Here is a 212,600-nt window from a genome sequence, read left to right as displayed (position 1 = left end):
TGTCATGGAGCAGGTCCTGGCCCCAGCTCAGCTTTGAAGAGGAAAAATTCAGCTGGTAGGACTGCAGTCACTAACCAGCAACCCATTCCCTCTTGCTCTGAGTAAAGGTCAGAGAGCCTTATGGTGTTGGTTGGACCACCACTGTGAGTATAAATATTTTGTCTACCAAGTTTTGCAGAATTTTTCAATTCTTTAGTATTTGTACGAGCTGGGAGTGGGCAGATTTCTCACTGATACAGAGAAAACACTCATTCCTCTTGGTTTTGGTGAGCTGGCCTTGAGAGCAAAGAACCAAGAAGGGAATGGCAAAAACTTTAAGGGAAGGAGATTTTTATATATTTTCACAGAAAGATACAAATGCTGCAAAAGATACAAAAAGATGAAAACGCAAAAACAACTGTTTTCAAGGCAAATTCCAGCAGGTTATGGATGAAGCAAGTGCATGGGCCTGCTTTTGCTAGAACTGACTCAGGATAGGATGTGGGTGTTGCTTGTGAGGTTTAATGTTTCTGCATTCTTTTGAGGGTCACCTGATAGGGGCTGGTTGGGCTGACTGTGGTTGCTGCATGTGGCTCAGGATCAACAAGAGGGCATAAAGACCAAGGGTGGCCTTCGACATCCAAGTCAACAGTTTTAATCCCACCATTTAGAGGATTAGGAGTCATTACTCAGCTTTTGGTTAGTATGTGGGAAGTGGTTTGATAGCTCCACCCAGGTCCCTGGAGACAAACAAGGCTGTAGCAAGGGTACAGCTATGCTGGGTTGCAACATGGAGGTGGAGGAACAGCTGACCTTTCTCACTGGAGTATACACTCTTTCAGGTCAAATGGAAACATGATGTGTTGATTGTTGAAATTTGGGCAAACAAACAGTGCTCTATGACAAGAAGTGTCTTCAAGTTGTTCCTTAACAAGCAGAAAGTCCACTTTCTCCTTGAAAGAGTTGGTTAGTGGTTTGTTGGCTTCCATTGAAATCTCCCACACTGACTTCAGAGGTCACCAGAAATGTAAGGAAGTGGGTTCTCTGCTGCCTGAGCTAGTATGCAATGGAACACCCCTGGTCAAACCAGCTTTCTTGAGGTGTTACATCCTTAACAAGATTCCCTTTGACCTTAGGAATAAGAGTCCACGTGCTCTGCCTTTCACACCTTGTACCAGGCCTGTGCCAAAGGGGCAAAACAGGTAATGCTGAAGCAGAGTAGGAAACGCTGCCTGAGGAGCAAAGCAAGAAGAGGATGGAAAGCTCTGGTGGTTTTCAGCCTCCCTCCCCATTGCAGGTTTCCTTGTAGTGTTACCTGCGTGCAGCTGATGGTCAACTTGCTTTGCTACACACACTAAAGCACTTAACCCTTAAAGGGTTAAATATCAGTATCTGCAGTGACAACTTCAAGGACATCCCTGTCTCCAATGTCATTGTTTAAGGAATTCTGATGCCTAACACTACCCCTGATGAGGGAGTAGGAGCTCGGTGAAGCAGCTGAGTGCGATGCAGACACCGCAGTAGCTCTCCACATGCTCGCTCAGCACCCCATTGCCAGCAGGTTCGGGCATTGCTGCCGCGCCTGCACCTCACCCGCGTGTTTCTCCAGCTCCTGGATGTGAATGCAAGCTCCGGGTCAAGCCAGCTCCCCTCCAGGCTTGTATTTAAGTGCCATAGCAGCCAGGTGAGCGGGCTGTAGGTGAGATCGGAGGGAGCGAGAGCTTTCTGTTTGCTCAGGGAGGGGGCCGGGAAGCAGGAAGCACGGTCATCCGCACTCGGGCACACCCTGAGAGCTGAGTGGGCATTTTGGAAACGAACATCCTGCTCGCGTGGGGGGGATCACGAGGCACGACGGGGCTCATACGGAGAGCACGGCACGTTTCAGCGGCGGGCGCTGCTCCATGGAAACGTCTTCAAGGGAACAGCAGCCCTGGGTGCTGCTGGACGGAGGGGCGGCGTGGTGCCGGGTGGGATGGAGGTGCTCCTCCAGGCCTCCCAGGGGCTGCCGTTATGTTGCTTCCCAAACCGTGCTTTTGACGGACCTTTTTGCTTCTCCCGAATAAGCGGGCAGCAGGCAGGCGGTGACGGGGCCCGGGTGCAGCGCCCCGTGCAGGGACACCGCGGCCGTGCCCCCGGACGGTCCCGACCCCCGCCCTCTCCCCGGTGCCGGCTCCGTTGCCCGCGGGCTGAGCAGGGGGCGGGTTACGGACCGCTGTCAGCTCGAGCGTTTCACAAAAGATTTGGCTGCCGCGCGTCGAATTCACGTGAACCCGCGGAACTCCCGGGCGAAAAGCCCCCACGAGGCCCTCCCGCAGGGCCCCCGCCGCCTCCCCCCCAGCCGAGGCCGCCGCGGGTGCCCCCCGCGGGCCGGGGAGCGCGGACCGAGCAGCGCCCGGCCCGGCCCGGCCCGGCCCGCGCCGGTCTCTGGCGCCCCCTGGCGGCGGCGGCGGGGAAGCCGCGGGGCCCGGCCCGGGAACGGCGCCGCCTCCCGCCGCTGCCGCGCCCCGTGTGCGCGCGGAGGGGACGGAGGCGGCGGGAGCCGGCCCAGCCCCGGCCCGGCACTGAGCGGGCACAGACGCACCGTGTCTGCGCTGCGGGGCTGGCTCCTGGTGAACAATAAATAATTAAAGCCGAGAGGGAACAGCGACGACACGCGGCGGCCCCCCGCGGGCAGGGCGGAGCCGTGGGCGCGCTGTCAAGGCTCCGGCTCCCGGTGCCGCGGGGGGATCGCGGCGGCAGCGGGGCCGGCAGGGACCGGCCGCCTCCAGCTGCTCCTTCCAGAAAAACGCCGCGCACCTCGCCCCAGGCTCTGGTCGCCGCCGCCGCCAAGCGCTCGCAGTGCCGATAATTCGGGCACAGGGCGAACCAGGCCCGCCCCGCGGCCGCGGGCTGTACGAGCTGTTACGAGCTGCCCCGGGCAGGGCGCTGGCAGCACGCGGCCGTCACCGGGCTGCCGAAAGGTCTCCCCTCTCCCTGTCGGCAAAAGCAGATCTGGAGATCTGGGGCTCCGCTCTCCCAGAAACCCTTCTGACGTGTTCTGGCACTCAGGAGGTCCCAGGAGCTGCCACCGAGCCCCTCGCAGCATTCCACTAACTCGGGAACTGAGCGCACGGGGGTGTCCCGGCTGCTCTCGGAGTGTCCCAGCTCCCCAGGTGGGGCCCTGCAGGGACAGCCCAGCCCCGCGGCCGCCACCCAGCACGCCTGCGAGCAGAGGCCTTAGGCCGAGACTCGGTGCCTCTGGGCCTGTGGCTCGGGACCGGAGGGGTACAGGCACGGCCAGGAGCCCCACTGCTCCTGGGGGTGCTCACAGGGCTGCCCGGAACCAGCTGGTGTGGTGACCTGCTGCCCAGGGACAGCCTGCTTTTCCTTTCCACCACGCCGACTGATAAGCACAAAATGTGTGAAAAAGAGAGGGAAAGGTGAACTTGCCCAGTCTCCACAATTGGTATGGAAACATAGGCAAGGCACAATTTGTAGGTAGCGATAACAGCTCTTGTAGGGCTCACCTAAACACATTTTGCACATGGACATAGCACCAATCGGGAATGCTGATGGCAGTGAAGTACAGCTGGATACTATCTGAATGAGAAGAGGGTTTTTATTTAGTTATGTTCAGCTCGCTTCCTCTGCCCCTGGATGCCTGCACTGCTGACACGGCCACTGCGGGCCACTGCCTGCTGCGGGTGCTGGCCACCCAGGGACCTGCCCTGGTGCTGCCCTCCAGCCCCAAGCGTGGTGCCTGTGGCTGGGTGCCGGAGCAGCAGTGTTGCCCAAAATGGTGCAGCGGTGCTGTAGGACCGACCCCTCGCGTGCAGGCAGCCCCTGGGATGGCACCCGGCTGAGCCTGTGCCCCTCGTGGCTGGCTTGGATCAAGCCCCATGCTGCATTTACTGAGGCTGCGGCATCTGGCACGTGCTCCACCACTTCTATTTTTAAGATGTTCCTATGAGGGTGTGCATGGTATAGCTGCCATCCCCAGCTTTTTAGGTGGGGTGATGGCGGAGCATGGCAGGTGGGAAAAGGGCTGCCCCTGCCCCAAGAGATGGGGTAGCCAGAGGTGGCACAGCCCCAGAGACAGCTGGAACCATGCAGGTGCCCTGGCCAGTCCAGTGTGTTTCACACTTTGGTCCCACTGCTGAGACATCTCCCCCCACAGGACCAGGGCCAGGCAGGATGAGGTCCCTCCAGGCTGCCTGTGCAAAACTGGTGAGCAAGCAACCCTGCTGAGGTCCCCAGGGCTGCACTGGATGGACAGACAGACATATTGCAGCTCATGGACCCAGCTGGCACTCTCCTTGCCACTGACACCAGACATCCCTCCATGTGCACAGTGCAGAGTGAGACCACAAGAGCCCTGATCTCCCTCCTGGCCCACAGCAGTACTGTAGGTCCCACTGAGCAGACATGGTTTTGCTCCGGGAGGCTGAGGTCAGGCGCGGGACCCCAGCCAGAGTCCTTACCCTGTGGGCGTGGGCCTTGAGCAGGGAGCAGGGGCAGAGCAGAGCCAAGTGGCTTTCTCTTGCCACACTTCCCATTTCCGCCATTTGTGGCCATCTCTGTAGTCCAAAGCCAGATCACAGCTTTTAAAGGTGCTGTTTTTGCTTCTCCATCAGCACACTCCAGCTCTGACTCACTTCCTTTCCCACTGCTGATCTATCTTTGGCCAGTGCTGAAGGAGGTTCCACTGCGAGCAGCCACAGGCATGCTTTGGTTTGTCTCCTTCAGCAGGAACATGCTGAGTAACTCTAGGTCACACACACCTGTTCAGGATATACCTGTGCTCCTGCAAGCCCTGTTCCCTGCCCCCCTGGCTGCTTAGGAACAAGCCCACGTGAATCAGTGCTGTGTTTGTTTGTTTCCTTTTTATTGTTGGCTTTCAGCTCATGCGCGCTTCCCTGGAATGTTTGATTTTTGTCTGGAGCATCTGGAAACGTTCAGAATTTGGACAATGCAGGTCATTGTCACAACACGTAGGTCATCCGTCCCTGCCCTTTCAAAGTAGGAAGGTCTGGGCAGGGTTGATTTTTTTTTTTTTAACCAGTGAAGCCTCTAACGTGCTCAGAGCTCTGGTTCAGGATGCATTAATTAATCCTCAGGGCATCCTGCCAAGCAGCCTGGAAAGAGCAGCCCTCCTCCAGCCAGGTAGAGGGAGCCGGAGCCGCGTACACCGGGCCGGCTGCAGCTCTGCGGACCGGGCTCCGGGGGCCCTCGGGCCGGCGGCCGGGAGCTGGACGGGGTCGGGGTCCTGTGGTGCCGGGCTCCCGACGTGGCTGCTCGGAGCCTCCCGCGGCTCGGAGCCGTCCGTGGCGCGGCCGCAGGTGCCCGCTGCTTGGTGCCCGCTGCTTGGTGCCCGCTGCTTGGTGCCCGCTGCCCGCTGCCCGCTGCTTGGTGCCCGCTGCCCGCTGCTTGGTGCCCGCTGCTTGGTGCCCGCTGCCCCCTGCTTGGTGCCCGCTGCCCGAGGCGCTGCAGGGCCGGCCCCGGGCGCGTCCCCTCTGCCCTGCGAGCTGGGGCAGGGGCGGTTCTTGTCACGCTCGGGAAAAATCAGATGAAGCCTGGTGCTTTTCCACCTTGATTTACTATCAGCTTTGACAAGCTCTGTCTCTTGGCTCCTCCGATACTGCCAGCCTTGTCTAATGCTGTTGATTTGATAATATATCTAATCTGGCTTTCTTGAAAACGGCCAGTATCTTGGAGCTGCTGTTCTCCTACTTGAACCGTCTTCCTTCCTTGTGCTCTTTCTGTCTTTCCCAGCTGGGGCCAATCTGTCCGGGAAATAGTCCAATTTGCTTCCATCTGATGGGAGCGGATCCCAGCTCAGTTCCCTTCATCTACTCCGGAGTCAAAATCAGCCTGGGTCATTATTTTGAAATCATTCATTTTCCTCCTCTGCATTTTTGCTGCTGCTTTTCTCCCTCTGTGCTGTGTCCTGCAGAGAACAGAGGCAGTGGTGAAAATCTCTCTTCCTCCAGGGTCTGCACCAAGCCACCACTACCCACCCATTCAGTGCAATACAGGTGTGGCAGCCCAGACAGGATAGTCCCGTTTTTAGCCCCTCTCATGGCCTGAGGAGGAGCACCAGTGTCCCAGCACATCATCCCAGCAGCGAGCATGTCGCAGGGCCTTGGCTCCCACCTGCAGAGCTGCTCCCAGAGGAGGGGTGCCACAGCCATCGACCAGGAGCGAAGCTGGCCCTGACCAGGGCATAAACACCAGGGGCTGGGTTCTGCTGAGCTGGACTTGCCTCAGTCTGGGGGAGAGGGAGAGAAAAGACTGATGCTTTCTGACACAGGGGGGACAATCACAGCCAGGCTGTCCTTTGCACTGGAGCATCCTTGTCTCACAAGCACCCAGCTCCAAATGTGCACTGGGGATGAGCCCAGACCTTAGGCATAAGCACGGCACTGCAGAGCTGGGGGGTGTTGGTGGGAGCTCGGACGTTGATCAGGGCACCTTCACAAGCTGGTCAGGTTGGAGGCTGCAGAGACATCTGTTCATCTGCATCACTGCTCAGGTGATAACCTCACTCCATCAGCACCATTGGATGGGACAAGGGAGCTGCTGGAAGTTGGCTCTCATCCTGGGCATGGGTCTGGTGCCCGGCACCAGCAGCTCCTAACGGCCCTGAGCAGCCCCACCTGGAGCCCCCAGGGCCAGGAGCTCGTTTGAGCTCAGGGCTTAAAGGCAGTGGAGGGGGCTCTACTACACAGTTTGCCCTTGCTTAGTATGGAGGGACTGTGGCTGTGGCATCCAGGTCTGTTTTCCAGGTGCTGAGTGGGTTGCTGGTGGCTGTGTGCACAGATCCAGAATCAAACAGCTGGGGCTGTCAGCCCTGAGGAGCATCATCAGGCAAAACCAAGAGAAGTTACTTGCACCCAGCTCTGAAGCATGGCCACGCTGAGAGGTGCATGTGGTTCATTGCAGTGTGTGGAGCCCAGGGCTGTGCTGGGGGCATCCCGTGGAGCTTCAGGTGGGTGAGGTGAGGCATATGAGAAGCTACCACGACACTGCCTCTTTCTGGGGGGGGAGCCTTTGAGCACTGTAACTGCAGTAGTGCTTGCTGTGTGTGCCTCCTATGTCCTGGGGAGCTGAGGTTGGTGAATCTGGGGCAGTGCTCCCAGAGTGCCACCAGTCACTGTGAGGTGGCACAGGAGCTTGACTGGCATGGCCCTTGGCTGGCCAATGTGTTTAGGTGGGTGCCTGTGACCGCAGTGGCTGGGCATTGCAGGGAACGGTGTGTCTGTTTGGTTTTAAACTTGTAAGCAGATGAATGTAACCTGTGGTGGAGTCCAGCCCTCCTGAAGGAGGGAAAATACATGGCATAGAGTGGGAAAAGCAGAACATGGTGCACTTGTGTGCTGGCTGAAATAGGCTGAGCACAGCATTTCTCTGTGATGCCTGTAGAGGATGCGTGCTAAAAACAGTCACTAAGCTTTTTGTAACTGGGTGGCGAAAAGGGAATTGCTGCTGAATTGTCTAGTTTATGGATCCACTAAGTTAATTAACAGTGATTGATAAGCCTCTGCCAGAATGAACCATGCTGTGGTCTTATCTGTATAATCCCTGTTTGTGTGTCTGAAGACTGATAGAGCCAAAAATCTAGACAAAAAGATAAGGCTGAAGATGTATGGTAATGTTTTGGAAATTTAATTTAGTGTAGAAAATACCCCTTTTAAAGATATGTTATTAACTGCTGTCAAGTGACAGCCATTTGGCCTTCACGTGCCCTAGATGAATTCAGCGAAGTTGTATCAGACCCCTTCGGGACATACCATCCATGCTGCTAACCAGGCTTCTTCCCTGGCATGCTCTGGATGCATGAAATCTGCATGATTGCTTTGTGATGGGGCTTGTCAACAAAGGCTACAGCTGGGTTATGAATCACTTTAATTTGTCATGTGAGCTGGTTTCACACCAATGTCTCTAGAGGGAAAATGCTGGAAGGCTGGGGGAGGGAGGAGAGCGGATGTCAGACACGATCCCCCGGCCCTGATTCTTGATGGAAATGTTTCTCCATCTCCACCAGCTAATGACTAGTCCTAATTTAATAGAATGAAGTGAAGTGGTCAATGTAAAATGTACGTGTTTTGTTTTCACATCTGAGTCTAACGTAGCCACAAGTCACAGTCTGAAGTGATTGGGGGTGTTATCAGTCACACAATCTGACATTTTGCCAAGAGGTCTCTTTTGTCTCTTCTCTGAAGTGTGAAAATGAGGGATGTTATTTCTTGTGTTCTGTAAGGAAAAATGTGGGTTGCTGAGTCTTAAGAAGCCATTAGATGAAGGAAACAGAAAAAGGAAGAAGACAGGAAAGAAAAAATCCTACCAAACAACAACAAAAGAACAACCAGACGCCTTCCTTCTGATAATCACGCAAATACTGGACCTCTAGGGATGCTTAATGGAAGACATTTTAGGAAGCACCTGAAAAATTGCCATGGAAGTTTCCCAGCCATCGTATTGTCTACTGTATCCTTTACTGGGACGGCTGGGGAGTGGGGGTGGGGAGAGAGGGAGGACAACAAAGGAAGTAAAATTTGATTGTTTTATTTTGTATTTATTTATTCAGTTGTCATTAATAACAAAAATGAAACTACCCACCCCTGCCTGAGTTCCCTTGGCACTTAGTTAAAGTATACAATTATGCAAAATAGCCAGACTCCCACTGCACATTATCCCAAGCAGCAAAAACATGAAGCAAACGTAAGCCCTTCCACAGAGACAAATTACTCACCCATCAAAAGAATTACTCACTATGGACAAGTAGACTTTTACAAGGTTGATTTAAGTGTGAAGATGAATGTTACAGCTGGTGAGAATTCATTAGTCAATGAATGTGCAGCAAAGGGAAAAAAGAGATGAGGAGACTGGATTTGTTTTTTTCTGAGGGGAAGAGGTCTTACAGTGGGCTGCTCAAAATGAAGCATCTTCCTTTCCCAAATCAGGGAGATAAGTGATCATGTGTCAAACTTCTAAGCTCTTAATTATCCCTAATAAAACAAAAATACTTTCCTGAAGTATATTTGCATCAGTAGATACCTTGCAAACAAGACTTTGTTCCCTAAGAAAGAGGCAATGAGTGCACAAACCCCTTTTTCGAATGCTCTCAGCATGTTTCCTTTTCTTTCCTGATACATATAGAGCCAGGGATCTGTATGGCCACCTTGTGATCTGGCTGTTTTGTGGCTCTCTTGGCAATTGCCTGTGTCAGGGCTGATTAACATGCAATTGCAAACCATCCTCTCCTGGTCCTGAGCAGCCAGTACAACCCCACAGCTCTTCTCAACAAATTAGGAATCTGGCCTTGCAACAAGCAGCTCCCCACAGCAGCCGTACTGCAATCCTGGTAAACAACATATGTGGGGATGAGCTGGTGAAGCTGCCGTAAAGGCGTTTGATGCTTTTGCATTCCTGTTCCTGCACTGCACACAGACCTGCTGTCACAGCAAGCAGAGCCCACCTGTTGGCAGCGTGAAAGCAGAGGCTAAAATTCAGCATCTGTGCATGTGTGATGACTGTGGAGTATCCCAGTCCCTCTGAATGAGGGTGATCAGACCCCACAACAGCAGAGCACACCTGGGCAGCCAGCGTACCTTGAGCTGAAGCCAGCCGTGTGCCCAGTGGGCAACGTGCCCAGTGTCTGTCTGCACCTCTGCTGGGCATTGTGCAGGTCTGTGTCTGCTCCAGGACAGCTTCCCTGGCTACCTGGCGTTTCCTAGGTCTGCTCATGCTGCAGTAGCTTCCTGGGATGCTTCCCTCTGCTGTCTGAGTCCACAGAGGTTGAGCACATGAGCAGAGAGAAGAGCTGGCCCCCTTGGAGCAAGCAGACCTTGGCTCTTTTTGTCTGATTTGGCAGCAAGGAGCTCTAGCCAGTTGTGATTAGGTCCCCATGCAAAGCGGATGCAAAGTTTTGTGCAACAAGTGAAGTGGCATAAGTGAACTGATACAGCTTCTCTTGCTCTCTTTCCCCATCTATTGTGTAGGATCAGAGCTATTAGATCTGAAGCTAATTAAGTGTGAGACCCCAGCATGGGAACAAAAGTATTGGCCACTGGTTTCTTTAATGATTGTCTGGGAGCTGGAGTGTGATGTTCCTTTGGCACAGGGGCCACAGACAGTCTCTTGTCTTTTTTACTTCCCATTCCCCCAGCTTTCTGTGTAGAAAGAAGGAAAGAAAAACAGGTTTGCTAACAGTGCCAATCTGGAGGCAAGAGGTACATTTACATTCAAAACCTGGCATGAATGTCCAGCTGGAGGAGTTTCTAAGCAAGGCAAAAGCTAGCAAATGAAAGAAGTTGGGCAATTACGCTCATTTGTCTGCCTTGTTTTCATTGAAATAATTCAGGCAAGGCCAACTGTGTTACTCAGATTCTCTAAGGTATAATTTAGGCATGAGTTGTTTACAATCAACTCTCATTTGCATCAACTGGGAGGAAAACATGGGTTCTGTTGGATATTTCAACTGGTGAGTTAATTACTAGTTTAACCACTAATATTTATTCAACCTTCTGCATCAGAGCACCCACCAGGCCAGATCCTGCCACTCTTGCTGCAGTGCTTACTCTGCAGGTTTCATGCGAGAGGGAGAGGAGCGCAGTACAATTTTGCTGAGTGGGGACTGGTGCCACAGATGGGTTAACTGAAAGCCCTAGAAACACTGGATCTGCTGGGAACAACGTGCACTTCCTTTCTGCAGTCCCAGGAATGACCTTAAACAAAGATATTGTTTGCTGTGGGCCGCGCTCTGTCGTCCCTGCTAGCCGTGATTATCGAACAGCTTAGCAAACGGCTCGATGAAAACAGGACTGCTTGTGGGATAGGAAACCTCAGCGTGCGCAGCAGCTCAGGGACCGGTCCCCAGGCTCCTACTTTTGTGAGTGCTGCTCAGAGGAGGCTAAACACTGCTCAACAAGGCTGAAATGAACAGGACAATTGATTGATGGCTTTGATTGAAACCAGAAGTAAGTTTTGCTGTTTTCTTTTTAAACACGGGTTTAAATAGACATCACTTAGAAGAGTAATATCGATCAGAAGATAAACCCTGTTCATGAGAGGACCCTGAAGGTGAAAAGTACCATTAAGGAGGTTAAAAGAATCTGCCCTGTATGACAAGCTGTTCTCTGTGTGACAGGACAGAAAGCACCGGGAGGGAGATAAGAAGATTACGAGGTCAGATTCCAGGTTACGGAAACCTCGGTGGCTTGCTCTGTCCTGGGCACCTCTGTATGGGCTGCAGGCAAGAGCCTAATGTGTGCCAGCTGTAGTGGGTTTGGTGCTGCTCATGTCTCTCCTCTGGGAACTGGCCCAAACCCATCAGCTAATTCTTGCACACCAGCAGCTCTTGGGGTAGGAGAAAATTTGGGGTTTGTAACTGCCTGGCCTGAAGGAGCCTGACAGACAGGGAGGGGAAAAGCCCAGTATTTCATGATAGGTCCCCTGAGTCATCTAGCGAAACACGTTTTCCTGCCATAACCCCAGCAGACCCAGGGTCGACTCTCCTGCTGGCTGAGGCTCAGGGCTGGGGGCTTGCCCTGGGTCGGTGCTGTGAGGCAGGCAGCAGGAGCTGCGGGTCTGCAGCTCCAGCTCCAGGAGGACCCAGAAGCTGCCAGAGCCCAAACCTGGCCCGACAACATCAGTAAAACGGGTTTATGGCAGTCCTGGAGAAGAAACCCTGCTGCCACCCACCCCTGGGCTGCCACCTTCTGCACAGAGCCAGTACCTGCAGCTTGTTAGCCCTCGTTATTATTAAAGCTTGGTTTTCCTGTCTCCAGGTGAACACCATGAGGCATAGGGTTGATGCCCTTTTCCTAGCCTTTCCAGGGAGAAGGAGGCCCCAGTTCAATGAAGTGGTTGCTCTGCTCTGTTATAACATGTCCCTTGTGTTAAGCTCGAGTAGGGTGACGTTGTTGGTTTGACTCATTCTGTCCTGCTGGGGGTAGAAGACCCCCTAGAAGGGGGAGTTCTCCTGTGGGGGGAGTTCTCCTGTGACATCCACAACCCCTGAAATACACTGTATGCCCATGTACAATGAGATGTGGATGTGAAAATAGCAAAAAGACCACTGCTTAGCAAGATGGAACAGCTGATATTCAGGGGTCAGACGTACAGTCTTTATGGTGTTTACATTTTAAATCAGTGAGTTTTGAAAGGTCATTTTAATTATTTAGGCTGTTTGTTTGTCTCTTCTTTCTCACTTTCCCCAGCTGTACCAGCAGGTTGCCCCTTCTTTTTGCTTTAGCACTCTTGCTGCTCAGTTTCAGGGTCACAACTGCTTGTGAGCGTAGAGCAAAGAGTGTCTTTCTACCAGGCTACCCTCATAATACAAAGAAAAAGGTGTTTTCTCTAGTTTAAAGAGTCACGTGAATGTTTCCATTAGTATGCAGTTTTTAAACTTTGTTTGTTTTACAATATTGATTTTGTGGTGAGTTCAGGCGCAAATACATTCACATGCATGCAAGCATGCTTATTCTACATAGCATATTGGCAGCCTAACCTGCCTGCTAGCTCTCTTTACTAGTGCTCTTCTGCGACAAAATCCAGAATGCTACAAGCAATCCAACATAGGACTTGCTGGCATTTTAAATGTGTATGTGCTTATGTGTGTGTTTGTTTTTTTTGTTTTGTTTTGTTTTTTTCCTTGGGGGGTGGGGGGTGTGTATATATAAATGTGTGTGAAAGACTTAAATTTTGGCTTATCTTTAAGATTAATGGATGTGTTGACTGCACATAAGAAATGTGTAAACCTCTAAGACTGTTGAGGTCACTACAGAAATGTCAAGAACGAAATCACACTGTTTACAATATGTCCAAAAATATACAATACCAGACGACACCCCACAAGCGACATTATACTGAAAGACAGCTATTAGAGGCAATGTAAAACATATGCTGCTGGACTCCACACATCAAAGATTTATCTACAAATTGCAGATAGCAGGCCACTGTAAGATATAGGTATGAAAGTACTTTAGGTTCCCTAGTAAAAAGTAGTGGATGGGCACATTTGTAACTGACACCTACTAATTACTAGTAAGATACTGCAAGAAGCTGACCCCACGTCTCCATTCAAATGCCAGGGCACAGTGCAAGAACTGCAGGACCCGATCGTCCCGTGCGGAGAACAACGAGGTTGAGGAGGACTTTATCGTAACAGCCAGGTGTTACCTTGCCCTTATTAGAAGCGGCACAGGCATGTTCTGGGCAGAACTTGTGTCCAGGTGGGGGTGCAGGGTAGGGCATGGGTCTTGCAGCAGGCGGGTTGGCTGGAGGGGGGCTCTTGGCTGGAATTCAGTGTGGGATGGCGTTGGGGTGGAGGTCAGGGTGCTGGAGGATGGGACAGTAATGCCGTGAGGCCCCCCGGCAGGGTCAGGGTTAGAGATGCTGATATGCTCAGTTTATTGCTGTGAATGATAATTACTGCCACAGTAAGTCATTGAGATGATGCTGTCAAGGGCTATCTTAACAGGGCCCCCTGTGGCTGGGACTGGCTGAGATGGGGAGGCTGGGGTTAACACCAGCTGGGGACTGGGCTAGCAGAGACCGTGAGCCAGCGTTACAGCTGGATACAGAAGCTATGGGACCATGCGCTGGGCTGGGTTTGGCAAGGGCTGGATGCCTGACCTAGAGCTAAAGCATTGACAAGTGACTTGAAGCTGGAGCTGACCTTGGCAGAAGCCCAAGACTTTGCACGGGCCCTGGGTCCAGCGGCATCTGCTGGGCTGGGTTCAGGGCAGGTGACGGCCGTGGCCACTGGGCTGGCACCAGCACTGGGCCTGTTGCAGGGCTGGGATGCCACCAGGGACACACACAGGCTTGCTGGTGGCAGGGCCTGCTAGGCTGAGGATGTTCCTGGAGCTGTTCCGGGGGTCTGCTCTGTGCAGCAGAGTGCTTAGAGCTGGACATGCCAAATAGAGAGTTGACTCAGAACTTGTGAGGTTTTAATCAAAATGATTAGGTTTGTTTTAAGGTGTACAAAGCAAACAATAATTATGAAGTTAACCACATTTCCCTTTCACTTAAAAGCACTTAATGAACATCAGTGCTGAAGCCTCAACAAGTCCTGCAAACATGGAAGAGAATAGAGTCAAAACTACTGAGGTAAGTCAAATCGCTCTGAATTAACAAGGGCTGTGTGGACTGTAATAATGTATTTACAGCCTGGTGATTATTCCATGAGAAAGAAGGGAAGGGTTTAAATCCTTGTTTAGTTTAAGCTGCATTTTAGTGCAGCCAGCCCTTCAGTAGTACACAGTTAAAAATGTAGTCTGTCAAATCCCACTGACATATTTTGGCAATAGATATTTCCTCTAATTGAAAGCAATTGTTGTGCTGTAAGCTTTCCTCCTTTCCCATTTGTTTTGGTTAACGGGTAGTAGTGGCCCGTCTACTTAAGCACGTATTGAGCAACTGCTCACTGGAAAGTTAGCATATTGCGAAGAGTGTGGCACGATCCTGCCTGACTTCATAAGGAAAAACTTCCTCCGGGCTTTGGCGGGGGACATTGAACAAAGCTGGTGGGATCGGCCCCACTGGCTGCCGTTGCAGGGCCTTGCCGCGTGGGTCAGCTAGGGGCTTCGTGTGCGAATCCCAGGGTAAGAAGCAGGCTCGCTTCCAAAGCGGCCATGCTTTGTTTTGAACAATCAGCCCGGCCCCCGCTGCGAATCCCACGAGGGGATGCTCTGCTTTATGTTGCGCTCGCTTCCTTTGCTGGGAGCCAAATGCTGCATCCCACGCTGCTGGAACTCAGTCAGAAGCAGCGGGACCAGAGCCGGGGCCTGACGTGGACGGGACGCGGCCGTCCCTGCGTCGGGCACTGCCGTGGCTCCGGCGGCAGCATGAGTCCGTGAGCGGGCCGGGCCCCCACCCCGGGCACACCGCTGCCCGAGCAGCACCGGGGGCTGCTCCCTGCCCCCCCCTGCACTGCCGCTGGCCTCAGTACACGCTCAATTTCTCGCAGAGCAGAGCTGGAGACATGTTTGAGCTTACTGGCTGTGCTTCCAGCCCTGATAGGTGTGAGACTGGGGGGGCAGTGAGCGCTGAGCCCTTTCTTAACCTCTAGAGAGAAAACCAAAAAGCAGCAGGTCACAAAGTGGTCCTGTGGGAAGGTGGGGAGCCTGCTGCTGCTGCTTCCCAGCTGAGGGCCCAGCCTGTAAAACCAAAACTCCTTTCCGTCCTCAGCAACGGTGTCAAATCCCAGCACAGCCTACAAAACATACATTTTTTATTGCCTGGTGATAAACCTCCTTGTCTGGAAAATCCTGCCATTATTGTGTGTGTGTGAACTTTCACCAGTACTGAATCCATCATTAACCCAGAAGGAGACCTTTTCATGCTCACAACCTCTGTCTGCACAGCTCCTCTCTGGAGGCGAATCCCTCACGGTGAGCATGTCAGCCGGCTGCATGCTGCAGACAAGGTTATGACTGCATTACATACTCTGCTCTATATTACACTGGGAAAGGTTCATCTTCGAAAACAAAGAGATTTGAGGGGAAAAAAGCATGATTCTTCTCAGAAAGTGCCACATGTCCCCATAAATCCCTCTCGCCCTTGCTCAGACCAGGGCTGGAAGCCAGCAACATGGTGGCAGTGGAACCTGCCAGTGCAATTCCTGCAACAGCCATTTGCAGTGAAGCCTGAGCCCACACCACAGCTCGTGCTTAGATTAAAGGACGTTTGGGAAGGGACCTTGCCTTAATCTTTCTGCTAAGCACCTAGCAGAATCCCAGTGTGCTAAATCATTAGTAATAACAGTAATGACAGCCTGGCCTCCTTCTCCATGAGCTGTGCTCACGATACAGATTAGTAACAATAAAATAGGGACCCAGTCCACACTCATCCAAAAATATACTGAGAATTGCTAATCAGTCTATTTCTAAGCCCTCTGTTATTTGAGTGCCCTGAAGTACATTTGTGAGCACTTTGCTGATGCATCCAGCCTGATGACACCAGGCACTAACAACTAACTGGACAAAGCCGGGTGGCAGGCAGGACTGGACAGCATCAGGTAAGTGCGGTGATCAGGAGCAGTTCTTGTGCAGGTAATGATTTCTCTGTGTCTGAGCGCATCTCTGCTCACCTTTATTTCCCCTTGCACTTCCTCAGCACCCGGAGACCTCCTGGCATCCTCTGTCCTGCCTCTGGAACCCTTTCCTCGGAGAGCCACCAGCAGCCTCTCTCAGGACGAGGGCAGTGCGTGAGCTGGACCCCTGCTCTGATCTGCTACAGCTATCCATCGGCCATTTTGCATCGTTATGTGTTTGAGAGGGAAAGAAAGCGGCCAAATGGATTCAAAACAAGTGCTGATGAATGTGAATCTACCCCAAGGTCTCTCACTAACCTGCCCTGCAATCTCATAGAAAATAAACCGAAGACCCCACTTAGAGGCAAGGTGTGAAGATTGACAAACGTGAGACCTGGCTGTCTGGCCCGGAGCAGCCGTGTATTCTGACGTGACCTGGTGCAGGCGGGTGAGTGCCCAGCGGCAGCTCCTGTGTGACTGAGGCCAAGCGTTGCCTTTCCTCTGCCAGGACGTGAGGAGCCCACCACGTCTGGGGCTTGTACCCACAGCAGGACTGAGGCTGCTCCACGCAGCCCCGCATGCCTCTGCCCTCCCGTGCAGCCCAGCCCCGAGCACCTGCGGTACCCACGGGGTCCCCGCACAGAGGCAGAGGTAGCCCCAGGAGCCTGTCCCATGCACGTCTGCTGAGTCAAACCTCACCATCTCCCATGTGCAAGGGCGAGTTTTCTTCCCAAATCCACAGGGCACTTTATGGTTACCTTGCACACAAACCCCACTAAATAAATAGATGTTTATGCCCCCCTGTATTAAAGTGATTAGGTCCTTTTTTTTTTTTTTTTCTTTGACAGTGTTGAGTCAATATAACCTGAGTAATTGCATGAGTAACTCATGTTTCCCCTAAAGGGAAACTGTTCTCGTGTAAATATATTTATTAATAATTAAAGTGTTTTTGAGTTCTTATGCACACAGCCCCTCTCCCCCACAGAGATATCTGAAAAGCTGTTGTCTTTAAACCTGCACAGAAGTCACACAGGAGAAGGGATTTTGGCAGGGGGGTGAATGCCTATTGCAGGAGGCATGTGGTTTAATTTTGACCTTTCCTTTTTTCTTCCTGAACAAAAAAATAATGGTGAGATCTGTGTATGAGAGATTTAAAAACCTCTACTACTCCATTAGGAGCATTACCCTGAAATACTCACTAGAGCTTCTAGCAGCCCAGATAATAGGGGTGGGAAATCATTTCTGGAAAATATTCCCCTCAAAGCATCTTACCAGAGGATTGTTTCCTAACAACAACAATAAAATCTTTGTCAAACAATCCTTCAATACCACAAATACTTTGGCTTTAATTGTATCAGTGTAGCTAACTGCTCACCATAGGAAATGGGAGTCAGAGCTCCTGGGGGATTTTTTTTCTTACAAAGCAACTACTGAATACCTTTGGGTAAGTCAAACATTTTCATATGCTCTTTGGCCTATATATTTTTTTTTATTTTTAACTGACTGTAATCTGGAACCTAATTTAATATGCCTTAAAAGGCTGATTCCACATGGAAGATGCTCTACTATCAGGATAAGCAGCCATAAGAAATCCTAAAATAGGCAGATTAAGGGTTTGGGATCATGGGGGTTTATTTCTATGCAATTAAAGACACGATCACATTTAAATATTGCTATCTTGTAGTTTAAAAAAAGATCCAACAACTGGGAGTCCCACATTCAGAAACAGCTAATAACTCTACTAATTAAGGATATGATTACCAGAGACAATGAGTTAGATAGCACGAAAGCACAACATTTAATTCAATGCACTTTTTTGGTGGACATGGCGTGGCCAAAGCAGTTGCGTATTAATTAGTGCTCTGAAGAGAGCGAGGAGGACAGGAAGGGGGTGAGGAAAATTGGCAGGTGTAGAAATGAGATTAGACAACAACAGAGGATTTTCCTCTCCAGAACAGAAGTCGTGCAGAATTCTCATCAGCCTCGCTACCATGTTTTGTATAAATGAAAATAAGCACCACGAGAACGGGCAGGGTGGCAAGGCACAGCTTGGGGACAGGAGGGAATACAGCTTTCCAGGGCTCATCTGATTTCCTACCCTTGCTTTAAATGCTGACAGCTATTTGTGGATGGTGAGGTGCTTCTGTACTCAACCCTGTGCAGGGGACACACTCCCCTACACTCCCCTATTGCAAGGAGACTTGTGTCATTGTAATGATACACAGCTGTAGCTGCATGGTGAAAGCAAGGCTACAAGCTTCCCCTCTGCTTTCCTCCACACGTGGGTGCTCCGGCTGGGTCTCTGCTCATAGTGGAAACTCAGGATTGAGACGAGGACACTGAGGATAAAGCCACGTGCCTGGCTTTCAGCTCTGCCCTTGCTTTGGCTGCAAGCATCCCCAGGGTGCCAAGGGTCGGGGTACTGCAGCGCCCTGCAGCCCTCCCGTGCCCCCTCGGCACCTGCCTGGGGTCTGGGCGGCTCTGCTGAGTGCTGCTCTGGGCAGCTGCTCGGGGCCGCTCCACTCACGCTGCGGGGCTGTGAGCCCTGAGCAAACAAAGCATCTGTTGCACAGAGTGCAGCCCGGGCAGGCTCCTGCCGCAGGATCGTTCGTGGCTTTCTTTGTACTCTTACCTGGCCGCGCTCCTCGGTCCGAGGGCATCCCTCCCCACAAGGGGGGGAGCACGCGTGCCCACGGACGTGGGAAGAGCTGCCGGGGATGTGAATTTACACTTTCACCCACCCAGGTAGAGCGTTTCCACGCCGATAAGGAAGGGCGGATCAGAGGCTGCGCTATCTCGGGGCCATCCCCCCCACCCCATGCATTTCAGTGGGTGGAATTTGGAAATATCAACACTTCTTTCTCTTATTTATTTATTTATTCATTCCGTTTCTACAGTTAAAGAAGAGCCCGATGGAGGGCAGAGGAGACGCGCGGTCCTGTTCCGAACTCTGCCTTTGGCTCCTCGTGCGGGCAAAGCTCCCTCCGGAGGTGGGGCCCCGAGGAGCCGCACGCCGCTCCCCGCGCCGGGGGCCGGTTCCCGGGGGAGCTGCCCGCGGCCGGGGCCGGGGCCGGGAACCGACCCGAGGCCGCGGCCGTGCCCGGCGTTCCCCCGGGGCCTCGCTGCCCCCGGCCCCCCGCTCCGTCCGGGCTCGCAGCCCGCAGCGGGCGCGGCCGCCCGGACGGGACGGGCCCTGCAGCCCCCGGCACGTCTGCCCGCTCCGTCCCTGCCCGCTCCGTCCCTGCCCGCTCTGTCCCTGCCCGCCCCGGCCCCGCCGCCGCCTCCTCGCGCCCCTGCCCGGGGCCGGCCGGCGGGGGGCCCGTTCTCCCCCCCCCCCCCGGGGCTGGCCGCTCCGCTCCGCCGCTGGGGAAGGCGCCGCGTCCTTCGGCCGCCCCTCCGCCGGTTCTGCGCGAAACCGGCTGGGGAGAAGCGGGGCGGCGGAGCAGAGCCGTGCCCGGGGCAGGGGGGCCGCGGCGCTCGTGCCCCCGCCCGGTGCGGGGCCGGCCCGCGGCGCGGGGAAAAATACCCGCGACTTAATCATCTTCACATGACAAACCCCGAATAAGAAAGAAGTGAGTAACGCCAAGAAGGGCGGGGGCGGGGGCGGGCGGAGGGAGGGAGGCGCGGCCGTGAGCGCGCCCCGCCGCCCCCCGCCGCGCAGCGCCGCGCACCCGCGCACCCGCCGCGGCCGCCACTTCCCGCGGGCGTCGCTCGGCGGCGGGCGCGCAGCCCCCGCAGGAAGCGGCCCCGCGGCCCGGCCCCTCCCGCCGCTCGCAGCGGGCTCATGCACTCGGCGGCTCCGCGGCGGCGCGGGCGGCGGGATGGCTCCGGCTCCGGCTCCGGCCCCGGCCCCGGCTCCGGCGGCGGGCGCTGAGCCGCGGCCCCCCGCGCTGCTGCCGCTGCTGCTGCCGCTGCTGCCGCTGCTGCTGCCCGGCCGCGCCGCCGGCCTGGAGGTGCAGCGCAAGTTCCTCTCGCCCACCCCCACCAACAACTTCGCGCTGGACGGCCCCGGCTCCCGCGTCTACCTGGCGGCCGTCAACCGCCTGTTCCAGCTGTCGGGGGGCGAGCTGGCGCTGCAGGCGGAGGCGGCGGTGGGGCCGGTGCTGGACAGCCCCCTGTGCCACGCGCCGCAGCTGCCGCAGGCCTCCTGCGAGCACCCCAAGGTGCTCACCAACAACTACAACAAGATCCTCCAGCCCGACCCCGAGCAGGGCGTCCTCGTCGTCTGCGGCTCCATCTACCAGGGCCTCTGCCAGCTCCGCAGCATGACCAATATCTCGGCCGTGGCCGTGCGCTTCCCGCCGGGCGGCAGCGACGCGGTCACCGTCTTCCCCAGCATGCTGAACGTGGCGGCCAACCACCCCAACGCCTCCACCGTGGGGCTGGTGCTGCGCCGCGGCGGCGGCGGCGGGGCGCGGCTGCTGGTGGCCGCCACCTACACGGGCTTCGGCAGCCCCTTCTTCCCCCGCAACCGCAGCCTGGAGGACCACCGCTTCGAGAACACGCCCGAGATCGCCATCCGCGCGCTCAACGCCCGCGGCGACCTGGCCAAGCTCTTCACCTTCGACATCAACCCCTCCGACGACAACATCTTCAAGATCAAGCAGGTCGCCAAGGCGCGCCACAAGCTCAGCTTCGTGCGCGCCTTCCTGCAGCGCGGCGCCGCGCCGCCCGCCCGCCGCCCCTACGCCTACCTGGCGCTCAACAGCGAGGCCAACGCGGGCGACAAGGAGAGCCCCTCGCACAGCCTGCTGGCCCGCATCTGCCTGGGCGACGCGGCCGAGGCCACGCTCAACGGCAGCGGCGAGACCAAGAAGCTGACCGAGTCCTACATCCAGCTGGGGCTGCGCTGCGGCGGCGCCGCCGACGCCTTCACCCGCCTCGTCTCCGTCTTCCCGGCGCGGGCGGCCTGGCGCAGCCCCTCGGGCCCGGCCGCGGCCCCCCCGCCCGAGGAGGAGCTGCTCTTCGGCGTCTTCGAGCGCGCCGGGCCGGGCGGCGGCGGCGGGCGGCCGCTCTCGGCGCTCTGCATCTTCCGCTTCGCCGAGATCGAGGAGACGATCCGGGCGGCGCGCAACTCCTGCTTCGTCAGCCCCGCCGCCGGCATGGTCACCGTGCTGGACAGCGTGGTGCAGGGCACCGGCCCTGCCTGCGAGAAGCGCAACATCCAGGTACGGCGGGCACCTGCCGGGCCGGGCGGCGCCACGGGGAGCGACGCCGGGCAGCGCCCTCGGGCAGCGCCGACGGGGCGCCCCGAGGCTGCGGCCGGCGGGGGGCGACGGCCCCGGCCCGCCCCGTCCGCTGCCGCCCGAGCGGCCCCGCTCCGCCGGCCGGTCCCGCCGCCTCCCCCGGCAGGCGCGCACGGCGCTCGGCACGGGGGAGCGGAGGGAGCGCGTGTGCGCTGCTGCGTGCGTGCGCCGCGGGGCTCCGTCCCGGGGCAGCGATATTCCCACGTTCCGTGCCGCAGAGACCCGGCGGTGACTCAGAGGCTCGGCGTCCGGCCGCGCTCCCTGCACGGCCGGGAGGGGCTGGGGGGGGGGAGCACCGCCAGCCGCAGCTGCTCCCTTCCCACGTCCCGTCCCGCCGCGGCCGGGCAGCCCCGCGAGGGGAGGCGCGCACACTGGCGGCCTTGTTCCGTTGCGTTCGGGGGAAAAGTTTGCCGCTGTCACGATTTGTTACCAAGTGGACGTAAATGTTAACGCCGGATAAAGACGGCTGTTTTCCCTTTCACTAAAGACGTGCACTGTTTGGAGAGAAAGAAAGAGAGAGAAACAAAGAAAGAGAAAGAGCTGCTTTAACAGTGCATTTTTCCCTTCCTCTGGGAAGGATGCATAACTCAGCTCCATCAAAGATCGTAAAAACATCTGTTGGATTTCAAAGGCAAGATAGAGCATTTGGGCTTGGGCTTCCCTGTGCAATGCCAGTGGCAAGGAGAGAAAGGTTTCCCATGGTAACCGAAGTGTTTAGTGTGGCATCTCCATGCTGCGTTAAAATATGTAGTCTTAATGCACTGGTTCGTAGACCTACTCTAGCAAAGTTGAATAGTTTTTCCCTGGTGGCAATCTACAAGCTGCCTGACAGCCAGGCAATCTGGTAGTTGTCCTGGCTTTTGAGTTAATTCCACAAAGAGTCAGCGCATTAAACACTAGGAGCCCAGTCCTCAAGTTTTGGCATGGTCACGGCTCTCAGAGGAGGCACTGGGAGTCGGGAATCCTATTTACAGGGCAGGAAAGCACCCGCAGGTCTTGCTGGCTGGGGCTGATGCTCAGCATCCCTGCAAATCTGACACTCAGCACCTTGCAGGATTGTAGCATCTCTGTCACACGGGTTGAGAGGAGGCACTGCAGCTAAGAAGTCTGGAGAGTGCTTAAGAGTTAGAAGCACAGTTTTAATTGAAACTCAATGGCAGAGAGACACCCAGTTCCCTAGAGCTCCCTCAGCGCTTCTCGATGGTTGAGAAAACACTGCCTTTTCTAACTTTTGTTATTAAGGAAAATAATTACAAGTAACAGCAGTGTAATAACATTCGAAATATCAAGTGCCATATCCAATAAGCTATGCAGACAGTTAATTCCACAGTGACTCCAGAGAGACCCTGAGCTCACTGAGATGAGATTTCTCTCCATCTCTGAATCTGGCCTTTAATGTGGATGCACTGCGAAGTGTAGCCCTGGTATCGGTTCTTTCCTCTGAATGCCCTGTGGCTGGTGGAGGAGGACAACCAGAAGTATGTTGTCAGTTCATTCTGCGAAGGAAGTCTGTGTTCCTGAAAGGGTAAGCAATCAGGTATGTGAGGTTCAGGGGAGCGAGCTAGAAAATTCCGAGCCTCCAGTCCTATGGAAGTCACCAGACACCCGCTGTGTTTAGCTTTGTGGTGAGATCAGGCTGCAAGAAAATTTGTTTAAATGGAAACAGCAGTATGGCTGGTGATTATAAAGGGTGGACAGGGAAAACGGGGTTCTGGTTTATCTGGTGCTGTGTGGCTGTCCTCAAGCCAGTCATTTAATTGTAGGTGCCTCAGTTTCCTGATTTGAGGCACACTCCTGTATCTACTACTGTTATTCAGAAGCCTAGCTCACGTGTTGTGAAAGATTACATTTGTAAAGCTGCTTTGAGATCCTTTGATGTCAAGTACAGCAGGATATAAATGAAGCATACTATTAATATTCGTTCATGCCTAATATTTCTACGCTTCCCATTTATTTGAAGCGTATTTCTCTAAAACCGCTGACCAAGCCTGCTGGGAAGCCTTCCTACCAGTCAGAAGGAGAGCCTTTCATTTTTTTTTCCTTTTGCCTTTTACTTAATCATTAGAATTGCCAACAAGTTAACAAGCTGTTTTCGTTTTCAAGTCCCAGAGTGGCAGTGTCAAGAGAAGAGTTGTAATATTGTGTTTCTTTGTGCTGCAAAAATCTAACATCAATTTCCACCTTCAAGACAATGAAATACTCTAATACATTTTCTGTCCCAGCCCTGGGAACGCAGCAGGAAAATGTATTAAAGCAGCAGCTGGTTCAGTGGTGCAGATCAGTGTCTAGCTGCCTTCCCATTATAAGCTCCACTTTTCCAGCCGTTAGTGGGTTTCCAAGTTTTCTTTTGCCTATGCATCTCTGATAGGTGCACCGGTATTATCAAAATTGTGGCTCATTAGTTCTTCCTGTAGTCTAGGTAGTTTGGTTTTAAGCTCCTTCTGGAAAAAAAATGAAAATCTAATGATGACCTGATTCATTCCGAATACATGTTAGGCTGAAGTAGTCGGTTGTTACAAATAGGGAGCACTGGCTGTTAGGCGTAATGCGGTGTGAAAGGAAAATCATTGCCCCCTTGTGTGTTGTTCTGTCTAATTGAATGCTCCTCTCCTGCAGCACTTAGCTGTGACTCAGCCGGGGAGCCGCGGCACTCGGGCATGAGGGATGGGTTTTGGGAGAACGGGGCGATGGCAGGTCAGGCTCGTTACCTTCGGCGTGGTGGCAGGTGACACCGTGGGAGGTGGGCACCATGCGAGGGCTCGGTGCTGGTGCCCAGATCCAGGTCCCAGTTCCCAGCCACTGCCGCCAGCCCTTGGCTCCAGGCATGCCAGCCGTGTCTTGGGGCTGCCAGGACAGCCGGGCAGCGGGAGCTGCGGCCGCTGTGTCTTCCCAGGCTGGCGGCTGGGCCGGTGTCCTGGGGGATGCCCTGTCCCTGTCATGGGAGCACTGACTTGCAATTAAGCATGTGCTTAATGACTTTGTGAGACGTGGGGAAAGTGTGCAGGGGAGCATGGTCTAGGTCAGCAGGTTGGTTGATTGTTCTTGATGAGCGCCACCAAAAAGTCACCAAGGAGATGGATAAGCAGAAGCAGCGTAGGGGAAGGAGGATGTTCCAGGGAAGGATTTGGTTTGGTTTGGTTCTTGATGGGCACAGAGTGAGTGGGTGAGCTCTAGGTTTGGTTTCCCACAGCAAAAGTAGCTTTTTTTGTAATTAATTTTATATCAAATAGCGGGCTGTGTTTGTAACGCATGCAGCTGAGATGAAATACTGCATGAAGTCACTGTCCTGTTTTTACTGCTAGAAGCCTGGATCAAATTTGGACCTCAGTCTTCAGAATGGAGGAGGGATGTAAGATCTCTTCAGCAGCCTGTCTTAAACATCAACTGCAGCAATGTGCTGTCAGTGCTTACTGAAGCCTGGGGACACCGAGTGGGTTAACTTCATCTCTGAACTGTTCTTCCCAGCCGGACTGTGGCCCGCTCGGTGTGAGGGTCAGCCCCGCGGCACAGCTGGAGCGTGGGGCAGCTGCCAGGAGCCTGTGCCCTTGTGCAAACTGGCCTGGGGAGGCCGAGCAGGATGCCTGCAGCACCACATCAGGGGAGGTGATGGCCAGTTCCCCGCGCTGCCTCCCTGGGTGCCCTACTGCAGGACAGCCGCATGGCACCCTCTGGCTGTGGTCGGTGCCTGTGTGTTGCACCGTCTGCCTTTCTGGACAGGGAAACTGAGGCAGCTACCAGGCTGTTCTGGCTCCGTGGTCCCAGCTGTGGCAGCAGCAGAAGGGTAAGCAAATGTGGATGTCCAGGTGTCCCTGCAACCCTTCCTGCTGCGTGCCCAGACGCTCGTTGATGTAGGGGTCTGAGATCAACACAGGATAAAATGAACTGCGTGGCCAGCCAGGACTCTTGAGGGAAGCCGAGCTGGTAAAGCTGCCCCAGTTTCACCAGGCTCCCTACTTGCCTTCTGTGGTTTTCCATGTCAAGCTCCATGCTCTCCTAAAAACTCCCTGAGAGATAATGAGAGAAAGCAGACTCATATTCCTTATATTTAGATTTAGATTTGCTACCCAGGGATGTGCATCACTCCTGGGAAATGTTTTGGGGTCTGCAACTCTAAAAAGGCTGAAAAACCCAATTGTTTTCTATGCTGAAAAATTTAGGCACAGCGGCATGGGATAATGATGCATTTCAGCATTAATTCTCAAGTTTCTAGCTCTTGTGGCTTTGTGTCAGATCCTGCATGCTCATTGAACACAGTGCTTTGTGGCGTAATGATGAGATACCCACCAGTGAGTTTTACTATAACGGGCTGTTAAATAAAATGAACTCCTTGGGTAGACTGTATAAACAATTTCAGTATATGAATGCTTGTGCTTGGAAATGTGGTTTGAAACCAGTAAGAAAATGTTCCCAAAGAAAAAAAATTCATATACACGTGGGAATATGACAAAGCATCTACTTGCTGTCCAAGCACTGTGGTGTCTCTGTGGGATTGGGTTTTATAGGAGCTGAGTTACTTTGAAGTGCCGGTTTATATGAATTTATAAATTCCAAACATGAAAATAAATGTGCTCTAACCTTACATCTACTCACATAAATCTAGAGGATTAGCCAAGAAGGGAAATTGGGAATTTACACTTAATTTGTACTTCAAGATAAGGCAGGAGTTCCTGCAGCAGCCTTCGTTTCTGCTTTTCACAGAAGGTGCTGTGTTGGAGGTGCTAGCATTCACCTGAAGAGAAGAACGCCCCGTTACTACAAAGTTAGTCGTATCGGTGACGTCTGTTTTAGTTCGGGGTGTTGCTTTACAAGATGTCAGTGTACCTTGCCTGGCAAGGTTTTCTCCCAAGCCTTCCTCGCCTGGGCAGCGAGTGGCCAGTCTGCCTGAGGGGCGGCTGCTGGGGCCTTGGGTACCCAGGGGAGGGGCTCGGGCCAAAGGCTGAGCTTCGCTGAGGTTTGGAGGACGTCGGCTTGGACCCTGAGCTGGGTACAGAGCAGCTGCGCTGACCCTCACCAGGTATTAGCTAGGCATGGCAGGTGCTAGGTATGTTTCCTTGGAAACTTGTGTCATGACAGCCTTTTACCGGGAATTAGGCACACACGGGCAGCTGGCAAATGCCGGACAGGAGCCGTGTGAATCTCGTCTTTCCAGGGAGGGGCTCGGCTCGATGGTCCATGGGCAGAGTGTGCCTGGGGGCGGGCGAGTGCCCCCGCTCTTGGTGTGGGGCAGGGGTGTCCCTGGGAAGCCAAAGGCAGGGTGGGAGCATGTCCGTGGGAGGCCCTGTGGCTCACGCCTGCTTGCGTCTCACGTGAAGCACATTGCAAAGGGAAATCCAGTCAAAGTCATGGAAATGTCTGTGCCTGGAAACCAGAGACTGTCTGCTTTAGGTGAGAGAACAGAAGGTGGCTCCTGGCCTGCTTCTAGCCCTGGGGCCAGTGCTGCCGGCTGCTGCTGGCCCAGGCGGGATGGGAGCGGCGTTCCCTGGCTGCGGGGAACCAGAGCCACCCCTGCAGGCTTCCAGAGAGCCGCAGTCAGCTGCACAGGTATTGTCGTCCTTGATAAACACAAACTCAGATTAATTTTAATCAACTGAGCTCATCAAATCTCCTGTAACTAAGTAATGGCTAAGGTGGAATACAGAAGAACCATTTTTGCCAAGTCCAGTGTTTTACACGGAGGTGCGATGTCAGCCACAGTCGCTGCCTGTCACAGCCAGAGTGAGTCTGGAGGGGTGATCACGCAGTCATATGAAGGTGGTGAGCACATCTCAGCAGTTGTCCCTTCATTCAGGGGTTTCTAACCACTTGCATTTGCAGAGCCCTGGATGTTTTCCAGGGCAGGCGCTGAGCTCGCAGATAAATATGAAACTGCTCCTCAGGAGATCCGACCAGCGCTGGCTTGGCTGTGAGGTCTTGGTGAGTGGAAGTGAAGGAATTGTGGCATCTCTCTTCTGATTTTTGAAAGTCTGTTTTATTGTGATTGAGACAGAAGATGAGCAGGGCTTGGGGCAGAGGTGAACAAGGCACCTGGAGATGTGGATGGGTGTCGGGGGATGCTATAAAAACACCTCTCTCAGCCTGCTTCTAAATCCCGCTAGGCATCTATTTAAACATGTAGGCAACTGCAAACTTGCGATACTCTGGTCTGATGACCTCTTCCAGCTAGCTGCTGGAAACATAATAAGTCTGAGCCCCTGGCTGTGGTAATTTAATGCAAACACAAGGCAAGCTGGAACCAGCAGCAGTTGGAAACAATCAGTTACAAACACCTGAGTGCCATCGCGCCCTACCTACAGCGGTGTGGCTGGGAGTCCCAGTCCGGCCGGTGCCGCGGTGTGCGAGCTCGCGCCTTGCAGCCCCCACAGCAGCAGGGCTACAGGCGTGGACGCATGAGCAGCCCTTTGCACTGTGGTCACAACACCAAGGAGGTGATGGATGGGTGAAAGCTCTGGGCCAGGGGAACAAAATGTGTCTGATGTTTGAAGGCTTTTTTCCCCACACTGTGCCCCTTGCACAAAGGGGAAGAGGAGCCGGGATGCAGGGTGCTGCTGCAGCCCTGCACACCTGCAGTTGTGCATCTCCTGTTGTGAGGCCTCAGGGTTGTGCAGAGGTCTGTGCTTGGGGAGTGCTATTGCCCTCATTTCACTTGGGGGACATACAGTGGTAGACCACCCAATTGATGCCTTGTCCTTGATCAGATGGGCGGCAGTGCCAGGACTTGAGCCGAGGTCCCATGTGCTGGGGTGCTGCTGTGCCACTGCTTAGGCAGAGCACAGCGTGGAAGGGGGATGTCCTGACCCAGGCAGGAAGCTGCTGGAAGGATCTGCTTTGCTTTTTTCTGTCTTTATTTATTTATTTATTTTGTAGGGTAGGTAAAGAAAATACTTCGGTCCTTGTTTTCCTCTCAAGTGGGGATCTCACACCTTGCAGCAAGTGGAGGAGGTGGCAGACTGTCGACAGCAATCTCCAACTGGGGAGAGACCAGCAGAATTTATTGGCATTTTGGAGCAGAGGAGCAGTGCTGGTTCCCGCATTTGGGCAGCAGCTCTGCCAGCAGCCGTGGGGATGGCTTGCTCCGAGAGGGCCTGTATCAAAAAGAGCCTGGGTGAGCCCTTGTCAGGCGTGGTGTGCTGATGAGGCAAGCTGATCCCAAAGCCCGTGGTGATTTTGCCTCGTCACCCGCCAAGTGACGAGCAGGACTCGTCCAGTGTGGGGAGTGCATGGAGATGCCAAATGCAGACCTGTGCTTGGGGTGGGACTAGGACGTCCCCGGGACAGGGGATGCAGTGTCCTGTGGCAGCAGGAGTGCAGTGGTGGTGGTTTGTGCGTTGAGCAGGGCTAACTTGCAGCTGCCAGCCCTGCGCTTCCCTCTCCACTTGAGGACGTGTTGTTTTTCAGAGGAAGGGTGGATGAGGGTGAGCGTGGGTATTCAGGCTTTTTCCGTATTGTCTTGCTGGGGCCTCTTTCTGCTTTGTCCTCCTCGGAACGCAGCATGATTGTGAGTAGCAGCAGTCTCATGGGGCTGGACTGGTTGTGGAACAGGGCTGCGCATTTTTTGAGCCCAAACTGTTAGAGGGTTGCTGGTCTCGCAGGATTTCAGCAGCTTGCGTGTTATTAGTGGCATTGGAGTATTAATCTTTCAATTCTAACTCAGAAGCAAAATTGTCTAAAAGTCTGGATTTTACAAGATGTACCTCTGTTATTTGAAGGGAATTTGGAATTTGTGTTCCTGTTTCTGTCTCATCTCTGTTTAAAGTATTATCCTGCATCACACTCCTCGCTTGTGGGGCAAAAACCCTTCAGCTATTAGATTTTCATCCTGCCGTCTGCTGACCGCTGCCAACATTTAACGGGTTGGGAGCTACTAGTGGCCAAAAGCCATCTCTGGTGGATAGCCTGATTAAAGTGAGCCACTGAAAACCTGGTGTGTTCTAGAAAATGTCTGCGTATAGAGTTCTCTCTTTGGAAGGACTTGGGAAAAGTTTAGAGCATGATGATAGCACTCAGTGAGAAGGGTGTTTTTGTTTGTTTGTTTTTGTTTTAATACTATACAAAATAGCAGTTTCCAAAGATGTTGGACTGTGAATCCCTGTCATTCTTTGTTTCTCATAGATCATGATTTTAACTGGAAGGTGCTGGAGTCACCTGGGCAGCTGCAGGGTCCGTGCCGGCTGGCAGCGGGTTCAGGTGGGGATTTGGGCAGTCGGTGTGGAGGGTCCTTATGTGGGGAGGAAACGGTAGCTGCCTTGATTTCTCTGTCCAGAAAGGCAGCTGGTGCAGCACACAGGCACTGGGGACAGATGTTCACATCTGGAGAGCAGCTGACGCAGGTGGTTTCCCTGCGCTTATCCTGGTGGATTCTGGTGGAGATGGGCGCGTGTCCCTGCGCAGCTCTCCCGGGGCAGCTCTGTGTCAGCACACCACCCCCCTGAGCCGTGAAGGGCTGCTCGGCCCCCCTCAGCAAGGGGCTGAGGACGGGCTTCGAGCTTTGGGGAGAAACTGTAATTGCGATGCTAGTCCCCGGAGTCTTCTAGCTGTAGTGTAACGTTGTGCTGAAATTTGGTGCCACAATGAGCTGCAAAATATAGTGGATCTTCCCAAATAGTTTTGGAAACATTGGCTTCTGCAAATCTTGAAGGCAGCAGAGAAAAATATGAAATGATAGAGAAGGAGGAAGCTTTCCATGCTTTGACCAAATAGGAGAGGTATTCAGTTGCTGAATCCAACAGGACCATTTTCTTTAACAAATTTTGAAATCATTCTGCAGATTTTAATTTTCTAATTGGAAAAAAAAAAAGTACAATAGCATAGGATGTCCAAAGAAGAAGTGAAGATATAAAATATGGGTAAGTGAATAAACACAGTGCTTTCAGAGAGAAGCCTGGAGAAAGTCTTTTGCTTCACACAGGTGCTGTTTGTGCAATTGCTTGCATGTGAGTTCAAGGGCTGGCTGCAGGTCAGAAGATCCTGTGTCCAGACCTTGATCCTTTCTCCCTTTTCATAGCCATCCATTCAACTTATTACTTGGATTTCCTCGGTCCTAAAAATGAGGGCAGAGGTCTCTATCTCATGTACAAAAAAAGTGTATTTTTTTGTGTCAAAAAAAGGTATGTTTTTTTTTGCAGCATGTGCATGTGTCCCTTAAAGCATGGTTGTTATGCCTTTATCACTTGTATGTTCAGATGGCTAGCTTAATGAGCAGAAAGACTTGCTCTAACCTTGCATGCCAAGCTCTCCAGCTGTCTGGGTGCCAGGAGCAGGTGGCATTGCTTTGTTTCTGACTGCCCCTACCAAGACTTCTGAGCACACACTGCGCGTGGCAGCCCCTGCGGAGGATTCCTCGTCTGCATGCCATTGTGGGAGTGATGCTACAAATCAGGGAAGCACACAGGTTTTATTTGAGGATGCATAAAATAAGAACAGAATTCTGCTTATTATCTCAGAGCTTAATTGATTTGGCAGAGCTAATGAGGAAAATAGAGGAAAATACTTACTAGAAACTATGGCTAAATGAAGCAGATTTGAACTGACACATGCAAAAGACCAGTTGTGCTAGGTAAGAAGTTGTTACTCTAATGGATGCTTTTTTCAGCACGGTCGCACAGATATGCCTTCAATGCACTTTGAAGATGTAAAGTGCTAAGTATTAGCAGTAGCAATAAGAAAAAAATAACCTCTGAAGATTGAGGAGCCAAACTGACTGTTCACCCAGGATTCCTTCTTGTGGGAAAGAGCTCGAATATTTTGAAATTGTGGTTACTGAAGCCAAAGCTAAGCATAAATGAGAAACACAGCTCGCATGGTAGAAGAGGGGACTCTCCTCAGCAAAGAGCAGCTAAGAAAATACAGTCTGAATAAATCAGACGTCTTATTCCAAACAATTTCAACGGGGATGCTTCAGAGCATCCACAATGCCCGTGGAAGGAGGCACTGATAAATTCTCCTCTTTGTCCCTGCAGAACTGGTCAGAGGAATGGTGCTTCCAACAGGGGGGATTTAAAGGACATACATACAAACTCTTGCTGTTTCAGTACTTGCTGTTTTGACTGTGACAACCCCTCTGGAGCCTGTTGTTCGTTAATCCTTCTGCCTGCCCATTCCGGGGGGATTTGATTGTATAATCTGAAGTATTGTGTTTAATGCAGGATGAAGACCAGCATAATAAGCTTGACCAGTCTTCCTGGCAGCATGAAGGATATGCAATTTCAGTTCAAGGGATGCATTTCTCTGTTTCGAGTGGGTCCCCGTTCAGTCGCTGGTGCTGCCCGTGGCTCCATCTCTGCAGGGTGTGCAAGAGCAGGGGCACAGTGCTGGGTACCCCTGTGGGCAGGTGCAGGGCTGATGTGAGCAGTTTGATCTGAGCTGGGTCTGGCCATCAGCTGGTTGAAGGTCTTGGTCTTTCCGTGCCTTTGCAGGCTCCCTTCTGAAACAGCTCCTCATTTGGTTTTGGGCAGTAGGTGGGCTCAGCTTGCTAGGTCAGCCCTGGTCCCATGTCTGGCTGCAGATGCACAGCATGTTTAGCCCCTCATTTTACAACAGATGAGCACTTCGGTCTTTGCTGAAAACTCCAGAAACTAGTGAAAGGCAGAACTAGTGATACGGGCACGCTGGGACGAACAGCAGCAAGGCCTTCACACACCTCTTGCTGCTGCTTGTAATGAACCCTGATTAATCCTTGTGCAACTGCTGAGCAGGTTTAAAGGGATGAAAAGTCCCAGGAGAATCACTTGTCTGCTGTGTTTGCTGCTGCTGGCCTTTCCTAATGGTGATTGTTACTGTGCTTGCTTGGTTTCACTCATTATTTGCTCTGCTCGCGTAATCTGAGGGACACTGGTCTGAATTCCTTGGTCGTTTCAATCAGGTGTTTCCCAGGGGAAATTGTGGAGAGTGAATGTCAGGAGCTGGCAGGAAGAAAAGGGGTTGAGTCAAGAGTAGGGAGAGGTAAAAAATGAGTTTTATAAGAAAGGAAAAGAAAAGCTCTCCTGTAAAATAAAAATGAAGATGAGAGGCTGAAAAACTGCCAGGCATCAGGAACTCTGCAGAAGCCAAAGAGACGCTTTTTGGCGTGGGGGTGACATTTGTCTGCTGTGGAGGGGAGGAGCTGCTGGACTGATACAGTCATTTTTCTCTCTGTGCAACCGATGCATCTATTCTGCTGGATGCCGCTGGCTTTGGTACAGTGAATGCTCGTTTGTCAAGGGAATGGTGATTCATGGGGATTTGACAGAGGGAATCTGTTGATAGTTTTTTATAAGCAATTACTGCTATTCAGCAAGCCGTTAACTTTCCTGTCTCATGACGGGAAGGCTGCCGCTGGGCAGGAGCGGTTCGGGTGCTGGGCTGTGAGCAGCCGGTGCCAGCCTGGCTTTATTCGAGGCAGGGGAGAGCCTCACTTCTGTGCACAGCGCGGTGGCCAGCCCAGCGCGACCTCCCCATTCTTGATACGTGGGCTGAGGATGCAGCAGCAGAAGTGATGTTCCAGTAAAACCTGGGGTTAAGCTGTCATTAGTCCCCTGCCCTGCCAGGGGCAGCTTCATGGCAGTGTGAGAAGTGTGCCTTTCCCTGCAATGTTTGGGATTTGTCCTCAAGCAGTGGTGGTGCCGGGGCCGCGGTGCTCCCGCTCGCACCCATGCAGGGTGGGAGGCACACGGGGAGCACGGCTGCACGCAGTGGCTGCAGCTCCTGGGACATAAATAAACACGGAGGTCGGCAGAAGTGGTCCCAAGAGCCGCATGAGTGGCCTCTCGCACACACTTCAGGCCCTTCAGGGTAACATCTGGCCAGATGCTATCTGCCGGCATCGGTGGGGCTGCGCCAGTTTACGGCACCAGGAATCTGCCCCCTGTGTCTGGACAGTGCTGGGCCGAGGCGGCCGCTGGTGGCTCCCTGCAGGCAGGACGTGGTCCAGGTCACAGCTGAGAGCAGACAGACCCTCATTTGGATCATAGCAGTGTGGGCCAGGGCTGGCATTGTGCAAAACACAGCAGAAATGGCTGCTTCCTTGCTCAAGAAACTTGTAGTCTGAGTAAACAGCAAAAACAGGGTGCAAATGTAATTCTAAGCCTTTTCCAAGGAAATCTGCTGTGCAGTGTGGGTGCTGATTGCTCAGTGTGGATGATTCTTGAGAAAAATGCAGCAAGATTCAATTTTTCAGCGGTGCTCGGCCTGAGTGCCTCAACTGGTCAAGAGTGCACATAGATTTGCCTCCCATTGCCTAAAAAACATGATGGGAAGTCAGAGGAGCTCTCTGATAATGCCCGCCTTTGCGGCAGCACTACAATTAGAGACCGCTTACGTCTCAAGTGCCTTAACAGTGGAGTCCTCTTCTAACGATGACATTTTCCTCCAGGCATCCTAAAAAGCCTGTTTTTTGACAGCTCTGGTTGCAACACTCTGGCAGATAAACGCATGATTGTGTGTACAAACTGCTGGCAACACTGGGAGGGCTCCGCAATGAATAGGCTGTGCCTGGGGAGGGATTCTGTGGCCGAGTCTGGGTTCTGCCGGACACAGAAGGGGGCTTGTGCTTTCTGTTTTCATAATGCGACCGAGTCTGCTGGCCACCATCTCTCACTCTGCCCGTTTTATTATGGAGCTTGTGGAATATTTCCACGTTGGTTTTTAGCTTCTCTCCTTGTTCAGCTTTGAATCCATGCCCTGCTATTCTCTTCGGACAATATCCAAATTATTTTCAATATTCTGTCTGCAATCAGAGATTTCCCTGAGTCATACCTAAATGTTAATAAAAGCCTAATGGTTTATGTTAAGGAAGGCAGGAGATAAGGCTAGAGCCCTTTTATCACAGAACTTAATGGCCTGAAAATGTCAGTTGTGTGGGAGCAACTGCCAAATTTTGAGCCTATGAAGACGATTGCTAAGTCCCACAAATCAACAAGTTTGGAGCGGATTATCGGATGCTGGCTATGTCATTTTCCCAGGACTCCAGGCATGTTAGGAGCCAACACTTTAATCCACTCTGATATGATGCATGAAAGGGGTGGGTTTGCTTTCCTCTCACTGCTGCACTGCAAAGCTTTCAGGCTCTCCGTAGTACAGTAAGGAAGAGCTTGCTTGCTGAAAGCAGAAGCTGCAGGGCTTCTTTCCGAACTGCAGCCTGGTTTTGATTCAGAAATAAACTCCCATATTTGCTTAAGAACTATTTTTAAGGTCACAAAGACAGGATACAAAAATCAGTACATTTCATGGTTTTCCTGAGTGCTGCCTCACCACTCCTCTTCCTCCTTCTGTTTCCAGCAGACTTCCTTCCGAAACCGACATCCTGCAAGCCTGCCTCTGGGGCACAGCGCGCAGGGCTGGGGGACTGGTAATGGAAATTCTGGTAAATCGCTTCAGTTTGTGCCGTTCTAGGCCTGGGATAAAGGGCTGAACTTGCACTGCGAAAGCAGCTGAACACTTGAGCTCCGATGTGGCTGGAAGTGTTTCATCTCTGTCCCGTGCTGTCTTTCTGATCACACTCAGGGGTTAATCTGACTAACCCTCCTCTTAGGAATTGCTCCTTGGTTTGGGTTCATTTGCCCCATTTTTGAAATTTTGTACAAATACAGAGTACACCCTCCTTGTGAGCGTGTGGGATGGCAGCGCCGCTGCTCACCTTGTGCTGGTCATGGGCTGTTGGCAGCTTGTGCCCGGGGCGGCTCCCCTGTAGCCTGAGGGTGGCAGGGTGCAGAAGGACCTGGATCTAGGCCCCCCCTTCAGTATTTCTGCGAGTTACTCAGTATCTACAGCGTGAAGCAGAAAAATAATGGCAATGCAATAAACACCCATGGGGTTGTTTTAAAATGCAAATGATAGAAGGGCACTGGTTTGGGAAGAAAAGTTTTATTTATGTCTTCCCCACTGCAGGGTAGATCAGTCTGGCTTAAAACAGAGCAAGATTTCACCCATTCTGTATCAAGAATGCCTTTCAGCACAACTTCTAAGTGAAATTTCCCAAGCTGTGGTGATTATCTGGAGTGATCGTCTGGTGCCTGCATAAGGATGTGACTTGGTCATATCCTGTTTACCCTAAAATGACAGAGTTAAAATATCTCCTTGGTCCTGTAGTTTACAGACAGAAGCAGCATATTGTGTCACCCCACCCTGGAGACCATGTGAGGGAAACACCATATGTCTCCTGCTTGTCCTTTGGAAGAGCTGATGTCATTTAAAGAAAGGTGTTTTAAGGGAAGGATGTATGTGACCAAAATAATGCGTGGCTGCATTAGAATAGTTACATCCTGTTTACCATGAAAAACACTTTGCGTTTATATTGGGTCTCTAAAGCGTGATTTATAAACAGGCAGCGAGAGCAGATAAGGAGCTCCCGTTGGCTTCAGCCATCTGTGGAAGGAAAGGCTTGTGCCCCCGGCTGGGGGAGGCCGGTGGAGGACCGACACCACTGCACACAGGAGGCTCCTCTGAGCGTGCCTCCGGTGCCCAGGCTGCCCCGCACCTCAGCCTCCAGCAGGACGGAGCCCTGGGAGCTTCGGTTCCTTGATGTTGGTAAAGAGTGGTGAAGTGGAGCTAGAGATAAGTGTCCCCAGAACAAATAAATAAAACCAAGTGCCTTTCTGAAGGCTTGTCTGTGAGTGGAAGGAACCATTACATCAGAAAAATGAATGGCTTTCCGTAGCCTGTGTGTAGCATAAAGAAACTGTGTTGCCCAGTTACAGGGGAAACATATACACTTGAGAATTTGGGCTGCAGTTGTTTTTTTGCTTGCTTGTTTGTTTGTTTGTTTTGTTTTGTTTTAGCAGAATGAAATACTGTGAAACTACAAAATATGTTTAGCAAAGTCACTTGGCATCCAGAACATTTGATCCTTTCATCTCGCGCCTGTATAAACCAAGCTGCCGCTCCATGTGTGTCGCCTTCTCTCGGCACTGTCCTGAGCAGAGGCCCAGAGGCTGTCCTTGTCCTCCAAATCTGTGATCAGGAGCTGCTTCAGGTCCAGGGGCTTCAAACCAACTGAAGAGAGGGTAGAGCTGCAGGCAGTCTGGTTCCGTTAGTGAAATAATACTGTTACTACAGGAATTGCGACACAGCCCAGGAAGGGAGGGATGTGCTTAACAGGCTGGTCGTCAGCTTCTGAGTGGTAGAAACGTGGTCCAGTGTCCTAACAGATACAGCCTCAATCCCTGCATTTGTTCTGCTTAAATTAGCACTCCCAAGTGTTGTTTCGGCAGGGATATCTGTGGTACGTCTGACTTCAGTAAGGCATAAAACATGCTTGGTGGCGGGGGTGTGGGTTGAGGTCCGTCAGGCAGGTTTCCTGCCAGACGCGGTGTGTAAGTGCTTCCTGCAGCCAGAGCCGAAATCACCTCTGCTTTTAGACTAGCACCAGGCTGCAAATACCTGCAGTTGTCGTCCTGTGAGCTGCATGCCAACACCCAGCGAGGGTGACAGCGCAATTGCGGCTTTTGAGATGAGCCTGAAATGACACTGCAGATGATGTGGTAATGGCCCTCGAAACATGCCCATCATTTGAACGGCGCCAGCTGCCCCCACAGCACTTCATAAAAGCTGCTGTGGGAGTGACAGCAGGTAAATTGTCGGCAGCAAGACTGTTGTGATATTCAGACGTTGTTGAATCCATCCACATTGTCTGAGCAGAAATTATAAGGAGAATCTCAGAGGATTCAGGGCGAGAGCGGTCATAAATCTTGGGTGCGTCTCAGCAGGGAAGGAGAAATATGAAGCATCAGTCTAATTTTTAAATGCTGCTGTCATGCAGCGGCAGTACTAATTAATTTAGCACAGAATGGTCACGTCTGTTGTCTTGCTGTGGGCCAAGTAAGCCAAATACCTGCTCACAGACTAGGTCTAGGTGACATAGAGGAGGAGTCCTTACATTTTTCCTCTGTCATTGTTCTTTTGCACCTGTTAACGAATGGGAGCGGGAGCCTTGGTACCAACCTGGCCAGTTCTCACCAGCAGCACTGTTACGAAGCCCTGTGGGAGCAGCGGTTGGGCTTCAAGGCTGCGCATCACAGCCAGCTCCCACCACAGCTGGGCTTCTGCTGGAGCTGCAGCTCCTGGCTTGGGATATCTTTGGCTTAACTTTTTGTAACACAGCCAGCTCCTGCTCCCTCACAGCTTTGGGAGCAGTTTGGCAAAAGAGGCTGGAGGCAGATATTAAGTGTCTTGTGGTCTCATGTACAGGGCACAGCTCGTACTTGCTCACCAGGGCATGGCGGGCTGCGAGCGGCTGCAGCCCATGGGGCCAGGCTGGGCGGTCGTGGTGGCTCCAGCATTTCTGGGACAAGTTTGGCTGCTGCTGCACTCCCCTCCATGCCCCAGGCTGTGGGGACACCTCCATCACTGATCTGCTCCTGCCTGGTTAGCAGCCTCCTGCCTTTAGTGTCTGCTGGCCTGGTCCTGCTCCCAGGCTGCTCTCCTCGTGTCTCAGCCCATCAGTGGGCAGCGCCTGCAGTGAAGTGCTGCATGACTTGGCCAAGCATGTGAGGATCTGACCAGTGGAAATACTGCTGTTGACTCCAGCAGCAGCAAGATCGGAGCCCGGATTTACAGTCCTGAGGGTCTCCAGTGAGCCTGTCTTTTTTCCTCTCCCTTGGCTCTGTTCTCACTCATCTCCTCACTTGGTTGCAGGGAAATAATATTCTAGCTAACTTCTTTTACTTGATGAACCTTCCCTCCTCCTGCCCGGCTCGCAGCTGCCTGGCACAGCAGTGATGCCCATGGGGTGGGGGCAGCGGGGCTGTGGCAGTGCTACAGGAGCAAAGCGGGCAGCCGTGTGCGGGGCTGGTCCCCGGCTGGCTGAGACCTCGCCAGGGTGGGCTGGGGGCACCCAGAGCACAGGGAGGAGACCCCTTCCCACTTCCCTCCCCCCTCTGCTTGCCCCTGGGCTTTGGCACCTCGCAGGACGTGGGCTGGGACAGGTGCCAGTGCCGTGGGTAGGTGTGAGGTGTGTGTGGCACGGAAGCCCCATGTTGCTGTGGGCACGGGACCCTGCCTGGCGGACGCCTGCCTAGGGTGCCCGTGCCGGGACAGCCCCAGCAGCCATACCGCTGCTGCCCTGCTCCTTCCCGCAGCAGGGTCAGAGCCCTCCGTCGGCTTGTCCAAGGCAACCCAGCAAAGCCTGTTCCTTGAGCTTCGTCAGGTCTGGCTCTGAGGACAGGCCTTGCAAGCACGAGGGAGGCTCCATCGTTGCTCCTGTCCCCAAATGGACCTGCATTTTCCTGTTGAATGGCTCGGCAGTGAGGCCTTTCCCTTGGGCTCAGAGGCTTGATCCCTAGTGGCAGAAGGCAGGACCTGGCTGGGTGCAGCCGCTAATGCACGTTTGTGTCCCCACAGCTGCAGCCGGAGCAGCTGGACTGTGGAGCAGCGCACCTGCAGCACCCGCTGGCCATCGTGAACCCCATCACCGCCACCCCCGTCTTCACCTACAACGGCCTCACTGCGGTGGCGGTCGCCAGCGTCAATAACTACACCGTGGTGTTCCTGGGCACCGCCAGCGGAGGACTCCTGAAGGCAAGTGTGGGGTGCAGAGGCTGGGGGGACGGGGAGGGCCAGGGGCTGCCCCTGCCAATGTCCGTTGTCGGGTTTATCTAACACCTGCCTTCGTTTGGTGATAAAGAAGTAATTGGACGCTGCTGTGATCGGTATGGCGATATATGCTGCCTGGTGACTGGTGGCTGTTAATTACGGTTCTGCAAGCAGGATGTACTTGATGAAACCTGTGCTGGAAATGTTATTGTGCAGCATTTAATTATTAGCAGCTCTTCTAATAAATTCTCCGCATGAGCTGATGGCTTTTGAAGGCTCCATATAGACAGGGGAATCACTGCGCAATACTTTGCCAGTGCTGAGTCCCAGGCAGGTGTGAATCCAGGCATCTGACGGAGCTGAAGTATCTATTTTAAACAATGTGCCAAAGGCAGTGCAGAGCAAAGCGATGCCTGGAGCCAAGATGCAAGGCCGAGGTTTCAGTAACTTTAGCGCTTGAAGTCTGCCAAAGAAACTTTTGATTCCAGCCAGACACAACAGTTTGGTGTATTCTCAGTGTCAAAAGTCCATAGAGAGAGGGGAGAGAAAGCCCTGGAGGAGAGAGATGGCTGATATCTGCTTTGTCTCAGCTGGAGTAAGTAGTGCATAATATGGAATATTGGATCAAAATGCTTGGAGAAAAGAAAACTGATCCCATCTCTTCCCTTGCTTCCAAGTGCTCCCGGCAGAAATGTGGGAACAATCACAAAGCAACTTGCTGCTTTGATTTTTGCCTGAAGGGGCAAGTAATTCAGGAGGGTGGGAGGCGGCTGGCATCCTCGCCAGGTGCACTGCGCCGGGAGAGAGGCACATACCACACGCAGAGCTGCCCATGTTCACACAGTATTAACAGCTCTGCTTCCATTACCATTTCAGAGAAAGCAGCCTTATCTGCTGAACCTCCATTAGGGAGAGGCTCCTGGCTACCCTTTGCTGGGATAATTTGCTCAGATAGCTCTAATCTAATTCTACAACACAGCTGCATAACCAGAAGCCCTTTTACCTTCGGGCCTCCTTGTTATTTGGCACGGGATACAAGATACTTTGCGTGAGTTATCATTCAGATTTGTTGCCTGAGAAAAGACAGCAAAGGGGCAGAAATAGTGCTCAACCGGCTCCTGCCAGCAGCAATTATGGCTGCCAGGGTATGGGAAATTAATCAGGTAGGCTGCAGACAGGCATCTCACGAGGGCCGTTAACTGTGCCACATCCAGCAAAGTCATTAAAGGAAAAGCAGTGCTTGGAAGGCCACGGCCAGTGGAAAGGTGTGGCAGGGTGTCCCACCCCTGAAGGAGGCGTGGGTGCAGCAGGGCTTGGCGTTCTGGCAAGCCACCCTGTCTCGAGTTATGAGTCTGTAGAAAGTGGTGCTGTGGTGGGATCACACAGAACTTCAGCCACCCTGGCTGCAGCCACAAGCTGGGGACATGGTGTGGGCTGTCTGTGCTCTCACCTGTTCCCCATGCTCTTATTAGCACCCGTGCAGCCCAGCTGGGGTGGCAGATGCATATATTTGGACAAATGTGTGTCCCCCAGCATGTCACTGGCCCAGCTCCAGTAGGAGGACCAGTGCTCTCTGTACTGCTGCTGGGGCTCTCCCGGGGCCACGCAGCTCCGTGTGGATCCAGGGGAAGTGTCCGGGTGGTCCGGGAGGCAGAGGGACCTAGGGACAGCACCTGGGAACAGCCAGGGGTTAGAGAAGAGCTCAGCAAGAAGAGAGAAAGAATCACTGCAAAACTGAAGTGGAGGTGTCAGGGCTTGGTTCTTGTGTGTTGTGGGTGATCTCAGGCAAATTATTTATCTTGTGGATAGCCAGGTTTTAAAATAGGAGTAAAGATCATTCTCTTTTTCTACATAGCTGCTTGCAGTGCCCGCATACAGCTTCTAGCACAGGGAAGCCCTGTTCATTGAGATAGTGTTAGCTATCTTACTAGGACATGTTGGTGCAGCTCTAATATAAGAATTAATTAATCTTGTGTTAATTATTTAATCTACACTTTAGAGAGAACAGGCATGCTTGGTCCTTGCAATTATTGCCTCCCTTTGCTAGTAAAGAGGTAGGAATTTTCCTCTCTCCCTTTCTGTTTTAAGCTGAAAAGTGACTGTCACGCAAAATTGTGTAGCTCTATTGTTATTTCCTCTCAGCAATGCCACATTTAATTTGCTGAGTTTTCAAGTCAAATGCCAAGACATTCTGGGATCTGAAAGGCAGGCTGATGCTTTGCAGCCTCTTCCATCACTGCCAGCGGTTCAGCTGGTGATTCATGAGGCAAGGTAGGATTCAGTTCTCTTGCTGCAGCTGCTGTGGTCTCCTGGTGTTAGCAGGGATAAAAGCTTCTTCTGGCCGGGAATGACAACACTTATTTTTCAAATACACAGGGAGAAGGAGATGCCATGTTATACAACCACGTTGCTTATTTTTGCTGTTTTTCATTAGACGTTGGAAATAAATGTTCTTTGTAACAAAAATGCGCATATGTATGTAATGAGGGCTGGAGGCTGATGGCACTTACATCAGGGTACAGCGAGAGCAGCATGGCTGTGGCATGCTGGCATTTCACCGACATGGGAACTGTCATGCAGCCATGTAGCCAGGCTGTGCAGTGGCTAGAGCCTTAGGCTAGAAGTTTTCCAGGCAGTATCTTAAATAGAGGGCTTTAGACTGAGAGACCAAGGGACGTGAGGTTTGCTCATCCTGAGGTATTGCTCCTGGCTGTCGCATGGGCTTTCCAGACCATGTAGTGGCTTCCCTGCACCACTGAGCTGGCTTTGCCATAAAGCTCTACATGTGCAGATTATAAAGCATTTAGAGATTTGCAGCACTCAAAAATGTGGAACACCTTTAGATACCATTTTGGTTCTTGTTTATAACGGAGGAAAAGTAACCTCCCCATAGTGTTTGAAAAATGGTCTCAGTGAGTGGCGTCTTCTCGCTACAGATTAACCTGGATAGCGCCATGAAGGTTGTCAGCAGGAGATCCATTTCGGTGGCTTATGGAGAGCCTGTCCACCCCATCATGCAGTTCGATCCTTCTGATTCCACCTTCCTCTATCTGATGACGTCCTATCAGGTGAGATCTGCATTTGTCAGAAAAATCACCCGTTGAGCAAAGTGCGTTTCACCTAGCCTTTAGCATTAAGCTGAGAGCAAGAAGGAAATAAATAAACAATAAAATTTGCTGTAACATTAATGGACAAAGCAAAGAAGCTGAGAGCTTTGACTGGTGTCGAGGCACATCTCTGACCTGTCCAGGGCTGTGCCTGCCCTCCTGGCCCGGGCAGCAGTCTGCCAGTGGGCAGCTTGTCAGGAGCCCTCCGGCTTCCCCATGCCTCCTGCCCGCCGTTCTGAGCAGCGGCCGTTTTGGGCCTCTGTGGCCTCCAGCTGGACAGTGGGCTGCAGTTGAGTTACGGTGTGCCAGCCTTATTTTTAGAGCAGTATGAATTTAAACGCACACAAGCTTTTTCCCTGCCGTGCGATGATTTGCTGGAGTCTGGGGCAGGCAAGATTCCCGTTATCCGCATTGGCTTTCCTGTCTTTGTGGTGGCAAAATGAAAGGAAGAATAAAAGATATCAAAACTGATCTCACTTATGGGAGTATGGAAATAAGCAGAGGCTGTTGCATTATAGAAAAACAAAAATTATGGCAGATGGTCTTTGAGGTGGCTTTTAGGAGACCCTACAAACAAAAAGTCTGCCTGTCGGGAAGGTGCTGTAGGGGCGGCTTCTGCGTTCCGCACAGCCTTGCTGGAGGGAGAGCTGGGATGGGGGGGTCTTCAGAGACCGCAGCAGGTAGGAACAGACGGTCTCATCTCCATCAAGTGAGCAGAGGAGGAAGATGAGAGCTGAGCACTAGAGGCTCTGGTGGTTTGTCCTGAATTACATTTTAATCTGTCAAAACAGATGCACAGCCACAAATGTTATATGTTACATTTATATTTTCCAAGCCCTAATTCCCTGCAGATTGGTCATTATCATTTCACAGAACACTCCCAGGATGCTTCTTCAGCTGATATTTCAGACTTTCTCTTCTCAGCTCTCAGGCTGTGCTGTGGTCCTTACTCATGGCTTGATAAAACACCGAGTGCAGCACATTTGATGCTCTCGTCTGCCCATCCCTTTCCCAGTAAACCGGATGAATTCATTTGTCATCGGTGCAATGAGTACTTGAGGGCAGCTGAGTGCAGCAGGGCTGGGGAGCAGCAAAGAGCCACAGGCAACATGGGGCTCGGGTGCAGGAGCCACCAGGTGGGCTGTGCTGCTCTGGTGGAGCCTGGGGCTGCTGGAACCTCCTGTTGTTGGCCCCTGCACTACCAAACTACTCAGTTTTCCCTCCCAGATGTTCAGAAATTGAGAGAAGAAAAAGCAGAAAGCAATGCATGCATGGTTTACAAAGCCCCCAGCAGTACTGTGGTTTCTTTAGAAATTAAGGTTTCCAAAATGGTGTCGCTTCCTGGTCATTTTGTAAATAGCCAGGTACCATTCGGCTCTGTTGAGAGAGGAGCTTTCTGCAGGCACGAGGGAGCTTTTCACAGTCAGGGACAAGCTGTGAGAGTAGCCCAAAGCATCTCCATCTAAGTGATTGGTGAGGTGGACACACATCCAGGTTGAGTATTTCTCTGGCATTTTAAAACATTTGGATGTAACCGTGCTGTTGTTGTGCAGATGACGCGAGTGAAGGTGGCTGTCTGCAACCAGTATTCAACATGTGCAGAGTGCCTGGCTGCAGCCGACGCTTACTGCGGGTGGTGCACGATGGAGACTAGGTAGGACTTGTTGTTTCCCAGTGTGATTCGGCATGGGCTTTGGTCCTCAAGCCCAGCCAGGGATTTTTGGTGCTTTCTGTATTTCCACTAAGTCACACTACCTCTAGCCTTTGTCCATTCCTCACAAAAGACAGGCTTTTAAAAACAATTGCGTATGGTCTCAAACTGTTGGGATGCACTTTTGAGCCAGCATTTAACTGTAGCAGCATTGTTATGCTGCAGTCAGTTGCCAGTGCAAAGAATATTTTGCAGGCATCCAACCATGGAACTCTAAGCGCCAACACCCTGCTAAAGAATGTCTTTACCCCTGCAATTATTATTTATGAGTTGGAGACAATAAACATTCAAATAGGAGTTTGCAAAATTAGACTCCATATTTACAAACTGAAGATGTCAGACAAAATGTCACCTTTTTCTCCCCTGTTCTGGGTTGAGCGTGGCCTCTTCTTGCTTACCCTAAAATGCAATGCCCTGTTGGTGCTGCTGGGAGCACAAGCAACCAGACTGTTCAAACACAGCAGCAAAACTTTAGGCTTAATTGGGTGGATGGGAGAAAAAGATGTAGACACAGGATTTTCTCAGGCTCTTTCATCACAGGGGTGTCAACGTTTTTATCAACTGTTTTGAAAATAAACAACCACAAATTGTTTGCGTGTGCACTACAGGTGTTCTCTGCAGCATGAATGTACGAACTTCACAGAGACCAATTTCTGGGCGAGCGCAAGTGAAGGAGTGCAGCAGTGCCCTTCCATGACCATCCTGGAGCCTGAGATTAATATCGAAAAAGAGAAACCGGTACGTTTGATGTCAATACTAAATTAATAGTGTGTGGCATTCCACAGTCATTACCTGCTCTCAGGGCTGACAGACACCTGCGTGCCCCGGTGCAGCACAACTCTGTGCAGTTCTGAGGTGGGCTGAAGCAGGTTTTTGTACGCACAGGGCTTTTTAGAGTTCAAAATGCGCAATATGAAAGAAAACAGCTATCAGTGGACTCGTTTTGGAGTTGCTAGACTATGCAAACCTTGTAAAACACTGACAAATTCTAAATATGATTTTCTAAGCTAATAACTGATTTTTTTCCCCAATTATAGGCCCTGATAATACAAATAAATGGGACTATTCCAAACCTAAATGGAACAAACATTTCATGCGATTATGGAAATAATATCCACACGGTAGCGAGAGTTGCGGGAGATTATGCAAACCAATTTATTTATTGCAGTTTACTTCCACGTGAGAAATATCCAGCATTTCCAGACAACCAAGGTATGTGGCGGGAAATAAGCTCAGTTCATTCTAGACACTTTTACGGAAATAGTCTTTCATAGGCTTTTTTTTCCCAGTGGTATGTGCATATAATGCTTAGGGGGAAAAGAGACACAAGCTGCTTCTGTTTCATAGGGCATATGACTTTAAAGTGTGGGTGTTCCACCATCTTAACATGAATTGACAGTATGTCATATCCATCAATTTTTGTTCTAACAGCAGAATTTAAAAGCCCATTCCTGTGCTTATTTTATTAAGATTTATTTCATTAAAGCTTCTGTTTTAGATTCAATAAGCACTAAAACAAAAAGGGTTTAGCCCTGTGGAAATAATATAGCTACTTATATTGATACTTTCAATTGCTTTTGCTTAATCTCACTTTGAAACGTACCGTACTCTTCAGGAGAGGTTCTGGAAGAAGAGCAAATGCCTACCTAAAGACAGTTCAGAAACTCTACTCCGATTGCAACCAAAAAGCAGACTGAGATCTTCCAGTATTCCCCCTGGTTTTAGGTGCAGCCAGAATGTGATGCCCATCTTGAGGTTACATGGAGCTGTGCTCCAGAGGAGATGGGTACCTGTGGTTGAAGTCAGATGAGCCTTGCACTCTGGCTTCCAGAGCTCGATGTTGGGGACAGCCCCGTTTCGATGCCCCTCTGAGAGGTTTGGTGCTTCTTTCCAGACTTGAGTGCTTGTTAAATTTTTATCATTCAAGCCTGGAGTGAATGCTCTATTGAAGATGATTGACTTCAGTAGGAGAAGAATTAGCTAGTCCTTTTGAAAATCCCATTTTTCATAGGCAAGTTTATAAAGCTGCATTGTTTTTCTCCGTAGCTATCCAAAGAATGGAAGATTATTAACTGTTTTGTATTGTTGGTTACGGCAATGTCGAAATGAATTTCTGGAATCCAATGCACTGATTTATTGTACATATTCTGAAAGAGGCATTGTCTCTTGTCCCTCTGCTTATATGGCAAAATTGCAAAAAAAAAAAAAAAAAAAAAAAGGCAGTTTTTTGGGGGGGGAGGGTGGACCTAGCATAGCAGAACTGTGTAGCCAAAAAAGGGATTTCCACTCACTCTATGGGTTTGTTGTCATGGGGAAAGTGAGCAGGGTTTTAAATCATGTTAACTAACATGTTTTAATTACCACATTTTTTTAAAAATACAATTTAACACCTACTGTCAGAGAAGACAATAATTAACTCTGCTAATTAACACTTGCACAACACACTGGAATTTTCTGCTGAAAGTCGCAATGTTCTTTTGGTGAGGGTGATGTAAAGCACTGATTTAAGAGGGAAGAACTTGAAGTCAGAGGGCACAAGATGAATAGTCCAAGCTCTGAAATCCAGCTCAGAGGAAACCCTAGAGAAAACAAATCAGATTTAGCCGTTGTTTTCCCAAGGGTCTGTCTTGTCTTCTAAAAGCGAGCACGAATGAGTGAGGCTCTTGCAATCCAGTATTCTTTGGCTTGTCTCTCTCAGACCACGTGATTGTTGAAACTGCTCTCCGGGTCAACAGCAAAAATATAATCCGGGCCAATTTCACCATCTATGATTGCAAAAGAACTGGAAACATTTACCCAAAGAGAGCGTAAGTGATCTGGGTTTGCATGCGGTGGAGCTGCCTGGTGCCACGGTGGGGAGGGCGGTGGCCGGGTGCGGGCAGGATGGCGACAGCTCTGCCGTGCCTGTCTCCTGCTCCTGTGCACCATGCAAATCTGACAATTTGAGGCCAGAAAGGTGTGCACAGGCTGGTGAAGGCCCCCCTGCCCGGGGTTAATTGGGTGAGTGCAGCCCCTGCCAGCGGGACGCTGGGGGGCCTGGGCAGGATTTGGCAGGAATGCGGCTGCTGCGCTGCCAGGGATTTACAAAGAAGGGTCCTAGCGGCATCTTAAGCCATCTGGACATGCTGGCTTTTTTTAAACAGCAATAATATTTTTATATAAAACTTGTTCTGTTAACCCTCAGGCAGCCAAACTGGCCTTCCTCGTGATGCCTGCGGGGTTGCTGAGGCCCACGTCCACTCCCCGTTCCCATGGGTTACTCACGGCACAGCGGTGGGCAATGAAGGTGTCCCTGGGGGCTCGGTGGGAGCATGAGGCCACGGGGAGGGGGCTGCTGGCCGTGGTGATGTCCTGATGCCTGCCCCTGACCATGCTCCTGTTGGCAGAGTGTCACGGTGCAGCCTGCCACGGTGATCCCCCAGTCCTGCCCGCTGGGGGTCCCACAGCATGCTCAGCACCACTGGGAACTGCAAGCCCACCTGACGATGGGATGAAAGCATTTCTGGCTGCACAGGGGGAGACCAGAGCTGGTGGCTCCAAGCCTGCCCGTGGCCTGCAGCCAGGGTGGTGGCACTGCAGGCAGTGACGCTTGGGTGCTGCCCATGGGGAGCACTGGGGATGGGTGGCTCTGCATGTCCCCAGTGAGCTCCAGAGAAAGGAGGAGAGAAAATGCCAGAGCCTGTGATAAATATTAGCCACATAAAAGACTGAATACAAGGTGTGAAGATTTATCGTGTGACTCTGGTTTGGCTCCGCCGAGCAGCCAGAAATCCACTGTTCTCATTGTGCCTTTGGTGTTTCAGGTGCACCAGCTGCCTCTCAACCAAGTGGAAGTGTTACTGGTGCCCCTCCACGTACATGTGTGTCTCCAACCGCTCACAGTGTGAGGACACGCTGCAGATGAAGGTAAGACCCATCAGACTTTGCTGTTTTATGAGAGCTTCCCATGCTGCCGTGTTGTTGCTGTCACCGTCTTTCTCCCAGGGGATGCAGGTCGATGGTCTCCGTTTGTCAGCGCTGCTCGCTGTGGTGTGCAGCAGCTCCAGGGACCCTCTGTGTCCAATCCTCTCTGTGTGACCAATCCTCTCTGTGTCTGCAAGGGCGCTCGCTGCCTCCCTGCCTGCTGCCCGGGCTGAGACACCTCTTTTAAATTTAAACCTCTCCTTTTAAAGGCAGGGAGCAGAAGTTAGAGGAGGTGAATGGCCTCTTGTGAGAAAAGGGGCCTGGGGCAGGCTGTGGGTGCTGGCTGTGCCTGCGAGACATCGCGTGACCCCATGGGGAGACCGATCCTCGTGGGCTCCCTGGGCACCAGCCTCAGCATGGTCCCTACCCGCTCCTTGCTGGCCCCAGCAGCACAGCCATGGCTTGTCCCAGGCTGCTGGTGTTGAGGAGAGGGGCGTGCGGGGCGGGTCAGCAGCAGCTGCGCTGTGCAGTGCTGTGCTGAGCTGTGCCGTGCTGTGCTGAGCCGTGTTGATCTGTGCTGTGCCATGCGGAGCCATGCTGAGCCGTGCCGTGCCAAGCCATGCTGAGCCATGCCGAGCTGAACTGTGTGTCCTCCTGGCTCCCCAGCCACCAGACCAGAGCCCTGTGCATGTGTGCCAGCAACTAACAGTCTGGTGAGGGCATCCAAGTTCCCTCAGAGGCTTCAGCAGCCTCTGCCCTTTGGCTCTTTATCACCACTCAGGTCTGGAGTAATGCTGCTAGTTCTCTACATCCTGGGATGCCTGGGTTTGAGTAATAAAATAAATGTATCAGTACTTCACAATTCCGTTAGCTTTGACTTGGCTGTTGTGGTATGTTAATAATTTGCTAGAGCACCACTGGCGGTACTCATCTGAAGGAGAAAATCACCCCTTTCCAAATTATGGTTTTTAATAACCCAGAGGCTTGGTGTGTTCCTGCTTCTGAAATTTAAATTGAAGTTAATTTAAATAAAATTGGCTTTTTAGCAATCAATCTGCCGTAGATGTAAGCCAAGCTCTTGCACTGTAAAGTGAATATTCCTTTGGCACTGGTGTGCTGAGCCTGATCTAAACGCTTCCAGAGGCTCTCCGTGCTCGTCGCCGTGAGGAGTTTGGCCCCATGTCAGACCCTGGAGCCAGCCCTTTGCACCCACTCCCCTTTGGCAGGAAGAGGGTAGGATGCTCCAAGTGCCTGGGACGGGGCAGGCAGATACAGTCAACACATGGCAACTCTGTACAGTATTGTCTGCTGTGAGAACAATATGAAATGTTTCCTGCCACTGGTGGGTCACAGCTGTTTGATTGTTCCTTGGGAATGCAGGACATATTTCTTCTGCTTTGTGAATTGTTTCTGAATGGATTGTGCTTTCTTGTGAATGTCTTAACTGTTCATAATGTACGGCTTAAGAAAGTACCCTTTGCTTAGCAAATTTCCCAAGCTCCATAAAATACCTGGCATTTGATTTTGCTGTATGGATGGGTGCTGAGCAATTGAAAATCTCAGCCGTTTAGTGCTCGGCACATGGGACGGATGCACAGACGCTGCGTGGTGCCGCTCGGTCCCGTGCCCAGGCATAGGCAGCTGTGAGCACGCTGCAGGGGCTGCTGCTGGCTCCGTGCAGGCAGGGGTCCCGGTGTGCTGCCTCGCCCCGGGATGCTTCAGCTGTGGGTCAGGGGCAGTGGGGAGGGGCAGCCCAGCTATGGAGGTGGCCGAGGACCAGAGTGTGATCAGTGGCTTTTGTCATGTCTGGTGCACAGGACAGTTCTCATTAAACCTAAAGGAAGAGCTGGGGCTGTCTGTTAGAGGACTGGTAGAGAAGGCCCTGTGTTACTGGATTGACTTTTTGCTTTCCTTGTCAAGTCACTGCATAACCTGCAACACTACTGGGAAACGGAAGAACTGCCTGAAATAATTTGTGCCCTCTCACATAAGTGCAACTACTTCTTGAAGCATGATGGGGCAAGCGGCTATGCAGCGAAGCAAGATGTGTTTGCTGCAGCTCAGGCGTCCTGACCAGGCAGGGGAGTCCCGCGGGTGCTGGCACGGCTGCACCTCGCCTGCCTGGCACCAGCCCCACGCCCCAGCCGTGCAGATGGTGTGGCCACCTCTCCTCCCAGGGCAGCTCTCTTGCCTGGGCACAGGGCTGTGGGCAGGCGTCTGGGGCAGCCGAGTGTGCCCAGAGCACCGAGCCTTCCCTCGTGCGCCCGTCAGCTCGCACTCTGGGAAGAGCAGCCACAAGAGCCCGAGGCACCTTCGTGGCGAGGACCGCTGCGGCTGACCTTCCTCGTTTGCCTCTGGTCCCTTACTCCAGAGCTACAGTTCGGCTGGATGTCGCCGCCGGTTTAGGCACATCCCCCTTTTATCTCTGTGCTCTTCCTGAGCACCGGCCCCACCGACTGCAGGGAGCAGCCTGCAGGGTAAGGTGCTCTGTAGCCCTGGAAACAGGGCTCCTCGAGCTGCAGTCTGAGCTGTTGGCAAATAAACCATTGCTTGTGTGGTTGCACCTGAAAAACGGTCCACCGGGAAGCAGCATCATACTGACTTCATCCGCAGCATTTTAAGCACTCAGGCCCCTCGCCCTGCTCCAGACATGAACGATACAATCAGCTGGGAAGCTCTATTTCTAGCTGCTGATGAACAGCAGGAGAAGGGACTGCAAGACGACGAGTTAATCAGTCCTGTAAAGTGTATTTATCTAGCAAGCTCTGCCAGCTGCTGTGACATGCAAGGACACACCAGGCCATGGGAGCATTAGCATGAATTTCCAATGGTAGCCCCACTGGTTTTATTTTAACTCTTTTGATTCTGCTTGAGGCAGCTTGGGACTGAAATCTTTCTCCATTGCTTTGCTCTGTTGTTTTACTTCTCTTATCATGTGCATCTCTGTTATTTAATCTCCTTGTTTAGGCAGCACCAACTGTGCTTGGTTAAGATGAGTGTCCTGATAAGCGTTGAATCGTGTTTTCCACAGTCAAACAAGCACTTTCAGACAGTTCCCTGGTAGCACCCCCGCTCACTGTGGGGAGGGCAGGGGGGGAACCTCCTGTCCACTGCATGCCTGGCACCAGGGATGCTCTGCCATGCATCTTGGTGCCAGGCTCTTGCCTCTCTGCACACATCAGGAGCAGCAGCAGTCTCAGTGGGGCAGCCTCTAGGGCAAGCAAAGAGGAAATCTTGCCTGCTGAAAATTATTCTGTATAATAGGCCAAATATTTTGTTGTCTTTTACCCCAATGGCTCCACTGTCAAAGACATTAATCTGGATATACCCCGGGGCAGTGGAGAATCTAGCTTAATTTTTGCTGTAGTTTTGCAGTGTAATTTACATCTCATGACAGAACAGGATGGGCTTGTCATAGAATTGAATTCTGAGTCAGCTCCAGTATCTGAGCCATCAATTTAAAGTGAGAACAAAAGTAGGGGGACAGATGACCTTTTAAAATTATTTTTCAGCTTCATTTAGGCTTTTCATTTCAGCTGTCCTCCTGCTGCAGTCCCCTTCCTAAAGACCCCTACAGCTTGTTATACCCTTTCCTCTGCGTGCACATGCACAAACCCCCACACTTCTGAAATAACAGCATGCAGGAGGGCGACCTCTGGAAAGGGAAGTCTCTGCAGGGGCTTGCAGAACTGAGTGTTGCAGCATATGAGACATTGGCTTCCAGCTGGCAGGAGGGGGTCATGCCAGCAGATCTGCCCCTGTAGGCTGCAGCGCACCCTTTCAGTGTCACTCCAGCCACAGCTTCTAACACTTGTGTGTATAAAAAGGGAGCTGCCCAGACTGGCAGCTGTGAAGCGCATGCAGGTCTGTGTTTTGGCAGGGAGTCCATCTACTCCAGGGCAGAAGGATGAGAGGTCCAGGAGTGGCAGCCCCTCTGGGGCCCCTGGGGCCCCTGTGCTGGCAGAGGTGCCCTGCCAGGAGCAAGGGGGAATTCCTGAACTCCTGCTCCTCTCCTCCTGCCTGCACTGCCAGCCCATGGCTGTGGCTGAGCCACCCTGGAGAGGTTGGCCGGGCTGGCAGACGGGGAGCTTTTAAGGCTGGCCATAAAGCTGGTGGCTCAGGAAGGAAGTCTCCGTGTGTGGCTACTGGTCACTGTGTCATGGTGCCACTGTGGTATCTCACTTTTTGGGGTTGTACTGTCATCTGTCATTAAAGATTTAGTGAAATTAATTTTATCAGGGACCCTGACATTTTTTTCTTGCCTTGTCACTACAGATGCTCAGCATGCATTCTGCTAACATCTCTTTTTTTTTCTTTTTTCTTGTTTTGTACATAACAGAAGAAAATTGACTGTCCACGGATTGTACCTGTCTCTTTGGACCCAATGCCCACAGGAACTTCTCGGGACATTACGATCTCACTGGCTAATGCAACTTTCTCGAAGGTAAATGAATTTCTTGAGAGAACGGAAAGGTTCAGATGAGCTAACATGGTGATCCAGAAATGAAAGTGCAAAGACAAAGCCCGGAGCAGCGGGCAGAGTGCCCTGTGCTGGCTAAGCAACTGGTGGGAATACAGCAAGGAATCGTGTTGTAACTTAACTTCTGGTGGTCACTGCAGAGTTCTTTTTTTTGTGAAAAAGTCCTTTTCTGTGCAGTTTTCTGGCATGGGAATTGTAATAGGGTGAAAAGTGGGAGTGGACATTTAATGCTGCTTTCTGAGATGTTTCACACCACGAGAATCCAGAGGAATTTGAGCTTCCCTAGAAGCTGGGCACTGGGAAAATATGTGGCTAAGCTCTGGTATTTGTAGAAGATTGCTCTGTACCATCTGGGACAAGTCTTTTTTAGGGCCTGTGGGACACGTTTGCAGCATCCCTATGCAGGGTGCCCATACACAGGGCAGCCAGGTAACTCCTCTCTTCTCTGAGAAATGAAAGGGTTTGGAACTGCGGGTGGAACTGTGAGGCTCGCCTCTCTGGGGGCAGCAGGAGGCCGCAGCCAGGCGCCGTGTTAGCACGGCTGCTGCAGACCTTGCCCCCTCAGCACACCACGAACAGCTCTCCCCTGCCCTGGCTTGGGTTGCCGTTTCCTGCACAAGGTCCGGCCTTTGTAAACACGGATGTGTTCCTCTGCAATCAGCAAAAAAGGGCGAGAAATCCTTTTTCCTCTGAGGATGCTGGAGGTGGCTAGAGAGGAAGCAATACCACATGTAACCTGATAGGAAATGAAGTCAGCAGGAAAGGGGCTGAGGCTCCTCTGTCCCCAGGGGCAGCTGGTGAGGCTCCGTCTTCCTCCTGCCACCATCTGCAAGGCTATCCCAGGGTGCTGGCAGGGATCCCTTCCCTGCTGCCCTCTGCGTGCGGGATCCTGAGTGCTGCCAGAGCTGGGACATCGGGGATGTCCGCTGGGGCGGCTGCGTGGCCGGAGAGGCACCGATTGCCTGAGTGCGTGCAGCTCCCCAAGGAGATGCTTGTTCCCCTTCTGATGCTGTGGGCGTGCTCACTGAGCCAGCAGCTCCCTGCCAGGAGTCTGGTGCTGTCTTTCATGTCTTTTATCAGATCCATCCACTTTCAAAGAGTATTTAGACCTCAGTAGTGATGGAGCATCAGCCTGCTTGGAGATAGGAGTTTTTCCTGCAGGATGAGGACACAACAGTATCTGTGGGCAGGATATCATCGCTTGCGTTATCAGTAAAGCAGAACGGAAAGTCTGCCTTTGAACATACTCCCAGCTAGGTCCTCATTTGAATTAGAGATTTGCCTGGTGCAGTTGCTGGGAGGAGGAGAAAGATGGCTTTGAGGTGAAATCACTGACTGGTGTGCAGTCTGGCATGCACAAGGCTGCTCGGGACACACTGGCTCTTGGAGCACGCTGCAGCTTGAGCTCTGAGTGCCCCGGCAGGAGTTACAGCAACATAGACTGGCCAGGCTCATCTGCTGTGCTGTGCTTGCCATGGGGCCCTGTCTGCGGGAGCAGCCGCCCCATGCCTGGCCATGGTGCTCCACAGCAGCAAACAGGGTGAGAGCCAGGGGCAGAGCGGCTCCATGCACCACGCTCAGCCTGCAGCCATTGTGCCTGCTGCTGTGTAATACAATAGGATTAATCAGGCACAGGCCCCAGCCCTGTTTGCAGTGTTGGGTTTTGACCTCTCTGAGCTTCAAACACAGCCCAAGCATTTGTGGCAGAAGCAAGGTAAGGCACAGCACTTGTTGCATCCATCGGTTCTCATGGAGAACTGCAAAAAAACGATTGCAGCTCTTCAGCCCTTTGTTTTCCTCCCCCCACAGGAGACAGCCCTGGAGTGCCATTTTGGGACAGACAGGACGTTCGAGGCCCGCTGGGTGAATTCCTCTGCCGTGGAGTGCGTCCATGTGCTGGTGAGTCGGGGATGCAGCTGCCAGCCCTGCTCGGGGGCAGGACTGGAGGGCAGCGAGGGTCTTGCCCCCGAGCCCCCCACCCGGCAGCTGGGACCCTTCTTCCCCTCTCCCACCCTCCACTGCCAGCTGAAAAAAGCACAAAGCAGGCTAACCTCCCCAACAAGAGGCTCTTTGCGCTTGCCAGTGGCTGGAAGGGCATTCACAGGTCGACGATGCTGCATCTCGTGGATTATCTGCAGCAGCTTCAGTCCGTGCTCCAGTGGGGTTTTGGGAAGGAGCTGCCTGTTTTACCTTTTTAAACGGGAAGAGTTCAGTAAAACATACAGAAAAAAAAAATGGCCACCTTCCAGTGTTGCTAATTCTGTTGCTCTATGTCCGAAATAGGATTTGGTCTGAGAAAATGCTCAGGCACTCACCAAAGAGCGGTGTGCAGTTTTTGGAGGGCAAAGTACACTTCAGAAATGCAGCAAACATTTGGGCTCCCACCTATGGGAATATTTAGAGTAGAGGCTGGAGAGGAGCCCTTCCCCATCCCATCACCTGCAAAACTCTGTATTGTGGCTCAGCACTTGGCCAGGCTTTTAATCTTCCTGTCTGTTTCTACTAAAAATACCAGCAAACCAGAGCTCTGCTCTCACCACTGTGTGTACTGTGCCTGTTTGCCTTTTGTTGAGACCTCAGCAAACAATTAAGACAGAAAATACGCTTGCCTTTCTTTCTCAGCTACAGATGAGACTGTCCTGTACTGAGAAGTGGTAAGAGGAGCATCAAGAGGAGTGTTAGTCAGTTTAGTGTGTGTGTGTAACCTTGTATTTTACTAAATGTCCTTAGTTTTTGTTCATTTGTGTTTTCCTGCAGCTCCACACATCAGAAAAAAGCCATCTCTTCCCAGTAAACCTTCAGCTGAAGGACAGACCAGACAGATTTATTGACAGTCCAGAGATGATGACAGGTCTGAGTTGAAAATATTTTTATTCTGCTCTCATCCGGTCAGCTTGAATGATTCTAAAATCCTGGCAAAGTTTACGGGTTCAGGAGAGAGATCGCAGCTCAAATGGGCACAGCCCTCTTCTTTCTCTCAGGCACATGCAGAAATCGTATTTACGCAGCCTCATGTGCGTGCAGACATTCACAGAAACCAGGCAGACACACCTGCAGACATCCACTTCACACCCAGGAAAACTCAAGCCCTGTCCTTGAGGGTGTTTCTGACCTGCCAGCAGTACCCAGAGCAGGGCGTGCAGAGGCTCTCGGTCCCGGCAGCGCAGTGGGGTGTCCCAGGTCAGCAGAGGTATGCTTCCCGAGGAGATAAGGGGCGGGAAAGGGCCCTGCCATGTGGAGGCTCTCCCAGGAGCATGGCATCCAGGTTCCTTGTGCTGTAAAAATCAAGCATTTTTTTTTTTGTCCTGTGCTGATAAAGAATAAAATGTGTAAACACATTTCACCCCTGGCCCGCTCTCTGTCTCTGGGAAGAATGCTTGGATTCTTAAAAAAGCCCATGCTAAATCAGCAAATTAAGTGAGGAAGGCAAAAAGTCAGATGAAAAGTGCACCCAAACAAGGCATTTAGATAGGACAAGCCCAGCCCAGGCAGCAGAGCCAGTGCTTGCACAACAGCCTCCTCCCCCTGCCTGGTCTGGGCTCAGTGCTTCACCTAACTACATGCTGCTGCTGCATGCAACGTCTTTGGGCTCCTTTCCCTCTTACCAGTGTCAGCAATTTTGGTAGAAGGTACTGATCTACCGTAGATGCAAAGGAGAACTAGTTCCTTAAATGTGAGATTATTTTTGGAAGATAGCTGTAGTATGCAGAGAGACGTTAATGCCATCAGTCACTGACCCAGGTTAAAAAGGTTTCCTGGTGTTAAATTCCAGCATGTAAAGGAGACTTATCTTGCAAAGCACTCCACACTGGTGGAGTAACTTTTGAAATATATGCATAAGCCAAGCACGAGCCATTATTTCCTTGCAGAAAGGAGAGGGTATCAGTGTTTTTAAGGTACAGAGGTAACCTGGGAAGGGGGGTAGGACATTTGAGCCAAGATCATGTTGATTGCGACAGAAGATTCTTAATTCTATGCATGAGTATTACTGGGAGCTTGGAAGACAGCGCAGAGAGTGAAATCCACATCTCCTCCTGCAGGAAAAAGAGTTGACTTCCGTGGCCTGTGTTTACATCAGTTTGAATTTGCCTGAATATTTTGAGATCCTGTGGGAGAGCTACAGCTTTCTGGCTCCTCCTTGCCTTGAGCAGATTGGTGCAGCTGAATTAGGGAGGCTTACTTGCTAGAAGAGACAAAGAGCTGCTTGGCCAATTATAAATGTGTGTATATTTTAGACTGTCCTTAATGGAATTACTGTTATTTTCCAGTGTTTCCCAATATTTATTAGCTTTTCTTGTAAATTGCGTTTCGGTAGTTCACTGAAGGAATCACAGCTCATTGCTGTTGGGTGGAAAGCCAACACATGTAACTCACTGGTAGACACAAAATGCAGTGAAGTAAGCTCAGTTTTTTGTGGAGCATGGCAGAGTTCCTCGGTGCTAGTAACGCTTTGTTAGGATGAGCACAGACAGAGCATTGAAGGCTGAGGGACTCGTTAGTTGTTTATGGAGCACTTTGAGATCCTCCTGTGAACAGAAGTGTCAAACGTGACTGTTTCCTTATTTTATGTTCTCCTACAAACTCTCCTCTGGGGAAAAGGGTGTGAAAGCACCGTTTCCTGAATGTTTCTGGCTGTTTATCTCAGCGGATGCCCACACTCCAGTGGCAGCAGGCTTTGGGCTGGAAAGGAAATGTAACCTAGGGCACCAGCTAATGAAGAGGTGAAAGCCTTGTAGGAAAATGATTTGGAAACTGAGCTGAGCAGATCTGAAGGGAGAAATTGATGAAGAGAGCCCGTGGTCACCAGGGGGAAGGAAGGGGAATGTAAACATCGTACAAAGCATTGTAACAATCACATTTGTGTCCCAGGGTATGGAAGCAATGTGATTGCTTTGCTAACAGGATGAAGCCAGCTTTGCCAAGCAGCTTCCCATGTGGATGCTGAGAATTGGAAACATGTAGCATAAATTGACAAAAGGTTCCGAGTTTGGGTGGTGTTTGTTTTTCAAGGGGGAAAAAAAAAGAGGAAAAGAAAGTGCTAAATTATATTGCAGTGAGAAGAAGCACCCAGTCCTTCTGGGAAATCTTCAGGATAGCAGCCAAACACTGCCTCATCTTTGCTGAATATACAAGCACTTCTGCTATTCCACTGGATTTGGGCTGTTACTTGGATTAATATAGCCATGGGGGGGGGAGAGGGGGTGTCAGACTGCCAAAAGCTAAGCAAAGCTATGGAAGCATCTGGCCCTGGAGCTCACTTTTTCTGTTGTCTCTTGTGGTCTAGTGGAGGTGTACAACTGTGGGACTGGAAGCGCTGACTGCTCGCAGTGCCTGGGCAGAGAGGACCTGGGACACCGCTGTGTCTGGAGCGAGAGCAGCTCCAGCTGCAGGCTAAGCACCGAGTTCCCCCAGATCTCAGACGTGTGCCCAGCTCCCGAGATTAAGAAGGTGAGACTCGAATGCAGTGTGAAGGGTGAGCGTGGCAGGGCAGGCAGTGGCTGTGCTGTCCCAGGCCAGGGGACAGAGGAGGAGCCATTCTGTGTCCCTGACACAAGGCAGGGTCAAGGTCAGTGCTGAATTATTCACTGACTTTTTGTGCTGTTAAGTCACCCGAAAGTATATGCCAAAGACATCTCGCTAGTGACAAGATCCAATCTTCATCATGGTGGGAAAAACAACAGCACAATCAAAATGTGCTAGGGGTCCTGGGGTTGGTAAAAGCAAGAAAGATTTGTAGGAACAGCTGAAGGATTCTTATCAGAAATAGCATTTAATGGTATATAGCTGAAAGGTGAACGTGAGCCCTATCTCCAAACGCATGTGCTCTGCAGTTCTGCTGAGATTAACAGTGGCAGAGGGGCCTTTTGGCATTATGCATTTTGAAACAAGTTTTATTTAAATTGCAGTTGAATTAACGTTTGAGAGGGCATTTGGATCTGGAGTTCTGCTTAGATGTATGGTATGAGCCAACAAATTTGTCCCCGATGAGTAGCAAAGAAACTATACGGAGCAAATCTTAAAACAAGCTCACTGGAAAAGGAGAGGAGGCTGGAGTGGGAAAACAGCCCTTGCAATATTTTCAAAATTGGCAAAGATCTGGGGTCTCTGTTCTTCAGGAGGCATGTAGTGATACCTGCTTAAAATCCACACGCTGTAACACTGTGTGGACGGGCTGCAGGATCCCCACTGCCTGCCTATTCCCTGTTGTCATGGGAGAGAGCTGCTCCCCCATGAGCCACTCCTCCCCCGATACATATCAAATGTTATCTGCACCTTGCCAGAAAATAATGGAAGGAAACCACAGTTCATTTTGCAGAGCGTCATGGCTCTGTTGCTATTTCCTTAGCAAACAGTAGATGGTAAATCTGAATCCTCTGGAGTCACACAAGCAGCCAGGCCCTCGCAGAGCCCTCCTGGGGGTGCAGAGCAGTGCAGCAGGCCAGGGAGGGCATGGAGCCTGAGGGGTGGGTGGCGACCAGCCCTGCCTGGGGAAGGAGCTGCTGCACTTGGGGAGTGCTGGCAGCAGCCTCAGGTCATGGCCTCACCAAATGTGCTCCAGCACCAGCTGGTGTCACCAGGCACATTCCACTGGCTCAGTTTGCCATTGCATTTGCGAAAGGAAAAGAGATGTTTCTATATTGAACCCTATTCAGTATTCTATATTGATTTATCTAACCCACTGAATAATAAGTACCAGATGAAAAAAACAGTTTTGGCAGGATGGACAGGGAGGAGCCCAGAGTCATTGGACTCATCCTGTGTCACAGGGTGCTGGTATCTGGGCCATGCTCCAGGTCACAGAACCCCCCCCCCTTTTTTTTTTTTTTTTTTTTGTCCTGAAAGACCCTGCTCTGTTCAGGACAGTCCTTAAAAATGTGACGGCAGGGCTGTCTCTTTCCAGTGCACTGGCATCCTTCCTCTAGGTTTCCACGTCGCTGTGTTTGTCTCTCCCCACCTCTGTGTGAAGTTGCTGTGTGGAGAGAAGGGATGATGTTTCTCCCCACATGTGCTTGCAGCTGGAGTAAGCCCTGGCCAAGCCCCGGTACCAAAGCCAGCCCACAGTGTGACCCCTCGTTTACAAAGCTGCAGTGCAGGGACCCTGGTGCCAGGCATGCCGCAGGGCAGCTGTGGCATGAGCAGCGGGTTCGCCCTCGTGGGAGGCCAGGTGGGACCTCGACACGGGCACAGGGACAGCTCAGGGCCGAAGCAAGAAGCTCCTGGTGGTTCTCCTCCAACCTCTCCCTTGGTGCCAGCAGATTGAGCCACTGCGTGGGCCGCTGGAGGGGGGCACCCTGCTGACCATCCGAGGGAGGAACCTGGGCCGCCGCTTCAGCGACATCCGCGGTGCTGTCAGGATAGGGAGCGTGCCCTGCGCGCCGCTGCCACACAGATACATCGTCTCTGAGGCGTGAGTGTGGGAGAAGCTGGGGAGGGGGTGGTGCGGGGTGGGATAGGACACGGTGGGCCCTTCACCCTCTCCAGCTGGCTCCTCGCCACCCGAGGGAGGGCCTGGGGCACGGTGCACGAGGCATGGGGCAGGGCAGCAGCCAGGCTGGGAGCAGCCCCCGGCGCCTGCCAGTCCCCATCTGCAGCCAGGGCGCTGGGCGAAGAGCCGCGGGCTTTGCCCAGCTCTGCTGGGGCGAGGTGGCTTCTGCACCCATGCCCGCCTGCGAACCCCACTCCTTCTGGCCTGCAGGATCGTGTGCCAGACCGGAGAGGCTCTGGAGGTGTTTTCCGATGTGGTAACTGTTAACGTCAGCCGGGAAGGAAAGTCCAAGGAGAGATACTCCTATGTGGTGAGTGACTGCCTAGTGGGAGCTTCTTTGGTGACTCTCATGTTTATGTTCCTTGTTACCCCTTGAAAAATCCTAGAGCCCTCAAGCCCCCAGTTGGCTTAGGAAAAGAGGATCTATGATAAAACTTGTCAGAGTCCTTGAAGAGCAGGTGAAGTTTTCTCTTACCTTTAGCTACCTGAACAATGTCTAGCAAATGCAAACTTGAGAGCAAGAAGCAGGATTGCAGCCAAGGTGTCATGGCACACAATTTGCATCAAGCAACCTAGCTTCCAGTCTCAACTCTTGAAATGTTTTCTCACTTATCCTACTTGCATTTCTGCTTCTCCTGCTATAAAAAGGAGTTCATTTTTCTTCCTCTTCTTTTGCTAAAGTGCCATTATGACCTGTGAGATTTTATGCGAATCACAAAGTCTCTTCTTGCTATGTAAGTTATGTACCATGAACTCACACTGTTTAGAACTGATGTTTTTTGCTGCAGAGATTGTCTTAGTTTTTGCATGAGAATCCTGTGTAGGGATTAGACTTGAGCTAACCCCGTGTCATTATGAAAAGAAAAGCCCTTTATAGCTTTGTACTGTGCCATTGCACAGAGATGACTTTCATCTCTGTAAACCTAAAAGAAATCTATGCGGCTGCTCTCTTTCCTACAAGCACCCTCATCTCTGGCTAGACGCTATTCACAAGTAGCCCCATGCATCCAGGGCCAACACAACGGGGTGGGTGCCGAGGGCATGCTGTTTACTTGGACTCTTTGTGCTTATGCTGTTGCTTTTTCTGGGGAAGAATAGAAGAATACTGCAGTCTAGTGGCTTGAAAGAAGACTTGAACCCCAGGAAATGACATTCGATTCCTGGTAGCTATTGTGAAGAATTTAGGACAGGATCATTGAGCTCCATCCCCCCACCCTTGTAACTGATTGCCTGGTAGGTATTTAGGTTGACACAGGCACAGCACTTCAGTGTTCTGTAGCAGAGCCAAGGCTGGCAGCGCACATCATGGAGGGACCTGGTGGAGGGAAGGGCATTGCCAGGGCTGGCTCAGCACTACTTCCTGGGAGGGTGTTTGCTTTGGTACCCATTCCCAGCTTCCAGGAGTTCATGTTCACATCCAAAATACTTAAGAGGTCCTGCAGTGTGGAGTGGAACAAGGTAGAAATGGGGTATGACCCAGTACAGACCCTGGGTTTGGGATTTCTGATGCAAGAGTCATCAGGATGTGTGTGTTGCCTCCACAAAAGGAGTCACATCACCTGCTGCAGGGCCAATTGTCCTGTTAACAAAGAGAAGGACCCAAAGAGTGGAAAAAGGCTCAACAGCTTCTTAGCGTCCAAGGAAAAGCCCTCTCAGGAAACACCTGTAAAAGCACCAGCACGAAATGAAGTAAGAAAAGCAAAAGCCAGTCTCTGAACGTGAACCAACTCTGTGCCAGCTCCTCGCAGGCTTATGGCAAAGGCTCCCCTTCCTGGAGAGCAGGGAGAGATATTTCTGCTCAAGTGTCACAGCAGCAAGCTGTCTTGTGTCTGTTTATCTCAGCCTGGTCAGCCTTCTCAGCAAAGCTTGAAAACAGATGAGATGATGCCTTGCTGTGTGCTCATGTTGGGGGTGTGATGCTGCACCACATGTAGCTGCTGTCACCTTCCACACCGGGACTTCCACACCGCTTGCAAATGAAGCAATGTTGTCAGATTTCTTGATTCTCTTCTTAGAATGATCTGAAGATAGAGTAGGCTCCATCACATAAGGCTGGTGTCAGTGAGACCTGAAGGTGAGCGTTAATATCAGTTAACCTGAAAAAGATTAAAAGACGTTAGAACAGCCTCTGCAAAGAAGTACTGGTCCTTCGTAGAAGAACAAATATTGTCTGTGTGCAATGCCCATCGAAGTTGCTATTAGACATATCTAGGAGAGACAGAGTTTGGCTGTAACTCCTGAGGAGAAGGGAGAAATGTGTTCCAGAGACTTTTTCAGGACATTATAGCAGGATATAGATGAGCTGAATTTGCCTAATAAGCTGAATTTGCTCAGGTTGCGATGGAAGCAATGAATGCGGGCAGTACGCTGAGAGCAGCAGCCACTGGCTGTTGCTGAGGAGAAGAGCTGGAGGGCTTTGGGAACATGAATAATCCTCTCTGTTGCTGTTGTAACTGCGCTGTTGAATACATAGGTTAGTGGCCAAGGGCGGGAGACAGCTGCCTACAGACACTTAGAGAAATACAAATCAACAGACAAATCCTGTGGAAATGGGTAACAAACAGAAACAACAGAGAAAATGGCTGTGGAGGAATAAAAGCAGTCTGAGTGTAGGACAAGGGCAAGGATAGCTATTAATAAGCATGTTTACACGGCTGAGATTGACAGGGAGACATATCAGCGCCAGGCGGTGCGAAGCAGCTCAGCCACGTGTGCTGCCCTAGCCTCTGGGTGATTTTGTTCTCTGCAGCTGCAGGAGGACGGGGCGTAGCAGTGGGCAGGCTGCAGCCGCGCTCTGCATCTCTGGCGCCTCCAGGGTTCTGTGGTGTTTGACGGGGAATTACCAAGTCCTTTATGGAAGGGTCTTGAAGCAATTATTTGCTATGCCCTCAGTGTTCTATCCAAAATGGAGCAGGAAAGTTGCCCAGAAGGCTCTCCTGGGGCGCTCTGTGTAGTGACATGAGGGCTCAGCGCCGTGTTAGTCATCAGAGCCTCAGGCTCATGAATCTCAGGGAGATTTCCAGGGGCTGCAAATGCAGATAACATACATGGTGATTTCTGCTGAAAATGGTGAGAGGCAAAGTAACTTTTCCCTTAGTTCCTCTTGCCTCTAGAGACTGGAGTTTGAAGTTTCCTTAAGGAGGAGTTTGGTATTCAATTATCTAGACCCAGGTGTCTGTTTTCACAGATCTCGAGGCCATCATCCAGCAGGACTTTAGCATTAGCTTTGCATTCAGGAGGAAATGGATGTGGAAGGACAGAAACAGTGGGAGTTGTAATGAATGAGAGATTTCCCACCCTGATGGATCTTGAGTTGCTACCTTCCAGCTCTGGACTCTGCGTTGGAAGTCTCAAGGGATTGGTGGCATCCTGGACTCCAGTTTGGACTCCTGTTATTTATAGCCACAATTTAGGGACTGTTGAGAGTCACAGAGTTTATAAACAGTCTCACTCCTCAGCACTTGTGCCTCTCCTCTTGCTTTGAAACCAAGCCAGCAAAAGCTTTTGCTGTGCTGCTGTTTGAGAGCCTCGCAATGCTGGATGCTTAAATTTACTGCAGCAATTCCCATGTGCACTCTGGAGTACCCAATTGTGAATTTACCAAGCTAGAAAACAATTGAGAAGTTCTCCCTCTGTTTTTAGCTTCCTGTGGTGCAGTCCATAGCTCCCCCGAACGGCCCGAAGGCTGGAGGAACCAGAGTGACCATCAGAGGCAGCAGGCTGGACGTTGGCTCTGAGCTCCGCGTCCTTGTCAACGGCTCCAGGCAGTGCACGGACCTCAGGTGGGGATGGCTCTGAAGACTGGTGCTCGGACCTCGCTGTTGTCAGCTACTGATAAGAGCTGACGTGTTAGACAGATGTTGTCCCCAGCAGAGCTGGGTGGTGGGTGGTGGGCACTGCATGCTGCTGCTGGTCTCAGAGCTAGCGCAGTATCCTGGTCAGCCCCTTGCCTGACACCCTCTCCATCCCAGCACCCCTCCAGCCCCGTGTCCGTGTGTTCATAGCGCTGCTATGCCCCTAGGGTGGTTTAGGATTGGGATTGAAACCCAGTGAGTGAAGCAGACACTGGCTTTGTTCCCATGTCTGCTGGAGGTAGAAGGCACCTGCCCATCCAGGGTCCTGCTTCTGCCACAGCCCTCCAGTGGGAAGACAACCCTCCTCAACCTGTGCTGTCCGTGTGGAGAAGTAGGAGCCTGCCCGTTTCTGTTGACTATATGGGAAATCAGTGTGGCAGCCCGGGATAGTGTGTGATTAGAATTGTTCGTCCATGGGGAATATAACTGGTGGGCAGCTGGCATGTGACTGGATGCTCTGTGCCTGGCTGCCGACCACCTCACTCCCAGGGAGCTCAGGTCAGTGGTGCCTGGCTCCCCCGCACTGCAGCATGCCCTGCCTTTCCCTGTGCAGCCGCAACGACAGCACCATCACCTGCACCATGCCGTCTGCCGAGCTCACCACGGCTGTGAGAGTCTGCGTCCAGTTCGAGAACAGGTCTTGTGCCAGCTACAACATCACGTTCAAGTATGAGAAGAACCCTATTATAACCGACATCAACCCCAAAAAGAGCCAGATCAGGTGAGATCTCCCCTCCAGCAGAGGCAGCCAAGTCTGCCATTGGTGTCCATCTTTTCGTGGCTCTTGTTGAAATCAGCCTCCTAATTTTGCTGGATGCAAATGTGAACATTGCGGTCTGATCAAAGTGCAGTGCTAAGTGGAGTATCCTGATGTGGCCCACTGCAGGCAATGTGAGCTCTCTCTGTGTTTCGAGCCACCCAGACACAGAGCAGCTTCTGAGCAAACCCCATGTCCAGAACCCCAGAAGTATTAAAACGCAGCCAGGAGGCAGGGTGTGCAATCTGGGCCCCGTGGTGTGCTGTTGCAGCATCACAACTTCCATTTCAGAGCAGGCTCCTGTCTGCATCTGCCTGCAAAGCAGTGGGGTTGGCTCCTGGCTGGGAGGAGGGTCTTGCAGGCAGGAAGGGGCTTTCTCAGCCCTGGGGCCTGACCCACTGCATCACAGACGGGTATGAAAGGGGCACTGCAGGGCATGCAGCTCTGGAGTAGAAGAGGTCTCTTGCACCAAGGCTGGCTGTAGCTCATTTCAGTGCATATGGGACATGGAAAAAAGTCAGCCGTGATAACTGTACTGTCTGCACCTGGTAGGTGCTTTAGGGAGTTTCACATGGGGGCTGTATGAGACCCCAAAGATTTTTCTTGGCAATAAAACTGCTGAAGGATAAGCTGAGATTTGTTATTTTGGTATTCAGCATTCCCCGGGGCCACCGTATTTCATTTTTAAAGTGTGTTGCTTTTAATTTCACATTTCTCTGTGGAGCTCTCAGGCTCCTGTTCCTTTGGTGAAATCCCACCTTCCTCAGCTGTGGAGCCTGGCAAACCTAAGGCTGACCAAGAAATCCGAGAATCCAGCGCTGGTGCCTCCAGGACAGCAGTGAAGGCAGCACGCTCAGGGCGCGAGCATGCAGCAGACTCCAATGATCTGCTCCCCTTGGAGCAAAGCTGTGTCTCGGCATTCCCAAATGCAGAGCCAAAGATGCAGGCTGTGGGAAAGTTAATAACAAGGCACAGCCGTGACTCAGCCAACCTCAGCTCCCAGCCGGCTTGCAAACTGTGCTGAGTGGCAAGAGCTGTATCTAAACACAGAGACAGTGGAAGAATGTCACTGCCCACAGTCAAAAGGGAAACCACCAGGGTATTTCTCCATCACCTTAGTCTGCTTTCTTAATATTTACATCAGTCTCCAAATTTCAGACCACTGAGAGAGCAACGTCTCTCTTCAGACTGCCTGGTCGCGGATGTGTTCTGACTGCTCTGTTGTGTTGCCGGGGCACTGACTCTGAAAGGTCAATAGCTGTGTAAAAATGCAGCTGGATCTGATTTATATTAGATTTATCTTAAAATTGCTAAAATGATCTGCGCAAGCAAAGTTTAATACAGAACAGAAGTTGTAAACTAGTTTGCAGGTGTGACATGCACTTAGAAACTTAGGTCTACGTGGTAGTATCTACAGCACTGGAAGAGATTTCTTAGGGCCTCGAACCCAAACTCACCGAATATAGTGTGTTCTTGAGATAATAGGGTCTGTAAGTCCTGGCTATTCCCTGACAGATACTTCAAATGTTGAGCATGATACTGGGGAAGGGGAAGATAAATTCAGGGGATAGCTTCTTGTTGTGGTCTAACCTGGCAGGCAGCTCAGCACCACACTTTCCTGCTCAGTTTGCTCACTCCTCTGCAGCAGGATAGGGGAGAGAATCGAGAGAAAAAAAAAAAAAAAAGTAAAACTCAGGGGCTGAGATAATGGCAGTTTAATAGGACAGAAAAGAAGGGATAAAGTAATAATAATAATAATAATATACGAAACAAGCGATGCACAATGCAGTCGCTCACCACCTGCTGACCAGTGCCCAGCCAGTCCCTGAGCCCCCCAGCCAGCTCTCCCAGTTTGTAGTTCAGCGTGACAGCACATGGTGTGGAACATCCCTTCCCCCTGGCCAGTTCAGCTGTCCTGGCTCTGCCCCCTTCCAGCTTTTGTGCACCCCCAGCCTCCTCGCTGGCAAAGCAGTACGAGAAGCTGAAAAGTCCTTGACTTAGTGCAAGCACTGCCCTGCAACAACTAAACCATCAGTGTGTTATCAGCATTATTCTCATCCTAAATCCCAAACACAGCAACATGCCAGTTACTGTGAAGAAAATTAACTCTATGCCAGCTGAAACCAGGATACTTCTGCTGTCCAGAGCAGAAGAGCTGTTGCTTGCTCTCCACCCCTTCTTTTACCTAGGGGTCTTGTGTGTAGCAAGCCTTTTTGTTACTGTCACTAATTGGCTACACCTTGAGGCCCATATTTCACATTTCCCAGGCAGCAGAACCAAAACACAAAACAATTTTCACATTTTTATCTAAATCAGCAGCAACTGGGAGATGCAGGAGCCATGTCAACCTCACAGGGGTCTCTTTGCTCCCCAAGACTTAGAGTTCTCTGTGGGTCACTGTGGGGCAGGACGGGGAATATCCCCTTGCTCTTTGTCTTGTCAGAGGTTAACCTCTTACACCACTGGTGGCCCGGGCAATGTGCTTGTACCCTGGGCACGCAGAGGCAGGCTGCTCCTCTGGGCGAGGGGAGCAAAGGGAACAGTCTGCTGCTGGAAGAGATCACCCCTTTCCATGAGGACAGCTGTTCCTCCTTCCTTCCCTCCTATCTCAGCAGCAGTATAGACTTTTGTGGCAAGTAAGAGGAGGTCTTTGTCCGTTGGGTTACGTTTTCTGCTCAGACAGCTGGGAAACATCCCTGGGAAAATGACAGGAGGTGAGACCTAACCATTGTACCTCAATGCTGTGTGCTGGCATCAAGGCATCAAGAGCACCTCCTCTGCAATCACCCTCTCTTTTTTCCCTTGTCTTCAAAGTGGGGGCAGGATCATCACCCTGGAAGGAAGAGGCTTTGAGCTCATCCAGAACGTGTCCATGATGGTCCGTGGCATTGGCAGAGAGCAAACGGTGGGTGCCCTGCTCTATGTCACCCAGTAGCTGGGAGCAGGGATGCATGCTCTGTGCCCAAAAACATTTGGGGTATGAAGATGAGCCTTAGTCCATGCTGCAGATTGGGCTGGGAGCAAGGATGAAAATGTTATGATCCTTAGCTCAGCAGAGGGACAGGCCTAATTCATACCCACGCAGTAATTGTTGTTATCAACCATGTCCTTGGTGCGATCAGTGTGCTTGATGCTGAGTGGTTCCTGGGTGGGTGAGGGCACTCAGGATGCCTTTTTTGATGGACATACTCTCACGTGCTTTCAGAGCTGTAAGGTTCACACCGACACTGTGATCACCTGCCCCTCTCCTGCTGCCTCCAATATCACTGCGGGGAGCAAGCCTGCACCCGTTGATTTCTATCTCAATGGTCGCCTCTACACGGACGACCGCCCAGCTCTGGATGAGGAGATGTACCCAGAGGAGGCCCTGCACATCAGCAAGTTCAGCCTGGAGTACTATGCTGACCCCCAGTTCTTCACAGCCAAGAAGGAGAAGTGGATTAAGCACCACCCCGGCGAGCCCTTGACGCTGGTTATACATGTAAGAGAGTGCTATTTACAGCTCTGCTTCTTCAGGGGCGTTGCTGTTCCTCACCGGGAAGCTTTTCAGCCTAATGGAGGACTAGTACAGTGTCTGTCCACAGCCCCAGTAAAGGTGGTAGATGAGGGTGGGAGAGGCAGGAGTTGTGCACAGATCGGGCAGCTTAGTCTGCTGCGCCTGCCTCCCGTTCACCAGGAGATGCAGCTCTTTGAGGCATCACAACAGAGAGCTGTGCTTGAAGGATGTAATAGCAAGCAGCTAAATAAAATGCTAGATATGTGAAAAAGAACAATAATGCACTGGCATGAAATCAGGCAGGTACTCCAGAAGGCCCTGACAATAGATATTTATTCCTGCAGAAGCCAGTCATGCATTCTTCTGTTTTGGCTGCTGATATCAGCTCAGTTAACAAGGAAGTTGGGGTACAGCAATTCAGAGTGGCTTGTACAATGTGCAGCACTAATTCAAAGGCCATTGTTCACTGCAGGATATCCTCAGGGGTTGCAACGTGCTTCAGAAGCACGCTCCCACTTTCTCGGGCCCTGCAGTCACATCCCCTCGCTGTCTCCTCTGTTGTACATCCTTCCCCCTCCCAGGTGGATGCTCAGATCCTTATCTGCAGAGCTCAGCCAGGGTAGATCAAAAGCAGATTTTCCCAGGTTCCAAGAGGGGCTTGCTCATCCCATGCACCATGCTGAGTGTGGAATGGGAAACAGGAAAATGGGGAATGGCTTAGTTCTGGGTTTCCTATGGAGTGCTGGAAAAATATTCTCGGAGAGGGAGAGTGTTCCCAAGCCTGAAAAACAGCAGGGAATACAGAAAGAAAAGCAGGAAACCCCCCTGCAATTCCAACTGCTACTCTGGAGATTGTCATCCTGATTTTATTTTTGTCTTTAGAAAGAGCCTGACAACCTGGGCCTGGAAAGCAATGAGTACCAAGTGAAAATTGGTCTCATCTCATGCGAGATCCAGATTGTTTCAGACAAAGTCATTCACTGCTCTGTAAATGAGTCCCTGAGCACCTCGGAAAGACAGCTACCAGTGACGGTAAGTGCCAGAAGCCTGCAGGCTGCGCTTTGCCGGGCAGAAGGGGTTGGTGCTGCGTGCCCTGCATGCCAGGGAGTCAGTCGTGAAGTCATGGCTGGACACAGCCGCTCACAGGCAGCCTGGCAGAAAGCCGCACAGACAGAAGGATGGACAAAACACCCTGTGCTTGCAGGTGTCTCAAGGCTTCCTTCTGTGGTGGGGTGTAGGGCATGCTGCAGCTGCCCCAAGTTGTGGAGGAGGGCTGCCATGCTCCCAGCCATTCGTCATGGCCAGTTGAATGTTGAATTAATTTTTCTGTAATCTGTGAGCAGGAGATCTTCTCAGCTCTTGTAAGGCACTGTAAAATCCCAGGCATGTGATTTTTTGTCACTTGCAGTAATTTTCTTTCTGGCCCTTGTGAGATGAGTTTGGGGTTTTCCACGCAGTTTTCAGTCATCAGACTCCTGTTGCAAGCAGAAGAGCTACAAGTGGAGAGGAAGACCTGAACCTTACTGTTCTGCAGCAAACCACTGGAGATGGGTGCCTGTGGTGAGCACAGGAGGAGTACCCAGGCCTGGGAAGTTTCAGGTTTCTTCCCAGGGTCACTGTTACGTCACTGCAGAGAGCTTGGTATTCAGGGCTGTCATTTGTCTTTAAGTGTCTGCAAAACTCCCTATACCTTGTTACGGTCTTTTTTTCGTAGAGAACTTGACTTCCTGCTTTTCTTTCCCTCAGTTTCTCTCATTTTGTATGCAGCCCACTGCCATACAGGGATGTGGTTACAGCTCTTCATACTTTGAGAGAAAATGCCTCCATCTCCATGGTCTGGGAACATGCATCCTCTCTCTCAGCTGAGTTTGTCCCTTTGATGGGTTAATATCAAGTGAGCAGAAGCTCATGGTGTGGGCAGGGGGAGGACAAGTGCAGAGGGATTTGGGGCATCTGTGGTCTTGCACTGCCCAGAAGGTGAGCACATTGATGTAGCACCAGCTCACTGGCGGGGTTATCCAGCGTGCTGGTTGTGGTCTGTTGTATGTGAAATTCTCTTGCAAACTGGAAACATGGAAATGCAGAAGTAGCAGGATTTCCTAAGACAGTTGAATGGAAATTTTAAATAGGGTAATTTTGGCTTTTAGTGAGAACTGAGAAACAGAGAAATCCCCTTGGGGAACAAAGGGAATTTATGAGTTTGCTAGTTTGGGGTTTGACGTAAATCATTCAGGGTAATGCCCCAGTAGATCCTTAGGAAGCAGGAGAATGATAACCAGCACTGAAGTATTGCATAGCTATTAACAGTGTACCAACAGTGAGAGTGCAGCTAAATAATCAGCTTGCGTTCATCTCTGTGTGCACTTACTAAACCTTCATATGTGGTTTGAGTTATTGCCTGCTGGCCGTTTCATAGGCAACAGCTGCCTTTATAACATACTTTTAATAGCTTTGGTAGCACGGGGCCAGATTTGCTCAATGGTCCCTACCTGATCTGCATCGCTGACAGTTATCGGAGCCTGCAGAACTCCCACCGGCTCACTGGCTGATGCAAATTCTTCTGGTGAGCTGAAATGCCTGCTGTGACTGCCCAGACTTTGTTGTAGAGCTCACATCTGCAGTGAGGGAAAACAGCCCTTCAGAGCATGTCCTGCTGTTGATCCCTACTCCAGCCACGGTCCTGAGGGTGCCCGCTCCATGGCTGTGCTCTTGGGCCATGACAGCGCTCACAGGTCGCACAGGCAGCAGGGCTGTATGGGGTGAAGCAGTGGTGCTGAGGAAGGGGCTTGTGCTTCAGGGGCTGCTGGGCAGCTCTCCTGGAGGGTGCTGGCGGGATGGGGCTCAGTTCCGGGCTGGCTTAGTGCTGGTGCTGCCCGTGTCTGTCCTGCCCGACACTGGCTGCCCCCACTGCAGCCCGGCCGATCTCTGCACCCACCCTGTGGTGGCCACAGGAAGTGTTGCCATTTAACCTTCAGCCTAATTAATTCCACTTACAAAAATTGTATTGAATAGACTGTCCAAACAAACAAGAGAAGGTTGCTGAGGCCTTCAACCCCTTTTTTTGTTCATGACCAAACCACTTAGACACAAACAGCAAGCATGGGATTTCTCCTCTGGCAAACATGAGAGGTTAAGTTATTGGAAATAAATGGCTCTAAAGGTAGGCAGGACTTGCCATGCTGCAGCATTTCAAATGAAACAAGTGAAGCCCTAGAGGCTGGGGTGCAAAGAACCTGCAGGCACTCGTGGCTCCATCTCATGTTTCCCTGGGCATCGAGCACAGTGCAGCAGCAGCACCCTCGCCAGGGCCATCCTTCCTCCGCCGCCGGCGCAGGGACCGGCAGCGTGTCTCATGCCATGGATGTGGTGGGATGCCCTGCCTGTGGCACTGCGTGGGCTGGGGTGCTGAGAGCTGTCTGCAGGGTAACCACGATGTACACCTTTCCTGGAGATGCTCCGTGACACAGATGTAGCTGTAAGATCATTCCATCTCTTCCCTACTTTCTCCTCCCTTCTTTCAATATTTTGTTCAAGTTTCTCTCACTTCCCATTTCTTTAGGGAAGTGAAACACATTTCCAGAAGCGAAAGATATGTTGTATCATGAGTTTTCCTTATCAGATGATGCTGTTGAACCCTTTCATCCCAGAAGTGTAGGGAACCTTTTATAAACAGCGCTGAGAAAACTCACCAACCTGCCTGTGATGTGTGTTGGCCTCTTCCTTTATGGTGGTCAGGAGACCAAAGCCCTGAGCCTGAGTGGTTTGTGCTTGGTGCCACAAGCAGTGTGGACTGGGAGCAGAGCCAGCTCCTCCTGACATTCAGTCCACTGCTTTAACCACAAGATCATTATTTGTCTCGAGTCGCATTATTATTTATTTTTGTTTCCTTACTTTATTTGTATTTCAAAAACTTTCAAGTTTCTTTACTCTCCTTTTCCTGAGCAGTAGCCGTTCTGCTTTTGGAGGAGAAAGGAGAATGCAGCTGGGACTACAAGGCCATTCTGGGGCATAACAAAGTTGGATGATTAGTGAAAGTGGTTTTCTAGTAACAGTATTACAGCAAGTACTGTATGCTACCGTCAGTTCTCTAGGACAGGGTTGCCTTGTGCTCTGGGCTGGGTGTGGTGGGGCCATGATGTGAGATGGAGCCTGCAGCTCTGCCCTCAAAGCCCTGCAGTGGCACTGTGAGGGGCACTGTGCCACAGCTTGCTGTGGGCCAGCCTTGGCTTTCCACCAGGACATGCAGGAAGAGACTTGGGCTGCTTTGACACACACAAAGTCCCCATGGGCTGGCAGTGAAAGGCACAGCCTGGCCTCCCTGAGAAGCCCGGTGGGCTGAGCCAGCAGGGCCAGCGTGTCCTTGGGTGAAGGTCTGCTGAGCGCTGCGCTGGGCCCCTCGTTGCTTGACCTCTGAGCCCTTTGGTAACGTGCTGCTCAGCTCTTGCTTCTCCTCCGTCCTTTTCCCTCTCCAGATCCAAGTTGGAAAGTTCAACTACACAATTGCAATGCTGCACCTCGGGGGAGGAGAGACTGCAATCATCGTCTCCATTGTCATCTGCAGCATCTTGCTGGTTCTCTCTGTCGTAGGTAAGGGAACAGGATGATACGTTTCCAGGCTATGTTGAGATTTTTTCTTTGTGCACGTGGAGAGGTGGAGATTGCTTGCTCATATGTTAGGAAACCTCTAAGTGCTGCAATTGAGCAGCATCTGAAACTGGTCTGGATGCAGCCAGTAGCCATTCTTCTTTGTGTGGGACCAAGCCAGCACCCAGGATCAAAGCTTCCTGCAGTGTGGAGCTTTTGCTGGGTGAATCCTTAGTTTAACACTTTTACTTGAGGCTGTGGTGTTTATAAATAACTATCCTCCTTTTCCCCAAACACTTCTTAATAGTATTGAGTAGCTACTATAACACAAAGTAAAAAAGGGTGTGAGAAACTGATCTTGGACTCTTACCAGCATGAATAGGACTCACTCACAGGCATGGCTGTCATAGAGCAGAGCTCCATCTGACCCATCAGTAACAGACAGTGGCAGATGCCTGACAAAGAGCATAAAAAACAGAGCAAGCAGCCTTAGCTGCAGATCTGGAGCGGACATAACAGTCTGCTAACCTCACTGGAAGCTGCACAGTGCACCTGTGTCCTTTGGCTAGGGTATTTTTTCATCATGTGCCCAGAATAACTGTGCAGCCGGAAACCCATCATTTCACAGCAAATGAGGTGTTTCTAATAGGGATTTGATTTATTTTTAATAAAAGTTATAATGCACACTACTTATTAAATGCACTACTAATCATTACAAACATATTTCTAAAGGGACGGGAATAATGTCAGACATAAATGCTGTAGTACAGGTGGTAAACCTCCTAAAATCAAAATTCATTAATGAGCTGGACTACATTAATACACAATTGATCTCAATATAGACTGCCCAGAAATGAATTGAAGATGTCCGTGACAGCATGATGATTAAAGTCCAGCTGGTTTTACTTATTTACAGATAATCGACAGCTGCCTAATCAGTACCAGTTTTGTCGCATGTGTTAAACCAACACTGAGTTCAGCTTTCTGCACCCATGTTAACAGAGGACCACTCTGGTCCAGCTTCAGCTGCTCTTAGCATCCTAGTCCAAGAGGCTTGTTCCTTTCCTCTCTTCCAGCTCTCTTTGTGTTTTGCACGAAGAGCCGCAGAGCAGAGCGCTACTGGCAGAAAACCCTGCTCCAGATGGAGGAGATGGAGTCACAGATCCGGGAGGAAATTCGCAAAGGTAAGTCACCATGCTTGGGCACCATGGAGGAGCCAGCACTGGGAGGGAGATGTCAGAATAGAAGGGTTGAAGACATTCACCTTCTTCTTTGTAGAAATTTAATGAATTACTTATAGAAGAGTTTCTGTCATTGTCTTTGTGCTTCAGCAGGATTTGCGAATGAGGCTCAGTGGCTGGAAGTGTGGCTCTGCCCCTGTCTTGCTGCCTGACTTGGCCAAGCCACTTATCTCCAGTGCCACTGATTTCCCTGTCTCAGGGTTAGTGCACTCAGGCACGTTGGAGGGGTGCTTGCAGGTCACACAAATCTTTAGTGTGCTTTATGATTAGATGCAACAAAACCTGCAACATGTTCCTGCTAGAGCAATGTGAGAAGTAAGGCAAGCGCCTGCACTGCTGTCCGCTAAGTACATGCTTCTGCCAGGAGCACTGAAATCCTTCTGCAGAAGCAGACTTCAGGGCTGGGCTCTGGGAGGCAAGGGAAATTTTCTGTGTGTGTGTGCTGCAGGATGTGATGTACAGCACTGACAGGTAAACCCTGAAAGTAATCTGCTCCACAAGAAAACCCTGCTTCAGCCCACTCAAGGGAAGAAGGCTCAAGAAGGCAGAAGAGACAAGCAATGCATTTCAGTGCCAGCCTGCCTGCTCTCTGTCTCGGCTGGTAGATTATCAGAGCTCTTACCATCTGCGGGTCTCTTTGCCTAAGGTTTTGCTGAGCTGCAGACAGACATGACAGACCTGACCAAGGAGCTGAACCGCAGCCAAGGGATCCCGTTCCTAGAGTACAAGCACTTTGTCACTCGGACCTTCTTTCCCAAAGTAAGGCAATACCACATTTCACAGGCACCTAATCACACCCAATTTCTGCCTAACCAGAACAGGGCTCTGCTCTCCCTCTGCCAGAGTTATTACAGTGTAACAAAATCATTGCACTGTTAAATATGTAGTTGTCATGTATTTCAGTCCTGATTATTATCAAAAGTGGAGCCACGGCTCCCGGGGTGTGCAGTAAGGTCAGACTTGCTCAGCAGATGACCAGAGCCTGGCGGAGCTAGAAGGCAGACGAGGCAGGGTCTGGGAGTTGTGCTAGCTCACCAGTGTGGTGCCACTGGATGCCCTCCTCTGGAAGCAGCGTCTCTCACGTGAGGAGATGGTGCTGGGGACACCACTTTATTTCCAGTGGCTCCAGTTACACCCTGATGTCTGTTGGGAGGAAGCTGAAGGGCATCTCCTGTCAGTGCTCAGGGAAAGGTGGCTCTTTGTTCCACACAGCTTGCCAGCGAGAATTTCCAGCTGCGCTGCCAGTTCTCAGAGCTCATTAGCTGTCTCTGTCTCTCCTTCTGGCTCCTCTCCGCCAGTGACTGGGCTTACAGTGCCCCCAGTAAGATGCCCCTTGGGCACGCAGGCTGGGTCTGTCTGCCCACAGCCCTCCTCCAGGCAGCACCAGACGTGACAATGCCGTAATTCCCGTCACCAGCTGCTCTGCCGCGCCGCTGTGTGCTGCTAACCGCTGCTGCATTTCACCCCTGAGGCTGGTGCGTTTCGGTGGTGAGGAGTGAGAGGATGATTTATGACTGCAGAGTGTTTCATTAGTAGTTGTTACTCAGGTTTTTAAGTTATGCAGTCTCTATATATCTGCACACTAGACTCTCTAAGATTCAGGCTGTTATATGAATGTTAGAGATTTAAACATTTTTCCCATCTGTTTCAAAAGTTACATATGTTAAGACATCCAGTACTTCTCTATTTTGACTTACTCTCCTATTATGCTTTCTCTTCTGGGATTTTCTAGCTGTCACATAAGTCTATTTGCAGTCTCCCTACCCTAACAGCCTTGTGTCTGCTCAGACATCTGCCTCCCCCCAACTCTTGTGGTGTTTGCTCATTCAAGAGGCTCTTGCAAAGTGTTTAAAGGCTTCATAAACCATTTCAATGCATTTCTTCATAATGGGTGGTCTTCAGTCCTGATGACATTTCTCTCCACCTCACTCCCTTGTGGTGTGCGGCACATGAGGAGGTCTCTGGCCTGGCCCAGCTGCCCTCTGCTAACGCTGTGTTTGGTTGCAGTGTTCCTCGCTGTATGAGGAGTGCTACATTCTGCCTTCCCAGCAGCTCAGCTCCCAGGTGGGGTCCCAGGTCCAAGAAACTCACCCGCTCCTGGTGGGGGAATGGAAAGTGAGTAACCCACAAACAAAACAAATGTTCTTGAGTGTTTGCTAACCATACTCACATGTGTTGACAGTACCATGCATTTTCTTGTGGTGTGAGGAAAATGCTCGATCACTCAAAACAATTAACACGTACTAGCATTGGATCGGCTTTTACTGATTGGAGTAGATCTGTGAAATTCTGCTCTCACATGAAGAAGCTTTGCCCAAAGATCCTCCCCAGCTTCACTATGGGCTTTCTTCCCAGGTGTACCATATTGTATGTCACTTCAGTTCTGTACACAGTTCATCATAGATGAGATTAGTCCCACGTGGGGACTCAGTAAAAGCTGTTATCCCATAGCTGGGTTTCATGTGAACAAGAAATCATGAACTGAAGAATCAGAGTGTCTTTAGGTTGGAAGGGACATCTGCTTAAAGCAGCTCCAACTAGATCAGGTTGCTGAGGGCCTTGTCCAGCTGAGTGTGAAATATCTTCAAGGATGGAAATCCCACAGCCTCTTGGGGCTCCTGTTACAGTGCCAGATGGCCTTAAAGGTGAAAACTTTCTTCCTAATATGTAATCAGTGTCCCGTGCTCTATCTGGTGTGCCTCGCCTCTCACCCTATCACTGTACCTACAGACAAGAGCATGGCTCTATCTTATTTACCCTCCCATGGTGCAGTTGAAGGCCATAGTAAATTATCCCCTTTACCCCCTCTTCTTAAGTCTGAACAACCCCAGGTCTCTCTGCCTCTCCGTGTACACTGTGTGCAACAGCCCTCTAATTGTTTTGGCAGCCCTCTGACGCACTTGCTCTGTTTTGTCAATGTCCATCTCAAAGGGAGAGGGCAAAACTGGGGACACTACTCCAGATGGTCTCACAAGTGCTGAACAGAGAGGAACAGTTGCTGCCCCTGGCCTGGTGGCCATGCTGCTTCTGATGCAGCCCAGGATGCAGTTGTGCCTTCACCACAGAAGCATGCTGTTGGCTAGTACAAGCAGAGGGAGTACAGGGGACTCTGCACAGTATCTCTCTGCTCAGCAGGGACATCCTTACAGTCAGGTAGGATGAAGGCTGGAAGAAAACAACAAGCAGTGTTTTTCTCATGCTGTTTTCTATTTTTTCTCCTTAGATCCCTGAAAACTGCAGGCCTAATATGGAAGAAGGAATATCACTGTTCTCTACCTTGCTCAATAACAAGCACTTTCTCATTGTTTTTGTCCATGCTCTTGAGCAACAGAAGGACTTTGCTGTTAGAGACAGGTATGAGCTTCAGACAACCATATGAAGAGCCACGCAGGCAGCCAGCCTGTCTGAAGGGGGTATGCATGCCCTGCAGGAGGTTGGCGCTAGAGCCTTAGTAGCCTTGACTGCTGCCTCATGGTCTCTGCTCTGAAAGGTGGGCATATGGCTCCTGCTTTGCCCCACGAGGTTGCTGAGGAGGGAGCTGTTGCGCATGTCACTTGTCCTACATGGACATTTTCTGTAGACCTGTGGCTTTTAGCTGCTGATCATTTAGGCTAAACTTGAACCAAAGACCTGGCAGCTGGGCAAGACAGATTGATCCCTAAACCATAAGTGATCCGGCCGCTGTCTAGAGACATGCATTTCACCTGAAGGTTGACTTACAGTCATCCCGCTTTTCTATTAGAAATGAATAACCATAAACCTTCTCCATTATCCTGAAGAGCACCAAAGGGTGCAATGTGTGACCTGCTTGTGCAGTGTTTGTGACCCTCAGCAGTTGGCTTACCAGTAGGAGTGTGCAGGCTGACCTGAGGTCGTGCAGCGTTGAAAGAGGCTTTGAAGTTTAACACCATTGAGAGAGCTCATGAAAATTATCAGAAACACTGCCTTTGTGCTATTTTTTTAAATGATAGTTGTTGACTTAGTCTTCTTGTATCAGTGTTTAAGTCATACACAATTCTGTTCTTCAGGTGTAACTTGGCCTCTCTGCTTACTATTGCGCTGCATGGGAAACTGGAATATTACACCAGCATCATGAAGGACCTCCTGGTGGATCTAATTGATGCTTCAGCTTCCAAAAATCCCAAGCTGATGCTGAGGAGAACTGAATCTGTAGTGGAGAAGATGCTCACCAACTGGATGTCCATCTGCATGTACAGCTATCTCAGAGTAAGATAAACAGATCAGTGCTGTTGTAGGTGCAGGTTTGGCATTGCATGCAGGGGCAACAAGGGACATGTGATTCAGCTGAGGACCTAAATACTCGCCAGTTTTGCCTTGTCACTAATGGCTGACAAACTTCAACAGATTGAAAGGTTCAAGTGTGAAAAAGCAACTGTGAGTTCGGTTGCTTCTCCATTTCTGCCTGGTAATTTGTTGTGATCAAACTTCATGGCAGCCTTCATGGCAGCCTTCCTGGTGTGGCCTGCTTTTTGTAAGGCCAGAGCACTAGCTAGCATTTGTTACCATGCTTGAGAAGAGATTCACGGGGAAATTGAAACATAACCACAATGGCTCGAGGTTTTGGGAACAGTTCCAATTATTTGTTGTTTTCCCTGACCAACTCACATAGCCTTACTGATGGTCGCCAGCTAGTTCAGTATTTTGTCTCGAGTACAAGAGCCCAGGAGGGGATTGTGGCGCAGGGGCAGGAAGGCTGCTAAGCTGTCAGTGCCCACGTGTGTGTGGTGCTCCTCACTCTGGACATGTTCTTATGGTTCCATGCTGCCCAGACAAGTCTTAACAGGAGATGGGGGATGTCTGTCCCAGAAGCCTGACTAGCTTCCTACAGTAACCAAAGAGGAATATATTTGGCATCTCAGAGCATCTCCATCTGCTCAGTGCTTTATCTCCAATGCTTGCCAGTTCTGGTTGGAATTTCCCAGAAGAATTGAGCAATAACATAATTGATTCCACAGCAGCTAATTGGAGGACACCCCATTATATCCACAGGGGAAAGCCTGGAAAAGGCCTTTTGAAAAATCTCTTTTGCAAAGTGTTTGCTATAGCCACAGAAGCAATACCCCATTGTCTTTATACATATCAGGTCTTCTGAACCCAGCTGATGATCACTTTTTGTTCTAAAGCTTGTGGCTTTGTAGTTCTTAATCTTTCATTTTAGCTCACATAATTATGCACCATAATGAAAGAAAAGTCACGGGAATGAAAAGGGATGGCTGTGCTGGTGGAGCATGGCTTTCCAGCCTGTCAGAGAAGAAAAGAGTGAATTAGTGATTTTTTTTTTTTAATCTTTAGGTTTTTATGCCTGTAGTTTAACCATTGGGGAGAAAAAGTGCTGATCTCTCCTTTTGGAGAGTGGAGCCCACATGTGAGGCATCTGATCCAGCTCCAGTTCTGCTAAAAATGGACATTGTGCAAGAAAGCTTTCTCAGGGAAAAAAAAAAAATAAAGAGGGAAGAAAGTCAAGTCTTATCACGTGGGCCTGAGGAAGCGGGCACGTTACAGAGCTAGTTCATGGTGATGCAGCTCCCGAACGCCTGTGCCACCACTCCCGTGGCACCTGGCGGGGAGCTGGCCACAGCGGCAGGCCTCTGGGGTGCCCACCGCAGGGCTGGGGCCAGGGCCGGGGCCAGGGCTGCCCGTGCAAAGCGGTGCTGGTGCCCACCATCAGCTGAACCCGCCCGGCCGCCTGCCTGCCACAGGCCTCAGGGCGGCATGGGCAGGCCATCGCTGCAGTGCAGCCAGGGCTGTGTTGGTGGCATGCCACGGGCCGTGCTGCTGGGATCGCTTGCCCTTGTCCAGCCTGCTCTGGCTGGGGTCAGCGCCCAGTGCTGGGCTCTACGCCCATCCTTGCTTCATGCACTCAGCCTGATGCTGCAGCAGGCAGGACCATTGCTGCACCCCCTGGCGCAGCCTGTTCCCTGTTTCTGAACAGCAAACACTCACTGTAAGAGAATGCAGTGAAGATTTGATTTCCAAGAGGCTTGTCCATCATGGGCTCCACAGTTGGGGTTATGGGCACAATTGGAGGAAAACTGCTGCCTGCTGACATGGGAAGAAGGGGACAGATGAGACAGAAATGTCTGGAGAGGCCTCTGTCCCTCCCTGGAGGAGAGGGCTGCAAACAGACACGAGCCACTGCTGTGCACAGGGATGGAGGGGTCCCAGCCCAGGGCCAGCAGCCTGAGCAGAGCCAGAGCCTTCCCCGCTGCAAAATCAAGTGTGGAGCCTCTGAAGCACCTCCCTGCATGAGCTGCTTTTAGCTCAAGGCAGCTATTTAAATATTAGTGATAGTCGAACACTCCCATGTGCCTTGTGTCCCTCCAGATCAAACTCTGTTGCCCTCAGAGAGGAATTCCTTGGTTAAAAAAAGAGGCTGCCCGCCTGCCTGCAGCACTGGGCTCTCAGACATGTGACGATGGGTCTGGTTCTCATTCCTGAATTATCCCCATTAATCACAACGTCTATTTGAAACAGCTGCTGCAAAGGTCCCTGCCGTTGTTCAGTGGAAAAATTCCAAGTGCTTGTATTTTCCCTTGTAAGTCAACTCTACATGCTCGAAACATTTGTTTCGTATTAATGCTCTGCCTAACAGTCCGTCCATTTGTGTTTTTGGGGAAAATGCTTTGAAGGAGCTGTCTTCAACTGGGAAGAAGTGGCAGGCCACAGTCACTTCGTGGTTAAACATACGGAGGGCACCTGAAGGCAATGGAGTTACCACTTTGACAGGGTGAAATGCATGCAGGAGATAGGATGAAGGAGTAGCAGGAGGCTTGCTCCTTGGGGTTGGAATCAGAAAGTGGTTGAAACCTTGCATCATTTACACAACTGTTGTAGATCTTGGATTCTGCAAAACTGTATGAGAAACACAGAAAAAATGACGGAATAATGCTGAAAAGAGCCTTCCTCGTCTGATACCTTTGTACCATTTTGCCTAGCCCCTAACAGGATCAGAGGACTGGTAGCTAAATGAAAATTAAGGACCTGGAATACAGCACTTAGATCTGTGTCCAAATTTCCCAAAATTTTGCATGGGGGATGGAGCTGAGGTTTGGTACATTATGCAAATAGATAATCATCCTAAAATTAGCTGGCACCTGGGACAAGCAGCTGTTTTCTGTGCTTTTCCCACCCCATCCTCACCAAGACATTTTGGAAATGACTGTAGCATGTTCCTGGGAGGACATCTCTAGCGACTGGTCGGCCTTGTTAGCAGGCAGCAACATGTGAATCCAGTCTGCTCTGAATCTTTTCTTTTCCCAAGCATATAAAACCCAAGCCCTCCCACACTCATCGTGTATGAAGCAGTTCAAGTAATGCCAGCCTGAACTGTGCTTTCCATTACTGTGGAGTTATTTGAGTGTCCTGGGTAGCTTTAAGAGCCTGTTACAGTTCAGTCAAAAATGAAAATGAAGTCTCATTAAAATACATTCACAATAGGAGGAAAAAAAGGCCCCAGAGTGTGTTTTTTTTTGAAGTAATTTTTGTCCTGAATCAGCACTGATCTCTTTTAGTTAAACTTCCTTTCTCCCAACTAGCCAAGTTTTGATTTGTTTCCAGATGAGTTTTCTGAACAATGCTTGAGGTTTCCAAACTTGCCATTTTATCTCTCGTCCCTGCCTGCCAGCCCTTCTTTCCCCTCTTTGAAATTTGCTGTCTGATTAGCACTATTGCAGATTTCCATAACATCCCACAGTTCCTGAGACTGAAAGCCAAGAAGACAAACAGAAATAGTATCTAGCAGGCTGAGCACTGTAGTTTATTTCCTGTGCGGCGAGTCCTGAGAACAGATCTTGTTCATTCACACTGCGGCAGGATTTGAAACACCCATTTCACCAGTTTCTCAGGCTGCCCCCTTTCCATCAAGTGTTTACATTTGCAAGAAGGTGCCACATGATCAGTTTCAACCCATGCAGTGTCTGCTGATTCCAGGCATTAAAGAGCCCCGGTATCAGCAGGACTGGCTCAATTTTTATGTAGCAGTTCGCAGCACCTCACTTCTCTCTGTGGCTGGAGCTCTGTCTAGGACCAGAGCTTCCCAAGGGGCACAGAGCAGGCTCCAAAAGCTGGCTCTGAATCTGGCCTCGGGGTCATCCTCACTGCATGTTCGAGCATAAGCAGAGTTCCTGTTCATGGTAGGGCTGTTGTTACGGTCTGTCAGCGCCTCATGCATCAGGTCAGTGTGGCAGCGTGCCAGTTTGCATCACACAAGTGATGCAAAGTAGTGCAACCTGGAGATGTCTTGGTGTCAATGTAATCCCCTTACATGTTGTCTCATAATCTTGCCTTTCTCTCAGAAACTAACTTTTCTTTATGTCTTCTGACACTTTCTCCACTCTGTTTGCAATCCTCGACTTCTCCTTAGCCCCATTATTTCATGTGTCCCTCTGCTTTCTGGAAGCCATACCTTCCTCCATTTCCAGCACCAGCGGGTCTGCTTCAGAGCACGTTTTGTGTTGTGTGCTCAGAAGAAGCATTGCAAGAAGTCATTAAACCCCAGCAGAAGGCCCAAGGAACTTCCCCATGTTCATAAAAAAGTTGCCCTCGGAAAATGCGTGCACCATGGCACAGATGGTGCGTGCCCACCTACAGCCCTGCTGCAGTGTCTTAACGTCAGTTGCACTGAATGCAGCCGAATCAAAATTGACATCAAACTAATTGCTTTAGCAATTATAAGGCAATTAGAATAAAATAATCACCAAGTCTTAATTAAGAAGCAGATTGAACAGGATTTAGCAGCTCCTAGCTGAGAAATATCAAAATCATTTGATATCTGTTGTCTTGAGCAGGATTTCAGATGGCAGGAATGGTTGTGCAGGGGTGTGTGTGATGCTCGGATAGTACATAAATGTGCAATAATTTGCATTTGCCTCATTTGAAGGAAATTGCACATGAACATTAGGGAGAGTGGGATGTACTCCAGTACTGAAACGTTTCTTAAGAAAATTGCTTGTGTTTTACTTGCACATCAGTGTAACAGACATAAATGATCAGAAATCTGGCATTAAACCCTGTAGCTGAACCGTGTCACAAATAGCTGGTCCCTATTATGCTTTCTGTTTTTACTGCAGCAGGGTCACAATTCACATCTATCCTATAAGACGAAGTTTGACAAATGTAAGGAGTGAAATGGTCTGTTTGCTTGCCATCACGTGGGAACAGCTTGGTTGACCCTGATCCTTTCTCTTTTGCTGTGGTCAAGGCTGTGCTGTGGTATGAGCAGTATGAACGGTGGTTCCCAGAGCCACAGTGTATGCACACAGTGGCCTTAGTCCCATGGATTTCAAGGGCAAACCAGGCAGCACAAAGAGAGGTTCAGCCAATACCTTTATCTGAGAAAGTTATGCATCCAGATGTCCCTCTAAACCTGGCTTTTGTGCACATAGGCTTCATTCGTTGTCCTGCAGAGTGCAATATGTTATACATAGCTCTGTCATATAGGCTCTGTCAGGCTGCAAGGAACATTGCTGTGCAGGAGTATGCCAGATTCCTCCTGATGTTCATGTTTAATTTCGCATGTTAATGAATGTACTTTTGTATTGTTGCTGAGCGTTGCGCACGCGTGTACCCATCGGCACAGCTATGCTTGTGCCCCAGCCTTCTGAACAGTGACTAAGTCTCTGCCCGTGATATAAAATGCTGGCATAGCCTTTTGGTGGTAGTTCACAACCTGCACTGCTTGTTGTAAGGTTGGATGGGGTACATGGGGGCTGACAATCACAGCTCTTTTCCCCCCCGAAAATTGCGCGTGGTTGCCGCCAGCTGCAATGTCCGCCTTCCTGCCTGCATTGCCATGTGGCCCGAGTCCGAGGGTTTCTGGGCAGCCTCTGAGAGGCTCGGAGAAGAGGTGCTGCAGGCATCCAGGAGCGGTGGGCCTGAGCACTGTGTGGGGTTGTAGAGCCAGGGACGTCAGGGGGTTCGCTACCCCAGGGTCCCTGCAGAGCCTGCCCCATCTGTGCTGCCACCAGGTTTGGTTTGCTGACATGGATTTCTCTCCCTTTCCCCAGGAGACAGTTGGCGAGCCATTCTTCCTGTTAATCTGTGCCATCAAGCAGCAGATTAACAAAGGCTCTATCGATGCCATCACTGGGAAAGCCAGGTACACCCTCAACGAGGAGTGGCTCCTGCGGGAGAACATTGAGGCGAAGCCGAGGGTGAGTATCCCACCCCAGCAGGGCGCGGTGAGGTAGCTGTGCCCGCAGGGGGCTCGTGCCCATACACGTGTGGTACCCGTGTGAGTTATGCACTTGTGTGGGCACCTCGCTGGTGCCTGGGCTCCTGGCTGTGGAACAAGGCTTGTAGTGACTGCTTGTTTTCATGTCCAGCCCGTGGTGGTTGCTGATGTGGTTAGATTAGAGGTGGAGGGGGGGCAGGAAAATTTGTTCTGCCGTGTTCAGATTGTTGAAGGAACCAGTTTACCACTCCCAGCAGATCAGGGTCTTCTCTACCAGTGAGAAGGTGCTGGCTATGGCCTCGCACCCTGGGCTGTGTGCAGGGTGTCACCACATGGTGCCAAAAAGCGGTTCTGCAAATTGCTTCCTGCAGCAACCAGGCAGAGCAGGGCTGTGTGTGTGAAGGACTTCATTCCCTTCACTGCCTGACACATAATTCAGCAGACGCCTTTCCAGAGCCTGGGTCAAACGCTGCTTTCAATTACCTGGCATAAATCTGGAGCAGCTTCACTGAAGTCAGTGGGTTACCCCAGATGTGCATCACTGGAACTCAGAGCAGGTTCAAGCTCCACAGCCTCTCAGATTCCTGTTACCAATTGACCTGTAAATTTACAGCACAGACCAAGAGGGGTTAGCAGCAGGACACAAAGTATTATCTTTCTCAGCAGAAATGGTAACTTCATAAGTCTGAGCAAGGAAAGTACAGCTGCTTCCTACTTTGTTTGCAAGAAAAGAAGCAAAAGTATGAGCAGCGTGTGTTGGAGGAAGGCAAGCATCTGCAGGGCTAACTCACTGGCAATCCCCTGCATTGCTGGTAACCACACCTCTGCTTTAAAAAACACCCACACAGTATACAAAGTGAAAAATCATCTTCATTTAATGCTATGGCAAAAATCAGACTTCATCTGTGCATTCATGTTGTCATCACCAAGGGTGCTGGGTGTGTCCTGATATTAGAAAGCAGTGTTTGCAAGGGAACTGATAGGCTGTGAGAATCCCAGCCATCCATCTCTCATTTACTGTATGTCCTTCTAAGAGGCAGCTGTGCTTAGATACAACAATGCTCCTGGCCTCTGCACAGCTTCCTGACCTGGGCTTGCAAATGAGGCAGCCAGCTGGCTTCAGAACTGCATTCATAGTGTGGCCCTCTGTTCGTACACACCGAGGAGAGGAGGACAGAAGCTGGAGGCAGCACTGAGGCAGCCTTGGGGTGAAGCCCCCAGCGGGCAGGTGGGCAGCGCTGTGCTCATGACCTCTGGGTCTGCAGATCCTGTGCGAGGAGATGTCTGTGCTCTGCATTCTTCTCCCTTGAGTGGCATGGGAGCATCTACCAAAGAGGAGAGGATTTTTTGTGGGAAGAGAGTGACTCTGGTTGCCCTGCAGCTTTCTGCTGTGACTATGGCAGACTCAGGGCGTCCTTGAGGTCTGAGAGGTATCTGCAGCAGCCCACAGCCCCTTGCAGCTGATGATCCCACTGTTCAGTTACCTTCTCCAACAGGTTCTTGCATGCTGGGGGTGTTGAATACCTGAGCGGCACCAGACCCAGTATGCAGTGTGCTTAAAGCTTGTTTAAACAGAGCAGCTTGGCCAGTTGCGCCAGGGAGAGGCAGGGCAATGAGCCTTAGCAGCCCCATCAGTCACAGGTCAGAGCCAGGAAGCTGAGAACATGGCCGGTGGCAGGGGCTGAACTTCCCTCCCACCACACAGGTCTCTGCGCACCAGGGCTAAGGCCCATGAGTAAGGCAGCATGAAAGGAGGGTGCAGCGCTGCTCCCCACGCCCCCCTGGCTCCATCCATAAATTCAGTCATAAATTAGCACTTTTCACTAGTGGTAAAATGTAGCTGACCACGTCTGCTCAGCCTGACTTCCAGCAGCGCAGCGCCCAGCAGGCAGCTGCAAGAGCCGTGTGGGTGCTGCAGCGCCGCGCGTCCGTGAGAGCCAGCAGAGCTGGGCAGGTTGCGCTCCTCACTCCTCGCTTGGCCTCTGCCCGCAGAACCTCAACGTCTCTTTCCAAGGCTGTGGGATGGACTCCCTGAGCGTCAGGGCCATGGACACAGACACACTCAGCCAAGTGAAAGAGAAGATCCTGGAGGCCTTCTGCAAGAACGTCCCCTACTCCCAGTGGCCAAGGGTGGAAGACGTTGACCTCGGTAAGGAACGGCTGCGTTGGACAGGCCAGCCCTTACCGGCGGGTGGAGGAGCTGATGTTGCACACTAGCTCTTGGTGTCTGTCGGAGGGTGCTGGGTGGAGTAGCACTGGGAGAGGGCAGGCTCAAGATGCCTTTACCTGAGGACTGTCTTCAGGAATAAGTGATGGGACCAGATCCTGGTGGGCAGGAGGGAGCCATGTGACTGGAAAGGAGCTTTAGGAAAGCCCAGGGTGAGCAGAGGGGTGCTTGGACTTGTGTCCTTTGAAGCCCATATTGGTAAACCCCAGAAGTGGTATTCTCTAAAACACTCTTGGGTCTGCACATGGCTCATTAATATGTGTCTCTCCATAAGCAGCCATAAATGAGCTCATGGGCTCCTATCTGTCCATGGGTTCAGCTGTGTCATTAATCTACCAGTGGACAGCTCCTCCACCCAGAACTTAAGAAGAATCCAAGCCCAATACTGTGAAGAGAAAACCACGCTGACCTCAGTGCCTCCACACCACACAACAGGCTGTGGAGATGCAGGCTGGCTGGCGCGAGGAGCCGCAAGCCGTGGAGTTCAGCACAGTCGGTGCCGGGGGAGTCTTCCTGGGAGAACGCGCTGGGCTGGAGCAGTGCCAGGGCCACGCTCCTCTCCCTGGTGCTTGTGGCACGTCCCCGGGCCATGACTGGCTCTGCCCCGCTGACCACCACCGACCTTTGGTAGCCCCGTGCACAGCCCCACAGTGTCTCACCCGCGCAGTGCAGCGCGAGGCAGGTCCCTCACGGCCCCGAGGGTCCAGGCAGGGACAGGGACTGGGGAGAGGTGCTCCTTGCCAGTCCTGCTGAGCAGAGCCCTTGTCACCTCTCCCAGGGCCATCCTGCCCAGCATTAGTCCAGAGATCCCCAGCTTTGGGCTTCTCCCTGGAGGTGGCTGAAGCACGCCTGCTTTAGCTGCAGAGAGCCCCGGAGGCCTTTGCAGTGGTGCTGTGTGGTGGATGTGTGCTGCCTGGCACGGCGCCCGCCAGGAGCCCTCGGTCCTGCTGCGCCAGCCTCCTCCGGGCTGGGCACTCACTTCTCCCCTCTGTCTGCTCAGAGTGGTTTGCCACCAGCACCGACAGCTACATCCTGCGGGACCTCGACGACACCTCGGTGGTGGAGGATGGCAGGAAGAAGCTCAACACATTAGCACATTACAAGGTAAACCTGCCAGCGCTGCAGAAAAGCTTTGCTTCCTTGGAGCCTGCCTGGCCTCGGGGGCGAGCGGCAGTTCCTCCTCCAAAAACAGGATTATCAGAAACACGCAGGAAGGTTGCCATAGCTCCAAGAGAGCTTCCGGGGAATAGACATCTGCCCTGGCGAGAAGCTCGTTAATATTGCAACACACTGAAACTAATTAAACACTCTTCATGCAAAACAAGTTATTACTGACAACAGAAAGAGGAGAAAAAAAAAAAAGCTTCTATTCCCAGTGGCCACCAGCTTGGCTGATTAGTATCACTCGGCTCTTGATCCATGCCCCTTCTGAAATCACTAGCACAATTGTCACTGCCTGGCCTGAGAGCAGAGGCTAGGGATGCCACTGAGAAGAAGCCAAAAATTTGGGAAATGTGGTAAACCAAATTGTGCTCTTGAGTAGTTTTCCTTTAAAACTAAACAAAACCAGAAAATTTTATTTGATTTCCCCATTCCTTGATATGCTTGGAAGCATAATCCTCACTGCTCTGTAACAATGCATGGAAAATCAAAAATGGAACTGAGTGCTTATTAATGTTATTATTTGTGTAACACCACTGCCACAGAGCCCCACTTCTGGCTCAGTGCCCTGCTGTGCTGAGAGCCAGATGCAGAACAAAGGGATGGTCCCTGCCCCAGCGAGTCCTCAGCCTGCACTGAGGTTCCTTCTCACTCTCTGGGAAAAGGCAAAGCAGTGCCTGCACAGCCCAACACTCTTTTTCAAATTACCTGGTGTCGACGTGCCAAAAATTTATCTTGGATACATGCCTGATTCCCACCATTTGAGAATGCCCCAGTCTTGTATTTGCCCTTAAAAAAGCCTTTCCCAGTAGGGCAGTGCCATTATTACCAGTTCCCATGCAGGGAAGCAGGGCCAGGGCAGTCGCAGGGGTGTGCTTGTGGCAGAGCAGCCGTTGCACCAGCATCCCCAGGCTCTGGGAGCTGCCCGGGTCCATCCCTGGCTGGTGGGAGGTGCTGCCAGGGCGCTGTCATCATTAAATGTCTGCTCACCCCTTCCTCTGCAGATCCCCGAAGGGGCGTCACTGGCCATGAGCTTGTCGGACAAGAAGGATGCCACGCTGAGCAGAGGTAAGAGCTCCCTTCTCCCCTGCTGATGGTGGCGGGGCAGAGGCACTTGTGTGCATGGAGGGGCGTCTCGGAGGTGAGGCTGAGCTGGCTGCCGGGCCCCTTGCCCAGAGGCTGCAGCGCAGCCCATGCGGCGCTGGTGTTGGCAGCCCCTGCAGAGCGCCGTTTCCCGGAGGTGTGGGGCAGAGCTGGGCATCGCTCAGCTCTGTGTCTGGAGGACACTGAGTGTGACACTGCCGAGGGTGGGTCTTTGCATGTGCCTGTAGGTTTGTCTGCCTTTTTAAGGCTTGTCTGTCACTTGCAAAGATGGAAAAATCGACTGGGTTTTTGTGCCTCCTCTAGCTCTGTGGGAGACATTAAGGGCTGAGAAGCACGCACTTCTGATACACACATTGCGGGAGATGCAAGTTTATGTTGTTTGCTTTGTTGTGTTTAAGTTGCTGATGTCACGTTTGTGTTCCTGGTTTAAAAAACTGTTAGCCGGTATCTTCCTCTCTCTGTTTGCCCAACCTTTAAGCTAAATGTGTTCGAACCTTCCTTCTCACATGCTTGTTGGAGGTTTGCATTAAATCTGTGCTAACACAGTGAAAGAAAAGCAAGAATCTGAAACCACAGGACTGAAAATCCCTTTCTCTCCCATGCTCAGTTTATTGCCAGCATACACCTAGGTTTCAGGCTGCACAGAAAGTCAAAACAGGCAGAAAGAGACAAAAATTCGGATTAGAAAAAGAATTTCAACCACTCTGTCTCTTAGGCCATCTGCACACAGTCTGTCTCTGTGGGATTCCCTTTGCCCATTAGCCTGAGGACAGGCGGCCAGGCTGTGGCTGCCCGGGGACAAATGCTGGGAGCCATAGCAGGCCATCGTGGCATGTGGGCACCCGGCACAGGGGCGGCATGCAGGAGAGGCCCTGTGCTAATCCTGCTCACACCCTCTTAGGGTCCTCCTGCAACACCCCTTGGGAGACTTAAAGCACCCCTTAAAGTGCTTCCTGAGGTACTCGCCTGCCCCCTGAGAAGGCAGTAAATAAACACTGCCAAAACAAAGAAAAGTGCTGAAACACCAGCTAGGCGTCTGGACCTCTTGTGGAAAGCAAACACACGTCCTGACACAGTGTGTGTAGGCAGGTCTCGGTCTGGGTCCCCAGACTAAGCTGCTGTCTCTCTTGTTCTTCGCAGTGAAGGATCTGGACACCGAGAAGTACTTCCATTTAGTGAGTATCTTGCTCCCCAAGCTGCTGAGCTTCGTGGCTGGCTGTGGGGGCGGCGTGCGGCGCGGTGTCTGCAGCGGGTGGGCACGGTGCTGCCAGCTCCTTGCTGCGAGTGGCGGCTCCGGGCTCCCCGCACCGCGTGGCCAGGACTGTCGGCAGCCTGAGAAACATCGGGAGCAAAGGCAACCCGCAAGGCTGTGTGTGTGCAGCCATCTCTCTCTTCACCTGCATTTAAGTCTCTGGGCTCCTATTTTTTATTGTGTGTGATGAAAGAAGAGAATATCTTCGCAGCCTCTCTGATATTAACTTAATTCATCTCTGTGGGCTGAACCATCAGATGTGATGAACAGGCTGTATCAGTGGTCGTTAGTTTTCTTCAGAGAGGCCCAAAAAGGAGCAGAAAGGTTATCTGTAGAAAAGCTTTAGTACTATGGGACATAATAATAAATTATAAAGACAGCAAAGTAATTATTGTGGCCTGATCCAGCTGTCAGCAGCCACGGAGAGTTCAGAAGTGCAATCTGAGCATGGAGTGGTGCCACCAGGTACGTTCTGCACAGCCTTGGTCAAGTCACCTAGCAGGGGCTGCTGGCACTCTGCCTGCTTCCCAGGGCTGGGGAGATTTATTAGTTCCTGCTTGTGCACCACTCTGGAAGTACGAAGTGCTAAATGTTATTAAAAGCTGTTATGAAAAAAAAGCGTTAAGGGCAACAACAGGATTGTATAGCTGTTTTTTTTCTCTGCTAAAGTTTCCATGCTGAGTACTAACACACAATGCACACGCACGTGCACATGCATACATACACACAGGAGCAAGGAGGGAGGAGGGACCGGAAACTGAATGTGCACATATGAAACAATGCCAAGATGTACTTAAATGGCTTGCTAGGTCATTAGAGAGCAGTAATTAACTGACCTGACCTGTGGAATATTTATTTTTGTTTTTAAAAAGCCCAGGGTAGGAATATTGGCTGATTGTTCTTGCACTTTTTTTCCAAATCTAAGAAAAGCTGCTTTCCATGGAAGCCTTGTTCTTGTTTCTGGGAACCTAAACTGCAGCCACACAGGAATACTTCACAGAGAGCAGGAAGGCAAACAGACTAACTTGCAAAGTGAGATTGATTGTTTCATTTTCTTTGTCTAGATTGAGGGAGGCAGCAAAGAGAGCAAGAGAAACAAATGTCAGAAAAACTGAATATTATGAATTACTTTTCTGAAGCCATATAAGGGTGTATTTATAACAAGTAACTGCTTTTTAATTGGATTGTATATGCAGTTGAAATTCTATAGTTAAATGAAAATTCAGTGTGACACTTCCGGGGAGGAGCATTCTGAACATATGTTTTATATTGGACCAGGTTCTTCCAACTGATGAATCAGTTGAACATAAGAAGTCCCACAGACAGAGCCATAGGAAGAAAGTCCTACCGGAGATCTACCTGACCAGGCTGCTCTCTACAAAGGTAGGAGGTGGGAACACTGATGCTTACGGCAAGTGGGAGTGTTGACTGCGGCCTGTAGCAAGAAGACTGACCTAAGACAGGAGTGCTGCAGAGCCAGTCACGTTCAAGGGGCTTTGGGGTTCATCTGTCCTGAATGTTCAGAGAGTCTTCAGCGAGGCTGCTGGGCTCCACTGGCTCTTTGGTTCTCTCTAGCTCTGCAGCTCTCCCTCTGAGAGCAGCACTGCTCTGTGAAGCCCCACATCGTCTCCCCAAGTGCAGGTGTGGGGTCTCTAGACATGAAGTGGATGCTGACCACCCTGGGGCTCCCAGTGCTCAATTCAGACCTGAACCCATCTCCTCATTGAGTGATTCTGCTGGGAAAGGGAATGGAGATGCTCAGCTCTGCAAGCAGGAGGAATGTCTGTGTGATCTTAATTCAGATTTGAACTTGCCCACTCGCTGCGAGTGCTTAGCTCCAGCAGTTGGGCTCCCAGCCCATCTTTAATCCCAGCATGATGCTTCACTGGAGCAGAGATCACAAGAATGGCCAGCAGTCTCCAGTCTTTTTTGTATTTACTGTGCAGAACAATCGCAGATGTGAGATCCTCACAGTAAGAAAGAAAACCTCGATGCCAAAAGAAATTAAACCCAAATGCAAGCTAATTATATCACTATGCACAAACAAACCTTTCTCTCCTTGCTTTAGCATCCCCTTCCTCTTGGGACTTATCCAACTGGCAGCAAAGTATTTCCCCTTGTGTGTAGCAGTCACAGTTCTCACACCATTTTTCGGGGCTCAGGTGCTGCTGCTTTCTGCAGGCTCGATTGTGTGTGCTTGTCCCACAGGGCACACTGCAGAAGTTCCTGGACGACTTGTTCAAAGCCATTCTCAGTATCCGAGATGACAAGCCGCCTGTGGCCGTGAAGTATTTCTTTGACTTCCTAGAGGAGCAAGCAGAGAAAAGAGGGATCACCGATCCTGACACTATGCACATCTGGAAGACCAACAGGTTTGGAAGACAAGACCTCTTCTTTGTTTCCTTACATCTCTCAGAGCAGCAGCTGCAAACCTTTGGTGCCCTGGATTAACCATTAGGCTTCTAGAAGCAGAACCAATGAGGAACTTGGAAAACAGGGAAAGGCTGAAAAATGAGCCCAAATGAGTGGGTTCAGAGAGCTTTGAACAAATGCAGAGCTCGGGGAGCAGAGACCTGGAAGAGGAGGCATAGTCAGATAAAGGGCAGAAGGAATAGGCACAGTAATACAAATAGTTAAAAGAAACAGGGGAGGGATGGGATGACTGGAGGCAGCAGTGGCATAAATTCTAAGCAATAAAGAGATAGATTTCAAAATCTAGATAAAGAGATAGATTTCAAAAATCACATCAGGTCTTAAAACATCACAGTGATTTTAAAATCAGCATATTTGGCTCTTTTTCATTTGATTTTTTGTCTTTTCAGCCCTTTGGGGCCACTTTTTCCTGACATCTCTGTAACCAAGCTGAGGCTCCAGGCCATGCACAGGACTCCAGGCTGCTGGTGCTGCTTTCTGCTGGTACCACAGCACCAGGAACCAGCCAGGAGTGGTGCTGAGGAATGTGATGAGCAGCAGAAATGGCATGAGGGGAGCCGAAGTGAAGGGGGAGAATAGAGCAGGGCAGAAACCATGAGGAGAGGCTCTGCACTTCTGAGGCTGCAGGGACAGCAACTTTTCCCATCCCAACATGTGAAAATTAAAAACCAATTTGGCAGGGATAGCAGGCATGTAGACACAACACGTGAACTACAGATTTGCCTAGCCTTCATTACCTTTAATTAGCAGTAGAACAAAGATGTATAGCAGCTTTTACTCTTCAGCTGCTGAGGAGGGATGGTAGGCAGGGCGAGTGATATACTGAAACTGTGTGGCAGCCAAACGAGCACTGAAATAACCAGAGAAGAAAATGATGAGAGAGCGGAAAAAATACATATGAAGTGTATTTCATGGGGCCAGGCTTACCATCAGAACCAGATGATAGTTACTGTCAGGGAAAATGGAAAAGGAGCTGACACCATCGCTACAAAAAAAAGTCAGCAAGTAAGGAAGCCTGGTACAAAAGCCCCATGCATGCAGAATGCCAGTGCTGCTCCTGGAGCATGGCTGGCTCAGCAAGCTGCTGAAGGAGCAGGGTGTGTGCTCACCTGGTTAAGGCTGTACATAAAGTCTCCTGTCCATGGCTTGTACCTCAGCCTGAGGAAGGGTCTCTTCAGGGTTAGGACGTGTGCCTGCCCGTCCAGCTAGGCAGAGGAATGTACGCTGCCAGGATTTGAATAAATAACAGAGCCTGGCTCCTCATTTTTTTCCTCTCTTGTATTCAAGTTCTATCATCTTTCCTGCATTTCCTCTCCTCTCCCTGTGGAGTAAAAAATTCACCTGGTGTGTTCCTGTCTTGTTTCCTTCACAGCCTACCTCTGAGGTTTTGGGTCAACATCCTGAAGAACCCCCAGTTTGTCTTTGACATTGACAAGACAGACCACATTGACGCCTGTCTCTCTGTGATAGCCCAGGCCTTCATTGACGCCTGCTCCCTGTCTGACCTGCAGCTGGGCAAGGTACAGTCCAGAGGGGACAGCCCATTCCTGCTCCGGCAGTCATAGACACAAAATAATATGGATGGAAAGGGACTGTCAGAGGTCACCTGGCCCAAACCTGTCCTCAGAAGCTGAGCTGACTGTGGGTTACCTGCTGAGAGGATGAGTTGTCCTCTCCTGCCTTCCCAACTGCTTTGTTCAGGCTTGAGCTTAAAATTTGCACCCCTCTGCCAGAAGCAGAGGTCAGGGAATGTGAACACCCTGCAAGATGGGCAAAGAGCAAAGGCCCCCAGCCTGGAAAGCTTGGAGGACAGAGGCCCAGCCGTTGCTGAGCGTTGCTGAGTGGCCGTGCATGTTGTCCCACAGCTCTAGAGCACCCAGCGTGCACAACCTCTGTAGGGCCACCCCTAAGGCCAAGCTGGAGCGTTTGTGAAGGGCGGGCTGCGGCGGCACAGCCCCAGCCTGGCTCGCACGCGGAGGCACAGGGCTTGCCTGGTGCCGTCCCGTCGATGCCGTCCATCAGCCCATGGGAAGCACTGGCGGGTGCTGCCATAGCCCAGCCCTGGAGCACTCGGTGCCGTGGCACAGGCCCCTGGGCGCAACACTGCCAGCACACACTGGTCACCCCGTGCCCCGAGCCAACGGGCGGCCCTGCAGGCTGGGAGGCAGCGCGCATGCTCGCTGCTCTCGCTCTGTCTTGGCTGTGTGGTGCTGACATTTGAAACTTCCCAACACAAAAAGTTTTATTAGCAAATGCTGTAAATCATCTCTTGCCATCCCCCCGCCCCAGAAGCTGGGTGTGTGACGTAGAGGGGACCCGACAGCGGGAGACGTGCGCTGCTCAGTGCATCCCCCAGACCGAGAGTGACGGGAAGCCTCTACTGGGAGAGATTAATACTGGGGGAAGATCTAATGAGCTCTTGATTTTTTGTTTGTTTGGGTTTTGGACATTTTTTAGCAAGTGTTACGAAACACCTACAATTTGTCCTTGTCAAGCTGTGGATGAGGGGAAGAGGGGTCAGCTGGAGTCAGACACCAGATGGAAACATTTTTCGGCAGTACAATAGCATAAGTGAAGGAGCTGTTGAGTAATGTGTGGAGAATAAATCCTCAGCATAAAAACCAGCTTGCATATACACACAGTATATCACTGAATTATCCGGGCTGGGTTCTTCCTCTAGTTACAGGGTGTTCAGTAGTGTTACTTCTGATACTGCGAATGAGAGAGCAGACTCACTGTACATCTGCAGTGTGCAATATGCTAATAAATCACTCTCCATCTCTTTGTAATACAGAGTGGACAAACCATACACAAATTAAAAAATAACTTAAGGAAACGGCAACATGGGATTCTTCTGTTTCCAAAGGAAAAAAAAAAAAGTTGTAAGCAGGCTCTGTAACTTGGCTATACTGCTGTAATGCCTTGTCATTGGGTTTGAAAATAAACTGCTGTGGGATCTGGTGCTGCAGCCTGGTGCTCCTGCAGCATTAGCCATCCTACATACTGCACCAGCGGCTTGCAGTTACCCCTGGCTTCCTTATTTACTGCCTGATACAGCTGGAGGTGCTGTCTCCATGGCTAAAGCCCTGCCAGGCTTGTTCTGTCTGCAGATCCTTCCTCCCCCTCTCCACCTGTCAGAGCACCAGGGAGCAGTCCCCACACGAGTGTGAGGGCAGTGGGACACGTTGATCTTACTCCCCTCCCTGTCCCAGAGCCTGGGGCTCTTTTTCCCTTTGGGATACAATGCTGGCGTCTGCCAGGTTCATTCCCAGGGTAATGATGTCAGTGGGGCAGCATTGCCTTGAGGTTAGAATCATTCATGCTTGTGTTTTCAAAGAGTGCGAGTGAGGTTATGCCATTACGGGTACAACCCGCTCATGTGGCTGGGAGGTTGAGACTACTTTGTCCAAGCTGACATTAATCAAGAAAACTCAGTATTTTCTGTTAATTACTTTACATGCACTCAATATAGGTCAGGCAGGCTGGGTTAGTCAATGCAAAATAAATCAAAGCTACATTAAAAATCCAAGAGCAACATTTCAACTGACAAAGTTCAGCTTGTACGAGAGCTTTGTTCTTTGGTTTAAATCAAGCTGGCTGCTCAAGAGACCAGAGTAAATGCATTCAAAAGCCCATCCCTCATTACCAGTTTGCACATGTGATGCCATGGAGCACAAGTATATTATCTAACATAGTCACGTTACACGTATCTGCAGAGTATTACCTGGCAGCAAACTGCCTCAGGCACACATCTGAGCTTGCCCTTGCTGCAAATTAAAATACATTCACTTAGACTACCTTCACTGGCACGGAAGCTAACCAGTTTTTAGCTCATGACAGGGAGATGGGCAGTGGACAGCCACATGCGGAGGGTCGGTGCTGTGGTTCTGCAAGCAGGTGGTATCTGTCCGCAGCACCTCGATGTGTGTGTGCAAGCACTGCTGTCATTAGCAGGGCAGTGCCTCGGTGCTGTCCACCACGCTCCTGTTTGTGTAAAGCCAGGCCCAAAGACAAAGCTGTTTCCTGAACCCAGCTGTAGCTGAAGGCCCTGTCTGATAGCCAACACTTCAGCCAGACAAACAGGATAAGGAGTTCTCGGCCAGACGCAATATGGTGCCTGATTCCAGTATCTCATTCTCACTCTAGGACTCCCCGACCAATAAACTACTTTACGCCAAGGAGATCCCGGAGTACAGGAAGATCGTGCAGCGATACTACAAGCAAATCCACGACATGCCGCCGCTCAGCGAGCAGGAGATGAACGCGCACCTTGCAGAGGAGTCCCGGGTAAGAGGCGCTGGGCTGCTGGGGCTCGGTGCGTGCACTGCCTCTCCACACCACGGGCTGCATGCCTGCAGGGCCAGGGGCAGCGAGCCTGCTGCGGCTGGCAGCACGAGCCAGGCACGGGCAGGGAGGCTGCAGGCAGCTCCTGCTTAGATAGACATTGGAGGGAGCTAACGAGAAAGGATATTTTGCCTCAAATTTCCAGGCACAAACTTCATCTGACCTAATTCCAAGCATCTTTAATTACTGCCAGAGCTGCAGTAAACATCCATGAGTTTGCTTGAAACTAACTAGCTTTGGCACTGGTGGGAATTTAAAGCAAAATTCAGTGCCAAAGAGCCAGGAAGTTTGGAAGAGGATCTCTGCCATCTCCCAGCCCCCAGCCAGCTGTCCCCCAGGCCGCCGAGTGCCAGGGCCGGCCCCGAGTGCCAGGCTGCCTGCTGGCAGCCAGCCCTGGCAGGTGGCCGGGCAAGGGATGCCGGCCCTGGTACCAGCTATGGGAGCTGGCAGCCGTGCTCCGGATCTGAGCCCTGCCAGCACCGTGCCATGGCTTCCTCAACATCCAGCCGTCTCACCATGGCGTTTCAGCTCCAGCCACTGAGCAGGCTTTTTCCCTGGGTGCTCTACCCACCTCTGATGCTGTCCCATCCTTTGAAATGTCTTTGAGCAGTGATGGGTAAACAGGGCTATCAGCTATGGTCGTTTAAGGCTGACTTTAAAAAGACTAAGACCATTTCTAATGTAAGCAAATACAGCTTCCTTAAAGGAGGAAGGCAGAAGCCCAGCTGTATCAGTTCCACTGTAATAAAAATAGCCAGTCTAAACCTTCTTTTAATCTAGTTAATGCCTGCTTATTGGACTTGAACGCACTTGCTGCATCAGGATAACATACCTCCCCCCCTTTGTTTTGTCTTCCTAAAGAAATATCGGAACGAATTCAACACCAACGTTGCCATGGCTGAGATATACAAATATGCCAAGAGATACCGCTCCCAGGTAAGTGGGTCTGGCTGTATTGGGGCCTCAGATTACCCGCGGAGGAAATAACAAGCAGTATTTTGCAACCAAGCAGGCAGATGCCTGCATCCAGTCCCACAGAACAGGGATTATCTTTCTTTGCATAATCCAGTACACATATGTAATACACACACACAGATGTACTTTCTATCCCATCCCTCGGTTGATGACTTCTTAAAAGAAAAGGCCAGCTCTTCCCAGCCAATTTTAACAGTGCTTGGCTGGGGGGACTGAGGCAGGGCTGACTGATGTGTAGTCCTGCCGATGCAGGAGGCAGAGCACACTGGTACAGTCCACACCCACGATAACTCAGCGCCCACCACTCCCACCACCACCAGCCCTGGCTGGTTCCGGACCCCACCACACCCTGCCCTGCGGGGCCAGCTCTGCACTGTGAGGTTCGTTACAGGGGTTGTTGGTTACATTTTGGCCCTCCACCTCAGTACAAGAGCAGGGACTCAGCCGAGCCCTATTGCTCCTGGAGGGCACAGGCGCCACGCTGAGTGCAGGGGCTGTGCCCCAGGGCTGGCGTCCCTTGCCCCAGCTGGGATTCAGGCTTCACCGGGCTGGCCAGGGGAGCAGGGCAGGGACAGGGACCCTGACACTGCCTCACCTCTCACGTGCCCACCTCTCCTGCAGATCGTGGCTGCCCTGGACGCCAACCCCACGACGAAGCGCACCCAGCTCCAGCACAAGTTTGAGCAAGTGATTGCGCTCATGGAGGACAACATCTACGAGTGCTGCAGCGAAGCCTAGGCTGACTGCAGCCTGGGAAGTGACCTCTAGAGTGCACTGCTGTAGGGAACCTCCTTTGACCGTGGATATATGTTGGGCCACATCTGTCAGGGTCATTCTCAAACCAGCCTTGTGGCAGGGGTGAGCCTGGCCTGCAGCTGAAGTGCTCCCTCACGTAACAAGAAGCCACAAGACACCTTTATGAGCAGCTAGAAAACCCTCCGATCGGCACTGTGGCACCCATAATTTATTTGCTGTTGCAAGCCAGAAATGGAAACATGACACTTGTGGCAAGCTCAGTTCACCACTTCCCTCTAATCAGCTCCTGAGCAGTCGTCAGCTCCCTGCATCCCTGTTTGTGATTCCTCAAGGACAAGAGACCAGGCTGCAGAAGCCATAACAACAGATGCAAAGCTAAAGGGTAGCCTGAGGGAGTAATGAGCAGAGATGGCAAAGGCTATCAGAGCAATGGCAGAGCTCCCTTCCTTCCACACCATCCCTCTGACATCCATGGTTTTCTGACACCAGGGACTATCAATCGTTCACTATCTGCTGCATTCTGTGTATTTTTGTGCCTTTTAATTTTTGTACTGTATGTGTAAACATAACCACTCCTTCTTCTGAGATTTGGGCAACACAGGAAACTCGGGGCTGATACAAAGCAGTTGCTTCCTAAGTAGCTAAGGCATGCTGAAAGCACTTTATCTCCTAACAGAAACAGCTGTTTGCTAGCTGGAGGGAGTGCATTGCATGTTAGACAGTGTGGGAAAGGCTCTTCCCCCCTCCCCACGTTCCCAGACCGGTCTGCACAGCGGAGTGGAGTTTGCAGGAGGGTAGGCAAATATCCACTAACGATTCACCCTTCAGCCAGCTGGTCACAAGCATCATTTCTGCCTGGGAGAAGACTAGATGTAAGTGGGTGAAGGGAAGGACTTCTGCCTCTTGCTCTGCTCTCCCAGCCTGACTGGCTGCGCACAGCTGTGGCGCTTACTTAAGCTCATGTCAACAGTCCCCTGGCAGAGCAGAACTGAGCCGCACACAGGACAGCATCCAGGTAGCATCTTCCCTCCCTTTGCCACACACACTCCAGTATCTCCCTGTAATCACCACCTGAAACATGTCAGTGCTACAGAGGTGTATTCCCAAAGCAGCTTGTTCTGCTTGCCTTGGACACAGTACATGGTTATCAAAGAGCAACCAAGAGAGCAGTTTTGCTATGTGTTCAGTCTTTTTTTTCAGTCCGTAAAGGCAAGGGACTAAACCTCAGCCCCATGACAGCACGATGTTTTTGCTCACACAAGCCAGCAGAGCAGGTCACACGTAACACAAGCCGCAAACAAAAGTAGAAAGTGTCACGCTCCTGGTTACACTGGTGTCAGCAAACAGGGTCTTGCTGCAGAGACAAATAGAACTTGTTCAAGACCAGAAACTTCACTGCCATCATGCGGCATCTGTGCTGGGGCAGACCTGCCCCATCCCAGCCTGGTGCCACACTTTCCTTTCTGCAGCCAGGGGAGCTGTGACCACTCCAATCTTCTCCAGCATCATTCAGGCTCCTCTTTAGAGGCTGGACCACGTGTGAAGCCAGCATTCCCATGCAGGCAAAGGCAACCTGCCCATGAAAGCTAAACCCAGCTGTAGTTAGGCACCATGTTTTCAAACTGCCAAATAGAAAAAGAAAAAAAAAAAGTTACTACCTCACTCCAGGCAGGGTCTTAAGGTGAGCCTCCGTTACTCATCCAGCTGGCAAGGATGCAACCTGGTATTAGATGACCTTGGTCCACCAGAACTCCTCCTGGGTGACTCACTGCCATGGACAGGTGGCCCCCATCCCCTCATTTCCAGTAATGCCACATTTGTTAGAAATTTGAACATCAGATTGTGTATGTGTATATAGATATCTATTTTAAAACAAATGATAGAATTTATCCAGTATGTTAAAAGGGGGTAGGGAGGGGAGGGAAAGGGGAAGAACAGATTTTTTTGTTGTTGTTTGTTTTTTTTAAAAAAAGAAACTACAGAAAAAGTACATACACTGTGGAGGTTTCAATGTTTTTGCTGAGGATGTGGCTTCAGAATAGAAACTAAGAATGTAGCTGGGCTACATTTTATTTTGAAACTGATTTCACAAAAAAAAAATCTTGATTTTTTTTTTCTCTAGAAACTGTGAATAGTTACCAGAGATATAGGCAGGCCCAGCACAGGGAAGGAAAGGGTGAGAAGGATCCAGGTAGCAGAGAACGTTGAGCTTGGCTGGAGGTGGAGGAAGGGCCATGGAGCAGTAGCCCCATGTTACAAGAAAAGGATACAGATGAGCCAGTAATGAGCATAGTTTGCCTCCAGATGATGTGACTGGGCTGCATTTTGGGGCCTATTGCTTTATTTAATTTTTTCCAAAGCAAAAAAATATGAAAAAATGAAAAAAGTAGTTGCTACAACCATTTTAAAGAAACAACTTTAACAGAGCAGATGCTTGAGGGTTTGTAGTGTTGCCTTGAACCCGAGCCCTTTGTAACATGTTTTTAAACTTTGGCATGTGTTGTGGGTGTAGTGCCCTTACCTGCTGTGTAGTGGAAGTGGCAGACTCTTGGAAAAGCCTATCTTTGTAATAAAACAAGGTGCTGAAACCCTGTATAGTGACATTTCTGCCCATCTGCACATAGAGGACCCCAGACATTGAGAAACACACCAAGGTCAGGCTGCTATCCTTTGCCCAAAGTGCCTCTCTTCCCACACTCCTCCACAGCCCATGCAAGCCACTACCCTGATCCAACCTAGAAACACGGGCAGGAGGGCAGCTGGTGGGTCAGTTTTGCAATACAACACCCACAGTTCTCGGGGCTGGCAGCTCAGCTAATGACCACCTTGTTTCCATGAGACACGTTTTAACCCTTCTGGTCTGCAGCAGTTATTACTCCTGCTTTGTTGATACCACATGTTCCACCAGGACAGGTGCTGCTGTGGGAGGTAGAAAATCCCTGCGAGGACTCAACTCCACACCCACACAAATCACACATAAAGACCAGTAGCACCACACTGATTCCTGGGGCTGGACATCCTTACCTCTGCCAGGTGATGCAGCTTTGTGGGCTGACAGCTTCTCCCAGCACTGGCAAGCCCAGTGTGCTCTGCACCACCGATGTCCTCAAGGCTTCTGGCTTCAGCACCGTGAAAGCAGCCCCAGCCTGCAGGTCTCGATAATTGTGCCACTGCTAAAATCCTCTCACTTCTGCCTCCTCCCCAGTAAAAGCTGCTCTTTCCAGACACCAGAGGGATTTTCTTTTCCCACTAGAAAGTTGATTCTTAGTAAAGCTAAATCCAGGCATTTAATGATTTGCTCTCTCAGAGAGAGAGTCGTGTTTGACATTCAGTGCCTAGTGAGAGAGGATGCAGCTCCTGCCCTGTTCTGCTGCAGGACATTTCCATGCTAATGAGCAGTGTTTTGCGAGGTTAACCATCACCAAAGGAGCAGCTGAGCCCTTCTTCGTTATTACTGCAGCATCCTCTGCCCTGTCCCTGGGGAACAGGGGTTCAGTTTCATTAAAGATGCATCAACATGGCCAAGGTTGAAGTTTAAAAAGTAGTTAGTTTGCTCAGCTCTTGCTTAAGCCCCAAAACAAGGCCAGAAGCCTTGGAGGGCATTGGCAAGGCCAGCTGAAGATTAGCAAAATCCTCTTTAGGAAGAGTTTTACTTCCACTTATTTTCTCCTGCCCAGGAGGACTGTAACCCTTTGCATTATCAGGCTGACCTTCAGAAGGGCTATGTTCTCTGCAGAGCAAGAGAAATTTGGGCATTTGAAACTCTTAAATGAAAGTTTTCATACTTGGACCAACTTACTAGAAGCTAGTAAGGCTGAGAGGTGAGTACTGCTCACAGATAGAACAAGAACAAACAATTCCACACCCTGCTGTAAACACCCCAAGAATCTTTAAGCCCAAAAACACTTGTGTCTTTTCTCTTACTGTGGCTAAAAATACAGCAGCCCCTCCTGCTGCTAGGGACCCTTGTCCACAGCACACACCCACACCTCCTGCCCTGGCACTCCTGTAATCCAAGCTCAGCCAGGCATTAGCACAAGGGCAGCTGGTAGGGCATGAAGCTGGATGCCTACCCCACTCCAAGGCTGTGGGTGCCGTGGCCCCACATCAGCAGAGCTAGAGAAGCCCGAGCTTCCTGGTGCTCAGCGGTGCCACCACCATGCCCCATGGCATCCCAGTGCCCCTGACTGGGCCATCACCTGATACTGGAGCTTACCACCAGCCTGCACACATGCAGCACCCCCAAAGCCACCCCTGCACTGCTGGCTGGCCAGATAGGGGCTTCCCAGGAGCCCAACTACTATGTACTGCTCCAACCAGCAGCCAGGGACATGGAGATGCACAGGACACCTCATGGGAGCTGGCAGCTGCAGCACCAGCTCATGTCCACTCCATGAGCCCGTCTGCTGCCCCATCCCACTTGGGATGAGGCCAGGAGCAGGCTAGGATCCACGCTTACCCTGGGCTGGGGAACACTGGTCTTGGGAGACAGGGGCACAGGAGCAGGGCAGTAGTCACACTGTTTCATGATGAGTGAAGCAGCTTTATTAGTAGCAGGTGAACACAGAGTTAAAACCTGTCCTGGAGACTAAAACCAACTCAGATGCCATGGGTCTGGGCTCAGAGTGGCACAGTGCTGCACTGCCAAAGACCTGGGACCCCTAGCGCACCTCCTTGCCCACATGGCAAGGGATGCCTCCTACGGTGCAGCCTCCCCTTGGCCAGCACCTCGGGCTGCCTGGGGTTTCCTTGTCTTGCCTTTAGCCCCCTTCTCCTTCGGGGCAGCTTCCTGAGCTTCCCCAGGCACCTTCCCCTTAGTCTTGCCCGCTGGGGCCTTTCTGGTCCCCTTTGCCCCAGCACCCACAGGGCGGTCACCATCGTTCCCTCCCTTGTCCTTGTCAGCCAGAGCTGCGCGGGGCGCTGACCGCCCTTTGGCAGGGGCCCGAGGGGCCTTTGCTCCATCGCTCCTGGGCTTCGCTGCTGCTGGTGCCGGCTGGGCCTGGAGAGGAGAGAGCAGCTAGCACCTCAGGCTGCTGCCATGCTGTGAGTCAGCAGCCTGAGCATAGCACTGGCACCCCACAGGGCCATACTCACATCTGCAGGCTTCGTCCTTGGCTTCTTCTTCGCAGCTTTTGGCTTCTGCTTCGTGGCTTTTGGCTTCTCCTCAGCAGTACCTGTGGAGAAGAGGGCAGCGAATCAACATAAGCAGGGGCCTCTCAGCAGGGTCAGGGTGCATGTGACACCACCAGCCTGTTACCTGGTCCTCCTTCGCTCTCCAGCACCGCAGGGACCCGGGTGGCCTTGGCAGCTCCTCTGCGCCCTGACTTTGGGGCCTGTTCTCCAGTGGGATCTGCCTGGCCCGGCGGCTGCTTCTGCCGCAGCTTTTCAGGTGCCAGCTAGGTGCAAGGAATGGGAGTGGGGCTGGGCAGCATCTCAGCCCCAACCCTGCAGCTTGGGGCCCAGCAGCCCCCCCACTCACCTTGAAGCGGCCAGTGGCCCCCAGGGCAGAGGAGTTGTGGGGCCGCACCAGGTCCCCACGGCTCAGCCCCTTGGCCAACGCCTGCTTCAGCAGATATTTGAGGCGCACAGGGTCCACGGCAGGGTACTTGGCCAGGATGAAGCGTTTGATGGTGACGACGGAGGCACCCTTTGTCCCATCCTGTGCCCGCAGCGCCTCAATAACCATGTTTAGTGTCGGGGGATGCCGCCGGCCCAGAGCAATCTGACTAGACAACCGGGCAGCACCAGCAGCTTTATCTGTGAGGGAAGCAAGAGAGGCATCATGAGACAAAAGTGTTCACAGCCCCAAGGCCTGCAAGTCCCCCGAAAGCAGACAGGCATCACCATGCTCATCTCCACAGCCTCGCAGCAGCCAGAGCCAACAGTGCCCAAGCCCTGCAGCACCCAGAGATCCCTTACCTGTCTGAGGCTCCATGACAGTATGCAACAGCCCAAAGCCTCAGGCCCAACAGCCCCAGCTCTGTTTACAGCACTACTGACCCTGGTCACAGGTTTACCTCACTTCCAGCTAATTTATCTGATTAGCACCATAACTGCAGGGTCTGGTTGGCAGCTGCTAACTGCTCTGGTCCCCGCCCAGGGGGAGCAGGTGGCTGTGAAGCCAAGTACTCGTGCCCAGATCTTTGTGAGGGGCTGGCAGGTGAAGGGCCGTGTCTCAGCAGATGTTTTGGAGAGGGATAAGAGACGGGGGGCTCGCAGGGTGAAGGCTGTGACCACGCAGTGCAAAGGCACCCACCCCACTGCTGGGGGGTGGGATGGCCACGTACTGGCAGCACACACCATGGGCTGGATGGGGAACCCAGCGTGTCTGCTGGGGCCCTTTGTGCACAACAGCCCTGCAGGGAAGCAGGGGCTGCACAGCACAGGGAGCCCAGTAATGGGAGGGAGAAATTAACCCCCAAACGAGAGGAGGAAAATTAAGACTTATTTTGTTAGCTGGCTAAAGCAGGAGGAGCAACCCTCCTGCAGTAGCCCCAGGTGTGTGGTCATGAGTGGGATGCCACATGTGCCCATGCTCACCACATCCTGCTGTGTTCAGGGGAGAGAGCACCCAGCCCTATGCAGGAGCAGCCCTAATGTGTCCCCTCCATGTCCCCTTCATGCCAGCTCTTGGCACAGCAACTGCGCTGGGGAGAGCATTGTCCCATGGGCAAGGGACAAGCTGAGCCTTTGACCATCCAGGTCCCCAAGGCTCCCAGGGCACTTCTGTGTCATGGCTGTGTTTAAGTTAATTCATCCTATGATTCCTGTGATTTTCCCTGCTGTTTCAGTGGGGTGAGACATTTGTTCTACTTTCTGTTCTGCATGTGCTCATGGGGTGAGCGTGTCTAATTCACTAAAACAGCTCTTCGGTGCAGGAACAGCATGAATATCTTCACCCTGGAGACCGCTGTGTATCTCCAGAGCATGCTGTGTCGGTCCCTTGCTCCTTACAAAAAAGTCATGAGCTTTTTGTGTGCGTCGTCTGTGAAAGTCCCTGGGGAGCTGCAAACTTGTGGAAGGACTGGGATCATGTGTCAGCAGCGTGGGTTCATGTCCTGATGCAGCAGACGTGCTACTGCACCAATGAACATCAAAACTCAGCCCAGACAGACCTCCTTCATGGAGGGCTGCACCCACCTGCTGAGCCTGGGGCTGGGTTCTGGCAGCGGACTGAGGCGCCAGCAGGAGCCTGGCCTGGAGCAGGGTTCTGGAAAAGGCCTGTGCCCAAGTCCCACGTGCCTGGCTCTGCCCAGACCAGCACGGCTGACCCTTTCCCTCATCCATTTTCAGTAAATTTCTGAATTCCCCAGGAAGGAGGCCGTGGGGGTGGCAGAAGGCCACAGGGTCCTGCACTGCAGCAGGGCTGCATTTGCTTCCTACAACCACCTTCTCCTTCCAGATCTGACCATCACCTCTCCGGCAGGGGCATCTCCGTGATGCCCCTGCACCCACCTGGCTGGCAGAGGGGCCCCAGGCCCTCGCTGACCCCAGCAGCAGGAGCCGTAGGGCTGGGCACGATGTGGGGCGACAGCCTGTGGGCTGGGAGAGCCGCGGTGCCAAGCACCACACGGCTCCTATGGAGACTGCCTTGTCAGGCAGCAAACAAACACCAAACCCTTCCTCCTCTTCCCTCCAAAACCAGCTCCCAGGTTTGAAATACATGAATCAGGCATCAGCCTAAACACTGAATTATTCATAAACTGCTAATCTTCAGATTTCACTGAATATGCAGAAGTATCGATAAAAAAAAATAATGAGAGAATTGTACTTGCAAATTGCTCTTTATTAAAGGTTTAACTTGCATGGGTTCTCTATGTTCCCTATTAGACCTTGCAAAGCTGCATAGGATTAGAAATCAGAGAGGATAATAATGTACAAAAATAGTTTCAAATGTTGATAACACTGAACAGCGAGAAAAACATCTTATTTGTATAACTGAGCTAAAAATAAAAATGAAGAACACTGCTACAATTGCAATATGCCATCTTGTAGTGCTTAAAACATATGTCGGCGGCTCTGAGCCATATGCTCCCATGTCTTGCCTGCTACAGCACGGAGGGAAGCTTAGCGATGCACCGATCAATCCTCAAAAGCACAAGCACTGGCCAAAACCTCCTACTTGGGCCGATGCCAAGCTGGGTTGCAGCTGAGGCAGGGAGGTACGGGAGGACCTGGAGGAGCTCGGGGCATGGCCCCGGGCTGCAGGAGGGCCTGCAGGTGTCTGACAAGGGAAGGCCTGCGAGGGGAAGGGGGAGCAGCTTCCTGCTGGGGGAGGCATCAAGAGGGGCTGCTGCTGAGGCGCAAACACTGAGTGCATGTCGCGGTGCTGGGCGCCTGTGGAGGTGAGCACCCAGCTCTCCGCGAGCACACCCAACCGCAGCTGTGCCGTGCTGTGCCGTGCTGTGTGGGGTCTGCACTGTCACCTCTGCGGCACGGAGGAGCCCATGTGCACCAGAACACCCCCATCTCCCCAGAGGCGTCGTGGCGCCTCCCGGATCTTCTGGAACGCGGTGGTGGGGCAGGACTGGGCCTGGAGCACCCAGCAGCGGCCCCAGCACGGTGCAGCGAGGCCCAGCTGCCGCCAGTGTCTGCTGGGCTCTGTCCCAGCGGCAGAGCCGAGGGGGCTCAGCCCTGGCCCCACCGGGGCCCTTGTACAAGGCCGCGGTGAGGGAGGTAGCAGTGGCTCTGCCGTGGCCCGAGGTTCGCACCCAGTGGTGCAGGGCATGCATGCGCATGAGGGGGATGTCAGAGCGAGTGGCCTGCACGGTGCAGACGGGTGTGAGCTCTCAGCAAATCAACAGAAAAGCACGGATTTACGCCAGCGGAGGAGCTAAGCCTTTGCATTTTAATTACAAAACATGTGTACACATTCACAGCCTTGTTCCCAGGGTTCCTATCGTCAGGAGAGAGAAGCCCGCCCTGCAGGGCCGTGGTGAAGCGGGGGCAGGCGATGGCAGTGGTGGGACTAGGTTCATGCTGGCTGGGCGGCGACGCACACCCTGAGGGCCGGCCGCTCCGGCGGGACCTACGCGGGGGAGACCTGGCTGGTGGAGACGGAGGAGGTCTCTGTCTTGCCAGCAGATGTGTCCTCGTCACCCAGCGGATTCTTGCCGCAGCAGAGGGTTGTGATCATGCAGTTACGGAACTGGAAGAGAAGGGAGACATCGGGTGAGGGCAGGTGGCCGCTGGGGGTTGCCTCTGTGCTGGATCCCTCTGTGCCGACTAGGGCAGAGCCAGGGGGAGGGCACGAGCGAGCCCCAGCAGTGCCGCAGGCTCTGCCCAGGCTTTGGTGCCCAGGCTCTGTCCGGCGGTGGGGCCGTCACAGCGGGAGCATCTCCCAGAGACACAGGCTCCTGGGGGCTGTTGCAGGGGGCTGTGTGGAACTCTCTGGCACGGTAGCTCTGGCTGCACCGTGCAGGGTGAAGTCGCCTTCCTGCTGCCTGGGGCTGGGGCAGCGCAGCCCCAGATCCTCCACTGGGACAACCTGTGCCTCGTTCGGGTGGATGGGTTTGCATTTGCAAGATCTGTGCTGTGCGAAGGGGTGAGTTGCACCATCACCACCCTCCTTCACACAGGCACAAGGTTACCTGGGAGCAAAGCCCTCGCAGCTCACTGGTGCGGTGGAGGTCTGGTGGCTCTCCCCAGGCTGCTATGAAGCCAAACACTACAAAGGAAGTCACCTGGCACGCGGCACTTACCTGTTTGTTCATTACAATGTAAATCACGGGGTTATAGATGGCAGAGCTCTTGGCAAAGAATGCCGGGATGGTCATGAAGATGGGCCCGAAGTCTGAGCCCTGGTTGGTGAAGATGTAGAAAGCGACGCTGGCGTAGGGGACCCAGCAGATCAGGAAGGCGATGACCATGATGATGACCATGCGGGTCACTTCCTTCTCTGCCTTCTGGGTGGTGGCAGACTCCTGCTGCTGGGCGGCAGCCTGCGGGCAGAGGGAACGGGGAGGTGATGGATGTGGGGGAGGGTTCGGCCCACGAGGGGCGTGGGGTCAGGGTTTGGGGTAGTTGGGCTGCACGCCCGGAGCTTGCGGTGCTCCCCGAGGGGGGCCCGACCAGGTCCTTCCTGCCACCTGTGCGGAGCGCGGCGCGGCCCCTCGCAGCAGCCTCAGCGGCAGGCACCCACCTCCTTCACGGTGCAGACCAGGTTCCCGTAGCAGAAGAATATGACCATCAGCGGGATCGTGAAGTGAACCACAAACATGTAGATGACGAAAGATTCGTTGTTGACCTCAGGCTTCAGCGTGTAGTAGTCAATCCCGCACGAGCACTGCATGCCCTCGGGGATGTACCTGTGAGGTGACACCGAGGGTCGGCATCCCGCAGAGATGCCCACGGCCAGCCGGGGCCCCGTGCCAGGCGGCACCCTGCCTACCGTGACCAGCCGAAGAGCGGGGGAGCCGCGCACGCCAGGGCCATGATCCAGGTGAAGACGACCCCCATGATGGCGTGGTTCTCCCCGAAGCGGAAGTTGCTCATGGGCTTGCAGACCACCACGTACCGCTCGATAGCCAGCACAACCAGAGACCAGAGCGCAATTTCACCTGAAGCAGGGAGAGAGGGATGCAGATAATGGGCCTTTGAGGGCTGGGAGAAAAGCTACTGAAGGCAGCACGGGGCCTCCTCTGACCTTTCATGTTCCCAAGGAGGACCCCTAAGAGCAGGTAAATCCCCAGCCGGGTTCAGAACCAGCAACGAACGTGGGCTAAGTGCTGACATGGTGGGAAGGCATCAGAAGGCACCTTCACACTGCAGTGCTGCCCCCGCAGTCACCGCCGTGCTCTGTGTGTCGGGGTCCATCGCCGAGCCCCATTCCCTGCCCGGACTGCCCCCACACCCATGGCCCTGCGGCCCCGCTCGGGGTGCCTGTCACACCGGGGTCCTACTCCTACCCACAGCTTCCCAGCAACTTGTGCCAGGAGCCCCGAACCAGCAAAACGGTTGCCTTGCTTGTGGCTGAGGGCTGAGCTGAACGGAGGAAGGCGTTTTCAGACACACGATTTCTGATTAACATCTGTTTCTGTCAAAGCCGGGCTGGCAGGGGAGCAGAGACAGCTTGGCCAGCCTGCGCCACCGAGCGCCGCGTCAGAGCGAGCACCAGGCTCAGCCCCGCCAAGCTGGAAGAACAAACTGCCGCATCTCCAGCCAGAGAGCAAGCCAAAAAGATGTGCAAATCCAGCAAAATCTGCTATTGGTTACTTTTCATTGCTACATTGTTGTTCTTAGGATGCTGAACAGGTGGTTACCAAAATAAGTTTTTTTTTTAAAAAAAAAAAGTGTAATTTGTCACTTTCTTCACCTCCCACCTCCCAGCACTGCAACTGCCTCAGCCCACACCAGCGGCAGACCGAGTACCTTCCAGATACCACATGTTTTTCCAAGAGCATCTGGGCATCCTCCCACCCTTTCCTAAAATCTGGAGCAATTTCTGGCGGAAGATTTTTGAATATTTGGAAAACTCACCACCCAGTGTAGCAAAGAAGCCTTCGATGTAGCACCCTGTTACTCCAAAGACAAAGTACCCATTCATCGAAGTGTACATGGTGGTCGTGAAGCCTCCAAACACCATGAAGAGGTCGGCGACCGCCAGGTTCAGGAGGATGTAGTTTAGAGGTGTCCGGAGCTTCTTGTGCTGGATGGTGACATACAGCGTGAGGAAGTTGATGGGGAAGCCGAGCAGGATCAGCATGAACATGTAGGCAGCCAGCGCCGAGAACTTCCAGGGCTCAGCCAGGTAGTACTGGGGGTACTCGAAGGGGCTCCGCACCACCCCAGTCTTGTTGGACATGGGCACGTAGAAGTCTTGGCCTTCTGTCCCGTTCATGGTTGCGGTTGGTGAGGTGCCTTTTGCTCTTACTCAGTTTTTTTTTGTGTGCGTGGGGGAATTGCCTCTGAAGCTGGGCTCCCGCCACCTCTCGGCCTTCGCCGTTACCCCGGGGAGAAGTGGCTACGCTCACCTCTGCGGGGCACCCCTTATAAAGTGCCCCCTGGGGTAAGCTCCAGGCATTGGTGTCAGCACGATTAGGGCTTAGAGAATTATTAATCATAATCATCCAGGGGTAATTGGCTTTCTTGGGAAGGTATTAAGGTGACACCTGTTTCTGGCCTGCACTGTCATTGTTGCAGACCATGGTTCATGGTCATTATACATAAAGAGGAACTCTGCAGCACACTGGTCGATGGGGGGTCCAAACCAGGAGGCAGCTCCACCTGCACGGCCTCTCTCCTCGGCATGGCTGCACCGCTCCCCAAGCAGCAAGGACTCGGGGCAGCCCCGTGCCCTAGGTGGTCACCGCACCCCGTGGGTGCCCACAGCTCGTGCTGCCATCGCCCAGGGGAGGCACTCGCCCCACCGAGCACGCAGCCCACCCCCAGGGGCACTCCAGGGCTGAGCTGCCCGCCAGTTGGACATGCCTCAGGTCCCCTCAGAGGGATGTTGGAAACAGGACACATCGCCACCAGGTCAGAGGGAAGGGCAAGGCACACAGGATCCTGCTCAGGGCTGTGCTTGCTCAAAGCTCCCAGGCTGAGCCTTCAGCTCTTGCCAACAAACAGACCTCTTCTCTGCCCCCTGGGAGCAGGAGTGAATCCTGTGGACTGAAAACCCCATGACCACAAGTTTGGGGGCTGTAGAGGGTGCTGGGGTGGGCAGGTTTGGTGTGGTCCACCAGAGACAGAGGCCTGTCCTTCCAAGAGGAAAGCAGTGACACCAGGTAGCCACCCTGCAGAGCCACCTCCATCACAGCCGCCGCTCCCAGGAGGAGGCTGGTGACGGGGTACTCCCAGGCAGCATGACCATCAACCCTTCTCCCATGTGCTCTCAGCCATCTGCTTTCTCTGCTGCAAGACTTGACTGGGCAGGTGTGAAGAACACAGTTAAACACTGATCCTGCTGGTGAGTTTCCAGTTGTATCACCTCCTCCGTCCCTGGCCTGACGTGCTCTGCATCACACCGATTACATCGGTAGCACCAACAAAATAACCTAGCCCATCCGTCCTGAACAGGTATCATTCTGCACTGGTGCTGAGAAAGGTTGTGGGCAAGGCACAGAAGGAAGTCTCTGAGCTGAAGCCAACATTCGACCTCATATTCTGGGTGGCAGACATCTTCAGTCTCCCTGAAACTGCAAGAGTTGGATTCCGTATAGTGGGCATTAGAGCTGCAGGAGAAGCTGTTGTTGGAGCCCCCAATGTTGGAGCCATCCTAATGTCTCTACCTCCCCACTTGATGCACTCAGTTGTGCTCGAAATGTTCTATTTGCCAGTCAGCCCCTGAGTTAGACATTACCTGGTTTACACTTTTCAGAGACAACAGGACAGCGTGTACACAAGTGAACACAACGAAGGCAGCCACAGATCTCCCTTATGTACGAGGTGGTTCCTTACAGCTCATGGCACCACGATTGATCTTTCAAACTCCAAAGCTATTTTCCCCACTTTTTTTTTTCCTTTCTTTCTTTCCTCGCACCCACTGTTTATCGCTGTTCTTGTGTACATATTGTTCTCAGCACTAACAGCGCTCCAGTTGGCACACAAATTCCAGGCCGTGTCCCCGCAGAGGTCCCCGCAGACTGATGGCCTCTTGGTGGGGGACAGGGCTCTAGGGGGCCTGAGCACCCCCACAGCAATTGCTTTCTAGGCTGCTGCCAGGGGCTTGGGCTTAACTTCCCCTGCAACCAGGAGCTGAGGAGAGGGCTCTGGCATGCCTCGTGCAGCACGGAGGATGTGCCAGAGCAGCTGGAGCTTGCGGGTGGGAGATGAGCAGAGGCTCACGTCCTCCTGGCCTTCATAAACTTGCTTCAGTCCTGGCCTAGTTTTCACCAGTGTTCCCTGTGGGCTACTTTAGCACATGCAAAACCGTTCAAAGGGAAAAAGCAGAAAACTTTGTGTTCTCTTCAAATAAAAGGCCAAGCAGGAAAACCTTCCCTCTAAGTGGGGAACATCTTACAGAAGCACTGATGGACCTGAAGTGCTGGTACCACTGACAAAGACAGCCCTGTCTGCCATCAAAGGCAGGCCACGATCACCCCGGACAGCCACAAAAGTCTTCCTTCACGTCAGCATGCAAATACCAGCTCCTCGCACATCCCCTGCTCGTTGTGTGTCCCCCTCAATTAACTTTTCACAGCTGTTGTCAAGGCCAAAGCGGTGCCACTAACTGCAGGTGCAGCTGTTACACTTGTACCTGGGCGTACAAGAAGGATTAAAGGTTTATCTCCCCCACATACAGATATGCCACATAAGCTCTGATGCAATAAGCTGCTGCTGAGGTCAGCAGCCGCTGCTCGGGGCTTAGAGCCTGACCTGCGTCACCACAGGAGCAGGGAAACGCAGGCAGTGACAGGGTAGGAGCGCAGGGCAGGTTGAAGGAACCAGTTGGTGAACCACCCACAGCTGGTTCAGACACAAGCTGTGTGCTGGGACTTGCACACCCAGGGACTTCGTGTCGTGGAGTCACCAGAGGGCTTCGACGGCACAAGGCTGGAGCTAGAACACCTCAACAACTGCTGAGCGCGCGGAGCCCAGCTTTGCCTGGAAAAGCCCAATACTCCTTTCAAACTTAGACTGTATTGACAGAGAAGTTGTTTAAAAACACACAAAAAAAGCTTCCTTGTTTGATCTATTTTGCCTCTGTGTCATTGCAAACCCCGTCTATTTATTTTTATAATTTTTCATTCCTGCTAGCTCTACAAAGCCAGCTCAGTTCTGGGAGAACGAACTGAATTCCATTTTGGCTCACGTATCAAACAGCATTGTTTATCAATGCCACTTGCAAAGTCTTTATTGCAAACAGTGATATACGAGTCAGAAAGCAGACAAGTGCTAATTAGAACAGAATGTTTTTAAAGCAGTAAATTAAGCAAATTTGGTCAGGAACCACTGAGGGACTCAGAAACCCTGTAGTGCTATTTCATAGAACCACGGCATGGGCTGGGTTGGAAGGGACCTCAAAGCCCCCCCAGTGCCACCCCCTGCCATGGGCAGGGCCCCCAGCCCCCAGCCCAGGCTGCCCCCAGCCCCATCCAGCCTGGCCTTGGGCACTGCCAGGGACGGGGCACCCACAGCTCCTCTGGGCAGCCTGAGCCAGGGCCTCACCGCCCTCATGGTGAAGAATTGCTTCCTTCTATCTGACCTAAATCTCCCTCTCTTAGTTTGGAGCCATTCCCCCTTAGGCTGAGCACCCCCAGCTCCCAGCAGAGGGGCTCCAGCCTCTGGGCCCGCTGCAGCAGGGCCCTGTGCTGGGAGCAGCGCTGCAGGGGGGGCTCACGAGAGTGGGAAGATTTCCAAGTGTCACTTTGCAGGGGAACTCAAGCAGACGAGACATCGCTCACTGATTTCACAAGCACAGTGCTGCTGTTCACACGGCAGCTGTTTTACCAGCACCCACCAACCTCAGTAGTTGAAAGCAGTAAATTAGATTATTATTTACCACTCGATACAAAGGGAGCCTTGTGACAGGCAGGATGTCATAATAAAACTCATGCTAACAAGGGTACAACTTGAACTGGATTAGGGTCAAGAGACCTATCACTTCCCAACTCCAATCCAGCCCAGCTGGATCCCTGCGGATTCTCGCACGGTCAGAACCGCTCAGTAACCGCCCTCCAGTTGTCCATGAGTACTTGGTGTGCTGCATCTGGCTGGGATGCAGTTAACATTCTTCACAGCAGCCCATGTGGTGCCGTGTTTTGGATTTGCCAAAAGCGTTGATAAAACAGCAGCCCTTTAGCTACTGCTGAGCACCGCTTGCACAGAACTGAAGGGTAATTCTGTTCCCCACTCTGCCTCCAGCGACGGGCCAGAGGTGGGCAGGCACCAGGAGTGGGCACAGCCAGTACAGCTGACCCGGGCTGACCAAAGGGGTGTGCCATACAAGACGATGTGGTGCTCAGAAACAAAAGGAGAAGAGGAAGACAAACACCATAACCACCACTACGTAAGCATTACTCGTGCCGAGGCCCTGCTTTCCAGGAAGCAGCTGGACATCTGCCTGCCACAAGGAATTAAAGAATAAGTTGCTTACTGCTTTTCTTGCACACAGGGCTTTGCTCATTGAACTACCTTTATCGTGACTGACAAGTTTTTCTCCTTTTGCTCTTGTAATTATCTCCCATCCTGCCAGAGCGGGGTGGGAAGTGAGCGTACAGCTGCACGGGTGCTTAGCTGCTGTCTGGGAGGGATATTTACAAGCACGCAAACACATTCTGTTTAGCCCATCAGGTCAGTGGTTTTTCCTTCATTAATGGCAAACACGCTAAAGTTACCAGAAACACACAGGCTGCAGTAGACAGATGAGGAACTTACATCTGGGTGTTTTTGTTACCATGAAATGGACACTTCCATACAGAACCTGTCATGTGGGTTTTAACAAGCATGAATTCTACATAGGTTAAAAGGAGATTCTGAGACAAACAGTACTGAAAAATAGTCCCATTTATTTGAAGTTCTGACAATAACAGGTACGTATTAAGGAACAAAATAAGTCCTAACACAAGTTGGAGTAAAAACAATTACTTCTAGTCTGAACTTGACCCTAGGAACCTTCCTGTAAAAATCCATGGCACTTCAGCTGCTTGTCTGGGAAATGTAGGGGACAGACATTCTTATTTAAAAAAGGTAAATTTCTTCAACTCAGTTCCACTCACATACAAAAGAGAACAAGATGACAACTAAGTTGTTAGGAAAACCATGAATCTAATGAGTACTTTGCCAAGTCAATAGGGAAGTCTCTCAGTTGAGGTATCAGATTGTTCTTCTTCATTGGTTTGACTCATCTATTCTCCTTCGACAGAATGGACAACAGTTATGCTGGAGCACGAGAAGCTCATAGTCTTCTGTGTGGAACATCTAAGAATTAGGAACAAATTGAGGGACAAATTAGCCTGTGACTAGATCAAAGAAAATGCAAACTGAGCTCAATGGATTTTCTGACACATTCTGAAGCTATTACACAAGAATTGGCCCTCTTACCTTCAACTGCCTGTCAGAGCTATAACCTACAACACAGCAGCATTTTGCAGATCACTGCCAGCGTAGCTGAAGATGCACAAAACAATGAATTACTTTTAGGAAGGATGAAAACTAGAGTTTGTGTAATCTACTGTGACTGAGTTCCAGTATTTCAAAAAGCCATTCCTGAGAAGGGAAGAAGGAAAAGAGGGACTGAACCACAAGCTAACTTAGTTTACTGACCGATTTTCCTTGCTAGAACAGGCTGAATGTCAGAGAGGCAGACCAAAAAGGAATAAGTACAAATCAGCATTTGTTGTTCAGCTGAGGTTTGCTCCACAGGTTCTGACTATTATTACTGTCAGTGCAGCTTCTCAAAGTTTTCTTCCCAAACTCAGCTACATCAAGGTTTTCGGAAGACAGCTGTTCCTCTGTGCATCACAGTGCTTATTGTTTCATTGCTTCTCTGTCTCTACATCATTCAGGAATTTACTGAATATATCTTACAGTATAAAGTTATCAATGATTTGAATTGCTTCAGATAATTTCTCAGTATTTTCTTAAACCTCTCTATGAAAACACTACCTGAAAACACGATGGACACATGGTAATGGAGGCATCTGGTAGCAGGGAACGGTAGTACTGCCATCGCAATGGCTTTGGCCAGCGTTTAATCAGAACGTCCCTCCGACTCAGTGACTGGAGAACAGCACGATTCACAACCACTGGAACAAATTCTGAGCCTCCTTGCTGCAGGTGAGCAGATTTAGAAAGAAATTGTTACCAACTGCAAAGTCCTCTGAGGATTAATAAGATCTTGTAAAATGCAAAGTACAATTCAGCAGGAAAAGGCAATATACAATTGGCCTGAGCCTGATCCCACCAAACTCACTGGCAGTTTTATCAACGTTTCCAGTGACAACAGCGTCCAGCTACATCTTCATCTTCTTCTCAATGAGTTTCTATTATAGATGTTAACACAACTCTTTGTAAAGAATACCCATGCCCACAGGCACGTATTAAAACCTCACAGTAATGACTGTTTTATAGTAATACCCACAGAAGACAACCCCACTGCATGATGATAAAACCAAATTCCAGGAACATTTACTTTAAGATCTTTTTATATACCTTGGGGTTTTGTTTGTTTGTTTTTTATGATTTTCCCAGCAAACTCTTTTTTTTTAATTATTATTTTTTTTATTTTTATTTTTTAAGAGAGGAGTTATTATCTGGTAAACCCCTTTCCCTCCCTAGTTCCATCTCTCTCAGCCCCCTGATCTGTATCTCTCTTGTAGTAGTCTACATAACACATTCAGACTAGCAGAGCAGCATGAGCTGCAAGTCAAGATTTTCTATTGATTTTTATTGGTAGCAAGAAAGAAGCCATGGGAAGGCACTGGTAAGGCTCTTACCTCAAAGCTCAGTTTTGCTGTAAAGGGATCATCTTCAATAATGTCTGCATTGTCATCAAGCCTCAAACTCTGTGCATCTAAAGACATTTCTTAAGGAAGAACCAGAGTTCTATAAAATTGGCTGTTCTCACTGTAGCTAGCACTCACAGAATAAATATAAAAACCATTCTAGCAGGACTGGTATTCTTGTTGCTCCAGAGGGTTAAGGTGTTCTACAGTGCCTAGGTTATTACAGGAAGTACTAGAGAACGGGTTACTCTGAGCACAGTAACTAGGGAACTTTACACTTGCAGCAGTTGTAGGCCAGCAAAACTGACTACAACCAAATATGACATCAGCTCTGCCTGATTTCCTGTCTGTCCACATCTGACATTGCAAAAAGCAAGTGAAGCCAACTCTTTAAATTACGTTTAAGTAGTTATAATCAGAGATTATGTTTTCTTATGCATTACTCTGCACCTAGCATTATATGGCCCCCACAGCAACTGGGTGCCAAAACATTACAAAAGAGATTCCAACAGGAATGGTTATGAAGAAAACCCGTGCTGGTTTCCCTTGCTTTAGAAGAAAGCAGCCTCTAAAGCAAGCTGTTACTGGAAGTGAGTAGCACACTTCAGGTTCTCCCCACTCTTTACTGAAAGCAGTTACAACAGAATAGGTACAGCATGGCATTCCACTGTTAAAATGAAGTATTTCAGATAATTAGAAACAAGGTTTTGTGATGAGAAATCTTTATAAATGTATTAGATTTAACTAATATATCACTGTTTGTTATACTAACTTGAAAAGGAAACAAAATCATACTTGCATCAGTCGTATGACAAAAAAAAATTAAACCTATAAAAAAATCAAAATTGCTTATTTATTCCTAAGAAAGGGACTGGAAACAGTATTTGATCAACAGGATACTGTCACTCATCATCTCTTGCCATTTATTCTCTCTCTTATTCAATCTTGGAGCTTCAAGATCAATGAGAGCTACAGCTTCTTCATCTGTGATGCCGTCTTCCAAATAGAACTCAACCAGATGCAGCACTTCTAAAGGGGTGTGAAAAACAAGGAGCATGACCTACAAGAGCTCAGAAAAGGCCTTCTAGAAAATACTTTGCCCTTTAAGAAGTGAACATCCTCTGGCTTCTCCCCACACGTTCTCATGAAGGAGAAAACAAAGCAAAACAAAAGCAACCAAACAAAAAAATGCCTCAGCTTCTCAAAGGATGACATCTGTGTTCACTGAACACTTTATACACTTGTTTCATAATAAAGCAATGCTTTGCTGCTGCCGTCCTGCAGTGACATCCAACTATGCCTGGGACAAGAAGCAGCCACTTAGGCAAATGTAACAACACTGAAAGGGAAGATTTGCTTGTCCAGGTAACATAGCAAAGGGAACACAGCAAGTGCTAACGTATTCTGTTCAGTTTAACATTTATCAACATGAAAAGTACAACAAAGTATGATATTCCAACGCACCATAGGAGGACGCGGAGAAGACGAAAGGTTGTCTGCAATTAATGCAGACATTCCCCAAGTTATTTAGCAAAGGGTTGTTGGTAGAGCACCTATAACACAAGGGTACAAGCTCCTGCAAAGACACATACAGAGCACAGTAATCATAAACAGGCCAGCATATCTGGTACACTTTGGTTTCAATTAAACAGGGGTTCCTTAGGTTTACACCACTGATATTGTATCAGCCCTAATCGGAAGAAATATTGCTGTGAAATCAGACCCTTAAACATCTGAAAACGCTTTTCTTTTTTAATAAAACAGCACGCTTTCACATTAAAAAATAGCTGTCTTCACCATTCCAACAATGATATTTTCACCTTGCCTTCACAGTAACAGAAGCAAAATTTTGAATCAAATACATAGTACTAAAAGAAGTTGAAGGGAAGTTTACTGAGATTTTTTTTTTTTTACTGAGAATTTTTTTTCTTTGCAGGTTTGGTCAAATTCAAGTTTTCCAATTAATTCATTTCTCTTCTTTTCAAGAGCACAGTTATTTTAGGCAGTTCTTAAGACTGTGTTTCTATTATTTCAGGTAGCCAGGTGCTTGTTCAGTGCACAATACAATTTATTTTTAGTGAGTACTCCATGAGACGTGGCTTTATAGAGCACTGCAGAAATTCAGGCTTCAGTTAAAGAAGAAAAGGTGATAAAATAAGACTTAAGGAAGGAAGGTCATTCAAGGGATAGGGGGAGGAGGGAAGGAGTGCTAGGAGTTGGGACAAATGAAAGTGACCTCCAGCTGCAGAAAGTCATAAAGACCATGGTGTAATTGCATGTGGATCAGAGAGAAAAAGGCTCGAAGGAATTAATAGGCAGAGAAGAAGGTAGACACAAGACAGGAGAGGGAGGACAGAAGCTGCCTATCAAGAAAGAACTGATTTTAGTTTGTTCTCAGGAGCAAATGGAAGCCTGACCTGAAGAATAACAATAAAAGGACTGCTTCCAGTGGAAATATAATTATACCACAGACCTAGCAGAATGTATTTCAGACTTTTATGTATAAGGCAACTCAGATTCTTGCATTAGACTACTTATTAATGATTAAAAGGAAACAATGCAACTTACTTCACTGTCATGAAATGGCTTGGATCGGATTGTCAGGCTGCCCAACTCAATTGATTTCTGGAACCTAGCTGGAATCTGCAGTCCCTGTAACTTGTCATAGGCATGACGAGCCAGTTTATATGCACCAAGAGCTTTACTCTGTTTTGCCAGGGCAAATAATGTATTACTACAATTAAATTAAGGAATAAAAATACATATGGCATTTAGTAAAAACTACAGTGCTTTTTCCAGTCACAGAAAGCGTGCAATGAGGCATATTCTACAACAGCAGTTCAAATAGGCCTTAACAAAATACATATATATATACACAGAACTATATACTTAACTCCATTTAAATAAACAAATCTGAAAGGACTATCAAAGTGGCTGGGGGCAATTTTCAGTGAGGTAAGGAACTGCCCCTTGTCCTGGTTTGGCTAGGACAGAATTACTTTTCCTCCTAGCAGCTGGTAGGGTGCTGTGTTTTGGCTTAGGATGGGAAGAGTGCTGATAACACCCCGATGTTTTAATTGTTGCAGAGCAGTGCTTACACCAAGCCAAGGACGTCTCAGCTTTTCGCTCTGTCCTGCCAGCAGGAGGGGACAGACCCAGGAGAGCTGATCCAAACTGGCCACAGGGGTGTTCCATCCCATCTGGGGTCATGCTGAACAATAAATAGGGGGGGCTAGCCGGGTGGGAGGCGGCTGCTTGGGGATAGACTGGGCATCGGTCAGCGGGTGGTGAGCAACTGCATTGGGCATCACTTGTTTGTGCACATTCTTAGTAGTAGTACTGTTAGCATTATTATTATTTTCCTTTCTTTTCTGTCCTAATAAACTGTCTTTATCTCAACCCACAGACTTTCATTTCTTTCTGACTCTCTCCCCCATCCCAGAGAGGGAGGGTGAGCAAACGGCTGTGAGGTGCGTGGCTGCCGGGTGGGTCAAACCACAACAACCCTACATTAATATTGCTTGGGTTAAATTTTCTGACTCCATTTTGAAGTTAGTTTTAGAGTGAATGGATTTTCCCATTCAAATTTTACATATATGGAGAGACAGACAGGTATGAACACCAGTAATGCACTGCCACCTACTAAACGTACATCATCTTACTGGAAAGAACTCAGCGCATGCTGTGGCAGTGACCAAGGGGTGTCTCTTTCATTAGCATGTAACAATAACTGCTGTTTAGAAAGCTACCAATCCTAATGGGCACAAGGAATGTTACGAAAGACTTTTTGAAAGATCATTCCTTTGTAAGTGAGGAAGTTACTAAAAGGAAAGCAAACATCCCACCCAGAGCCACAATGGAAGCAAAACCAAGAATGTCACGCTTTCCCTAAGGCAACTGCTGACCCTTTTTGTTATTTTTTACAGACAGGTGCATTTCTACAGTGTTCACACAGGCCTTTTATGAAGTATTTCCAAAAGATGCAATATGCACTAACAAAGCTGTGCAAATGTTATCTTGATAGACACTACACAGCTATACCAGCCTCATATGAAGCAAAAGCGCCTGTTTCTCCCCTCCCTCCACCACCTCCTGTCTCAGTTCAGTCTCCTTGCAGCAACACTGTCAAGATTCAGAGCCAACATCCTGTTTCGATGACTAGTATCCTAGAACTTGCTTCCCTGACAAAGGCGATGCATCAGACTGGGTGGGTGGCTGAGAATTACATGTTGGTTGATTTTTACAGCTCCCAAAGACTGGAGGGGGAAGGTAGTGCAGTTAAACACAATGGTTTGAAGGTGCTGATTATTTCCTTAGGGACACAAGTCAATTTCCATTAACTGTAACCAACAGCTGAAACTGAACATACCCTAAAGTGGATCTCTGCATTGTGGGTCAGCTTCAATTATTCTTTTCATGCATTTCAGCCTCTAGATTCTGTGCTGTATTGGAAGGATACACTTTTGAGATCCCCAAAGGAGTCTCCTTTGTTAAGCTGTGAAGCAGAAACCTGGAAATATTGAAGAGTGTTTCGGGCAAGTGGAAACTGAAAGGCTCCTCCTGCAGTATTAAAAATAAACAGACATTTCTAAGCTGACAAACTAACAATCTCTATCACTAAGCATCACAACACCAGGCATCTCAAGTACGGTGTCTCTTGCATACAGTTGCAAAAAGAAGAGGTGCTGACAGAATATACCAAGTAGGTTTTACATGTGTAACACCAATGTTCATGCCTGCTACACACAGAAAGACAAAAAGAGATCCAATCTTTAACAGGCTATCTAAAAACAGGACATACCAATCACTATTGGTGTGAAGTCTCCACCATTCATGGGCTGAAGTAGTCTGACCAGCACAGACCTCAACTGCAGAGAGTCTTCTTTTGCGTAAGGGCATGGATCGAGGGTTCTCAAACGTTTTACAGAAGATGCTTTCACCAACAGTGGTGGTAACATTACTGTAACTGCTGGAAGCAGAGGGAGCTCCCTCCTCAAGACTGTCTATCATTCTGGAGTAATTTATAAGTATCATTACTGATACAAGTACCACACTGTGGGAATCTCTAAGCTCGTTGCCTTCTGTTCAGAACTGTTTTCCATGATTAAAGAGCCTACCACAGCCAGCACAGGACTAGAGACCCAGTCACTGGAAGCAAGTCAATACAGCTAGCAAAAAAAGGACTGGGGGAGGAAATTCAACCGTTGTCATATCCTCTGCCCACATTGAGACAAACACAGATCTGCTAAAATTGCACTGCAGCTTTTAGGAACTAAGACAACAGAAGTTCTTGTGCAGTACAACGGAAGGCAAAGAAATAAATTACTATACAGTATCATTGGTAAGTCATTAAATACCTCTAGTTATTTCTGGACTCCTAAAAGAAAAATGCTCATAAAGCATAAATACACAACTTCTAAGGTAAATACCTTACCGTGTATCTTTGAATATAGTGATAGACATGGTAAACTTCTGCCAAATGCTGGAAGTGATGAAACTTCTGTAACATTTCAGTCTTCTGTTGTTCATTCTCTGTGGGATGTAAAGGCATTAGTCTAAGTCTCCAAGATGAGTTTACGAGACTCAGTGGGGAGAAAACGATGTATTATGATACTAGTGCCAGCATTTCCAAAAGAAGTGCATGCCAGTCCAGGTGTGTCCCATCTACTTGTGCAAAACACAGGTTAAATAGACTTGCTATTCTTGTGAGCAAGTTTCTGCTTTAAAAAAGCATGGTAAAACACAACAGATAAAGCAATAGTTTTAACATAGCTAGAGGCTATGGCAGACTTAAAGGCAGAAAATCGTAGCTGTGCATCACTGGGAACTTCATTCATAACTTCAGAGTTTACAAGTAAAATGAGTTTTGAAACATTTGTTTCACAGATATTAAATACACCACTAAAAATGTGGAACAATTTGCATTCCCATACAATACCTCAGGGGTAATATGTCAGCACTATCAAGCAACAGCTGAACTAAAAAATGTACTTACAGCACCAGGCATAAGACAGCATTATCAATCTTTGTATTCGTTACCAAGCTACATCTCTTAACCACTGGCTCCGCCCCTCTCTCACTGCAGAAGAGATGATAGCTAATAATCGGGTTTTTATTTGTTGTCAAAAATAGTTTGTAAAGTATCTCCCCCACCCACATTCAAGTACTAGGCAGATCTTATGCTCCAAGGCCACCTTTTAGTTACTAGTACTTTAACCTGCCAATCAGTTCTCTAGCTGAAGTGTGTTGAGGGAAGGTACGTGAGGATACAGGATCCCAGGAGACACTATTTCAATTCTAGCCAGATTTCAGAACGAGGCCTACACATGCCGATGTTGTTGTTTTGCTCATCTGTTTTAAATAAGCACATGGGAAAAACAGGGGACTACAAAAATAGCACAAGCCAGAGCTGCATACAGCACAAAAGAAGAAAAAAACAACAGTGAAGTAGTTACAGCAATTCTATCACAATTCACTAGTTGTTTACATGCACAAGAAGGTAACAAATACGAACTTCCTTTCAGTTACTTACCTTGGGCTATATCTAAACACTGCATGGAAAGCATCCAATAATAATAGGCTGCATCATTAAATCGGCTTTCAACCACAGCATTGTGTGTTAGCTGCTCCAGCACTCTAACAGCTTCACTCTGCCTGCCAGCCTTGTGGAATGCTATGAAGAAGGCCAAAACAAAGAGGATTTTACAGTGTGATTATATCAATTAACTGAAATTAATGTTTTTAAATTAAGAGCAGCCTATTCAGCCAATATCAAATCATCTACTCAGAGAGGATGAAAAGGATTATACACTCGTATTTTTCTCCTTGAAAGCAGCAACACTAATGGAACATGAGATGGATCTGTAGGTATTTTATGGCTTTTGCACTGTCTCAGGGGCTCTTGAGCTGACAGACATTGTACAATGCCGGGTGTTCTGTTTTTTTATTTAAATATAGAAAAGAGTAAAACCACAATGATCTTTTAGATTTGTATACAAGCAAACTCTAAACACCACAAATCACACTTGCATTCAAAACTACAATAAATTGAAGTTAGTGCTCTAGTTTGCAATAATTTTTGAAAAAAATTTGAATAATTTTTTTTAAAGATTTTACCATTTACTATATCATTCTAGCATTTATTAAAAGCATTTCTTTAACTGAACCTCAGAAACCAGTATAAAGTTAGATACTGAATTCTCACTTGATAAAAATGCATTTGGCAAACACTGCCTTCATATAGGGTAATAAAGGAAAAAAAATAAATAAAGATAGCACAATTGCCTCCTGACTTTAGGTAGTTTCTATATAACCAAATTGTCATATATACATACACAATGATCTCTAGCTCACCCCATTTGGGGGAATTTATATCAGCCAAGAAACTTCAGCAGTCCTCTGTGGAACTAACTGTGAACAATATACCTACATGTGCAGAGCTCTGTGTGCAAACTACTAAGCTGCCCTAAAAGATGCTCAAAGGTTTACTGCTGAGACATATAAACTAGTTTTGTACAGACAGCTCACGTCTGGCATGTTCACTAGCTTGGCCCTTATATGCAAATGCAGTTATACTCTTAGATCCGAGCTGGCTCTGGAAACAGCAGATGCAACAGTCACATGGAGCTGCACCTGAGAAAAGGAAGTATACTAAAAACATGCTGGCTCCACATGGAGCTTGCTTCAAATCTCTTCTTATCCCTGGAACAATTTACGAATAAAATTTTGAAGCCTGTCCACACGATGGAAGGTTGACAGTTCTCTTTAAGGGTAATTTTATAAGCCTAACAAAAATCTAGAAAATTCTTAAAGAAACATGAAGATTTTCCTTGTACAAAGCCAACATTATCTAAACGTAAGGAAAAACAGGTCTTTCCACTCTGACCTGCAAAGTACTTGCTACACTTTGAATCTTATTGTGATGAAAATATTAATCAGAACAGTTCAGATTATATGCCAAATACCTGTAGCCACGTGTCAATCTCAGCTATGCAATGAGATGGAAAAATCTGGAACTATATTTGGATGCCATCGCTTCTGACAGATCCATAACATTTTCTAATTAATAGAGACCTCCAGCTACTTTTCTTTAAGACTGGTCTGAAAACATGGTTTCTATTTGGTTTTGAATCTCACTGATAAGAAACCCTCGAGGGCAAAGACTGCATACTCGGTGTTGGAAAAGTACAGAGGACATTTTGAGTGTCCAGTGGTCTGTCTGCAAGTCTTACCTTTTTGGGCTTCTTCAAATCTATCACTCTCTGCTAGCCACTGAGCATAAGGGACATAGACATCATCTTTGAATTCAGGATGCTTTTCACTCAAAGCAAATGCCTGAGGTACATAATAAATTCATTTTTAGCATACTGCATGATTTAAACAGTTAAAAGGTTTAGCATACTCCACGGGATCAATCTTTTATTTCCGAGTAAATTCACAATGAAAATACATACACATAATACAGATTATATCCATCTTTTCTCCAGTATGAAACTAATGTATTTTAAAATAAAAAGCAATCACCAACAAAAGAAAAACTAAGCATAGCAGCAGTCTGGATTATGAATTAGGGAAACGTGAAAGTGTATCTAGGAAATTCAGTAAATTTCACAGCATGAAACATGAAATGTTTTCATTTTTTTACTGAATGTATCTTCTAAAGAGACTGAAGCAACACTGTAAACAGGGTTTGTTTCCTAAGCTCACTAACTGGTCAACAGAAGAATAAGCATACAATTTTCAAAAGCACCTATATAATTTACAGGGGGGGTTAAGTGTCAGTTCTAGTGGCACTTTGAAAACCCTGAAGTTACACCTATCAAAATCTCAATTTGAAGAAATACGAACAGAACTAAGGTAACCCCAGCTTTGAAGTATGCGATACTGGCCGACTCGTGCTTCCATGGAAAAACCCACTGAAGTCAGCAAAACTTTACCTAATCGTAAGCATAAATCTAGCTTATAAAGTGGGGTTCACACAGCATACATTCATCAGATCTACATCATACATATGGTATTCTCACTCACACATGTCCAAGTTATAAAAATAATGCAGCTCAAAACAGAATTTCCCTGATATTTCCCCTGATATAATTTATATTTATTCTAATGGGCTAGAAGCATCTTAAGGATTTGCATAGGAAATGGGCAACTATACCTCAACAGGCAAAAAAGGTGTTCAGAAATGAGACCAAGAAATGTTCAGCCAGGACATTTAAGAAAACAAAAAAACACACTACACCAAAAAACACCAAAATCACCCATAAACAAAATCAAAGAAAGAGCAATGAGCATACAAAATTAACCTGAGTACTCAGAATCACATTCTGTGGAAGCCTTCACCCTCCCTGCTTCCCCCTTCACTCCAGTGGTGGAGGAACCAGACATTTATCTCCCTCCTTCAACCAGAGATAATAAGTAGTAGCAGTTTTGAACAAAGGAACCAAAAGCATGCTTACTTCTTCCCAGCGAAGAGTCTCCACGTAGAGTTGGACCAATGCTTTCAGGTCACCAACCTTCATGTATGTTTCTGCTGCATAGCCAGGGTTATCAAGTTTCTTAAAATAGAAGGCACATTTTAACAAAGGCTCACGCTCAGCTTTATCCAGTTTCCGAGCAACTTCTATTAACCTAGACACCATAAAAAGATGGCAAACATTCCAGGTTCAGCTGCTATTTAACTATTGTAAGAACTTCACTGTTAATCGGCTATTATTTAATACTGTAATAGTAGTATCACATGACCCGCTGTTTGAACGCTTACTGAAAGCTGTTTAAAATTCTTTTTATCTTTTACAAGCTCAAAACCTGTTCCTACAATCCTTACTAATGCACACAATTCCATATCACAACAAACTGTCCTCAGTGGGTTTGCTCAGTCATGGACAGAGGGAAGCAGTAGGTCCTACATGACTAAGTCACATGGGACACGATTCCTTAACTCTGACCTAAAAAAAAACAAACTCATGAATAAACACTACTCCATTTGCCACAAGGGAAACCGAGTCAAGGGAATGCGGAGTCACCTGTCCAAGTTTTTATGTTAAGTCAGCAGAAGACCCCAAGTATGAATTACTGCGAATCAAGAAGGATTTGACCAGGACAAGAGTTGCCCAAGAATTTATGTCTAGCAATTCCGTGCTCCAATTCAGTTGCAACAGTTTAAAACATAAATAGGCTACCAAATACAGTCACTGCTGTGATGATTACTCTGAAATGTTTAAGGCATGCATATTTTAGAAGACAGCCCCATAATACAGAGGAACCCATTCACGTTGTTTATTATTGTAACACAGTTATTTTCATAGCATAATGCCCCATGCTCTGAACATTTAATGCAACTTTTGAAACATATTAAATTGTAGATGTGCTTCAAATACAGCTTATGCACCTTTGTTTATATCATACTGAGTGTATCAAATGGGTTTTGTCCTATTTTAAAGTTAAGCAGAATTCACTCAAGTTTCTGTTATACAGTAACTCAGAGATGGAATTAAAACCTACGTATCAACCCAGCCATGGTCCCCGCTGATTTCTATGGCTTTCATGTGCTCGCCTGCAGAAAGGTACATCTCCACTGCTGCTTTTGGCTCATTGATATTCTTGGCCCAATCTGCTTGCTTTTTTATTAGCATCTTTGTGTCTTTGGGATCTCCAGACCTGAGAAAATCCTGAAATAGCACAGTACAAAAAAAGTTGGCATTACTTTCTGGTCACAAACACTGTTACATTCTGAATTCTAAAATACATAAGAGCTTTTTTGATTAATATTGTTATGCCTTCTAAGAAAAAAAAACAGTGCATACAGAGCAACAGAAATTGATCCAGCTTTCAGCAACTAATCAAAGACCAATGTTCGGTAGGAAACAATGGCATGTGTTCCCTCTGTGAGAGATTCTGTGAGGGCTATGAGAAGAATGACAAAGATGCCTCAGAGGTTATCAGTAGCTTTCCAAGGAATCAAGCTGGGAGGTTTCCCCTGTTGAACCTGTTTAAGTAGATATAAACTACTTTTGTAGTTTTGTGTTTTGTCTTTTTTTTTTCATAGATTTCTGCATGCCATCTAGGAACACACCTTTCTAAAACAAAATGCTACTAATCTTAAAAGGAGAGAGAGAGAGAGAGAGAGAGAGAAATACCAATTTTAAGTTTCTTTTAAGAAAGTGCTCTTTCATTCTCAAAGATGACTCAACCCTGTGCTTAGGTAACACCAGTACATCCACTTAAATTATACGTAAGCATCAGGATGCCCCACAAATCAATTAAAGACTGAAATCTCATTTTCTGCAAATACCCTTGATAATTGTACTACCATATATCGAAGAAGTTCTATAAGGATGGAATGACAGCTGCTCAAGAGAGCTACAGCTACTGGCTGGACTTCTGCACAGTAAGGCAAACTGCAAGTCTGGATGCTGCAATGATGACCGTTTTGAAACTATTTTTAATAGTTTGTTCAGCTTCTGCCAATACCAAAGCCCTGGCACCATATGGTTCACATCTGTGACATCATGCAGCAGGAAAAAAAATTGTACTTCAAAACTGGAAGATCAATTAAAGGCAATTTTGGCTGTTAAGAGAACAGACTACTGTCCTTTAAAACAGCTTTTACCAAATGAAAAATTAGAATAGAGCAGGAATGGAAAACTATGTAGATAGGAAAGATACCTTATCCTCAAGGTTTCTATTAAATTCTGTTTCAGATTAAAAAACAAACAAGACCCACAACACAAAAAACACACATAGCAGAACTGTTCCAGTATCACAGCTCACCACTTTCCCTGATGCAGATAGTCAGCAGGTACAGAACTACAACCAGATGTCAGCTCTTAACACTAGAACAAAATCCTATGTCAAGTTCATTTAACTACTGCAACACAGCCCTGATTCAGGAGACTAACCATACAGATGTTGTGATAATCTTCTAACATGAAAAACCGAAGACAAGGAATCAAGTTGAACAATCTTTGATACAACTTCTGTTTGCCAGCATAGGTCATCAGAGTTAAGTCCAAAATCAAAAGCTCAGCTTCTTCAAGTATAAAGAGGGTTTTATTTTGTGAGTTCTCAGTAATTTGTGATCTGGTACTGTGATAATGAGCCTATGACCACATATCAAAGGACTTCCTGACCTCTGCCTTTAGTCTGGTCTCTCTAGCTGGAACTAATCAAAGTTAGCCTCAAACACAAGAAATCAGACTCTGAAAGGGTCTCTTTGCTTAATTCTGGCACAATTAACCCCCTCCTCCCCCCTCCATCTATCTTTCCTTGGAAAAAATACCTGGCAGCAAGGGTGTTTCCCATGTTCTTCCATGCATCATGCACTCCCTGCACAAGAGGCTTCCTTCAAATGCTAATAAGTACCTTTAGTTTCTTCTGCATTGAATTACTCTCAAGGATAGGAGGCACAAGACCTTTTGCTCTCCACTAAATATAAATGTGACTACTGCCAAGAATTAAAAGATTCTAATGAAGGCTTATGGGAAAATTTTCATCCATGAATTACTTTATGTTCAAGAGCCAAAACACTGAAGCTAACGAAGACTCATCAGCCAAAAATAGCAGCAGTCCAACTTACATCAGCCAAGTCCCAAAGTATTTATATATTAAGCACTTGGAAGAAAAAGCTCTCTGTAGCATAATTCATGGAATCTATGCTAAAACAGTTTATATGCATGTCATGGTAAAGTCTTTGTCCAGTACTGGACAGAATAAGGCTCTGACAAGCGATGAACAACACTGAACACTGCATACGTTCTCAGTGATATTCAGATGAAAACACCATAGAAGACAAAAGGTAAATGATGCTTTCTTATCACCATATAAAAACATCACTTGTTAAAACGGTATTCAATTTATTTCTACTTGGGGACAGAGTTAAGAAAAAATGCCAAGACAGATTGATTCTTGGGAAGCAAATTCTCTAGGGAACAAAAATATACTAGTTCAGTATATTACACAGTTTATAAAATATATTAATACCGACTTAAATGCTTAAGTTCAAACTATGAAAGAAAAATATTTTTGTTGCAATAGGGAAGTGAATTAAACACATGGCGCACATACCTCACACCTCCACTTCAGAAGCCAGTAAATAAATAAAAAGGATTCTTGAGCAACCAGTGGGAAAGAAACCACTATGAAAACTAGATTTTTAGTTTTTGAAAAAGGCAAATGACTATGGATGATGCTCTATAACCAAAATCCCAAAGTCACCCCTAGTAGTGCCTATTAAAAAATTCACTGAAAAGCCACGAGCCACATGGATACACTTGGGGCTACACAATACACAGTCTGCTACCTCAGTTACAGGCTCTGAAGAAAAATGCCAATATTGCTTATAGACACAGAAAACAGACGTTTTCCACACCTGTAAGCCTAAATGGACTTCAGCCAACCAAAAGAGAAAGTTGGAATGCAAAACCTGCTCTTCATCCTGTCCTTTTATAGAATCATAGTTTGAAAACATTTACAGGTACCTGTTAGTATTTCTGCATTTAAATACTCAGTTGCAAACTATTACCTTCGCATAGTCAAACATGCGTAAATCAGAGTACATATCCAGAGCTAGGTTCTCATGCCCACTCTTTTTGTACAGCTTTGCTGCCTCGTGGAATTTTCCCTGGTAGGCATAAACATCTGCTAGGAACAGTTCATTGACATTTTCTCCATGCTTCTTCCGCTCCTGGAAAAAAGAAACAAGATGTAGAACATTCTAGATGATCAGGACCCAGGTGAGAAACAGGCATTGAAGGAGTTGGATTTTCAAGCTCAGATTTTAGCTGTTAATAAAATCCTGTAACATGATATGATGATTATGCTTCTCCTACATTTTTGGTGAATTTATAATTAAACGATTCAATCTCTTTATTAAAATCAGGAAGAGCAAAATTAAATGTCACTACACAAACCAAACTGTTGAAAAAAATCACTTCTCTTGATTTCATATAGGAAAATGAACAGACACAATCATTATGCTATTTAAAAAGAAAGTATCTGATGGGTTCCTTATTTTCTCCCATAGAAACTCAATAGCATATAGTTTGGCTAAATTAACAATATGTGAGGGTGGGGAGAACAACAAACATGAAAATAACTGTTAGCAATAAGCAGAGTCACAAAGTCATCAAGCACAGTGCCACTGACTCTGTCACCACATACAAGAGCTCGGGAGGCACTTCAGAGCGCCTGCACATATTCTCCTGCAAACTGGAGGGGCTCGTTCCATGCAGGAAGCTACCACACGTGCCAAGCATATGCAGTGCCACAGCAGCCTTTCTGCAGATCAGGCAGTGGAGCAATGCCACACACACTGCATGCATACAGGCGTCTGTTTTACCCCGTATCTCAGAAATGCATCAGTGCCCGGCTTTGGATAGAATTGTTACTGGTCTATCCCATATGAAAATACGTAGCTATGAACTAAATTCAACAAAAACTGCACTAAAGAGGCAAAAGCATTCCACATGCACACACAGTTGAATCTCTGCTGCCAAAGGAGACCCTCACCACCACTGTTTCCAGTCACATTTATTGGTAAGGGCTGTTGAAAGTTCCCTTTTAGAATTTCATTAAAATAACAATCAGAGGAATTGTTACACCATTTTTGAAAGATTTCACATAATCTTGCCAGATAAAAAGATCTGGCAGTTATGTTTCCTACTGTCATCAATTAGAAAAAAAGTGTCATTACCAAGAGAAAACAGTCATATTAATGAAATGTGTGCTTAATTACACCCTTACAAGCCTGAAAAGGAATCCAATATACCACAAGCAACAGTAAGCAACGATGCAGAACTCTCACTTCAGAAGAAGCATCTTCAAGAAGTCTGAAAGTAAGTTTATGCTGATTTACAAGGGGAATCTTAATAATTAAACAGACTACAACATGACAGTAGCAGAATATTCTCAGCAGATGCAGATCTGGAGAAGCATGGGTAAAAAAGAAAGGTTATTATTGGTGAGAGAATGCTCTCATCTACTTATTTACCCTTTAAGAAAAAAAAAGGTGGGGTGGGGGGTGCTCCTAGCACAGAGCTTGTCCCATGTTAGACACCAAGAAAAAAGTTAACTGCAACCAACAAATGGCTGACATTTTGACAGAACCAGGACGGCTTTGCAAGGAATGGAAGGCAAGGAATGTGTTCTTTCAGAGAAGGTGCAGATCTATTTAGCATGAGATAGAGGAATCCCCTTTATGCCACCTCAACACAGATCTTCAAACCAAGCATTATCATCAAGTGGTCTCTGTAAAAGGACAAGAGAGCATGTCTTTTAATGTGCTCATGACAGACAGTTATTGTCAAGTGAAATTCTATCAAGAAGTGTGAAAAGAATGAGAAGTAGTGATTAGAACACAGCATGGAAGTAAGGAATCCTAAATTCTATTTCCAGTTGTCACAGACTTGTCATGAGACCTTGAGTTTGTCATTTTATTTCTCTGGGCCTGTTTCTGGTTCTGCAAAGAGTAGATAATAGTAATTACCTACCTCCAGGGGGTAAGGAAAGGCTTAATTAACTCATGTTTATGAAGTATTCTGTACTAAGATCTATTAGCACAGTAGTATTCTACCAATTATTAGTTGAATATTTTTCCAGTTTTCCTGAATGCTTCTAAGTTCTCATACAGTGCACTGTCCCACAAATACATTTTTCTCCCAGTTAAGTTTCAGTCCCATGACCAGAATTAGAGTCATCCCTGCTAATCAGGATTTCTCACTCTGAACACAAATCCAACAGTCAGAAGCACTAACGGAACAGACATCTCTCCAAAACAGAAGGCACTTATTTCAGCACAGTGTGTTTTCTTACGCTATCTTTAACATTCTCTTACCTCAATACTGCTGATCAATTCTAGATATCTAAGGTCTCTTATTCTGGTAAATGCCTATTGAAAAGAAACAGAATAAAAGGAATTTACTTGAAAAGCCAGGAAACCAACAAAATGTTGTTACACATAAATCAAGGTGTCTTTGTGCATGTAGGACAAACAGCAACACGTCGATTTTTGTGTCTGTGCAGCACCTAACCTGGTGGGCTCTTACTACAACCAGGACCCCTCAGCCACTACAATAAATATGACAAGGGGACAGCTCAAACAGCTGAGCACTGAAAACAAACGGTGAAGGTAGGGACTAGTAGTTGTATGCATGTCAGTCTCACAGGAAATGCAAAATACCTTTTAAAATATTACATGCTTTTATTCTGGCTATTTTACAGCATTTCTACTTTTCTGTTAGACATGGTACACACTAAAATTTAAGGAGACTATTGCAAGTATAACATATAAATGACTGTATTGCTGAAACAATACACATATGCTTATGGTTTTTATACCATTCTTAAAATTCAGTATAGAAGCAGCCCAGGGAGAAGACAGCAAGAAGGCAAGACAGAAGTACTGGGAGACGGGGTAATATCTTTGGCGAATGGAGATAAATGCACAACCCAAAGTCCCAAGTGGCAAAGTCACGTGCAAGTTACAGCAGCTTAGCACTTCTTCTTGACAGGCATCAAAAAATAGAAATTTAACTCTTTAGACTGCATGTTCAAGACGTGTAGCCAAACTAGTGCTTAAGAGGGCACAGAATATTCTGCTTACACCAGATCGGACTAGGAACTACGAGAGCCTTTAATGTCAAGAAGCTGCTTTTGTTCACATTAATCCGCTCTAATTCTAAGAGGGCACTACTTTAAAATTCCAAGGAGGCACTGAAAACTTCTTTTTAAGAGTATCTATTTGCATAAAACCATATATGAAACTGGAATTATTCTGATGCTTCCACCTCATGAAAAAAAGAGAAAAATAAAGCATTTAACATCCTAAAAAAAAATTTTTAAAAAAAATCTGTTATTAAAAGATGCCTATCATTGCAGGCCATTCCCTGCATATTTTTAGAATGCTTTGTCTTTCATACAATATTTACGGCATTGAACTCAGTTTGCCCTCTCTTATTTGAAAAAAGATGCTGAAGGAAAAATAGGGAAAGTATTTTATGCCAGAGAAAACTGTGTTATTTGGTATATGCCCACCTACATAATACTCCCCAAAATGAGACATCCCTGATAGAAGGTGACTAAAATGATGACATGCCATCATCACCATCCTCAAAGAAAACTAACGTGTAAGTAAAAAACAATGAAATCTACACATTTAAACTGAGGTTCTGAAACACTTGGGGTGGAGGACACAAAGAATAGATTTATAGGCTGGGGGGGGAGGCTCAGCTGAGAAATTCTTTGCTGCCACCTGGTGGCGAGCAGCACCACTGAACAACTCAGTTTTATTTCTCAAACTCATCAGCTCATTTTCCAGCAGATGTAAGAAGCCTTTCTTTATATTTAGCACTTATTTAGAATATGGCATTTATCTAGAAGAAAAAAATGGATCCCTGTTTAAAATCTCATCTCCAGATCTTGTATATAACACAGACCAGGCCTAGGACAGGTAAGGTAGTAACAGAAACACCACTTCATGTTCCAGCAATTAAGAAGAAACAATGACAGCAAAATAAATAAATAAATAAATAAATAAATCTGCTAATCAAGCAAATAACTACTTTACCTTTTTAGCTGTTTCAAACTCCAGTCCTTCTAAGGCTTCCATGGCCAGTTCTTTCCAGTCAGCATCAGTCACTCCTAAACATGCAATTTGATATGCTTCTTTAAACATTTTCCGTTCCAGATATTGATACATGGGCGCAGACTAAGGATTTCCATTGGAAAAATGTGCATTAGAAAGCATAATACTGAGGTACATTTGTGAAATTCTCTATACAGTCAGAAAAAAATTACATTCCAATCACAACTTTTATGAAATTCCACAGGGAATAAATGTATGTTTTTGTACAATGTGTAGAATAACATTCTGGGGGAATTATCAGTGTATCTTCAGACCAGCTTGGTTAATTATATTCCAAACACATCCACCTTGAAGTCTTCACTTCCCAGCACATTAGGAAGTAGTTAATGAATTCTTCTGATTCCTCTGAGCATTGTACATGCTAGATATTATGTATGAAGGTTTTTTGTTGTTCTGTTTGTTTTTAAAGAAAATACTATGAAGACAGAGCAAAGGAGGGAGTAGTTTGTTCTCAAAGGCTCCAAGCATGGCAGGTTACCCAACAGAGCAGGACGAAGCATCCCTAGAAATATTCAAACCCAACAGCAAGGGGCATCGTGAGGAAGTAACTCCACTCTGCCAACCTGATGACAAAGCTGTTTTACCAAGACTGAAACTATTAAGCCCAGAAGATGCTGACCTCTCCTAAGGACCTGCCCTAAAAGCAAGTTAAGGAGAAACGCTGTCAACTGTGGCAGGCTGATGCAAACAGAACAAGGCTCAGGGACCTGCAGCTGCAGCTCAAACCCTCTGAATGAGCACAGAGTGCTGCTGCTTCCTTAATTCTGGGTTTGCAAGTAAAGAAAGGATGCATATTGATCTCCATGTTACTTTTACCAATTTATCTCAAAACTTTTTGATCCCCTCTCCCACCAAAGTACACTTTTGAATAACCTGCCTAAAGCATTCCAAAGACAGACTAAAAAGAAGCACACTAGGCTTGGCATATCTCACAGCTACCAACCGTACTGGACAATCCAGACTTCAATTAAGGGGTCTAATTACTTAATCAGCGTAACGTCTACAGAGTAGACAGGGATCTAACACAGGATATCCATTAGTTCAACAAAAGCACATAGCACATTTGCCTTCTTCATTGACCTTGAATTTCAAATCTTGCACAAAAATGTGTGTCAGAAGTGAGTCACAAACTGTTTTTTTTTTTTCCTTTTTTGTTTGTTTCTTAGACTGCTTTGTATTCTTCCATTGCTTCCCATAATATAGAAAATAGCATTTTGTGGATGGCAATTTATAAACTTGGCATATAAAGACTACGCGTGCATGATACAGTCAAACTAAAGCATGCAGCTTAAATATTATCTAAATACACTTAGATGATGCAGTATTTGTTGTACTCATAAGGAAAATAAAATGAAAACTTGAAGAAAGATACACAAACTACATTAAGAATACAGGAAGAGGTAACACCCGCACCATAAATTTAAAAGCAAAGATGACTATAAGTACATTTGCAATTAGAGAAGTAGAAAGAATCAACAGTAAAAAGGAAATTAGATTCATTATGATCAAATAAAAATAAAATAGATCATGCAATGTATCTTATACGGCAATAAAGAAGATTTGTAATTGCAATCACTACGGTAACAGAATACTGGTAAATTTCAGAAAAGCTTCTTCACTTCTTAAACACTGGTGTTTATGAAATGTAAAGCAACACTTAATGAGATAAAAGGATTACCTGCGGAACTTCAACAGCTGACATAGAAAAAACATGAAGACAGAAGATCTTGGAGCCGTTGTAACCCACAACAAAGCCTTGAAGTTTTTGTTGATGGACAGGGAAGTTACTAGCTTTGATATTGAGGTAACCCCCTCCAGAAAAGCAAAGCATATCCTCACACTGTGTATTCCATGCCACACTGTTAGCGTTGGGTTCCTAATGAACAAAATAACTGATGATTACAACAGATACAACCACATAATCTTTCCTAAGAAATATGCATCCTTCAGATAGAACATTTGATCTATTATAGCTTGGCATGTGCACACACACACACGCACATGTATTTATTATTTACATTTGCAATAATCTAAAGCCTCATATATTACTAAACAGATTTACAGAGCCATATTTTACATTTCAACAGCTATAATTGTCTTTTTTTGTTTTGCATTTGGTAATTATCTATGCTAGCAAACTGCAGAACATACTATTCCGCAATAATAAACTGTTTGCTAGCTACCACACTGAACTGATCATTTTTGTGCCTGTAACTCAAAGAAAGGTACAGACCTTGTCTTTGTAGCACTTCATACTTTCTATACAGTATTCTCTGAAAATACTTCAAATGAGTGAACACTCAAAGGGACTGTTAAGCTTTCAATAAAGAGAGAATTATTATTCATGTTATAGTCTGGGAATACATAACAAACAAGTTTAGGCTTTGTGTTCATATTATGATAAAGCCAAAATTCTTGTTAACATTAATACTTGAAAAGGAACCAGGACAGAGCTCTGAATTAACCTGAAAGGGTCACTTGTTAAAGTGTTCTTCATTCAGCTGTTGCTCACACATCTCCTGTCTTCTAATTCCTCATCTACCAACCCTAAAACAGTAGTTTTCACTGAGATATAGTTACGTTCTACAAACAGAAATTAATGGTTTAAATAACTTATTCAAACTTAAAACTTTTGTTATGTTCTGTGTTCTCAATCTCTTCCTGCCCCCTCCCCCCCCCCTTTTTTTTTTTAGGGATTGAGAACAAGACTAAGTTTTACCTGAAACAGCAACTCTTTGGTATGAATATCATACACTAGGCAGGTATCATTTTCATCAACCACTGCGAGCTTGTTTCGAGATGCACTCATATCCAGACAGCGCACAGCTGTGGATTGCTTCAACAGGACGATTGCAAAGACATTATCAACAAATATCTTCAGAATCTAGACATATTTGAAACCAAAGTCAGTCAAGTTTTTGTTCCTAGAACTAGAAATCACCCTAAGTACAAACGCTAATCCTGTATAAAGCATGCAATCGCAATTTTTTTTTCTCAGAGAAATTGTAAAATAAAATTTAAAAAAGGTTTCCAGTCTGAGGTAACTTGAAATTCAAGACTTGTTTCCAAACATACTCTAGCTTGCAAGCCCACACAAATAGGACATTTGCTAAGCATCCTGAAATTTTTAATCCTCCACTTTAACAATTACATTAATATATGACTAAAGGAAAGTATAACATTGATACAGAAGACACTAAAGATCTCAAATTCCTTTTTACTTCTGTCCTTAACATCAGTATCTATGGGCTCCAGTTTGCAACTCTCAGAGGACACACACACGCACACCACCACCCCTCCAATGACAAATGTTTTCTCAGTTCACCAAGACCTCTGTTTTTGTCAGTTGTTCTAGCAACATATGGGCTTAAAAGTCAAGCAAGTTTGCATAAATTTTGTAACCAGAGAAAATGAAAGAAAGAAGCAATCATTTTTAAACACAAGATGAGATTCAGTCAAATAAAATTTTAGGTTATGAGAAAACATGCTGCTCTTAAAGGTCTCCCCCAAAGAGCATTAAACAGGTTTTATTTTCAGTGAAAAGACACATACCAGACGTTATGGGTTACCTGACCATTCTTTAGACCAACTAAGAGGCCTTCTCTTCCTGGAGGTCCTCCAATTACTTTAATGTAACGAATAAGAGATTCCATCAGCCATTCCCGTTCTTTAACGCCACTAAATGAGAGGCACTGCAATCTTTTCTCCTAAAGACACAGTAATGTACACAATACTGCATAAAGAAAAAAACTTTGTGCCTCTGAGGTTTTGCATTTATACCTATACTGGGTGTGCCTATTTCACAAACAAAAAAATCAGAATGTCAGTCAATTTAACAGAGTGAATTCTTTAAGGCTTCTTAGTGCTATGAACAAACAAACAAGCAAAAACAAACAAACAAAAAAAACCACCTGGTTTTGCAGCTCACTTTTGCCCAAAGGTTCCCCTACATTGGGTGCTACAGTTCTCTATGGCAACTGTTTTACTAAAGCAGAGCCACCTGCGGCATGCCACAGGCATAGCTTACGATGTGGGCGCTGTACATGGTAACAGCACTACACGTTGTATTGTCTAAGAGTGCAAACCCGTACAGTTCTTCCCCTTAAGATATCAAACTTTTCCTACCAGCTCTTTGGAAAGCTACCTTCAAGTCTGAATATACCCCAAAACTACTTTTAATTTTAAGGCACATACCTGGCATAAAATTATGTGATCTGAACATACAACCAGCAAGTTGCATTCAAATTTCTTTACTATTTTTTCCTTCACCCGATAATACATATCTGAAGAATCATCTGAGTATAGCTCATAAATCAAGATTTTCTCTGGCATCTGGATGGCTAATCTGTTTTTGTAGATTGCAATTTTCTTTACAAGCTCTCTGCCTTTTATTCTAACTAGAGGGAAAGAAAAACAAAGAAAACATAGTATAGGCTGACATGAAATAACAGACTAAGACAGAAAAAATCATTATAAAGATAAAATTTATTTTTTCTAAAGCACCTACATTTAACAGCAGATTGCTGCTAGGATACGTTTGTTTTTCTGCATCTATATAAATTGTTATGTGGATAGAAGGTCATCTTCCTCTACTTTTTTTTTTTTTTTTCAACTGCACATTCCTGACCAGTATTTGATCCCTTCCCATAAAAAGCCAAATTAGCACAAAAATAAAAATCAGCACAAACTGTTGAGGTTGCAAGTAAAAAAAAACAAAAACAAACACAATATAAATATATATATATACACCTATATACCTATATATATATATAGGTATTTTTATCTCATTTGCACAGATTAAAATCTTATCTTAAAAGCTTCTGCCCCTCCCATCATCCTTTCAAATCCCCATATCTTTCATTAAGCTTGTCAGCACTAATCCTCCAGAACCCAAGTTTGCACTCTCATCCTGCAAAAAGGATCCTCAATTTTACTGTGGAAGTGCCAACAATCTGACTGGTAGATGAAGCATGTATTCCAAGTGTTCTGATGGATATTAAAAAAAAAAAAAAAAGTAACGAGATTGAAGCTTTGGCCTGGAAGTGTGAAATTACCTTTTTGTTCAGTGATGAGGTGTTGGACAATAACATCAGTCATGCTGTCTCTGTAAGCATAGCGATCTTTATAAAGTCCATGAACAGTGCTGAAAATCAACTGATAAAAGGATATTGTTCCATCCTGGCACCCTACTGCCTGAACACAAGGAGAAAATAATTTTAGTTAATTGGTACGTGTAGGTGAGAATTGGCAAAACTTCCAGTATTTATGAGCATTATGTTCCTTTTCCTGCATAATGTATAGACTGAAAGCAATTACAAGTTACTTGTACTAAAACAGTGTCAGAAACGCTGTTGACCTTTGTAATGCAAAGCAAGGACTGATGCTATCATAGACTTGATTTATGTTTTGGGTTGTTGTTTTTGTTTGTTTTCTTATTTTGGTGGTTTTAGTGTTTTTTGTTTGTTTGTTTTAAATCTGCTCTGTATCTCTTAACATTTGTGTATTAGCAGACTGCAGCATTTATGACTAACAGTTGCCCTGCTGGTATTTTCCACAAGGTATAAAGCTAGAAACTCTAAACAGAAAAAGAACTCAAACATTTTCTTCCCATCATAGAACTAGATTTGGTCGACTTAGAAGTCATTATCATTTTTTTCCCCTCCTCCTTCTCCTCCATTCCCAAACCCTCCTCTTTGTAAATCAAAATGCAGCAAATGCTTACCATCTCAAAGCAAGAATGACACTCATTTACTGCCATACTGCAGCCCACGTTTTACTTCTGCAGGATATTTTTAATTTCAGTGGTAGCTGAAATATTTTAGGAGCTCACTAAACAGTGTTTAGGTTCTGTTGTCTCACTAGGGACATACAGACTAGACAAATGAATTTGAAAATGTATGGTCTTGCCTTATGGCTCACTGTCTGTGGAAATATCAGTAAAATGTACCTACTCACCACATAGTTGGAGTCTGGTTTAGCTTTGCACGTCCACACCCAGCTACTTTGCTCTCCTATGGTTCCAAGACGCACACCATCCTTCGTGAAGAGTGAAACTTGTTTATCGGAACCTCCCAATAAAATATACTCTCCCTTAGTAAAATAGCTGACACAGCAAGGGTCAAAATTGAGCACTCTGTCCTTCCCAATCTAGGAGGGAAAATAAAAATACATAAGTAAAAAATATTAACAAAAGGATCGTTTCATATCTTCCCGAGGCAGCAATAACAGGTGAATAGAAACGCAAGGATCTTTTTCTTAGTGGCAACTGCTGTCACCAAGACCATTCTCCTCATCTCTCCAGCCACGCACAACTTTTCAATACTTTAGAAACATTGTCTATCTTAATATTCCAAAAGGCAGATCTAAATTACATCCAAAAGTCACAAAAGCTGTAAAGGCATTAATACAAGAATTTTAAGACAGTAGCTGAGTTGCCACAGGAGACACAAGAGCTAGAGAAAAATCTGGTGGGGGGGGGGGGGGGGGTGGTGAGGTGGTGGGGAATGACAGATTCATTACAGGCCTGGAGAGCAGAAAACATTTAATGCAGCTAATAAAGCCTTAATACAGAAGTACTTTGTATACAGTACACAAAGCAGAATCAGAAATACCATACCACCTTCCAAAAACATACCTGTTTGCCACTAAGTTGATAAAAGGAAAGCTTTTGACCCCAATCGGCTACAGCTAAAGTATCATTGCGTTCATCTCTAAGGACAACAAAAAAAGTTAATGGCAATTTTTATCGTAACTTAATTGTAAATTTCTTAGAGCAACAGAACCAAGTAATAGGATAGCAGAATATATTTCAAATTACTCAAAACAAACAAACAAAGCAGTAACAAAAACCTACAACCACCAAATGAAAGTACAGCAGAGAAATCTTACCATTTAAAACTGAGGAAGACAGCTTAGAGACAAAGGAAAAATCAGTCTCCTTTACAGGAATAACTGAAAAGCTTGATTCTGCTATGTCAGTAGCAGGTGCAGTGAAACTAGTGGTCCTTTTAAACAAATGAAGCACCTGGGCCCAGCTTCTGACCTTAGCTACAGTAGTATAAAGTCACCATAATGTCAAAACCAATACAGCTAAGCAAAACAACTACAGCTATGAGAACGCAAGGCAGAAAAGGAAATTCTTCCTGCCAGACCAGCAGCATAGTGAGGAAAGGGTTCAGTACCAAATTTGTTAACTTTGGTACTCTGGCATGATCTGTGCAGCTTGGAACAAAACGTTAGAGTCACCTTCTCTACGGTCTTGCTTAGGAAGAAGGGAGATGGAAATCTGAGCATTCTGCTGCAAATAATGCTTCTAACCCTCAGCTGAAAAAAAAAAGAAAACAAAAAAGCTACTGAAAAGCTAACTGTTCGGTAAGCCTTCCCTTTGCTCAATGTGCAAGGTATGCATTTGTGAGAAAAAACAAGCTGCTATCACACGCTTAAGAAGTATCTCACAATGAACACATGCTGGCAGAATAAATTAGTACTATACCAGCAACTCGTAATCCCGGATTTCCTAACTTTTGAATACCTGGTTTGGCAACCTGCATAAATACTCTTTGCCTTTGCTGCTTTTTGTAAATCACTCTACTGGGTAATACAGATGGATATATCTGTATGTATGTATGTGCCTTTGTAATTTCACTCACAAGCTGAAATCCACAGGGGTCTCTTCTTCCTGCTGGTCTTCTACCTGTGTCTCACTACACTGTCTATTGCCAGGCCTGGATTTCAATTCTGGTATCTCCTCTACATGGCTGTTATCTGACTCCTCTCGTTGATCTGCTCTGCTCCAAAATCTCTCCCACCTACTGCAATAGCAATTGTTTATTCACATATATGTCACAGCATTGCCTCTGAATTGAAGTGCAAACAGGTTCTCCCCTCCCTCCCCCAATCCAAACAACAAAGACAAAAGAAATGTTTATGATACCTAAGCAGAATTTGTTCCCAGTTTATCCATGTAATTAAACACTGGCAAAGACAAACCCCAATACACAATCACTAAAAAATAAAAGAAGTAACATATTTGCCATTAATGTGTTCCAGCAGGTTGAAAGTCAAGCCTTTCTGCCATCAGTCTATCTGCTATCAAGAATTAGCCGGTCAGCATGAAAAAACAGGAAGAATTAAATTATTTACCTGGATGGATTCCAACAAATTGACCATATTGGAGATGAAACGCCCCCTGTACGCTCTATTTTAACTTTCTCTTCACCATTTTTATTCCGTATGCTGACAATGCCATTGAACATCCCCAAAGCAAGGTACTGGCCATCATTTGTCCAGCTGATAAAACATACACATACAGAAGAGTAAACTACTAAAAACAAGCATCAGGAAGGTAAAATGGTACAGCATACTCAAATAGGGACAATAGATTGAAATATATTTCTAAAAGGGAGTTCTGGGATATAGCCAGTAATCCTTGTAATTTGTTTATGCACCTAAATCCCCATTTATGGCACCAGCACGCAGTTCACAGCAAGAACATTTTATTACACACACAAATAAAGCAGAAAAAAAATAAAGATATCATCTGCTTGCCATACTTCTATGGTGCTAATTAACACATACATTTTTGAGAATGAGATCGTTGACAGTAGACCAGACTTTTAAAAGCTACATTTAGAACACGGAAACTGCATGGTGCTGGGTTAGAGGAGACCTGCTTCTATGCTTGTCTCTACTGTAGTAAGCTGGATGACTTTACACAAATTAGTATAGCCTTCCTTCAGGTTCCCCACGAAAGTAGTATCACCTTCTGCAAATACCAACAACACGGAAGACGAACAGCTCTGCAAAAAAGTGTGTAATTATCTTTCCTCCAACTTCCTTGTGCTGTTACTGCACAAGTTGGCTAAACAGATGGAGAGAGAAATTAAGACATCAGCTCAAAACCAGAGCACCTCCCTGGTACTTTCTGACAGGGTTTGTTTTAACAGTACCAAATAAACCTCCCAGACCATTTACTATTTAAAGTGAAACAAACAAACAAAAAAAGCAGCTCTCTGAGAAGACAACACAAGAAAGAACAACTCATCTTTGATGAGTATTAGCCTTATTTCTACTGGAGCATTCTACACACCATTAAAATATTTTAATAATGAAAATGGCAGAGCAGCATAAAATACGCAATGCTACTACTCAGCAAGCTGGGAGAGCCCCTCTCATACTGGGTGCGCTGTCTGGAAAAACATTGAACTACTTTGCTTGAATTTTTTTCCTTTAAGCTTGCAGATTATTTGAACCATTTGTACTGAAACTAATGTAAATGATACAGGTAATTATTAAAACTTACCTACAGCAAGTAATCTTACTGCTAGCTTTATGTTTAGAGACTGACTTCTGTTCAGGAGACCACAAACCTTGATAAAAACAAACAAGAAGCCAAAGTAAATTATAGGTAAGCTTTTACCAGCCTTCAGATTAGAAAATAATATTGTCAGAAAATTCAGTTTGGACTTCAAAGTCATCAAAGTCTCGATCACTATTAGAAGGACATTTAAATACACGTTATATAATCAGTAAAGGGGGGAAATATCTAATAGAGGAAGGGTTTCTCTGGAAAAATCACAGTAAAAGTACATTTTATTCTAGGACACGTCACTACATAGTCCTCTCCAACTGATTTTAAATGATATAATTAAGAATCTAATGTTACTTAACTTTAGCTAACATATCTCTCCTGGACAGAAAGAGCCATACATATCTGTGGTTAGCTTAGCTATACAGCTTTTATGGAATTCAGTGACTTAATGGAAAAGTGAGGAGAAGACATACCAAAATCACTGGAAGAGCAGGATGCCAACTGATGAGTAAGAGGATTGTATGAAACGCACTGTATAGAGTCATTATGCCTAGAATGAAGTTACAATCGCATTTCAGTAAGTCACTCTTAAGTGCCTTTTTCTGACTTTCAGCGAGATAGCAGCAAGGCTCACCAGATGGCAGAAATAACTTGATCAGCTTGTATTACATCAAATTAATCTGCAATTACTGTAAACTAAATCCATAACAAAACCTGAAAAAATTGTCTCTGCATGGCACAATTCACTGCGTTTCATCAAGATCAGCTAAAAACATATGTAGGTGGTGGTTTGTGAGATGTGATTAAAGGTTATATCCAAACCCTAAGCATGCTTGGGTATGCTCCGAACTAGTGCAGTAGCTCGTGTATAATAACTAGTAATAATTGTACACACACATTCAGAAACAGAATTTGAAGATGTAGCTTAAAAGAGATGACATATTAAACATAGCAAGAGAAATATGGGAGTACACTGAGAAAAAAAGTACCAAACCTTACCTTCAGTTTGGTCTTTGCCCTAGTTCTATATTAAGTTGGTTTATTACACAGATCAGTTATATTCCGTTTCATTTCATCTCAACCTACAAAGTTTCCCTAGTTCTTTGCCAGCTCTCTAAATTGAGAGATTAATCTAAGCCTTCCTGCCCTCTGTAATGCCTTTAATTGCTTTCCTGCCTCATTCAGGTACTTTGACTATTCTTTTCCTCTTCCCTCTCCCATTAGCCACTGGCATTTTCTCTGACCTTAGTTAACCTTCTTCCAACTCTCTCATCACTTACTCTTTGACAGCAGGGTGCATAATCAGAGGCTGTATTTGAGGCACACAGAATTAAAAGGCATCACTTACGTGTATTTCAGAATTCCTTCCAACTTTGAAGTCCAAATTATCACACTTTTATCAGCTGAGCCAGACGCAAAACGTTTGCCTAGGAATTAAATATAATTTAAATCGCATACATGAGAATCCTTTGCACTCCAAGTATTTAACCAAATAGAGAGCAAGATGTTCTTGAACTGGACAAGGCTCAAATAATAACGGGCCTAACACTGTAAGTGTCTTGATGCGGCTGCACTTCTCTACGTGAAATTTCAGTGGCTTTATTTTGATACTCCTTCGGAGACTGCCTCATTAAAGCCCAGTAATGCAAGCAAGGAGATGGCCTTTCCAACGCTGCCAGTCACGCGTTGAAGATTTGTTACCAGTGTCAAGAGAAATGTGACATATTTTCAAAGGCACTGGCTCTAACTTAAATATTAGTATTTGAGAGTAAGTCCTTCGAATCCACACGCAGTACTTCCTCACGGAATGAGCACCAGAAGCAATGAACAAACTAGAAGCGTAAGGTGACCTGTACTGAGCACGCTAACATACGAAGGATCAGAAGGTTGGGAAGCTTTGGGAGAGGAACTGCTGGAACAAAAATTCAAGGCAAGTGGAGTACTAGAAAGAGGGATCTCTAGGGTAAGCCTTCTCCTGACATTACCTCAGGACGTGTCATGGGAGGGGAGGTGGGGACTACAGCTCCTGGATTAACAGGTAGCCGTACATGTAAAAAAAGATTCGTTCCTTCTGCACATAGCATTTGTGAGGCATTTCGAACTCCCAATTAAAAACAAAGAAACAAAAGGAAACACCACATGCACACATGTTCAAAGCGCTGTTACTGGAACAACCCTGAATTCGTTACCAATTTGCGGTAAGAAATGGGAGATGATATGCACTTTACAAAACGAACTAATTCTATCCTAAAAAAAGGGGTATTTACCATCTTTAGCATAAGCCACACAGTATACTGTGTCCTTATGACCTTTCAAAGGTTGAATTAAGGTTCCATCAGAAGTATCATATACCTGTATAAACAACAGGAAAAAAACAGTTACCTTCCAAATGAGGACTATGGCACTAAATTACCTAAGATCAACAAAATTGTATGTTTTTTTTTTTTTTTTTTTTTTTTTGCATGCAATACAATCCACACAAAACAAGGCATTTTAAAGTGGAAAAGCAGTTTTTCTTAATGTAATGTTTCTCTTCCAACATTTTGAAAGAAAGAACACTAAACATTAGAAAAACACACGCACAAATGAAATTTCCAAACAAGTCGTTTGTCCTGTTCACCTTACTTCATCCCTTTCCTTCCTCACATTAGATATTTAAACACAGTAAGCTACTGGGAGGACCATCACTGACTGTAACGCTCTGTGAGTGCTGGGGACTAAGAGGCCTGCCTTCCTTCAGCTCCAGCCACCTCTGGGCAGCCGTGCAATCCATCCCGCCGTCCCGGCCGTTCTCACACCCATCCCATCCGAAAGCTTTGGAGGGGACCGTGAGCAGCTCTCGCTGAGGGGTGAGCAGCAGGCACTCTGACCCAGGGAGCGTGATGGGAGCCCTACTTGAGGCCGCTCTCAAGGCACGGACATGAATTTGCGTTTCAGAGATTTTCGTGTGGGAGCAGAGCCTGCACGCCGCGCCGCCCGGGTGGAGGTCAGCGGGTCGGCAGCTGCTTCGTGAGGCACGAGCACAAGACGCCAGCAACACGAGTCCGTTACTCTGCGAAACCGGGCCCGCAGCTGGGCAAGACACGTTAAGGAGCCTCAGAGCGCTTTGCAGCGAGCCCCATCAATGCACGTGCAGACCCCGGGCTGCAGCACCAGGGATCAGGGGATGCGGGGGGCGGAGTTCCTCGGGTACCGTGCGGGGAATCGCAGGCGCTGCCCTACCAGGAGCCTGTTCCCAGCAGCGATTATCAGCTGAGTGCCGTCGGGCTTGAAGGCCAGGTCATAAATGCTGCGGGAGAGACAAACACAGCGGGGTCAGCGCCGCGCGGCGACAACGGGCCCGGAGCCACGGCCCCGGCCCCCGGCACGGCCCGGCACGGTGCCGGCGGCTCGGCTCGGCTCGGTGCTGCCCGGGCCTGGGCCGTGTCCGCGGGGCCGCTCACCAGTGCTCCGCCTGGTCGCGCCAGGTCAGCGCGGCCCGCATGGTCGGGACGGAACGGGCCGGGCCGGGATGGATCGGGTCGGGCCGGGCCGGGCCGTGCCGCCGCCCGGTGCCCTGGCAACGCGCAGGCGCAGCGAGGCCCGGCGGCAGGGGGCAGCCTCCGGCAGGGGGCGCCCGGCGGCCGGGCCGCAGCGCGCAGGCGCGGCGAGGGCGGGGCCGCGGCGGGAGGGGGGCGTGGCGGCGGGGTCACGTGACCGCGGCGCCGAGGGCGCTCTCCGCCGCCGCGCGAGGGCGGGGCCTGCATGGCGACGGGCGGCGGCGTGACGTCACAGCGCGCGGCGCGCGGGACGGCCGCGAGCGGCGCGCGCGCGGGAGTTGGGCGGCGCGGGGCGGGCGGCGGGGCCGGTGTCGGGGTCTCGCTGCGCGCCGCCCCCGGGCCGGGCCCGCGCCGAGGCGCGCCCGCGGCTGTCCCGGGAGCGGCGGGGAGCGGCCGCGGGGCGCGCGGCGATGAGGCCGGCGGCGAGCCCCGGGGAGGCGCAGCGGGGCCGGGCGGAGGCGGGCGGAAGAGGAGCCGGGCCCGCAGCCGCGATGGAGCGGGGAGCCCCGCACGGGCCGCGGGGACGCGGAGCCTGAGGCCCCGGGGAAGGCCGGGCACGGAGCGCGGCCCTGGCGGGGCGCCCTCTGCGGAGCCCCATACCGGGAGCCGCCCCGCAGCGCCGCCAGGTACGGGCGCGGCCCTACCCGGCCCGCCGGGGGTCTCCGGGGCTGTACGGAGCTGCCCGGTGTGGCACCGAGCCCCTCAGCACCTGCACCCGGCCCGCCTCTGTCCCTGCCCCTCCCCGCGCACTGAGCGCAGCCGGACCCGCTGCCGGTGCTCCCCTTACCCCCTGCACCCACTCCTTGGTGCCCCTGCCCCGCTGCCCGGTGTGCTCCGTGGAAACGGCAGCTCACAGCCGGGTCGGTGCCGCAGGGTGCGGGCAGTGCTCAATTCTTGGCTCTGCTTTGAGCCTGGCTTCCCAGGCCGCGGCAGGGCGGTGTTTATCGCCGCAAGGCTTTTCTCACACCTGCAGCACGCTGATCCTGTGTACAGCTGCCTGAAACCCTCATGTTCCCATCACAACTGAAAGGAAATGCTTTGTGAGGCATGATAGCAAAAGAGGTGCTTTTCTTTTCCCATGGTAATGCTAAGGCATTATTTCTTTCCAGAAGAGCCTACCCCACGAACACAGGTGGAGAGGAGGAAAACAAGTCCGTATTTCTCAAGTAAATACAGTAAGGAAGGTACGGTGCTCCTCAGGGAAACAGACCCTGCTCTGGGGGGAGGAACAGGCTGGCTCAGGACGCGGTGGTGTGTCAGGAAATGTTCCCAGCTTCAGGCTGGCCACGTGCAGCAGCAGCAGGGCTCTGGCTCTGCCTCCTGCCCTGCTGGGCTGTAATCGCAGCCGTCCCGCTGGGACCCGATGGCTGCGGGGTGTCAGCGTGAGCGGGTTCAGGGGCAGTTCTCATCCCGCTGGGGTGCTCTGCCTGTCACGGAGGAGCCCTGCGGCCACGTGCTTACACGAGTGTGAGGAGAGGAGTGGAGGGACAGCCGGGATAGAGGGAGGGCCTCTTCCAAGGGAGCGTACACAGCACGGCACATGGGGCCGTGTAGGCAGCCCCGGTGCTGTGCCAGCGCTGCAGCGCGTGTGTTCCCGCACAGTTCTGCAAAAGGGAGCATGAGAGTCACCCCTGCTGCACCCGCACGCACTGCCCCGCTGTGCTGAACCTGCTTCACAAGCACGTTTTTGTAATTATTTTCCTTTCAGTGGGTAATTCCATCCTTTACTGCCCAACACATTTTCTTCTGTTGCCTTTGTGCACAGCTCCAAGCCCGCCTCGAAGGAAGGCGTTCAGAAAATGGACTCCTCCGCGTTCTCCTTTTAACTTGGTCCAAGAAACGCTTTTCCACGATCCGTGGAAGCTGCTCATTGCAACCATATTTCTCAATAAGACGTCAGGTAAATGGAGTAAAACGGTTTCGTGTTGTATAAATGTTGGGTGGTGTTATCATAGGATCGGGACAGCTGCCAATTTTTTGCGGCATTAATGAAAGAATAAATATATATTAGCTGGTGTTGAGGTTAAAAGCAATCTTTAATATGTGTCCGCTGCCTCGGCAGAAGCTCACTTCAAGAAATGAACCTAGATAATCAAAGGAGACAATTTCTGTGGCTAGGTAAAATGGCGATTCCTGTGCTCTGGGAGTTCCTTGAGAAGTACCCTTCTCCCGAAGTAGCCAGAACCGCGGACTGGAAGGAGATGGCGGAGCTGTTGAAACCTCTCGGCCTCTACGCACTCAGAGCGAAAACCATAATCAAATTTTCAGGTATATTCCTAGACAAGTCTGTGGAATGGTGAAAATCAGACTAGCAAGAAAAGCAGCGTTATTCTCAAACTGCCTTGTGATGTTTCTCCTTGGTGAGTGTGGGTGGTGCTTTATCTCAGGCAGCCTTGGGGTGTCTTGGTTTTATGTGCAGAGCTGTAATCGTATTGTCCTAACTGAGTAAGTTGTACTGCTAACTTAGCCGTGGTTTTTATTTAAAATATTGCAGAATGGACGTGGGGTAATAGCCCATTTTGTTTAGACCTGCTCTCTAGGATCTGTTTGCACGTGGTGAGCTGTGTGGCTGTGTTCTAGATGAGTACCTGACCAAGCAGTGGAAGTACCCCATTGAGCTGCATGGAATTGGAAAATACGGAAACGACTCCTACAGGATCTTCTGCGTCAACGAATGGAAAGAGGTGCGTGGTGCTGCTGTTCTGCTGGGGCTTGGGCTGAGGCGTGCTGCAGGTGGTGGGGGTCTGTCCTGTCTGTGGGACTTGTACCTATGTACTCGCTTGGACTGAAAAATCAGAGCAATTTTTCTTCTGAAGAGAATTGGTTGAACTCCCTGAGTGTACTCTTTACAAGTCTGAGCCTTTAAGTCAAGGCTGATGTCACCTTGATTTTTTTTTTGTAATTCTCCATTTTTACTGTTTTATTTCCGCAGGGTGGGGGTGAGGTGCAGCTCCCTGCTGCAGTGCAGGGTCAGGTTCTTACACTTAGCGCCAGCAGGATCCTGCCACGCCTCTGAGGATGGGCTTTGCCGTGGGGATCCTGTTGTCACGGGGGGGGGGTTGAGGGGAAGGAGTGTTCTGCTCTCTGTCACTGCCTTTCTGCAGTTCCTGCAGGCTGTCCCGGCCGGCCAGGCCGTGTGTGGGGCAGCAGGACTGGTTACAGGGAGGCCTGCTGCCATCCCGGGGCCGCCTCGTGCGGCTGGCAGAGCCACGGGGTGGGCGGGTGTGGGGCCGGGGGCCGGTTCGGGATCTGTCTCAGGCCGTGCGTTTGCCGCAGGTGCAGCCGCAGGACCAGAAGCTGAACGTGTACCACGCCTGGCTCTGGGAGAACCGCCAGCAGCTCGGCGTGGGCTGAGCGGGGCCCCCGCGGCCGGGCTGTGTTTGTGGAGCGCTGACCGAGCACCCCGTGGCAGTGAGGCGCCCGGCAGTGAACGTTTTAATAATAAATAATAATAAATCAATCAATCAATCAATCAATCGGTGCCCGCCGCTTTGACGCGCCCCGTGTCGCTGTTGTTGTTGTTGCCGCCCCCGGGGCCCTGCGGCCGCCAACCCGCGGCGCTTCCCTGAGCCGGAAGTGGAGTCGCTCTACGTCACTTCCGGCGTGCCGCACGCGGCGGAGCCGGCACGCGGCGGGGGGGGGGCGGGCTCCAGCTGCGGCCGCGCGCATGCGCCGCTGGGGGCGCTCCCGCGGCAGGGCACGGGCGGAAGCGGCTCGGGGCAGGTCCTGGCAGCTTCACAACTGCGGGCAGGCGGCGGGGGGCGCGGGGCGGCACCGAGCCCCTCTCCCCGGGCGTCTCCCCCGGAGCGAGCCCCCTGTTGGCCCCGCCCGGCGGCGGCGCTGAGCTTTGCGCGGCCCCGCGAGGGGGCGGTGCCCGCCCCGTGCACGCGCGTGGCGGCGCCGCCCTGCCAGGACCTCCCCCCCCCGCCCCATAAGGCCCCGCGGCGGCGCCGCCTCCCTCTCTCGCCGGGCCCGGCCGCGGACGGCGGCAGCGCGCGCACGGTGAGGCCCGGCCGGGGCCATCCGCGCCCATCCCCCGCGGCCCGGACCCCACGGAGCCCCCGCCCGCCGCCAACGGGCCCGGGGCGCCCCGAGCGGGGCCGGGAGCGGGGCCGGCACCTCCCCGGCGGCACCGGGCGGCGGGGCCGGGGCTCGGCCGTGAGGCGGCGGGGGACGGGGGGGGCTGGGGGGTGCCCGGCGGTGCTGGCGGCGGGGGGAGGCCGGGAGGGGGCGGGGGTGGGGGCGCGGGGCCCTCCCCGGACCGCAGCTGGGGAGCTGCCCGTGCTCCGCCGGCCTCGGAAACGGGAGGCAGAGCGACCGCAGCGCCGCGCCCATTCCCCCGCGGGCCTCGCGGTGGCCGGCGGGGGAAGACGGCCCTGCCACAGCCACACGCGGCCCGGACACGGCCACGCGGGCGGCGCCTCCGTGCTGAGGCCCTGCTCAGCCGCCTCCCTCTGCCCCTGCCCCAGGCACCATGCCGGCCCTCAGGCCTCTCGTGAAGCCCAAAATCGTCAAGAAGAGGACCAAGAAGTTCATCCGGCACCAGTCTGACCGCTATGTCAAGATCAAGGTAAAAGCTCGCTTCGGGGAAATCGGCCGGGGCTGCCCTCAGGGCTGGGGATGGTTGGGGCCGGGTGTTGGTGCTGTGGGTCGTGCTGTAGGGTCGGTAGCTTTGGAGGCCAGTTTTGGCTAAAGCTGTTATTCCCATGTGGGTGCTTCCAGACTGATTTAGCTTCATAATTGAGCATCATTTTTTTCCCTGTTCCTTCAGCGCAACTGGCGGAAACCAAGAGGTATCGATAACCGAGTTCGCAGGAGGTTCAAGGGTCAGATTCTGATGCCCAACATCGGTTATGGGAGCAACAAGAAGACGAAGCACATGCTGCCCACGGGATTCAGAAAGTTCCTGGTCCACAACGTCAAGGAGCTGGAAGTGCTCATGATGAGCAACAAGTAAGTCTGCGGTGCCACCCCATAACGGTGCTGGGGGGAGGCAGAGGGGAGCACAGTCAGGGGCAGATGTACAGGGGAGACCTGGGAGGCTGCAGCTCCCAGAACACAGCGGCTGCCTCAGCTTCCTAAGGGCTGCCATGCACTGGTGGGAGGCGTACAGAAAGCTGCTCGGGGCTGGCACGTTCACACCTGGTGAAAACACCACGTTAAAGTGGTGCTGACGGCATTGGCTTGGTAAAACAGCATCAGCGGTGGCTTTGCATCTGTTAGGACACAAGCCTAAGTGTCCTGCAGCCATCTCCTTGTAGCACTGCTCCAAAGCAAAGTACCAAGTAACGCCATTAGATCTCAGTGACTCCACTTGCAAGGCTAACAGGCTGCTCTGCTTCCCGCAGGTCGTACTGCGCAGAGATAGCTCACAACGTGTCTTCGAAGAACCGCAAGGTGATTGTGGAGAGAGCTGCCCAGCTTGCCATCAAGATCACTAATCCAAACGCCAGACTGCGCAGCGAGGAGAACGAGTAAATGGCCTCCCGCAGCCGGGATGTATTTAATAAAGTGTGAACACAAACTCTGCTGAATGTTTTCAATGCTGCAAGGGGAGGCTTTGGTTTGCCGGCTCCTGGGGGCTTGGCCAGCAGAGCTGTGGCCCTGCTCGCACCCACAGTTGGTGCCCGCCTGGCAGTGGGGTGGCAGCAGTGCACGCTGCGCAGCTCTTGCTTTAAGGTACTGGGGCACTTGTACCTCAGGTGGGCTGGGGCCAGCTCCCCTTTCTGAGCATGGCCGAGGGGAAGGAACTGAATTCCTTTTGGAGCCTAAGGAAAAGTCGCGTAATGCTTTTTTCCTTGTGCTTTAGGCTCCTGGTAGAATCGGTCAGAACACATTGTCACTATGATGGCTAACAAACAGGAATGCACACAGCTCCACAGCTACATTTTTATTTTCAGATACCACTCAAACAGAAGGGATGTTCTTTCACACTGCACTATAAATATTTTTCAAATCACCCACTGCCGGAAATGGAGAAACGAAAGCTTGTTACAACTCCATGGCTTCAAGAAATGTGTCGTGGTAGTTTTGTTCTCTAATTTTCTGTTACATCCTTTCTGCCTCTTAAAGCTTTTTCCCTGTGCAAAGCTGCATTTGAACAAAACAGCCACTTTAGAGAAGGCTTTCCAATGACAGAAGAGTTGCTGTGACCACGTTCTGGAACCTGGCAACTGGTCTTGATCTCTTCTGTGATACTACAATACTTCTGTGAACTTTGCTGTGAATGCGTTCTGCTGCTGTGTCATTTTGTGACCAGCGTTCACAGTAGATCGGTGCTTTGGTGGCTGTCAGGTGAGAGAAACACCGAGCTGCTCCACGGGGGAAGAGGTCGGTGTTTCAAGTAAAGAAAAGCTTAGTGGGTGATTTATTGTGGTACAATCAAGTAGTCTCTTTTTGGAAGACAGCTCGTTGAGGTATTGTACAGTCAAAACCAGGAAAACATAAGCAAGGTAGTTTCATATCACAAAAACACTGCAGAAATACTTAACTATCAGTACATATTTTACAAATTTAGCCCTGTGTGGGAAAGCTACAGCGCAATGATCAACTGCAGCTCAGCTAATGCAGATCTCCTGCCTCTTTTTCAAGCAGGCCCTACCTCTGCTTGATGCTCATCAATTAGACATCTAGATTTTAGCCAGCTTACTTAGTGAAACAATACAAATACATTCTTCAGGCAACTGGGGAGTAAAAAGTGCATATGCAGTGGTTTAAAAAATAAAAACAACAAAGGCTTTATTTCTCTGTACTGCAGTAGGGAAATACTGCAGGAAGTGGTTTCCATGTTTCATGGAACCACTCTGAATTCAGGTTGCTTCATAAGCCCTCTAAAAGCTTGCTGAAGACGTAACGTAGGCGTCGTCTTCTCCCTCCCCTCCATACGGACACGCTTCCCTTGCTCTCCCACACACAAATTCAGCCAGATGTCCCATGCTTTCAGCTATTTTCTCCTGTCAGTACTCGATGACTTCCAAGGGGCTGTTGCAGAAGCTGACGTTCTCAGCCCCGTGTGGTGTATCTGCTGGGTTACTGCACGGTGAGGACAGGAAAGTGACGGAGCAGACAAGCAAAACCTTAGCTCGTGTCCATCGATTCTGTGGCGGGTAGAGAAGCAGAATCCTTCTGAATACTTTCAAAAAGTGATGCCATTTCTGGATTGGATCTGATTTGAGATGAAAATTCAGCCATTGCTGGACTTTTCTCTACTTCGGGGATGGTCAGGAGTGCAGCCACTGCTCTCATTGCTGATCTCTTCAGTTCATCCTGCTTTTCAAACTCCTGTTTCACTGAACCAGCTTTTACCTAAAAATCCAAGGCCCCATTTTTAGCTGGGATTTAGAACAGGCACAGATACAGGCACAAAATCGAACGCACCAGCAGGGACAGGGACAGGGTTTTCTGACCAAAGGAACATGAGGCGCAGGCTGCTCGGAAGCAGTGACAGTAACAGCACAGGTGGCAGAACCCACCCCTAGTGCGTCACTCTCTGATCTTACCTTTGTGGAGCACGTCGCTCGGAGCGGTTCGATCAGTCGCTCGAGCCTTTGCAGGACTGCATTAGGACAGAGTGTGGAGAGCCGAGCCAGCATGATGAAAGTCAGCATCTAGACAGAGGAGGGAGAAGAGGTGCTGCTTCACTACGCCCTCCAGTCCCCGAAACAGCAGTGAACGTGCATCTGCTTCACCTGGGGTGTCACGCTGCCTGCTGCTTCCAGGGGTTTTAACAAGATTTTGGGCATTACTAGAAACGCACCTCTGAGCAGCCAGTGCACAACAGTAACCAGTTAGACTCTGGTCTCAGTTGTCCTCCTCTCAGGTGTCTGTAGAGCACTGACAGCTTTCGAGAGGCATTCACCACAGGGATTGTGCCACTGCTGCACCTCCTTAAGTGGAGGTAAATTAAATAGAACGAAAGGATATAGTGCTTCCTATATGTGACCAGCAACAACACCTTTATTTTTTTTGTATAGTATCACTGGCTGCACTAAGTAAATGCCAATTCCTGATATTCTAGACTTGGGTAGATTTCCTGTAAAGCCAGCTACAGCAGGGTTGCATTTTCAAGGCCACGACAGTGAAACTACGGCTGGAAAATATTCAGATGAAAGCTGCAGCAGACATGGCAGGCACACTCCGTGCCATGGTGACACGTCCACTCAATTTAGGCCCCAGTTCCCAGGAACTACCATCATTTACTTTGCTGTCCTCCAGCAGTTCTGGCAAAGCCTCTACCCACCCGAATGTCATAGTGATCCTTCAGTCCATCCTCCACGTGGTTCAGATACTCGTAGATATCCAGCCGGTCAAGACAACTTTCCAGCAGTGTGTACATGCATTCAAAAGCAGCTTTCCTCACGTCAAGGCCATCATCCACCGTGTGCTTGAATGGCCCCATTTCTACCTTAAACAAGAAAACAAAATACAACTGTAACCTAACAGCAGACTGTGAGAGCTCCATCTCAGCTTCACGTGCACCGAGTCGCTGCCGTATCGCACTCACGCCGCACTAAGGACATACCTCACGGATAAGTTCCCTTCTGACCTTTGTTTCACTATACAGGCTGGGGAGAACTGCATTTAGTAATTCCCGTATTAAAGAAGGTTTGTTGTGAGCAGCAGAATTAAACATGGCTAAAGCCACGCGTCGAACGTTCAGGTCTGAATCCTCAAGAGTTTTCAGGAAGTCCCCTGGGGGATACAAACACACCAGTTAGTCCTGCTGCAGTGTTTGAGAAGCACTCGCAACTGACCCAAAGCCATGGTTCAGATAGATGGGAAAAATCCCTGAGCCGCTACACAAAACCAGTACCTGTTTCCAGATTACACTGTGCTTTGCACTAGCCTACCTATGCAGCTTTTCAGGAGAGCATCAATGGGCTGAGGCTGATCTGCAATTGTGAATTTCACTGCAGTTACCACTGTGCTCCGGGCATGTGGAGAGCCTGTGATGAAGATGGAAAGAGAAAGACAGTGACAGGTCAAGGGACAAAAATCACTGCTGTAATTTTGTAGCATGCTCTGCTCTCAGTCTCATTACAAGCACACTGAAAACAGAAGAGAACAGAGGATTTGCCTTAACAATCCCTTTATTTAAAACCAGTCCCAGCATGATCTCCATGTGCAGTCCCTGTTGCCAACACTCTCCTGCACCCCATGCAACCCAGTGTTCCCTTTGATCTCCCTCGCAAAGATCCCTCATTTCCTCCTCCCCTCTACAGACTGGCTTTGCTCCCTGTTGTACCCACCAGCAGTTTACAAAAGAACTTTCCAGGAAAAAAAAAAGGTATTTCCCTACTCTCAGCAGTGCTCATCGTCACACTACCTGATGACAGCTGTTTTTTCAGCCGGGGCAGCAGCTCAGAAGGATTCACCAGAGTCAGCTTCCCCAAGCATTCAGCCACCACGTTGCGCGTCCCTTCTTCCGTGCACTCACAGTGCTTGAAGAGCAGAGCCCAAATGTCCTCCACGTATGGTTTGAGGCTGTCGGCTGGAGAGGAGCTGATGACTTCCTTTAGAGAGTGCAGCAGGAGGTACTGTCTCTTGGGCTGGCTTCCAATCTCTTTCAGCATGAAGGGAAGATACTCCTTAAGATTCCCAACGCTGATGTTCCCCAGCGCGTAGGAAGCTGCAGATTTCACCTCTTCGCTGGGAGAAGTGAATGCCTCCAGGATGACAGTTTTGAGCTCTTTCTGAGCACTAAGGTTCATCGTGCGCCCCATCTCTGCCAGGGAAAGGAAGGCTAGCACTTTTACAGCAGAGCTGGACTTGGGGCTTTTTACATCCTGGATAAACTGGTTCAGTATCCCAGGGGCTTCTTTGGGGCAGGCTGAGGAAAGGGCTGCCACACACTTCGCTACGGAGTAATACGCCTGCTTGTGTAATGTCACTGACGCCCCAGCTGAGCCTGAGGAGTAAATTGGTGCAGTCAGCTGCTTCATCAGCTCCGAGCAGCCCATGGCGGCCGTCTTCGTCAGCACCAGTGCCTGGAAGAAGTCTATGATAGCGTTCAGAGCCCCTCCTTGAAGCAAAGGTGAGTGAACAAGCTGAAGGATTTCAGTAAGAATGGAACCACTGATCTTAGAGATGCAGGATGGATAAACTTTAGCTAAAGTAGTAAGGAATGTGATTGCCACCTGGGAAACATGCATGTCGTTCTCACTAATTAAAGCGGGGAGCTCCATTAGCACAGACTCTATCATGGCAGGCTTGAGGCTGTCACTGTAGTTCTTCACCAGGATATCCAGAGCAGTCAGAGTGCTCAGTTTCAAGGCACGTTGATTCTTTCTCAAGAAGGAAGCTAAAATGGGGAAACCGTCCCCTAAAATAGGTCTCAAGTCTATTTTAAGTGGAGAACTGGCAATTAGGGTTAATGCTTTGACTGTTGTCAATCGTGTAATTTCGTTTTTGAGCCTCTCCAGAAATATCTTCAAAGTTGGCTGGAGATCAGTGCTTAAATGATCTCCCAGATTGTAAATGATTTGTCCCATGCATGAGATGGCGCGCTCCTTCACCTCCTGGTCAATGTCAGCTGCCTTCAGTCGCTTCAGAGTACCAGGGAAAAGGTCCTTCACGTATGGCTTGGCATCAAAAGTGCAAGATTTGCCCAAAGGCCTGATAACTTTCACAAGTTGCTGAGTAACCAGCAGAGCCTCTGAAGTGATCTTATAGAAGGAGTCTCCAATACAGGCCACAACTGGAGGTAACAGGCTTTTGATATGAGGATGAAATACCTCTGGCTGGTGGTTGCAAAGAAGAACATGAAGGAAAGATAGCGTATCAATTCTCATGTTGGAGGAGCTGGATTTATCAGCCAATGAGAAAACAATACCTGTGCAGAAGAGACAAGAAAGAATGCTGCCTTATTTCATTAAGTGCTCTCAGTCAAAACAAATAAACAAGCAAACAGAAAATGAACACAGCTGGAATTTGTTTTCTTTCCTTCTTCTGTTCACACAAAAGGTATGTACCATTAAAGAGAGCTACTATCCTTAGTCCTTTTGCTTTCAGGGAAGTGGCAATTCAGACATAAATATTCTTTGTAGCAGCCATGGAGAGCTGGCTACACAACCATTTAAGATTCTGTTAGAAAAGTTATCCTGGGCTGAGATGAGGAGGGGTTGCTAGTAAGGTACAAATAAACAGGAGAAAAGTGGCATGAAATTAAGACTGGGAAAATCTAACCTCAACAGGCACTCCATACAGCTGTAAGGTCCTTTCATGTTTATTTCCTTTACTCTTCTGTGGGAAGTGTTTTGATTTCTTTTTCTTTTTCTTTTTTTTTTTAAGGAAGAAAAAAGAGGCAGGGACTTTTACTTTTCTCTGGTTCAATAGATTGACTGCCTCTGTAGAAGTGACATACTTCCAAGTCCATTTTCTATGGCCCGTATTTATGTTTCCTTAAAGACTTAATCAGGAATGTTTACAACAGCACTGTTTGCCATCCCAGAAGTTATGCTTGACTCTTGGTTTGAATGCTTTTTGCAATCTATTAATTCATGAGAGAGGTGCATGGCTTGGGCCCAGGAACAATCACAGGAGACCTTTTCTATATTTACTAACACAGACAGTCCCAAAGCCAAGACAAAACCTCGGTATTGTGAGCCTTTCAGCAGCCTGTGTTGCTTCATGAATCTATGGGAAAGGAAAGCTCTGTGGAAAATATGGGGGTGCACATAAAAGCTTCAGTCAATACATTTTTTTAACGCCACTCTATTTTGTAAAAGAAAATGGCACGTGTTACTGATTTCAGCATGCTCGCAGTGTAATCCCAGCTACTTTCAAAGGAGGCTGGAACAGGCCCTCCTAAAGGTGTCTCTTCTGGGGACTGTGGCAGTGAACTTGATATCCAGTCTGTCAGCAGTCGACAGAAACAAGAATTGATCTGGAAACTGTTTAGTGAATCAACAAGGAGCAGAACTTGATGCGTATGCCTTGAATCTGAACAGAGACAACAGCGAGGAATAAAACATGCACCTAAGAAGAATACAGGTTATACTATGAACTAATGGAACCAACCCCACTCCTCCACCCACAAACCACAGAGAAGCTTTACCAGGCACTAGTGCAGGGATGTGATCCGCCAGGCAACCAGGAAGAACATTGGCCAGTTCTGTCAGCAGGCTGAAACAACCCTGTCTTGACTTGATGCTCTTTTCTTTAAGCTGCTTATGCAAGGCCTTGACAATGTTGGGGACCTGCAATTTGGAAAAGCAAAGCAGAAAGAAGCACATCGGTCATCCCAGCTGCCAGGGCACACAGCTACGCCGTCAGAGCAGCTTGCTCAGCTGAGCCAGGGGCACTAAAAGCAACAGAACTGAACAGAGACAGCAAGAAACAACGCAATTGCTCGTTAGAGGAGAATGGACTAGGTAGGGAAAGATTACAAGACAGTTCATGTGGACAAGAGATACATGAAGTAATGAGCAGGAGGGACTTTATTCTACTCTTCCACATTCTACAAACTGAATCGTGAAGTTGGTGTTATCCCCTAACAGAGAAGATTGAAGAAATACAGTAAGATCATCATTTTACCCCAAGATTAATGTGTCATACAGTCTGCAAATGTGTCAGAGGCTACCCGGGGGGGATCATGGAGATTATACCTCAGTGCTCCTGCACTGGCTCAATGCTCTCTTCCCAGGAACAGTGGGAAAAAACACAAACTGTTCACCCCTGGGATCTGGTCCCCTCTGGTTGTGTGCCAAAGCGCTCCTTCAGCTGTGCTCTACAATTTGCCTACTAGGCATACTCATCAGCGGCACAGTATCTACTTCTCTTTATTGCTTTCTGATTTACTGCAGCCCACCACCTCCTCACGCACCTGGTTCTGAAGCATCGTCAGGGGAACGTCGTCTTTGCCAGAGGCATCTGAAGCATGCCGCCAGCTCTGGGTGGGCAGCGTTTGTTTCAGCAAGGCGATATAAGCACTGAAGATGTCAGCTTTGACATTCTCCTCCCTCTCCTTGAACCTGCTTATCAGAACTGGGGAAAGCGTTTTGTAGAAATCCTGAAGGAGATCGTGCCTGCTGCTGACAATGGCCTCCAGGCACTTGGCTGCAGCCCTGCGGACCTTCCAGCTGATGTCATCATCATCGCTGTACTCATCGTCGCTTTCTGGAAAGAACACAAGGGAGAACAGGATGCACCATGAGGAGAAAATCAGAGCTAGAGGGTCACTTGGTGCCTCCAAGCTTCCCTCTCCAGCCACCAGATACCAGTAACTCACACTTATCTGGGAACACGGAACTGTCCAGAATTGCCTGCCCATACAAACATTACAGACAGCAGGCAGGACTCGGGACTGCCCTGTGCTGGTGTCAGGTTCTTCTGTCCCAAGTAAGAGCTGACAAAGAACAAACCTCAATATCACTGCACTTACTGGTGAAGCCACTTCAGCTCAGGCATCAAGGCCTTTGTTCTGAAGGAAGAACAAGGTTCCCACATTTTTAAAGCCAGAAATACATAAATATTTGTCTTAGCAATCCCTGAATGGCACAGAGTGGCATAACAATTTACAGTGCTATTGGCAGAACACTCTCCAGGCAGACAGCCAAGCCTGTGCCCAATTAGCATGAAAGTAAACAAAAATGCCTCTCTTCCAGGGAACTGGTTCTAGCTGTTGGCCTTAGCTGTCACACTTTATGCAGCTATAAATAGCAACATGAAATGCTCTCTCCAGCTAACAGGCTTTAAACACAGACCTCTCATCTCACCAAGTCTGGATATCCACCTCAAACTGAACAGAGTCTGAAAATAAACAGAAGACCCCTTTTAAGACAGTTATCAGAGTGCTTTCGCTTATGAGCGATGTTTTTAAGGGTGATGCTTTCAAGAGTTCAGGACTGTAGCTTTGCTTTTTTCTACTACAAAGTAGTACAAAACAGTTACCTTATAGTACAAACAGAATCGTGTGCCTAAAATATTTGTAGGCTGAGTTAGGCTGCACTGAAACTATTAGATTGAAATTGCAAATAGCTCTGTATCTCTTCCTGCCAAAAAACAAAAAAAAACAGTCTCACAAAGAGCAGAGCTTCTGTAGCCTCCAGCTGACTGCAAAGTGAAGCGTTGGCTGCCCGCTGTTTTCAGGAGCAGCGTGTATGTGCTGAAAGCAGCCTAGCAGATGCAGAAGCAAGAAGAAGCAACCCAGAACCCAAGTAAAAGCTCCACCTTGACAAACCTGGCAGGGGTGTCGGCTGCAACAGCCTGGGAACAAGGAATGCTCGCCTGACCTCCCCTGTGATCAGGGAAAACAGGAGTTTGTCCAGCCTTGTAAATAAGTGAGACCGCACCAAAGACACCCAATGCCTTTTGGAATAACTCAAGTAAGCTGCAAACGCTGGCTGGTGCCTGGTTAAAAACGGTACCACTGGGTAGCACCCCAGGAGATACAGTAAGAAACCTGCGGTGTGCAGCTGTTAGCTGCAATTTTTAGATCTGCCTCTAACATCTTTTCAAGAACCACCATTTCGTTAGGAACCCAGTGAGGAGACACCTCCCTCGCATGTGCCTAAACCCACCAGAGCTCACCCAACAGGACAGAAGGAACCAGGGCTGCAGCTGAACTTGGTGCCACCAGGGGAAGCTCAGAACCAGAGAGCCTTCAAGAAGGACAGCGTTGACACCCCCCTCTGAAGAACAGCCCCTGCAGGTCACACAGCAGCCTGGAGCAGCAGCCTGAGGCTGCCACCTCGCAGGGCATGAGGAGTGCCTCCAACGGTCAGGATGGCCAAGCTGCTCCTTGGGATTGCCGGGCACCAAACCTGGCTGCTTGCTGTGCGAGCTCTGAGGCTGCTGCAGCCAGCGGGGACAGGAAAGGCAACGCTCCCTCCACCTAGCTCTCCACTAAGCTAGTTCAGAGCACTGGTTTCAGAGCTTTCCCTGTTCCCTAACGCAGGCACAGATCTGAGGTGCTTGGCAGAAAAAAATAAAACTAGCAAGTTCAGAATTGTTGGAACTTTGCACCTACACCTACGTTATCCCCATTGGTAAACTGACATAACCCATTCAGCACAACTGCCTGGACACAGATCTTAAAAGAAACATCAGAGAGGGGGACAGCGCACAGGAAGGGGAGAAATGTTAACCAGTGTTCTGCTGAGCACAGCCATCCTCACAAGCAGGCACCTTGCTCTTCATCCTCCCCATTTTCAGTTTCCATCCTCTCTTCCTCTTCCTCCTCCTCATTATCGTAGTTGTAGTTTGGGTCAAAGGTGATGTACTTCAGACATAACCCCATCACACTAGGGATGTGAGGGTCAATCTCCTTTGGGCACCTATCACAACAAATAAAAATCCTAAGAGTTAATAAATCAAATAATAAGCAATTTTAAATACCCAAATAACACAACCCATCTCAAAAGGATCCCAAAATGTTTCATGGACTATTTAAGCATTTTGCTAACGTGAGTTAAAGCAGAGCTGCTCTTTCTCCCTGCGCACAAAGCAAGGCCACATTCTCCCGGGAAGGATGCAATAATTTCTATAAGGGAACAAAAAAATAGCTTTCACCACCTGGTTCAGTCCTCCCTTATGAGAGGAAACCTCAGGAGCTCTGAAGGGCTCCTTCTCCAAGACAAGCACTGAACTTTTGACCAAACATCAGGAAAGCTGCAGCTCAGCAGCTCCTCTCCTTGAGCCCCTTTCCTGCCTCCCACTCTCTTCCACACACCAGGAACGAGGGAATTCCCTCCTCCTGAGGAATCCCCCAAGGACAAGGAAAGCTTGTCCCGCTCCTGCAAAGCCAATACAGAAACATGCTCTCGCGTGTTGAAGTAAAATAGCTCATAACTCATGCCCAACTCTGCACGTGAAGAAGAGATTTCATTTGTGAACTCCTTCCCCGCAGGAACGCAGGCACTCAGCCCTGGATGCTGAGGTACAGATGTTCACACCAGGAGGACACCGATGCACAGGACGGTGCACGGCTGTTCCCCAAGGGCACACACCTTCTTACAAAGGACTCGAAGGCCTGGAAGCAGTACTCCCTCAACTCATCATCTTCCACATTACAGTACTGAACAATCAGAGGAATTATCTTCTCCAGATGTTCTCCTGGGAAAGACAAAGCAAGCAGCAATAAAATACATCACAGCGGACACGTATCCAAGCTGCCCATAGCTCAGCCATCTGCCACTTCCTTCACGTGCCTGGCAGAGCATTCCTCCTCTGCATCTCTGGGGAAAGGAACCAGCAGCCCACCAAAAAACAGCCTGAAAGGGATTTTTAGCAGGTGACCCCTGCTCGCTGCCTTCGGTTCTTTGTTGGCATTCCAGTCATGGAAAGAGCTGTGCCTAGAAATCTTCTAGGGCTGAATGTCGGTTCTGGCAGATCTTTTAGACAAGCAATCAAATATGCTGTCTTCCATTCAGCCTCTTATTTAAAGCGGGATGAATCCGCTGACCTAATTCACAGAGGCATTAATTCAGACCAGGAAAGTGCTGAAGCCCTTGGGATGAAATGCACTACGGAAGGGCAGCCACAGAGCTACTTTGGTGTCTCCTCTCCAAGTGGAGGTCAAAGCCAGATGAGAACCACAGAGGGAACCACAAAGCACAACCCCCTAACACATCAGGAACAGTGAACACGCTTCTTTTACCACTAAGAAGAGCTGCTCTACAATGCATGCACATTGCCCAGTACCACTTCAAGCTACTTGTCCTACCGATGCGGTGTCCAGCCTGCCTACTGATGCCAGCGATGCACTGGATGTATGTCCTGGTAGTCGAGGTGGACTCATTCTTCTTCAGCTCAGCGAGGAGATGCTCTGTGAGCTCTGAGAAGATGTTCCCACTGCAGGTCAAGACAAGATGACCCAAGGCAACGATGGCCCTCTTACGCACGGCCAGCCGGGGGCTCGTCAGCTGAGGCAGGAGGCAGCTCAGGATGGAAGAATGGAAAGAGTGGAGAGTTCCCCCTAGCCTGCAAGCAACGGAACAAGACAGAAGCTGAAAGTCAACGTGTCAGAGGAAAAGCTTCCTTGCCAGCAAAAAATGTAAAAAACTCTTCAGCCGTAAAGATTTCACACAGCAGGCAGGAGAGGAAAAGGGTGGTTTTGGTGTTCTGCACAACACGGGGAGGGGTTATTTGCATTCATCGTGGAGTATTTTGATTTTGGCTATGTCCTTCTGGGTGACCTGGGGGCTTGTCAATAATTTCCTGCATGCAGTTGACATATGACACTGCCACTCTGACTTATATAACAAGAGAGAGAGGCAGCCAGGAAAAAAAATGCATGCGCAATCAGATCACAGGGCTAAAATAAACTTCCCTGGCTTGCCCTCTCCCTCCTGACACTTGCTTAAACTTAAACTGAGTCTCTGTGGGATCCCTCACCACTGTTACTGCTATTCCCAAGCACAGTAGGGCTCAAAATGTTGTCTCTCATCCCCGCTGAGGAATCTGCTCTGCTGAGACATTCCCCTGTGGCAGGCAACCCAAATCCTTTAAGTCCTCGTAGTAAGATTAGGGAAATACAGAAATCAAAAGCAAACACATACAGAGCAGCCCCCTGCCATACACTGCTGCCAAAGGAAATCCTTTGGTACCTGCTCAACATATCTGACAGGATGTCAAGAGCCTCCAACTGCACAGATATATCCTCCTGCTTGCCAATGGCTCCTGTCAGCTGGGCCGTGATCTTTTTGCATACATTTGCTGTCATGGTGGAGCCTGCAAGAGAGAGATTTTTCCCCACTGACAGTTAAAAAGAAATTTTATGCTGTTAAGAACCATTCAACCCTTCCTACATTTACAAACAATAAAAAAGCAACAAATTAGGGTGAAGGAAGCACGCAGGGAGATGTCCAACCCTCTATCTTGCAGCAAACCAACACTGCTGTTGCTGCCTTCTACCCACACAGTGTCAATCCCAGCCCTTAAGGAGATGATTTATCTGTCGCTACCCTGCAAGTTTCAGTTCATGTGACGTGTGTTAAATAAAGGCTTCTGAAAAGATGCCTCTCAAGAGCTTCACATTTTGCAGAATCTGAGAGAGGGGTTCAGCAAGTATTTACACACTAATTCTCATTCTCCTCCCAGCTTCCAAAGCAGGCCAGCAGCACTGCCACAGCCACAGACACGTGAGATGGCTGCAGAGGAAACTTAATTCTTTGGAAGCCTTGGGTATCCCCTGAAAAGCTTCTGGATTTTTGGAATACTTAGTTCCAAGTGCAGGAGAAGCAGACAGGGCAGCTGTGGCAGCCAGAAAACCTGGTCCTGCAGGGCTGCAGACAGGAGGTGGTGCAGTGCTGGCACTGCTGATGTCCAGACCAAACAGCCCTGCCAGGCTGCCTGAGCGGCGGTACCCTGACACACCGCGTGCTTTAGGATTGCCATCAACAAGAATGATTTTCTCCAAGAACTCAGATGTGCTTTCAGACATAGGCATCCTGCAGGGGACCAGTTCAAGAGTCCTCATTTCATCCAATCTTTACCACATTTCTAACCCAACTTCTGCTGTCCTTCCTCCTTACGGTTTCCTGCCCTCCAGCAGGTGAGTGAAGGATCTGGCACTTTCAGGCTCCGAACTTCCCGTTCTCCTGTCTCCCAAGGGCGGGGGCTCCCTCCCTGCTGCCTCGGTCTGACGAGCAGGGGCAGGCGTCTTACCTGTAGCAGCCGGTGGCAGCTCGGAGATGACAGTTTTCAGCCCGATGCTGGAGATGTCCCGCAGCTGCTCCTTGTCTGACAGCATGTTGGTACACAGCGTGTCCACAATGGTTTCCACCTGGTACTCCTTCACCTTGCCAACCAGCGGGCCCAGGCTGCAGGAGGAGAGGCCAGTCAGAACGAGCAGGAAGAAGGCTGCTTCCAGCACCACCAGGGATGCTCGGGCACACTCTTCCTTACGGGCATCTCAGTCCCAAGTGCAAATATTCCCGTAACATCTGCTCTGAGTACTGATATCCCAGAGCCCACGTCACGTCCCTAGGCTTACGCACCCTGCGCTGTTGCCTCAGTTAACTCTGCGTAAAACTTCAGTGGATTTTAGATCAGATTTGTAGGATAGTTCACATAACTACTGCAAACATAAAGCCAATTAAGATCTTAGAGGAAGGAGCAGCTCAGAAATTGTGACACAATGAATTTGAACCAAAGGAACCAATTTACACGAAATAATGGTGAACTCCAGTCAGGTTTTGAAAAAATCAACCATCAGAAATTGACTTCCAGGAACAATGCAAAATGGGTTTGTTTTTGTGGTTGGTTGTTTTTGGTTTTTACATGCAATCAAATGCCCATTGCCCTCGGCCGCAGCAGTGAAAACCTCCACCTGAGCCACGGGTCAGAACTGCTACAGAGGGAAGTTCGCTCCCTTTCCCGTGCTCTTTCCTTTTTTTTTTTATTATTACAAAAAACTTTCTGTTAACAACCTATGTTAATATGTTAACAACCTGCTGGTGCGTTTGGAGGCAAAATTGTGCACAGGGAGTTTGACAGCATTTTTTTGCATCTTTTTATTTTAATTAGCTTGTAAATGGGTGCAAATAACCTAAAGCAGAAAGTATTAACTGTATCTCAGTGAGTTGTGTGTTACAGCTTTCCTTCCCTAGCTGGCTGTCGCTAACTCTTTGAGCCAACCTAAGGAACACAAAAAGCATTGCTTCCCCTGGATGTTCTGCTCCCCTTGCTAAGGAATTGCTGTTGCACAAACAAAGCCGGCTGCCAGAATTTTCATGACAGGCCAGCACAGATGAGCGGGAGCATTGCAGAGCACAGAAAGTTTAGCCTTTGTTTCAGTGTGCATCCCAGTAGGAATGTTGAGCCCCATTTCGATCCTAACAACACGTCTCTCCCCTACAGCTGGGATGAGCCCGCCCGCAGCTCCACAGCGCGGCAGCAGCACAGACCCTGAGCCGCAGCAGTGCTGCTCCTCCTCTCCCACTGAACCGCCCGCCCGGGTGAAGAACTGGCGCCCTAGGCCAGAGACTAACGCCCCCGGGTGTAACGTCTGGGCATCTTCTGAGGTTACTTTGGAAGGATTTGCGCCTGGACAGCTTCCTGACAGATGCTACAGGTACCTTTCTACTTCCCACCAGTGGTTACCGCTTTGCTGGGAAGCAGCTACTCGCTGTAGCATGGGCTGGGGGCTGCACCCCAGTTTCTGTCAGCCTAAAACCTCAGTCACTGCCTGCTTGCTGCTGTGCTTGTGGGCACTGGTCAGAACCCAGTGACCTGAACTGTACAATGCACATCCTTCCCTTCGGTTTCAGGAAACACAGGAGGATCGAACAGCTCTCTGGTGTTCACGTGCAGTACAACCACTTCTATAAGCACAGTTCTGCAGGTTTGGGAATCCCACCGTGCTCCTGTCCTAGTGCAAAAACACATTCAGATAACCAGCTCATGAACGTTTCATTTTTCCCCCCTCTCTCAGTATAATGTCCACACAGCCAGGTTAAAATGGAAAACAGAGCGAAGGAAAGGAATAATCTGCCTTTTGGGAGTTCTGCTTTTCCTTTTTTTTTTAACACACTGCACAGAAAAGTGGGACTAGAGCACCCCACCATTACCACGTCAATGCCTGGCAAGCACTACACACACAGCGCTTCCCAGGGCACACAACCACAGCCTGCTTCGTGTACGGCTTTACATTGACAAACCAGGACAGGAAGAGCTTTTTGGAGTCTGAGTAGCTTCTCTGAAATACAATAATTAGAAAATAAGAACTTCATAATAGGACTTTGTGCAAGCGCAAATGGTGTTCACCTTTACACCTCTAAGTACAGACCAGAACAGACGGGGACCCTGAAAGCACAAAGCTGAGGAACTCACCTCAACTGGAACTAAACACAACACAGAACTAGAATCAGGCTTTCAGATGGATTTCAAATTTGTTAATTTACTGGATGCAAAGTGTGATTTCAGATTTCCTCTGAAAGTTTTAGATAACAGAATCAACTGCCAGCATCCCGCAGAATGTCGCATTTCTCCTCCTTAGAGATCCTCCTGGCTGGGTATAACTAACTGCACATGACTGTTACAAGCACTTCCTTAGGTATAAAAAGGAAACATCTGGTTTAATTTTGACGTTTACTTTCTAACGATCACATTCTAGATGAATATGGACTTATTCCTGATGCAACCACAGATAAATAGGCAAATAAATTTATCTTTTGTTTAGTGCTCAACCATTTTTCTTTACAAAACAAAAGAACCAAACCCGAAGCTGGTAGAGACATGAAGAAGGCCAAGAAAGCTGGGGAAAAAGTCAGGACAGTCGGAATCAAAAAGAAACAGCCAAAGGTCACAGGGAAAGTACAGGGATAGAAGTAGCATGACAGAAAAGAAGGGAATATGACTAAGATCCACAGTTGGAAAAAATACAGGAACCCAAAGTTGTCTTTAAATGGCCCACCTTTCTGGAGCCCTGTGCGTGAACTGACCCATTCAATTTCATTTCTAGAATGAACACTCCCATTTAGACATGCTGGGGGAAAGAGACAGGAGAGAACATGTCAGCAGTAGGATCACTTCACCAGATGATTCATTAATAATGGAACCTCCTGCCTTTTCCATTTGGGTTGAAAAAATATATTCAAATGGTCCAAAGCAAAGAAACAGCACAGACTGCTCTTTGAGTCAAAGCACGGAAAAAAAAACAACAAAAGAAAACAACAAGCTGTGCTTTATAAACTTTAATGAAAATGCCCTTGAAGGACAGGATTGGGACCTGGAATTCAACTGCCGTTTCTGAAGGGCTACACACATCATCAGCTTAGTACCATCCCTAGCAAAGACAGGACCACCAGGCAATTCAGCACTGAATCTCAAAGCCCAGAAAAGGAGGGGAGGGGGAGCTTGATGTCCGATATTTTAGGCTGAGCTTGTCTCTGCAGAACTAAAATCGTAGTCATAATATTTTCAAGATGGTAAGATTCATAATACGAACACTGAATGACTTCCAAAGTTGCCTGTGTGTTCACCCTTTCCGAATCCTGACAGAGAAAGCGACTGCCGTGCCTGCAAGCACAGCGAGGGGAAGCCCCTACGAAGGGAGGCTGGAGCAAGGTGCCAACGCTGCAGGACGAGGCTGCGCTCCAACACACCCTCTGGAGCCTGTGACGGCTTTGTTATTGCCAAGGAACACGGTAACTGATGCCAAGGCGCTTACCACTTCACAGCGAGGTTCTGTACTTCCCCATTTTTGTCCTCCAGCAATTTCAGAAGCATTTTCACAACTTTTTTCTCGCTGTCTTCATCTAGTTTTATAGAATCTTTCTGCAGTTCCATCATCAGGTCATTGGTGGCCATAAACCTGAAGGAACACAGGACAAGTGGCTCAGCTGAGAGGCACAAACGCACCTCCTTCACGTGACAGAGACCAAACAAACATTTCTGATTGCACTTTCTTCTCCCTTGAGCAAAACCAAGCAAGTATCTATCGTTCCAGCTCTGAATTAAAAACAAAATCTCAGCTGGCTGTTAGTCAATATAGTTTTCTAACAGGCACAAAGTGAAAACGGATATTGAGGGGTTCTGGTAAGTATCTGTTTTCCTGGGAGCAAGGAAATGTAAGAGGTGCTGGCACAGAGGTCCGAGGTTCTGAGAGACATCAGTACGGTTACCGCACATTAACTGTGCTAACGTTAGCCTCGGCGCAGGGCTGGATGTCTAAGAGGAGCCAAAGCGCAGCTCTTCCCTCTCACTTCCCAAGTGACACATCCATTTCAAATCAGGCGTTGATGTAACTCGTTCAGCAGCCACGAACAAACGCTGCCCTGGTGTACGAGGCCCCCTTCAGCGCCCAACGAGGCTCTCCCGGAGCGGCAGCCGGGTACAGGGAGCGAGGGCTTCTGCGGTACCGACCCGCCAGAAACCCCTGAGAAAACCTGCGGGGCGCTGCCCTGCAGCCCGAGCGGCACCGCCGTGCCCCGGGCCGTGCCGGGACAGCCCCGCGCTGGGGCCGGCCCCGTCTGTGCTCGGGCCGTGCCGCTGCCACCGGCACCCGGCGGCCGTGACACCGTGCGGCGGGGACGGGCCCCGCGGCAGCCCGGTGCCGCTCGCTGCCTGCCGGCTGCCTGCGGAGCTGAGGCACCGCCCGCGGCACCCGCCGCGCCCCCCGGTCCGCTGTGGGCTCGCCGTGCCGCCGGGGGAACCCCGCAGCCGTTGACCCGCCGGGGCACAGCCCGCCCGGCCCCGCACCTGAAGTCCTTGTCGCTGGAGGCCATCTTCTCCAGCAGCCCGGCGATGTGGAACGAGGCGCTGCACATGGCGCCGGCCGCGAAGATGGCGCCGGGCCCGGCCGCGCCGCGACCCCCGCCGCCCGCTCGGCCCCGCAGCCCCGCGGCGCTGCCCGCGGCACCCGCCCGGGAGGGACCCGCGCCTCAGCGGGACGGGACGGGACGGGACGGGACGGGGCGGGACGGGGCGGGCGCTCCCGGGGCCGTGCCCGCCGTCAGCCGCCGCCACCCGCCGTTACCGGCAGCCCCGGGCAGCGCCGTGCCCGTGCCCGTGCCCGCCCGGCCGCTGGGGGAGCGAGCGCGGCGCGGGGCGGGGCCTGGGCGCGGGCGGAACCCGGCGGCGGGGAGCGGGGAGCGGCGGGGCCGTTTGGGGGCCGGACCGGAGCCCGGCGCCCTGCGGCTCTGAGCAGCGCCCCGCGCCCTGCCACGTCGGAGCTGCCGGCCGCAGACATGGTACCGCCGGGACGGGGGGGACGGGACGGGACCCTCGGGGGGGCAGGGGACGGGAGGGGACGGGAGCGGAGGGCGGCGGCCGGGTGCGGGGCCAGGGCCGGGCCTGGGCCTCTGCGGGCTGCCGGGGGCGGCCGGCAGCGGGCCCCGAGCCCCTGGCGTTGTCTGAGCGCGTCCCTTCCCCGCAGGTCTCCGTGATCAACACCGTGGACACCTCCCACGAGGACATGATCGTGAGTGCGCCCCCGCTGCCCACACCGCCGGGAGGCGCGGCCCGGGGCCTGCCCCTGCCCCTGCCCTGCTGAGCGCGGCCGGGAGCGGAGCTGGCGGGGCACGGGGGGCTCCGGCGCTGAACGGCTCCGGGCCCGGCCCCGTTCGTGTGGAGCGGAACGCACGGGGAGCAGGCGGGGCACAGCCCGGGGGGGGGGGGGGGCAGCCGCTGTGCCCGTGCCCAGGTGTGGCTGGGAGCGGACACACGTGTGTGGGAGGGAGGATTTCAAAGCAACGTGTAAACGCACGGACTGCGCTTAAATAATGGCATTTCAAGCCTAAATAAGGGTGCAGCATTTTTACACCAACGTTACATGGCTAGAAACAAAGGTACGTTAGGTGGGGGGGCGTTAGGCCCAGAGGCCCCACGGCCTTATCCTGGGGTGCTGTGTGTGCCCACCGCCTCCCTGGGCTCTGGCCCCGTAACGATTGTGTAGTGAGAACAGCGGCTGGGGGAGAAAAGACCCGTGCTTCACATAGATTGTTTACAAGCTGTCCTCTTTAACCTGTCGGGCTGAGACTTGGTGATCTTTTCACAATTCGTAGAGCTACTTTTAAAATGTAGGAATACTCGTTAAGAAAGCAGAAGCCGGGTGTGCTGACAGCACCTCTCATTGCCTTACAGCACGATGCTCAGATGGATTACTATGGCACCCGGTTAGCGACCTGCTCTTCAGACAGATCCGTAAAAATCTTTGATGTTCGGAACGGAGGGCAAATCCTCATCGCCGACCTAAGAGGGTAAAGTGTCTTAAAAAGAAGTGGAAGCAGAAGTTTTTAGCATTTTGTCATTTTCCCTTTCGGTAGCATCAGATGCACGGTAAATCCCTCTGGGGTAGTTCTTCCTGTGGCTGGTTGTTGCTGAATAACTGTTGGGAGCTGTGAGAGGGGACAGAGAGCCAGTTAAAAGTACAACTGCCTTTCTGATTCATTGCCAGCTGAAAACTTGTAATTTTCTACAAGTAAGCTCACCATCTTAATTGCTAGCATAAGGATAAATGGTTGGAATTGTTTTCCATGGTAGTGGCTTTGCCCGCAGCCTTGCGTGCTATTTTTCATCTTGGCGTTACTCGTGTTCTTTGTGTCACTGTCCCAGCCCTGTGCAGGGCACCAGTTCACGACACAATGGCTGTCAAACAGCCACAACTGGAATTCATTTCTCTCAGCTTTGTCCAAACAATGCTGTTTCTTGCAGGCATGAAGGTCCAGTGTGGCAAGTTGCCTGGGCTCATCCGATGTATGGAAATATCTTGGCTTCCTGTTCCTACGACAGGAAGGTCATTATCTGGAAGGAAGAAAATGGCACGTGGGAAAAGACATACGAGTACACGGGGCACGACTCGTCAGGTGCGTGGTGTCTGGAGCTGGGACGTGAAACTGGGGTTACGAGGGGGGGTTCGGGTTGGAATAAATCCATCGTTGTTAAGGAAGAAAGCCTCTTTCAGACAGACTGGTAGATTAGTGGAGAGGCAGTAAGTCTACTGAGCATGGGGGAAACATTGATGCAGTGGCATACTGCAGGATAAGCCGCCTTGATTCATACAGTGTGTGCATAGGAGTTGTTTTTACAAGGAAATCTGTTTCAAATAAGACAGGGTACTGAATTGTTGAGGCAGTATCGTATGCACTGTAGGAAGGAAGGAGGGAAGGAAGAAGCTGAGTTTTAGCATGCTGTGTTTTGTTTTCCAAGAGAGACTGTCTCGTTGAAATGATCAGTCTTACTGCAGGCAAACTTAAGAAGTCTCCACGTTTCTCTTAGTATTCCAAAGCCCAGCAACACTGATACTGGCCACCTGAGAAGGGAAAGAGAGACATGTCTTGCTCAGTATTATCCTCAAAGGCATTGACTAGAACACTTTTAATCCATGCTTCTGAGGCCAGGCCTGGATTAAAAATGAGAAAAGGGCTTTTTCTTTGATACACACCTTTTGTTTTGTTACAAAACTAGACTTCCAATACTATGCTAGGCTATCAGCTTTTGCTCTAGAGCCAGTGATACTCTTGATATTCTTGCAGAGAATAGGCAGAGTTTTTTATCTCATTAGAAGTGCTGCATTGATGGTCTCTTTCAAAAATGGGGCCAAAAACAAAGGCAGTTTTCCATTATTTACTAATATTAGTCAGTGATTTGGTTAGTTAATCTTAGTCACTGTGTTACAACCCAGTCTGTCTCACCCCTCAGTGAACTCCGTCTGCTGGGCGCCACACGACTACGGATTGATACTGGCCTGCGGGAGCTCTGACGGAGCCATTTCGTTGTTGAGCTACACAGGTGACGGGCAGTGGGAAGTCAAAAAGATCAGCAACGCACATACTGTAAGTCTGCGTCTTCGGAGCAGTGCAGAGTTCTTGGAGCTACGGATGATGTGTAGGCTGGATAAATACTGAAATACAACGAAATGTGAAACGTTCTCCAAAATCAAAACTAACTTGTTTTAAATAAATCCAGTGTAGGAAGGTATGCTTTGTAGTAAGCAAAATAAGGTAGAAAAGACGTGAAAGCCATTCAACAGCACTGCTAATATGCCTTTATTAAACATTAGTGCTGTTCTGAAAGTACTTTGATACTAAAAACATGTCCTGCAATCTGGCTGTGAATAAACTGAAGCTGGAAAAACTTGTGATTTCCCCAAGCAGTGGGGATTTTTGCTTAAGTGCAACTTGATAAGCATCTAAGCCATTAATGACAGTGGCTTGCAATAACAGGAAATTGGGCTGTGGACCTGCAGATTCCTTCTTCTGCTTTCCTAAATCTTAGCAACTGCATGTGTCTTGCATCTTTTCCTTTTTTAATCTGCCTCCGCTGTTTACGTATCTAAGATGATATTTGCCCAGTTACTTAGTTACCTAAGACTTTCTGAATAAATGCCCTGGTGAGACTAGACTGTATCTGGAATTCTTATTCATCCAGTGTCCATCCAGCATTGCACAAGAATCCTAGTTTCCTAAACAGGGCTTATTTCTCCTCCTGCCACCCCAAGATAGCCAGTATGCTAGGTGTCCTCTGCCCCCTCAGCAGCTTTCTATTTATTTAAAGCAAGCAGCTTTTAGTAATGACATTTTTTTTCCCTTAACTAGATTGGATGTAACGCAGTTAGCTGGGCTCCTGCTGTTGTACCAGGCAGCCTTATAGAACAACCATCTGGTCAAAAACCAAACTACATCAAAAGGTTTGCATCTGGTGGCTGTGACAACCTTGTGAAGATCTGGAAGTAAGTGCTCAGTTGTCAGTCTTCAGAACCTTTAAAATGTGTTCTTCTTTATAGTCTCTGGACATCCCTGTTGGCATCTCTATGCTTTCATTTTAAATTATTATTCTTTCCAGAGAACTACTTCAAAAATAGAAACAACTTGGTGACTTCCAAATAGTTACAGCAATTCATGTCAGAGCTGCTTAATCTTGTCTTGAAAAGTGGCTTTTTAATCATTGTTGATTACATTTGTTATTTGGACAATAGCAGATCTCTGCACAGCAACTGAAGACCAGTTACTCTTGTCCTGTGCTGCATTCTGTCCTCTAGAAGCGATTCTGTGTAAGCCATAGAGTCTTTTTTGGAGAAGAGTAGGAAACGCTTCTGCTTTGTATTGGTTGGATGAACCAGGAGTGTGAAATCTAAGAAAACCATCTTCCAGAACAGGAGCCGGAAAGTATGACTGTCTGCTGCTGCCGCCACCCTTCTAACTGTATAAATGTGTTTTCAGAGAAGAAGACGGTCAGTGGAAAGAAGAGCAGAAGCTGGAGGCTCACAGTGACTGGGTTCGAGACGTAGCCTGGGCTCCATCCATAGGTTTGCCAACAAGCACCATTGCTAGCTGCTCACAGGTGAGGCTTCCTTTGGAGTGGCAGGGGCAGGCTCTCATTGCCTCCATTGCCATTTACAAGAGAAAAGGGGAAGGAAGTAAAGGAATAGTAAAGGTAGAACTGTTGTAATAGGCCCTCTTGGTAATCCTCTTCTGTATCTGGGCCTGTGCTTGAAGGCCTTTGAGTCCTGTTCCCATCAAACTCAGAGGCCCAAGGGAAGTATTTCTGGACAAAGGTTTGTGTGGCTGTGGCTCTGTGCCAAGTACCACCTTTGGGTTTGAGAAGTGTGAGCAGAAGGGGCTCGCAGTAAGGAAGGGCTTGAAACTGAAGTTGTATTTTAATGTCTCTAGACCAAACTCACTGCGCTTCTAGCAAAAACTACTGTTTTCTAGTAACTTGCATTCTTAATCATTGTCAGCTCTGATGTCCTCATGCTTCATATTGACTCTAGTGTTTCTGCTGCTTATAGGAATTCTGGAACTGCTTGATTTTGTAGCAAGAGGGCGACTCAGTAAGCTGCTAACTTGCTGTCATGAGATTGGAAAAGAAAATACCAGCAGATACATACGTATTTTGAGAGTATTCCCCTGGTGTTTGCAGGTTGTCTCTTGTGTGCAGTTTTTCTCATCAGAGCTGTGCTTACACTTTGCCTTTGCCTGTAGTAAGAACAAAGCCCCTTCGCTGTGTTGAGCAAAAATCGATGTAAACACACCTAGAGCTCCTCTCGGAGCTGGGACGTGCAAGTACGGTCATAGCTGGAAATGCAAGCAAGCTTGGTTTTTCTGTTAAAACTAGTGGTCCAACCAGCTCAGCGTTGTTGCTCTTACAGGATGGCAGAGTGTTTATCTGGACATGTGATGATGCCTCTGGAAATTCGTGGTCCCCAAAACTGCTGCACAAGTTCAATGATGTTGTCTGGCATGTGAGTTGGTCCATTACTGCAAATATTCTTGCAGTGTCTGGAGGAGACAATAAAGTGAGTACTGCTGCCTCAGCTTTTACTCTTGCATGTGCTATTTTCAGAAGAGCTGGGATGAGACAGGGTATTCTCACTTCCGTTGTTTGAATCAAGACTGTTAAAGATTCTGCTTTGCTGCAAGAGTGTTATTTTGGTTTTTGTTTTTTCTTTTGGATTACCAAAAGGGGAGGAAAGACCCTAACCCCTGCCAAACTGCTCGCGCTGCATTCTTACTCCTTAATGGAGACTGGAAATGCAGGCTTAATTTCATTTTGTAGGATACTACCACCAGATTTCACTCTCTCCCTCTCCCCCTTTATCAGTGGATAATTTAGTACACAGTGATAACTAGTTGATAACTTAGACAACCCTGCAGTGCCTGACTTCAGTAGTTTGGTGATGGGCTACAACTACAGATGTGATCGTTACAAGGAAATGAGAAACTGAGAATATGTTACGGCTGAAACTTCTTTCTGCTCTGTTTTCAAGGTCACACTATGGAAAGAATCAGTAGATGGACTGTGGGCATGCATCAGTGATGTCAACAAGGGCCAAGGAGGAGTGTCTGCCGTTACAGAGGGGCAGCAGAATGAGCAGTGATGCAGGAGTGAGCAGTCCAGCAGCAGGAAGTGATCACTAATACCTGATTTGCAATGTTTCTTGACTCAGATGAGAACTGGTTTTATCTAAACTGGACGTGAACTTGGGAAATAATTATCCAATTTTATGAGCACTCTATAACCAATGCTGGGAGGCTACAATGTGTTGATAATCAGCCTTAATTGACATTCCCTTAAATTAAAGGTGAATATCAGAGCAAAGTACTGTGCCTTGTGCTACTCCTTGGTCCTGTAAAAGTTGTACCCTGCCTTCTGGTTTAGGGATCAGATTTAATTGGATATGCTGGGGTCAGACTTCCTGCACTTGAGTAGGAGCAGGAGGAGGCAGGCTGTCGCGGTGCCGATGCCTGAACCCTTCTGTGCACGGGGACGAGCGTTCTGGCCATTCAAGTGGGGGGGAGGGCTGGTGGAGTTACCAACAGGAGGTGACGTCCTGGCAGTAGTGAAGTGGTGCTTAGATCCTCCCCAAAATAACATGCTTTATGTGGGTACATGAAAGTCTCCATGTTTTCCTGAAGATGAAAGGAGTAGTGGAATGCATATGTATTTTGCTTTACGGTAATCTCAAACCTGGTTATTTAACCAACATCAACAAATCAAAATACAATTTGGAGGTGTTTTTTTTTTTTTTAGCCATACCACACTTCTGTACTGTACCTCAGGTTTTTGTTTAGATACCAACGGAATAAAATCTTATTGCTTAAAGCCTGGTTTGCTGCATTTGGTAATCTTTCTTGGGGGCCTTATCAGGTTTGTCTACAGCCTACCTTCAAACACGCAGCAGTGTGGTGGTCTCTCATCTATGGTACTAGCTTTGCAGCAGATGGGAAGTTAATAGTCCACTGGAGTCTAACGGTACACACTGTAAGAAGGAAGAAAATGAAAACACGTTTGAATACAGCTGTGAAGGCAAGTGATACCCCCTCCTGGAATAGGTCTTACTGAGGGCAGAACTTTATTCTCTTGCCTGAATTGCAGTGGCATGGAACAGGTAAGTGTGTAAGGCTCAAACAAACCAGTTTTCAGCATGTTATCAGCTAAAAGCTGAAGCACTCCACACCCCGTAAAAGGGGAAGCACTTAACTAAAAGGTCCCATTTTTCCTTGGTGCTTCGGACCTGTTCTCTAAAGTAATGGTTCCAATGCATGCTCTTCGTTTTCACTTAGTTGAGGATGATGTTCTCCTTCTCTAGAAGAACCTCATTTCTGAGGCTATCTATAATAGCTAAATAGCATCCTAGTTTCTCCAACAAAACCACAAATTAATTACCTCCCTATATACCAAAGCAGCATGCAATGTTCCTGTTCTTGCTTAAATGCATGGTAGCCTTCACACACACACACAAAGTTGTCTAAAAGTTTAACGTTGCATTCGGACTTGCTTTGAAATTACGCAGCAAAGGAGTGTGTTCTTTCATTTTCCATTTCTATTAAGATCTTAACTGCTAAACTGAAAAGGCTGCCTTACGTTCCCAGGATCTTACCCCTTCTCCATTTTTCAGCATGCAATATCTGATCAATGTAACATTTGGTTTTTAAAGTAATGGAAGCAATGTTTCCTAGGTATCATCTTCAGTTCCAGTCTTTCAGCAAAAGACAACAAAATTTGATAAAACAGAACCCAGTTACACCATTTCAGATAACAATAAAAACGCTTTGAGGCATTTCCTTTTTGAAAAATACACATTACAGCCATTAATTTTTAAAAAGAACAATATTAATGCAATGGGAAGAAAAACAAAAACAAAACCTCTCACTCCAGTGCCTACACCATTTCATTATAAATAAAAACAAACGCAGCAACAGATGTATGCAGTTTCCACCTTTCTGTGGATTTTGTTATCTTACAAGCTGACCAAGTTTCCAAGGAATGTGAGTACATATCAGGCTGCATTTCCAGAAATGTCATGGCACAGAACAAATATTCCTCTCTCTATAAAACGCTTCGGAAAGCAGCAGTTTGGTGTAGTTACAAAACCACCAAGTGACGTGTTGGAGGATCTCTGGCTTCTGCTGGTTTTCCTGTGTAATTCCTCTCTGCTAACCCATCGGCTCCATCAGTTGCAGTTATTACAATTTAGTTACAGAAGAAATCACTGTAAGTAGTAATCTCTTTTTGTCCTTTTGCATGGAACAAATGTGTTTTCACATTCATTTTTAGAAAGGACTTCAAGTCATTCAAGTCAGGAGAAATATTTTCACTGGATCGGGAATCAATTAAATACAGAGATTATAAAATGAGTTTAATTTTTCATTCTCTTTTTAGGTTTGACACACCACCTAATGAAGAAAATCATGTTTCTCAGAGGTACTCTGCTGGGAATTCTCCTTTTCAACATCCTCCGGACAGAAACTGCTTTGGCTGGCTCTAGTTTTTTAAGCCCTGAATTTAAAAAAATACAGGTAAAATTTGTGAATAATACTTTTTCAAAATTGTCCTCCTCCATAATTCCTTAAAGCCCAGATTCTTTACAACATTCAGTGTAGGTTTTAGAAGATAGTTTCTGGAGGAGGAAGGAGTTATTCCAGAGAACTACCGTAACAAACCATTAGCGTAGAATCCATGCTCTGAGAATACACTAATCTCACTTACTAAGAATGAATCATTTAAAAAAAGAACAACTGAAGACAGAGCAGCCATTTAAATAATTTGTTAAACCACATAATTTTGTTAAACCCAATCCCCGTTAAAGTGAACGCAGCGATAGCAGTGCTGTTGTTCTATACCAACACAGCCGCCTAACTTTAAAAGAAGCCTCTGATGCCCTTACCCAATTGGCAGTATCTGTTAATTACGGGTTCTGATTCCCCACGACAGAGTAGTTTGAGCATGGAAAGACTACATGGATGTTATTTTGCTTGCTTTCTAGCAACAAAATGATCCAACAAAAACAACAACAAAAATACATCGCCGAGGCACAGAAGGCTTCTGGGATGCAGATAAAACAGGGGCAGAAGATGGCAACGACAGTATTGAACTCAAGGTTCGTATTTGTGCCCACATACAAGTTCAGGAGATGGGCTTGGGGTGGGAATACTCCTTCTGTCACAGGAGGTAGTACATCTGAAAGCCACTATCAGGTTTAATTTGAAAGTCAAGTAGAAGACACATGAAATCTGCTAGCACTGATGGTATGAAATAATTTAAAATTATCTGCACTAAGATCCCAATCTGCTGTTAAGGATTCACTTACATTTCAGAGCTAACATATAACAATACGAGTTCCTTGTCGTTTTCTTCCTCCGGTTTGCTGTGCAGTTTGGCCTGCAGCAGCTGTGTACTGTGTTTGTCAGGTACCGATTACACGCCTCAGCACCATTAAAGGAACAGATAACATTTTTATACCTTTTGTGCATCATCATGCACATGCATGAAGTTAACCTGCAGTGTCCTGGTCCAAAAATTGTCCATTAAATTCTGTCTTTTAATGTTTTTACAGTTTCATGTTCCCTTTGAAATTGGTGTCAAGGTAACAGAAGAGGAGTATCAAGAGTATGGACAAACACTGGAGAAGATGCTACAGGACATTCTTGAAGACAATGCTAAAGGTACTTTCAACCAAATCATGGCAGCAGCAGAGATTTATATATATATATACATACATGTATATATGATATATTTATCATCTAAGTTGTTATGTAAAGCAATCATAGCAGCATTTTAGAAGTGATTGGGCAGAAGTTCCCACTATGAGAACTGGTAAAATATCTGATGTTCAGAAAATGCAGAAAATGCTAATTGAACTTTGAACAACCACATCAGAGTACCTTAGGAAGCAGGGGAAGGCTTCCTTTCCTTACACTGCCCATCTTTTTTTTTTTTTTTCTTTTTTCTGTTTTTTTTTTTTTTCTTTTTTTTTTTCCCCAAAGCCCTCAGTTCCCAGCATTTCCCTATCTTCTCAGCTATGTCCTTCATACTTTTCATGCCAAAACGTGTCAAAACCGATATCTTATCGTTAACTAAAATGGCTCTAGCTGTTTCACTGATAAAGTTCTAATGACTAACTCCCACCACAAACTGATTTTTTATTTATTTTTTTACTTTTACAGCCTTTCTCTCTTTATTTGCACTCATCTATATTAAGCTCTCCTTTCCAAATCTTTTAACATGTATGTCAGTCTTCGTATCTGTATTACACATTCCAACTACAAATCACCTCAGGCTTCCTCTTTCACCTTCCTTTTCAGGATCCCAAGATTCTGCCCCAAGCTCTTCTCTGTTCTTCTCTAAAGTCCTTCTGAAAGGCTACTTCTGTGGCCATTACACAGATAAGATAGTGTTATGCATTCCTGCCCCTGTAGAATGTAACTACGTGAAAGGCTTCTGTCTTCTTTTGAACGCTTGTGGCACTTCTGGACAGATTATCAAAACAGGATTTTCAGAAGAATACTACAGTTTTCAAAATAATCTATCTTTTGCCTTTTTAGAAACTCCAGTGAAAAGCTGAGGCAAGCTGAAGGACAACCACAGCACCTCATGAGCTGATTTAAGTTCTACTTTAAAATGCAATTATTACTGATTTCACAGCTTTTAAGAAGAAGGAAGTACATGAACCTGTGTAGTTTGCCCTGACAAAAAGACATCATACAGATGGACTTTGAAGTAAAAATACAAGATCTACAACCAAAAATAGTACAGGGCAATGTTCATTACAGGTGGATGTGTAGGCTTATTTCCTCTTTTCCTTAGTAACTACTGTGATTATTCTAAATGACATGCTTGAAATCTATATGAAACTCGTCTAGAACTGATGGAAACATCTTCTTATGCTTCTGTACACATCTATAATAGAAAATAAAGTTAATGCTGAAACTGCAATTACTTGTTATTTTTAAGAGTATCTCAAATTAGACAGTTCATGTAATCAACTGCAAGCTAGATGCACATGGAATCAACTTTTAGTTGCCAAATTGTCAATGGAGGTGTTAACATGGATATTATCAGAGAAATTATCCAATATCTCTTCCAGTTTAAAAAAATAATCCAGTTAACGTACTTGAATTCAGAACTATCTCCATACTAATGCTGAATATCAGAGGGAAACAAGGTAATTTTGGTGCTACAAGCGCATACACCAGTATGCTCCACTGTAGCACATATTCTCTTCTGTACCTAAGCATTTGCATGCTTCCAAAAAGGCTAAACGAATGCCCCTATGGAGATCGATGAATCCGTGAAGATTTTTTGGACTTCACTCCTCAAGACATTCTGTAAAGTACTCTTGAACAAGCTGATGTGATATGGGTAAACACAACTGCAACGGACAGTTCTTAGCTGTGTTTCATTTTCCTGACACAGAATTAATTGCCCAGCTGAAGTGATCCCTCTGCTGCCACCAGCACGGCTTGTGTTACATACTCCACCCGAAGGCAAACCAGAATTGGGCAGCTTGTTGAGCAGAACATTCTAAGGTTGCCAAACAACAAAACAAACAAAACCCCCTTTGTACCTAAATGTGTGCAGTATTTTCTATTTTGCAAATACAACATCAACCTCAAGAGGGTAGCATAGCCTAGGAACGCACTGCTTTCTTACGGACAAAATAGGTCCAATGTGCTTATCTGCCTAGAAGGCAGAGGAAGCAGCAGATTCTACAAATAATCTGTTCAAACGAATTTTTTTTACAGTCTCTCTTCCTTTGTAGGCAGAAGAATAAGTAAGCAAAGCAGTGAATCCCGGAGAGAGATCTGGGAAGCGCTCAGGAATGGTTCCACATCACTGCAGATGGCAGTAAAGCGATAGCTAAAGATAAGAACGAAGCATTGGATGGGGATCATTACTACCTGATTTGGAGAATAGAGACTAAACTTAGTGAGAGTTCAAAGATAGCACCTTTCTCTTCTGAGTTAACTACTTTTGAGCTCTCTAGCTAACTGTGAAGAATAATGGAAATTCAACTAGCAGGTTAAAAACTTAAAAGCTAAGGGAAATTCTCTTAAATAGCATCACCTGTGACCTGTTTCCACATGAAAATGGGCTAATAATCACTGGAACCATTTTTTGGTTTGTTTTTAATGCAAGATGTGCACTTTGTATACTACCAGTTTCAAAACACTTTGTCACCGCCAGATTCCCTATAGTTTTGTTCTCATCACACTTAACCTCAGAGTAAAACACATCAGAGTTTGTCTATTTATATGGTAGTATCAGCTGATAGTTAGACATCACGGGATATTCAATGAGATTCAGATGACGTTACCGAGTTATACAAACAAAGCTAGGGTAAATAGTTAAAGAGCATACAACTCGTTTTGACAACAAAATACTTGATGTACATTATAGCTTCATGGCCTCACTTCAGATAAAAATTTGCCTTTTCAAAAGCCTGATGGTCTACAGGAAGCAGACAAATACAGTAAGCAAAGCAAAAAAGGAAAGTAATTCTGTTGCAACAAAGGATTTTTACACCAGCTTCCTATGTAAAGAGAAGTCCTTTCACAATCCATGATGTTTTTCATTGCAGTTTGTTGCAAGACCAGTGTAGTGAAGATTTGAAAGACTTCCAGGGAGAGGTATTACTTCGTGACTAGAGTCGGAGTGCTGAGAACAGCACCAGAAGTCACGGATGACGTTAGATTGCCCTCCCAAGAGTCATTAACAGCAGAAAAAGGAAATGATGAGTAAAACCTGAAGGATGAATTTACACTTGCATTTACCATAGCATCATAGAATCATTCAGGTTGGAAAAGCCCTGTAAGATCATCAGGTCCAACCTTTAACCTAGTTCTGAAGTCCACCACTAAAGCACGTCGCTAAGCTCTACATCTGCACATTTCTTGAAGACCTCCAGGGACAGTGCCTCAGCCACTTCCCTGGGCAGCCTGTTCCAACACCTCACAACCGTCTCAGTGAAGAAATTTCCCCTAATATCCAACCTAAACTTCCCCTGGTTCAACCTGAGGCCATTTCCCTTCATCTTATCGCTTGGTGCTTGGGAGAAGAGCCCAATCCCCATGTTGCCCCAACCTCCTTTAAGGCAATTACGAAGTACAGCAAGGGCTGCCCTGAGCCTCCTCTGCGGGCCGAACACCCCCAGCTCCCCCAGCCGCAGACCCACGGAGCCTTTCCGGGCTTGTTTTCGGTGACTGAACCAAATGCTGGCTGGAAACTGCTGTTGCGGGACTGACCGATGACGAGCAGTGACACCACGTCATTTTATTCTGTGTGTGTTTTTATATGACTATGACTAAAGCTTCGTGCTTTCAGACACAGGTAGCTCCCCTCAGGCGGCCCGGGGAGGCGCCCCCAGCCCCTCTCCGCGCCCCGCAGGCCGCCCCCTCAGCGGCGCCTCACGGGACGGCCCGGGGGCGGGACCTGCGGCCGGGTCCCGGCGCCGATTGGCTGTCCCGGGGCGGCTCCTGGCACCGATTGGCCGGGCCGGGCCGGGCGGGAAGTGCCGTGAGGCGGCAGGCGCGTGGTAATTAGCACAAGGCACGTGGCTCGTTAATGAAGGGCGAGCTCATGATGAGGTGCGAAGAAAGATGTTGAGGCGATTCCCTGTGAACGCACATTACTTCAGGAGGCTGGACTAGGGCAGTTGTCTGTGCTATGACTCACAAAAAAGCAGGATGTAGAGACAGGGCTTTTTTTTTTTTTTAATTTATTATTCTCCAAAATAGTACTGAGAGTACAAACTTGCCAAGTCGAGGCTAAAACCTACATCGTTTTGAATAGCCAGCAGCTGTGTAACAGAGCATCATTACTGTAAGACTACGCAGTACATTACATATGTTACATTACGCTTATGTAACCCTACAAGATATATATTACCTCAGAGTATTTTAAAATTCACATAGAGTAACAGCTGGATTCTGTCACTATTTTTACAGCTCCAGTATTTTTGCTGCGCAGTATAAGGGGAACAATACCTTTAAAGTATTTTAGACATGCGTGTCGAAATTCACTGTCGGTTCAGAGGAGTCAGGTCTCCCGTCCAGCTCTGGTGCTTTCCTCCCTGCAGAGACCCAAGGTGCTACCTCCAGAGCTCCCAAAGCTTAGCCACAAAAAACAATATTAAATGTTCATCCTTGTGCAGTATCTCACTTATACCTCAAACAGAATTAAGCAGTTACCGACTAATCCAAATCTATTCAATGTTTCTTGTCAGTACCAGCCTTATCTTGTTTTTTATATGGCAAAATAAATAAAAGCCAACAACTGGCACTGGAAAATATACAGACAGCATCAATGGCACTTAAATATAAAGATTGTAGTAGTTTTTAGTGTAGAAATCCACTTGATAAATGTGTAGACGATTCTAATACTCATTGTTAGTTAAAACACTCTTATCATAGTAGTACCTCCAGCAAAGTAGGTACTGTACAAATACAGAAAGAATGAAGCCTTACTCAGAGACCTTCATGTAAAGATAAGAAAACACTTGTGTGTTTTTTTTTTTTTTGTTGTTTTTTTTTTTTTTTTTTTGCTTTTTAAGAAAACATTCCATGATTTCTGATACAAGTTTTTAGACATTTCTGTACCCCAGGCCTTATTGGCTGTGCTGAGGCAGCAGCAGTGATGTGTGTCAGTATGCTGAGCTATACAGCCTGATAGTTCTTTTTGCTCATCATAAACCTGTATTTTCCTAGACTGCTAAAGAGTAAAAATGCAAGCAGTAATACAAATGAACAGTCATTAAAGTGACAGTCTCTTCAGTGCATTTTTACTTGATAGTAAGTATGACAGCAGACAAGATTGTTTTTTTGTTTTTCCTTCTCTTTTCAGAGTGATCGCTGAGGTTGACCTCAAGGCTGCAGTAGCTGGGTAAGCCAAGAGACACAAAACAATTCTTCTCTGAGAATACTTAGTGAGTATGGGTACATGAATAGGTCCCCTTACTAGCTCATCTTTCACTGGTTGTTTTACCCATTGCCAAAATAAATACATCAGACTTCAACTGACCTATGACAAAATAAAGATATTTTAAATTAAAATTTTGTTCCTTATCCAAAATATACAAGTCACCAATTCACAATTTCACAATTGTGAAATAATAAGACACCTTAATAATGTTTTAAAGAATGCTTAGATAACATAACTTTGAAAAATACCCTTATGAAGTACTAAGCACTGTCTTCTATCTCCTGACAGTGAAACTCAGACTTCCAATGGTGTCACTTATATATATATTAGAGCAGCCCATAGAGTAGACTAACACAACTTTAATTATTTACTTATAACTATTTCCAGTGCGATTCAAACTGAGATTGGGTCATACAGAATACATCTGAGAACTATTCCCTTCTCTGGTAATGCAGTGTTTTTCAGTATGTGGAACTATAATTATATGAAGTAGATCATTTGATAACTGAAAGCTTTTTCAATCTCTTCAAAGATTTCTGTAACCCTGTATAAATGGGATAACAATGAGTATTGTGAAATGATTGCTGATCAATACTTGCCCTGTCAATTTGATGGCTCCAATTTTTTTAATAAGACATATTATATGTGGATGCTTTCTGAAATACACTGCAGAAGGACCTTAAATTATTTTGGCAATTGTGTTTGCCGTATCTTTGTATAATGCAAACAAGAAGAAAGAAGGCATTTCTGTTTACAGAGTAGCATTGTGCTTAGATCTGCTTTAGAAAAGATGTTTTTGTATTCTTCTCGGTGGGTTCACTTTTGTTTCCTTTGGAGAGGGCTAACGTTTCCGATCCAAACGTGCTACTTAATCTTACATGAAAGGTATACTTTTACCATCTTTCTAATGAAGAGGCAGTCCTTGTTTCTTCTTCAAAGTTGGTCACTGCTAATAAATCCATCCAGTTTAAGATTCAAAAAGTTCAGAACTGTTTAATTTGTCTTCTTCATACAGTAAGATATTTTCCATTAGCTTCTTTTTTCGGTCATTTATCTTTATTTTCCACGATGTCTCTCTGGCTATTGCTGAAATACAAAACAGCCCGAATGTTGAGAAAATAATGCATCTATGTCTAAGGAATAGACAGTAATTTTAAATAAAAAAATTCTGGCTAAGAACAATGATAGAGAAACAGAGAACATTACGTAGATTTATGGGTAAAATCATAATCAAGTAGTTGGTTATAACGAAAGTAGTACTGAAAGGTTTTTATAAATGGGAAGAAAAGCAATTCTGGAGAAGAGAAAGTTGCTCCTGCTAATATATTACAGAGCACTTTTACAAAGACTTGGCTTATCACAACAGGAGCACAGTCAGTTTTGACAAAACAGCTTGAGGATTGTATGCTTGAATGTTCTGCACCCACCCTTCAGACTTAGCTAGATTTACCTTGTGAAGAACATGAAGAGTCAAGGTCTGCATTTTTTTGTTGAAAGGTGCTCTGTGCAGCAGAAGCTATTTCTAAGTTGTCATCACTTCTGATGCATGCCACGCTTCTTTCCCGGAGTCCGTTTGCAGTTTTCTTCTCCTTTATCCTGGCATCAGAGGTTGCGATATTTTCTGAATTGTTACAGCTGTTGTTAGACAGCTCGTCTGTCGATTTGTCTTTAGGATTCCACATAAAATTCATTGATTCATCTGATTCACAAGGGATCCTTGACATCGGTCCGCAGTAAATGTCAAGTGACACAGCTCCTACTGAAGGCGTGCACTGGCTGGCACTTGTCAGGACCGTTGGCTGCACACTGTCCTCTTTATTCTGCCCCGCAGAAGGCACGTCCATGCTGAGATTAGTTGTCTCGTCATCAGTTTCTTCTGGAGTGTTCGTGGAAAATCCAGAAGTACTGCCTCCACAGATGTAATGCTCACTTAATTTATTTTCGGCCGTTTCCATAATTTCAAGCACCTGTTTTTAACAACAAAATCTGTGAATGGAGAATAATACCCCTGCTTACACAGATTCTTATCTGAATAAGGATCTCCAAAATAGCTTGGGCACGAATGATGTAGCTTTAGACCTTTCTGTCAAGAAGACTAATCTCTGTGTCATGTTTTAAACGTAATTACCTCTGCTATGTTGGAATTCTTCTTTCTCAGACAAAGGCAGATGGCTGAGGCAAAATCAATAGCAACCTCTTCCAGCAAGTCTCCTGCTTTCCTGTCTAGATATTTACAGCATATTTCCTTGGCAGCTAGCTGTTCAAAATTCTTGACTTTTGGGTATGAGGCTTCTTTTGCTGTTTTAATTTCATCTGCAATCATATCTTTCTGTTCAAAGGAAAGAGACATGTTACTGACACATTACATATCCGCATCACGGGGAATATGAGTTGTCCCTTTTGTTTGTTATTATTGCTTCTTAATTGCCGGTTTACAGATCTAAAAGCTTTATTAGTCTCCATTTAAGCAAGTGACAGGAATATTTGTTTTCATGGGAGAGAAAAGGCCAATGGTTTTCTTTGCACGTGTCTGATGTCAAATTCACTAAAAGAGACCCAGCTGCTCTATGCTTATGCCAATCTAGAAGAAGGAAAAATAACCAGCACTGTATATAGCAGCATTTTTGGACAACTTTTTCAAACATTTGGTAAAGAAATCAGAAACCTAAGATCCTTTGTTTTCTGAGACTGTTTGAACATTACTAAGCTCTTTGGAAATTATAAATAAGAATACTACTGTTTTCCCCTCATGTAACAAGATGGTAAACCAGGAGTGTCTGCTTGGCCTTACCAGATAAATAGGATGTCTTCCTTCATCCAGTGCCTTAATCCCTGTCAGTATCTCTGCTAAGACCTAGAAAATATATTTGACAGGTAAAACAATTTGTTCAGAATAAATTCTGTCTTTACAAGGGAGTTCTGTAAGTACAGAAATACTGAACTGCCAGAGCACTTGGAAATTACTGGTTTCACTTCACATGGCTTAATAATGCCAGATTTGGGCAATATTTATGACAGTTTAGATCTACCTCTAAAGCCAACAGTTGGTAGTAGCTGATGTGGCAAATCTGTAAGACTTCTGAGAATTTAACTAAAATCTTTATTTTATTTTTTTTTAACTACCAGCTGTAATTTTTTTTTTTCGCAACCTGTAACAATTTTGTTGTTCAAAAGATTCACCTCACTTTGCCACATACTTAAGTACATTTGGAATGGGAACAGAATTAAAAACATAATTTCAACACATTATATAGTTAGCAACAATGATAGGAAATTGCAGGAAAAAACAACTATATGGGGAGCATGCTCACACACCTGTTTTCCTGTCTATAAACATCAAAAAACCACAACAGAACACGATGAAAGGCAACATACCACACCACAGGCAAATATGTCAACTTTTTCTGTTAACTGCCCATGCCTGACAAAATCTTCTGGCAGATAAGTAAGAGAAGCTTGTAGGACTTTGGTTTTCATCATAGTACACTCTGATTTTTTATCAGCAGAATACAATCGCAGACCTGAATGTCCAAGCTTTGGTGTATAGTTTTCATCCAACAAGACATTTGAGCTGTGATTAAGACAGACAAATAACAATACTGGTCAAGTACTTGCTTTAATTTCATGTCAGAAATTACAATTTTACACTTTTAAATTTAAGGCAAGCCCTGAGGGGGAGAATTCCCAGCATTTGGCCTGCTGTGTAATAATGAAAGGATAAAGGCTGCAGAAAGGGAGAAGAGAAGAAAAAACACTCAGAAAATGATTTCAAAAGAATAGACTTCCCTCATTTAGATAAGACAAATTAAACACCCTGCAGAACAAGAGGGAGCATTGCAAATGGATTGCAAAATTACATAAGCTTTCAGCCACTATTGTCAAAGAAATCCTGGTGAACAAAAATGTGCTGGTATGTCAACCCCCACCTCTTGATATTGCCATGCAGAATTCCAAAATTGTGTAAATACTCTATGGCTCGGATGAGTCCTCTGGAAATGCGAATTCGCATCTCCCAGGTCAGGGGAGAAGAATCATCCTGCAAAGGGAGGAAAAATTTTATTTTGTTTAGAATGAAAACCTACAAAGCAGTAGTAGCTTTGCAAGTCAAAGACTGTTTTAGTCCCACTGCAATCATAAGCAGATCTGCTGCTGACCTACATTAGAAGTTTCATCCAATGCAGAAACTGGTGATTCTAGGCCCAGGAAGGAACCTACTCTTTCACGTTGTGCTGCACATTTTGTCTGCCATGTGACATGCTGAGAGAGATACAGCAACAATCATGCTTCTGCAAAATGCATCCAGTACTGCCCGCTATGGAGGCACAGTACGGGTTTTGGTGGATTGTTTTCCTGATGTTTCTGTGTCTTATGATCTCTGCAAATGCTCTTTCAATAGGTATGAACATCTCAAACTGTTCTCTCTTAAGGCCTTGTAAAACATTGTAGAACGTTATGTCAGTGAAAATGACAGTGGAATCTACAGGATGATACTGATATTACAATGTGGATAGGCACACTTGGCAGATTAGGTATTAGTTCAAAAATCTGAAGGCTGCAAAGCAGAAGCTTTCCATTGACCTGATCTGCTATGCTGTAGAAAAACTAAAAAAGAGCCTTTTCATACTTACAGGCAACTTCTCTGGGTACGTTTTGGCTGGTTCTTAGAAGTGAAAGAGATTTAATTGCTTTTCATACAGTAACAGGACAGGACTTGTAAGAACAGACAGATAACAGCCCCATGTTATTGCTTACTTGGCACTGAAGCTGGTTTTGTAGTGATCCATTAGGCAGGTACGGATATATCAGACAGTGCAAATCAGATTCTACTGAGAAACCCAGCAGCTGCAAAATGTTGACGTGACAACACCTGCAGGCACAGACCAACAACGATTTGTAAACAACAACAAAAAATACATTCTTGAGCTGCAATAAATTCCTGAATTCAAGGCCATTGTAAATTACATTTTGTCTTGCTGCCGGAAGCACAGAATGGCTGTGAGTGGGCCTGCAGAAGGCTAACCCAGCAGCAGAGGAGAGGATGATAGCACAGCTCTGTTCTGAGCAACCAGAGGGCACCAGGAGGCACCATCCCTCACAGTCTCAAGGACTGGCAAGGGACTGGTTACTCAGCAGGGAACTGCAGCATCACTGGCAGGCGTGCCGCAGGCGAGCCGTTTCCCCAGGGCTCCCACAAAGGCAGTGCAGAACTCCGCTGTCCCCAGCAGAGGCCAGCAGTGCCTGGGAGATACACGCATGAAGTCAGGCCAAACGTCCCAGCAACACACCACATGCAGACTGCCTGTGAAAGTCAACCACTCACCGAAAGCAAATCTGTACTTCTGTATGAAAGAACCTTTGGGTGGAATTTGGGCTTGTGCATTCCATCTGAAAAATGGAAACATGCAATAGAATCTCGATGGACAAACTACTTTAGAAAACAGGCAGAACACTGATGACAATTTTGTGTCACAGTCAATAATTGAAAATTAGCACAAAAACTGATGTAAGGACACCTTTAATCTAAATAATGATGAAGGTAGCTACAGCAGATGAAGTGAAGAGATCTACCCACGTGAGTAAAATCTCTCTTGCACGTGCTTGCTGCATCTAGGTTTACTCCTTTACTTCTCCTCTTGCATAGCAGTTCTTGTTCCCTGCCCATACGATGTTAAGACAACTGCTAATATTCGAGAACTTCTCATAAGATATCTCCTTCAAAGGGAGAAAATAAAAAGTGGAGTACTTGCCTCTTTCAACCTTTTGATGACATATACCATGTTGTGCCTCTGACCTTTGTAGACATCTGCAAAAGTACCTTCACAAATTCTACTCTTGTCACTGAAACCATTTGTGGCATTAGTAACTTCCCTCTGGGTCCACAGCAGACTCCCGCTGGGGAGATCAGTCATCGTCTCCTGCTGAGGACTTGAAGAGCTGCAGGGCTACAGATTTGAAGAAGAAACAAGTTCATATCATGAAAATTTGTATGCTTTTTCCTTCTTGTTCACACATTATATTTTCTTTTCCATGGTCTAAGTGAGCGTTGTGATTGTTGAAAGAAATCGTGCAAAGTACTGTGCAACCCCTCAATAGTTTCCCTTTGTAGTATCTGTGTTGATTTGTTTTGCTGATGGAAATATTTTGCACAGTAGAAGAGATTTGAGAACAGTTACCAGTTTGCATTTCCACCTTTCCAAAAAAAACCCACGTATTTAGCTTTGTTTAAAAGTCCACGTGTTTATCTGAAATGACATGAGTTTAAGCTGCAGAAAACATTAATCTTTATGGCTGTGCATACATAAAGAAATGAAAGAAATGACTGGGTCAGGAAGGAGGGTCCCTCACGCTGTAATGCATTTTGTTCTGGTAGGAAGTTCACATCTATACCTGAAGCATCTGGCATCAGCTGCAAAATGCTCAGTTGCTTCCAGTACGATCGGTCCTAACGCCATTTATTACTAGAACTCCACTATAGCCTACATATAACCATACAGCTTACACAGACTTCATGTCTTGTTTTCTAAAGTCTGGAGATGTGAATTCCCTTCTCAAGGAACTGAAACTACTGCGTTCTTTGTAGCAGTTTTCTCCTGTCTGGCACTCACTCTTAAAACATGTTATTTTGGAAGAGTTAGAAGTCTTAAAGCAGAATCCTTTTTTTTGTTTGTTTCTTTTATTTTTAAAAAAAAGTCAAACAAAATGACACAAAAAAGAAGCCAACACAGAGCCAGGACGGGGCCAAAGTGTGCACATGGATCTGGGAAACACTCTGAGAGCTCACGGGACAGATCTAGCTAGACTGCCTTAAAGATGAGAGCTGCAGGGAGAAAGAACAGGAGGCTGCATGCTGAAATCTGGAACAGGACCTCAGAGAAACAGTAGAATCCTTAGAGACTTTCATTTTGCAGCTGGACAAGGCTCTGGACAACCTGACCTAAATTTGACACTAGCCCAGTTTTGAGCAGAAACCGCATTTTAAGCATAAACTTAAAGTATGGCATTCTGACTAGTCAGTTGCTTGTACTGCACTGTCCTATGATCACACCAGAAACGTTATGTCTGCCACAAAATCTATATGGGAAATTCCTTCAGAATTGCTATTTGTGGGCACGTTATCCACGCTCAGCTATGCAGTACTCTTAATTTTAATCCCTCACTGGCAAAAAATAAAAATATAAAGTGAGGTAAAAAAATAAGTAATCCAACTGAAGCATTAGTATTATATTCAGTCTAAACATCTTGTAATAAGGACCCACTTTTTCAGTAGATCTGTATTTTATACAAGTTGAGGAATAAACTTTGACTTGAAAATAACAACATCATAAAGGGAATTGGCATAATTGTAAGCAATGTGTACTGAAGGGATTTACCTTTACACTTGATGAGACAGGAGGATTTGACTGTAAGGATCTCAAAAGATCTCTTGGGGGAGGTGGCGGAGAAGGAAGTGAATACAAGGCTCCTTCAGAAACAGCATCTGAAATTGAATCACCAGCATTGAAAATACACATTTGGGTAATACCGCAGCCTGTGACTAATTATGAGGGTGTGGGATATTTTGTTGAATTTCATAACCAGATATAATCTATGACAAGCTGTTGAAACTTGAAATCTTGTGTGAAGATACGGAACTATTTTCCTGGTTCCTCTTTGTGAGATGACCACGAAGCTCTCTCCAGTCCTGGCTCAGGGACGTGGAGCTTCCAGAGCCGATGTCTATACTGCCAGGCAGATGCTCTTGTCAGCACATCGCGTGGTTCTGCTCCCTCTCCCAGGCAGGGCGGCCTGTTGGCACGTGCAGGGCTCTCTTCTGGCCCAGATTTGTTTTGCATCGAGAGGGGCACAGGGCGAAGCGTATGCATAGATCTAGTCTGAGCATGGAGCCAGGATGGGACGAGACACGCGCCTGGGAAATGCACTCTTGAGATCCCACAGAATAGATATAGCCAGCATCTCTCAAAGCCAGGAGAGCTAAAGGAAGGAAGAACAGGAGGCCGTGTGCTAAAGTTAGGAATAGACAGCTCAGCAGCAGTAGGCAAAAGGCAAATATTCAAAAGCATGACCACTTTGATCAGCAATATATTCGTCTGGACTATACTGAAAGCGAAAGGAAAGCATCTTGTGTATATGGTCATTGCAGTGTCAAAGCAAATCAGTCTCTTACTTCACTTACCACGTGCTGGAGATATTCCCAGCTGTGAAGAGTCTGGTGATGGCAACAAGCTTATCTCATTTTCTCTCTCTTTATTTTTGCTTTCTGTAGGAGTTAAAGATATGTTCTCCTGCTTAGGTGGCTCTACCAGCTCTTCTTTCTCGGAGTTGGTAGTACCGGAGGGTGATATCCCTGCAAAGGAGAACAAAGGACAGGTGAAGAGTAGCAGGGAGAATAAAGTCTGTCTCTACTCAGTTACTGGAAAATAATCCTCATTAGGAGAATGGTTTATAAATTCCAATTAACATTATAAACCTTGCATTTATTGTTAAATTGCTTCAATAGTATTGGCTATTCAATAGTATTCAATTCAGACCATATTCGTGACATTAACTACTCCTACTAAAAATTAACAAGTGATAACTTGAAATATACATCAGTGATGAATATGCAAAATAGCTCTTAGAATAAGGAATTACCAAGAGCATATTTATTCTGTCATTTTCCACATAACACCCTTCAGCCAGTGATCTCAGACCACAGCTATCCCACAGCCTAAAGAAGACATCTGGTTCTTTGCTAATTGTCACGGTACTGAGACTTTGACAGAGTTGCATCGGTTTTAGTCAGTTAAACATCTTGGGACTATTTTCAGTTGTGTGGTTTTAATGTCATGAACAAGCTCATTCTTAGAAAACACCTATACAGAATTTATTTCAGGAAAGAATCAGTTTTTCACTTATGAACAGAAAGAAACAAACTGTATATAGCTGAGGGAAAACAAAAACAGTCAAAGGTCAAAACTAGTTGATACATAAGGAAAAATTAACCACGAAATTATTGACTCACTACAGCTCTATACGATCCTATGCCGTATACAGGTTGGCCAAATCTCAGAATCAGGCCTAAAAAGGCAACCTTGAAATCTCATTAAGAGAAATACAAGGATGCTTTCATCTTACAGGTACTTGAAGAGCATGCACATCTAAGAGAAATTATTAAAATTAAATTAGGCTACAGTTAGAACAAGAACAAAATAAAAGTAAAAAAAATTCAAGATGCTCTGATATACAAAGCTGTCAAAATCTCCTGAAGAAGGATCTGAATTCCTACCCAGGAAGACATTTAAAACTAAAGTGGAAAAGGAGTTTGGGAGTGCTGAGTGCGCACTAGAGGTGATACAAGAACTTTCTACTGCCTAATGACCGCATTTTCCTGGTTATAATTCTAAACTCATTTCTACCTGTTTTTTTTTTTATCAGCAATATATTTATCTTTTACTTGAAAAGTTAATGTTTTCTCTTGATAAGAGAGAGAATAGGCACAAGTATTAATACAAGTTTTGTTTTTTTTTTTGTCATGCTGTTCTATCAGCATTTTATCTTGAGCATAGTATATATGGGAAGCAAAAACCACAGGCTTTGTTTGCATTTGAAATCAAGCAATGGCTTCTTGTTCTTTTTTTAAATGTCCAAACAAAGCATTAGGAATATCTGAAACAAGAAGGAAGGAAGCAGTGTGTTTCATTTACTATTTGTGCTTCTCATACACAAGTTTCAGTAGAAGCGAAGTTTAGGAAAAGGCGAGGCGTGACAGCTGCAGTGTGCTGAAGTTTGAGCATCGTGGAGTATGAAGAGCAACTACAGGAGAAGTGGGCATGTTTTTGTCAGGCAAGCCTTTTTCTTTGACTTCGGTCTGCAGTTTGCATCATTGTTCTTCCATGTCACCTATGAACAGAGGTTTGAATGAAAGGAGGTAGCCAAACTGATGCTCGAGAAAAGTCAGTGATGGGTCTCTGTTCCTGTGCCAGAAAGCTATGAGATCACAGACTCTTGGGGCTTTTGAAATTATTAATATCAACCAGTCCACGGACCTTTAGTTCAAACTGGCAGTCCCTGTATTCTGAAATCGCTTTTTTCCCCCAGTATTTTCACCTAGAAGTCTCTACAATTAAAAATCACTTCCCTCTTTGAACCTATTTTTCAGGGTTTTTCATGAATTTTGCAACTTCCTTTACATCAAACAGGTTGCCACTGAAACTAAAGAACTAAGATAGGAAAAAATTATTATGGACATCCAGAAGTGGGACTAGAGTGGTGCAAGAAATTGTCGAAGGGAGGGAGGACTCTTCTGCTAATAGCCTGCCAGCAAAACATCTACCTGGGTGGTGTGTCTGATTCTTGCAAGTCAGACTGAACAGTTATGGTGACATAAGAACTGCTGGAGTTGGGACCAATTCGTTTTCTGAAGTGCCCAAAAGAACAAGCAGTGAGCACTGCATCACCGCTGCTTGAGAGGCACCGCCTGAGCAAGAATATTCAGATACAGACATAAAAGCAGAAGTCAAGGGTAAAGACACAAGATTTGGCTGAACCTGAGAAGATGCCGGTACCGAGAGCTTCTGTTTGACTCAGCGCAGGAGAATGTCCATATCGGGTTAAAACCAGGAAACACTAGCTACTTCCACACAGTAGAACAACCAGATTAATTTAAGTGTCAGAAAGCCTGGGTAATATGAAGTTTTGAGATGGACATCAACCATCAACGTAAGAGAATACTGAATTGTTAAAAAAAAAAAAATAATAATTTCATTGTAGTTTTGTAATGCATTGCAGTTGAATTGATTTTGGGCAAAAGCAAATCTTGATCATCCAGAAACATAACTAAAAATGGATCAGTCCAGAAGATTCGTCTCCTCCACTTTCCTAACCCTCTTTATGTAACCTTCATATTGCCCTACGGAATTCAGGAGCAAACCAAAGCCCTTTCTAGCTCCTTGCAGTGTCCTGACTGGAACAGTCCAATTTCGTAGTTCATCCATCATCACAGAAGGAATCAGGAAAACGAAGGGATGTCAGATGCCTGTTTTATCAGCTCAGTGTCTTAATGAGTGAGATTGGATACGTGCATTTCTTACCATAACTTCGTAATACTTGCTTTCCTGCAGTCCTAGCTAGCCCGCAGAGACAACGATAAAGACCGCTGATTATTTCCATCAGACAACTACAGTTTTTAGAAAGCAAGCTTTCCTGGAAAAGTCACAACGTGTACTCCTCCAGCCTGGAGGAAGTTGATCGGGTTTTACTTTTAACAGGGAGAAACCTCTCAATTTTTGCTGCCTGTGTAAAGTGAAGTCCAAAAAGTCTCAGAAATATTTTTAAGAAAGCTTAAAAGGGGGGGGGGGAGAGGGAGAGGGTGGGAGATGGATGGACAGACAAATTAGAAGTAAATCACAGCAGCACAAGAGAAAGCAGATAAACCCTTCCTCTACCAGGTGCTGAAGTCAGGTGCATATTGTGCAAGCCACTGTGGTATTTACATAGCACTTCAAAGAAAAGCCAGTCAGACAAACAGAAGGATGATGAATGTTTCTCTGCAGTTACAACAATTACTTCTGTTTGCACTGTGTTTGCTCTGTACCCGTATCTTTAAAGGTGGTGTTACTGGAAGCTGCTCTTGGCTTGGGAGCCTGATTCTTTGCACTTTACATAACTACAGAGAAAATCTTACTTGGTTCTTGTGTAAGCAGTGGGCAATGTGCTGAACTCATCTCAGTCTGAAACCTGCTCATGGGGTCTTACTTTAAAGGCCTGTAAAAGAAGAGAAAACCCACTACATCTTCTACAGCTTCTTGTTCTTTGTTTTTCCCCACAAAAGGGCAAAATTAACCCACGTGGGAAAGTGTAGCATCATACCTAACTGAGCAAAAGCAGACTTCCCACAACATAAATTCTATCGTGAGAGTTGTTTCTGCCATTACCTAGTGACAAAAACTGAAACTTAAAAACTGCTGACTGACTGGTTTATGTTTCTCAGGAGGTGAATGCACACTTTTTTTTTTTTTTTTTTTTTTAATTTAGCCACGACACACAAAGTGGGATTACAGAAGTGTCAATGGACTCTGTGGAGGAATACACTGAAATAAGCCAGCTGCAAAGACAGGTGAGCCCCAGAACGCGCTCTGCAGGGCAGGAGGCTGAGGGCTGTAACTGATGAGCGTTTGAAGTGTGGTTGGTTACGCCACGTTATGTAAGAGCCCCCGGAAACTCTCTTTCTAGACTAGGAACTGACTGCATGAAACACTCGACAGGCACAGAGCAAAAGAAGTTACCACATCACAGAGGCCACTGGCTACTCCAGAGCACCCACAGAAATATCATTTGGGGGGAGCCAGGCTTACTGCTTTGGTGATATCTAGATCAAATTTATTTGGTGTAAATAGATAAAAATAAAAAATAGATGAAAAATATGTTTCCAGTCCTGTCCATTCAGACTGGACCCTCAAAGTCACAGTCACTGTGACTAAATTAACAGTTGGATTACTGACATACTAATTAAAGCAGATCGAAATTCACTTTCCTGTAGCTCTGGGTTGCTCTGCAGAAGAGCAAGGAGGAATTGTTCCCGTCTCCTGAGCTGAATGATGTGACTGAATTCAGTCAGAGGTGGGTCTGCTGAATCAAAAGGCTGACAGGCGTGACACCAAACTCAGCTATGATAACCGAGCATCACCGTGGTAGCTCTTTGATTTATACAAAGAGAATTTACTTGAAGCCCACGTGTGCTGTAGTATTTAACATTCCTCTTCAAGAAACAGAAATTTAGAATACCTTTGTTAAAGTTATTTTTTGCTGTCCCAAACCAAAGGTTAGAAGTCACACTAATGCCAGAAGCCTACAGAAAACCAGCAATGCTATATAAAGAAATGCTGAGGCAAGAAAACCACAACACATTACCGGAATTTCCATGAGAAATGCCTCTAGCTGCTGTGCAGCAAGTGCCAGCTGTGGCGCTGACTGTCGGTGGCCCTGCCCTGGGGAGGCAGGCTGCTATTGCGAAACAGCCGCTGGTGATGCAACCCCTGCAGCCTGGAGCTGGCAGCCTCCCTGTCACACCAGGCCAGAAGCAGGCAGTGCTCCGGCACTGAACAAGTCTTCTGTCTTGTTCAAGTGAAGCGCACGCACTCACAAGCTTTGTCCTTTTCCCACAGCATCTCTCTAAGCATTTTTGGCCACCTAACAAAAATCTTATTTTTCTTCCTAATAATTCTCTCTGGAGAACAGGCGAAACCCACACAAACATCTGATTCCCAAGAAGGTGGATCTGGAGTAGGAATGCGTATGAAGTGGGGAGCATGGTCTGCTCAGGACAGGAAGGCTGAGTGTGTCACCCAGGGGCTAACAGACTTCGTGGCAGAACTGAATTATGGTACAATTTGGTTTATGCACAAGGATAGCTGCAATTTAAACATAACTCTCAATGGAGAAAAATGGAAAGGGAGAATATATTTAAAAGCACCTTGATTTCTACAAAGCAATGGTTTACCCTAATTAGGCATTCTGTGTTCAAACTCTGATCATCCTACTTCAGGAAAGGTAAATCTAAAATACAGCAAGCTGGGGAAAGGTGAGAAGAATAGCAAATTAGCTGATCGAGAAGCCTTTTTGTAACTTTCCTTCTCATGCAGGAAAGCAGACTGATGATACGTTTTTCTACCCTGACTTTGTTGTTAGTGTATAATGGCTAAATTTCACTGGGAAACAAGAACGTATGAAAAATTAACACATTCATAATTAAGCTCTGTTGTAAAGCCCTGTCTGATGCATTAAAGAGCTGCCCTTCATTCAGGGCACAGCCAGGCTCCCTCTGGCAACTCTTGAAGCATCCAAGAGGGACACTACAAAGGCGGGATGATGAGCTAGGGGAACCAGCGATTCCTCCTCTGTGTCATCTCTTGCTCGCCCACCTCAAGTTTTATTTGCAAGAGTAGAAATGAAGAATCAGCACAGAAATTTTAGAATCTGAGCATGAGGTTTCCAGGAAAAGCCTCTTCAGCTAGCGAGAGGTGGGCACTGGGTGTCTGGGCGCTGTGGCACAACGCGCGGGGCCCTACTCACAGTCCAGGATGACCTGCGCCGCCCGGTAGAGCTGCAGGCCCTGCAGCAGGTCCAGGAGCTGCTGCACCGTGGCCAGCCTCACGCCCCACCACCACATCAGCTCGCGGGTGATGCTGATCCCCGTCTTCTCCATGCACTTGATCTTCCGCAGCTCCGTCTGGTCGGTGATCACGTAGGAAGCTGGCGGGAGGGAAGGTACTCGCTTCAGAAGGGGGAGAAAACACCAAGTGCGGACAGGGCGGCGAGGCGCGGTACACGCATACGTTTTTTTTTTCCCAATTTCGCACTTTTAAAAGGATGGCCGGCAGGTAGCTACGGGCCTGAGGGCGACCCCCTCCCCGGGAGGGAGATGCTGCCTTCATTCCTTTGAGCGGTACCGGAAAAAAAACACCGGTAGCGGCGGAGCCTCGGCCCCCCCCCGGCCCCCCTCCAGCCCCCCGGCCCCCGGCCTCCCCCCGCGGCCTCCCCCCGGCCGGCTCCGTGTCCCGGCTCCCCCCGCCCCGCACGGCCCCGGGCGCTGAGGGGACCCCGGCCGGGCGGGCCCGGGGCCGGCTCCGGCTCCGGCTCCGCGGGCGGCGGCGCTCACCGAAGCGCATCCAGTCGTGGTCGCCCAGGCAGTCCATCTTGTGGCAGAAGTCCTCCAGCACCCACGCCGGCATGCTGTGCACGTAGGGCGACGGCGGGGCCCGGGCCGCCCGCCGCGGGGACATCGCCTGAGGGCCCCTCGCTCCGCACTCCGCCATCGGCGGCCGGGGGGCACCGGGGGAGACCGGGGGGGGACCGGGAGGGGACCGGGAGCGGCCGGGGGGGACCGGGAGCGACCGGAGGAGACTTTTCTGGGCGCTTCCTCCAGCGGCCGCCCGCCCCCGCCGCTGACGTGCCGGGAGGAGCCGGGAGGAGCCTCACGGGGAGGGGCGGCCTTTCCGCGCTTCTATCGACCTACTTTCGTTACTTTACTTACTTACTTACTTACTTACTTATTTATTTATTTATTTATTTATTTATTTATTACTGTGCCCCCTCAGCGGCTGCAGCCCCGGTCCCGGGGTTACGAGGGCCGGGGGAGCCCCGAGCGCCGCCAGGCTGGGAGCTGCTTACAGGGAAACGGCGAGCAGTGAGGCACGAAGGCGGGTATCGAAAGGCAAACACACATCCCAAGTGTGTTATCGTTGACAATACCGTAACGCGAAGGCAATATCTTGTTACCGACCCGTTTCGGCAGCAGTAGCATCCCACCGCCAGGAGCTGCATCTGTCGGCTCGGCCGCCGCCTGCCCCTCTCCCTCCCATAGCCGCTCCCCGCAGCAGTGTCTCTGCTGAGGCGTGGGACAGGGAGGGCCGTGCTGCAGGGAGCCGGGCACCAGCAGGAGGTGACAGCACTGCTGCCTCTGTCCCCTGGGTACCGAGGGGAAAAAGGAAAAAAAATGAAATCTTCTGCTTTGTCACGATGGGAAATGAGGGTGGAAAAAAAGGTATAAAATTTGCGTACTTTTGTTTAAAACTCATTTAACAGTGTTTATGGCTTCTTTTTGGCTCTAATCATCGCTTGCAGCAAAATGTTTCACAAGGGAACTGAAAATTACCTTCTCAAACTGAGACAAGCACAACCATTGTCCACTGAGACAAGCATGACCTACTCCCGTTTTGTAGCCTTCCCTTCCAAACTGAGACTGTCCATACTGCTGTGTGCTCTCCCTGAACTCTTGAACACTAAACAAGCGTCAGATTAATTTGTTATTTCTCCAGCATTTTCCACCTTCACCTGTGACCCGTGCTTCCTGCAGCACCTGCAGTATCGTTTTCCCACTGCACTGCATTTGGCACTTGCCTTGAGCTGGAACTTTCAGTTCTGATCCTCAGTTCCCCCAGATTGCTGCTGCTCTGGTGACTCGAGTGAAACAATGCTATGAATCGGAACAAAAACCACCCGAGTTTCTCATGTCATTATCAGAAGTAAATGCAACTTTCACTCATTGCTAATCTAGCTGAGTTACTCTGAGAGGCTCCGCTTGCCCACCCACGGGTTGTAGCCAGCAGGGGTCTCCTCTGGTCTTCTTTATTCTGTCCTACAGGAGGACTCCAAAACAGAAGAAAAACACTTCCTTACATACAGTGAGCATTTCTCCAGTTTATCTATAACATGCTTGCTGTTTTTAATGGACTTTTTCAATAAGAGCTCTTTAATGACCCCAAATTCTCAAGTCAGCATTTACGCACCTGCTTTAGACTAGGCTGGGAAAAAAAGAAAGTATTTCCTAGTTTGTCAACAGGAAAATCTCTTACTGATCAACCACGATGTCTTTGGGGAGTATTTCAGGAACACAAGTATATAGTCACAAGCACTGTGAAATTATTTGACAGAATGAGAGTCAAAACATAAATGTGCATTTATTTTTTATGACAAACAAAGATCAGTTCATACACTTAAGTAAGAAAAAACAAGTCTACAAGAAGGGGAGACATTTCATACTTACATAATACATTGATATTCTCAGTCAGTTTCACAGCTGTATTTTTAGAATATGTAACTAAGAAGCAGCTTATGCCACAGAAACGGCCTGCTAGAATCTCATCAGTCTGCTTCGCTGAACATTGAACAGCACCCGCACCTGCTGCTTGGTGGGCAGCTTGTGTAGCTGCTAAAACCGATGCTGCTTTGAATCACGTGCACGTACTTGCACAAACGCACATTAAAATCGAGGTATGGGGGAACAGAATATAGGCAAAGGTTTTAACTACTCATCCAGGCTGCAATAAAAGCACAGACCTGTTTGAGAGGAACTAGCAATAGGCCTGTGTGAGCTGCTGCAGCCTACCAGCCGCTCCATGGGAGGCATGAGCAACCCAAACGGCCCGTGCACCCCAGGGAGGCCTCTTGCTGTGACACAAACTGCCCTGCCACGGGGAAACGCAGGGCTCAAAGCATCTACCTGCTGTGACCGCTACCTGATACACCTATGGGAAGCTGTGGGTGCAGGTATGGTGGTGCAGAAGTAAAAGGGGTCCCAAAACTAAGATCCAGTCTGTGGCTGAGAAGGTTGGATCACCTAGAGATAAACTAGGCAAGAATTCAATACTGAAGGACAAATAAGGCATTCGAGGCATTTCCTGTGTAAAAAATTGTCAGCATCAGTTGACACAACAGGGTTTTATGGAAACCTTTACAAAGGTAATAGGCAGAGAGTAAAACCCAGGAGTTTACACGTCATCTTTCCGCCAACACTGAAGTTTCGGTCAGGCCCTCAGAAGGTGATGGTGGAAGCTCTCACATACACACACCCCACGCTCCGTGATTCAAAGGCAAACTTAACGTAAGTGCAAGAGAGAGAAATTCCACCAAAACCAAAGTGTTCGAGCAAAACTGGTGTTGGTGTGCCACTTTTTAGAGTCCGAATTAAACTAATCCTTGATGCAACTTCCTTTCTAATACAGAGAAAGGTGAACTGCAGGCGTATTCTCCGAACAGGCGGCCTGATCTCATGCCACTACAGAATGTTCTGAAATAGTCCAAAGCAAACATCTCTGAGCTTTGTGCACGCAAGGCCTCGAGTCCTGGGTCTGCAATATGCTCAACTAAGAGCAGAACTGAACCCTCATGAACCCGGCATACTTTTACATCCTGTTTAGTCTTTTGAATCTGACTTACCATCACAGCAAGTTTTCTACAATTTGTCTGAGTTTCAGAACTTAAAATACGGACGTTTGCTCTTGGCATGTTTCATGGTGACGACTCCTGCTTTAACTCAGTGATTTGCTGTTTAAATGGTCTAGAATGAATAATGTCCACTTTATTCTAGAATTTCATTCCTTAACGTTTCGCTCCTCTCCAGAGACAGCCGCTGAAGATCCTTCTTGATGTCAGGGTGATCTTCCAGATCCTCATACAGCGACCGAACGATGTCCAGCTTCCTGTAGTCCACCGGCTTGACCAGACTGCGAACCACCTGGAGACATCTCTCTTTCAGGGTGAACACTGAGGTAAGGGCAGACAGAACAGAAACAAACAGAGCCCTGTCACTAGGCCTCTTGTTAGCTGCCCCAGGCAGCCGCTACAGACAGACGTTGTTCTTACAAGCGTGTGAATGCAGGAAGCAGAACGGGGTCGTTTTATGCAGCAGTACAGGAGGGGAAGGGGTTTGCTGTTTGCCGTCGTGAGGCATTTTGTGCGAGATGTTTAAAAGCACGGTCTGCCAGCAGCTCTGTTCGGAGCAGAGCCGTGCTGCAGCGCTCCCTGGGAACCCTCCCGCTCCGTCCCCTGCCCGCTGCCTTGGGGCCCGGCCCCCCCCAGCCTTACCTGGCAGGGTGATGTCGGCCTTGCTGACGTCGGGCGCGGCCACGAAGAGCTCCTGCTGGTTGACGAGCAGCCCGTCGTTGGTCCCCGCGTCCCGGAACAGCCACAGGTGCCCTAAGGGACGAGACGGGACGGGACAGCGCTCAGCGGCGCTCAGCAGCGCCCAGCGGCCCGGCCCGGCCCCCCCCGGCCCCCCGGCCCCTCACGCACCGCGGTAACTGTGCATCACCCGCCCGGTGCGCGGCCTCAGCACGGGGTAGGAGCGCGGCCTGCCCTCGAAGTCCACCCAGACGGGCAGCACGCAGCGGGGGCTGCGGTTGTTGAAGACCACCTCGGACAGCTCGCGCGTGTTGGCGGAGCGCAGCCCCCCGGGCGCCCCCCCCGGCCCCGCCACCCCCCCCGCCCCCGGCCCCGCCACCGACACCGCGCCCGGCATCGCCCGGCCCCAACACGCGCATGCGCGGCGCCACCGGCGGGCGGGAGGCGCAGGCGCGGGGCGGCGGCGGGGCCGCGGGGCGGGCGGGGCGCGGCCCGGCAGGAACAAACAGAGCCCGCGGGGCCGCCGCTGCGTGCAGGGTGCCCAGCGCCCGGGGTAGGCTGGCAGCGCTGCACTGCCCGCAGCGCAGGGACTGAACAGGCCCTGCCTCCACAGAGGCAGCGGGCAGTGCGTGAAGGCTGCATCGCCCCTCACAGGGCACAACTCAGGCTTGCTCCCTGTGCCAAACTCCTCAAACTTTAATACCTGTCCGTCTGCCTCTGTGCAGATATCGTTAGCGATGAATGCACCTTAAAGAAAACGACAAACTGGTAACCAGCGGTGTCAGCCTCTGATGAGCAAAGATAAAAGCCTGAGAAATCACAGGACAAGCAGAGAAGAAACGGTATCTGCAACTTCAGTTTATTGAACGGATAATGTATTTTTGTAAATGTGGTGGCATGTCTACAGCAGTTTAAGTCCCCTAATAAATTTATACATATTGCCACCTCGATGTGTCTACAGTAGACATTGAAAACACAAACTTTTAAATGTAATTCCTAAAAGTATCTCTGTTCTCAAACAGTAACTACAGGCAGCTTGCTGAGGCTGCATGTGGTACCTCCCTCACCCACAGCAGTGGTACATGAAAACAGGAATCAGACACCGATAACTAGCACTAGGTTGAAGTAACCGGTATGAACGCAAACAGCAGCAGCAGCATACTGTTTAGTAATTAGTATTTTCTTACCAGAATATAAAAAAAAAATCATCTTAGTTTACATTTGGGCAATAGTATAAATTAAAAAACGTTGAATTGGAAACATCCTACAATAAAGCGATGCTACCTCTAAGCCCTTCAAGGTAACAGGCTCAGTAGTGCTGTTGGTCATTTTAAGACACATGTATGATTTCTACAGTTTGAGGAAGAAAAATGAGCTGTTACCTCCAAGGATATCTCAACATATTTTCTACTGTAAGCAAAGAAAATAAACATTTAATGTAAAAAACACAACAGACATAGTAGAGAAGACTCAGGCAAAGGAAAGCCCTATTAATATACCACTACTGAATCTCATTTTTGGGCGGCAGGGTGGAAAGAGATGATTTAAAAGTGGTTTCAGAACACACAGTACAACTGGCAGTTCTCAAGTTGATCCCTGGTTCAATGTTCATGTTACACAATTTCTGCGTATGTTGTTTTCGTCTTAGGATTTGACAGACAGACATAGTCTCAGGTGTCTCCTTTACTGAGCTGCTATTCAGGATGTTCTGCAGGTGTCTGCTGCCTTCCACATGGGTTACCAGAATGATCTTTTTTCTTCTACCCTTTCCCAGGTGCGCTTCAGAAGATACACTGCAGCGTGAAGCCCCCCTACGTTCACCCACACAGTTTGATTTTTGCGCCAGATGTGTCCCATTCTTGACAAGGCCTACAATCAAAAAAAAAACGAAAAGAGAACAGTGATGGCTTCTTCAAGACAAGAGAGTAAGGATAAATTTGGTTTAGACATTGTTTTTGATTGTCTTCAGATGTGATTTGGGATAAAGTCAAATTCTTCAGGTCTAAAACTGTGTTGAAATGCTACTAGTTATCTCTCTAAAAGCGGATTACCTTCCATAGTGAAGTAAGCTTACTTTTTTTTTTTCCTCAATAGGCGATCTTGTGCAAGTAGGTTTGATTTACTGGTAAGGTTTGTCACAGAGAACATACCTTGGCAAAGCATTTCTTGTCCTGCGTAAGCAGAGCAGCTCTCCCTGTCCCTGGCGTGCAGATGCGGCCCATCTCCATGAGGCAGGCTGGATAGAGATCCCAGTTCTTCTTCTTTGACCCTATCCTGTAATACAGAGCAGGGTCTCCCTTGTGATTGTTGAAAAATCGTTAACCGCAGCTGGTCTTTCAGACACGCATTAGTTCATTTCTGACCACATTTACATTGATTCTAACCTGCCCTTTTAATTTAGAGTAAATCAATACTTCTTAATTAGGTCCAGTTAAGTAACTAGAGAGAACCCTAACCCTGGACACACAAACACATGCCAGCGTGACAGTTACACACAGCGAATTTAACCACGACACCTCACCTCTTTCCAAAAGGCATGTCTGTCACGATAACATCCACAGAACCAGTCCGCAAAGGGAGATTGCAAATATCCCACTGAATGATGTCTAAGGGTATGCCCAAGGAAGTACTGCTGCAAGTGCAAAGACATTCATCTCAGACATGGTTCACTGAGAACATTTTTAAATTGACGTCTATAATACTAGCTAAAGAATAAATGCAAAAATATGGTCAAGGAAATCAATGCAAAATAGATTTACTCACGAACAATACAGGAAAAGAAAATCACTTGTGCTCTTCTCACCTTTCCTTATTTTCGTTTTTCTTTAGTAAAGAGCAGATGTTGTTTGCTGCTCTCTTTACAGCTTGTGGGTTGTTATCACCAGCAATGTGGTAGCAACTAGGCCACTCCATAGCTCCCTGGAGGAAAATATCGATAAACAGCAACATCAGAGAGCATCAGCACAGCTCCCTTTTAAAACACATACATGTATAAAACTAAACTATTGCAGAATACGACCAAGCAATTTGAAGATATCAATGATTTTAAGATACTGTAACAGATATTTGTTCTAGGTATCACACACCTTAAAAGCTCAAAACACTTTTGGATTTAGTTTCTTCCTGCTATAGCTTTGGGAAGGAAAATGAAAACATTTACAAAAAGCGTATTTGTATCTGAAACGTTGCTGAGATGCTTTTGTAGTTGGCTATTCAGTTATTACCTATAAAACTTACACAAATTATTCAGTTGCAGATAGTGTCTCGAGTTTTACTATGTTAAAAAATAAAGGAAGAATCACCTCGATTGGTATTGCACCCGTACCGCACATGGGATCAACGATGATATCCGTTGGCTGTGGATCACAGAGTCTGAAGAGCAGGAAAAAAAAGGTACTTTGTCTTAAAGTCTTAAAAATAGGATTATTTTAGACCAAAGAAAACCTAAACTCTTTTAATCACTCCAGTTCTGCCCTTCTAACAAAACGTTTTCTGATTATTATTTCTGTTTGATAATTAGCATTTTATATGCGCCAATACAGTGAAATACTTTTGAGAATGCTGTGATCAGTATTTACTAAAACTGGCTAATGGATCACAGCAAACATTTACTTTTCTAAGCTGAAAAACAACCAGTGTTTCTGGACTTCTGATTTATTTATTTATTTTAAAATAAGAATTAACAGAAATTACATTTGAGGAAGCAGTGGGCAGGAACAAGGTATCTAACTTCTGATACAGAATGACTTAATTAACTGAGACTAATGTAAGACTACGTAATTACACTGACCTAAGCATGCCATAAGCCAGAGTTGAACGAAGAGTTGTGGGTCCAAAATGTGTAATATTTCTTCTGTGAAGACTCTCTTCAGTTAATGCAATGCCCACAACTACTTCATTATTGTGAATATTCAGGAGAACCTAAAGAAAAACTTGAACTAAATGTCAGGAGTAACAGAAGTTTTCCATAGCACACCTGGTGACGGTTTAAAGTGGCACCCATGATTCATGTAAAGCTGGGCAGTACACACATAAGAGCACTCTCGAAAGAAAAACAATCCACTATTTGTAATGAGGACAAAGCACACCACTGAGCATAGCATAGCTTTTCTCATTCACACAAGACTTCAAAAAGCACTGTAAACATTACGTTGATGTTTTAAAAAAATGTTTTATAAGTATGGGGGGCAAGTAAGGTAAGTCCTGCAAGTCACAAGGCAGCATTTCGAAGGCAGCAATTGAAAAAAAAAAAATCACACTCCTGGTCCAATCTACCACATGAATTTGGAAGGTGAAAACTATTACAGGAAAGGGGGCCAGCCCTTAGGAAGACTTGCACAACAAGCTTTTATTTTTTCTGCCTCTCAGAACACTGGTGGACCACATCTGCTGGACATCCTTTCCAAATCTCTGCTGTCCCTATAAAGGGAGAGAAACACGGGACAACTAATGTAGTAACCTCCTTCAACCACAAAACTACAGCTTGTAGATGGAATACCTTCTGTTAGCTGATACAGATATAAACCAGTGGATTAAGCAAACGTTTTATGCAGGTGAAAGTAAAGCAGAACGCTGCCTACACTGTATTTAACATGAACAGGCACTAACTCTGTAGGAGGAGGCAAAACTCTGTGTTAGAGCTTTTGGTGTGGATGAGGGAGAGGAGAAAGCATTTGAACACCAACTCAACTGCTTTGGGTTTAGCCATGTTCATCAGCTAACTTGAGGATGAGTGAAGTGTTTGCAGAGCAAAGGGGAAGGTGAGGAGGAGAGGTGTCCACACAGGGACACAGAAGAGATCATTACTGTGGATAACCGAAGCAGTAGCAGGCGGTGGGCTGTGAGGACGTGCACAGTGTCAGTGAAATTCATGCTTCTGAGGAGGCCAATTCTCTAAAAATGAGAATTAAGAAGGAATCTGTAAAATAGAAGTGTAGCTATTTTCCAAGGCACTGGACAATACCTCTACATCGAAGTTGGTCATGTCAGCTTTCCACTGGAAGTGCTCCTGCACAGCTCCGCCGAAGTCTCTTGCAGCCTCGTTAGATGTAAAGCTGTGCTTGTCGCCTGCTCTGTTGCAGGTAACACGGAACTTCAACACCTTGGCATCTCCTTCGCCTTCCTTGCCATCACCAGCCTTGGTCTCACCCCCCGAAACGCCACACGGTTCGTCTTTAGCCTCTGACTGCTCGTTGTCATCATCCCCGTTCTGTGATTCTGCTCCTCCCGTCTCCTCTGGCCCCTGGTCACCAGCTGGTTCTGCGGCTTGGGCACAGTCCTCTTGCTCACTCGCATCTTTTTGATCTGTTCCTTCCTGTTCTCCATCATCCTTCACCTTTTCTTTGCTTGCAGAACTCTGCTGATTATGCTTTTTGCGTTTTGTCTTTTTCTTTTTTAAGCTGTTGTTCAGCTCCCAAACTTTCAAAGGATCAGTCCAGGGCAGTTTCTTAACCAAATCTTCCAAATCCTTTAAAGCTTCTTCCTTTAAAAGACAAAAGAAGTTGTACCACGAAGACATTCCCTCCCATAAAAAACATCCTTTTTCTAACTCACTCAAATTGGTCTCTTAAACACATAACCTGTTGCACGTTTAAGCAAAGCTTGCAGCTTTTTGTGCTATTTTTGCCACAACTGAACCGAGTTGTATTTGAAGTCAAAGGACCCATAGCAATGCACCATTTATCTTGTAACACAAGCAGTTAACACTGAATTAGGAAATCCAGGTGATCCTTTATCATCCTCTAAGCACGACAGCACCGCAGCTGCTCTCTTCCAGCACACCCCTGAAGTGCCGCTAGGCGAGCTGCCTGTGCTCGGCCTTTAAAGCCAACAACGCAAAGCCCTTGTTCCCCAACCACAAAGCTGCCTGGAAGCAGACAAACGCGCTACCCCCGCGCCCCCTGACCGGCTGGGAGGCGAGGAGCCCACCTTGGCTTCCTTGAAGTGGTAATCTCTGAACTCCTGCACCACGACGAACAGGTTGTCCACCGAGCGCAGGCGGTGCACCTGCAAGGGAGGAGAGGCCGGGCTGGGATGGGAGGGCGTCCCGCCGCCCCCCGCCGGGCGCCCCGGGCTCGCAGCAGGGCTCCGGGGCCGCCCCCACCGCCTGCCGGGCCCCCGGGGGCTGCGGGACCCTGCGGGGCGCACGCACCTGCGGCAGGCAGCGGGCCGGCACCGAGAAGTAGATCTTGCCGCGGTCCTTGCTGACCCGCGAGGCGGAGCCCAGCTTCTCCTGCACCTCCGCCGCCGCCGTGGCCTCGAACCCGGTGGGCACGGTGGCGCCGATGACGGCCAAGGCCTCCTCGGACGGGGCCGCCCCGCCCGGGCCCTCCTCGGCCGGACCCGGACCCGCACCCGCCTCCGCCATGCCCGCCGCCGGCACGCGCTGCCCCGCGGGGCCGCCCAGCTCCGCTTCCGCTTCCGCTTCCGGGCCGCGGCCGAGGCGGCAGCGCCCCCTGCTGGGCGGCGGGCAGGGGCGGGGCGGGGCGGGAGGGGCGGGGCTACACAGTCAGAGGCCCCGCCCCCAACCCGAGGCCCCGCCCCCTCTGTCTCTGTCAGCCCCCAGCAGCTGCCCCCGAGCAGTTGCATTGAACTGCAGCAGCTTGTGTGGCTGTTATTTGGTATCGGCTGTTATTTATTATCGGCTGGTTATTTATTATCGGCTGGTTATTTATTATTGGCTGGTTTCCTCTAATACTTAAGCCTGTGAAGGTGACCGTTGCAATACCTGCCCTACCTTTAGGAGGCTCAAGGGATCAGTCTGCAGAATGCTTTGTGTTCTCCTAGAGACCTCACCATGCAGAACGCGGGGGTCCCATCCCGGTGACAGCCCCCACTGACGGGCAGTCGCTCTGCCTATCTGCTCGATAAGGTGGCAGGTAGGCTTCTCCCTTCATCGCAAAAGAGGCCCTGATTTCCTTCCTGATGAGGGAAAGATGAGCATGTGGCTGCGCAGCGGCTGTGCGGTCTGCCACTGCCTTGCTGTGTGACTTCAGAAGAGTCGCTTCAGCAGAATTGGAAAATCTTTGAAAATCTGTTTTTTAATAAAGCATGGTTTAGGTCTGCATATGGCGGATTGCAGATTTCTTTTTTATTACTAGATTTCCACATGGGAAAACTCTGGGTTTCTAATTCTTTGGGTTTGATTTTCTTTTTTTGAAGGTGACCTGTTAGACAGCTGGATGGGTTCTTTGAGTTTGTACCTAAGTAAGGCAACGAGGGGGACAAACCTTTAAAAAATGTCAAAGCTTTCAAAAATCCTGTTTGACTGTAGATCGTGAAGCAAGCAAACAAACGTAAAACCAAACCAAAGAGCCATAAACCACTCAGCCAACTACTTGTCAGCAGTTCTGCTGCTGCTTTCTGGCCATTTTTATACCCCCATGCCCCTATTTTGCATCAGAGTTTTTTTCAAACAGTCCCTGGAGTGCTTTGGTGAAGAGTTTTGATTTCCAGAATAAAACTCAGGCAAATGGCTGCTCCGTTGGCTCCAGGACAGCGTGTGTAGGAGGCACTGCATTGAGACGAGATGCACTGTCGCGAGCCCAGCCCTAGCAAAGTGTTGGACGGAGGGGGCTGTGAGCCCCTGCGATGGCCCTCCTGGTGTCTGGACGTGTCGTCAGCCGTGTTCTTCATCAGCGGGAGAGAAAGGCGTTGTGCCTAGCGGTGTGTGACCTCGGCAATCCTCAGCTGAAGCACAAAGCGGTGCTAGCCTGAAACCTGGAGCTCAGGAGGGCAAATTGGCAGCTCAGTGGTTACTGCATGGGGAGAGTTAGCCGCGAGGTGTTGCAGCACTGTGAGTGCGCCCTGTGCTCCGCTCAGCAGAGAGGTGTGAAGCGAAGCTAGTAGGTGATAAGCCAAGACAAGTAGTTAACGACTTATGGTGAGAAGTTGGTGTCTCTGCAGGTATTTTGGTGTTTTGGTACCCAGAGGACCGTCCTGTCTTTCCTTCCCCCTGGCGGCCTTTGCTGAAAAAAAACACATAAGTGATGACTGGCAGCTTCCGCAGGGGAAGCATCCGTGGTTGCGGAGCTGTGTGCTCAGGAAGGTCAGATGGGTGATAAGCTGATAACAGGAGGAGAAGCTCACACAGCTGATGGCAGGAGATGTACCGACAATGTCGGGCTGGTGCAACTGTGCAGCTGCGTACGCCGCTGCCCCAGGTAACTCGTCCGTGAGGTGGGTTGTGTGCAAGCTGCTGGCAGAGCCTCGTCCAGCAGGAGATGTAATGTGCACAGAACTTGTCACCACTAACAGCTCAATGACAGCAGTGAAGGGGATCCAAAGATCTCACTTCATTTGGACCATAGTGACAAAAAATAACTGCTTGGGCTGGTTTGGTTAATTTGGTAGGGCATAAGTAAATTTAGAGAGGGCGCTGAATTTCCAATAATGAATTGCAAAGGTGTGTCTGTGCCTGCCTTGCCTGGAGAAACTGCCTGTATTGAACTGATTTCAGAGCTGGAGGATTAACTCAGCGTGAAGCAGTACCGCCTGTCCTGCAGCAGCAGGGATGTGTTGCATAAACCCCATGCAGTACGTGGGTTTGGAGGAGTTAGGATTCTCTGAGCAAAGAACTACGTTTCCTTTCACATCACCACATCACCACGCAGCTGCAAAGCCTGTGCCTCCTCAGGGGCACCTGAGGTGGAGCTGGTCTTTGGGAGGAGAAGAGCGTGGGTCGGGCTCCCTGGAGCAGCCCATTTTTGTAAGGAAACACTGAGCGCTGGGCTCCCTACATTCAAAACCATCACGGACAGGCGGGAGGATAGGAAGGTCCGACGTCCATGGTGAATCAGCCTAAGCAAGCCGCATTAAAGAAAACCTTTAAAGTGAGACAGCTGGTCTTTTCAGGGCCTGGGTTTTGATTCAGACCATCTCAACTTTTACTTTGGACTGAGAAGCATCACGATTACCGAACCCTTTGCATCACAGCAAAGTCCCATCTCATCTGGCATTTTTCTTTCCAGATGCTTTGGTCATTCAACCAAGAGAAAACCTCTCTGCAGTAACGAGCAGCCCACACTTCTCTCATGTCTCTTGCTCAAGGATTTCCTGGGCTTTATGTCACAGCAGCAGCACGTGGTGGGTCCACGCAGTGACCTGGGGCTGCTCTGTTTCGTGGCATCCAGGCTCACCTGTCATCGAGTCCCACCAGTCTTTAGGGGTGAAGTTGTTGGGGATGTCAGGGTCCAGCCTGGGGGCTCTACGGGCAGAGCCTGGAGTGCCTGGCGGAGAAAAGAAGCGTCCTTGGTGCTGGGCATGCCGTGCCTGCCTTCCACAGCAAGGGAACCTGCATCTCTCACTCGTTTGAGGTAGTTACTGGGCACTTGGTGAATTAAACCTCGGGGCCAACTGAGGTGATTACCTGAAACGTCCTTGAATGGAAAGAAACATTTCAACCCTTATAGTAATGATTCTGTGGCAGAGTGGCTGGAAAGAAACCATAGCAAC

The 212,600-nt window shown here is 48.4% G+C and overlaps 12 protein-coding genes across 13 annotated transcripts; 5 read left to right on the top strand and 7 right to left on the bottom strand.

Moving 5' to 3' along the window:
* Positions 1–19,818: 19,818 nt before the first annotated feature.
* PLXND1 (plexin D1) lies at positions 19,819–100,387 on the top strand (the record flags this gene model as incomplete). Its single annotated transcript, XM_084292928.1, has 36 exons — positions 19,819–21,165; positions 38,554–38,730; positions 41,682–41,813; positions 43,406–43,506; positions 44,172–44,301; positions 44,601–44,775; positions 46,262–46,370; positions 47,367–47,469; positions 51,806–51,910; positions 53,756–53,845; positions 54,704–54,797; positions 57,231–57,394; positions 59,203–59,354; positions 59,643–59,742; positions 63,075–63,214; positions 63,840–64,007; positions 66,858–66,948; positions 67,249–67,524; positions 68,422–68,571; positions 72,012–72,126; positions 73,200–73,307; positions 74,011–74,123; positions 75,372–75,479; positions 76,588–76,718; positions 77,393–77,591; positions 83,390–83,536; positions 85,549–85,705; positions 86,784–86,887; positions 87,949–88,012; positions 89,189–89,223; positions 90,579–90,683; positions 91,509–91,672; positions 93,106–93,253; positions 95,880–96,020; positions 96,939–97,013; positions 97,674–100,387. 36 exons carry the CDS (start codon positions 19,819–19,821, stop codon positions 97,788–97,790), a joined length of 5,835 nt encoding a protein of 1,944 aa, XP_084149054.1. The 3' UTR covers positions 97,791–100,387.
* A 2,446-nt stretch (positions 100,388–102,833) lies between these two features.
* On the bottom strand, positions 102,834–103,743 carry H1-8 (H1.8 linker histone; the record flags this gene model as incomplete). Its single annotated transcript, XM_084292927.1, has 4 exons — positions 102,834–102,982; positions 103,066–103,204; positions 103,288–103,565; positions 103,728–103,743. 4 exons carry the CDS (start codon positions 103,741–103,743, stop codon positions 102,834–102,836), a joined length of 582 nt encoding a protein of 193 aa, XP_084149053.1.
* Positions 103,744–106,836: 3,093 nt separating this feature from the next.
* RHO (rhodopsin) lies at positions 106,837–109,647 on the bottom strand (the record flags this gene model as incomplete). Its single annotated transcript, XM_084292456.1, has 5 exons — positions 106,837–106,956; positions 107,510–107,749; positions 107,950–108,115; positions 108,199–108,367; positions 109,287–109,647. 5 exons carry the CDS (start codon positions 109,645–109,647, stop codon positions 106,837–106,839), a joined length of 1,056 nt encoding a protein of 351 aa, XP_084148582.1.
* Positions 109,648–114,286: 4,639 nt separating this feature from the next.
* IFT122 (intraflagellar transport 122) lies at positions 114,287–144,514 on the bottom strand. 2 transcript variants are annotated; one of them, XM_084292653.1, is made up of 25 exons: positions 144,497–144,514; positions 143,140–143,206; positions 141,981–142,127; positions 140,473–140,548; positions 139,794–139,985; positions 138,893–139,031; positions 138,033–138,235; positions 137,408–137,545; positions 136,558–136,722; positions 135,517–135,714; positions 133,761–133,901; positions 132,030–132,083; positions 129,720–129,881; positions 126,701–126,867; positions 125,656–125,827; positions 124,429–124,531; positions 122,730–122,870; positions 121,632–121,729; positions 120,657–120,757; positions 118,766–118,931; positions 117,662–117,773; positions 117,098–117,226; positions 116,189–116,265; positions 115,359–115,523; positions 114,287–114,671 (listed from the first exon to the last, which is right to left on the bottom strand). In XM_084292653.1, exons 3-25 carry the CDS (start codon positions 142,091–142,093, stop codon positions 114,582–114,584), a joined length of 3,102 nt encoding a protein of 1,033 aa, XP_084148779.1. In that variant the 5' UTR covers positions 142,094–142,127; positions 143,140–143,206; positions 144,497–144,514; the 3' UTR covers positions 114,287–114,581. The 2 variants fall into 2 exon arrangements, with proteins under 2 accessions (XP_084148779.1, XP_084148780.1); XM_084292654.1 differs by lacking the exon at positions 144,497–144,514 and adding an exon at positions 143,622–143,666.
* Positions 144,515–146,892: 2,378 nt separating this feature from the next.
* MBD4 (methyl-CpG binding domain 4, DNA glycosylase) lies at positions 146,893–150,159 on the top strand (the record flags this gene model as incomplete). The annotated part of the gene is made up of 6 exons (XM_084292926.1): positions 146,893–147,313; positions 147,797–147,871; positions 148,453–148,587; positions 148,806–148,955; positions 149,268–149,371; positions 149,964–150,159. The coding sequence occupies 6 exons, from the start codon at positions 146,893–146,895 to the stop codon at positions 150,039–150,041; spliced, it is 963 nt and encodes a 320-aa protein (XP_084149052.1). The 3' UTR covers positions 150,042–150,159.
* A 385-nt stretch (positions 150,160–150,544) lies between these two features.
* RPL32 (ribosomal protein L32) lies at positions 150,545–152,211 on the top strand. Its single transcript, XM_084292510.1, has 4 exons — positions 150,545–150,689; positions 151,157–151,257; positions 151,459–151,640; positions 152,036–152,211. Exons 2-4 carry the CDS (start codon positions 151,162–151,164, stop codon positions 152,163–152,165), a joined length of 408 nt encoding a protein of 135 aa, XP_084148636.1. The 5' UTR covers positions 150,545–150,689; positions 151,157–151,161; the 3' UTR covers positions 152,166–152,211.
* A 346-nt stretch (positions 152,212–152,557) lies between these two features.
* LOC311212927 (cullin-associated NEDD8-dissociated protein 1-like) lies at positions 152,558–170,144 on the bottom strand. The gene is made up of 15 exons (XM_084292632.1): positions 169,830–170,144; positions 168,799–168,942; positions 165,294–165,448; positions 164,234–164,357; positions 163,351–163,607; positions 162,635–162,740; positions 161,814–161,962; positions 159,511–159,803; positions 158,743–158,884; positions 156,013–157,518; positions 155,537–155,632; positions 155,209–155,378; positions 154,927–155,091; positions 154,187–154,294; positions 152,558–153,992 (listed from the first exon to the last, which is right to left on the bottom strand). The coding sequence occupies exons 1-15, from the start codon at positions 169,895–169,897 to the stop codon at positions 153,765–153,767; spliced, it is 3,711 nt and encodes a 1,236-aa protein (XP_084148758.1). The 5' UTR covers positions 169,898–170,144; the 3' UTR covers positions 152,558–153,764.
* A 63-nt stretch (positions 170,145–170,207) lies between these two features.
* SEC13 (SEC13 homolog, nuclear pore and COPII coat complex component) lies at positions 170,208–176,677 on the top strand. Its single transcript, XM_084292506.1, has 9 exons — positions 170,208–170,320; positions 170,506–170,550; positions 171,213–171,328; positions 171,783–171,934; positions 172,770–172,903; positions 173,666–173,799; positions 174,290–174,410; positions 175,219–175,365; positions 175,837–176,677. Exons 1-9 carry the CDS (start codon positions 170,318–170,320, stop codon positions 175,945–175,947), a joined length of 963 nt encoding a protein of 320 aa, XP_084148632.1. The 5' UTR covers positions 170,208–170,317; the 3' UTR covers positions 175,948–176,677.
* A 1,584-nt stretch (positions 176,678–178,261) lies between these two features.
* Positions 178,262–180,448, top strand: GHRL (ghrelin and obestatin prepropeptide; the record flags this gene model as incomplete). Its single annotated transcript, XM_084292925.1, has 4 exons — positions 178,262–178,369; positions 178,837–178,950; positions 179,407–179,515; positions 180,395–180,448. The coding sequence occupies 4 exons, from the start codon at positions 178,262–178,264 to the stop codon at positions 180,412–180,414; spliced, it is 351 nt and encodes a 116-aa protein (XP_084149051.1). The 3' UTR covers positions 180,415–180,448.
* Positions 180,449–183,583: 3,135 nt separating this feature from the next.
* Positions 183,584–199,618, bottom strand: IRAK2 (interleukin 1 receptor associated kinase 2). The gene is made up of 13 exons (XM_084292705.1): positions 199,405–199,618; positions 198,819–198,998; positions 192,943–193,113; positions 192,140–192,246; positions 190,517–190,711; positions 190,090–190,154; positions 189,522–189,636; positions 188,696–188,805; positions 188,145–188,340; positions 187,561–187,623; positions 186,898–187,098; positions 186,220–186,736; positions 183,584–185,855 (listed from the first exon to the last, which is right to left on the bottom strand). Exons 1-13 carry the CDS (start codon positions 199,559–199,561, stop codon positions 185,737–185,739), a joined length of 2,196 nt encoding a protein of 731 aa, XP_084148831.1. The 5' UTR covers positions 199,562–199,618; the 3' UTR covers positions 183,584–185,736.
* Positions 199,619–201,180: 1,562 nt separating this feature from the next.
* VHL (von Hippel-Lindau tumor suppressor) lies at positions 201,181–203,544 on the bottom strand (the record flags this gene model as incomplete). Its single annotated transcript, XM_084292924.1, has 3 exons — positions 201,181–202,790; positions 203,112–203,222; positions 203,319–203,544. 3 exons carry the CDS (start codon positions 203,542–203,544, stop codon positions 202,606–202,608), a joined length of 522 nt encoding a protein of 173 aa, XP_084149050.1. The 3' UTR covers positions 201,181–202,605.
* A 446-nt stretch (positions 203,545–203,990) lies between these two features.
* Positions 203,991–209,538, bottom strand: THUMPD3 (THUMP domain 3 tRNA guanosine methyltransferase). Its single transcript, XM_084292509.1, has 9 exons — positions 209,299–209,538; positions 209,076–209,153; positions 208,111–208,629; positions 206,938–207,068; positions 206,450–206,519; positions 205,951–206,066; positions 205,669–205,779; positions 205,298–205,421; positions 203,991–205,016 (listed from the first exon to the last, which is right to left on the bottom strand). Exons 1-9 carry the CDS (start codon positions 209,512–209,514, stop codon positions 204,885–204,887), a joined length of 1,497 nt encoding a protein of 498 aa, XP_084148635.1. The 5' UTR covers positions 209,515–209,538; the 3' UTR covers positions 203,991–204,884.
* Between the last annotated feature and the right edge of the window lie 3,062 nt (positions 209,539–212,600).

This window comes from Netta rufina, assembly GCF_964035555.1.
Source record: "Netta rufina genome assembly, chromosome: 10".
Classification (NCBI taxonomy): Eukaryota; Metazoa; Chordata; class Aves; order Anseriformes; family Anatidae; genus Netta; species Netta rufina.
Note: the sequence above shows the minus strand (reverse complement) of the source record. Positions and strands in the feature narration are given on the sequence as shown.

What these genes read in the sequence shown, in the direction of transcription:
- IFT122 (XM_084292653.1), bottom strand. Translation starts at nt 142,093, where the DNA reads ATGTTCAATGGCATTGTCAGCATACGGAATAAAAATGGTGAAGAGAAA. An exon ending in CAGCTGTTGAAGTTCCGCAG is followed by an intron (nt 133,902 to 135,516) that starts GTAATCCTTTTA and finishes GGAAATCCTTAG; the next exon opens with TCTGCGCCCATGTATCAATA. An exon ending in TGTGTCCATCGTGTTTTCAG is followed by an intron (nt 114,672 to 115,358) that starts GTAGTGTTTTCA and finishes CCTAATTCTTAG; the next exon opens with ATGTTCCACACAGAAGACTA.
- RPL32 (XM_084292510.1), top strand. Translation starts at nt 151,162, where the DNA reads ATGCCGGCCCTCAGGCCTCTCGTGAAGCCCAAAATCGTCAAGAAGAGG. An exon ending in ACCGCTATGTCAAGATCAAG is followed by an intron (nt 151,258 to 151,458) that starts GTAAAAGCTCGC and finishes CTGTTCCTTCAG; the next exon opens with CGCAACTGGCGGAAACCAAG. An exon ending in GTGCTCATGATGAGCAACAA is followed by an intron (nt 151,641 to 152,035) that starts GTAAGTCTGCGG and finishes TGCTTCCCGCAG; the next exon opens with GTCGTACTGCGCAGAGATAG.
- SEC13 (XM_084292506.1), top strand. An exon ending in CTCATCGCCGACCTAAGAGG is followed by an intron (nt 171,329 to 171,782) that starts GTAAAGTGTCTT and finishes TGTTTCTTGCAG; the next exon opens with GCATGAAGGTCCAGTGTGGC. An exon ending in CACGGGGCACGACTCGTCAG is followed by an intron (nt 171,935 to 172,769) that starts GTGCGTGGTGTC and finishes CTCACCCCTCAG; the next exon opens with TGAACTCCGTCTGCTGGGCG.
- LOC311212927 (XM_084292632.1), bottom strand. Translation starts at nt 169,897, where the DNA reads ATGTGCAGCGCCTCGTTCCACATCGCCGGGCTGCTGGAGAAGATGGCC. An exon ending in CTGTCAGATATGTTGAGCAG is followed by an intron (nt 163,608 to 164,233) that starts GTACCAAAGGAT and finishes CGTTGCTTGCAG; the next exon opens with GCTAGGGGGAACTCTCCACT. An exon ending in TCTCCTGAAAAGCTGCATAG is followed by an intron (nt 155,379 to 155,536) that starts GTAGGCTAGTGC and finishes TGTATCCCCCAG; the next exon opens with GGGACTTCCTGAAAACTCTT.
- THUMPD3 (XM_084292509.1), bottom strand. Translation starts at nt 209,514, where the DNA reads ATGGCGGAGGCGGGTGCGGGTCCGGGTCCGGCCGAGGAGGGCCCGGGC. An exon ending in GACATGCCTTTTGGAAAGAG is followed by an intron (nt 205,422 to 205,668) that starts GTGAGGTGTCGT and finishes TCTGTATTACAG; the next exon opens with GATAGGGTCAAAGAAGAAGA. An exon ending in ACAAGAAATGCTTTGCCAAG is followed by an intron (nt 205,017 to 205,297) that starts GTATGTTCTCTG and finishes TTTTGATTGTAG; the next exon opens with GCCTTGTCAAGAATGGGACA.
- IRAK2 (XM_084292705.1), bottom strand. Translation starts at nt 199,561, where the DNA reads ATGGCGGAGTGCGGAGCGAGGGGCCCTCAGGCGATGTCCCCGCGGCGG. An exon ending in CTGTCTCATCAAGTGTAAAG is followed by an intron (nt 190,712 to 192,139) that starts GTAAATCCCTTC and finishes TCAAATCTGTAG; the next exon opens with CCCTGCAGCTCTTCAAGTCC. An exon ending in AGAATTCCAACATAGCAGAG is followed by an intron (nt 186,737 to 186,897) that starts GTAATTACGTTT and finishes TGTTAAAAACAG; the next exon opens with GTGCTTGAAATTATGGAAAC.